Source organism: Dromiciops gliroides, chromosome 2 (assembly GCF_019393635.1).
Source record: "Dromiciops gliroides isolate mDroGli1 chromosome 2, mDroGli1.pri, whole genome shotgun sequence".
Lineage (NCBI taxonomy): Eukaryota > Metazoa > Chordata > Mammalia > Microbiotheria > Microbiotheriidae > Dromiciops > Dromiciops gliroides.
In genome coordinates this window covers 610173706-610462063 of record NC_057862.1, presented here as the reverse complement: position 1 = coordinate 610462063, position 288358 = coordinate 610173706, and the positions used below count along the sequence as shown (strand labels likewise).

General features: G+C 38.3%; 2 protein-coding genes and 1 pseudogene across 5 annotated transcripts; 1 reads left to right on the top strand and 2 right to left on the bottom strand.

Annotated features, from left to right (window-relative positions):
- Positions 1-57260: 57260 nt before the first annotated feature.
- MTA3 (metastasis associated 1 family member 3) lies at positions 57261-281105 on the top strand. Of its 4 annotated transcripts, XM_043987806.1 has the most exons (17): positions 57261-57369; positions 60210-60277; positions 67152-67245; positions 120245-120371; positions 176132-176195; positions 178872-178989; positions 188968-189070; positions 204204-204303; positions 234194-234382; positions 243582-243656; positions 244924-244982; positions 253294-253418; positions 254616-254767; positions 256357-256579; positions 264405-264491; positions 267105-267251; positions 280458-281105. In XM_043987806.1, the coding sequence occupies exons 1-17, from the start codon at positions 57342-57344 to the stop codon at positions 280481-280483; spliced, it is 1785 nt and encodes a 594-aa protein (XP_043843741.1). In that variant the 5' UTR covers positions 57261-57341; the 3' UTR covers positions 280484-281105. The 4 variants fall into 4 exon arrangements, with proteins under 4 accessions (XP_043843741.1, XP_043843744.1, XP_043843742.1 ...); XM_043987809.1 differs by lacking the exon at positions 267105-267251 and having other exon boundaries at positions 256357-256497; XM_043987807.1 differs by lacking the exon at positions 267105-267251.
- On the bottom strand, positions 149424-149900 carry LOC122743091 (annotated as a pseudogene).
- A 5205-nt stretch (positions 281106-286310) lies between the features above and the next one.
- OXER1 (oxoeicosanoid receptor 1) lies at positions 286311-287895 on the bottom strand. The gene is given in 2 exon segments (XM_043986437.1): positions 286311-286743; positions 286745-287895. Coding segments are annotated over 2 exon segments (1005 nt in total). The 5' UTR covers positions 287701-287895; the 3' UTR covers positions 286311-286694.
- Between the last annotated feature and the right edge of the window lie 463 nt (positions 287896-288358).

Genomic DNA, 288358 nt, shown 5'->3' with positions numbered 1-288358 from the left:
AATTATATATATATATATATATAAAAATTATATATAGTACACACATATATGATACACATATATAACGTATCTATCTATCTATCTACACACACCATGTATAATGTATATAAACATATTTACACTCATTGGAAAGACAAATACTAAAGATGAAGCTTAACTACTCTAGCCACATAATGAGAAGACGGAATTTATTAGAAAAGACATGATGTTGGGAAACATTGAAAGCAAAAGGAGAAGGGGATAGCAGATGATGAAATGGATACTTAGTATAATGGAAACAATAAGCATGAGCTTGGACCGACTTCAGGAGATAGTGGATATAGAAGGGCCTAGAACAGCAACTTATATGTACATGCATGTATATAGGGATGGGAGTATGTTCATGATTTGAATCATTTTACAATGTTCAGAACCTTGGTAGGGAGAATTTCCTTGTCTAAGACTTTTCTATCTGTAGCTGCTGAGGAGATGAGTCTTACAATACCTTCATAGATAATTATCAGACCAGAGTTCCACAATAGTGTTGTTGTTTTCAATTTTGTCTTAACTTTTTGATTTTTAAAATTTCTACATTTGTATTTACTCATTTTGATTTGTTGTTTTTCTGGGTTTTTTAAACCATATGTTCTTGAGATTGATCTCTTTCTTTCTTTCTTTTTGATGAAAATGTGTTATGATATGTTTCCCTCTAATCACTCTCTTGGCTGGATCCTAAAAATTTTATTGTATGTTTTTTCATTGTTATATTTTCTTTGATAAAATTATTTATTATTTCTTTGAACCACTCTTTTTAGTTATATCACTTCATATAATTTAAAACTGAAAATTTCTCCAAATTCCCCTTACTGATTATAATTTTATGGTATTATAGTCATAAAGAGTATGTTTATTATTTATACTTTTTCTGTATTTGTTTATGAATTTTTATGTTTTAGTAAATGTTCAATCTTCATAAATGTCCTATGAAAAACTGAGAATATGTGTACTTCTTATGATTTCCATTGAGTAGTCATTAATTATCTAGTAGAGTTAAGCTTTTATACCTTTATTTAGGTCAACTATCTTTCCTTTTAAGTACTTCAATGTCATTGCCACTCAGTGCTTTCATATTTAGTAGTGATGTTGCTTCCTTATCCATACTGTCTTTAAGCACAGTGTTGTTTTCCTATTTACCACCTTTAACAATAACAATTTTTATCTTTGACTTTTCTGCACTCATGATTAACAGCCCTGCTTTAAAAAAAAAATCTGAAAGGATAATATCTTCTACTCCAACCCTTTATTTTAACTCTATGTGAATTTTTATGTTTTAAGTATTTCCCTTGTAAACAACATATTCTGTTACCTAATCCATTTTGTTGTCTTCTGCTGATTTGTGGGTGAGTTTAACTCATTTACCTTGACAGCTTATTTGTTTTTCTCTCCATCATATCCTATTATAATGTTTGCTTTCTTTGCACACTCCCCTCTCCCCCCCCACACACATACTTCCTTCTTTACAAAGACAAAGAAGATGGGGATGGCAAGGGTGGTGGTGGTGTGGTAGTGGTAAGGAATTGAATTAACACGAATAATCTTCTATTGGAGTGATGTGATCATTCTCTTCTGCCCTTGTTCTCTTTATCCAGCCCAAACCAAGATTACTGAGTCTTATCCTCAGGTGTTCTGGTAAATATTTAACATTTGCACTCTGAGGAAAAAATGATTGCCAGATAGACTTTTTAGTTTAATCTTCATTATTAACATTTTTCCCATCACTTTAAGTCTAGATAATCTACAAATAAATGAGGCCCTGATCTGTAACATTTGCTGATTTCTGAGGTGTAAATACTTACACTGAAAATATAAAAATCCATTCTCACCAGTGGCTAGATTAGTTAGCTCTAGCATACCCATAGTCTTATCCTCTCTCCATCTCTTTTTAACCTTAATTGATCTCTAATTAAAATTTGTTGTGCTGGTGATTTTTCCCTTCTTAACTTTCCTTCTGTCTTAAATGCCTCCCTCCTGTCTCTCCATAGTTCCAGGTTTACTTTATTGTATTTCTTTCTTTTTTTGTGTGGGGCAATGAGGGCTAAGTGACTTGCCCAAGGTCACATGGCTAATAAGTACCAAGTGTCTGAGGCTGGGTTTGAACTCAAGTCCTCCTGAATCTAGGGCCAGTGTTTTATCCACTGCACCACCTAGCTGCCCTTTACTTTACTGTATTTCTACACTATATACTGGTATATACTATATACTACTGGTGTGTATGTGTGTGTGTGTGTGTGTGTGTGTCTTTTCAACTGCTCTTTGCCAGTGTTTCATGAGATTCTGATTTCCCCATCCCTCCCTTCATGCTTGTATACTCTTCTGGTGAGGCTCCCCAATAATGATAAGTAATAACATTCCTCTCTCATTTTCATTTTGTCTGGGGTATAGGGTGTGTTCAGGGAAGATTAGTACCTCTAGTGTGAGGGCTGCTGAGCCCTCTCCAAGGCTGCTTTCTACCTTTGGTGTCTACCTGATTCACCTAACTCTCGTCTGTGGCTCCAAGAAGCTGTAGCATGTGCAGTGGCCACACTCCTGTAAACTGTTTGAGCAGATAGGCTAAACCAGGTTGAGGGTAACCGAGGGGTCTCAAACCTGTCAGTGATTTCGGAGGGGTGTCTACCCCAAGCATGGGAAGACTTCTCCTGGTGGGAATGGGTGGATGATAACAATTTGTTTCAACAGTCATGAAGGCAGCTGAAGCAGATGCTGTGGAATGCTTAGAACTTGGTTAGACATTGAAGATGCCATGGTCACCCACTGCATCTTGAGCCATCAACAGTTGTCTTGCTTCTGTCCTGCCATTGAACTGTGATGACTCTGGAAGAGGGAGTGAGTCCAGTGGCTTTGTGCAACTTAAATCCAATTAATGCATGGTTTTTTGTTTGTTTGTTTTGTTTTGTTTTGTAGGGCAATAAGGGTTAAGTGACTTGCCCAGGGTCACACAGCTAGTACGTGTCAAGTGTCTGAGGCCATATTTGAACTCAGGCCCTCCTGAATCCAGGGCTGGTGCTTTATCCACTGTGCCACCTAGCTGCCCTTAAATCCAATTTATGCATGAGTCAAAGGCATCACCCATACCATTTTGCCACTTTTACCTATCTCAAAATCCTATGGCAACAGGCAAGTGATGAAGCAGCAGGCACAGATACACTGGAAGCTGTAGTCACAACCCTGCACACAGAAGGCCCAGACCATAGGGTGGTTGTCTTCTCACTGGAAGTAGCAGTGAGATTCAGCAACCCCCTTGGTTTCTGAACAGCCTTTTAAGGACTATACTGCTCACCTCCTAGTGTTAGGAAGGGGCTAGAAAAAGTACCCTAAAAAGGGGCAGCTAGATGGCACAGTGGATAAAGCACCGGCCCTGGATTCAGGAGTACCTGAGTTCAAATCCAGCCTCAGACACTTAACACTTACTAGCTGTGTGACCCTGGGCAAGTCACTTAACCCCCATTGCCTCACTAAAAAAAAAAAAAAAAGAAAAGAAAAGTACCCTAAAAATTGTCTGTGCACTCAACCCTGGCCTTATTACTGTAGTAGGCAGAGATCCCACCATGTGGTCAAAACACACACAAAAATGTCCAGGGCCACTAGGTGGCACAGTGAATAAAGCACTGGACCTGAATTCAGGAGGACCTGAGTTCAAATCCAGCCTCAGACACTAGCTATGTTACCCTGGGCAAGTCACTTAACCCCAATTGCCTCACCCCAAAAAAATAATTAATTAAAGTTAAAAGAAAATAAGAATGACAATAGAAGGAATGTAGAGCCCCACCCAAGTTGATCAGAGAACAATAGTTTCTACTTAGGTGTGGTTTGGTAAAGTCTTTCAGTTAATCTAGATAAATAGAAAGTCTCCACCCAAGAGTCTTTGAAAACTTGAGGTTCAGCTTGACCCAAATGAAGAGATTCAGTGTAATTTTACAAGGAAAACTGGACTTTGCAGTGGAGGGGGGAGAGAAAGGACTAAAAAAGAAGGAGAGAACACTAGATTCCCCCACCCCACCCCCATATAAATTGTTAGTAATTATTTCTCACAGGCTAATAACAATGCAATTGCCAGTTGCAGGAACATGCCACACCACCATCACTATGCCTATGCTCCCACCATGACAAACCCTGCTGAGGTCCAAGAAAAAATTTCTGAAGATCTGGAGACCCTTATCATCAATGTGCCAAAAGAGGACAAACATAATTCTGGATGTCTTTACTGCTGGAGTAGGCTCAGACTACCAGACATGGCAGAGAGTCCTGGGGAGGAATGGAGTTGGAAACAGCAACAGCAATGGTCACTTAACTACTGAAGACTTGTGGATCTCATGACCTTCTCATCACCAACACTGTCTTCTGTTTACCTAAATGCAATAAAACCTCATAGATGCATCTTCCTAGCAAACATTGGCATTTAATAGACTATGTGATTGTAAGGAGAAGAGACAGACAGAATGTCAGAGTGATGAAGGCAAAATGTGGAGCAGAGTGCTGAACTAATCATAGATTTATACTCTCCAAGCTAAATATTTGCATTCAACAAAAGTGGGGCCTCAAGGCAAAATGACTACCAGAAGACTTAATGTCAACAGATTAGCACTTTTCTGAGTAGGAACAGTTTGTTGCTAACTTGGAGGGAAAGTTGAGCCAACTGCATGGCTGGCAACAGTAGAGCAGAAAAGGAGTGGACAGCTTTCAGAGATTTGGTGTATAGCACTGCATTTGCTCATTTAGGGGATTAGAATACTCACAAACATCAAGACTGGTTTGATGAAAATGATGGGGAAATTCAGAAGCTGCTAAATGAAAAAATGAGAACTCCACGGGGTTTACCAGCAGGATAGTTCATCTATCCCAAGAAGGCAGCATTTAACTCCATCAAAAGTAAAGTACAGGGGGCAGCTAGGTAGTGCAGTGGATAAAGCATTGGCCCTGGATTCAGGAGGACCTGAGTTCAAATCTGACCTCAGACACTTGACACTTACTAGCTGTGTGACCCTGGGCAAGTCACTTAACCTTCATTGCCCTGGAAAGAAAAAGTAAAGTACAAGCAAAGCTTAGAGAGATGAAAGATTCTTGGCTCAGTAAGAAGGCAGATGAAATTCAATTTTATGCTGATAGTAACAATCTAAAGTGCTTTTATGATGCCCTAAAGGCTATTTATGGGCCAAAGATATATGGTGCCTCTCAACTACTCAGTGCTGATGGAGCCACATGGATTAGTGATAAGGACATGATCCTGAAGGGATGGGTTGAACACTTACATAGTGTCCTCAACAGAACATCAGTAATCAAAAAGCCATTGACAATTTACCTCAGGTTGAAGTCAACCCCTCTCTAGACAAATTTCCAACTGAAGAAGTTTTCAATTACATTAGGCTCCTCTCCTGTGGCAAAGCACCTGGTACTGATTCTATTCCAGCTGAGATTTACAAGGTCAGGGGTCCATTGCTCATACAAAAGCTGACTGAAATTTTTGGGGTTATGTGACAAGAGGAGGTTATCCACCAATAATTCAAGGATGCCTCCATTGTCCATCTCTATAAAGCTAAAGGAAATATATTGTCCTGTGACAATCATGGGGTGGGGGTGAGGATCTCTCTTTTAGTCATTGCTGGCAAGATTCTTGCCAGAGTTCTCCTTATTAGACTGATCCTTCACCTAGAAGATGGTCATCTACCTCAGAGCCAGAGTGGCTTCAGAAAGGACTGAGGAACATTTGACATGGTATTTGCTGCCTGACAACTCCAGGAGAAATGGCAGGAGAGAACAGACAATGTATACAACATTTGAAGACCTGACCATGGCCTTTGATACTGTTAGTCATAAGGGCTAATGGAAAATTGTGTCAAAATTAGGTTGCCTGGAGAAGTTCACCAATATTGTCAAGTCAATTTCATGGTGGCATGCTTGCCTGGGTTCTGGAAAATGGACAATGCTCTCAAGTTTTCCCAGTCATGAATGAAGTGAAACAAGGCTGTGTGCTTGCTCCTATGCTTTTTTTTTTTTTTTTTTGCGGGGCAATGGAGGTTAAGTGACTTGCCCACGGTCACACAGCCAGTAAGTGTCAAGTGTCTGAGGCTGGATTTGAACTCAGGAACTCCTGAATCCAGGGCTGGTGCTTTATCCACTGAGCCACCTAGCCGCCCCCGCTCCTATGCTTTTTAACATGATGTTTTCAGTCATGTTGTAAAACGCCTTCAATGAGAACTAACATGATATCAAGGTCAGCTACTACACTGATGGTAAATTCTTCAACTCTAAGAGGCTACAAGCCAAGACTAAATTGGAAGGAGTGTTTGTGTACAATTTTTTGTTTGCAGTTGATTGTGCACTCAATGCAGCCTCTGAAGCTGAGATGCAAAAAAGTAGGGATCAAATCTCTGAAGCTTGTGGAAATTTTGGCCTAACAATTAACACCAAGAAAACAGAGGTGTTCCACCAGGCAGCACACACCATCCATACATGGAATCATCAGTTACAGCAAATGGAGAAGTTTTGAATACTGTGGATAAGTTCACTTACCTTAGCAGTGTACTTTCCTGGGATATACACGTTGATAATGAAGTTGATGCACACATTGCCAGAGCTAACTCAGCATTTGGGAGGCATGGAAGGAAAGTGTGGGAAAGAAGAGGTATTAGACTGTCTACCAAACTGAAGGTCTACAGAGTCATTATGCTGACCTCATAGTTGTATGCTTGTGAAACTTGGACCACTAGTGTACCAGTGCCATTCCTGGAAACTGAATTGCTTCCATTTGAATTGTCTTAGGAAGAGTCTGAAGATCATCTGGCAGGATAAGATACCAGACACTGAGGTCCTCTTTCAAACTAAACTGCCAAGCATTCAAACTCTACTGCACAGAGCCCAATTTTGATGGGCTGGCCATGTTTGAATGCCAAATGTATGCTTGCCTAAAAGACTATTTTATGGAGAACTCACAGAAGGCAAGTGCTCACATGGTGATCAGAAAAAGCGATATAAGGACACTCTCAAGGTCTCTTTTAAGAACTTTGGAATTGATTGCATCATGTGAGGAATATCACTCCTCCAATAACTTCTGGAACTCAGCATTGGTGATGTATCAAAGGCTCACTTATTATCATTCTCGCGAGAATGGGCCACCCCTTGTCCGGCTGGTGGGTGACCACAAAATGGAGGCTCATAGGCCTTTGTATCTCCTAGTACCTAAAGCGAATGGCCCCTCCCCTTTTTTCACCATTATTTCAATTACTCAAGGGTTACAATCTATGAGCAAAAACTAAATAATCAGAACACAGTATTTCTTAGCCAATGGGGGAGGTGATAAAGGGACAATTCTTCCATTCCTCCCTTATATGGACACAGCTCAGGAGCAGACCTAATTACGACCAGACCAGTGTTTCTCTGAATCATCTGATTTTGTTTGGGGGTGGGGGAAGGAAGGAAAGAAGCAGACCTTCTTCTTCAAACAGGTCTGGATTGAGAGGAGACCAATACCCATTTCCTCACAATCACATGGGAGACACTGGCACATGATCACCCAGCATGTCATGTCCTCATCAGAGAAGGTGCTGTGCTCTATGAGCAAAGCAGAATTGAAGTAGTTCAAAAAAAATACAAGATGCACAAATTTAGAGAATCCACCCCAAATGTTCATATGGATTCTTTGTGCCCAAACTGTGGTAGAGCATTCTGAGCTCATATTGGTCTGATCAGCCATAGTTGGACACACTGTAACTTGATTCTAACATAGTGATGTCATTTTGGTTCTCTTCCAGAACAAAGGATAACAACCAACTAAATTTGTCTCCATTGTATTCTTTTTTCTGCCTCTTTTGTATATTTTCTCATAACAAAACAAAACAGAACAAAGTTCAGTCCTACAGTTTGTCTTCCCTTTCAGACCCTTGAAGACATCAGATTCTGGTGAAACAATGGTTTCAACCAATTAGAATGTTAGCACTCAATTATCGTGCAGTCATTTCAAGTTATTCAACTGTAATTACTGTTCTAGCTTTCTCTTTTTTCCCTATGTTTGCATTTCAAAGATTTTACCCAGCTATGGTCTTCTCAACCAGAGTGGAAACAATCTATTCTATTAATGATCCAATTGTCCAATTCCCCCTTCCCCCACTTCTTATTTTGCCCCTTTGCAGAATGAGTTGCCTCTTTTTTTTTTTTTGCAAATCATTTTCTTTTGTATTTTGATATATTCTAAGATGATTTCATTTCTGTTATTCAATTGCTGCACAATTTGGGGCAATATTAGCCATAGTTTCTTTGCTCTTGAGCTCCGTCTTCCTGGCTAAGTTTGGAGTACGTTTCATTTGACCAGAAAGCTCTGGAATTTGGCTCTCACATTTTTGAATGTGCTCATTTTGGGGTTTTTTCACATGGCTATCTGGGGATTCTTTACATTTTACTGTACTCATTGGTTCTTGTAGTTCTGTTTATTTCTTTAAAAAATGATTCCCGAAATATGGTCGCTAGGTTTTTTATTTGACCATGGTTTCCAAAGAGTCTGGTGATTCTTTTTTTTTTTTTTTGGTGAGGCAATTGGGGTTAAGTGACTTGCCCAGGATCACACAGCTAGTAAGTGTTAAGTGTCTGAGGCTGGACTTGAACTCAGGTCCTCCTGACTCTAGGGCCGGTGCTCTATCCACTGTGCCACCTAGCTGCCCCAGAGTCTGGTGATTCTTTGTTTTTGTTTTTGTTTTTTTAGTGAGGCAATTGGGGTTAAGTGACTTGCCCAGGGTCATACAGCTAGTAAGTGTTAAGTGTCTGAGGCCAGATTTGAACTCAGGTACTCCTGACTCTAGGGCCGGTGCTCTATCCATTGTGCCACCTAACTGCCCCAAGTCTGGTGATTCTTAAATTATTTCTCTTCAGTCAGTTTTCCAGGTCAATTTTTTTTTTACAGTAGATATTCATATTCCTAATTTTTTATTCTTTTAAGTTTCTAATAGTTTGTATTGTATATTCTATCAGTGAAATTTTGAATTTTGTTTACTCCATTCTGTCTTTTTTAGTTTACACAACTAATTGGATAAGAGACTCTAAACTTCTGTTCTAATCTTTTTGTACTTCTCCCAAATCCTCTAATTTCTTTCTATGTCTCGTTTTAATTTTTCCTTTATTGCTTCCATCTACTTGGAGTACTTGTAGCCAATATATTCTTTTCCTGCCTTGGCATTCTAGTACAAATTATTGCAGAATTATTTTCTTCTAGGATTTTATCTTGCTATTAATTTATCCTATAGTGTTTTTTTTTATTGAATTAAAAGTTGTTTTCCTGCTCATAAGTCTTTAGCCTTTTTGATAGGGTTGCCTGGCAAAAGTCCCTTCTTGTTCCCTTCAGGGTTCCCTTGGCTGTCTAATAAGATTATTCTTATTCCAATCTCTCTGTTCACTATACAGGGGGAAGTGTAAGGTTGCAGGAAGCCACCAGGGCTCTAAATCCTTATCCTGCTCTAAATACTCATTCCATAATAGAGTACCCAACAAACCTTGTGGAGATTAGCTTTTTGTTTTTGTTTCCCTACAAGACTCAGTCTAGATTGTGGCCCTGGATTGTGACTTGCCCAGGGTCACACAGCTAGTAAGTGTCAAGTGTCTGAGGCCGAATTTGAACTCAGGTACTCCTGAATTCAAGGCCGGTGCTTTATCCACTGCACCACCTCACATGCTGCTCTTAATAGATGTAACATGTCCTGAAGCTTCAGCAACTTTCTTTTATTTTTCATTTTTATACCACCTTAAGATTGCAGAAAACCAGGATAGTTTATCTATCAGATTTATAGTTAAGGGATGAATTTAGGACTAAAGAAAATATAGAGAGCATTACAAAATATAAAATAGATCATTTTGATTACATAAAATTTAAAAGTTTTTGCACAAACAAATCCAATGCAACCAATATTATAAGGAAAGCAGAAAACTGAGAAAGAATTTTTGCAACATTTCTCAAATATATAGAGAACTGAATCAAATTTATTAAAATGCAAGTCATTCCCCCATTGATAAATGTTCAATGAATATGAACAGGCAGTTTTCAGACAAAGAAATCAAAACTATCCATTATCAGGTGGTCACCCCATCCATCCCCCCCCCCACCTGTCCTTTATAAAAGCTTTGGCCTCCCTTCCAGCAGAGGAGAAAGATGTCTCTATGTCATATCCTCCCTTTGAGGCAAAGCCTTTGACTTCCCTCTTGGTCACTTTCTCCAGCACCCAAATAAAAGACCATTTTATTCTAATTAGATTGTGTGCCAGAGTTGTAATTCTTTAAAGAAGAATACCTAAGGACCCCCCACCACATATTTCCCTGTATTGATCAGAGAAATGCACATTGTTTTAATGTGATACCACCTCACACCTAACAGAATGGCTAATATGACAACAAAGGAAAATGTTGGATGTTGGAGGAGATGTGGGAAAACTGGGACACTAATGTACTCTTGGTGGAGTCATGAACTCATCCAATCATTCTGGAGAGCAATTTGGAACTATGCCCAAAGGACTATAATACTGTGCATATGATTTGATTCAACAATACCACTGCTTTATCTATATCCCAAAAATATATTTTTTTAAAAAGGGGGGAGACCTATTTGTATAAAAGTATTTCTAGCAGCTCATTTTGTGGTGGCTAAGAATTGGAAATCAAAGAGATGTCCATCAACTGGGGAATGGCTAACAAGCAGTGGTATATGATTGTGATGGAATATTATTGTTATAAATAATGACAAGCAGAATGGTTTCAGAAAAACCTGGAAAGACTTAGATGTACTGACTGATGCATAGTGAAGTGAACAGAACCAGGAGAACTGTTGTATACAGTGATGACAGTATTATTTGATGAAGAATTATGAATGACTTAGTTATTCTCAGCAATACAATGATTCAAGACAATCCCAAAGAACTAATGATGAAGCATACTGTCTCCAGAGAAAGAACTGATATTTGTTGAATACAGACTGAAACATGCTATTTTTCACTTTGTTGAGGGCGCAGAACACCCCAGAAGTTCTCTGGGGCACATCAAGGAATCTTCTCCTTGAGAAACTAAACCAGAGGACAGATATGCCTAGAGAGATAAACAGAACTAGATTGGACTGAGCTAGCTTCAGGACCTCCACCCTTCATTCTGATTTCCCTTACCCCTGGGGAGATAACTCTGGGTGTGGCTGCAGTCTTTGTGTTCTGAGGAGATAGCTTGAGGGATCAATTCCTCTAGCCACCACCAGTGGGGGATAGTCCTCCCTCACTAAAGGAACTTTCCACAGGCAGATGGTCACACCCCCATCAGTCCCCTATAAAAGTACCTGCTGGTCTCCTGCTGGAGGAGATTGGTACCTCAGAGCCACATGCTTTGTGCCTTTCTCCCCAAGAGAAGTCCAAGGATTTCTCTTGGTTTCCCTTCCCTTCTCTTCCCTCCCTTCCCCTCCCTTGCCCCTAAATAAACTACCATCATATTCTAACTGCTTTTGTGTGCAAGAAGGTGTAATTCTTTAAAGAGGAATTCCTAAGAACCCCTACCCCTAACCCAAACCACTACCCCATTTCCCCCATAACAACTTTCTTTTTCTTTTATTTGTCTTCTTATACAAAATGACTAATGAAAATGTTTTCCATAATTGTACATGTATAATCTATACCTGATTGCTTACCCTCTCAGGGAAAGGGGAGGGGAGGGAATTAGGAAGGGATAAAATTTGAAACTTAAAACTTTAAATAAGAATGTTTAAAAAAAACAGAAAAAGAAAAAAAAAGATTGCAAAAAAACATTTCTCCAGTTTTATTATAGAGCTTTAAAGGGGAAGAGCAAGCAACATTGAACATTAAGTACTGTATGGACATGGGCTTTGAAAGAGAGGCAGCTTTCTATGTCTGGTCTAGAGTCTGGAAGACCTGGATTCTAATTTACTATGGGCAGCTCTCAAGCTGTGAGAGTCTCAATTTCCTCATCTTTATAAGGAGAATAATATGCGGTGAGGCTCAAATAAGAGAATGTATGCAAAGTGCTTTGCAAATTTTTAAGTACTACAGCCGTGATTTCCTTGCTTAGCAATGCCTATTTGATTGGAAAGCTGCTAAGAGTTGACCTTGAACAGTTTGTGTCTCCCCAGCTTTCTCATTTCACATCATACAGCAATGGTTTGCTTAGCTGTCTCAGAGGAAACAGGAGGCACCAGACACACTGCATGCGGTAAAAATAGCATCAGGGAAAGATTGGTGACCTCAAAGTGAATTTGTAACTTAAAATACTTATGATGGGAATTCTGGTTAATGAAATCTCCTAAACAAGTATACCTGCGCTTCCTTTTTAAGATATGTAGGGGCAGCTAGGTGGTGCAGTGGATTAGAGCACTGGCCCTGGAGTCAGGAGGACCTGAGTTCGAATCCAGCCTCAGACACTTAACACTAGCTGTGTGACCCTGGGCAAATCACTTAACCCCAGTTGCCTCACCAAAAAAAGAAAAAAAAAAGATATATAGAAGGAGCATGTATTATTTTATTATAAAGGATTTGGCAATTATGTGGTATATTAGATGTAGCTGATCTAGATTCATGAAACATGAGTGTGAATTCTACCTAAGACATTTATTACATAATCCTGGACAAATCACTTAACCTTTCTTTACCCCAGTTTCCTCATTTGAATAATGGGAATAAATAACAGAACCTATTTCATAAGGTTATTGTGAGGATCGATAAGAAAAATGCTTTTCAAACTTGAAAGGGCTATGTTGATGGTGGTATATTAGCTATATCACATTGTAAAGTTACTATACAGTGAAGAAGGTAGATTAATGTGGCACTTCTGTACATACCAGGTTCAAGAGCTTTGGAAAGAGGCTGCCATTAGAGTGGGTGAGGGGAAATGAAGCCAGGACTTTATTCTTGTGCTAGTTTTGGCTTAGTCAAAGGGTAAAAGAAGAAAAAAGAGGTCCAAACCTTTGTGTTTTAACAAAAGAACACTAACTTCAGCTAATACCAATGATAATGGAGTACCTCTAGAATTGCCAAGCACTTAAATTGTATAATGGAAATCTGGAAAGCTGGATAGCACCTTCCTCTTTCCATTGTTACATGCTAATGAAGGGGCCCCTTATGAACAAAGGAGTGGAGCCCAGCTGCCAAGGAAATTAGCACAAGGTGTGGTCTTTGGTCCAGGTTTAGGGAGAGAGGTCTGAAAATCTGTGAAATCCTTTGCTGGGTGGATGTAGAACACCTGACTCTGCCCAAATCATGGACCTTTTCTCCATCTTTTTTTTTTTTTTAAGTAAAATGAACATGAATGTCTTCTCCCAAACCCTCTTATTCATGAAAGTCAGATCCACATTCCTGCTCTCTCCTTCCTGAAGCTTTTCCCTACCCCACCCCACTTCCACTTCCCAGCTGAAAGTGAAACCTTTCCAAACTTTCCCATCCATGGCTTGTTTGTACATAGTTGCTTGCATATTGTCCCTCCCTTTAGACTCTGAGTTCCTTGAGAACAGGAACTGTATTTTGGCTTTAGTTATATAATAATGATAGCTAATATTTATATAGCACTTGCTATGTACCCAGCACTATGCTAAGCACTTAGCAATTATTATTTCATTTTGATCCTCACAATGACCTTGGGAGACAGGCTAGTATTATCTCCATTTTACAGACGAGGAAACTGAGACAAATGGAGATGTAGGGACTTGCCCAGGGTCAAAGAGCTGGCAAGTGTCCAAAGCCAGATTTGAACTGAGGTCTTCCTGACTCCAGCCCCAGTCCTCTATACTCTGTACCCTAGCAGCTCCAGCTCCATATCACCCAGAGCTTAACACAGTGCCTGACATATATAGCAGGTGCTTAATAATGTTTATTGACTGCCTGAAGGGGCCTCTAGGTGGCGCAGTGGATAAAGCACTGGCCCTGGATTCAGGAGGACCTGAGTTCAAATCTAGCCTCAGACACTTGACACTTAGTAGCTGTGTGACCCTGGGCAAGTCACTTAACCCTCATTGCCCTGCAAAGAGAGAGAGAGAGAGAGAGAGAGAGAGAGAGAAGAACAAGAACAAGAACAAGAACAAGAAGGAGAACTGAGTTTGAATCCTAGCTCAATACCTACAATCCATGTGACTTTGGGTAAGTCATTTTAATTTCCTGGGTCTCAGTTTCCTCATCTGTAAAATGAAGAGTTGAACTAGACCTGAGTTCCCCTTCAGGCTCTAAAAGACCTAAATATTGAATGGAGATAGCCTTTGAACTGGGCTTTGGCATATGGGTAGGATGGTTGCTATGACCAAAGGTAAGTGCAATGGTTTTAGAGTTGTCAAAGTTTGACCCTCATTCTTGAGGAGAACCAGGACAGAAGGACTTTCTAAAAACACATTTTAAAAAACTGAATGATTCCTTCCCATGGTTAAGGGAGACTTCTTTGCAGAGGATGCTTTACCTCTGTCTCTCCATATACTCCCAACCTTGATCATTTCATCATTTAGGAAAGGGTTTAGATACCCCAGAGAGAATTCACACACACAAAAAAAATTGTCTGGTCCCTGCCTATAACAGATGCTCCCTGACAAGCTAGACAGGTGGCTCAGACTCATTGGGTCTCAGAGAAAGACAGATGCATGTAGATGTTTATCAAGATAGACATTTTTGAAAGATGAGGCCACTGAAGATGTCTCCCTATAGAGCAAGGATTCTTAACCTGAGGTCTATGAATTTGTTTTTGGTTTTTGGAGATATTTTGATAACTTAAAAAAATGTTTTTTAACATAACAAACATTTTTATTTATAGTTTTGGGTTCCAATTTTTATCCTTCCTTCCCTTCCTCCATCCCCCTGGCGGCAAGCAATCATATATGGGTTATACATGTATGATTATGTAAAACATTACCATATTTGTCATTTTGTACAAGAAAACTTGATTAAAAGAAAAAAATGAAAGAAAGTGAAAAATAGCATGCTTCAGTCTGTTCCATCAATATCCTTTACATTTGAGGGGATCCCATGGGTCTTATCAGACTTTCAAAGGCATCCATCACACAAAAAGCTTAAGATCCCCTTCTATAGAGGCCATAAACATCTTTACTGGTACCACATTTGGGACTACTTTGATGATATTTCTTTGATGGGGTGTGAAGAAGTACCTTTGCCCTGGGTTCTTGGTCCAATATTGCCACAATGCTTGCCTATGATTGAATGAATCATGGTGTTTGTTTGGGAGGCATTCAACTGAGTCATGGTTGGTACATACATAAGCTATACTTTTGGACTAGGCCTTTAAAAGGGAGCAGACATGGCCCTGGAGGACTGAGAGAAAAGAACCAAGGGCTTTAAAAAAAATCCTTTGGGTGAAAATTTAGACAGAAATATTGTAATATTCTCAGGGGAGACTCTTGTGGGGGCAAAGGGAAGCAATATCTAACATTCTTAGGGGATACCCTGCATGGAGCATAAACTAAAATTGAATTGAAGCTAAGCAAACCCTGGTCTGGTTTTAACTTGGAGGAAAAAATTAGATATACTGGTGGAGAGAGACAGAAATAAGGTTCTCTACAAAACTGTCTATTTGTGTTGCTTCTTCATACCATCCCCCATCCCCAACACACACACACACACACACACACACACACACACACACACACACACACACACACACACAAGAATGGAAAACCACCATTTGATTTTTTAAAAACCCCAACAACTTAAGGAATCTTATAGGCTTATCTGACCCCAACTCTGTTAAGAGTTAGAAACAGGGGCGGCTAGGTGGTGCAGTGGATAAAGCACCGGCCCTGAATTCAGGAGTACCTGAGTTCAAATCCGGCCTCAGACACTTGACAATTACTAGCTGTGTGACCCTGGGCAAGTCACTTAACCCCCATTGCCCTGCCAAAAAAAAAAAAAAGTTAGAAACAGTGGTCATTTGGGAAATATGAATGATAGAATAAGTAACATTAGGGCTGGAAGAAAGGGTGATCCCTATGCATTGTTAATTTTCCCTATGAAATTGCTCAGTAATACAAATTTCTTTTAAATACAACAAAAATGAAGAAAAAACATTTTAAAAACTATCACTGCTAATATTTATGCATTTTTATTGATAAATTTTGTTTAGACACAGCATGTAAGAACACATTATGCTTACAGTGGAATCTGCTACAATGTATGGTTTCTGATAATGGGGAGGAAAGTATAAAAGGGTAATTTTGTCTGATAGTATATGTAGCTTAAAGGACAAGTGTATGCTTTATGCTTACAGGTGTGTGTTTGTATACCTATCTTACATGTCTGAAGAAGAGGGTAAACATACCCCAAATCCTCCAAGTCATGAAATATCAGAAGCTGGTTGATCTTTACTTTTTTTTTTTTTTTTTGCGGGGCAATGGGAGTTAAGTGATTTGCCCAGGGTCACACAGCTATTCCGTGTCAAGTGACTGAGGTCAGATTTGAACTCAGGTACTCCTGAATCCAGGGCCGGTGCTTTATCCACTGCGCCACCTAGCTGCCCCGATCTTTGCTTTTTAAAATATGTTTACATTGGCTATTTTAGTTGAATGTTAGGACTGAGGAAGAAAAAGGAAAGCAATGGGTGAGCCCTGGCCTTTGCTGATTCTTCCTGGGAGCTAGAACACAAGTAAGTGTGTGTGTGTGTGTGTGTGTGTGTGTAAAGTGATCTTTGTGCCCCTCTCCCATGGGAAGGGATCTATCCATAGCAGTTGGTCTTGGCCATGCTTACTGAGCAAACTTAATACACCATCTCTTCCTTTTGGGCAGGCTCAATTCTAGCACCAACCCCAACCACAACCCTATGCCACCTGTACTGTTTTGTAGGTTCTAAAAGTTATGGAGATATAGCCTTACCTGTGGTAGAGGAACAGAGGAGAGAATGTTAAGGTAACTAAGTTTCACCTCTGTTGTCTGCGTATCTATTGTTTGTGCCAGCTGCTCTTATCTTTCATCTCTGCAACCCTTTCCCCATTCTATAAATGTGACTTTGGGTGAACCAAATTGGTTCTTATGAAAATGAATAGAGCCTTGGGGCTTAAAATTTTTGAGTTGGTCCCTAAATTGCCAGCCTTATTGCTCAACTCTCATCTACAACCAGACTGTTAATTTCTCCCAAATGTGACCCTTCCTACATCCACCATTGGTCATAGATTTATCTTTGGAAAGAATCTTAACGATCGTCATCTACTTCTCAAATTTTACAGATTGGGAAACTGAGGGTCTAAAATGTTAAGTGGTTTGTCCAAAGTTATACATAGTAATTGACAAAGTAAGGATTTGAACTCAGGTTCAAATGTTGGTTTAGCACAGTATGTAAAGAAGCCTAGTTTCTCTGAAGGGTAAAATCATCCTTACCAACTAATGGGGGTGAATATATTTTGGAAAAAAATGGCAGATTAGTAGATTATATAGGACCTCTAAGATCTGGAACCATAGTGATCTTTAGGAAAGGAACAAATGAAGCATTTGAAAGGTAAAGGATAGCCAGAAGAAATTAGATTATAAACTCCTTGAGATCAGAGACTTGTCTTTTACCTTTTTGGGGGGTATCCTTAGTGCTTAAAACACTGTGCCTGTTACATTGTAGGAGTCTAATAAATGTTTTTTTAGTAGATTAATTGAAGTTCAGCAAGGGAACTTTGGGGCCACATATGGAAATGCCTTCTTCATCTAGGTGAGGAGGGAATGACTAGATGATGAGGGATTAGGCAGGATGAGCAGTGGTCAAGGAAATTACAGAATGGATATTTTCCCAGCCTCCCTAAATCAACAATCTAGGTCACTTTTTTGGATTTTAAGTATTAAAGCCTAGAAAGTAGGTTTTGGGAGGGATTGGGGAGTCCATTACACTATGAAATATCAACTCAGACCTTCTTGGGTTAAAGGTCTGAATATCTAGTTTTTTTTAGTTCAGGTTATCATAGCTACTGAATGGTTGGTTTCTGTAATGGGGCTAAAATTCTAGCTAGACTGTCTAAAAATCTAATGAGTGGTCGCCAATAAATTAGAAGCTTTAGCAACAGTTTAGACTTTTAAGCATTTATTAAGGAGCATAAGAATTTGGTGAAGAGAGAGAGAAAGAGACCTAGATGCCTACATCTCTCTATTTCAGGGAGCCAGCATTTCTAGCTCCATTCCCCATGAGGTCCTGATGAAAGAGAGAGAGAGAGAGAGAGAGAGAGAGAGAGAGAGAGAGAGAGCCAGCCTCCCTGACAAAAGAGAGAGAGAGCCAGCCTCGCCCCTTCTTCGTCCCACAAGCCTCCTGTGAAACCAGGAACGTCCCATCCACACCTGCATACACAGCTCTAAGCTAATTGGCTGGTAGCTTTGGTCGACCGTACCCATGAACAAACATCACTTCCTGACGCCAAGGAACTGACCTTCCAAGCCATATGGCTTGCCCTCAGATGCCTTCTCCTCATGGAGGAGCTTTCCTACAGTAACTCTCCAGCAAGTGGCGTCACTCCAATTGTCACACTACTAACTTGGATTGTACTAATAATCTTTCTTTATTTTTGTTTTCAGGGCAATGAGGGTTAAGTGACTTTCCCAGGGTCACACAGCTTGTGTCAAGTGTCTGAGGTCGGATTTGAACTCAGGTCTTCCTGAATCCAGGGCTGGTGCTTTATCCACTGCGCCACCTAGCTGCCCCTATACTAATAATTTCTTAAAGTAAAGTGGGTTTCTTAAACTGCCATCTGTGAACTTTTAAAATATTTTGATACAAATATTTCAATATAATTTATTTCCTTTGTAATCCTTTGGATTTTATTCTATGCATTTTAAAACATTATTCTGAGAAGGGAGTCCCATCAACTTTATTGGACTGCCAAAGGGACATAAAAAAGTTAAGAATTGTGGCAGCTAGGTGGCACAGTGGATAGAGCACTGGCCTTGGATTCAGGAGGACCTGAGTTCAAATCCGGCCTCAGACACTTGACACTTACTAGCTATGTGACCCTGGGCAAGTCACTTAACCCTAATTGCCTCACCAAAAAAAAAAAAAAAGTTAAGAATCCTTGTTTTAAGGGGTCTCCTAGACAGTGTAATCTGGCTGTCCAATCCACTATCCACATTGATACCAATATTCCCTAGGCATACTTCTAAGCATGTCAGATAGGGCTCTCAACCTGACCATAACTCCCAACTCCAATCGCAGTCTCCATTCCCACCTGAAAACAAAACCTTGTTATTTGGGACTTGATCATTTGTAATCCATTAGTCCAGGGAAGCTACTCAGAGCTAGAGCTCACAGACATTTCCTTTATTCCTAAACACTATGTTCATTAATTTAGTCAACAAACATTTATTAAATATTTACTATGAGTCAGGCTTTGTGGTAAGCACAAAGAAAGGCAAAAATATTGTCTCTACTCTCAAGAAGCTCCCTGGGGTCTCAATGAGAAGATAATAGGCAAACACCTATGTACATACAAGATGCACATAGAGTACAATGGTGGGAGGAAGAATAGAGAGAAACGATGGGACAAGAAAGGCCTCCTATAGAAGGCAGGTTTTGAGCTGAGTCTTGAAGAAGAAAACCAGGGAAATTAAAAGGAAGAGATTAGAAGGGTGAGTATTCATGGCAGGAGAGATAGCCATTTTGTACAAAAAACATCTGGAAGGCAAGTGCTACTAATTCAAAATGTGTGATTATGGAGTAAAGTTTAATAAGACTGGAAAGACTGGGAGAGGCAAGATTGTGAAAACTAAGTATTGCAACTTTGGCATCTGAGTGTAATAAGCTGGAGTGGTGTAGTGAGTGAAAGATGAAATGACTTGAAGAAACAAAAGTTCGATCTTCTGAGCATATCAATTTATGAAGCAGTGTGTGCCAATTGCTCAACAAATAGGAGCAGACCTCCTCAGTTTAGGTCTGGACCCCGAATACAGGGAGAGACAGACTTTTACACCTTAAAAATAATGTCTCTTTACATTGTCCATTGTCAGAAATAAAACCTATCAATCCTGTTAAAAAGAGTTAATCCAATAAAACCAATTAGTCAAAAGGAAACAATCCAATTACATTAGGTAATCTGATTTCTAACTAAAGGAAAGATTAAGGACTTTCCAAGTTAAAAAGGGGAGAGTGAACAGGTGCAATTTTTTTAATTCAGAAAAAGAGGTTCCCCACACTCCCTTAAGTGTCTGTAAACAATCAAAGGAACATGGAAACCATTACTGATTAATCAATATGGGGCCAGTTTTCAGATAAGAAATATGGATTACGGGGCAGCTAGATGGTGCAGTGGTTAAAGCACCGGCCCTGGATTCAGGAGGACCTAAGTTCAAATCCGACCTCAGACACTTGACACTTACTAGTTGTGTGACCCTGGCCAAGTCACTTAACCCCCATTGCCTGCAAAAAAAAAAAAAAAAGAAAGAAAGAAATATGGATTACTTTAGATGTATAGTTGTGAGAAAACTCCTTGCATCAATCTTTGGATCTGACTGGGTTTCAGGTCAGCATAACCTGGGTCCTTACTCAGGTTCTCTAAGCAGCAGGTGGGGGTGGTCCAGCTTCCCAGCCACACAGGACTAGGTTCAAACAGTGCAATGAATTGTTTTCCCAATTCCCACAATTGAGTAAAGTGTCTCACCGAAATTGGACTAGACCCATAATTCAATAGAAAAGGCGCAGCTAGCTCCAGAACTGAATCCCAAGATGGAGTCAGTGTGCTTCACTCAATTCCCACTTAACCACTTACTCTCCTAATGGCCTCATTTCCTCAGTGGGGAGTGATGTGAAGCAGGGAGACAAACCAGAAGGCTATTGCAATAGTCCAGTGAAGGAAGTGATGAGAGCCAGCACTAATCATAAAACCAGATGCATCCCTATGCGTTTATCTCATCCATGGCTCCTTTCATATCCATGAATCCTAGGCCTTGGGGTAAAGAACCTTATTCCCCTTACACTTAATATATCATATATAATCATACATATCATAGGTTCTAGTACTAAATTATATTTGCTTTTGCATTTAATCATACACTGTGCTGAACTGCTTTCCAATTGTTTTATGGGTGGAGAGAGATAAAGTCTTGTCTTCCCAGCTAGATTGTAAACTGCTTATGTGGGGACCCTGCTCCATTTTTCTCCTACTATTTTCCCAAGTGGTCCAAGTCATTAGGTATCAATAAATATAGGTGTGACTGAAAATGAAATGAACATAGAAGTCAATCTGCTCTGTTCTGTTACACTGGGTTACACTAGGGGTGTGTGTGTGTGTGTGTGTGTGTGTGTGTGTGTGTGTGTGCACGCATAGGGAGAGAGACGGACATATTCCAATCAGCACAGTTGACAGGCACAAATGGAAAGTCCTCAGCTCTAGAAATGTATGTAGAAGTAGAATTGCAGAATTCATGCTGTAAGAACCATCAGAGAAATTCTGAGGAAATTCACACGTGAGACAGAAGAAAAACTGAAAAAAAAAACACAAACCAACAGAAAACCCCCAAACCCTTGAGGTAAAAAAGGCTGGATTATCATTTGTCATTTAGGTTGTTCAGATTGGACTGGATGACCTGTGGGGTCTCCACCAACGCTAAGATTCTGTTGTTCTGTGATCCCTCTAGCTAAACTGCCTTTCTCCTTCCTTCACCCCTATCTCTACCTATTGAATTGACCCAGCAATATTGGTCTATTCTTACTTTGATTTTTAACTCAGGGGAACTGGGTAGATAAAGTGCTGTGCCTTAAGTCACAAAGGCCCAAGTTTAAATCTATCATTAGATCTTCATCCTCAACTGTGTGACTCTGGGCAAGTCACTCAAGCTCTCAGCCTCTGCTCCTTAATGTGTAAAATGAGGATAATAAAAACACAGGTTTGTTTTGTTTACAGGTTTGTTATGAGGATAAAATGAGATCATATTTGGGTTTTTTTGTTTGTTTGTTTTTGCAGGGCAATGAGGGTTAAGTGACTTGCCCAAGGTTACACAGCTAGTAAGTGTCAAGTGTCTAAGGCCAGATTTGAACTCAGGTTCTCTTGAATCCAGGGCTGGTGTTTTATCTACTGCACCACCTGGTTGCCCACAAAATGAGATCATATTTGTAAAGAGCTTTGTAAACCTTAAAGTCCTATAGAAATGCTAGCTTTTATTATTAACCCATCCTTCAAATACCACTCATTCTACAAAGCTTTCTCCAAATTCTCCCAATTAGAAGTAATTTCTTGGGGCAGCTAGGTGGCGCAGTGGATAGAGTACCACCCCTGGATTCAGGAGGACCTGAGTTCAAATCCAGCCTCAGACACTTAACACTTACTAGCTGTGTGACCCTGGGCAAGTCACTTAACCCCAATTGCCTCACCCCCTCCCCCCCAAAAAAGGAAATATTTCTTTTCTCTATGTTAATAATAGTTAGCATAGCTCTAAGGTTTGAAAAACACTATACAAATATCTCATTTCAATTTCACAACAACCCTGGGAGGTAAGTGCTATACCATTCCTATTTTATAGATGAGTAAAGCAAGACAGAGGGTATTAAATCACTTGCCAAGGGCAACATAGTTAATATGTGTCTGAGGCAGGATTAGAACTCAGGTTTTCTTGATTCCAGACCCACCACTCCATCCACTGAATCACCTATAACAATGGGTCCTCCTTATACCCTAGCTACCTCTGGGGCTCCTTACTCAACCAGGCTGGGTTTAGGATGTTCAGGGTAATCAAGTATGTAAATCTTGACTCCAGTCTCCACTGTTGCAAGTGCCTGTATTCACAGACCATGCAAGAACTGCATAGCAAAGTATTTAATTAAGAGAAATTAGTTCATCTGCATAGAGATGATAATTGAACTCATGTGATTACCAAGTGAGCTAGTTTACTGGGGAGGAGGAGAGATCCTGGAAAGAGCCTTGAGGCAACACCCATAGTTGGTAGGTGTGACATGGTTTTATAACAATCCAGCAAGGAGAATGAGGAGGAGTGGTGAAACCAGGAGGAGAAATAGGAGGGAGCCATGTCATGACAATCTAAAAAGGGGAGAAAATTCAGGAAGAAAAACGACTGACAAATCATTACTATTTACAAGTACATCCTATTCTCTAGTCCAGAAATGGGGATTAAAAAACAACAACCAAGCATCTTCAATAACACTGTTGTCCCTAAAAATATTGTTGGTTGGTTAATATTTATCATTTTATATTAATATTTTAATATTTTAGTGAAAGTAAAGGGTTTTTGTACCACTAGGTGGGGCAGTAGATAAAGCACCGGCCCTGGAGTCAGAGGACCTGAGTTCAAATCTGACCTCAGACATTTGACATTTACTAGCTCTGTGACCCTGGGCAAGTCACTTAACCCCAATTGCCTCACACACAAAAAAAAGTAAAAAGAGATTAAGTGTTGGCAGATGGGGGCACTCTTAACACTGTATGGTCCTTTTTAGCAGTCAGGACACTGGGCATGTGACTGTCATTCAAAAGCTTAGTCCCATTTGTCCCATGCTGGCATTTCTGCCAAGCTCCCCTGCCTCACTCAGGCCCTCAGAACAGATGACTGCCACTCATTTTGTTCTCAAGTTAGACTTGGGGTTAGGTTTGTGCTATCCGATCAAGTCTCATGATTCAGGCCCTTCTCCTCCTTAGGATCTTATGAGACAGAACACATGAAACTCCTTGGTCTCCCTGCCTTGTTTCAACTCTACTCTAACCCATCATCCACATGGCTACCTAAGTAAGGTTCCTAGAGTATACATCTATCTGATCTTATCACCTTCTCTACTGAGTCAACTCCAATGACTCCCTATTAGAGGTAGGATCGAATATAACGCCCACTGTTTAGCATTTAGAACCCTTTCCTGAACCTTTCCTTTCCTATGTCTTCTGGCTTCTGATACAAAATAAGATATAGATATAGACATAGATGATATAGATATCGGATAGATATCAGACGCATATATACATACATACATACACACACTCTAAGGTTTAGCCATATCAGTCTACTTGCATATGACACTCTAACTCTCACCTCTGTCTTTGCATTAGTTGTTCCCCTTGCCTAAAATGCTTTCCTTCTGCACCTCCACCTCTTAGAATCCCTGCTTTTCTTTAAGAGTCAGTGCGGGGGCAGCTAGGTGGCGCAGTGGATAGAGCACTGGCTCTGGAGTCAGGAGGACCTGAGTTCAAATCCAGCCTCAGACACTTAACGCTTACTAGCTGTGTGACCCTGGGCAAGTCACTTAACCTCAATTGCCTCACCAAAAAAAAAGAAAGAGTCAGTGCACAGATTATTTTCTGCATAGAGTCTTTTTGGTTCCTGGAACTCTCTCACTATCACCACTTTTATCCCAACTCCTAGTGGCTTCTCATTGAAAGTTACCTTTGTAAAGATTGGAATGACGCCACCTGCTGGAGACTTACTATAAGAAAGCTCCAACATGAGGAGAGGGCCTCAGGACAGGACCATGCAGCTTTTCTTTGGTGTCAGGAAGTGATGTTGGCTGGTGGGAGGAAGAAGGGGAGGCTGGCTCTCTGACTCGCTCTCTTTCCTGAGAACTCTAGTGGAGAAGGGAGCTAGAAATGCGCTCTTCCTTTGATAGATGAATCTAGGCTTTTCTCTCTCTCTTTACCAAATTCTTATTCTCCTTAATAAATGCTTAAAAGTCTAACTCTTGTTAAAGCTTATAATTTATTGGCAACCACTCATTAGATATTTTAGACAGTATAGCTAGAATTTTAGCCTGTATACCTTGTATCTGTTTTATATGCAACAATAGCTCAGTATTATTGGAACAGGGAACTAGGGATTCCGTCAACCACTGAGGATCCCCACATCTGGGCAAAGGTATAGACAAGGTTCCATCTGGGCAAGGTTGGGAATGGGGTGGAGGGGTGGGGGTGGGGAGCCCTGACTCTAAAGAAAAGACTAAGGCTCTTTCTCAGTATCTTTGGCTCTTTTCTCCCTCAACCTAGCTCCCTCAGGAAAATCACTTAAAGAATGTTTAGGTTTCATGCCCATCAAATGGGAAATGGCTGAACAAGTTGTGGTATGTGATTGTGATAGAATAGTACTATGCTATCAGAAATGACAAACAGGATGGTTTCAGAAAAATCTGGGAAGTCTCACTGATGCAAAATGAAGTGAGCAGAACTAGAAGAATATTGTACACAGCAAAAGTAATATTATAAGTGTGAGAAAATAATGGGTTTTGAGACACCTAGAAGCCTGCCCCACCCCTTGAGAGGATAATATTAAGATTGATTGGGCAGCTAGGTGGCGCAGTGGATAAAGCACCAGCCCTGGATTCAGGAGGACCTGAGTTCAAATCCGGCCTCAGACACTTAAATACTAACTGTGTGACCCTGGGCAAGTCACTTAACCCCCATTGCCTCACCAAAAAAAAAAAAAGATTGATTGGCTTGACTGTTTGGGGGGGGGCAGGGCAATGGGGGTTAATAATAATTGGTTAATAATTGGTATTTAAAATATTGAAACATGGAATATTTAGTAGGACTATTGAATAGGCTTTTCATTTTCACTCTGGCTTTACACTGTCCAGGCAACTCGTTCAAGGCTCATATCTCCTGACAAGCCTGGCCAGGGCTTGAGTTCATTCTTCTGTTGGTGATCATCTTCTCTGCTGGGAGACACTGCAGTGACTGCAGGGAGTACCTTCAGTGAAGTAGGCACTTGGTTGATGGACCCAGGAGCTGCTGATATTTGCAAGGTTGCCTCCCAGACTGGAAACAGCAATCTCAGGATTGTTGTTAGGTCACCAATGCTCAGAGAATGAAACAAAGCAAAAGAGGCAATCAGGACCTTGAGATTCCCAATTAGGTTCATTTCACTGACCATATGTTCTTATTTCTATTTATGAACAGCCACTAGGGGAGAGAAGACATAGGAAGTCCTAGAGAAAAAGTTTCATGTCACATGTTCTGGTGAAGGGAAGAAGAAAGTGAGAGCAGAGGTAGTCCCTACCTTTAAAGTTTACTGAGTACCTGGCTCTTCTTGGATCAGAAGCTGACTCATCCTCTTTTGATGCATGACCCTTTTGATGCTCTCTCCTGGTTTTCTTCCTACCTGTCTGACCATTCTTCTATTAACCCTTTTTTTTTTTAGTGAGGCAATTGGGGTTAAGTGACTTGCCCAGGGTCACACAGCTAGTAAGTGTTAAGTGTCTGAGACTGAATTTGAACTCAGGTCCTCCTGACTCCAGGGCTGGTGCTCTATCCACTGCACCACCTAGCTGCCCCTTGTCTGACCATTCTTTCTCAGTTTCCTTTTCTAGATCTTCATCCAGGTCATGCTCACTAGACACAGGTGCCCTCCAAAGCTCTATTCTTGGTCCCCTTCTCTTCTCTTCTCTTCTCTTCTCTTCTCTTCTCTTCTCTTCTCTTCTCTTCTCTTCTCTTCTCTTCTCTTCTCTTCTCTTCTCTTCTCTTCTCTTCTCTTCTCTTCTCTTCTCTTCTCTTCTCTTCTCTTCTCCTCTTTTCTCTCTCTATTGTATTGCTCGATGATCTCATCAGCTCCCATACATCCAATTAGATGATTCTATGAAGATGATTCTCAGGTCAATTTCTCTCACCCGACCTCTCTTTTGACTTCTAGTCTCATATCAATTGCCTGTTGGACACCTTGAACTGTATGTCTCATAGACATCTTAAATTCATCATGTCCAAAAAGAGTTTGCTTTTCTTCCCAAACCCTCCCTTGTTCTAAACTTTCCTATTATCGCCAAGGGCAGCACCATTCTTGCTTGAGGCTTGCAACCTTTGATATCATTGATTCCTCAGTCTGACTCCACATATCCAATCTGTTGCCAAAGTTAATAGTTTCTATCTTCCTAATATCTCTTATATATGCCTCCTTCTTTCCACTGACACAGTTGCCACCACTTTGCATCTTCAGGGCTGCCTGATTTCAACTCCATGGAATAAAATTCCCCTCCCAGGATAATCCCATCATTTCTTTCTTTCTTTATTCCTTTCTTTCCTTTTTTTGTAAGGCAATGAGGGTTAAGTGACTTGCTCAGGGTCACACAGCTAGTAAATGTCAAGTGTCTGAGGCTGGATTTGAACTCAGGTCCCCCTGAATCCAGGGCCAGTGCTTTATCCACTGTGCCACCTAGCTGCCCAAGCCCATCATTTCTAATCTCATGACTGTGCCGCTAAATCAAACATAGATACCACCTCCCTCAGTCTCCTCTCTCATCTGGAGGGTAGAGCACCAAATTCCTTCCAAAGTCTTCCTTTATAGAGGGCAGAAATTGGACTCCCTGCTTGCTCCACTTTGTATCTGCTATGCTGCCTAGTTTCAATGCCACAGAAAAAGAATTCCCCCCTGCCACTACATCCCCCCTGGTGCCTTCCCCACACCCCTTTCCAGCCTTCTTTTGTCTTTTGACTTTCCAGTTAGACTGTAAGTTCTTTGAGAGCAAGGACTATCTTTCATTTTCTTTTTTTGTATCCCTGGTGCTTAGCACAGTGCGCCACACATAGTAGCTACTAAATAAATATTTGTTGTTGTTGTTATTTAGTCTTTTCAGTAGTATCCAATTCTTCATGACCCCATTTTTGGGTTTTGTTGGCAAAGGTGCTGGAGAGGTTTGCCATTTCCTTCTCCAGATCATTTTACAGATGAAGAAACTGAGACAAACAGGGTTAAGTGACTTACCTAGGGTTCACAGCTAGATGGTGTCTGAGGTCAGATTTTAAACTTACAAAGATGAGTCTTCTGACTCCAGACCTGGCACTCTATCCACTGAGTCACCTAGTTACCCCCAATAAATGTTTACTGAATTGAATTGAATTGGTGCTGGCCCTTATCACTGTAGGCCTGAACTATTGAAATTGCCTTCTGGCTGGTCTCCCTTCTTCAGGTTTTTCCCCCTCGGTTCATCCTCCACTCAGCTGCCAAAGCTATCTTCCTGAAGTGTAGGTCTGTCACCCCTCCCCTCGTGTAATCAATTCCCTATTATCTCCAGAATCAAACCTAAAACCCACTGTTTTATAGTGCTTAGCACAGTACCTCGCACACAGTAAGTCAATGCTTATTGACTTTTGTTAAAACCCTTTAGAATCTAGCCCCTTCCTATCTTTCTGGACTCCTATGGATTCCACTCTCCAATTAAAGCCTGCCTTCCTGCTGTTTCTCACACATGACCCTCCATCTCCCAATTCCTCCACACACTTTCTCTGGCTATCCCTCATGCCTGGAATGCTCTCTCTCCTTAGCTCTGCTCCCCAGCTTTCCTTAAGACTCAGCTCATTTCCCACTTCCTGCAAAAAGCCTTTCCCAGTTCCACTTCACTCCCACCTTAGTGTCTTCATTCTGAGAATACGACTCAATACTATTTACCTTGTATATATCTTGCATGAACGTAGTTGTTTGCATATTGTCTCCTCCATTAGCTGCTTTTAGAATTGAGACCAGATCTTGTTCATCTTTCCTTCCCCCATAGCACTGAGCACAGCACTTAGCCCATAGATGGTATTCCATAAATGTTTTGAATCTCATAAAGTCCTCCCTGAGGTGCCCTTTTATCACATACAGACCCTGTCCCTGGGGGCTCGGGACCCCTTTGTTCAGTTCCTCTTTCTGGATGTCATTCCAGGGCAGCCCTTGAGTAGGGCCTCGGTGACTCTCACAGATAGCTAACCACCTCATCACCCTGATGATTGAAGGCTGAGTTGAATTGTTTGTGCAAGCTTTATATTTGATCAAGCCAATAGAGCAGATTCTATGCCCACTGAAATGGGCTCAGTGTCCAGGTCTCAGATTTCTACAAGGGTAGCTCTCATTTCCATAACAACTGATTTCTGAGCCAGTCCCCTGTGTTCAGACTTCCATTTTCATTTCCCCCTTATTCCCGAGTGTGGGCATGTGTTTTCCTTATCCACCATCCAACAACCTCATGAATTTAGGATCTTTTGGCCATAGCAACCACGTCGATCATGTCCCAAAACTCATGTTCCCTTAAGCCTTTACTTGAAAACAGGGGCATATGGAATAAAAATGTACAATAATTACTTGGGGAAAATTTTAGCTCACAAATATGCAAATTATTATTCATCAACATGGGGAAATTAGCTGAGCCAGATGACTGCTTTACATGGGGAAATTAGCTGCAAAAACTCCAAATACTAACTCCCATGCCAGTCATACAAATAAAGCAGACAGACAGACAGATAAAGCAATGGATGAGGTTGCTGGGGTGACACCAAGGTTCATAAAGGGGAGAAGATACAGAAACACAGAAAAAATGTGAAGACAGGAGTGGAGGCTGCAGTTTGTTGGGAAAGCATCTGTAGGAAAAAGACTGGTTTGGAGGAAGAAGTACCCTACAGGGAACATGTGACAGCTGTTCCCTGTGAGAGACAACATGGTATATCAGAAAAGCTGCTAGTACTGGCTTTGGGAGAGAAACGAGTTCAAATCGTGCTTCTGAATTTACTAGTGTTATAGGCCCAGGCCACCCCAGAAGTTTTCTGGGGGTACATCAAAGAACCTTCTCCTTGAGAAACTAAACCAAAGGACAGACATACCTAAAGAGATAAGTGGAACCTGATCAGGACTGAGCTAGCACCGGGTCCACCACTTTCATTCCAGTCTCCCTCACCCCTGGGGAGATAAGATTAGGTATGGCTGCTGCCTTTGTGACAGGAGGAGGACAGAGATGGCTTAAGAGAACCGCAGCCACCCCTCACCCTATTCCCCCAGCCACCACCGGTGGGGGATGGTCCTCCCTCAATAGGGGAACTTTCCACAGTTTGATGATCACCTCATCGGACCTCTATAAAAGTATTTGCCTGTCTCCTGCTCGAGGAGACTGGTATCTCAGAGCCACGCTCTGTGCCATGCATTCTCCCCATGAGAAGAAGTCCAAGGATTCCTCTCTTGGTTTCCCTTCCCCAGCCCCTAAATAAACTATTATCTTTTTCTATTGGATTTGTGTGCAAGAGGGTGTAATTCTTTAAAGAGGAATTCTTAAGGACCCCAAACCCCTACCCCTATCTCTATCCCTAACCCCCCCACCAATTCTCCCCATAACACTACTGTGAAAAGTTGCTTAAGCTCTCAAAGCCTCAGTTTTCTCATTTGTAAAATGGGCATAATTAGTCAACAAGTATTTATTAGGCCCTTACTCTATGTCAGGAACTGTCCTAAGCTGTGTGAATACAAATACGATCAGAGAGAGAGAGAGAGTTCCTGCTCTCAAGGAACTTGGGTTGGAGGGGATGTAACTGAAGAAATGTAGCTGAAAAGAGGAAGGCAGAAGAGATGAAGGTAACTATTGTGGGCCATTGTAAAGAAAGACTGGGAGAATCAGGAATGTAGTTTGGAGAGAAATAAAGATATAGCTGGCCTGCTCAGGCCTCCTTAAAATGGAGGTCCTGGGAAGAGCCAACCAATCAAATTGGAGGGGCCAAAGGGATGGTATAAAGTATTTCTAATATGTGAAGTTCATTGTGTGTGAGCTTCCAGAGTGAAGAGTCATAACCATCTCTTCATTTCTCACCACTTGGAAATCCAGATGGCTCCATTGTTTCCCAGAAAATTCTTCTTCCTAGAAGATATCTTCAGCCCTGGAATTCATACCTCAGAACTATTATCAGTCCCTGATTGGATGGCTCCATTGTAAAAGGACACCCAAGCCACCTATCACTTCATTTCTTGCGAGGCTACAATATGGACATGTCTCTCCATTATGCCCTTCCTCACAAGTAGGTACCTTTCTTCCTTTCCCTCCCCCATCTCAGTTTTCTCTTAGGTATCATATTTACCCATTAGAATGTAAGCTCATTGAGGACAGAGACTATTTTCCTTTTTACTTGTATTTATATTCCCAGCTTGCAGGTGCTTGATACATGTTTGTTGACTTAGCTTGAGTTGAAATAGAGTCGTTTGGAGGATCAAAGGGGAGACTATACATAGAGCATTTTGCAAATGTTAGTAATCTTCATGAGAGTTGTAGTCCAAAGTCTTTCACTGGCTATTTAATTGTGAGTAAGTCCCTTGGCCTTTCTTGGAACTAAATTTCCTAGTCTATTCAATGAGTTGGTTTAGGTGAGTACCAAAATCTCTTTCAACTCAAATACTATAACTTTCTAAGATTAAGGTAGAGCAATAACAGTACCCACTTGGAGTTCTTTTGGAACATTCTTAACAGGTTATGCTAAAATTCTGGGTTAGGGGAAAGAGAGACAGAATCACCAAGCTTATCTAAAGCTACTGAGATATGAGAAATATTTAAGAGATATAAGAAATGACCTCCTAGAAATAGAATAATCCTACCTCTACACTCTAGTTTTATGCTCTCTTCCAAAGGGCAATATCTGTAGATATTACTGATATCTTGGCTTTTCACTGGAGTCCACAGCACAATGCCTGGGGTTCTTTGTGCTTTTGTCACCTTCTGCCTTTGCTCCTGGTGCTAAAATCATTTCCATATCTCTGTCACTTATAAAGCCCCTTATTCACAATTCTCTTGCAATTAATTGTGTGAATAAATTGCTAAGCACCCGCTACTGTTTTTCTTTCCCTTTATCTCCAGCAGCAAGTTGTCTGTGATTCAAGGACTTAGCTTTGCTGTCTGTGCAGGGGCCAAGGGACACCTGGATCTAGCCTGTTAACAGACTCTGCATAGTGTTTGCATAGTGTTTGCATAGTGTTGCTGTGCATTATCTCATTTAATCCTGTTCAAAAGCCTGGAAAGGACTTTGTCTCAGAATTGCCAGATAATACCAACCCTCCTGCTGTAGCTTTAGTCCTCTGCATTTTGTGCTGCTTTCTGCTAAGCAAAGGGGTTGAACAGTTGAGTCTGTGGTCAACCTTGGTGGGCGCTTCCCTACCTTAAAGGGTGAAATGAGCAGAATTCAGGCACTGCTTTTACTTGACTGATAACTTCTCTCATGCTTTCTCCTGCTCCCTGATAGCCACCTGGGATTAATTAAATAGCCGGAGATGCCCTTTGGGGCCTTTAGTATTGTGTGCCTACTCTGAGTTCCTTTGTGAGCACTCGGTAAACACCCTTCTGCTGGGCTGTGGTCTACAACAGGCATAACGAAGACTGTGCCCATGGCGCATGAAAAACATTTCAATTTGATTTTAAAAATTTATATGATAAAGCTAAACACAGCTCTCTTCTTGAATAAACACATTTAGGTAGCCTGGCTGCCATTCAACTCTGGATTCACACAGACTACTAAATTCAACCTGGGGTATTTGAATAATAAATGCCCTTTATTTGGTTCTAGCCACCCCCATGCCAGCTTAACTGGGAACTTCCCAAGTAATCTAAATAATAATTAAGCTAACATTTATGTAGGGATTACTATGTGCCAGGCTCTATGCTAACACTTTACAATTATTATCTCATTTTATCCTCACAACATTCTAGGGAAGTAGGTACTATTATTATCCCCATTGTATAGTTGAGGAAACTGAGGCAAATAGAGGTTGAATGAGCTACCCACAGTGACACAGTTAGTAAGTGTCTGAGGCTAGATTTGAACTCAGGTCTTCCTAACTCCAGGATCAATGCTCTATCCACTACCCATCTAGTTGCCTATTCAACATCACTTTGTACCTAGTCGAGCAGAGAAGAATTATACATTTTCAAAATAAAAAATTTAATTTAGACCAAAATGATGGTAAAGGAACAGGATCAGAAACTTGGAGGTGGAAGGGACTTTATAGGTCATCCAGTCCAACCTCATTTTATTTGGAGGAAACTGAAGGCCAGAAAGATGAAGTTTCTAGCCCTGCTCACACAAGTCCAGAGGCAGGATTTGAACCCAGGTCTTCTGACAACCAATCTAACACCCTTTCCTCTGTACTGAAAATACTCTCAATATATCTACTCTAGAATTAGCTCTGAGTGAATAATGGCATAAAAATCTTCCTCAATGAATGCCTCTCCATTGAAGAATGGCTAAACAAGTTGTGGTATATGATTGTGATGGAATTTTATTGTGCTATGAAAAATGATGAGCAGGATGCTTTTGGAAAAACACAGAAAGACTTATATGAACTGATGTAAAGGGAAATGAGCAGAACCAGGAGAAAGTGCCCAGGGGCAGCTAGGTGGTAAAGTGGATAGAGCACCGGCCCTGGATTCAGGAGGACCTGAGTTCTGTTAAGGCTAAAATTTTAGCTATTCTGTCTAAAATATTTAATGAGTGGTCACCAATAAATTATAAGCTTTAGCAAGAGTTAGGCTTTTAAGCACTTATTAAGGAGAACAAGAATTTGGTAAAGAGAGAGAGAAAAGCCTACATTCATCTATCTATTAAAGGGAGAGCGCATTTCTAGCTCCACTCTCCACCAGAGTCCACAGGAAAGAGCCCAAGTCAGAGCACCAGGCTCCCCCTTCTTCCTCCCACAAGCAAATGTCACTTCCTGACGCCAAAGAAAAATCACATGGTCTTGCCCTCAAAGACCTTCACCTCATGGCGGAGCTTTTCTACAGTAAATCTCCAGCAGGTGGTGCCATTCCAATCATTACAGTTCAAATCCGGCCTCAGACCCTTGACACTTACTAGTTGTGTGACCCTGAGCAAGTCACTTAACCCCAATTGCCTCACCCAAAAAACCAAAAGTGCCCAGCAACATTTTTTTTTCTTTTCTTTTTTGCTGGGCAATGAGGGTTAAGTGACTTGCCCAGGGTCACACAGCTAGTGAGTGTCAAGTGTCTGAGGCCGGATTTGAACTCAGGTCCTCCTGAATCCAGGGCCGGTGCTCTTTCCACTGTGCCACCTATCTGCCCCACCCAGCAACACTGTAAAGATAATCAACTGTGAATGACTTAGCTATTCTCAGCGATATGCTGATCCAAGATAATTCCAAAGGACTTTTGATGAAAATGATATCCACCTCCAGAGAAAGAACTGATGGGGTCTGAATGCAGATAGAAGCATACTTCTTTTTAAACTTTTAAAAAACTATTCTTGAGGGGGGTTTTGGTTTGTGTTTTCTTTTGCAACACAGCTAATATGGAAATGAGTTTTGCATGATGGTCCATGTATAATTTATATCAAATTGCTTGCCTTCTTGGGGGGGGGGGAGGAGGAGAAAGAATCTAGAAATCAAAATTGATCTATTTTTTAAAAATTTAAAATTTTAAAAAACAAATGTTAAAATTTTTTGTTTCCATGTTTACATTGGGAAAAACAGTTTCTTTTTCAACTCTTCCTCAAAGTTCATGATCTGTTGTAGGTACATGACAAATGCCTTTAGCCTGGCTGGATCCAAGGTTGGGAAGATCCATTGATGCAACATCTGTTGGTTTTCATCAGAGCAGTCACAGACATCTTTTTCCTCTCAGTGACACTCAACCTTCTCTCCAAGTGAAGCCAGCAAAGAGGTTGAGCCATGTATTCCTGTGACCATCTCTTCTACTTGCTTCCTATTCTTCTCCCTTTCATCCCCTTAGCACTCCTGAAATCAGCATTCTGCATTGTAGTCAGAGGGTGTCACAGAAAACATAGCCCAGGGAACTTCAGGATAAGTCCTTGAACCTTTGAGACTAGAACAATTGGAGTGACGCCACCTGCTGGAGAGTTACTGTAGGAAAGCTCCTCCATGAGGAGAAGGCATCTGAGGGCAAGCCATATGACTTGGAAGGTCAGTTTCTTGGCGTCAGGAAGTGATGTTTGCTCATGGGTACGGTCTATCAAAGCTATCAGCCAATTAACTTGGAGCTGTGTGTGTGTGGATGGGACGTTCCTGGTTTCTCAGGAGGTTTGTGGGATGAAGAAGGGGAGAGGCTGGCTCTCTCTCTCTTTTGTCAGGACCTCATGGGGAGTGGAGCTGGAGATGCTGGCTCCCTGAGATAGCTGAATCTAGGCCTTTTTCTCTTCACCAAATTCTTATTCTCCTTAATAAATGCTTAAAAGTCTAAACTCTTGCTAAAGCTTGTAATGTATTGGTGACCACTCATTAGATATTTTAGACAGTATAGCTAGAATTTTAGCCCCTTACAAGCCTCTTAGGAAAGTTATTTCCCTTGGGAATAGTCCTATCACCTGAATATGTGTCTATTCATGGAAGAGTTTGTTCTTGCTACATACACATACAGATACACATTTGGAGCTTAAAATTCTAACTGTGATGTCTAAAAATCTAAGTTACCTTAAATTAGAAATGTATAAGGGGTGAAGTGGATAGAGCACCAGCCCTGGATTCAGGAGGACCTGAGTTCAAATCTGGCCTCAGACACTTGACACTTACTAGTTGTGTGACCCTGGGCAAGTCACTTTAACCCTCCTTGCCCCACAAAGAAAGAAAGAAAGAAAGAAAGAAAGAAAGAAAGAAAGAAAGAAAGAAAGAAAGAAAGAAAGGAAGGAAGAAAGAAAGAAAGAAACATATAGCACCAATCTTTGGGCATTAAGTATTTATTAAAGTATATTAGGGGTTAGTAAAGAGAACATGTGGAGAAAGAAAAAGACCCTAGCTCCCTGCACCTGAAGCTGATCTTCTCTTGACCTCCAACAAAAAGGAAAAAAGGCCCTTCTCTCGATCAGAAGCCCTTTGCTGGCCCACCCAGGCGAGGTCCCCATACACACACACAGCTCCAAGCTAACTGGCTGATAGTATTGATAGACAGGACTTACAGGTGGTAACTTCCGGATGCCAGACAGATTCCCGACACTTAGTCACATGTTTTCTTTTTTAGGGGGGTTATAGCCCTCATTCTCACAATGTCCCTCAGCAGGGTGGTGGTGCTCTGATTCTCAAAACTCAGATATGTCATGTCCAGATAAGTATTTTAAATAAAGAAATTAACGTGAAGGATGAACTTTTTGAAATTTGTTTCTTTACAAAGAAGAGTATTCTTATAAAAAGGCATGTCCCATAGTGGGGGTGGAGGGAGGAAATGGAAAGAAAATAGGTGTTCATCACAGGAAGGACCTTTGCTTAAATCCCGAGTCTGTGACTGATTACTTGTGTGACCTTGGGCAAGTCATTGAACCATTTTGGGTCTTTCATTTGCAAAAAAGGGGGGTTTGATTAAACTACCTCTAAAATTCTTTTCATCTCTAAATCTATGACCTTATGCTTATTTCTTTCAAGGGAGGGCATTTATTTGCTTTTGAGGTGGGAGGAAATTAGTTGGGAGAACTGGGTAGGGATAATGACCAAAAAAAGGGAAGAAAGGAATGTTAAAAAATATAGTGAAAACTTAAGCAAGAACTTAATTTAGAATGTGAAACATAAGAAGGGCAGAGTTGGAACTAGTGTGGTAGATTTCACATATATGTAAAAAAAGATGCTCAAACTATACATTGTAGATATTCATGCTTTCATATGCAATCCTTTTTTGCTATTCTTTATGTATGGATATGGTCATATTTGTCAATCTTTAAGCTCATAATAAAAAAGGAAAATTTAAAAGCCTAACTATGATTCAGTATTTAAGACTGACTGGACAAATTGAAGTATTTTGGAAAAAAAATTAAGATACCTTTCTTTTGTTGTCTTATTTTCTTCTTCCATCCCAGAGAGCCATCCCTTTTAACAAAGACTAAAAAAAGTGAGAGAAACCCAGTACAGCAAAACAATCACCAGAAATCTGACATTATATTCAGTGTTCCATACCTGTAGTCCCCTACCTCTTCACTGAAGGGTGAGGAAGTGCCTTCTCATATCTCCTCCTTGGGACTAAGCTTGATATTGTGATTTTCTTTTTCAAAAAACCACAATCATTTTACTTTCATAGTGTTCAGTATTGTCTTGTTTCCATTTGTATTATTATAGTCATTGTAAATATTGTTTTCCTGCTTCTGCTAACTTCACTTTGCATCAGTTCAAATACATTTTTCCATGCTTCTCTGTATTCATCATATTCATCATTTCTTATAGCATAATAAAATTTAATTACACTCATGTACCATAACTTTTTAGCTGTTCTCCAATTTGACAGACATTTACTTTTCCTCCCCTAATTCTTTGCTACCAGAAAAGTGCTACTATAAACAATTTGTTGTATATGGGTACTTTCTGTCATTGATTTCCTGGGACAAATACCAATCAATAGAATTTGGGGTCATGGGGTATGGACATTTTAGCTACTTTCTTTTAAAAATTCCAAATTGCTTTTTCAGAATGGTTGGACCAACCCATAGCTCCACCAACAATGCATTAATATGCCCATTTTTCCACAACCTATTTGACATTAACAATCCCCTTCTTTTGTCATTTTTGCCAATTTTGGGGGGGGTGTGAATTAAAATCTCAGAGTTGTCTCAATTTTCATTTCTTAGTAACTATATCTACTAAGACCCAGAAAATAAAGTTCTTGCCACCCAAAGTACTTTGCTCTATCAAATGGCTCAAAATCAGAAGCATAAGATTTTATCAGTGGACACAATATTAAAGAAGATGCATTATTCTCTATTTACCACTGTACCCTAAGGACCATGGAACCTTTATATCTGACTTACAGCTGAAACATCCTTTATGTATTTCTTCCCCATTATAGTGTCAGTCAGTCAATAAGCATGTATTAAGCACTTATTATGTGCCAGGCCTACTGTGCTAAGCACTGAGGTCACAAAGAAAGGCAAAAGACATTACATGTGAGCTCCTTGAGAGCTGAGACTCTCTTTACTTTTCTATTTGCATTCCTAGTGCTTAGCACAGTGTTTTGCACATAGTAAGGACTTAATAAATGCTTTTTCATTTATCCATTATTAGTAGTAATTTGGATTCATCTTTTTTTTTAAATGAGGCAATTGGGGTTAAGTGACTTGCCCAGGGTCACACAGCTAGTAAGTGTTAAGTGTCTTGAGGCCAGATTTTAACTCAGGTCCTCCTGACTCCAGGGCTGGTGCTCTATCCACTGTGCCACCTAGCTGCCCCAGATTCATCTTTCTTATGGTTGTTATTCGTTTGTAATTCTTTTGAAAACTTTATATCTTTTTGTCATGCAAGACACATTTCCACATTAGCTATGGTGCAAACAACATAAAAGGCAATAAAAATGAAAAATTCAATCTGTACTCAGAGTCCATCAGTTTTCTCTCTGTAGGTAGATATCCTTTTTCATCATGGATCCTTTGAAACTGTCTTGGATCATTGTATTGATCAGAGTAGCTAAGTCTTTCATTGTTGGTCATCTTCATAGTATTGTTGTTACTATGTACAATGTTCTCCTGGTTCTGCTCACTTTACTTTCTATCAGTTCATATGAGTCTTCCTATGTTTTCTGAAGCTACCCTCCTCCTCATTTCTTTTAGCACAGTAGTACTCCATCACAATCATATACCACAACTTGTTTAGTCATTCCTCAATTGATGGGCATGTCCTCAATGTCCAAATCTTTGCTGCTCCCCAAAGAACTGCTATAAATACTTTTTTACACATGGGTCCTTTTCTTTCTTCCTTGATCTCTTTGGGATACAGATCTAATCATGGTATCGCTGGGCCAAAGGGTATGTACAGTTTCATAGCCCTTTGGGCATAGCTCCAAATTCTTCCCCAGTGTTCATACTTTTTCACCATTTATCTATCAGAGAATGACTCTTGATCTTATAGCAGAATTTGAAATTAATGGAATATCATTGCACCACCAGAAATGATGAATATGAGAATTCAGAAAAACATGTATAGACTTGAATGAACTAATTTTCAAAGGAGATATGAAAGTAAGCAGGAAAAAAAAGCAGGGGACATATGAAAAATTTCAGGAATAATATAAATGAATACAACACTAAAAGACAGTTGAATGCTGATTAATTGTAATGACTACTCTCAGTCTGGAAGAACGAATGATGAAATATGATATAGAGTGTGACCTGTGTTCAACTTACTTTTTTCCTCTTTATTATATATGGGAGAGATCAATGACTTGGTCATCTGGGATTATTTTATTTTTATTTTAAAAGAAGGTTTAGATTATTTCCCTAGCATGTATCAGGATAGCTCAGGAGAATATGTGAAACAAGATTTTACTAAGTTCTTATTTTGTACCAAGCCCTGGAGATATAAGTAGTAAAAAGGAGAGAGTTCTTTTTTTTTCTTGCTTAGAATTTTATTTTCCAAAATATATGTAAATACAAATTTTGACATCAATTTTTTAAAACTTTGTGTTTCAACTTCTCTTCCTCCCTCCCTTCCCACCCCCCACCCACAAGAACTCAAGCAATTCAAAATAAGTTATACATCAGTACTCATGGAAAACATTCCCACATTAGCTAGGTTGTGAGAGAAAACAGTAAAAAAACAAAACTTCAGATTAAGGAATTGTCAAAGAAGAAAAAAAATTTTTAAATGCATTTCCAGGGGGCAGCTAGGTGGCACAGTGGATAAAGCACCGGCCTTGGATTCAGGAGTACCTGAGTTCAAATCTGGCCTCAGACACTTGACACTTACTAGCTGTGTGACCCTGGGCAAGTCACTTAACCCCCAATGCCTCCCCCCCCAAAAAAAGCATTTCCAAAAAGGAGAGAGTTCTTGCTCTAATTAAGGAAAATGACACATAAAAGAAAGGTAGGCTGGTCCCAAAGTCCTAAGATTACAGCAGTGGGATGGATGATAAGGCCCAGGGTTCTTTAGGCTGCTAGAGAGTCAAAACCTTCCTTATTGGACCTTTGTTGTCCCAATAAATCGAGGTAATAATATCAAGTACAAAAACAAAAGTCTTTTACTCTCCCATTTGTGACAATCCTTTGCTGTCTTTCCATCTCCAATGTACCATTTACATAATAATAATAACATACATATATAGTGTTTACTACGTGTCAGTCACTGTACTAAACACTTTTAACAGATATGATCTCATTTGATCCTCACAACAACTCTGAGGTAGGTTCTCATTTTAGAGTTGAGGAAGCTGAGGCAGAGTGGCTTGGCCAGTGTCATTCTACTAGTAAGTATCAGACATGGTATTTCAACTCAGATCTTGCTAACTCTAGGCTCCAAGCTTTTATCTACTGCAATACCTAGCTACCTTTAGGGTATGGGTGTTGGTGGTAGAAATTCTCTGCATGAACACAGACTCTTTCCCTGACCCCTCCAGCCCCAAAGAAGAGCCACATTTCAGGAGTATCTCATGTTCTCATCTATTCACCCCTAGAGGTTCCTGGAGGCTGAATTCTTGGGCCAAGTCATGGTAAGACAGTGGCATAACTTCTCAATCCAAGATACAGCAGTTGTATTTTTTAAAATTTATTTTTAAGGGGAAGCTAGGTGGCACAGTGGATAAAACACTGGCCCTGGATTCAGGAGAACCTGAGTTCAAATCCGGCATCAGCTACTTGACACTGACTAGCTGTGTGACCTTGGACAAGTCACTTAACCCTCGTTGCCCCCCCCCCCAAAGAATGCCCACTCTAAATTTGTTTTATTTTTTTTGCTTTGATTTTTTGGTGAGGCAATTGGGGTTAAATGACTTGCCCAGGGTCACACAGCTAGTAAGTGTCAAGTGTCTGAGGCCAGGTTTGAACTCAGGTCCTCCTGAATCCAGGGCCGGTGCTTTATCCACTGTGACACCTAGCTGCCTCCCTAAATTTATTTTTAAATTTACAGAATAAAGCAAGAATTTCTACAACATAGTATGTAAAAAAAATGATTGCATATGAAACTGCAAATCTATTATGTACAACTTGCTATTCCTCTTAAATATATAATAAAGTTATCATGTAAATTTCTTTTTTTCCCTTCCCTACCCCCACCTTAGAGATGACTTTCTATATGTATGTAAAATTATTCTATACATACAGCTATTTATCAGTTCTTTCTCTGGATGCAGATAGTGTCTTTCTTTTTATGTCCTTTATATTTAATTTGGGTATTTAAAATAGTCAAAATAACTTATTCCCTCAAAGTCATTGCTAAAACAACATTGTTGTTACTGTATACAATATTCTCTTGGTTTTTCATTATTGTAAAGAAGGCAACCATGTAGCTGATTGGCAGGAAATCCTGAGCCCCAGATACAGGCAAGGGGATTTCTTGGACAATGTTGCATTTCTGTAGAGCTTGGGGGTCCAGCTTCTAAAGAGAGAAGGAGGAGCTTCTGGACAAATCAGCCTCTTGGAGAAAAGGTCAGAAACATGGCCTTGGAGGAGAGTAAAAGATGTGGACTAGAAGCAAGTAGGTGGTGCAGTGGATAAAGAACCAACCCTGGATTCAGGAGTTCCTGAGTTCAAGTCCAGCCTCAGACACTTGACACTTACTAGTTGTGTGACCCTGAGCAAGTCACTTAACCCTCATTGCCCTGCCCCCCAGCCCTCTAAAAACAAAAGATGTGGACTAGCTCCTGCTAGTAACGAGTTATGATATTGAAGGTCCACTAGGAAGGGTGCTGCCTCTCTAGTAAGCCCAAGTTCATTTTAGTTTGGGGGGACAAATAACTCTTTATAGTAATTCCATAAGCCCGGAGGCTTCTAATGGATTCCTGAGCCAAAGAAGGACCTCCCTCGAGGATCATGGGATGAGGGTTTACCCTCTTTCGAAGCATTGTTTGTTTTCCTTCTGAGTGAAGTCCAAAACTTCAGCTATGGGTCTGGGGGATTGTTGAGGATTTTTTGGGGGGAGATAAACTTCAGTGGAGTTTGAGGAGATTGGCACCAATCACTTATGCCCTGCTGTAGTCCTTTATGTTTTATTTTTGCATCTACTATGCAAAAAAATAAAACTGTCTCTCTAGTACGCCTTCCCCACCTCCACTTCCACTAATCGAATTTTTTCAAAAATCCTTGATGCATATCTTTATATCTCATATCCTTTAGCAAGAGGCCAGAGCACTTCCCCTTTCCATAAGAGCCAAAAAGAGCTCTGCCTGGCTCCTTGGGAAGCACCCCATTCCATCAGACCTGGGGGTTTCCACGATCAGTTATATTGGGTTCAGCTATTGCCTGGGGTCTACCATCACTCAAGCAGAATCCTGTCTTTATTGCACAAACAATAAAGACTGCCCTGTAATGCTCTTTTTCACTGTTACTTTGAATGCCTCTGTGAGGAATAGGGATCCTTTCATTTACATTTGTGGAAACAAATTTGTGCCCTATTCTCTGAGGAAACTCTTGGTGAAGGAGGAGGGGTTTGGGAGGGGGGCATGTTGAGAAATGGGGCAAGGAGTTATTGCCAATTTAAACCGGTCCATGTAAGTACAATGCTGAGGATTCTGGGCCACAGATTACAGTTACTTTTGGCTGGGGGGGGGGGGGTAGGGTAAGTGGGGGAGGGGAGAGGGATTGGCTAAGGGATAACGGTTGTGGTATAAAACAAAAGGTAACAATAAAACTTTAAGAAATGCATCCATCAAAGAGTCATAAAGGCTTATAATCCCATCTTGTCTTTTTGTCTCTTTCTTCTTTTGGACTCTGTAAATAATGTTTACTCATTCAGCAGGACACAGGGCCTGGCATTAGAGAGGAGGGAGAGACAAGCCATCCACCTGACTGACTGACTGGCTTTTTCCTTGCCTCTCTCTGTTCCTTGGATGGTGTTTCTCATAGTCTTGCCTGGAAATTCTTCAGTCTCTGAATTACTGAAGAAAAATGGATTTTATCTCAACTCTTGATTCCTGTTTAAATATTTAGGTTAATCAGCCAAGACCTGAGTGCCTTTCCCATTTCCCTGGTGCCTTGGAGCTGGGTTGACACTAGGGACATAAATAATGCATTCTGTTCTAGGAGTTACCACATCCTTCACATACAGACTTCTTGTTAAAATGCTCAGGGCTGGAGTTGGTGAATATGGTCTTGGCTCCCCAGAAATTAGCTCTGTGGATCAGAAGGCTTAGACTAAAAAGACACCCCAAGGGTAATCCTGTCCCTTCCCCTGTGCTGGTAGGACAGCTCTTACATAAGCCTTGGGCATGTTTTGGGGGATAACAGGTGTGAACATTTAGGGCTGGAAGGAATCTCAGGCCTTTAGTCCAGTTCCCAGATCTTACAGATGAAGAAACATGGGCCAACAGTGGCTTGACCAATGTCACACAAGCTGTGTCATTTGATATTTATACAGCACTTAAAGATTTGCAAACCAACTACACATATGTTGGCAAAGGCAGAGGCAAAGCAGTGAATAGAGTGCTGGGCCTGGAATCAAGAAGCCCTAAGTTTAAATCTGACCTCAGATATTTATTAGCTGTGAGTCTCTAGCCAAGTCACTTAGCCTCTGCCTCAGTTTAAGTTTGCCATCAGTAAAATGAGGTCCACAATAGCACCTATACCTCTCAGGTTGTTGTGGGGCCCGTAGTAGGTGCTGGGTAAATGTGTATCCCCTTCCCTCTCTTTATCTCATTGGATCTTTCCATTTTATAGGCCCAGTGAAGTTAAGTGATTCAGCATCATGCAAATGAACATCAGAGGGTATAGTCAAACCTAGTTCTCTTCTGACTCCAAATGCAACATTCCTTCCAATGTGCTGCTGTCAATATCAGAGCCAGGAGAATGTTGAGGGAGAAAGGAAGTCAGGAAAAGTCTACAATGTTTCCCTGTGCTATGGGAGCTCCAGGTTTGATAGGGGACAGAAATTCCTCATCCTTAAAGCTTCCAATCTGTCAGACTTGAGAAGCTTAGCTGGCCCTGGACAGATTTTTCTGTTGGATTTTGCCTCAGTGAAGGAGAGAGATGGTGGACTCCAGGTGGTATCTAATCCCAATATAATGAACCTGTGTGATCAGGGAGAACCTTCCCCTCCCCCACCAAGATCTGCTGGACTAGAAAACTTCTCAAGGAACTCGGTATGGCTCTTCTGGGTTTTGAGGGGAGGGATGCATGCTCTGGCCCCTTACTAAAGGACATGGCATATATAGCTATGTATTGAGGGATATACATATATGTATACACATACACATACACATACACAAATACTCATATGCATATACATATTCATAAACATACACATATACATACTCATATACACCTACATCCCCGTATCCACATATTCATACACACATACTCATATACATATACATACACATACTGATATACATACACATATGCATACTCATACACACATACACATATTCATATACATACACAAATACTCATATGCATATACATATTCATATATATACACATACTCATATACATACACATATACATATTCATATACATATACATACTCATATACACCCACATCCATATCCACATACTCATACACATACACACATTCTCCTATACATATACATATTCATACGCATACTGATATACATACACATACACACACATACTCATACTCATACATACACACATACTCATACACATACTCATATACACATACATATTCATATACATATATATTCACACACATCCTCATATACATACACACATGCACATGCACATATACATATACACATACTCATACACATACACATAACATGTTCATGTACATAAGCACACACATATTCATACTCATGCATGTTCATACATATATACATACACATACTCATGCACATGTTCATACACATACCCATACTCATTCACATATACATACACACATATACCTACTCACACTCATAAATATACACATACACATATACACATACATACATTGTGTGTATCTGATCTGTTTCAATACTTACTTTATCATAGGCCCCAAAAGTTAAACCACCCCCAAGAAACACTCTCCTCAGGATTGTACATCCTCAATTCTGATTCGTGCAATTAAGTTTGAAAAGGTGGGTTAGTTTTTCCTCTCATGTAGTAGAGACTCAGCTTTATAAAGTAGGCTTCATAAAGCAGACTGGGTAATACATACACTTTTTTCTCTCTCTGAAACTCCCAGGCTGGACGTTGGAGTTAACAGAGATAAAAAGAGAGACATACATAACTATTTATTTGTCCAGGAGTTCAAAGTTTCATTTTCAGCTCCCCGGTATTTTCAGCCCTTTTTGAAATCAGAAAAGCAAATAAGCTTCTCTCAGATTCTTATCCTAAAGGCAGCTGTAGCTCTGACAGTGGAACTGCATGTGTCTCATGGGCTGTGGCTGCTCAAGGGGTGAAGATGTGGCCCCAAAGAGTTCAGGAATCAGAGATTCCTCTGAGGAAGAAAACCACTGTGGTTGCTGTTATAATGGAATCCTGGGTGGTAGGGACTAAGGAAGGCAAGAGTGGATGTCATCCATGTGGGAAACAGAGGAGATGGGGAGTGGGGCTGCTGTTGGGCAAAGGACTCCCTAAATTGAGAGAAGAGAAAGGATCCTCTGCTATGATTGTACATATAGATATGTTTTCTATTGTCAAAGCAGTGGAGGAGAAGAAGGGGCTCTTGTATTTTGGCTGAGTTAACCCTGGGGCCAGGCAAATCTGAACCCTATTGCAAGTGGGATGGGGGGGCCACTGAAAGAAGGAAGGGATACCCTTTTCTTTTTGTCTTTCTTTGTCCATGGTTCTCTCTCTCTCCTCTCTCTCTCTCCCTCCTTTCTCTCTTCTCTCTCTCCTCTCCTCTTTTCTCTCTCTGTCTCTATCTCTCTGTCTCTGTCTCTCCCCCCCTCTTTCCTCTCTCTCTCTCTCTCTCTCTCTCTCTCTCTCTCTCTCTCTCTCTCTCTCTCTCTCTCTCTCTCTCATTCTCTTGTCTCTGTCTCCTCTAGAATAGGGTGTTGGATCTCACCATATGAGGTGGGAGGGTGAGGCTGAAATTAGTCAGAGTTGCTTTCTCTGGCACAGTTCTCTCACTCACCCGGCCGGCTGCTTACACCCACCCCCAGGCCCCAGGCAGGGAGGAAGCTTCTGAGCAGAATACTCTATAAATGCCCCAATGGAAAATTGAGCTTTAACGCTGGATGAAATCATCAAACCTTCAGCAGCCTGTCCAGGCACACACTGCCCTTACCCCTGGCTGGTAACACCAACCAGAGCAATCTTCTCCCCCATCTCCCTCACCCCCACACCCCACTCCAAACTTGTTTTGGCAAAGTAGTCCTGGGCTCTGATCTCATTAACATGACCTGTTGAACCTGTTCCTACCCATGCAAGAGGACTCAAAGCTGAGTGAGGCTTGGTCTCCATGAAAGACTGGCCACTATCTCCCAGGATGGTAGTGACCCTGAGGCTCAGACCAACATATTAAGTGCCCCAGCCCTTATAAGGTGGCCTCTTACTTACCCTAACCAGATAGCTACAGTCTGCCCCAGGGCTGTGCCTTAGAAATAGTCACATTCATTCACTCAAACATTTATTAAGCAACTATTTTCTGTTTAATAAAGCATTGTGCTAGATGATTGTAAAGGCAAAAATTAAATAATCCTTGCCCTTAAAGAGCTAACATTTCTTCTTCTTCTTCTTCTTTTTTTTTTTTAGAATAAGATAATAGTTTATTTAGGGGCTGGGGAAGGGAAACCAAGAGAGAAATCCTTGAACTTCTTCTCATGGGGCAAAGACATGGCACAGAGTGTGGTTCTGAGATACCAATCTCCCAGAGCTAACATTTCTAATGGAGGTATGTGTAGGAATAACATGTACTGTGCACAAATTGTTCAGTTAATTCAGTCACGTCCAACTCTCTGTGACCCCATTTGGGGTTTTCTTGGTAAAGATACTGCAGTGGTTTGCCATTTCTTTCTCCAACTCATTTTACAATTGAGGAAATTAAGGCAGAATTAAGTAACTTACCCAGGGTTGCGCAGTAAGTGTCTGAGGCTGAATTTGAACTCAGATCTTCCTGATTCCAGGCTTGATGCTCTATCCACTGAACCATCTAGTTACCCCACTGTGCACAAATAAATAAATACTATATTTAAAGGAATACTACATTTAAAGAAATTTGGAGGGTAGGTGAAGCAGGAGAGACCTCATTTGAATCTGGCATTTGAGTGGATCCCTAAAGGAAGCTTGGGATTTTTAAGAAACATCAAGGTGAAGAAAGAATACATTCCAGGTTGGTTTTTTGGGGGGAGGGGGATGCAGGAAGGGGGGGGTACACCCCACCTTGGCACCAAGCCAAGAGATGGAAGTTTTATATGAGGAACAGTATGTAGACCAGTTTGGCTGGAATGAAGAGTATGTGTAGGAGTCAATGTTGATCATTTGTGTCCAACTCTACACTTTCTTGGCAAAGATACTAAAGTGTTTTGTCATTTTGTTCTCCAGTGTGTGCCCATTTTATGGATGAGGAACGGAATACAGGGTTAAGTGATTTGCCCAGGGTCACACAGCTAGTAAGAGTCTGAAGCCATAATTGAACTCAGATCTTTCTGACTCCAGGCTGGTGCTCTATCCACTGCACTGCCTAGCTTCCCTCCATGCATAGGAGAGTAAAGTGCAAATAACTTGGAAAAGTAGGCAGGATCCAGAGAGTGACTCCTTCTATGACACTTGAAGACATTAGGGTTATTAAGAGACACATGAATCTTCTCCCCATAATTAGAATGTAAGCCACTTCCTTATTGTATTGGCTCTTCCAAATGATCAAATGAATTCACTTTCCCAGTTTGCTCAACTCCTGTGTTTGCATTTCAAGCCTTCTACTCTGCTCTAGTTTTTTGTTTTTGTTTTTTTGCGGGGCAATGGGGGTTAAGTGACTTGCCCAGGGTCACACAGCTAGTGTCAAGTGTCTGAGACTGGATTTGAACTCAGGTACTCCTGAATCCAGGGCCAGTGCTTTATCCACTGCGCTACCTAGCCGCCCCCCTCTGCTCTAGTTTTAACCCCACTGGAAATAATACTTGGAAGATCTATATTCTATTGAAAATCCTTTTTTTTTCTCTTATAAGATTATACTTAGTTTTTCAGGGTAAGTTTTTCTTTGCAATAAACCTTTATTCTTTGCCATTTGGAATGTCACATTCCAAGATCTGCTTTCCTTTATAATTGAAATGACCAAGTCTTATTTGCTTATTTGATCTCGACTGGTTCCTCTGTCCTTATATTTTTCCTTTCTGATTGCTTGCAATACTTTTTGTTTTTCTTGGACCTGAAAACTCAGAATTTTGCCTGTGATGTTCCTGAAAATTTCTTGTCCCTCTCTCCCTCTCCCTCCCTCTCTCTCTTCTTCCTTCCTTCCTCCTTCCTTCTTTTCAGGAGGTGACTGGTGGATTCTTTGCATTTTTCACTTTGTCCTGTTCTAATTGATAATATTCATTTATGATTTCTTTAAATATGGCATGCAGGGGGCAGCTAGGTGGCACAGTGGATAGAGCACCGGCCCTGGAGTCATGAGTACCTGAGTTCAAATCCACCCTCAGACACTTAACACTTACTAGTTGCGTGACCCTGGGCAAATCACTTAACCACAATTGCCTCACTTAAAAAAAAAAAGTTAAAAAAAAATATGGCATGCAGGCTTTTTCTAGCCATGATTTTCTGGTAGTTCAATGATTCTTAAATAATTTCTCCTTGTTCTATTTCTCAGGTCAGTTGTCTTTAATAGTACAGAGTCGGCCAAAAGTCATGAAGAAGGTATGATGTTTTAATAACTTTTTGAAAATTATTTTCAAATAATTTATGCCATTCATGAGATTTTACCCCTTTGTGACTTTTGGCCCACCCTGTATATACTTTACATTGTCTTTTTTTCATTCAAACTTTTCAGCTTGTTTTAATATTTCTTATTGTCTTATGGAGTTATTGCTTTCTGTTTGGCCCACCTTCTATTCTAAACTATTCTTTTAAACTGTTCCAAACTATTAATTTTCTTTCTCATTCTTTCTTTTCTAGTTCTTATCTCATTTAACCTTACATTTGTATCTCTTGCTTCATTTCTTGTAATCTTTGTGACAAGTTTATTTTTCTCTCTGAGGTTCTACTTGGACTTGCTTTTGTGTTTGACTCTTGGACTTCTCTCAATCCATAATTTTTTGTGGTTCTTGGCATTTTCTTCTCTTAATCATTATCTCTAGCCACAGTTTCTGGAATGAGTCTTCTGTACATGAGTCACACTCTATTTCCTCCTTTAGTCTTGGATGGTATGGTCAGCTCCTCTTGGTCCTAGATGCAGTGGCTAAGACTTGGTCATAGCTCAGCCTGCTGGCAGCTCAGCTCTTACATTTTGGCCTTGGTCCTTTCTCTGTCACCTTCTCCTTGCATAGTCCTGAACCAGGAGTTGACTCTGACCTTTCTTGTAAGTTTGACAAGTCCCAGTCAAAAATTGATTGTGCTGGTAGCAGGCCTTCTGCAAGACCCCAGGTGTTTTGCTAGATCAGAACAGGTTGTCTGGATATTGGTCCAGTCCCCTGCTGTGGCTATAGTATGGCTGCCTAGGTAGTGGTTTGGTCCTGCGTACCTCAAGGAGTCCAGGTTTGCCTTTCCCCATACCCTCCACTGGTTTCTAGTGGTCTTCTTTTGGACTCCTGGACTGGATGGAGGGGCTTATAGCTATTTCTCTTTGGTTTTATCATTTTTCCTTCTTGTGCATTTCTAGAGGCTTAGTGAACTGTTTGGGGGAAAATCTGTGCTCCTCTAGGTCTTAAAATGCCACTATTTTAGCCAGAAGTCCCATGAAGCATTTTAATAGCCTTTTTTATTTTTTATTTTGGCGAGGCAATGAGGGTTAAGTGACTTGCCCAAGGTCACACTGCTAGTGTCAAGTGTCTGAGGCTGAATTTTAACTCAGGTCCTCCTGAATCCAGGGCCAGTGCTTTATCCACTGAGCTACCTAGCTGCCCCCCATGAAGCATTTTAAATGTCAAACGGAAGAGTTTGTGTTTTCCCTTTTTCAGCAGGGAGGTAACATAGTCAGGCCTTTGCTTTAGTAATATAAAATTCCCAGTTCCATGAAGGATAGATTGGAGAAGGGAGATACTGGAGGTAGGTAGAACAATTGGTAGGATATTACAAGAGGTGATAAGGACAAAAATGAGGGTAGTGGTAGTAGTCATGTAAATTGAGAGAAAGGGACAGATGCAAGAAATCTTATGGAGACAGAATCAGCAGAGACTTGACAACTAATCTTCAACCTCTTCTTAGCCTTTATTTCATTCCCTATTACCTGCAAAAATGTATACATCCTCCCTAATTGAAAACAAATTTTCAACAGACCTGCAAACTGTCATCTTATGTCACTCTTCCCTTTCATAGTCAAACTAGGAGTAAAAGGTATCTACCCTCCCTACCTCTTCCTCTTTCTCTCTTACCTACATCTCAACTCTTTGAAGTCTGGCTTCCAACTTCATTGTTAAAATGCAGTTGCTGTTTCCAGAGTGACAAATGTCTCAATTACTAGATCTTATGGTCTTTTTTTCAGATTGCAGTCTTTCTCATCTATGTGCTGCATTTGACCAATGGCCACCCTTTCCTCTTGGATATCTTTTTGGGGATTTTGTGATATCATTCTCTTCTTGTTTTTTTCCTACTTGTCTAACCATTTCTTTCTTTCTTTCTTTCTTTCTTTCTTTCTTTCTTTCTTTCTTTCTTTCTTTCTTTCTTTCTTTCTTTCTTTCTTTCTTTCTTTTTTTTGGTGAGGCAATTGTGGTTGTGACTTTCCCAGGGTCACACAGCTAGTAAGTGTTAAGTGTCTGAGGTTCGATTTGAACTCAGGTCCTCCTGAATCCAGGGCCATTGCTCTATCCACTGCGCCCCTTAGCTGCCTCTAACCATTTCTTTTTAATCTCCTTTGCACTCCCCCAACCTGTTCTTATTCCTTGGGGCTCTACCCTAGAGCCCCAGAGTCTCTGCACTCTCTGTGATCTCATCAGTTTCCATGGATTTATCATCTCTATGACAATGACTCTCTGATCTATATATCCAATCCCAGTCTCTTGCCTAAGCATTGATCTCACATAACCAATTGCCTATTGGACGTTTCAAACTTGATGTTCTAGAGACAATGCAAATTTAACAGGTGCAAAATAGAATTAATTATCTTCTCCAAACTCACCTAACAAACTGCCCTATATCTGTGGAAAGTGCCACCATTTTTCTACTACCCAGATTCCTAAACTTGGTGTCATCTACTCCTCATTTTTTTACCCTACATATCTAATCAATTGCCAAATTTCTACTGCTACAATAGCTTTCACACCTAACCCCTTCTATCAACTCAAACAGTAACTAACTTAGTTCAGGCCTTCATCACTGCTCTCCTCCTAGATAATTGCAACACTCATAATTTGCTTTCCTGCTTCAAGTATCTCCCCATCCCACTGTATCCTCCACACTGCTTCCAAAATAATCTTTTCTAAAGGCCGACCTTACTATGTTCCATACCCCCCTCCTCTCCCCTACACACTCAGTCAGCTCCAGTGGCTCCCTATTGTCTCTAGAATAAAATATAAAGGCTTCTGCTTAGCTTTTGAAGCCCTTTATAACCTTGTCCTGACTTATTGTTTTAGCTGCATTGTAAATTACTCCTCCTTCTGCACTCTGCAATCCAGCTAAATGGGCCATGTCTCTGTCCCTCCATACTCTATCTTCTATCACCATGCCTTCATAACAGCTGTCCCCATGCCTGGAATGCACTCCCTCATCATCTCTCCTCATTGAATCTCTCACTGTCTTCAATGTGCAATTCCTTCATTATCTTTTTTTTTTTTTTTTTTAGTGAGGCAATTGGGGTTAAGTGACTTGCCCAGGGTCACACAGCTAGTAAGTATTAAGTGTCTGAGGCCAGATTTGAACTCAGGTACTCCTGACTCCAAGGCTGGTGCTCTATCCACTGCACCACCTAGCTGCCCCCATTATCTTGTAAATAAGTCTTTTCTGATCTCCTGAACTGCTAGTGTACTTCCTGGGAAGCTACCTCATATTTGACTACTTGGTATGCATTGGCATTTATTCTCTTCATATTCTGAATATACATATATATGTAGGCAGCTACATGGTGAAGTAGATAGAGTGATGGATCTGGAGTCAGGAACACAAATTCAGAATTGGCCTCAGACACTTACTAGCTGTATGACCCTGGGTAAGACAATTACCTTAGTCTGCCTTAATTTCTTCATTTGTAAAATGGGAGAAATAATAACTCCTATCTCAGGGTTGTTGAGAGGCTCAAATGAGAGACATGAAACAAATGAGATATTTGTAGAGCGTTTTGCAGCCTTAGAGCAATATATAAATGCTATCTGCTATTATTATTATTAATCATCATCTACAAATTATCCTTCCTGTTAGAATTTAAGCTCCATGAAAGTAGGTACTATTTTATATATTTTGTCTGAATAAATACTTGTCGATTGATTGAGTTTGTGAGTGAGAAAGAAAGTTGAAGGTGACCTTGAGGTTGCAAACATGAATGATTGGAAAGATATGGTACTTCACAAGAAATAGTAAAATTAGGAAGAAGGGAGGATTTGGGGGGAATGACAATGAGTTCTGTTTGACTTTGAGATGCCTAGGGATCATCTAGTTGCCAATGTCCACTTGTCAGTTAAGTGGGATTTGAGTTCAGTGGAAAGTCTAGGGCTAAATTCATACACCTGCAGAGGGATGATTGTTGAAACCATAGGGGTTGATGAGATCACCAAGATAGCTAGTACATAGAGAGGACAGAAGATTAAGTCCTTGGGTACACCTACACAGAGGGGGTGTGGACCTGGATCATGTGTGATCTGGCAAAGGAAACTGAGAAAGACTGGGTAGGTGGGTAGATGAACCTGAAAAGTGGCATGAAAGCCCAGGGAGGAGACAGTGTTCTAGGAGGAGGGAGTGGTCAACAGTGTTAAATGACAAATGAGGCTGAGATGTCAGAAAAGATAAGGACTCAGAAAAGATGATTTCGCATTTAAAAGATCGCTAGCAGTTTAATGATGAGGCCAGAAGCTAGACTAAAAGGGCTCTGCTATCTCCTATTACTCACACCACCCTGCCTCTCCCCCCAGTACATTAAGGATACCTAGTCCCTTCTCCCTGCTATGTTTGCTATCCAAGGCAGTATTCCAAGCTCCAGATCTTTCCTTTATCCAATCATAATAATAATTCTAGGATACTTTGATAGACCTGAAATTTCATATATGTGAGTATTCTCTTCCTTGGTGTAGATCACAACTATTGTAAAGGATGAGAAGGCAGAGAGAGATTGTATGAAAAATGTGATAAGACTTGCAAATTAAATCAATTTTGCTTTATTACTTAGCGACTATAGCTCTCAAACTCATGACAAGATCGCTCCAAAAAACATCCAAATAATACTTAGTGACTATAATATATACATGGGTTTAAGGGATGCTGACAAAAAACATATTGGGGGGGGGCGCAGCTAGGTGGCACAGTGGATAAAGCACCATCCCTGGATTCAGGAGGACCTGAGTTCAAATCTGGCCTCAGACACTTGACACATACTAGCTGTGTGACCCTGGGTAGGTCACTTAACCCCCATTCTCCTCCTCCCCCCCCCAACAATGGGAAAATAAGATTTAAATACATGAAACAAAAGAAAAAAGAAACAAAAGCGGTCAAAGACTCATAGACTACATTGAAGCTTCACATCTATATATCATGAACATTTTCTTCCACAACAGAGTTGGGGGGTGTGAAACATAACAAGTACTGAATAATACAGCTAAACCTTAAATTGACTTGATCTTAATATATAGGAAACAACTGGTTATAGGCATGGGAGTAATTTTCCACTTGGAGGTGTACAATTAGATGATGGACTTGTTAGAACCAGGATCAAAATCAATACCAAATTAAAAGAATAAAAATAGGAAGGCATGGCATGCAATTAAGAAAACTCAGGGTTTTAAAATAATGAACTGCTGCCATGAACAAATGGCTGAAATAGTTGTAAATGCTAACTTTATGTTCTAGTCATAGATGTAGAACAGAGATAAATGACTTTAATCAAAGCAGAAGGCAAAATGGGGAGAAGAATTGAATATACTTAGTTTATTAAGGGATTAATTGTGGACAAGTTTTTTTTTTTTAATTCACAAATGTCGAAAGAAGTAAAACATGCTAAAATTGCAATTTTTACATAAGTATTTGAACCACCAAAGCCAAAAAGTGTGATGTGCATCCTATGGAACATTCTAGAACATAACAGAAATGTGGTCAGTAAAAATGAAATTTATTAAGTTCATTTATCAAATGAAATTAGGCTTATTGGCATGAACTTAGTCTTCAACAAACAAAAGAATGGGAAGTAATTTAAAAAATAGACATCAACATAGACAATCACTACTTCCTAAAGAGGTAATAATTCTCACCAGCTTGAATTATCTTTTTCTAAGACTTGAGAAAGGCAATATAGCTTGATTTTAAAGAATTCAATTCAATTCAACAACCATCAAGTTTAACTTAGTGTACATCTTTTGCTACAATGAGGAAGAGGAAGCCCCTCTTCCCCCTGAAAATTCCTCAGTATGCAGAACAATATCTTCTTGCCAAGCAATTGGCCAATGGCAATGCCAATTTAGATTGTTTTGGGGTAAAATCTCAAAAGGGGAGGGTAGTGGAAGATTATCAATATTATCACTTGACCTTATAAAATAATGAAACAAGGTACAGCTAGGTGGCACAGTGGATAAAGCACTGGCCCTGGATTCAGGAGGACCTGCGTTCAAATCCAGCCTCAGACACTTGACACGTACTAGCTGTGTGGCCTTGGGCAAGTCACTTAACCCCCATGGCCCCCCCCCCCCAAAATAATGAAACTGGTGGAGTGAAAAAAATTATAGAAAACTTGCCAACGGGCCCAATAAAGCCAGATAATTCTCTGAGCATTGAAGGATAAAACCAGGAGGACAATATAAGATAAAAAATGGAAAATCTCTATAAGATTTTTTTACACCAACCTATTTTTTTTCTTCAAAGACCATGAAGTATACCATATTTGGATTCTAACATTATTGTCTCTAATGTGATACATGAAGAAGTAAAAAGATTACTAAGGAAAAATAAAATGGGATGAGCAGCTGGACTAGATGAGGTTCATACTTGAGAGTGATTCTCTTTCTTTCCCAAGAAGACAACCGTTGAAGTCTCCTTCCTCTAGCATACTGGTGTCTGAATAGTTATAATCAGAAACAAATTTGGAATTGTCTAGGAGTTAACTTGCAAAGCTTCCCTGAAAATTTCCCTTTCCTGGTTAGAGGTATAGATGCCAGTACTCTAGTGCATAGGGAATTCACAATCATTACTCCTAGGTTGGGGTTCAAGAACAGCATCTTAAACTCTATCTTAGGTCTGTGTAAGCACATATCTATCATTGCCATCTGCTTCTGCTGTAGGTTGTCAACATTGGTGGAGGAAAAGAGGCCGAAAGGGAGAGAACCACTCTCCCTATTTTCTACTCTGGAAGAAGGCACAGAGGCCTGTTAGTCTGCCTCCCTGAGTCTCAGTCACTGGGAACCACTCAGGAGTTAACTCCCTTTACATCATTATCTAATTACAAAGTAGAGTTGCTAGCAGGCCTTCTTGATTCAGAAGGTGATACAAAGTGGTGGTGGTGCTGGGCTGATTACAAGTTCTGTGGGTTCTGTGCTACCAGACAAATCAAGCAGTCTTCCCTTGACGCCTCTTTGAAATAAGACAGCTAGCGATTCCCTACCACAGAGAATATTTTGATAAAAGTCTAGTACAATTGTGATAGCTTTAAGCTGAATGATGACAACTTCATTGCTGTTAATTTTCTTCTTAGGGAAGTAGAAAAGACTTTGAATTAAAAGCTCACAAAGCCCTTGTTTATGCAGTCCTCGAAAAGGTGGATTTCTTTTTCTTACTTGCCAGAGTTTTCTCGTTTGGCTACACATAAAATCTTGAATTCATCAGAAAATATCTATGTTTATTGTATCAAAGTAAACGAATGACTTGTCAGAAAACTAATAAAGTAGTCTTTCTCTTCTGGAGAGTAAAAAACAACACACACTACAAGAACTAGCGAGAGAGGATGTTTCTCAGTCAGAAACTCCAAAGAAGGAACAACAGCATGGGGGCATCTTCATGTTTATTAAACAACAATGTTTGGGAACAGTTTGGAACCTTCGATATAGCTTGGGAACAGTTTAGTTTCACTAAATAAGGTTGTTTGGGTTCATTTGGGGATGGCTAGCTAGCTTCAGACTTTATTTGGTTTCTTGTTTTTGTCAGGATATGAAGAATATCAAAACCAAGTGGTTTGTTTAGAGGACCAAATTGGGAAAAATAAGGACCCAGTGGGAAGCTTAGCTGCAAATAGCTTGTTACTGTCCATCACTACCAACCTGGTTGTCATGTGGTTCTTGCTAATGGGGCTGGCAGGAAAGGCTGGCTAAGTTTTCCTAACGTTGACAATAGAAAAAGAGACGTCCTATCTTCTCAGCTGCCCTCCACCCCATTTCCTTCTGAATTCCTACTCTTCTGAAAGAGTATTTGCCTTCAAAGGTCCCTCCCTCTGTTTGCACCCTGGAAAGCCTCGAACTTCTAAGGGACAAGAGAACAAGAATTGGACCTACAAATTGACGCGTTTAGGGACCAAGATACGTGCTTAGCCTTCCCTCCCCCCTCCTCCCTTGGCTCCTAAGGTTCCTAGTTTAATGGGAAGTACAATGCAAGGTTCCTTCAACCTGCAAGACTAACTTTGTGGTTAAGAAGGAAGGCTAGCTGAGTTCTTCAAACACATTGGCAAAGTGAAAAGCATCATCCCGTATTCTTCCCTCCTAGGGGTTCCCCACACCCTCCCATGTGTACATCTCTGAAGCCACAACAGCCTTCATGGGTACCTCTGTCTTCAGCCCTCGAGGAAGCTCGTTTGTCAGGCACTCGATGCAGCCACTTCGGGGCCAAGACATTTGTTTAGCCCCGACCTCCAGGTTCCCTCCCCCGGTCCATACAGGGCTCCCACTTGAGGGGAAATAGGAGAACCGGATTCCCTCACCTTGCATGACTATCTAAGTAAACTCAGACCCACACACGCAGTTGAGGAAATACCACAGCATACTCCCACGTTTGGCTTATGTGCACCCAAACTGCAGCACACACACACACACGAGCTCCCAAGGGTAGCTACTGAGCTTGAACCTAAAGGGGGTGATTGGGCAAGAGTAGAAACTGCTCATACAGGTGTGTGTGGGGTGGGGGTGGGGGTGGGAAGAGAGGGAGGAGAGCCTCTGTGCTGGGATCATCCCAAATTCTCTAATGGGTCTAAGACCCTGAAATTGCCAAACTTTAGACCCCTCGTTCTCTTCTTGCGCCCCCGCCCCAATTCTCCCCAACGATCTCCCGCCAGTCACCCATGCCCGCCCCTTCGAGGGAAGGGCCCTATTAACCCGTCGCTGGCCTGGGGGGCGGGCCGCTCCCCCCTCCCTCTTCTTCCCCTCCCCCTCCTCTACCTCCTCTCCCACCCCCTCCTCTCCCCCTCCCCTCCCCCTCCCCTCAGTGAGGCGGCGGCGGCGGCGGCGGCGGCGGCAACAGCAGCAGCAGAAGAAGCAGCCGCAGCAACAGCAGCAGCAGTAACCGCGGAGGCGGCGGCGGCGGCTGAGGCTGAAACGGCGGCGGCGGCGGCGGCGGCAGCGGGCGGGGCTCAGCTCGGGCTCCGGCTCCGGCTCCGGCTCGGGCTCGGCGGGCGGGCGGGCGGGCGGACATGGCGGCCAACATGTACCGGGTCGGAGGTAGGATGGAACCCGGGCCTGGGGGAAGAGGGGGCGGGAGACCTGGAACCCTAACCGCTGGAGAGAGCGGGGGAGGGGGTGGGTGGGGGACAGATCCCCTCCCCCCTGCCCAGTCCCGCGTGCCCCCTCCCCCTGGGCCTGCAAGGGCCGCCCCCCCCCCGCGTGCCCCCTCCCCACGGGGGACAGGGCCGCCCCCGCGTGCCCCTCCCCCTGCCTTTCTAGTGGCCGCCCCCCCTTCCCCCAACCCCCGTCTCGGTTCCTCTCTCTCCCTGGCACCCCCCTCTACCCGCGTGTCCCCTCTCCCACGGGCCTACCAGGGCCTCCCCCCTCTCCCCTCCTCCCCGGGCCTGCGTGGGCCCCTCTCTCCCTACGGGGTCACGAGCAGAACGCCCTCCCATTCCCCCGGGGTAAGAGCCTCCGGTGGTGAGGGCGATCGAGCATCCCCCTGTCCCCCCTCCCCCCGCAATGTGGGTGCAGGGCAGTGGGGCCCAGTGAGTATGGAGCCAGGCCATCGGTCCCCTGGCGGGGGAGCGTGGGGGCGGCCCGCCCCGGGAGCAGGCGGGCGGGCGGACAGGCGGAGGGAGAGCCAGGCAGGCCTGTCTGCAGGGGCAGAGCCCTGGTTATCCGCCCTCCCCGCCCAGGGGCCCTGGTCTGCCCAGCCCAGCCCCGGCCCCAGCTCCCCAAGGAGGCAACCGCTGATGGGGAGCAGCAGCGCGTTGGGTTAGCGCCTGCCTCTTGGAAAAGGAGAGCGATAACGCGAAACACAAACTTTCTCCCTTCTCGATTCCCTCCTGTCCCCTTCTTGACAAAATAATAATTCAGATCGTGCAGTGCTTGCGTCTGAGAGGCTGCTCTTGCTTCTCTTCTCATTAGCTCAGCTCATGGCTAGTGGTGGGAGGAATTACACTGGTACTGGCTAAATGAGGCCACTTTGTAGGAAAAAGACAGACAGGGAAACAGGCACCAAGAGAGACAATAACAATGGAAATCCAGCCTCTCAAATAAAACACACAGTGGGAAGTTTCCAGTGAGCCTATTAGATTGAGACAACAAGCCATACTTCAATTTTTTTTCTCCTTTTTTTGTTGAAAGCTTGCTCTGATAACCACACATGATGCTAAACGGGCCCAAAGGGAGTGAACTGAAGAATTTGCTGTCCTTTTTTTCAGGGGGCCGTGCCCATGTTAAAGTCCTTCCTGGTATGGCTATGTAAAACATGTAAATATTTTTAGTTTTTCAGGTTACTATGACTCTTAAGTACAGAAATATTTGCTATCCCAAGCCCTCACGTTGTTTTTTGATCCATTTTTGAAAAGTTAGTTGGTCATTGAAATGTCAGACTTGGAAACCTTTAAGTTACTAAGTAGCTCTTAGATGAGGAAAATGGAGACATTTGTGTTACAGACGAAAGTAAATTGTCTATGAGGGGACATGGTTGTACCTACTGCCTTCATCGTATTGTATTGGCTATGAGAGAGAGCACATTGGAGTGCCATTTATTCAGTGGGGCTTGAATAATTAGAGCTAATGATGTTCAATCAGCCTGGGGTAATGCAAAGAGCATTGTTTTGAAGTCTGGAACTGGGTTCTAAACTTCTGTTGTTTTAGTGAACAGAGTTCAGAACAGGAATCAGGGGTTAGAATTGCACCTGAGCCTTTTAGCTCTGTGATTCTGGGCAAGCCACTTAACCCTTCCATACAGTTTTCTCATCTGTAAAATGGATTAATAGTAGCACCTATCTCACAGAGAATCAAATGAGCTGTTGGGTCAAAATTTTCTTAAAACTTAGAACTCTTTGTAGATGTGAGTTGCTTTTTAAAAAATTATTCTTCCTAGTGTAACTTTGGGTAAGTCAAACACTCTTTACTTCAGTTTCTTCACCTGTAAGTTGAGAGGGTTACATTCCATGATCTCTCAGGCCCCTTCTAGGTCTAGTCACATAGGCTTACAACACAGGTGTCATCCCAAACTCCTCACTGTCTCAATTCTTATATCCAATCAGTTGCAAAGTGTTATCTGTTCTACCTTTAAAACATCTCTTTTTATATTCACCCCTTTTCTCCTCTGACTCTGACACTGACTGAGCTTGGACTATTGAAATAACCTGCTGGTAGGTTTCCCTGCCTCAAGTTTCTCCACATTCTAGGCCATCTTCCACCTAGATGTCAAAGTGATCTTCCTTAACTGCAAGTCTGACCAAATTATTTCTATTGGCTCCCTATTGCCTTCAGGATCAAATATAAAATCCTATGTTTGGCTTTTAAAGCCTTCATAATCTGGCTCCATTTAATCTTTCCAGTCTTCTTATACTTTACTTGATTATTTCCCCTCCCCACCCCTAATCCCCCTTCAGGTTCTCTTCCTCCAGGGACAATGGCTTCCTTGCTTTTCCTCAAACTTTTTCTCTCCCTCCCCCTGAGATTCTCTCCAATTGATTCTGTATATATCTTGTAGAATATGCATGTTTTATTTCCTATTAGATGGTGAATTCTTTAAGAATAGGGGCTATCTATTGCCTTACTCTAACATTTAGCACACTGCCTAACATATAGTAGGCACTCTATGAATGTTTGTTGACTTGACTCTAAAAGTTTAATTCAAGTTAACCATGTTAATGGAAATAAAGATATAAATGAAATTCTTTGCCTATGAATAACAAACGTGATATATGTACTGTATATTTTATTTAAACTTGGTTTTACAGTGAATGAGCTGAGAGGTTTGGAATATGAATTGTGTACTTTTCATGACGAATCAGATCAGTGTCAAAATGATACTATCCTTTGTATGTTAATTTTGAAGATATTAAGAGGGTTTTTTTTTTTACCTTTCATTGCAGATTATGTCTACTTTGAGAATTCCTCAAGTAATCCATATCTAATCAGAAGGATAGAAGAACTTAATAAGGTACATACTAACTTTTGCCTTTGGTCTGGTATAGTGGAATTTTTATCTTGTCTTGGGTGAAAGGCATGAAAGGTTTTAACAGTTTGCTTTCAAATTCCAGATCCCAAACTTTTTGAATGATGTCAAATTAAAATACATTATGACTTAAGACTCCTGAATTGTTTTCTTGCCTATTATTCCCTTTGAGACAACTGTTGCTGTTAACTATACCATACTTGATATTTGCAAAGTACCATAAAATTTGCAGGGCTTTTCTATATTATCTCATTTCATCTTCACAAAAGCTGTGATGTAGATGCTACAAGTATTATTCTTCCTTTTTTTTTTTTGGAGGTGAGAAAACTGAGGTTCAGAGGTTGTGACTTGGATAAAGTTATAGCTGTCATGCCCCTGAAATCTGTAGATGGCACTAAGCTGGAAGATACAGCGGAAACACTGGATGACAGGATTTTTTTGTTTGTTTGTTTGTTTTGCAGGCAGTGGGGGTTAAGTGACTTGCCCAGGGTCACACAGCTAGTAAGTGTCAAGTGTCTGAGGCCGGATTTGAACTCAGGTACTCCTGAATCCAGGGCCGGTGCTTTAACCACTGTGCCATCTAGCTGCCCCATGGATGACAGGATTTTAAAAGATTTTGAAAGGCTGGAGCCTTGGGCTGAATCATATAAGATAAAATATATTGGTGACAAAAGTCAGTTCTTACACTTGGGTATAACACATCAATTTCACAAGTACAAGATGGAATGGAAAAGTGTTTGGGAAAAAATGGGTGTGTTGAGACCATATAAACCAACAGTTGATTTAGTGATGTTGCAACAGCCAAAAAAAACCCTAATGCACTTTGGGGCTATGTTAAGGGAGGCAAAGCTTCTAGAAATAAGGAGATTATAGTTGACCCTATATTAATTAGACTTTATCTAGAGTGCTGTGTTCAGATCTGGGAACCACAGTTTGTGAATGACATTAATAAGGTGGTAAGTATCCTGAAGAAGGTAGGGTAATGAAAGGCCTAGAGTTTGTGTCATATGAGAAACTGTTGACAGAATTGGAGGTGTTTATCAAGAAGAGAAAACTTCTTAGGACATGGTAACTTTTTTTTTTTTGGTGCGGCAGCTGGGGTTAAATGACTTTCCCAGGGCCACATAGCTAGTAACTGTCAAGTGTCTAAGGTCAGATTTGAACTCAGTGCTCTATCTACAGCACCACCTAGCTGCCCCCCTGGCATGGTAGCTTTTTTTGGGGGGGGGGCTTTGGGGGTTAAGTGACTTGCCCAGGGTCACACAGCTAGTAAGTGTCAAGTGTCTGAGGCCAGATTTGAACTTAGGTACTCTTGAATCCAAGGCTGGTGCTTTATCCACTGTGCCGCCTAGCTGCCCCCCCTAGCATGGTAACTTTGTAAGAATGTGAGGACTATCTTGTTGAAGAGGGATTAGGTTTGTTCTATTTGGTTCCAGAAGGCAAAATCAGAAGTAGTAGTTGGAAACTAAAGAGACTAACTTACATTTGATGTCAAGAACAACTCAACTATGAGGGCTTGTTCAGTTGTGTAATGGGCTTCTTTGAGAGGCGTTGAGTTGTGCCTCACCGGAGGTCTTTAGGCAGAGATTAGGTCTAAATGGGCACCAAAGTTCTACCCAACTCTCTAGTTCTGTAATTCTCATTCCATGACTTGTTATGCAGCTAGTAACTGTCAGAAGTCAACTTTGAACCTAGGTTTTTATGATTTCAAAGTCAGCACTCTATCCACCATCTCTTGCTGCCTCCCAATATATATTAGATGCTTATAAACTTCTTAGAGCCCATTTAGGAAATCACTCATATAAAAGTGATAGCGAACATGTGATTATCAAGCATTTATTAGGTGCACTGTGCTAAGTGTTGAGAATACAATGAGAGGCAAACATGGTCCCTGCCCTGAAGGAACTCACAATCTTATAGGGGAGACAACATGCAAACTATGTACAAATAAGATTTGGACAGGATAATTTGGAGGTAATCTTGGAAGGTATTACAGAATTGGGAGGTGAGTAGGTAAGGAAAGACTTATTGTAGAAGGTGAGATTTCAGATGATGGGAAGCTAAGAGGTGGGAATGAAGAGGGAAAATGTTCCAGGCATGGGGAACAGTCAATGAAAATGTAAGGAGTCTAAAGATGCTGTTCAAGAATAGCAAGGAGGGACAGTATCACTAAATGGTAGAGGACATGGAGCACAGAGTAAAGTGAAATAAGATTGGAAAGGTAGAAAAGGGACCACTATGTGAAGTGCTTTAACAGACAAGCAGAGGATTTTTTATTTGATCCTGGAGTTGTCGGCCACTGGAGTTTACTGAATGAAGAGGAGTGGGGGGGGGCAGAGGGGGGAGGTCATGCTTGCACTTTGTAGGAAGAAGATCACTTTGATAGCTGATAGTAAGGTAGATTGGAATAGAGAGGGACTGGAGTCAGGGAGACCAATCAGCAGGCTATTATAGTAGTCCAGGTATGGCATGATGAGGGCTTGCCCTAGGGTGGTGACAATGTCAGAGGAGAAAAGTGGGTATAAAGTATGAGAGATGTTGAAAAGATATATCAATAGAACTTGGCAACAGATTGGATATTGGAGATGGGGTTGAGAGAGTAAAGAGATGAGGAGACTGGGTAATCAGAAAGATAGTGATAGCCACAAAAGTATTTTTTGTTTGTCCTTCATTCCCAAGAGGATCATAACATCAGGGTGATGTCATGACTTGTATTGATTTAAGTAAAGGAGGGCTGTGCAAGGTCACCAACCTTGTTCTCTGCTCCAGAGCCATCTGGTTTCAGTGGCAAGATATATGTCAGGGCAATGGGAGATGATCCTGGATGTTTTTTAAGGCAGTTGGGGTTAAGTGACTTTTCCAGGGTCATACAGCTAGTATCTGAGGTGAGATTAGAACTCAGGTCCTCTTGACTCCAGGACCAGTGCTGTATTCACTGGGCCACCTAGGAAGGGAGGGTTTGGAGGGAAAGAGAATAAGTTCAGTTTTGAACATGTTTAGTTTATGATGTTATATATGAGGCATCAAGTTTAACCTCCCTCATCAGTTTCCTCATCTGTAAAAATAAGGATAGTACTTTGAGGATCTATGTTTATACATAACAATTTGCAAGTTTAAAGCCCTGTGTAAAGTCAATTAGTGTTACATACATGAGCTTGTGAGAGAAGTTATAAACTTGATTAATTTGAATCTACTGCTTGTCTATGGTTGCCATATAATTTAGGACTATATAGAATGAAACTTTTTCATGTTGAATTCAATCCCTGATGCCTGTATCTTGATAAAGCAAATAATTGTTTGAAGTGAATTAGGATGTATTTCTACTGTAGGTACTGTAAACCTCCACCAGAATATTACTCTGGCTTTATTTTGGAGTAGAGGTGAACTTGGGTCTCTAAAGTGTATGCTAGAGACATCTGAGCCCTTGCAAGTTCTACCAAACTGGACAAACCTTCCACCATGGGCCCATTTGATGGACCTCATGTCTGTCTCCCATAGATAATCTGAGCTAAGCACAGAGAAGCTCATGAAGTTGACTGCAGAGTAAAGAGTGTTCTGGTCATGGCAGTCTAGATGACCTAAGTTAACAAATCTATTGATCTTTAGAGGTTTTTTTTATATCTCCTTCATTTCTGAATATAACATTGGTCCACCGTAGCTAAGCAATCATTCTTTCTAATAAAGATTTAAAAAAGAGAAAAACAAAGATCAAAGTTAACTAGTACATCAGTGGAAAATGGCATGTGGCATAACCAGTGGGGGAGGAAAGGCTTCCTCTGAAAAAAAGGGAGGGAAGTATGTTTTCTCAACTCCTGTGGGGCTGTCTGGAAGATTTAAGTTAGGGAAGGATTGTGGTTTGCTTTGGTGGTATCCATGCTAATGAAATTATAGAAATTTGAAGGAAAGAAGAGATGCTAAAGAAATTGTGAACTGCTGCATGTGTGGACCATAGATTTCTAACTACCCTTTTATTTCTTCACATTAGATTGAGAGATAGAATTGTAGCAGTGTAAGAATACATAGTTAAGGGGGCAGCTAGATGGCGCAGTGGTTAAAGCACCGGCCCTGGATTCAGGAGTACTTGAGTTCAAGTCCGGCCTCAGACGCTTGACAGTTACTAGCTGTGTGACCCTGGGCAAGTCACTTAACCCCCTATTGCCTGCAAAAAAAAAAAAAAAGAATACATAGTTAAAAACTTTTTGATTGCTAGTATCTTACAATATTATTTTGGGGTTGTGTATTGATTAGCTGAATGTTACTGATGACTGATGGACTAAATGGATGATGCCCATGCCTAAAACCAAACATTTTGACCTGTGATCTGTGAACTTTAAAAAGTTTAAAAAAAATAACTATTTCACTATAATTGGTTTCCTTTATTATCCTTTGTATTTTATTTTATGTATTTAAAAATATTTTGAGGTGTCCATAGGGTTCACCACACTATCAAAAGGGTCCATGATAAAAAAAAGGTTAGGAACCTTTTATCTAGAAGTTGAATGAATTATAGACCAACTCTTTTGATGTAAGCTTAGATTTAAATAAACTAATGAAAATCTGGTCTAAGCCTTCAGAGTCCCTAGGTTGCTGAGCATAGTCTGATCTATGCCCAGGTGGACCTGGGACATTGAGCCTTGTTGTAATTTTTGCTTTTCTGTTTTTTGGGTTTTTTTTGGGGGGGGGGCAGGGCAATGAGGGTTAAGTGACTTGCCTAGGGTTACACTGTTAGTGTCAAGTGTCTGAGGCCAGATTTGAAATTTTTGCTTTTCTGGAACAGTTTACAGGTTGCTTGTTAGATTACCCTCTAGAAGCTTCGGTCAGTTTAGGCTTACCATTTCTGGGACTCTAAGAAAATTCAAGATGAGCTTGTAGCTTGAGAAAGTTGGGATAGAATTATCCTCTTGTCTTCCCCTGATGTTAGCCAACCTCCTATTCTGCTGACTCGAGGAATATGGTCTCAGACAGTTCTCTAAAGCTAGGCAATTCATGAGTCAGAAAGCTCTGAGTTAACAACAAATATTTATTAAGTAATGAAGAGAAGCCTTGGAAAATGAAACATAGCTGGAGGAGTCTGACTTTACTCTCCCTTAATGGATTGGGAAGGAGATAAGAAGTGGGACATAAAAACTTAACAGATTTTTATTTCAGACATTTTTTTTCCCCTGATGGATTGAGAAGATAAGAACTGAGACATCAAAACTTTACCAGACTTTTATTTTTCTGAAATGTCTTGCTCAAGTTGAGGCTGGGAGGAATGCAGAGGTCAATGATGGAGAAAAGGTTGGAGGACAAAAGCATCCTTCTCTATTATAACACATACCCCCAAGTGTCTATCAACAAATCTGGGGCTTGACTGATTAATCAGTCAAAAGAATATGAAAGAAGAAATTAGGTGGAGTTGAAAGCATGTCTCTTCTTTTATGAATAAGCACATTTTAATTAACCAGCAAGCATTGATTAAGCCTTTACAACATGCCAGGCACACTGATTAAATTAACTTAGTAGTTCTTACAAGTAGAGACCTTACCACTGAAGATGAATTCAGTGCAAAAAACCAAAAAGTGTTGAAAACATCATGTTTTCCACTTAAGATCATACAATTTAAAGCAGGAAGTGACCATAAAGGTCTTTTAGCCTAATCCCTCATTTTCTAGATGAGAATGAGAGAATAAGGAAACTGCCAGTCAGAGATAACTGCGTTTGGGGAGTCAGTAGGTAAGGTGATTTAAACCCAGGTTCTGAGATTCCAAATCCAGCCCCTTCCATTTCACCTTGATATCTGCTCCTTGAATTTTCATCAGGGTTTCCACTGACAGCAAATGATTATCTTGTAGTCGAGGCTTTTCATGGGTGATTTGCATTTGCTTTGCTTTTTCATTCACAAGGTTGCTGTGAATTGGTGATTTTGAAGTGTGTTTTTGATTCTAGTGTTTTGAGATATGGTATTATTTTGACTAGGATTTAAATGATTACAGTTTTGTGGAGCAATATTTCTGCTACATTTCTCATTCTAAAATATTGCTGTTGAACTACATAAATTGACAATTTTATGGCTGCATTTATGTCTCCTTAGGTCTTTTAATTTATATTTAGTTGTGTCTCCAAGTTTTCAGAGAAATTTGGAAAATTTGTGTGAAAATAGAAGTCATAACATTCTATTGTAGCTAGGTGGTTTTTTTATTATTAAACTTCATAGTGAATGATAGACTTTCTTGAAAGCTTTCAGAATTAATAGAGAGTTGAGAGTAGGGTAGAGAGCACCAGATGCAGTAAATTATAACATAACTGAATATTGATTATATTCTGTGCTGTAGTCAAGGAGTAAAAAGAGTTGATATGTTTGTAACTCATGAAAGTAAACTAAATATACTAAGAATATTGACTATCATGGATTTATAGAATCTCTTGGCTCATTAAGTTATAAAATCATTCTGTTTCCTTGTACCAATAGAGTATTGGTGTCAAACTAGTATGGAGGAAATATGGGGAAAGGTTGTTGGCCTGCAGATTGGCATATGCTTCCTTTGAATAGGTTGGGAGGAAAATAATCATCAAATATCAAAAACTAGTTAAAATTTTTTTGTTTAATTTCTTGCACCTAATCAACCCAATATGACATATCAGCTTAATCTATACCAATATGTTATTTTAAAATGTACATTCCATTTATATCAGAAACTGAGTACATGTTGATTATTACTTTTGAGTATGAATTTCCTTAGATCTGTTTCATCATATAAAAGTTTTGAATAGATATTTAAGAAAGATCATAAATTGATCATATACCATGAGTACTCTTAATTTGGAAACTGAATCTAATATTCAACAGAGATGACCTTTTTTTCCTTCTTTTTCTTAGACAGCAAATGGCAACGTGGAAGCAAAAGTAGTGTGCTTTTATAGACGGCGAGACATTTCCAACAGTCTTATAATGCTTGCAGACAAGCATGCTAGTAAGTCAATTTTCTTTTATTTTGGCATTTTGATGTTTTCTTTTCTAGGTTATGCGCCATGTGGAGAGAGTTATGCACTTTATTCTATTTTCCCGTAGTTGCTTGTTTCCCCACTTGTCTTTCTCATCCATTTAGATCTAATACATTTTCCTGGTGGTTGATTATAGTAGATTTTTTTTTCTTTCAGGCTGCATCATTTAATTATTAATTAGTCATGATGTAGAAATAGAAGCCTTTGCCTGAAGTGGCTTAGCAAAGAATCAGCACTTTTGTGAGGTTAATATATTGGATTAAAATTATGGAAGACATGTTTTGTAATTAATTGATTTTTATATGGAAAAGTTTTCTTTTGAGAGGAGGGGTACCTAATATTTTAGTCCTTTTATTTGAACTTCTTTGTCAAAATGTGCACTAGTTATAAGTGAAAAATTATAACTAGAAATGGAAAACTTTTGACTATAGAGCATTGAGTTTATATATATGGAACTTTAGAGATCAGACTTCTAGTATAATTCCTTTAATTTAATGTGAGAAAATTGAGGCCCAGAGTAGTGAAGTGACTTATTTGAAGTTACACAATTTTTAAGTGACAGAATTAAGATTTAGAGTGAAGATTTCTTACCAATAGTCTGATATTCTTTCTACTCTTATTGGGAATTTATTTCTTCTTTATACCTGTATTATCCTTTTCTGTAATTTGTCCGTGTCTTTGAAATAGATCTTTCTACTTCTATTTCTTTTAAAAGTATAAAATTTGCATAGAATCAAAATACTAGTATTGAAAATCCCATCCATAAGTCTGTTAATTGTACAAAATAAAAGAAAGACTTTGTTTAGGATGATACTGTGATCTCTTTTATAACCATTATCTCAGTCTTTGGAACTCTGAAGTTGTAAGTCTGGTAATATTGGGCTAATTGTGTACAAGGGTTTGGTGTCCCACAGACTAATTTCTCAATAGTTTCAACATGACAGTCAGACTAATAAATAAAAACTCACATTTATATAGAACCGAAAAGTTTAGAAAGCACCTTATATGCAACAGCTGTGTGAGTGAGGTAGGTATCTTCTGTATTTTCAAATGAAGCAACTAAGACCTGTGGAGTGGTCTGTCTTTGGTCACATAGCTATTAATAAATATTGGAGCCAGAATAAAGACCCAAGTCTCCCGACTCTAGCTTACGTGCTAATGCCTATTATACCATGTTGTTTTATTCCTGTCACTTTTCTTAGCTTTGTCATATCCCTTATCATTTTGGCCATAGTTAATGAAAGGAAGGTATAACATGGTGTAGAGCACCAACTTTAGAGTCAGAAGACTTGGATTTAAATCTGCCTCTTTGTTTTCTTACTACTCATGTGATTGTGGGCAAATTATGTCTCCTTGAGTATCAGCTTTCCTTATTTATCAAATTAGGTGGTAGTCTTTAGGTTCTTTTCATTTCTAGCATTTTTTGACTCTTTCATGATCACAGACATTTCTGTATAGTAAATATATTTGTAGATAGGAAGCTAGTAGACTTAGATGGATTTGAAACTGGTTGTTGAATGACCAGAGATGAAAGACAGTGATTAGTGAATGTGTGTGTGTGTGTGTGTGTGTGTGTACACACACACACACATTCACTCTCTTTATTTTTTTTTGGTGGGGCAATGGGGGTTAAGTGACTTGCCCAGGGTTACATAGCTAGTGTCAAGTGTCTGAGGCCAGATTTGAACTCAGGTACTCCTGATCCAGGGCTGGTGCTTTATCCACTGTGCTACCTAGCTGCCCCACTCTCATTCATTTTTATAAGCAATTATTATTTCTTCTCACTGACAGGTGCCCCCTCCCATCAATAAGAAAAAGTCTTCATAATAAATATATATAGTTAAGAAAATAATTTCCATATTGGCTATGTTCAGATATCTCATTCTGCATTTTAAGTCCACCACATCCATATTAAAAAGTGAGTAGTGGGCAGGTAGGTGGCACAGTGGATAAAGCACCGGCCCTGGATTCAGGAGGACCTGAATTCAAATCCAGCCTCAGATACTTGACACTTACTAACCATGTGACCTTGGGCAAGTCACTCAACCCTCATTGTCCTGCCCCCCCCCCCCCCCCCCCCAGTGGATAATGTCTTTCATCTTGAGTCCTCAGGATTCATGGTTTGTAATGAGTATATATCAATGTGGAGGGAGGTTTCTAGCAGAATACTCCAGTAATCTGTCCTTGATCCTGTTCTGCTGAAAATTATTATTAATAACTTGAATAAAAAAATGAATGCCATGTTTATCAAATCTACTGATTTCACAAAGCTGGGGGTGAATTGCTAGTACACCAAATCATAGAATCAGGATCCAAAAACATATCCTAATAGATTGGAAAGATAGGCCAAATCTAACATGATTAAATTTAGAAAACATAGAATTTCAGATGTGGAAAGGCTCTGGTGGCTAACCAGTCCTATCCATACCCGATAAGGAATTCCTACAACAATTTACCTGACAAGTGGTCTAGTCTTTGCTTTGGAGATCTTCAATGAGAAGAAACCCACTAACTTCTGAGGCAACTCACTCTAATTTGGAGAACCCTATCAAGAAATTGTTCTATGTATTAAGCCTAAATTTGCTTCTTTGCAATCTCTAACCATTGCTTCTCATGCTTTCCTTTGGGGCTAGATTGAATCAATCTGATCCCCCTTCCAAGGGAAAGCCCTTTCAATACATCGAGTCAGCTCTTTTGGTTGTCCTTTTGCTTCTGTGTCTTCTATTCTTCAGGTTAAATACTCCCATTCCCTTCAGCCCCTTCTTATTTGGCAGGACACTCAAGGTCCTTCACTGTGTCTTCCCTCTTTTGCATGTGTTCTTCAGCTTGTCATGACCTTCCTTAAATGTGACTTCCTGGATGGAATACAATATTCTTCTTGCAGTCTGACCATGGCAGAGTGGATCAATAGTAACACCTTCTTCTTTCTGGAAACTACTTGTCTTTTGCAAAAAAGTAGGGAGAGCCCTTCTTATATTTCTTCTTTGAGGCTTAGCTTAGTTAAAATAATTTCACAGCATTCAGTTTTGACAGTTTTGTTGTTTCCATTTACATTGTTGAAGTCAGTGTGTGTTTTGTTTTCCTCTGTTTACTTTTCCTTCATTTATTCATATATCTTTCCATGCTTCTTTGTATTTATCATGTTCATCACACATAATAATCCCTTACATTCTCATATCACAATTTATTGAGTTACTCCCTGACTGCTGGGCATCTACTTTGATTCTCATTCTTTGCTACAATGAATATTTTACTATATTATGGGGCCTCCTCTTTCGTCATTGACTTCCTTGATGTTTGTGTGTATCAGTGGAATTTCTTAGTCAAAGAGTATGAGCATTTAGTCATTTTCTTTTCATAATTGCAAATTCCTTTCCAAAGTAGTTATAACAATATACCTCTAGCAACAATGGCTGTGCCTATCTTAATGCTGCTTCCTGATAAGCTGTCATCAGATATTTCTTGGCAAACAGATGATATTGTTGACTGTTTTTTTCCTTTGCTGTCCTCCAAAATCCTCATTTTTCCCCCCAGACAAACTACTCTCCAATAAGGCTTCTTTCATTTTGTCCCTTTAGACAAAGTATGTTGGTTTCCTTATATGTAAAACAGTGAGACCACAACTTGTCCTACCTACTTCTTGGGTTGTAGGAAGTATCAAATGAGATAATGCATATGAAAGTGCCTTGAAAACTAGTTTTGTAAATGGTTCAGGAAATAAAAGGTGTTTTGAATGTAATATTGTGTAATGATTGGAATGATGCCACCTGCTGGAGACTTACTGTAGGAAAGCTCCAACATGAGGGAGAGGGCCTCTGAGGGCAGGACCATGTGTCTTTTCTTTGGCGTCAGGAAGTGACGCCAAAGTTTGCTTGTGGGAGGAGGAAAGGGGAAGCTGGCGCACTGGCTCATGCTCTTTCGTGTGGATTCCGGCAGAGAGTGGAACTAGGAATGCTCTCTCCCTTTAATAGATAGATGAATCTAGGCCTTTCCTTCTCTCTTTACCAAATTCTTATTCTCTTTAATAAATGCTTAAAAGTCTAACTCTTGCTAAAGCTTATAATTTATTGGCTACCACTCATTAGATATTTTAGACAATATAACTAGAATTTTAGCCCTTAACAATTGCTTTAATAGAGGAGTGCTAGGACAATAGTAACATTGTCGCTTCAGGGATCTCTGATCCCAGTCAGATTTTTTTGTTGCATTTAAAACTATTTTGAGATGTCCATAGGCTTCACCAAACTTCACCAAAGTTGTCTCACGTTTTGTCTTTATTTCCTCACAACCCACTCTTCTTGACCTCTTGCTATTCAACATCCATTGGTTGAAACTGATCTTTCAGCTTTATTGATGACTTAAAAAAACCAGTCATTTCTCAATATGCCACACACCTTTAACACAACCAAACCTCCCTTATAACAGAAGCATTTGAGCATAACCAGCCAACACAGTGATAGAGGCAGGGTGGTAGAGTGTGAGGAAGACTGGCCCTAGAGTTCTTTTTCCTGTTTCTTCATTTGTATTATGGCTGCTAATTGTTAGTCCTTCAAAGGTTTTTCCTGGGCTATCTTCTTTTTTCTGCCTTTATTCCATCACTTAGTGATCAAATCAGCCCTCATGGGTTCAATGATTTATCTTGACACTGATGATTCCCAGTTCTATTCATAGAGACCTCAGACTTCAAATTTTTGCTAAGCTCCAGTCACCCAACACCAACTACTTTTTATATATTTCAAATGAGAGGTCCTACAGGCATCTCAAAGTCATCATGTCCAAAGTAATTCATCTTTTTACCCAAACCCTCTTCCCCATTACTTTTGAAGTTACCATTTCTAGTCATCCAGGTTTGTAACTGTTGTCATCCTTGACTCCTCACTCACTCACCCTATATATCTAGTTAGTTGCCAACTTTCATAATTTCTTTCTAACACTTTACACGTGAGTCTCCTTCTCTGTACTCAAGTCATATAGCCACCACAGGAGTTCAGGACCTCATCACTCACACCTGAACTACTCTAATCTTCTTTTAGTTGGGCTCCCTGCCTGAAGTTTCTTCCCATACTAATTATTCCATCCTGCACTGAGATGATGAAGTGATTTCTAAAATGTAAGTCTGACCAAGTCATCCCTTTACTCAATTGACTTCATTGGCTTCTTACCACATCAAGGTTCAAAGATAAAATCTGATGGTGTTAAACCTTTTAACCTGATCCTATTTTTCCAATCTTTTAACATATTATTCCCTCCACATACTCTGTGGTCTAGCCATACTGTCCTACTTGCTAGTTCCTTGAACACAACTCCCATTTTTGTCTCTTTGTACTGGCTTTTAAAAAAACCCCATTCTTAAAAACCCTTCTCCCCTTCAACTGTCAGACTCCCTGTCTATCATCCTTTAAGACAAGGGTTATCTCCTTCTGGAGGCCTTTTCTGGTGCCTCCAGGTATCACCATCATTCCAGCTAATATTATCTTACATATACTCTACAATTATGTTGTTGATTATAGATACTGTCTCCCTCATTAGAATATAAGCTCTTGGAGAACAGTGACTCTTTTTGCTTTTTTCTTCATGGCTCCAGTCCCTAGCATGGTGCCTGGCACCACGTGATTCTTGATTTGCTTAACCACTTCCCTGGGTCTCAATTTCTTCATCTTTAAAATGAAGGGCTTGGACAAGATGGCCTCTGAGGTCCCTTTCAGCTCTAATGTGTAATCCTTGTTTTACAGGCTTTGCTACATTTTGTATCCATATTCTTTCCCCTCTTTGCAGAACGAGAGAGGCAAGTGTGTTTTATAATCTTCCTTCTGGAATCAAGATTGATCATTGACTTTAATCAGAGTCCAGGTAGTTTTTAGGGTTTTTGTTTATATTACTATCTTCATTGTGCATGTTACTCTTTATTCCTTACTCTGTATCAGTGTATCTAAATCTTGGCATGCTTTTCTAAAATTCTCTCATTTGTCATTTCTCATGACACAATAACATTCCATTCGAGTCATAGACTACAATTTGTCCAGGCATTCTATGGATACTTAATTTATTAATTACTTAATTTATTTCTTGTTTCTTGCTACCCCCCAAAACATGTTGTTATAGGTATTTTGGCATATATGGGACTTTGCTGTCTGACTTTAGGTATTTGCCCAGTACTGGTATTGTTAGGTCAAAGGGTATTAGCAACTTAGTAACTTTTTTTTTTTTAGTGAGGCAATTGGGGTTAAGTGACTTGCCCAGGGTCACACAGGTAGTAAGTGTTAAGTGTCTGAGGTCGGATTTGAACTCAGGTCCTCCTGACTCCAGGGCCGGTGCTCTATCCACTGCGCCACCTAGCTGCCCCAACTTAGTAACTTTTTAAACATAATTCCAAATTATTTTCTAGAACAGTTGGACCAAGTCATTGTTTTTAAAGCTTCCCACATTCTATTCAAAATTATCTATATTTTAGCCAATTTGCAGGATGCGAATTAAAGTCTTTTATGAATGCACATTTCTCATAATGATTTGGAGTATTTTATTATATTGTTTCTAGTTGGCTTTTTTTTTTGTGAAAACTGGTTACTTATATCTTTGACCACTTATCTATTAGGCTGTGGTAAAAAGTTTTAACAGTCGGTTAGCGATAATGGAGAGATGCCAGTTTTTCTTTAAGGACCACCCTTTCGGGGAGGAGACCAACGGCATGAGCTACACACGCCAGTCGGCCTGCTAGCACTCCACTTCCGGGGTGCAAGCTTAAAAGGCAAGGAGAGAATGGAAGTGGAGCTTTATTTTCTGCTCTGCTGGTCTCCTGACTGTGCTGCACAGACAGACGCTGACTGGAGTTCGACTTGGCCCGGCTCGCGGTTAGCAGCAGCACGCGCTTGACATGGTCTCTCTCTCTCCCCAAAGGTGGCCTTGGGTTTTGGTGAGTTTTATACGGAATATAGACTAAGCTTAGACTTAAGACAATTTGTTTTGTATTTCTACTTTCCTATCCCTCTAATCAACATCACCTTGTAACTACCATACAATAAAAGCTCTAACTAGAAAACCAGAAGCTTCTTCCATTTACTAGTCTGGGAGATAAATTAAGGGAAAGGTTAAAGAGGGGAGATTTATGATCTAATATCCAATTTTAAATCTCACAAGGCAGGGACTGTTTTGTGTTAGTTCCCTATACATCTTGGTTATTAGGCTTATCAGAGATGTGTGATGCAAAGATTTTTTCACTCAATCAACACCTTAGTCTGATTGTATTGATTCCCCCCCCCACAAATGTTTTTAATTTCAAGTAATAAAATTCTCTATTTTATTTTTTGTGATCACTTCATTTCTTAGTTTAATTAGGAAAATTTCTCCTAATCATAGCTGTTAAAGTTCCAGTATCCAATGTGTAACCTTTCAAATTTAGGTTTCCCATCTATTTGGAACTTTATTTTGGAATAAGAATCTGTTTGAAACTTTTTTTTCTGTCAATTGTTTTTGAATTGTTCCCATGGTTCATGTCAAATATTGAGTCCTTTCTCTCTTAGTTTGTGATCTAGGGTTTATCGAATATGTTTGTACTGTTTGCCTTCTTTTAGGCCTTGCTTAGGAAGTCCTGTAAAATCAACTTTAAAAACAATTAAGTACTGTGTCAGAAATATTGAACACTAAGATAATCAGCTAAACTTGTTTAGTAACTTTATACATACAAATGAATTAATTTTAATGAATAAAGTCTAATAATTCCTTTTCTGTCCCAGTTTAGGTTCTTTGTTCATTCATTCTTTTTTTCCTTATTTGGTTATAGTAGTATGTACTTAATCTGGGTTTTTTGTGTGTGTATTTTTTTTACATTATTTTATAATGATGCTTTCAGATTTCTTTGTATTCTTCATGATCATTGATTTTTAATGTGATTATAGTATTCCATTGATGTATTATTATTTATTAAAGTTTTTTCCAATAAGCAAATATAGACCTTTTTCTCTCTCCACCCCCCAGCCCCCAATTAAAAAGAAAGAAAAACAAAACTCTTGTTAGAAACACATATACTCAAACAGAACAAACTCCCAAATTGGCATAGTCCAAAGCAAATATCTCAGTCTGCATTTTAAGTTCTTCACTTCTCTATCAGGAGGCAGGTAGCATTGGTTGGTCATTATATTAATCAGAACTCCTAAGTCTTTCAGAATTGTTTGTCTTTATAATAATGTAATTGTATAAATTGTTCAAATTCTGCTAATTTTACTCTATATCAGTTTATAGAAGTCTTCCAAGATTTCTCTGAAACCATTTCCTTCATTATTTCTTATATATCATGATGGTTGTTCCATCACATTTTATGTATCATAATGTCTCCAACCATTCCCAAATCATGTGCACTCCCTCAGTTTCCAATTCTTTGCAACCTCAGAAAGAATTGCTGTCAGTATTTTTGTATATATTTAGAGTTTTGCTTAGAATTAATCTCTCCTTTAATTTACTTTTACTCTTATTGTCCTTTCTCCAACTTTCCCCTTCTCTCCTATTTCCCTATTTAGTGAATTGTATTTCTATACCAAACTCTGTATATGTTGTTTTTTCTTCCTTTGATCAGTTCACATTAGAGTGAGGTTTCATTGTCAACCAATCCTTTTTTTGGGGGGGTGGGGCAATGAAGGTTAAGTGACTTGCCCAGGGTCACACAGCTAGTTAAGTATCAAGTGTCTGAAGCTGGATTTGAACTCAGGTCCTCCTGAATCCAGGGCTGGTGCTTTATCCACTGGGCCACCTATCTGCCCCCATCAATCAATCCTTCTACCCTTTCTTCATTTGTTTAGACTTCTATTGCATGTCTTAATTATATGAAATAACTACCCCATAATTCCTCTTTCCCCCACCTCCAGTATATTACTCTTTTTGTCTCCCTTCTTTTGAGATCATCAAGATATAACAGAAACACTCATAGTCTCTCTGTTAAACTCCCTCTATGACCCATGGTTATGATAGGGTTCAGAGAGATCATGTATCACCTCCCTTTTAGAATATAAACCATTTATTCTTGTTTAGTCTTTTATGATCATTCACATATACTTTTTCAAGTTTCCCTTGATTCTTGTGTTTATACTTTAAAATTTTTATGTAGTTCTGATCTTTTTATCAGGAAGTTGGAATTATTCTAATTAAAGCTCTGTTATTCCCTCCAGTAACATTATACTCAGCTTTTACTTTTCCTTCTGTCCTATCACATTCCAAGCTCTTTGTGGTGGATGCTAAATCTTTTTGTGATCTTGACTGTGGCTTCTTGATACTCGAATTTCTTATTTTGCTTGGTTGTAGTATTTTTTTTTTGACATGAAAATTCTGGATTTTGGTTATAATGTTCCTGGGAACTGTCATTTTGGTTTTTCTGTCAGGGGAATTCTTTCTTGGTATTTTTTGTCCTTTGGTTCTAAGAGAGCTGAGTAGTTTTCTTTCATGATTTAAAAAAACATTTCCTTTTTATCTTATTTTCAGTTACAGATTCTTTCTCCCCTTTCCAGTACCCCACATTGAAAAGGAAAGAATGAAATCCATTATAAATATGTATATTCATGTAAAACAAAATTTTGCATTACCCAAATATGATTTCTTGAATTATGAGGTATAGGCACTTTTTTGGTTTTGTTCAGAGCTTTCAGATATTCCAATCATTCTTAAATTATCTCTCCTTGAGCTCTTCTCCAGGTCAGATGTTTTTGCTCCGAGGTACCTTATCTTGTCTCCTTTTTTTTCTTCTTCTTCAGTTTTTTGCCTTTGTTTTAATATTTCTTGTTTTTCATGGAATCATTGGCTTGTATTTGGCTGCTTTTCAGGTAGTCTGTTGCTTGAGAAAGGTTTTGCACATCTTATTTTAAGCTGTTTATTCCCTTTCAAAATCTTTCTTCAATAGCTCAAATTTCATTTCCTTTTTTTTTTGCATAGAGCTTTTATTTTATTTATAAAAAAATTAAATCCACTATCCACTGTGCCACCTAGCTGCCCCTTTCTATCTTCTTTTAACCTATTCCTCCTCAAAAGTGTTTTACTTCTGACTGACCCCTCCCCTGCTCTGCACTCCCCCTTTTCACCTTTCCTTCCTTATCCTCTTCCACTCCTACTTTCCTGTTGGGTTAAATAGATTACTCCTCCCAATTGGATGTGAATGTTATTCCTTCCATGAGCCCACTCTGATGAGATTAAGGTCTTTGAGCTAATTCTGTGTTCTAAATTTTTTTTCCTCCCTCCCTCCTCAACCCTCCTTATGAAATCAAGCAATTCAATATTTCATGCTTGTGCAGTAATGCAGAACATCTTCACCTTCCTCAAAAGTGTTTTGCTTTTTACTGCTCTCTCCCCTAATCTGCCTTTCCCTCCTTCCCCTCTTCCCACCCCCTTATCTCCCTCCCCTCCCTCAGGGCAAAAATATATTACTATACCTACTTGAGTATGTATGTTAGTCCTTCTTTGAGCCAATTCTGATGATATTAAGGTTCACTCACTCCCCAACTCCTTCCCCCTCTTCCCCTCCCCTCCATAAGCTTTTTTCTTGTTCCCTTCATGTGGATTACCTCTCCCCAGACCATCTCTTCCCTTCCCCCTCCTTCAGTCTATTCCTCCTACACCTCAAACCTATTTTAAAGATGTCATCATGGGTTAGTTAGGTGGCACAGTAGACAAAGCACCAGCCGTGGACCCAGGAGTCCCCAAGCCCAAATCCAGCCCCAGACATAAGACACCACAGCCTGTCTGCCCCACAAAGAACAAAACATAAATGCTTTAGAGATATCACCCCTTCATATTCAGTTCAGACCTGTGTCTTCTGTGAATTCCTTACTGAGATAGTTCTTATGAGTTTGAAGTATTATCTTCCCATGTAGGAATATAAACCATTTGATCTTTTAATATCCCTCATGAAGTCTTTTTCCTGTCTACCTTTTTATGCTTCTCCAGGGTCTTGTATTTGAAAGTCAAATTTTCCATTCAGTTCAGGTCTTCTCATCACAAATGACTGAAAGTCCTCTTTTCCATTGAAATTCCATTTTTTCCTCTGAAAGATTATGATTAGTTTTGCTGGGTACGTGATTTTTGGCTGTAGTCCCAGTTCCTTTGCCCTCTGTAATATCATATTCCATGCCCTCTGGTCCTTTAATGTAGAAGCTGCTAGATCTTGCTTTATCCTTATTGGAGCTCCACAGTATTTGAATTCCTTTTTTCTAACTGCCTGTAATATTTTCTCCTTGACCTGAGAGTTCTGGAATTTGGCTATAATATTCCTGGAGGTTTTCCTTTTGGGATCTCTTTCAGGAGGTGATCAGTGGATTCTTTCAATTTCTATTTTAGCTTCTGCTTCTAGAATATCAGGACAATTTTCCCACACAACCTCTTGGAGGATGGTGACAAAGTTCTTTGGTCATGGTTTTCAGGTAGTCCAATGATTTTCAAATTATCTCTCCTAGATTTATTTTCCAGGTCAGCTGTTTTTCCAAGGAGATATATCACATTGCCCTCTATTTTTTCATTCAATTGGATTTGCTTTACTGTGTCTTGGTTTCTCATAAGGTCATTAGCTTCCATTTGTTCATCAGACAGTTTTTAAATCTCCTTTCCCATTTGGCTTTTCAAACTGTTGACTTTTTTCTCATGACTCTCTTGCATCACTCTCATTTCTCTTTCCATTCTTTCCTCCCTATCTCTACATCTTTCTTCTATCTCTATTTTCTCTTCAAAGTCCCTTTTGAGAGCTTCCACGGGCTGAGACTAGTTCATATTTTTCTTCAAAGCTTTGGATGTTGGAACTTTGACCCTGTTATTATCTTCTTCTTCTTCTTCTTCTTCTTCTTCTGAGGGTGCATTGTGGCCCACTTTTCCCCCAAAGAAGTTTTCGATGGTCTTCTGCTTTCTCTGCCTACTCATCCTGGCTTACTATTTCTTGGCTTTTAGTTCCTTCTTAAAGTGTGGCGCTGCTTCCAAGACACACTGTTCAAGCTACAGTATGGCCCAGGGGGTGTTTAGGCTTTTTCCCATTGTCTTCTCTAATGTCAATATTGTTTTATTTTTCAGTTCTGAAATTTTTTGGAATAAAAGAGGTATTTAATTTCTTACCTTTCACATATTATTAAATGAGACAGTTGGTTATTGCATCAAAGTAACAAAAAAATTGTGAATATAGGACAAATTTGTCCTACACTCTACATAGTGCTTTTTGTTCCTTACACTATACCATAGAGACTCATGTATGTATTATATATTGGGCCCTGCTTTCTTCATCTGTAAAATGAGGGAGTTGAGCTAGAAGTCTGTTATAATGACTATAGTATCTCCTGAGATCACTCAATTCCTCTTTTAAAAAATTGTTTACCAGGCAACTTTCTGCAATCATGTATTTCTTTTCTCTTAGTTGAATAATGTGTACACTAGATGGGAGGATACCCTAGCTAATAACTTTTTTGACCAAATTGTCAATTAATTTATAAATAAGCATATTAAGTTGAACATGGGGTTATGGAAAATCATAGAAAAGTTTCATCTAGAAGAGCCCTGTCTTGTCTAATCCCCATATTTCAGAGATTAGGAAATAGAAGAGGATAAGAGATTTACTCACCTGAATGAGCAAAAAAACCTTGAGTTTTTAAAACTTAAGTTCCTAGTTTCAGATATTTGCCTCTTTTTTTCTTTCTTTCTTTCTTTCTTTTTTTTTGTTTAATAGTTTTTAGATTGTTCGTGTAATGGATGCTACTTCCTAGTACTCTGCCATTTTTGCTGTGTCTCCATAATGTGTACGTGGAAAGAAAATACTATAGTGTTTAATATTTGTAGACATGCCTTAAGATTTCCTTCATTAGAAGGAGAGGCTATTGGTAGTTTTGTTTGAAAGAAGGTATAGAAGGATAACATGGACAATTTTGAGGTAGATTTTGTATAAGCCTGAATTTTTAAAAAGGAATTATTAATTGATTTTTTTCTTCATATAGAAACTTTATATCAAAATCTCTCTTTCTCCATTCTCCTATCTGGGGAGCCATTCTTTGTTATATAGAGCAATAAAGAGGGTATGCAGAATTCCACATTGATAGTCTTCTACCACTGCAAAGAAGGAGTAAAGTTATTGTAATTAAGTAATGTTTATACACATTGTTTTTCTGGTTCTGATTCTGTTAATTTATATGTCCTCCAGTGTTTCCCTGTATTTTTCATATTTATTGTTTCTGATAGCACAGTAATATCTCATTACATTCATGTGTAAGAATGTATTTAGCCCTGGGGCAGCTAGGTGGCGCAGTGGATAGAGCACCAGCCCGGGATTCAGGAGGACCTGAGTTCAAATCTGGCCTCGGACACATAACAATTACTAGCTGTGTGACCCAGGGCAAGTCACTTAACCCCCATTGCCTCACAAAAAAAAAAAAAAAAGAATGTATTTAGCCCTTCCCAGTCACCTCATTGGGCATCTTTCCCTTCCCTCCCCCCTTCCCTGTTTTTTTGCTACTACTAAAAGTACTGTTGTAAATATTTTGGTGTATTTAGGGTCCTTTTTTTTTTTTTTAATCAATGCCTTCTTAGGGTATATGCCCAAGTTGTGAGATCTCTGGGTCATACAATATAGCCATTTTGTGACTTCGGCATAATTCCAAATTGCTTTACAGAATGGTAGGGCCAATTCACAGCTCAAACAACAATGTATTTCTGTACCTGTCCCTCCCCGCAAAACAACAGCAACAACAACATTGCTAGTTGCTTTATTTCTAACAAGGAGAGTAATGGAATAGGAAAGAGGTAACTACAGGAACGAAATTTTCCTGGTTTTGGGAGAAAGGGAGGAGAAATAAATTTCCTTTTCTTTTCTTAGTATTTTTTTTTGGTGGGGCAATGAGGGTTAAGTGAATTGCCCAAGGTCACACAGCTAGTAAGTGTCAAGAGTCTGAAGTCGGATTTGAACTCTGTTCCTCCTGAATCCAGGGCTGGTGCTTTATCCACTGTGCCACCTAGCTGCCCCAAATTAATTATTGTTATTTATTTATTTTTGGTGGGGCAATGAGGGTTAAGGGACTTGCCCAGGGTCACACAGCTAGTAAATGTCGTGTCTTATGCTGGATTTGAACTCAGGTCTTTGAATCCAGAGTTGGTGCTTTATCTACTGTGCCACCTTAGCTGCCCCTTTTCTTAGGCTTAAATAATTACATTCCCTTATTTAAAAACCAAACCAAACCAAACCAAACCATAGTATCAGCATGGTGAGAGAAAGGAGGAAGGGATGTGAACAGGCAGTATGACAAAGTTTGGAGGACAAAGATTGCAAAGATGGGGGCAGCTAGGTGGCACAGTGGATAAAGCACTGGCCCTGGATTCAGGAGGACCTGAATTAAAATCTGGCCTCAGACACTTGACACTTAATAGCTGTGTGACCCTGGGCAAGTCACTTAACCCCAGTTGCAACACACACACACACACACACACACACACACACACACACACACTCTGCAAAGAAACTTAATTTCCTAAGTTTAATTAAAGATAAATCATGAGCATCTGGTAAAGAAGGGTATGTTTCCTTCACTCTCTTCAAGATGGAGAATGAGTAGAGGAAAGGCCAAACAAGAAGAATAGACAATATAGAGGAAACAGTGAAGGGAGAAAATGATTAGCGTAAGCCTGTCTGGAGTGGGACTCTGTAGGAGGAGAGAGGGACAAAAGCCCTATATACCCCAGTCCTAGAATTGTGCATAGGTTTTTGCAGGCTTGTCATTTCTCTCCCTACCCCTAACATTCCTAGAATGATGGAGGGGTGTGTGTGGGCAAAAACGGTGCAGACACATCACTGCCTTTTTGCAGTCTCTCCATCATTGATTATTCCCATCTTTTGTTATCTTTGTCATAATTGGCTGTTGTAGTTTTTAAAAATCAGTGATAATCGGGCAGCTAGGTGGCACAGTGGATAGAGCACTGGCCCTGGAGTCAGGAGGACCTGAGTTCAAATCCAGCCTCAGACACTTAACACTTACTAGCTGTGTGACAAGTCACTTTAAAGAGGAATACCTAAGGAAACCACCACCACCCCCCTGAGTGGATTCTTTGTACTCCAGTCCAAGTGGGAATTGTATTAGATTCTCTTTAAAATTCACTGCTGTAGCCATGCATGTAGCAAGGGATAGAGAGATTGGTCAGTTGGGAATCTTTTGTATATTGATTGAAAATGTGTTGGCTTATTTAATATAGCCTTGTCAGTAGGCCGAGCTGGAATTTTCAGAAAAGAAAATTCTGAAGTCATTGAATGTCAGTTCATATGGCATCTGCTGTTCTGAAAGGGGACTGTTGATTTTGCTTGACGGACTCCAACTCTTTACTGTGGAAAGTAGATCTTTTAAAGAAAGAATTGTCTTGGGGAAATAGGGTAGGGGGTTTGGGGAGGGGTAGGGGTTTGGGGTCCTTAGGAATTCCTCTTTAAAGAATTACACCCTCTTGCACACAAAAGCAGTTAGAATAAGATGGTAGTTTATTTCGGGGCTGAGGAAGGGAAATGGAAGGGAAGGGAAACCATGAAAGAAGTCCTTGGACTTCTCATGGGGAGAAAGGCACAGAGAGAGTGGTTCTGAGATACCAATCTCCTCGAGCAGGAGACTGTCAGGTACTTTAAAGAGGACTGATGGGGGTGACCATCTGACTGGAAAGTTCCTTTAGTGAGGGAGGACCATCTGCCACTGGTGGTGGCTGGGGGAATTGGGTGAGGGGTGGCTGCAGATCTCTCAAACCACCTCAGGACACAAAGGAAGCAGCCACACCTAATCTTATCTCCCCAGGGTTGAAAGAGACTAGAATGAAGGGTGGGGGTTCGTGATTTAGCTCTGTCAGATCTGAGTTCCACTTATCTCTTTAGGTATGTCTGTCCTTTGGATTAGTTTCTCAAGGAGAAGGTTCTTTGATGTGCCCCAGAGAACTTCTGGGATGCTATGGGCCCATAACAGAAGCAAGGCCTTAGATTAACTAGAGCAGGACCTTCTACCTTTTGGTGATATATGTAGCACAATATTTATTTTATTGGCTTGCAGCTAAAATCCCATTATGATGAAGTACATCAAATGTCTTTCAACAAATATTGAGCACCTGCTAAGTGCCCAATACTATTCTAGAAGTTGTGAGCAATACAATAAATAGAAAACCAAGTCCCTTTTGTCTAATAACTTGTGGTTTTATTCGAAGAAACTAAAATGGTGTATCCAAAAAAAAAAAAAAGCTTGAGGTTTTTTTTTTTTTTTAAGTGAGGCAATTGGGGTGAAGTGACTTGCCCAGTCACACAGCTAGTAAGTGTTAAGTGTCTGAGGCCAGAAGGGCCGGTGCTCTATCTGCTGCACCACCTAGCTGCCCCAGTTTGAGTTTTTAAAGAAATCTGTTTTCATTTCTCTGAAAGCTCCTATTGGGCAAATTACAAAATCCTCCACATCTTGGTAAATGATCCTTGTGTGTTACAGTGACAAAAAATGTCATCACCTGAATTTATTTAATTTAAGCCAGGCTATTTTTAGGACATCAGAGTAGAGAGGCGTTTTCTCAAAGCCTCCTCTCCTCAGCTTGGTAGAGTAGCTGAGCTGGCTTTGCTGCCATAACCTTGGCTAACTAATTAATTAATTAATGTCTCGAATGTCTACTTTTTTTTTTTTAAGTGAGGCAATTGGGGTTAAGCAACTTACCCACGGTCACACAGTTAGTAAGTGTTAAGCATCTGAGGTCGGATTTGAACTCTTCTGACTCCAGGGCCGGTGCTCTATCTACTGCACCACCTAGCTGCCCCGAATGTCTACTTTTTGCAAAGCAGTTTGGTGCTTTCTTTAGGTGCTAAGGAAGATGAAGGAATTGCTAATTTCTAGAAGCTTACAGTGTAATAGGAATTCACATGTTTCATAGAAAAACAATCGTACTTTGTATTAAAGTCACATGTCATGTGTCCTTTTCTAAACTAAACTCCACTCAGTGCATTGCACAGTGCTTCTTACACAGTAGACCCTTCATAAATGGTTGTTGAATTGAACTGTAATATAAAACTGAACATAAATTCATGGGACAGCTAAAATAACAACAAAACAAAACAATATGGGTCTGCAAGGAGCCTATTTGTAGCAAATCAATTTTTAAAACTTTCTTTGGGTTCACCCCCCCCCCAATTTTGTGATATATAGGTTTTGGATTTTTGTTTAATACCTTTTATTTTTTTATTTTTAAATGGGGGGGCTTATTGGGAAGCTTGAAATAAGTGGGAATTGAAGACTGTGGCATAATGGGAGAGTTAAACAACTCTGCTTATAGAATATTCACACCACACTTAAGATACTCTTTGTTATGTGAAAGAAAGGGCCCAAGGCTTGTATGGTATTGGCATTTTTTTTTCTTCCTTCTACGTGATGAATGAGGTGCTTGATTACAAATTATATGCATGGGATTTTTCCTGTACTCTTTCCTTTTATTTTTTGTAATATAAATTTACCTCTGTTTACTCCCTATAGGATCTGCCACATTTAATGATTTAGCTCAATAGACTAGAGAGTGGAGAGAGAACTCTTATTTTTCTTCACAGTTAAGAGTTTTTTCCAAGTAATATTTGCTAAATGTTCATTGTGTAAATATATTTATACTTAGTCTTCTAGGGTTTTTATAAGAAGCAAAGCAATAATAGTAAAAATTTTAAAAGTAGAATAAAATAGATTTTATTTTAAATAAAATTTAAATTTGTTTTATTTAAATTTATTTTAAAATACATTTTATTAAGAAATAAAAGTAATAATAACAGTGGCTCCTGTCTATGAGAAACTACCCCCCTTTTACATTTTTCTTTCTCTTATATTCTCATGACAAACTTTGCTAGAGACAAAGGCATTTAGACTGCTCTCAGAGGAACAGTTGAGTCTTGCATAATTGCCTGTGGTTTGGTAGCCTTAGTGTGGTCCTACTGCTTTGAAGTGTAGAAACTTACCATAGTTCAGATAACTAAGTATAATTTGATTCCTGTTAAAACAATCAAAAAACAATTAATAAGGACTTCTGATATTTAAAAATCTTTATTTTTGTAAATGACATTTTATAATAAGTATGTGTCTCATTAACTAGGTTATTATCAACTCCAAAGGCTTGTTACTAAACATGGATGTTTATTTAGTGGTGCAGAATTCCTTATTGATCTTTTCCTCTGAATGTTAATGAATGTCATTGCTTATTAAGTAGACCAAGTGCATTATAATAATATTTATTTTAAAAATTGGTTGTTATACTGATTATTAGTTACTATATGAGCCCCATAACTAAAAATTGGAAATCTTAAAATGTAGAGTTTTTTAAAAAAATTAAAGGCAAGTGCTGGTCAGACTTTGTACTCTGGAAATGTACATTGTTTTAATATGTTTGTCACATGAATATAATTTTAGTAATTGGGACAACTCAGTTAATCCTCATGATTTCTATAGGCTACTTTTTCTTGTTTTTTTTTTTGTTTGTTTTTTTGGGGGGGTTGGGCAATGAGGGTTAAGTGACTTGCCCAAGGTCACACAGCTAGTAAGTGTCAAGTGTCTGAGGCTGAATTTGAACTCAGATCCTCCTGACTCCAAGGCTGGTGCTCTACCACCTAGCTGCCCCTAGGCTACCTTTTAAAAATAAAAAAAAGTCATCTTTATGTAGTGACCGTATTCCAAGTCCAAAGCATTTTATTCCCTTAGTAATTATAGAAACAGAATGTTAGACACTGAAGGGATTTTTAGAGATCATCTAGTCCTTCTACAATTTTACATATGATGAAACTGAGCCCAGGAGAAGGTGAGTAAACCTACTTACTCAAAAGTCATGGGCTTGTTCTTAGCAGAGCCAGAGCCAGATCCAGGCCTTTAGTTCTCTTACATTTTGTTTCATTTGTCCTTATTTGTTTGTTTTTTTTTTGTTTTTTTTTTTTACAGGGCAATGAGGATTAAGTGACTTGCCCAGGGTCACACAGCTAGTAAGTGTAAAGTGTCTGAGGCCAGATTTGAACTCAGGTCCTCCTGAATCCAGGGCTGGTGCTTTATCCACTGTGCCACCTAGCTGCCCTCATTTGTCCTTATTAAAAGAAGCAGGTGGTACTGTAATAATACATTTAAAATGTTGGGAAACCAAGGTAGAGAGATTAATTCGCTTTCCTGGAACTATAGGCAGCAAGTCAATTTCCAAGTCAGGGCAATACAATTTGATAATCTTTGGTATTTTTCACAGGACTATTTTATCTTATATTACTCTGTGAAGGATATCATTGATGTTAATTGTAATAGATTGCTATTATTTCTTAAAAATGACAAGAAGAATAGAATTTTGCTGAGGATTTTGATTTTAGATAGCCATTTATACCCTTGAAGTTTGCCATTACCTTTTTTTTTTTTTTTTTTTTTTGCTGGATAATGAGGTTTAAGTTACTTGCCTAGGGTCACACAGCTAGTAAGTATCAAGTGTCTGAGGTCACATTTGAACTCGGGTCATCTTGAATCCAGGGCCAGTGCTCTATCCACTGTGCCATTCAGCTGCTCCCCCAGCCATTAACTTTTTAAATCTGTGACAGCTTTTTTTTTTTTTTTTTTGGTGAGGCAATTGGGGTTAAGTGACTTGCCCAGGGTCACACAGCTAGTAAGTGTTAAGTGTCTGAGGCCGGATTTGAACTCAGGTACTCCTGACTCCAGGGCCGGTGCTCTATCCACTGCACCACCTAGCTGCCCCATAACTTTTAAAACACACTTATTGAAAGAAACTTGTTTCAACACCACTTTGTCCAAATACAGAAACAAATGACTTACAAGTTAAATGCCCCACAGAAGCTAGTTTAATGACTTTTTTTAATAGAAAGGAGAGATACATCCTATAACTTTGAATATCGAACCAGTTTTATTACCTTTTGATGTTGACTTTATTTACATTGTTGCATTCACTTGTATATATTCTTTTTTGGGGGAAGGGGGCTGTCTTTATTCTGAACTCCATCTTCCTATGTTTTTTTGAATTCTTCATATTTATCATTTCTTACTGCCTAGTAATATTCCATTACATTCATATGCCATAATTTGTTTAACCATTTCTCAGTTGTTGGTCTCATTTTTTAGCTTTTAATTATCACATGCAATGCTGTTACGAACACTTGTGCATTTGGTTTCTTTCTGGTCAGAGGAAATTCCTTGTTCAAAGAGTCTAATTCAGTATCTTTTCATTTATTATTGAACCAATTAATAGCTCCTCCAGCAAAGAATTAGCAAGCTCATCTTACTACTATATACAGCCCCTCCAGCAATGATTTTCTATCTTTAGCATCTTTGCCAGCTTAATAGATATGAAGTTATTATGGACCTGGGTACCTCATTTGAATGGCCCTGGGTACTCCAGAAGTTTTGTGGGGTAAATCAAAAGAACCTTCTCCTTGAGAAACTAAACCAAAGGACAGACACACCTAACCAGTGTCCCCCACCCCTCAGGGAGATAAGATTGGGTGTGGCTGCTGCCTTTGTGGTGTGGGGAGCTTAGAGATGGCTTGAGAGATCCAGAACAGTCCCTCACCGGACTTCCCCCAGCCACCATCAGTTGGGGATGGTCCTCCCCCATTGGTATTTGCCTGTTTCCTGCTCAAGGAGATAGGTATTTCAGAGCCATGTTCTGTGCCATGCCTTTTCCTCATGAGAAGAAGTCCAAGGATTTCTCTCTTGGTTTCCTTTTCCTAGCACACCAAATAAACTATTATTTTATTCTAATTGGATTTGTCTGCTAGAGGGTGTAATTCTTGTTTGTTTGTTTGTTTTTGCTGGGCAATGAGGATTAAGTGACTTGCCCTGGGTCACACAGCTAGTAAGTGTCAAGTGTCTGAGGCTGGATTTAAACTCAGGTCCTCCTGAATCCAGGGCCAGTGCTTTATCCTACCCTTTGCATCACCTAGCTGCCCCAAGGGTATTAGTCTTTAAAGAGGAATTCCTAAAAACCCCTACCCTAAAAACCCCTACCCGAAACCCCAACCCCTCCCCAAACCCCCACCCTATTTCACCCATGACAAAGTGATGACTCAGTGTTGTTTAATTTTAACTTTTGTGATTAGTAGTAGCTTTGAATATTTTTTCAGTTATTGATACATTATATCCTCTTTACTGTAAAATATTATGAGTTTCACAAAAATCAACAAATGCAATCATTTCCATATATGAAGAATGGAAAATTTTTCTTATGAACTAGAAAATTATCAACAAACACCAACACTGGGGCAGCTAGGTGGCGCAGTGGATAAAGCACCGGTCCTGGATTCAGGAGGACCTGAGTTCAAATCCAGCCTCAGACGCTTGACACTTACTAGCTGTGTGACCCTGAGCAAGTCACTTAACCTTCATTGCCCTGCAAAAAACAAACAAAAAAAAACCGCACCAACATTTCCATATATACAAAAGCCAGAAAATGGAGATTTTACAAAAATATATTACATACAACTTGTTCTTTTTAATATGCATTAAATCTAACAATTACCTTGCTTGTCTGTAACATCTGTCCTTTGAACTCTGCTGTTTTAAAAATGTCTTGACACTCTTTACTCTATTCCTTTTTAAAATCACTATTATGCCCCTCACTCTCCCATAAATTTCTACTCTCCCCAATAGAAACTCCCCCCGCAACAGAAATATAATGAAATAAAACAAATATGCATTTTAATGGTTATGTTTCAAAATGGAAATCCCTTCCTTTCTCTGCAGCTTATTATCTGTCCACAAAGGGGTATTAGATGTTTCATCCATAGTCTTTAGGTGCTGTGATTGGTCATGCTATTGATTAGAATTCTCAAGTTTTTAAAAGTTGTTTTCACTTACAAGGTTGTAGTCATTGTGTAAGATTCTGTATACTTTACTACTTCATCAGTTCATACAAGTCTTTTTAGGTTTATCTGAATCTAGTCTTTTCATCATTTCTTATGGTCCAGTGATATTCTGTTACACCTACATGCCATAATTTTTTTAGTCATTTTCCAGTTGATGGGGACCTATCTTGTTCCCAAAGCTTTGAAATGATAAAAAGTGCTTTTATAAATGCTTTTGTACGTATGTTTTTTGTCCATCTATTTTTTATCTCTGGGTATATATTCCTAGGAGAAGTATCTCTGGATCAAAGGGAATGCACATTTTAATTACTTTTTGGTATAGTTCCAAATTGTTTTCATTAGTGGCTGCTCTAATTCACAGCTCCACAAGCAGGGCATCAGTGTTCTTGTTCCCCAAATGATTTCTTTTTTGTCATCTTTGCCAATCCAATTTGTGTGAAGTAGAACTTTAGTGTTCTTTTAATTTGCATGATTCTTATTAGTGATTTGGAGCATTTCCCCCATATATTTGTTGATAGCTTATATTTCTTCTTTTGAGAACTATCTGTTCATATCCTTTTGACATTTATCTATTGGGAAATGACTAAGTTCCCCGTATTTCTCAAAATGTAAGAACTTTATCAGAAAAACCTGACAAAGATTCCCCCAGTTGTTTTTCTTCTAATTTTAACTGCATTATTTTTGTTTATATAAAAATTTTCAAATTTCATGTCATGTCATGTCATTAAATCGCCCTTTTAATTTCCTGCATTCTTTTCTTTCTCTTTTTTCTCTGTGAATGCTCTATATCCAAAGTTGTGAAAAGCATTGCCTTCCCTGTTCCTCTTATTTATCGTAAAGACCTTTTATACTTAGGCCATGTGTTTATTTGAAATTTGTTGTGGTATGTGGTGTGAATTGTTGGTTTTAGCCTAATTTCAGTCAGAATACTTTTTCAGTTTCCCTAATCTTTTTTAAAATTAAACTTTATTGAAAAAATTCTTTCTCTTCCCTTGCTTATACTTCAGGAAGAAAAAGAAAAACAAAACCCTTTGTTACAAACATGTATAGTCAAAACAGATTTCAACAGTGGTCATGTGTGATAAATAAAAACCCCTCAAGACAGAGTTTCTGGGTAATTAATAATACATTTATTAATTAGTCAAGCTGGCAATCAATAAATTGATAGTGGTTTCTTGGTAACCAGAGATGCCAAGGGAGACTGAAATGACTCAAATCCCTTCTGAAAGGGAACTTCCCTGTCAAATGAAAATTAACCCTGATTGGTGGACATTTAATGAGGAGGTGAGTTAAAAGCTCCTGGGCTGGATGATGAGACTCAGAAGCTTCAAGGCATCCTGGCTGGGGAAGCCATTTCCATCCTGACTTCTCCAGCTAGTTTTCTCCTTCATGAGTTGGGTTGCCCTGCTCTCTAAGGGAGGAGATTGACCCAGAACTCTTCCTCCAGGCTAAGGCTCATCCAGACTGAATCCTATGTCTACTCTAAACAGAAATTAGGTCTCACTGTTAGGTGGGATCCTGCCCACACAGTTAATAAGCATATGACTTGGGGGCTAGGGACAAATCTCATCACTCAACCATACCCTTTAGAGACTGAAGAAATGAAAGGAAAAGGGTGGATCACAAATTAATAATTTTTAATGTAATAGTATAATATTAATTTCCCTCATGTGTGATATATGTATGGGTATATATATACACACACATGCATATGCACTTCCTGACAGAGAGGTGAAGGAGTCAACTACAAAATGAAACACATATATCTACATTTATGTGTCTCATTTTGTACTTGAGTCCTTTACCTCTCTGTCAGGAGGTAGGTAGCATGTATCATCATGAGTAACCGTGGAATTATTACAGAATTGTTTATTTTACAGTACTGTCATTGTATGAATTGTTCTCCTGGTTTCTGCTCACCTCATTCTGGATCAGTTCATACAAGTCTTCTTGGTATTATCTGAATTATCCCATCTATCCTTTCTTGTAGCACAATAGGATTCTATCACATTTATATACTATTACTTGTTTATCTCTTCCCCAATTGCTGGGCACCCCTCAGTTTTTAATTTTTTGCCATTTGTTCATCCTTAGAGTTTGTTTTGTTCAGGACTAATCTCTTCTTTAGTCAACTCTTCCTCTTGTGTATTTTTTTCTAATCTCCCCTTTCTCTCCTGTTTCCCTGTTCAGTGAAATGTATTTCTGCACCTAAGGGTGTATTCCTCCTTTCCTTGACAAGTTTAGAAGAGAGCAAAGTTCAAATGTTACCCGATATAAATCCTTCCTTCTTGTTTGTTTAGACTTCTGTTGTTCACTGTGACTATTTGAGACAAATTTCTGCATCCTTACTTCACCCCTCCCACAATGTATTCCTCCTCCTGTCGCTTTAAAATCAAGATATAACAGACCATCCCTAGGCCTTTTGTATAACTAGACTTCTTTTATGACCCCTGATAATGATAAAGTTCAGAAGGGACACATGTAAACAGTTTATCATTGTTTAGTACCTTATAATTGTTCATTCTTGTTTACATTTTTATGTTTCTGTTGATTTCCTGTATTTGTACTTAAGTTTCTATGTAGCTCTGGTCTTTTCATCAGGAATGCTTTCAAGTAATCTTATTTCATTAAAGTTATATTGCTCCTCTACTCACCTTTTCTGGGTAAGTTATTTTTGGTTTTAAGCCGATATACTTTGATGTCTAGAATATCATATTCTAAACTTTTCACATCTTTATAGTGGTAGCTGCTAAACTTTGTGTGAGGCTGACTGTGGCTCCTAGGTATGGGAAATCTTTCTTTCTGTCAGATGGCAGTATTTTTTTCCCTTTTGACCTGGAAGTCTGGGTTTTGGCTATTTTTTTTTCTGGGAGTTTTCATTTTGGGTTTTCTTTTAGTAGGTGACTGGTAGATTCTTTTATGTTTTCATTTTGCCCTCTGGTTCTAAGAGATCTGAGCAGTTTTCTTTTCAATTTTTGAAATATGATGTGGAAGTTCTCTTTTGCTTTTGCTTTCAGGTATTTCAGTGATTCTTAGTTTTTTTTCTCCTTGATGTGCTTTCCAGGTCAGTTGTTTTTGCTTTGAAATACCTTATAGTTTCTCCTATTTTTTTTTTTTAATAAAAAGACATTTGTCTTTGTTGTTATACTTCTTATTTCAGGGAATCATCATCTTCTTTATGGCCCATTATAATTTTCAGAGGTTTGTTACTTAGTCATAGTTTTGTCCCATCTTTTCCAAGCTATTATTTCCCTTTTAATTTTTTTCTCTATAGCTCTCATTTCTTTTCAATTTTTTTCCCCTAGCACTTTCATTTATATATATTTTTTAAACTGAAGAGGTTATAGTATCCAGGATTAGGTTTGACTACAAAGACCTGTTCCATCAAGCTTAAACTCTTTTTAAAGACTCTTTATAATTTGGTCATACCCAACTATATTTCCCAATTTTTACAGACAAAAATTTTCATTTCTAATTTAGGCATGTCCCTTTCTTTTCCATCTCCTCATCTTATTATCTTTTCACTCACAAGATTATTCTGAAAAAAGCATTATTTAAACTTTAAGAAGCTATATAAGGGTGAACTATATTGCAATAATTGCCATTACTCCATGCTTACTTCCATATCTTGTGATAACCTCAAACAGAAGTGCCTTCTTTGTTTCCCACATATTTACATGCTCCTATGCAGTATACTTATTGTTCATTTTTCAAGGTCCCATTTCAAGTTCCATCTTCACTGTGAAGCCTTCCTTGATGTTTCTAGCCTTCAGTGATAAAATGTATACTTTTATTATGCACTAAATGAAACATTATAGTTTGACTTATTCTTGGATCTTCTGTACTCTACTCCTTTAACGCATATGTCTTTCTTTGTTTCATGTTTGCATGTCTTGTTTTCTTGTAGACAAAGGACTATTTATCTATCTTTTTTTTTTTAATTTTTTTTTTGTGGGGCAATGAGGATTAAGTGACTTGCCCAGGGTCACACAGCTAGTGTCAAGTGTCTGAGGCTGGATTTGAACTCAGGTCCTCCTGAATCCAGGACTGGTGCTTTATTCACTGTGCCACCTAGCTGCCCCCTATTTATCTATCTTTTTTTTTTGGTGAGGCAGTTGGGGTTAAGTGACTTGCCCAGGGTCACACAGCTAGTAAGTGTTAAGTGTCTGAGGCCAGATTTGAACTCAGGTACTCCTGAATCCAGGGCTGGTGCTTTATCTACTGCGCCATCTAGCTGCCCCCCTATTTATCTATCTAAAAAAACAACCCCTCAGTGCATAGCATCATGGTAATTGTACAGAATGGTACAATAAATTGATGCTCTTTGTTTATGCTATTGGTTGTATTTAATTTAGCTATCCACAGAATTCCCAGTTTATAAAAATAAATCAACTGCATACCCCAGGTATAAGCCATAAAAAAGCTTATTCAACAATTTGGAACTATGCCCAAAGAGTGATAAAATTGAGCATACCCTTTGACCCAGCAATACCACTCCTACATTTGTATCTCAGAGAGATCAAAGAAAAAGGAAAAGGTCTTATATGTACAAAAAATATTTATGGTAGTTCTTTTTGTGGTGAGAGAATTAGAAATTGAAGGATATTCATCAATTGGGGAATGCCTAAACAAGTTGGGGTCTATGATTTTGATAGAATGCTATTATCTCATAAGAAATGATGAGCAAGGGGGGCAGCTAGGTGGTGTAGTAGATAAAGCATTGGCCCTGAATTCAGAAGGACCTGAGTTCAAATCTGGCCTGACACTTGACACTTACTAGCTGTGTGACCCTGGGCAAGTCACTTAACCCTCATTGTCCTGCCCCCACCCCCAACTGTCTGTAATAAAGAAGTGATAAGCAAGGTGGTTTCAGAAAAACCTGGAGAGACTTCTGTGAATTGATACAAAATGAAGGAAGCAGAGCCAGGAGATCATTGAACACAGTAACAGCAACATAATCAACTGCGAATGACTTAGCTATTCTAAACAATATAATGATCTAAGACAATTCTGAAAGACTTATGATGAAAAATGCTATTGCAACCAGAGAAAGAACTGATTGAGTCTGTATGTATATTGAAGCCTACTTTTTTTTTTCTTTCTTCCTTTTTCTTGTTTTTGGGTTTTGTTTTTTTGCTCTGTGTTTTCTTTTGCAACATGACTAATATGGAAATGTTTTATGTGACTCAACATGTACAATCTATATCAAAGTGCTTGCCTTCTCAGTGAGGGGGGAGAGGAGCAAGGAGGAAAATTTGCAACTCGAAACTTAAAAAAACAACAAATGTTAGTTATTTTTACATATATTTGAGAAAAAAGAAAATGGAAGCATTCTTTTTTAAAAAAGCTTACTGGGGCAGCTAGATGGCACAGTGGATAGAGCACCAGCCCTGGAGTCAGGAGTACCTGAGTTCAAATCTGGCCTCAGATACTTAACACTTACTAGCTATGTGACCCTGGGCAAGTCACTTAACCCCAATTGCCTCACTAAAAAAAAAAAAGCTTACTTAGGTCTTGGCAAATAACAAGAAGAAGCAACAACACATTTATTGAGCACCTATTATATGCCAGTCTATATTCTAGGGATACCAAGAAAAACAAAAAACAGTCCCTGTCCTCAAAGAGCTCACAGTTTAATGTAAAAATATCATGGATAAGTAAATGTAAAATACAATGGGATCAGGAAGTTTGGGCTATCTCCATGGATTTTCCTTTCTGTCTTTGAGTTACTTAGCTGTTAACTCCCTAGATGTTCTATTTTAAGGAAGATTCAGCAACAGTTATCATTTAATCATTGTTTATTCTTGCAGTTACCAGAGTATATTTTTTAAAAAACCACAACTTAGTATTTAATGGTATTTTAAAATATAATTTTTGGAGAGATCATTAAGTGAAAACTATTGAAAGTGTTGTGTGTGAGAGAGATTATATTTAATATCAGGTATTCTTAAATATCTTTTTTCATATGGTGAACCCTTTTGGTAGTCTGGTAAAACCTCCTGACCCTGTCTCTAAATAATGTGATATTTGTTTGTTTTTAAACATAATTGTAGGACATGCTAAATTTCAATTAGAGGTTTATGAAAATAATGATATAATTTTTCTCCATTTAAATTTTCCCTTACAATCCATTAATAAACTCGGGGGGGTGGGGCAGCTAGGTGGCTCAGTGGATAAAGCACTGACCCTGGATTCAGGAGGACCTGAGTTCAAATCCAGTCTCAGATACTTGACATTTACTAGCTGTGTGACCCTGGGCAAGTCACTTAACCCTCATTTCCCCACAAAACAAACAAACAAACAAACAAACTCCTTGTTGACACATGGACTCCTTCAAGTCACGTGGACCCTCAGGTTAACAACTCTTCATCTATAGATTAATTAATATTTTTGTCAGCTAAGAGACTGCTAGAATGTTGGTCATATGGATATGTAGAGATTTATATGTATTTGGATGTTTATATGTAAATTTAATCCCATTTCAGTAGACAATTATTAAAAAAAATATGTGGAATGGGTAGAAGAAAGTATATTATTTTGTGTACCTAAATGTATTTTGGAAATTCTTCACTCATGATAGCATTCACAGATGAAAAATGAACAAAATGAAAGAAAGGGTCAAGATCATGTCTGTTTTGTCCGTATAACCTAGGGCTATAAGTATTAGAGCTTAATTTCCTTTCACAATTTATTAGCAAGAGTAAGGGATTTAAATATGTGGATTAACTTGGGTATGAAACTAGGATCTGTATATGAAACTATATTTTATAGGTGAAGAGTTAACATATTTTGTGACATTGGTTAATGTTGACATTAAATATATTGCTAATTGGATCCTCAGAAGAAGAAATGTACACATTACATGTGTGTATGTATGTATATATATATATTCACACAGACAGATACACACATATGAAGAAAAGGAAAGAGAGGAGAGTAAAGAGATTCAGTAGTGGGACTACTTTAGGTAGGACTGAAAGTGGAGGGAGACACAGCACAAACCCTTGCTTTGCTGTGAATTCCTTTGTTCTGCTTTGTTAAAGGCTAAACGTTTAGGGTAACATTTTATTCTTTATTCAGTTTTAATTGATTGTCTCGATCTACTATTGGCTTAGAAATTAGATTCAGTTGAACTAATGTTCAAATCTTGGCTCTAAGGCATATTATGTCATCTTTTGTAAGCCACTGCACCTCATTGGGTCTCAGTTTCTTCACCTGTAAATGAGAGAGTGAGATCAATTTATCTCTGTAGTTTTTCCCAGTTTTAAATTATAAGAATGAGTGGAAAAGCATTCATCAGACACCTGCTATGTGCCAAGCACTATGCTAACTCCTGGTTAATACAAATACAGGTAGGGAGACAGTCTCTGTATTCAATGTATTTAAATTCTAATAGGGACAAAAATAAATATAAAGGAGTGGTAGCCAGGGAGCTAGAGTTGGAATGGAGGGAGGGGGGATGAGCATAAGGAAGAAGAAGGGTGTGTCATAATTATGGTTGCATTTTCTTTTTACTGATAAAGTACACAGTAAGTTTCAGACATGATTTTGAATTACAAAAATTTTTTAAAGTTTAATATTTGAATGTTCAGTTTTTAGGGATCTTAAAAGAAATTATAATATCTTTGAGATGTCTATTTTATATCCTTGAATCACTTGATTTGCAAGGTACACATTGATTTCATAATATATCTATTTAAATTATAAAGCTTTTAAAAATAGTTCTTTCCCCCTTTTCTGCTTTTGAATAAAATTAGTCTCATGTATCTTCCCCATGTTAGTTCTTTTGAAAAGGTAATGGTTATTGGAATTATAGAACCAAGCAATGTAAATGGGTTTAAAATGGGAGCTGGCCATAGTTCTGAATTGTAAACTAATTTAAATTTAAAGTGGAATTTTAACAAGATGTAAAAATGGGCATAGAAGAGCCAATCTGCATAGCAAAAATATTGAGTAAGAACGTGAAGAGCTATTATGTTTTTAAAGCTTTGTTAAATAATTGGAAGAGGTGTTATAACAGAAAACTTACGACTTAAACTTAATTTTTATTATAAACTTATCAACAAAACCCAAATAACAAATAAAGCAACAGACCAAATCTTAACCCAGACCCTTATCTTCTCACAAAGCAAAATCACACTCGGTATGGCACAACAAAGAAAATGCTTTTATTTTCTGTTACTTCTCAACTCTGTCCTAGGTTCAGCAACCTTTAGCTGTTTTCCTTCCTTTTTAATTTTTTTCTTTTGTGTAGTTTTAGCCATTGGGGTTTTTTTTTTTTGGTTGTTGTTGTTGTTCTGTTATTTTTGTCTATAGTACTTCATATATGTGTTTTTTTAAGTACTACAGTATTCTATCATGTTGATACACCATGATATATTCAGCTATTCTACAATTGTTGGATGTGGTTGTTTCTAGTTTTTTCTTTTTGTTTTGTTTTTTTGGGGTTTTTTTGCTATTCTATTAGAACAGCTATGGATATTTTTGTTTAGATAGGTAATACCTTTTTGGAATGGTTTTTGGGATAGAATTCTAGTGGTAGAATTGTAGGATTATTAAGTATCCATTTTATGACATACATTGTCATATAGCTATCCAAAATATTTGCACCAGTTCGCAGTACCACCAACAGTGTATTTATAGTGAAGACAGAAATTTTTAGGATTATTTATGAGTACTTACGGAAGATACTTAACTGTCTATGAGTGTTATAGCATTACAAAGACTTCTAGTACTGTTGTTTTGAAAAATAAATATGTGCAAAGTACCTTGCAATTTGGAAGACTTACAACATAAATGACTTAAGACTATAGTTTCAAAATATGATGATAATGATAATAGTAATGGCGTAAAAGATGTGTGATTTCATCCCTGTGGGTATTACTTCTATAAAAATAATTCATAGCCCTGCAGTACTTTTGTATATGGTTTCATCAGGCTGTGTGTGTGTGTGTGTGTGTGTGTGTGTGTGTGTTTTAAAGAACAAAACAAAAGAAATATCACCTTGGGTAACCTTTTGGCCTTTTTTTTCCCAGCTTGGCTAATGTTCAGCTTATAAAATACTGTGCCTACTTTGTGCAGATTTGATTTGTTTAAAATTCAGTTTTTGCTCTCATAGACCTTAAACAGAGGGATAAAACAACTATAACATACACTTATGTAACATAGTTTTTGAAATATAGTAATATGTGTATCACTATACATGTATATATTTTTTGTGGTTGAAAGGTGCTTTTTGTACTTTATCTCATGAGTCTCACAACAACTCTGTGATGAAAGTAATACAGGTATTCCTATTCATTCCCCTTTTACAGATGAGGAACCTAAGGCCCAGACAGATCACTAACTTATGATTAGATAACCTCCAGTGTCAGAGTAGGGATTTGAACCCAAATCTTTCTGAATCTTATTCAGATATTCTATATATTATTCCACACAACCTCTTTAAAACAAAGTGATTTTTAGACACCCACTAGCTGTGTGACCCTGGGCAAGTCACTCACTTAACCCTCATTGCCCCACAAAAACAAAATGCTTTTTTTTTCTGATAAAAGTATTTTATTTTTTTCCAGTTACATATAAAAATAGTTCTCAACCTTTGTTTATACAAGCTTTCCAATTTCAGATTTTTCTCCCTCCCTCCCCTCCCTCCCCCCTCCCCTAGACAGCAGGTAATCTGATATAGGTTATATATATATACATAATAACATTAAACATATTTCTGCATTAGTCATGTTATAAGAGAAGAATCAGAGCAATGAGGAAAAACCTCAAAACAGAAAAACAACAGCACCAAAAGCAAAAGAAGTAGTATGGTTCAATCAGCATCTCTACTCCACAGTTCTTTTTCTTTTTTTTTTCTGGATTTGGAGATCCCCTTCCATCATGGGTTCCCCGGAACTCTTCTGTACCACTGCATTGGTGAGAAGAATCTAGTCCATCACAGTAGATCAATACACAATGTTGATAATACTGTGTACAATGTTCTTCTGGTTCTGCTCATCTCACTCATCATCAGTTCATGCAAGTCCTTCCAGGTTTCTCTGAAATCTGCCTGCTCATCATTTATTACAGCACAATGGTATTCCATTCCATTCATATACCACAACTTGTCCAGCCATTTCCCAATTGATGGGCAACCCCTCAATTTCCAATTCCTTGCCACCACAAAAAGAGCATCTATAAATATTTTTGTACATATGGGTCCTTTTTCCTTTTCCATGATCTTATTGGGAAAAAGACCCAAAAGTGGTATTGCTAGGTCAAAGGGTATGCACAGCTTTTTTTTTTTTTTTTTTTTTTTTTTTGCGGGGCAATGGGGGTTAAGTGACTTGCCCAGGGTCACACATCTAGTAAGTGTCAAGTGTCTGAGGCCGGATTTGAACTCAGGTACTCCTGAATCCAGGGCCTGTGCTTTATCCACTGTGCCACCTAGTCGCCCCCTATGCACAGCTTTTTAAAGAGCAATTGTTTCCAATTGTGCTTTCCTGCTTTTTTCTTTCTTCTCATCCTACATCGCTCGGATGCCTTTCTTTATTATCTCCTACTTCATCATTGGCTCAAATGACGAAGTGGACCTCCATGCCAAGGCAAACCTGAAGAGGTAGTCTAATTCCATCGCCTCAGTCTCTACTTTGCTTCTGCAGCTCTGCTTAGTTTGAACTTTACAGAACAACATGCCCTCCCAGGATGATCTTTAAATCTCATCGTTAGGCTGCTTACTCAGCCTTGCATACTCAACATTTTCCTAATTTCCCTTAGCTTCCTTTCCCCCTATGATCAGAGGGCTGGGAGCTGGAGCACTAAATTCCTCTGAGTTTTCCTTTATAGAGGAAAGAGTTTGAACTTCCCACCTTAACTCTCTACTTTTCTGTCTGCAGCTGTGCTTGGTTTGAACTAGATGGAACAAGATGCTTCTGCACCAGGTACCCCACAGCATCTCTCCGACTTTTGTTAAGGGCTAAAATTCTAGCTAAACTGTCTAAAATATCTAATGAGTGGTCGCCAATAAATTATAAGCTTTAGCAAGAGTTAGACTTTTAAGCATTTATTAAGGAGAATAAGAATTTGGTAAAGAGAGAGAAAAAGGCCTAAATTCCTAGCTATTAAAGGGAGAGCACATTTCTAGCTCCGCTCTCCACCAGAGTCCAAAGGAAAGAGCCCGAGACTGAGCGCCAGTCTCTTCCTTCCTCCTCCCACTAGTCCGCGTCACTTCCTGACTCCTGGTCTTGCCCTCAAAGACCTTCCCTTCATGGGCAGAACTCTTCTACAGTAAGTATCCAGCAGGTGGCATCATTCCAATCGTTACAGTCCCCCCTGTTGTTCCTCAAGAAATAAAATGTTTCCTTGACGGAACAGTAAAAAGAATATAATAACTATTGCTAACTAATAATATGTGAACAACAATATAGAAAAGGAAGAGAGGAAAGTTTTGTCCAGAGGGGTGATTTTTTGTCCTCATGAACCGACGCTTTGACATTGGTCTTGCAAAGGGAGGGCCTCTGCAGAGAATACATATTACAGATGGTGTATATTATAACAGAAAAAGAAAAGAGAAAAACCAAACCAAAACAAAACAAAACTGTTCATTTAAAGTCTCTGAAACTCTTTTCTCAGATGTCCTCTAGGTGTAGTCGTGGAATGGAAGTCTTTTCAGGGGTTGATGTGTGGATACTGGTAATCAGCCAGGAAATTTCCTACAAAATTGAGCTTAACACAACTTTAAAATAGCTTTGTCAATAATCAAATCAAACAATGAAAGTTCTCAAAAACATGTCTAAGGGAATTCAGAATCTTAGTTGTTACACATGAAACATATAATAAAACAAAAATTGAACCATTCTTTAAAATTATAATATTACTATAGTCCCCCCCTTATGGAGGGTAATTGAGAAGACAATTGCTGCGATATTAATTATTAAAAATAATTTTTTATCTTTGTTTCATCACTTTTTGCATCATCTGCCTAATTACCCTCATGCCATTATGAGAAATTAAAAAATCTAATATAATTGGTAACAGGTGTCAAGGCCAAATTCAACACTGTATTTATCATGACACCTGAGATAATTATGGGGGTTACCATAAAAGAACAGAGAAATGATGGGATATGAGCATTCCCACACTTGAGCAATATATACTGCCCATGCAGTATGCCAGGTCTAAAATAGGTGGATGGAATATATGTCCATGCCACCGAACATATTGGAGGAAACTGAGTCAGACTTAATCAGATGCATGGGAGTGAGATGGTCCATGGCATCAGGCATATAGGAGGGAGCATAGAAGCCAGGTGTAGAAGTGAGATGGGTGGGATCAATACTTCCAGCCATCTGTACAATATTGTGGGGAAAAAATAAAATAAAATATTAAACCAAGAGAATCCAACCTCAACATTTGTCAAAAGCCGTTCCCTTGGCCATACCTTGACTTCATGCATGTCTCCCCTCATGTGACAGTTCAGTGTCTGCTCTTGCATGTATTCCTCTTGTGATTGGATGGCATCTTGGCCAACTGGCATCTGATAACTCAGAATAAAGGCAATTAATGTCTTAAATGATAAGTTCCCATAATCCAAGTCTCATATGGATTTAAAAATTGAGGATAATAAATGATTGCAAAAAATGTGAATACATCTTGACTCAGAATATAATATATAATTATGCAACAATTTCAAATAATACCTTTTTTTTACTTAGCATATAATTACTTTTTTGAAAAATCTGAACATATTTAAATACAAGTTAAAGCACAACACAATCTCAAAGACAACTTTTACAAATGTTCCCCTCTTTTTTTTTTTTTTTGGAATATGCTTATCAAAAATAATACTTCTAGAATCAATTTACACTTGCCATGGCAAACAATTTGCTAGGGAAATGCTTTAAAGAGTTTGATCAAATAATCAGTTGAGAAAAAATAACAAAAACAAACAACTCAGAATATGGGAGCACAATACTCCTAGAATTAACATTGTATTATGAAATCAAAACCATCTTGCGATGTTTCAAAATTAGAGAGATGAATAAATAGAAAAAAATACACACGGAACAATAAAAGACAATGAAATTCAAACTAGGGAAATCTAAATGAATATGAACTTAATATTAATAAGAGTATTATAAAATATAAACTTGATCATATGACTATAAAAAGCTTTACAAATATTCTCCTTGTTTTAGAAACTAAGTATAAGACACAATCTCAAAAGCATGAAAATCTCTATGAAAATAAACCCATACCATTAATTTCAAAATGTATATATAATAGCATAGAAATCCTATGTAACCTCTGAACTGACATTAATAATCTGAGTGAATTCAGAACACTCTTGATTCCGATATCTAAAATCCCCAATACTCATATCAATACCTTGCTGCTTACTTCTACATTTCTGTAAAATATATACCCTTCCATGGCAAAAGAAGCAGAGTCTTGAACTATGTTGATGATTGTCATTCTTATACAGCTTAAATTTTTCTTCTTTAACCCCTCTATATTGTCTGTCAGTCTTTTCACCATACAAATGCTTTATAAGATTACTAATGAAAGACAAAAGCAGGTTAGCAAAATTATCAACAAAACGAGCATATCTGGAATTTAAAGGGCTTTCTAAGGTTGTCTCAGAAGCACAGCCAGGCTGGGGAAGGGCTGAGCCTGAAGCTGCAAATGTAGTTAGAGAAAGTTGCGCATGAGCATTAGATCTCTGGACTTTCCAGGCAGGGGAAGCTATGGGCTTGGCCATAGGAGGAGTAGAGGGTGGGGTCTGGAGAGGAGGGGAGGGACCAGAGCAATTTGAATCAGACTTGATTTTGAACTCAGGCCTGGATTCCTCTTCCCCCACTTTGCCTCCAGGTGCTAGGGGATTAAAAGCTTCTAGAGGGTGGGTCATTGCCTCCAGGCATGCAAAATTAAAGCAACAATTACTGTTAGAACTGGGAAAAGCTGCGGGAATCTCTTCAGGTTTCTCTGAAAAAGCATGGTTGGGAGAGGGAGAGATATTTCCTTGTGTGAGTAAGTTGCTGGCTCTTTTAACAAAAATAAAAAGAAAAATAGAAAGTCCACAAAAACAAAGCATTAACATGATCTTATCTCCCATTTGTCTGGTTAAACAGACTAAAATCAAAAATAGGGTAATTAGGGAGTTTAAAAGGTCCATTCGAAAAAATTTAAAGGAAAACACAGCCAGTAAGACAGTACTTAGCAGTTAAAGGGAGAGGGAGGGGAAATTTCTTACCCAACCAGAAGATCAGAAGACTGAGGGTTAGCTTTCCTCTTCGTGGTCAGCCATCTGTTAAGGGCTAAAATTCTAGCTAAACTGTCTAAAATATCTAATGAGTGGTCGCCAATAAATTATAAGCTTTAGCAAGAGTTAGACTTTTAAGCATTTATTAAGGAGAATAAGAATTTGGTAAAGAGAGAGAAAAAGGCCTAAATTCCTAGCTATTAAAGGGAGAGCACATTTCTAGCTCCGCTCTCCACCAGAGTCCAAAGGAAAGAGCCCGAGACTGAGCGCCAGTCTCTTCCTTCCTCCTCCCACTAGTCCGCGTCACTTCCTGACTCCTGGTCTTGCCCTCAAAGACCTTCCCTTCATGGGCAGAACTCTTCTACAGTAAGTATCCAGCAGGTGGCGTTATTCCAATCGTTACACTTTCTAGCTTCCTTTTGTGGGTTGTCTTCCTTTATTAGATTATAGACTCCATGAAGGCAGAGATTGTCTTTTTCTTATTTGTATCCCTAGAGCTTAGCACACCTGGCACATAGTAGGTTCTTAATAATTGCTTATTGATTTGAATTATATCTTCTCCAACAGATCGCACTGTCACCCCCACTCTCATTAATCTTCAGTCTCTCCTACCTACAGTTTGATTCCTTACTGCCCACAAACATGTCCATGTCTTCCCCATCCTTAAAGGGTGGTAAACAGAAGTTGAATTCTTTGTCAATATTGGTGTGAGGTAGAACCACAGAGATTTTAAAAATTGCATATTTATCTTATTAGTGATGTGGGACATTTTAAATACATTACTTTTTGTAGCTTGCATTTCTCTTCCTTTATAATATTCTTTGATCATTAATCTATGGGCAAATGGCTCTTATTTTTACATATTTAAATCAATGTCATATATCTATTTGTCTGTATTTGGCTTCAATACTTGACTTTTATCAGAGGAGTGTGCCTCAAATTTTCCCTCAGTTAACTTTCCATTCTACTTTTAACTACTGATTTTTGTCTGTGCAAAAACTTTACAATTTTATGTAATCAAAATTTTCCTCTTTATTTCCTGTGATTCTCCCTCTATATTGTTGGGTCAAGAATGCATTTCCTATCTATAGTTGTGAATCATACTTTCTTCTGTGTTCTCTAATTTGTTTATGGTGTGAGCTTTTAAAATTTAGGTCTCATATTCACTTGGAACTTATTGTGAGTGGTTCAAGATGCTGGTCTTAATCTAATTTCTCCCAGTATTCTTTCCTGCTTTCCTAGTTTTTGTTGAATATTGAGTTCTTATTTATACTACTTAAAGGTTACATATATACATATATGATTTGGGGAGTTTTAACAAGATAACATTAAAAGAAAATTTTTTTTGGTGGGGCAATGAGGGTTAAGTGACTTGCCCAGGGTCACACAGCTACTAAGTGTCAAGTGTCTTAGGCTGGATTTGAACTCAGGTCCTCCTGAATCCCGGGCCAGTGCTTTATCTACTGCGCCACCTAGCTGCCCTAACAGGATAATATTTTAATCCTTATTCTATTTAAGGTTACAACACAAATTTAAATTAAAAGTCAAGTAAAATTTAGCTCTTCTTTTGTTTATTGTATAGATACTGACTTTCATAGTAAAATATGTTATCTGTGGTGATTATATCCTGAGTATTTGGATAGAGCCGGAGCCCTTGGTACACTGAACAAAGAATTTTGTCCTTTTATTTGCTGCTTACAACCATTATTTTCTGGGTATGTTGCTGTTGTGAAGCCATACAACACTGAAATTGAATTGTCTTGCTGTACTTGCAATTTATCAAATTCTATTGAGTGGTAAAGGACATAATTATTTTTATGCTTTTTGTTGGCAATAATAGTGCCTGTACATGAAGAACTTCTTCCAGCTCGTTAAGGAGCAAGTTGAGGCCCTTTTAGTGATGCATTTCTCTTTGAATAGTAGTTCATTAAAAAGAATATTGAGTCTGTTGAAATTCCTTATTTTTTCTTTTTAGTCAGGTGGCTCTTTTCTATGTGAGTTTCTAAATCAATTTCATAGCCTCGTTTTCACATTACAGTTATAAAGTTTGAGATGGAATTCAATCTGAAGTTATTAAGGCATTTATTACCCCAACACAATTTGAGAGTTATTTTAATTAACTAATGTAGCTTGATCAAACTTGCTGCTTCTTTCTGAATTGTTTTCTGAAATAGGAATGTATTACCATGGGAAGCAATCTCTAAATGAGTATTTAACTTATTTAATTTCTAATTTATATCATGGACCAGAAAATTAATAGGCCTTCCTGTCTTTCCCCATATCTACATAAAATTTATCTACTTTTTAAAGATTAACTTTTAATTCTATCTTCTCTGTGGAGTCTTCCATACAGCTTAAATTTTTATACAACTCATATACAGAATCACACAGTATTTCAGAGTGGAAGAGACATCAGCAGGCATCATATATATATAAATGGAATGCCTTCTAACAACATACCTCCCAAAAATGGTTTTCTAGTTTTTGTGTAAAGACTTCTGGTGAGAAGGAAGCCCACTGCCTCCTGAGACAGTCCATTTTGTTTTTTGATAGTGATGAGTTTTAGGAACATTTTGCTTATATCAAGCCTAAACTTAACTCTTTATACTGCCACATATTGTGCCTAATTCTATCTTTTCGGTACTCTGACAACAAACAGAACAAATCTGTTTCCTTTGTACAGCCCTTCAATTATTTGAAGGTGCACATCGTGTCTACCTGAATTCTCTCATGTAACCTAAAGAATCCCTAGTTTATTCAATCTTCATCTAAAATGGACTTTCAGTGCTCCTGTGTTCAACCTCAAGCTTATCCTTCCTAAGGTATCATATCAAGAAATGAACAAATATTACAAATGTCATCTGACCAGGGCAAGTCCGGTAGAACTTATTTTTTGAAGCTAAGGCCTCTCTTAATGCTAAGATCATGTTATATTTCTTGACAAACACACCACAGTGTTGACTTGTTGAACTTAATGTGCATCAAAACTTCCATGTCTTTTCCAGACAGCTTATTACCTAACTCTGTCTTGAACTGGTAAAAAAAAATTTTTTTTTTGAATGCTTGCTTTTGTGAGGCTTTCTCCCTGTTAAATTTGATCTCAGTAGAATTAGCCCCATGTTCTAGACTGTCAATATCTTTTTGTATCCTGACTTTATGCAGTGTACTTACCTAATTCTCAGGTTGGTGCAATTTGGAATTTGAAATTATATTATTAAAGCAATGAAAATGTCCATGCCCTTTGACCTAGAGATCCAAATGCTAGGCATTTATCCCAAAGAAGTCAAAGACAGAAGAGTCCAATACATACCAGATTTTGTGTAGTAGCATAGATTTTTTTGTAGAGTAGCAAAGAACTGAAAATAAAGATGTCCATTGACTAGGGAAAGGTGAAGCAAATTGTGGTACCTAAATATAATGGAATATTACTGGTACTATAAGAAGCAATGAATATGAAGAACTCAGAGAAGCATGGAAAGAATTATAAACTGATAGAAAGGGAAGTAAGGTGAACAGGAAAGTAACGCACACAAGGACTCTGACCATGTAAGTGAACTGAACAACAAAAACAAAACTAAATGCTATATAGATATAATTACCAGATAAGGAAATTATAACCCAAGTTCTGTGATTTAGGTTTAGCACTCTTGCTCCTTTACCAGAATGTCTACAAGTCTTGTGATACCTTTCCCATCCTTCAGCACCTTTCACCTATTACTAAATTGCTCAACAAACATCACCAGTCCTTTTGGCAATGGAAGATGTTTTTCACCTAGGCTAGGTGACTTGAATTCATCATAGGTAGATAAATATGTTCTTATTATTTCTTTACTTATCTGGGCCATCACCTCCCTCTGTCGTTTTTTTTCTGTTTTGTTTTGTTTTGTTTTATTGTTGTTGTTTTGTTTTGTTTTTAGGGCAGTGAGGGTTAAGTGACTTGCCCAGAGTCACACAGCTAGTAAGTGTCAAGTGTTTGAGGTCAGATTTGAACTCAGGTTCTCCTGAATCCAGGGCTGGTACTTTATTTACTATGCTACCTAGTTGCCCCTGGTCACTCTTTTTTTGTTTGTTTTGTTTGTTTTTTTGTGAGGCAATTGATTAGGGTTAAGTGACTTGCCCAGGGTCACACAGCTAGTAAGTGTTAAGTGTCTGAGGTCAAATTTGAACTCAGGTCCTCCTCAATCCAGGACCAGTGCTTTATCTACTGCACCACCTAGCTGCCCCCTGGTCACTCTTTTTGATAGAGAAAACAAAAGGATAAAAGGACTTGAACATCTCTGTCTTCTGTCAGTTTATATCATTGCCACAGCCACCTATTTCATCTTTCATCTTCCTCTTTTCTCCTTTATAGCTTAAAAAATCCCCACAAGCTTTTATCTTCAGCTTTTCTCCCAAGCCTTACCTCATTCTCCATTTTAGAACTTCTGGCCATAGTCATACAGTATCATAAGTGCCATTATATTTGTACTCTGTTATCTGCCTTTGCTTTTATCTTCTGTACTTGTCCTTTATAACTCTTAAGTTGGTTGGTGAGTTCTTTGTGCATCCACATCCATCTAATCACACAATTCCTTTTTTCTTTACTTTTGGAATTTTCTCTTTGTTTCCTCAGAATTTCATTCTTGACAATTTCCCACCCTGTCTGAGCTGACATATTTTGTAGAATTTTATTTCATAGAATCTTATGGATCTGAACTTATATAACACTTGCGACCTCTGCCACTCAATTTAGCATTTCCCCCCATATTTTCTGTCTATATATCTGTGATCTTTGCAGAGATTGCATTTCTGAATATTGAAGACTACATTTTTCTTTTGTACCTTTCATAAAGGAAGACAATAGAAGAGGTATTCAGAATTGTTAAATTGAATTATCTTTTGTTGTAACTTCTATTCTTAATGCATTTTAATTTTTCTTAAAATATGGATATCCAATTTTACAAACTTGTATATATTTAATTTTTTATTCATACATATTTCTGACTAAATCTACATCCATGACATTCATAAAGGCCAAAAAAAAAAAATCCTCTGTTGCTCATATAAAAAGGACTTTCTCTAATCTTAAGACATTTGGAATCATAGAATTTTAGAGTTGGGAGAGACTTAAAGGATCATTGGTCCAAATGCTCTCAAATGCTGAAGGAATTGAGTTCTAAGCTGGTGAATAATTTGCCTCAAGTCACACAGCTAGCTTGTGGAATATCTGGTACTAGAAACCAGATTTATTGAATATTATTCTATTGTTCATCCTGTGAGACCATACTCTTCTATTTAAAAAAATTTTTTTTTTGAGGCAATTGGGGTTAAGTGATTGCCCAGGGTCACATGGCTAGTTAAATGTTAAGTGTCTGAGGCTGGATTTGAACTCAGGTCCTCCTGAATCCAGGGCCGGTGCTCTATCCACTGTGCCACCTAGCTGCCCCTTGAGACCATACTCTTCTAAGGAGAACAGAATTATTGCAGAATTTGTAGACTGCTGAGCTTTTTTAAAAAAATAAGTATCATTCCTCTACTGTGATGGACTAGCTTCTTCTCACCAATGCAGTGGTACAGAAGAGTTCCAGGGGACTCATGATGGAAGAGGATCTCCAAATCCAGGGGGGAAAAAAAAGAACTGTGGAGTATAGATGCTGAATGAACCATACTATTTCTTTAGTTTTTGGTGCTGTTGTTTTTCTATTTTGAGGTTTTTCCTCATTGCTCTGATTTTTCTCTTATAACATGACTAATGCAGAAATATGTTTAATGTTATTTTATATATATATATGTATGTATGTGTATATATATATATATATATATATGTATGTATGTATGTATGTATGTATGTATGTATGTATAAATAAAACCTATATCAGATTACCTGCTGTCTAGGGGAGGGGGGAGGGAGAAAAATCTAAAATTGGAAATCTTGTATTAAACAAATGTTGAGACTATCTTTATATGTAACCGGAAAAAATAAAATACTTTTATAAAAAAAAAGTTTAATAAAGTATTTCAATCAGAAATATGCTTTTCCTTTTTTATAATGTTGTCAATAATTAAAACCATATAGTTTTGTGTAATAGTGTAGAAAATCTTGGAGGTTTTTTTTTAAAGCCAATCAAGCATAATCTCCCAGGGTACTGTAAAGAATTAATTGTTATTTGAGGTTTTTATGACCCCATCTTTTGGCTAGAATTTAAAAAAACCCAGCACATGCACTGGCCTGGGGCTGAGAAGCAGCGCCTCTGCAAATGCTTGGCAAGGTACTCCACCCACTGGTTGTAGCCATCGCTATGGTGCTGGCACCTCACGACATCACCACTTGCAGATGCCTACATGGGCCTGGCAAAATTATAATGACTGGAAGCCCAGTGAGGGCAGTCGTGTGACTGTCAGAGCGGCCAGCCAATTGGCTTGGGGCTGTGTGTGGTCAGCCTGGGGTCTGCTGGGAAGAAGGTAGGTTTTTTGCCATTCTAGCTTGAAGCTAGAAGGCAGCAGGATGCCATTGTGTGTTCTCAGCTGATTCCTGGGTGGTGGTGTGATTCAGGTTGTATTGTTTCCTTTTCCCCATTTTATTTCCTTTCCCTTAATCCTACTGATCATGTTTGTGTTTTTTTAAGTTCGTTCTTGTTAAATAAATCCTGCTCTGTCTTGAGGGAGGCTGTCGGTCTCCTTTCTTGCCCCAGTATTGCGGCGAGCCACCTAGCTAACATTCCCTAATTAAAATTGGTCCCTACAGTACTCTTCTGGCCACTCATGACTACAGAGATGCTGCAGTTTGAAGTTTTTCCATTAGATTTTTCCATATTTTCTGTGTGACATTTGATATTTCTATTTCTGAAAGTTTTACCAATTGATTCATTTGAACAAGTGGAAAATAATTTCCTTAAAAACCATTGTGACTCAAATCATCATCCCTGTAGCTTGAATATAGTTCTTGGAAACTTATTTTGTATATTTGTCTAGATATCGTAAAATTCCTAGTATTTATTTTTGTTTTATTGATATCTCTTCAATGTCACAATCATTTCCTAATGTGTCTTTTCTGCTCCCTAGCTTTTCTTTGTGACAAAGACAAAAAAATTAAGACCTTGAGATAACTGTGATCATGTTGATAGCAGTAGTGTCAAACTTAAATAGAAGTGAATCCCTGTGTCCTACTATTGACTTAGGAAACCACGAATTGGCATATCGTCTACATTTTATTGAATTTTTATTTATTTTGTTAAACATTTCCCAATTACATTTTAATCTGTTTCAGTAACAGTTGGTTTTTGGTCTTGAGTTTGATACCTCTGGCTTATAACATAGTCAACATTCTAAGTGCATTATCCTCCTCAGCTCTCCAGGGAAGGGAGAGAGGTACATTTTCTCATCTTCATTCCTGGCACAAGATTGATTGTTATAATTGTGTAATTTGGGGCTTCATTTTTATTATTTTCATTTATGTAACTATCATAATTGTATAAATTATTTCCCTATTTCTGCTTAATCTTTCTGCATCACTTCATATAGCCTCTCCCATGCTTCTCTGAATCCTTCTTATTAGTCTTTTCTTAAGGTTCAGTAATATTCCATTTAGTCCTATTTGTACTTTGTTAGCCATTCTCTAATAAATGGAAACACATTTTGTTTCTTTTTCTCTGTTACCTCAAAAAGTAGATGTTATGAACATGTTGGATCTTTTTGTCTTTTATCCCAATCAACAAACATTTATTAAGTCCCTACTCTGTGCCAGGATATGAAATACAGAGTGGTGTAGTGAATCGGACACTAGTGTCAGGAAGACTTTGAGTTCAAATCTTGCCTCAGACAGATAATCTCTTCATCTGAAACAGGAGAAGGGTGCTGGAGTCATTGGCCTCTAAGGTCCCTTGGAACTAAAGATTTAGGATGGTACACTCCATAAAACACAGTGATACAAAGACCAAAGTGAAATAGTTTCTTCAGAGCGCTTACATTGTATCAGAGAGAAAACATGGCTATATATCATTATGTCAAAGATACCATACAAAATGAATACAATGTAATTTTGAGGGCAAGACCCTGGCTGCTGAGGATATTATAACAATGTTGTGCTTGAGCTCAATTTTGTAGGACAACGGGGTTTCTAAAAGAAGTGCTTTGAGGTATAGTCATTGTAGAGGCATAGAGACAAGAGATGCAGTGTTGTGTATTAAAAGCATCTAGACCAATTTGAAGGGAAGTATAGAATTTGTGAAGAGGAGTTTATCTGTCTTGTCTGTCTATCTATTTATCTATCTGAAATATACATTGGAAACAGCTTGTGAAAGGCTTTAAATGCCAAACAAAGGAGTTTTATAATTGATCTCAGAGATAATAATGAGCCAAATATAGTCAGACCTGTTCTTTAGTCAATTCACTTTGGCATCCCTGGAGAATAGATTGGTAAGAAGAAAGATTAAAAGTAGGAAGACACATTTAGAGAAAAGTTTGAACTTGAATAAGAATTCTACCTTGAGTGGAAAAAAAAAAAAGAGGGGCAGCTAGGTGGCTCAGTGGGTATATCACTGGCCCAGCTGGAGTCAGGAGGACCTGAGTTCAAATGTGGCCTCAGATGCTTCACATTTACTAGCTATGTGATGCTGGGCTGGTCACTTAACCCTGATTGCCTCCCCCCATAACACCCCCCCCCCCAAAAAAAAGTAGTCCAGTAAGATTGCAGTAGTCCAGGAAGATAGGTGATGAGAGCCAACACACTAGACCTAGACTCTTTGTGGTTTGAGTGGAGAGAAGAGGGCAAATGTTATGGAGGACAAGATTTGACAACTCATTGTCTACATGAGGGGAAAAGTAGTGAGAAACCAAGGAAGACACCAGGGTTGGGAACCTGGGAACTTGTTTGATTGGAATGATGGTAATATTCTTCTTCTTCTTCTTCTTCTTCTTCTTCTTCTTCTTCTTCTTCCTCTTCCTCTTCCTCTTCCTCTTCCTCTTCCTCTTCCTCTTCCTCTTCCTCTTCCTCTTCCTCCTCCTCCTCCTCCTCCTCCTCCTCCTCCTTCCTCCTCCTCCTCCTCCTCCTCCTCCTCCTCCTCCTCCTCAATTGGGGTTAAGTGACTTGCCCAGGGTCACACATCTAGTAAGTGTTAAGTCTCTGAGGCCAGATTTGAACTCAGGTCCTCCTGAATCCAGGGTCAGTGCTCTATCCACTGTGCCACCTAGCTGCCCCAATGGTGATATTCTTAATAGAAATAGAGAAGTTTGGAAGGGGCATGAGTTTTGGGTGCAAGATAATGAGTTCTGTTTTTGACAAGGTGAGTTTGAGATGCCCTCTGAGACATCTAGTTTAGAATATCTAATGGGCAATAAGTGATATGGAGTTGAAGCTCAGGGGAAAGACTAGTAGGCTTCCACCAGTGGCGGACGACCATGGATCAGAGCCTTGAAGAGCCACAGAATGAGGACATCAGAAAACTGCGCTCTCTCTTGCCCGTTGGTTCCTGCATCTCATTCATTTTTCTTCCTCCAGAGCTTGGAGGCCCATCTCAGCTGTGCGCAAGCTGCTCTTGAGTACTGAACTCCATGGGGCGCGGTCCTTGGCCATCTCCTCCCAGCTGCCAATGTCTATTCTCAGAGCCCTCAAGTCTCACCTGCATACATCTCTGTAGCGAAGCTGGGGGCGTCCAGCAGGTCTTTGGCCTGAGGCTAACTCGCCATAGAGTAGGTCTTTAGGAATGTGCCCATCTTGCATTCGGTGCACATGACCGAGCCAGCACAGCCGTCTTTGTTTCAGTAGTGTGTAGATGCTTGGAAGTTGCTCGTGTTGGAGCACTTCTGTGTTGGCAATCCTATCTGACCAAGATATGCCAAGGATGCGCCAAAGGCAGCGCATGTGGAAGCTGTTAAGCTTCTTCTCTTGTCTAGTGTATGTAGTCCATGTTTCACTGCCATACAGTAAGGTACTCAGGACGCATGCTCTATAGACGGCAAATTTGGTTTGTCTTGTCAGTTTACTGTTTGTCCAGACATGCTTGGCAAGCTTAGACATGCTTGAAATAGCTTTCCCAATCCTCTGATTGATCTCAGAATCAAGTCACTGACAATAGAGCCAAGATACGAGAATTGGCTTACGACATCCAACTAGTAGCTACCGATGTGTATTGATGGAGGTGACATAGCTCTCTGGCACATGACTTTTGTCTTTTTAAGATTAATGGTGGGGCAGCTAGGTGGCTCAGTGGATAAAGCCCTGGCCCTGGAGTCAGGCGTACCTGAGTTCAAATCTGGCCTCAGACACTTGACACTTACTAGCTGTGTGACCCTGGGTAAGTCACTTAACCCCCATTGCCCTGCAAAAAACCAAAAAACAAAAAGATTAATGGTTAGGCCAAAGTCCATGCAAGCTTGGAAGAAGCAATCCATCAAGGTCTGCAATTCACGATCTGAGTGACAGGCAAGTGCGACATCATCGGTGAAAAGCAGGTCTCTGAGGGTGCTACCTCTCACTCTGGTTTTGGATCTCAGACGTGAAACATTGAACAGGCCTCCGTCTGAGCAGGAATGCAGATAGATGCCATCAGTTGATGAACCAAATGCATGACATAACAGCATGGAGAAGAAAATTCCAAACAGTGTGGGAGCAAACACACATCCTTGCTTGACTCTGCTGTTTATGCTGAATGCTTCAGAGGTGTTGCCTTCGAACTGTACGACACCCTGCATGTTGCAATGAAAGGAACGAATGGGGCTATGTAGTTTAGGAGGGCAACCAATTCTCGAGAGAATTTCGAAAAGACCTTCTCTGTTAACCGTATCAAACACTTTGGTCAGGTCTGTGAAGGCAATGAAGAAGGGTTTTCTTTGTTTTCTGCACTTTTCTTGCTGTTGGTGAAGCAAGAAAATCATTTCGACAGTTGATCTCCCTGCTCGAAAGCCACATTGCGATTCGGGGTAAACACGGTCATTAAGTTTACACGGTCTAAGCAAGATGACCTTGGCAAACATCTTCCCAGCGACGCTAACAAGTGAAATTCCTCTGAAGTTGTTACAGTCACTCCTGTCTCCACTGTTCTTATAAAGAGTAACTATACAGGCATCATGCATATCCTGTGGCACTTCACCTTCTTTCCAGCACAGGCACAACAATTCATTGCTGGGGTTTTAAGAGAACATTTTTAGAGCATTTGATCAATTCAGTTGCAATGCTGTCTACACCAGGAGCTTTTCCACATCTTAGGGAGCTAATTGCATTCTCAAGTTCCTCAAGTTGTGGGTACATTGTCCAACTCCTGTAGTACAGGGAAGGACTCCATGATGTTTAAAGCTGATTCTGTGATAGAATTTCTGATGGTGTACAACTCAGAAAAGTGCTCTACCCATCTTTCCATTTGCTTAACTCAGTCCGTAATATCCTCTCCAGTGCTGGACTTGAGGGGAGCTGTCTTGCTCTGAGTGGGTCCGCAAGCTTTCTTGATGCCTTCATACATTCCTTTGATGTTTCCCGCTTTAGCAGCAACCTCTATTCCCTCACTGAGCTCAACCCGATATTTGTTCGCACACCACCTCGTGATTTGCTGAGCATTTCTTCTCGTAGCCCGTAGTTTCTGAAGAGCACGTTCATTCGGGGAGTGTTTGTATTCAATGAGTGCACTGCGCTTGGCCTCAATGACGGGATTCATTTCACTGCACTTGGCTTCAAACCAGTCATTCGTTTTGCTGGTCATCTTCCCAAAGACATCAAGGGCAAGTCTATGGACACTCTTATGTATCTGTTTCCATTTTTCAGCAGCTGATGTAGCAGGAGAAGATGTGATCAATGCATTCTTGAGAGATCTCAAAAATTGATCCACCTTGCTGACATTCATGGTTTTGCTAGTGTCAATACGAGATCGTATTGCAATGTTTTGGGCCAGAGCCTCACTTTACAACAAACTAACGAGTGATCAGTGTCACAGTCGGCACTGTGGTATGACTGCATGTTAAGAATGTATTTGAGGGGCAGCTAGGTGGCGCAGTGGATAAAGCATCGGCCTTGGATTCAGGAGTACCTGAGTTCAAATCCAGCCTCAGACACTTGACACTTACTAGCTGTGTGACCCTGGGCAAGTCACTTAACCCCCATTGCCCCGCAAAAAAAAAAAAATGTATTTGAGAGCAGACTGCCTGGTTATTATTAAGTCCAATTGGTGCCAATGTTGCAATCTGGGGTGTCTCCATGATACTTTGTGCTGTGGCCTGGACTTATAAAATGAGTTGGATACACACAAATCGTGGTAAGCACAAAATTCCAACAGTCTTTGCCCATTTTCATTAATCCTTTCAATGCCATATGGCCTGAGGCATGTTGACCAGGACACGTGGTCAGAGCCAACTCTTGCATTAAAATCACCCAGAAGAATGATGAATTCATATCTGGGGATAGCTCTTAGCGTTGTTTCCAGCTTATTGTAGAACTCGTCTTTGTTCTGTTGTGAAGCTGTTAATGTCAGAGCATATATGCTGATAAGATTCACAGGGCCTTCGATTGTATTCAGACGAAGTGTGAGCAGTCTCTCAGTACTGTTGGCAATCAATTCAATCATTTTCAGCAACATGTTTTTCACAGAAAAGCCCATACCATGTTCCCATGGTTCTGCCAAAGTTTTGCCCTTCCAGAAGAATGTGTAATCCTTTTCCTTCAGCCTTCCAGAGTCTGTGATTTGCGTTTCCTGCAAATCCGCAATGTCAACATTTAGTCTCCATAGCTCGTTGTTTATCACCGCTGTTTTCCGAAAGTCTCTGACTGCTTGTAGGTCGTTTGAGAGTCCGGTCATCATAGTCCGGACAGTCCAACTGCCCAACTTTAGGACAGGTGGCTTGGAATGTGAGTTAACTTTATTCTTTACTGGTGCCAATGCTTCAGTTCACCTGTCAGGCCGTAACTTTAATCCCCATGCACCCAATGAGGAAGATGAACTGTGACAGGACAACACCTTACTGGCTGGGGTTTGCCCAGCTTTAGGCGGGTAGTAGCTATCCAGTGGAACTCGATCATTCCTCCCACCGTCGAATGCAGCCCCTGGTGTCGAGCCCTACGTCAGTTGGGCAAGTGACTTATAACTGGTAACTGCTGCATCCCATGTTGTATCTACCCCATGAGGAGTAGCTGGAGTGTCCTCTCTAGGGCGCTGGCCTGGGTGGATCAATATAGAAAACAAGCTGTTGCCCATGCAGCAGGTTTTCCCTCTCCACGATATTGGTGGATCCAAAGGAGAGGCAGAACCAGTACAGTTTGGCACCAGTGCCACTGAAGGAGTTGCCAGAGGGATGTGATGTCCAACATCCAACTGCCTAAGGGACTCCAACTCCTGATTTTTCCTCAGGATTAACTCCCGAAGCCTTTCCCATATATAGGTATAGCTGCAAGGCAGCAGAGGTTTAAAATCAGGGTTTCCTTCCCCTAGGTGAATTTCCTGCCAAGGCTGATGAGCCCCACCTGCCCGAAATGACTGGTTTTAAGACGCCAGTGACTTGCCTTCGTCCCTTCTCCTGTCAGTGGAAACAGTTCCACCCTGAGAAGGCCAGGAGTTGGGTTTTGGTTGTCAGAGGCTATTTGAGACACATGCCACTGGAGCATTTTATAGAGAGTAGGAGCTTATCCCCACTCCTACCCTGGCATGACTAGGGTTGGATATATAGATATATAGATCTGGGAATCATCTGCACCTAGATAATTTCCCTAAGGGGCAGGTAAATTCACCAAGTGAGAGAATGTAGAGCTGGGGTTCTGAAACTTTTTTGTGCCACAGACATCAATTAACCTGGAGGTCTGTGGACCCCAAGTTAAGAATTACTGGTCTTGAGGCATGATATTATATTGCCCTTGAGGAAAGAAGGTTTTGGAGCAGCTGTTGTGAGGAGTGTGAGAGAGAGAGTGAACCAGTAAAGAAGAAAATGATTATTCTGCTGCAGTGAGTGGCCTAGCTGAGATTAAATAATGTAAATTTATAATGCACTTGTTCTTCTGTGTTGTATGACTTTTACTATCATTATTTTCTGTTGCATAACTTTCATCATCATTTTTCAACTGGAGAAACAGGATGGTGGGTAACTCCAGATTGCTATTTGGCAAGGTCCAGTGGCAAGATATATATCAGCACAGGTGGCTCCAGAGGAAAGAGCGAGTCTGGTAATTTTGCACGGTCCTTCCTCATTTAAATCCATTACAAGCCATGACATCGCCTCCCCCATGTCATGGTCTTCTTCTAGAACTAGAGACAAAACAACACTTTGACAAGGTCTAATCCAATCCAGTTCAATAAACATTTATTAAGCACCTACTACGTGCCAGACACTGTGCTAAGCCATGGAGATACAATTAATAAAAAGTAAGAGTCTCTGCCTTCAAGGAGCTTACAGTTTAATGGAGGAGACAATACACAAAAGGAGGCAATAAAGAGGGGAGGGAGCCAGGAGGTTCCTGGTGTGAGGGCATCTTATTCTGTGCTGCTGAAACCAGACCAGAGCAGCAGATACAAAGTGGAGTCAACCATAAGTCCCATTTCTGCCCTCTATAAAGGAAGGTATTGTCTAGAATTTGGCACTCTACCCTCCAGTCCTCCAATTGGAGGGGAGGGGAGGCTGAGGGAGCTTGTCAGTCAAGGTTTGAGTTAGAAAGGCATGAAATTAGAGGTGATTAGGGAGGGAGCTTCTTGTTTTATGAAGTTGAAACGAGGCAGGGCAGCAGATGCAGAATGGAGTCTAAGTATTGGTAGGGTAAAGGAGCAAGGGATGGGGGGGGTGGGTAAAGAGTAAGGTAGAGTTGAATTGCTTAACTATAAGGACAGCACTCTAAAGAGAGGAAGGGGGGGCAGCTAGGTGGCGCAGTGGATAAAACACCAGCCCTGGATTCAGGAGTACCTGAGTTCAAATCCGACCTCAGACACTTGATACTTACTAGCTGTGTGACCCTGGGCAAATCACTTAACCCCCATTGCCCCGCAAAAAAAAAAAAAAAGAAAAGAAAGAAAGAAAAAAAAAAGAGAGGAAGGGGAAGCTTGGAAAGAATGAAAGGATGAAGGACAAGGAGATAAAGTCAGGCTGTGGGGGTTGGTAAATATTTGATCTCCTAAACTTTAGGATTCTAAATGAACATATTTAGTACTAGTTTCTTTGCCTAATCTTACAAGCGCAGGGGATGTAATGATTGGAATGACGCCACCTACTGGAGACTTGCTGTGGAAAGCTCCACCATGAGGAAAATGCCTCAGAGGCATTGTGGCTTTTCCTTGGCGTCAGGAAATGATGTTTGCTCATGGGTGCTGTCTGTCAAAGCTACCAGCCAATCAACTTGAGGAGCCTCCTATGGTCTGGGAGGAGACAGGAAGGAGGAAAGGGAGCCTGCGCAGAGAGCGCTGGCCTTTTTGGCTTCCTGACTTGATGGTGGTGGCGGCAGAGGACTTCACAGGAAATTTGAAGAAAGATAGGAATGCCAGGCTGTTAGAATTCTGTTCTCAATCTTTTTCTTTCTATTTTCCAATAAACCCTTAAAAACCTAAACTCGTTTTATCAGTGATTTTTAGTCAGTTTCCCCCAAACTGGGGGAACAGATTAGAATCCACATTTAGAATCTTAAATTGCACAGGGACGATGCAGAGTAAAAAAATACATTGCATGTAAAATATACACTTTGTTCTAGGTTCATCCTAGTTTCTGAAGTCCTTTCCTTAGAAGTAGTTAAGTCATTGGGCAGCCAGGTGGCACAGTGTATATAGAACACTGGGCTTGGAATCAGGAATACTCATCTTCATGAGTTCAAATCTAGCCTCAGACACTTATTAGCTGTGAGACTCTGGGCTAGTCACTTAATACCTCACTTTCCTCATCTGTAAAATGAGCTTGAAAAGGAAATGGCAAACCTCTCCAGTACTTTTGCTGAGAAAATTCCAAATGGGGTCATAAAGAGTTGGACACAACTGAAATGACTAACCAATAACAAAATCAAGTCATTAAGAGGTTTATCATTTAGTAGTTGAGTGCTGGGATGGGTGGTACTTTGACTGTGGAAAATGGAGATATTTTTTGCCATCCATTTAGCAGTAGGATTCTGGAGGGAGACTTCAGATGGCGTCATTGGGTGTTGATTAGTATGGAAGGTTATAGTCTTACTGTGGTGGTAATGGGCAGAGTAGATGAAATCCTGTTACTTAGAAGGGCTAGAGTTAAAGCTTCAATCTCCTAGGACCAGTGATGAAGAAAGGAGGAGTAGGTTCTAGGGCAGAGGCCTTGGTGTTAATGGATAACTTTACATTCCTGTGTACTCAGTGATAAATAATGTATAGTGCTGATACAGTGACACAGGGAAGATTACTTGCATCTTCCAAGAAAGGCAGTAATTCCTTTTTTAAAAAGTTCAGTCTTTTATTTTTAAAATTCCATTTATTTATTTTTGGCAGGGCAATGAGGGTTAAGTGACTTGCCCAGGGATCACACAACTAGTAAGTATCAAGTGTCTAAGGCCAAATTTGAACTCAAGTCCTCATGAATCCAGGGCTCTGGCTTACTGTTTCTACACTTGGCCCCAACCCAGACAAATATACTTATCTATGGGCAGGACCAAAGAAATGAAGAAAAGCATGAAGTTAAATGTTGGATACCTTTTTCACTTACTTTGTTTTTCTTGCCTTTTTTTGTGGGGGGGGGCATCATGGCTAATATAGAAATATATTTTACAATAAAATACTTTACATGGATAGTTGATATATTGCTTGCCTTCTCAATGGATTGGGGAGAGACTGGAGTTGGGAAGGAACTGGAGGGAGAGAGAGAATTTGGAACTTGAAATTTTAAAAAATGTTAAAAAAAATAGTATAATTATTTTTTAAAAATTAAATGCTGGAATATTAAAAAATATTCTAGTTGATAATGTGCAGAGAAGTGTAATGTTTGTAATAGTCCTATCTAATGGTGTCTTTCTCTTATACTTTTGTAGAAGAGATTGAAGAAGAATCTGAAACTTCAGTAGATGCTGATTTGACAGATAAACAGAAACATCAACTGAAACATAGAGAACTATTTTTGTCACGTCAGTATGAATCTCTTCCTGCAACACATATCAGGTAAGAACTTTGTGGAAGATATGTATTTGTAATAATGTCCCCAAATGCTGCTGTGATGTCTAAGAAAGTCATAGAATCCCAGATTTTATGACTCTTTGCTCTTAAGCAAAGAAAGAGGGTCTTTGAAAGTCCTTTGGTCTATCCCCTTATTTTCATATAGTTGAATCCCTAAACTATTCATGGGAGATAGTAATGTCTTTAAGGGTATCTCAAGAATAGCCTTCATCCTTTAAATTCTTATTTTGAAGTTAATAAATACCAAATAAAATGAGTATTTCTATATACATAGTAGAACAGAAAAAGATTATATGTAAATCTGCAGATCTCTATAATGTACAGCTTCATTTTCTTTTAAAATATAAACTAAATTCAAATTGTACCTTTCAAAACACCACTGCTTATTTGTGATTTTTTTTCAGTTTTTGTTCTCTCCTATGTATTTGTTTAAAATTTTTTTCTACTAACAAAAATCTACCTTCTGGTCCTCTCACCTTCTCCTCCCCATTAAAAAAATCATTGGAATATGTATAGTTAAGACAAATTCCTCCATTGCCCATGTTTTTGTTGTTCAGTTGTTTTCAGTCATGTCTGACTCTTCATGATCCTATTTGGGGTTTTCTTGGCAAAGATACTAGACTGGTTTGCGATTTCCTTCTCCAACTCATTTTACAGATGAGGAAACTGAGGCAAACAGGGTTAAGTGAATTGTCCAGGGTTCCACAGCTAGTAAGTGTCCAAGGTCAGATTTGAACTCAGGTCTTCAAGGCCAGGCACCTTATCCACTGAGCCACTGAGCTTTCCATTTCCCATGTTGTATCCTCCCCAACACCCCACAAATCTATCTCGGTCTTTATCCTGAGTCTCTCACCTCTTTGTCAGGAGATGGGTAGCATATTTCATCTTTGAGGGCTCATTAATGTCTTGTTCAACTTTCTTTCTGAGATTAAGTTAAGGCCTCTTGTTCTTGTGCTTTCACCCTAGGTATTTTATATTTTAAAAAATATTTGTTTATTTCATTTGGAATGTCAATTATATTGGCATGTGATTAGGCAAAATAATTTCTAAATTTCTCTTTATTTGTTGTAATTACACTTTTATTTTTTTGGTGAGGCAGTTGGCGTTAAGTGACTTGCCCAGGGTCACACAGCTAGTAAGTGTTAAGTGTCTGAGACCGGATTTGAACTCAGGTCCTCCTGAATCCAGGGCCAATGCTAATTTCACTTTTAAGATATATGATGGGAGTAAAAATTTTTTCTCTTTTAAAAAAAATAAACTTAGCAAATGGATTATTTTGGTTTTTTTAAACTAGCTCCTAATTTTAGTTATTAATTTAATTTTTAAAACAATTTTTTAATCTCTTTGGATTTTAGAATTTCTAATTTGTTGTTTAATTGGGGTATTTTCATTTATTATTTTCTAGGGTGTTTTTAGTTGTTTGCCCAATTTATTGATCTGTTCTTGTACTAATTTTTTTAAAGACAGTTTTTAAAAATATGTATTTTCTCCTAAGAACTCACTTGGCAGAATCCCTAAAATTCTGAATGTTGTCATATTATTATAGAAGCAGCTAGGTGGTACAGTGGATAAGAATGCTGAACCTGGAGTCAGCTAGACCTGAATTCAGAATTGGCCCCAGATGCTTATTAATTGTGACTGTGGGCAAATCACTGAACTTCTGTTTGCCTCAGTTTCTTCATCTATAAAATGAGGATAATAGTACCTACCTCACAGGGTCATTGTTAGGATCAAATGAGATAATATTTATAAAACACTTAGCACAATGCCTGGCACATAGTAACCTCTATATAAATCTTCCTTCCTTCCTTCCTTCCTTCCTTCCTTCCTTCCTTCCTTCCTTCCTTCCTTCCTTCCTTCCTTCCTTCCTTCCTTCCTTCCTTCCTTCCTTCCTTCCTTCCTTCCTTCCTTCCTTCCTTCCTTCCTTCCTTCCTTCCTTCCTTCCTTCCTTCCTTCCTTCCTTCCTTCCTTCCTCCCTCCCTCCCTCCCTCCCTCCCTCCCTCCCTCCCTCCCTCCCTCCCTCCCTCCCTCCCTCCCTCCCTCCCTCCCTCCCTCCCTCCCTCCCTCCCTCCCTCCCTGCCTCCCTGCCTCCCTGCCTCCCTGCCTCCCTGCCTCCCTGCCTCCCTGCCTCCCTGCCTCCCTGCCTCCTTCCATCTCTTCCCTTTCTCTCCCCTCTCTCTAGCTTTGTTTCTGTAAAGGTATTTTGTACTTGAATTCCTATAGTTTTTGTGTGTGTTTTATTTAGACTCCCAAATATTTTATATAGTATGTGGTTATTTTGAGCAGAATTTCATGCTAAATTGTTTTGTTCAAAACACAGATTGACAATTTATTTAGATTACTTTATATTCTGAACTTTGGTGGCCTTTGGTTTTAATTACTTTTCAGTTGACTTTCAGGTTCTCTCAGGAAACCATCACATCATCTATAAAACTTGATTATTTTGTTTCTTCTTTGGCTATGCTTATTCCCTTCATTTCTTTTTCTTTTCATATTTCTATAGCTAACATTTCTAGTACTGTGTCAAATAATGCTGGGGTAGTGGACATCTTTATTCTAATTACTGCTGATCCTACAAGAAAGGTGCCTAGTTTGTTATCTCCATTATGTATAATGCTGGCTGTTTTAATTATATATCATATAAAGTTAGACAAAAGTCCATTTATTCCTATCCTTTTTGGTGTTTTTAATGTATATGGATAATGGATTTTGTCAAAAGACTGTATGAATCTGTTGATAAAAGAATGTGACTTTTTTGTTATGAATGTGGTCAGTTTTGTTTTTAGGTTTCCTAATATTGAACCAACCTTGCTTCCCTGGATTAAATCCTTCTTAGTCATAATGTATAATTTTTTTGATATACCATTTGTGCTAATATTTTATTGAAAATATTTTGTCACTATTCATTAGGGACCGTTCATTTGTTCTATAGTTTTCTCTCTTTTTTGTCTTTTCCTAGTATGTGTGTCAATATATTTCCTATTCCTATTTTACAAAAAATTTATATAATATTGGAATTGATTGTTCTTTGAATCCATATGGATGCGAGTTGTTTTTTTTTTTTTCCTCTTGGAGTTCACTTATGGCTTTGGTTTCTTTTTCTGAGGTTGGATTATTTTTCTGTTTTGTCTGGGCATTTTATATATTTACTATGTTCATTTCATTTACACTATTAGTTTTGTTGACACTTAGTTGGGCAAAATAGATCCTAATTATTTAGGTTTTTTTCTTCATTTGTTAGAATTGTCCTTTTCCATGTTTGAATCTTGTACTCTGGTTTTCTTTTTCTTTTAAAAATAAGATTAGCTAATGATTTGTCTTAGTTTTATTCATCAGTCTAGTTAGGGGTTTTTTGTTGTTGTTGTTGTTTTGAATTTTTTAATATCTTTGATTTTTCAGAATTTTAATTTTTATATTAGATGGGAGTTTTAAAATTTGTTGGTATTTTTAGATCTTTTAGTTGCTTATTTAGTTCATTGATCTGTTTTTTCTTTCATTTTTTTGGGGGGGGAAGGGTTTAAAATGTTTAGAGATATAAATTTCCTCCTAATGACTGCTTTGACTAGATCTTAATTTTCTTGTGATGCTTGTAGGATAAACTTTAAATCTTTAACCATAAATTATGAACTTTGTGCTATCACAGAGTTTTTTCATCTTGTATTATTCTTAATTTTGCACAGGAGCATCAGTTTGGAAGCTCTACTTTTGGTATATTTTCTCATTGTTGTCATTTTGTTTGATCAAGTTATCTGTTAATGCATGATTGTTTCTTTGCCCCACCAACTGTTTAAGATTAAGTTAGTCTCCAAATAATTTTTTAATCCTTTCTTCAGCAGCCATTCATGGGCACTATAGCATAATGGATAGGTCTCTGGTCTTGGAGTTAGAAAGACATGGATTCATATCCTCTCTCTGATACTTAACACTTGTTTGATCCTGGAAAATTCACCCAACAACTATGTTCCTCTGTTTTATAATCTGTAAGATGAAGAGGTTGGGGTAGATGACCTATAAGGTTTCTTCCAGTCATAAGTATGTGACCTATAGGTCTAATCCCATGAAGACAATTTTTATTTCACTCTGGTTAATAAGTGTATTTAAGATTTCTTTATTTCTACATTTGTGAGTTTTTAAATGTCTTAATGTATCTCAATTTTTTAGAGGTCATTCAGTGGTGATAAAGATATTGTCTTTCTATTCCCATTCTTTAATAGTCAGCAGTCTGTCATATTTAACTTTTCTAAAGTTCTATTCAATTCCTTAACTTCTTTCTTTTTATGTATTTTGTTGGTTTTTTCTAGGTTTAAAAGGGGAATATTGAAGTGCCCAGTTATTATAGTGTTGGTGTCTATTTCTTCTTTTAACTCATTTAGCTTTTCTTTAATAATTTAGATACCATGCTATTGGATACATAATATTAAGTATCATTATCATCTGATTCCTTTAAGTATAATGTAGTTTTTCTACTTATCTCTTTTAATTGAGTACATTTTTGGTCTTGCTTTGAGAAAAATAATTGCTCTCCCTATTTTTTTTTAGAGCAGGTAAAGTGTAATAGGTTTTGTTAAACGTGAATCTTTATGTTTCAAGAGCTTTTCTTGTAAAGAACATTGTTGGATTCTGCTTTCTAATTCAACTAGCTGTCTTCTTTTCTGTGTGAGTTCATTTCATTTATATTTACAGTAATTTTAACTGCATATTTCTCTCTATCTTAGTCTCTTATACTTATCCTCCTCTTTATTGTATCCCTTTCTGTTTCCCTGTTGAGCTGAATGTATTTCTAAACTGAACTTATTCTCTCTCTCTCCTGTCCTCTCTTGTCCTTCTTCCTTGTTTGTATTGTATTCATGCTGGTAAAACTGTTTAAATCTACCCTTCTCTTACTGTACTTTTTTCCCTTTCATTTTCTTTCTCCTTTTAAAATAACTAAAGCATAACATAAGCCTCCCCAAGTCCTTTGATGTCACTCTCTGTGACCTTTGATCACATCGGGGTTTTGAGGGGATACTTGTTTCTTTCTCCTTAAAATTCCCATGACTCACCTTCTCTAATATTTCAGCTGGGTACCTTACCTTGTATTTCACTGAAAAAATTGAGGCCATCCATTGAGAGCTCTGTCTTCTTTAACTCATATCACTTAGATATTTTCTGCCATTATTTCCTCCTTTGTCCCTAAAAAGAGGTGAACCTTCTCCTTGGCAAGGCAAACCCTCGAGGTAAGGGGAAGCATTTATTAAATGCCTACTATGTGCCATGCATTGAGCTAAGTGCTTTATAAATCTCTCATTTGATTCTCACAACTTGTGAAGCAAATACTATTATGAGCCCTATTTATCAATTGAGTAAACTGAGGCAGACAGTGGCTTAAGTGACTTACCTAGTGTCACACAGCTAGTAAATGCCGGAGACATTTGAACTCAGGTTTGAGTGACTCTAGGCCTAGAGTTCTAGCTGCTGTATCACCTGGCTGCCTGTACATACCTGTGATATCATTCCATTCTGTTTTCTCCAGCAAATTATCCCCTCTGTCATCACTACTCTCCCTAATCTTCAGTCTCTCCTTATCTATTGGTTGCTTTGCTACTATCTATAAACATGCCCATCTCCCTTATTCTCAGAATCCTCCCTCCATCTGGCCATTTCTACCAGCTGTCATACTCTCTCTCTTCTCCTTTTTGTGGTTAAACTCTTTGAGAAGGTCTTCTTTGATTAGTGTCTTTCAGAAGTCTGTGTTTTGAACTCATCATTCAAATGAAATTAATCTTTTCAATTACTCATGGTCTTTTAATTCCCAAATCTAATTGCCTTTTCTCAATCCTCATCCTTCTTGATCTCTCTATTGCCTTTGACACTGTTTATTACTCTTTCCTGTCTCTCTGTTTTCCTTCTACTTTCTATCTGGCTTCTCAGTCTCCTTTATCTTATCTTCAGGCAGGTAGATGGCACAGTGGATAGAGTGCTGAGCCTGGAGTTAGGAAGACCACTGGAGGCATTAAACTCTGTCTACTTCTGTTTCTTCAGCTGTAAAATTGGAATAATAGCACTTACTTTGCAGGGTTTTGGGGGAGTCAGGTGAGATAATATTTATAAGCACTTAGCATGTACCTGGCACATAGTAGGTGCTTAATGTATGATTGTTGTCTCCCTCCTTCCTTCATCCAAGTCTTGTCTGGTAATTAGAGGTTTCTCACAGGACTTTGGTCTATGCCCTCTTTTCTTCTCCTGTTCTATTTAAAATAGTTCAGTGATTTGATTAATTCCCTTGGATTTAAGGATTATCTCTATACAGAAAAATTTTAGATCTATTTATCTAGCCCCAACCTTTCTTCTGATTTCCAGTCTATTGGACATTTCAGCTTGAAATGTCCCTTAGACAGCTTAAACTCAGCATGTCCAAAGTCAAACTCATTATCTTTCCCTCCAAATCTTCTCTTTTTAACTTCACTATTATTGTCAAGGGCACTGCTTGCAGCCCAAGTATCATCTTGGACTCCTCACATTCTATATTCAATATCTATTTCCAAGTCCTTTCAATTTTATCTTTTTAACATTTTTCTTCTATGTCTCCTCTCCTCTAATATTCCTACCACCTCATCATCATCTTATACCTGGATTGTTGAAATAGCCTTCTATTTGCTCTTTCTGACTTTAGTCTCTTCCCACTCAAGTCTGTCCTCCATTCTGTAAACTTCAAAGATCTCCCTAAAGTACAAATCTGATCATGTCACCATCTATTACAGTGTTTCCCTGTTATTTCCATTTATTTTATCAAATATAAATCCTCTATTTGACTATAAAGCCCTTCCTAAACTTCTTTCTATCTTTACAATGTTTTTACACTTTACTTATGTGCTCTACCATCTTGTAACACTGGACTCCTTGCTGCTACTTGTATAAGGCATTTCATATTCAGAGCTCATGCCTTTTCACTCTCTTGCCTCCCATGCTTGGAATGATCTCCCTCCTTGTCTCTGCTTCCTGGCTTTCCTATCTTTTTTCAAGTCTCAACTAAAATCTGATCTTCTGCAAGAATCCCTTCCTGAGGTCCTTCTTCTAGTGCCAGAGATTATTTCCAATTTATCCTGTCCGTGTCTTATTTGTACATAGTTGTTTACTTGTTCTCTGAGGTACTTGAGAATAAGAATTGGTTTTGCCTTTGTTGATATTCTTTGTATCCTGCCACAGAGTAGGCACTTAGTTAAAAAGCTTGTTGACTTAACCTGACTTCTCTTTTCCCTACATTAGAATTTAAACACTTCATTCTTGTATAATCTTTCTCAATTTCTCAAAGGTATTAACTTTTTTAGTTTACTTTGACTACTTGTGTTATCGCTTCAAAATTTCTACTCCACTCTGATCTTGGAAGTCTATTTCATTGTATGCTCATTTTCCCTCTGTAGAATTATACTTATTTTTATGGCACAAGATGTTCTTGGTTACATGCCTATATAACTTTACCTTTTTGGAATATTGTATTCCACAATCTCTTTTAGGCTCTACCAAGTATTAAGTTATCTTGACTATGGCTTTTTGGTGCTTTGAACTTTCTTTCTGCATTCCTTTAGTATTTTTTTCTTTGACATAAAATCTCTGGATTTTGGTGATGTTCCTCTGTGAGACTTTTCATTACAGTTTCTTTTTGTTTTTTTTGCAGGGCAATGAGGGTTAAGTGACTTGCCCAGGGTCACATAGCTAGTTAAGTGTCAGGTTTCTGAGGCTGGATTTGAACTCAGGTCCTCCTGAATCTAGGGCCAATGCTTTATCCACTGCGCCACCTAGCTGCCCCCACAGTTTCTTTTAATCAGTTGTTTTTTGATGGACTATCTTTTGTTTTTTGTTTTTTTCCCCCCAGTTATATGTAAGGGTAGTTTTCTTTTTCTTTTCTTTTTTTTTTGGTGAGGCAATTGGGGTTAAATGACTTGCCTAGGGTCACACAGCTAGTAAGTGTTAAGTATCTGAGGCTGGATTTGAACTCAGGTCCTCCTGACTCCAGGGCCAGTGCTCTATCCACTATACCACCTAGCTGCCCTGAGGGTAGTTTTCAACATTCATTTTCATAAGATTTAGAGTTCCAAATTTTTTTCCCTCCCTTTCCTCTCCCCCTCCATAAGATCACAACCAGGTTATATATGTACAATCCACAAGTGTTCTTTTTATCAGTTCTTTCTATGGGGGTGCATGGTAAGCTTCCTCATTAGTTCCTTTGGATTGTCTTGAATCATTGCATTGCTGAGAGTAGTTAAGTCATTCACAATTGCTCATTGAACAATACTGCTGTCACTATGCACAATGTCCTCCCAGCTTTGCTCACTGCACTATACATAGATGTTAATTAGTCTTTCCAGGTTTTTCAGGGATCATCCTGTTTGTCATTTCCTGTAGCACAAGACCATTCCACTACAATCGTATAGCACAGCTTTTTCTGTCATTCCTCAATTGATGGACATTCCCTTGATTCTCAATGCTTAGCCTCCCCAAAGAGTTGCTATAAATATTTTTTGTACAATTTTCCCCCCTTTTCTCTTTTTCATGATTACTATTGTTAACTGTTTCCCTTCCATCCTATTCCCTGCCCCATGATATTTATTCTATTATCCATCTTCTTTCATCCTATCCCTTCAAAAGGGATTTGCTTCTGTCTGTCCCCTCCCCCACTCTGCCCTTCCTTCTTTTACCCCTCTCTCTTTATCCTCTTCCCCTCCTATTTTCCTGCAGGGTTATAGAGATTACTCCACCCAATTGAGTGTGTACATTATTCCCTCCTTGAGCCAATTCTAATGAGATTGAGGTCTTTGAGCCAATTCTGATGAGTGTTAGGTTCATTTACTGCCCAGATTAAATAGATTACTCCACCCAGTTGTGTGTGTGTGTGTGTGTGTGTGTGTGTGTGTGTGTGTGTGTGTGTGTGTGTGTTAGTCCATCCTTGAGCCAGCTCTGATGAGTTTAAGGTCTTTGAGCCTTTTCTAATAAGTGTAAAATTCATTTACTGCCCTGCTCCTCTCCTATCTCTTCCCCCACTCCATAAGCCTTTTCCTGTTTCTTTCATGTGGGATTTCACTTCTGCCCTTCCCCCTCCCCCAGTGCATTCCCTTCAGCCCCTCAACTTAACCCTAAAGATGTCATCACCTAGCTTAGTGACACAGTGGACAAAGCATCACCCCTGGACCCGGGGGGATCCCAGTCAAAACCCAGTCTCAGACACAAGACAGTTGTCCACTGTACAACCCCAGGTATGTCCCCCAGCTCCAATTTTTTATGGTTCTCTAGGGTCTTGTATTTTATTTATTATTATTATTTTTTCGGGGCATTGAGGGTTAAGTGACTTGCCCAGGGTCACACAGCTAGTAAGTGTCAAGTGTCTGAGGCTGGATTTGAACTCAGGTCCTCCTGACTCTAGGGCTGGTGCTCTATCCACTGCACCACCTAGCTGCCCCCTAGGGACTTGTATTTGAAAGTCAAATTTGCCATTCAGTTCAGGTCTTTTCATCACAAATATCTGAAAGTCTTCTTTTTCCTTAAAGTCCCACTTTTTCCTCTGAAAGATTATGCTGAGTTTTGCTGGGTAGGTGATTCTTGGTTGTAATCCCATTTCCTTTGTTCTCTGGAATATCATATTCCATGCCCTCCAGTCCTTTAATGTAGAAGCTGCTAGATCTTGTGCTATCCTGACTGGGGCTCCACAGTACTTGAATTCTTTCTTTTTGGCAGCTTGCAATATTTTCTCCTTGACCTGAGAGCTCTGGAATTTGGCTATAATATTCCTAGGAGTTTTCCTTTTGGGATCTCTTTCTGGAGGTGATTGGTGAATTCTTTCAATTTCTATGTTATCTTTTGCTTCCAGAATTTCAGGGCAATTTTCCCTGAGAATATCTTGGAAGATGATGTCTAAACTCTTTCCTTGATCATGGTTTTCAGGTAGACCAATAATTTTCAAATTATCTCTCCTGGACCTATTTTCCAGGTCAGCATTTTTTCCCAGAAGATATTTCATATTGCCCTCTATTTTTTTTATTCATTTGGATTTGTTTTATTGTGTCTTGGTTTCTCATAAAGTCACTGGCTTCCATTTGTTCAATCCTCATTCTTAGGCAGTTATTTTCATCAGAGAGCTTTTGTACCTCCTTTTCCATTTGGCCAATTTGGCTTTTCAAGCTGTTGACTTTTTTCTTATGTCTTTCCTGCATCATCCTCATTTCTCTTTCCATTTTTTCCTCTACCTCTCTAACTTTATCTTCAAAGTCTTTTTTGAGCACCTCTATGGCCTGAGAACAATTCGTATTTTTCTTGGAAGCTTTAGCTATAGGGGCCCTGATGTTGACATCTTCCTCTGAGGGTGCCCCTCTTCCTTGTTGATGAAGAAACTTTCTATGGTCCTCACCTTTCTCTGTCAGCTCATCTTGCCTTTCTTTTGCTTGACTTTTAGCTCCTTAAAGTGGGGCACTGTTTCCAGGCTGCAGTATCCCAAGCTTAAGAAGTCCCAGGTGGTATGATTTAAGGAGGATCAGGTTCTTCACTGGCCTGGCCTGTTCCCTGGTCCATAGATAACCCCAGACCAACTTGCTAATCAATCAGCTTTGTGTGTTGTAGTTGTTAGCTCTGATGAGTCTGTGCCCCTCTCCCACCTGGGCCACTGCTACTTGAGCCTACCTCCTGGTTCTCAGCAGGGGTGAAAAATCCAAGTTCTGTCTCAGCACCAGCATAGACCCCTGTAGTCTCCCCCCTGCCCAGGGCTCAGCCCTCTCACCAGACTGTAAGCTTAGTTCCAGATGACACTGGCGCTTCAGGTGATTCAGAGGCTCTGGGGGGTCTCCTTCTCTGGTGAGACCTTCCTGGGACTGGATCTGTGTCAGGGTGACTGTGGGGTTGGGCTTGACTCCTGTATCAGCACAGCAGCTCCCTCCTTCTGACCTTCCAAGCAGTTCTTGGTTAGAAGGTGTGAGATTTAAAATTGGATATTAGATCATAAATCTCCCCTACTTAACCTTTCCCTTAATTTATCTCCCAAACTAGTAAATGGAAGCAGGTTTTGGTTTTCTAGATAGACCTTTTTATTTATAGTTATGATAGTCACAAGGTGATGTTGGTTAGAAGGATAGGAAAGTAGAAACACAATACAAATCGTCTTAAGTCTAAGCTTAGTCTATATTCCTTATAACAACTCACCAAACCGACAAGGCCACCAACCGACAAGGCCACCAACCGACAAGGCCACCTTTGGAGAGAGAGAGTCCGTGCCGCGCCGTCAGGAGTCCCGCCCAGCAGGCAAAAAGGCCTCTCTCCTTTTCTCCACCCCGGAAGTCAAAAAAAAACCCGGCAGGCAGTCTGACATGCGCAGCAGGCGCACTGTACCTGGCAGGCAGTCTGACATGCGCAGCAGGCGGACTGTACCCGGCAGGCAGTCTGACATGCGCAGCAGGCGGACTGTTCATCTCCTCCCCAAAAGGGTGGTCCTTGAAAAACTGGCGTCTTTCAGTTATCCTAACCGACTGTTAAAAACTTTCATATTTTACCACATTTCCCCCCTTTGCTTCCTCAAGAAACGGAATGTTTCCTTGATGGAACAGTAAAAAGAATATAATAACTTTTGCTGACTAATAATATGCGAACAACAATACAGAAAAGGAAGAGAGGAAAGTTTTGTCCAGAGGGGCGATTTTTTTTTTTTCCTCATGAACCGACGCTTTGACATTAGTCTTGCAAAGGGAGAGCCTCTGCAGAGAGTACATGTTACAGATAGTATATAACAGAAAGGAGATAGTAAAAGCTAATAAAGCAAAACAGTTCATATAAAGTCTCTGAGTTCTCTTGTCTTCTTGAAGTGGTAAGATGTCATCAGGAGGAAACTGGATTCTGGTCTGGAAAACTGGATTCTGGACTCTGGTCTGGAAAGCTGGATTATCTTCTTTAACTGTTTGAATTGCTGTATTTTTAAAACCTTAGCATAGCATTGTCAATGATCAAATTAATAAATTCCATTACATTCCCTCCTTTATATGGTTAGACTTGTAATAGAGGGTTGAGGTAGTTATGCAATGTGTAACACTTTTTACCACCATGTGTCTGGATCAAAGCCAAATTTAGTATGTGTTCATGACACCTGAAAATGTTATGGAAAGGTTATCATACCATATCTCATGGTTCTGAGACAGCCAGTGATTGTGCTAGGCCACAGGTGAATTCAACTGAGTGAGATAAAAAGATAAATAAGTTCAGTTAAATTAGGTTAAATTAGGAGGGAGAGAGGATGAATACTGGACTGTGCCTAGTAATTGTGCTCTACATAGTCACCATCATAAGCAAACCATGGACTTACGTATACCTGTCTCTCCTTTTGTTGCACATATATTCTCTCCAGGGCCTGCGTCAGAGTTCACAGCAAGTTAGTCTCTGAAATGATAAGTTTCCATATTTCTGAAATCTCATTAATTTCACCAAAGACAATATGATGGTAAAAATGTGTGCTATGCTGCATAACTGAGAATATATTAGTGATATATACAATAATTCCAAACCATACCCAGAGTATAATGACATATAAATAATAAACGAAGGTCCCCATTGGCAATAGCCTTGCCCGAGGATGTTAGAAAGCCTCGTTGACGCCAAATCATACCAATAAAGTGGCATATGCCAAAGCCATATTTCGAGTCAGTAAAAATGGTGGCACTCTTATCTTTAGCTATATTACAGGCCTGTGTAAGAGCCACAAGTTCAGCAGCCTGTGCACTAAAATGGGAAGGCAGAGAAGCTGCCCAGAGGGTGTCATAATCAGAAACTACAGCAGCTCCAGTAAAACGGGTTCCCTCTCTCATAAATGAGGAACCATCTGTATAGAGGACAAGATCAGGATTTTCTAAAGGTGTATCAAAAAGATCATCACGGGGTTTTTCAGCCATATCAACTAAAGAAGCACAGTCATGCAACGGTTCCCCCGAGAATGGTAAATTAGGGAGTAGTGTTGCTGGATTAAGAACTGTGCAGCGTTTTAAAGTGATATTCTCATTACCTAACAGGGTTATTTCATACTTAGCCAGCCTTTGATCTGAAAAGGCTTGTGTCCTGTGACGTAGTAAGAGAGCCTCCACTTCGTGAGGGCATTGCACAGTTAGAGGGTTACCTAGGACCAAATCAGAGGCTTTTTCTACCAAAAGCGCTGTGGCCGCCACTGCTCTAAGGCAAGGTGGCACTCCAGCCGCTACAGGGTCCAGCTGAATTGAATAGTAGGCTATAGGACGCTGGTTAGGCCCCAGTGACTGAGTCAGGACTCCAGAAGCCACCCCCCTTTGTTCATGCACAAAGAGAGTGAAAGGCTTACTATAATCTGGCAGTCCTAGGGCAGGTGCTGATAACAAGGCCCGTTTTAATTCTTTTATGGCTGAGAGATGCTGGGGATCCAACTGTAAAATGTCTGGAACAGAACTTTTTGTAAGAGCTATGAGGGGTTTAGTAATTTCACCAAAAGAGGGTATCCATTGTCTACAGTACCCAGCTGCTCCCAGAATGGCTCTCAACTGCCTCTTAGTAGTGGGGGCAGAGAGTTGTTGAATGGCCTGGACTCGCTTAGAAGAGACAGAGCGAGTTCCAGCAGCCAAAATAAATCCTAAATATTCTACCTGGGGCAAACACCATTGTACCTTTGTCTTGGAAACCTTGTGTCCTCTCTTGTGCAGCTCCAGCAGTAAGTGACGGCTATCTTCCTGACAAATTTCAGCATTAGGAGAGGCCAAAAGTAAGTCATCAACATATTGTACTAGTGTGGAGGCTTTAAAGGTAATAGAGGCCAGATCCTGCTGTAAAATTTGGGAAAATAATGTGGGACTGTCTACAAATCCCTGTGGGAGTCTAGTCCAGGTCCACTGTCTATTTTTCCAGGTAAAAGCAAATAAATATTGGAAGTCCTCATGTACTGGTATGGAGAAAAAGGCAGAGCAAAGGTCTACCACTGTGAAACATGTAGATTCATAGGGAATTGAGGAAATTATCATAGCCGGATTTGCGACTATAGAATGTCTAGGAATAACATAATTATTAATCGCTCTAAGATCTTGCACAAAGCGATAAACAGGTTTACCATCTGGCCCAGGCTTGGGTTTTTTAACTGGCAAAATGGGAGTATTGCATGGAGAGTGATGACATGGAATAATAATACCCTGGCTTTTCAAAGCCTCAATTATAGGGGTGATCCCTTCTATTGCTTCCCTAGACAATGGATACTGTGGAATGGAGGGGGGTGGTCCCCCCTTAACTTTAAAGGTAACAGGCATGGCAGACTTAAGGAGCCCCACCTCATTAGGGGATGAGGCCCATAAAGACTCAGGAATGTCAGAGGGGATTTTGGATACCTCCCCTGCTGTTCCTTGAGCTTCTGTAAGTAAAATTGGTAATAAATGAACAGTATCCTCTGGCAATTGTAAGGAGACAGCCCCATCTGGAGCACAAGATATGGTTGCTCTAAGCTTGCAAAGGAGATCACGACCTAATAAATTTACAGGGGCATCAGGCATGAGTAAAAATGAATGTTCTACTGTTAAGGGCCCCATAGATACCATGCGAGGATTCAATTTTGCCACTCTCTGGCTCTTTCCTGAGACTCCCACTACATTCAAATATCCTACAGGTCTACACCCAGCATCTGGTTTGCTTACTAATACTGATTTAGAGGCTCCTGTGTCTAGCAGACAATCATAATAAGTCTCCCCCACTTTTAAGGTGACATGTGGTTCATTACTCTGGGGAGGTGAATGGACTGGCACAAGTGCATTCAAAAAATCCGGATCTGGGAATATATGGCTTTCATTATCTATGTTCCATTCCTCCCCAAGACACCATCATTCCTGTGTCCTCTTCTGAGGGGGGTCTTGGTTACCATTATTCTGGTACTGCCTTTCTGTATTCCTCCAAAAAGATCTATTTCTATTTTGATTTCGCCTGTAATTAGAATTAGAATTTCTTCTCCAAGTCCTACATTCTCTCAATTCATGCCCCTCCTTACGACAGTAACAACACACCTTAGTGTCCTTGCTCCGGTATCCACATGGCTGACTAGTAATCGCTGGTGCCAGAATGCTCTGTTTAGGGTGATCTGGATCTTCCTCACGTGAGTCAAAGACATAATTTGCAAGTTCCTTAATTCTATCTACTGAGAGATTTCTCCAGTCTGGACATTGTTTCAGAAAGTATCTGCGTATTTCTGGCAGTGAATTATAAACAAATGTGTTGAGAATGATACAGGAATCTCTTAAATCTACTGGATCCAATCTGGTGTACTGTCTAGCGGCCTCACAAAGTCTATCATAAAATCTGTTTGGTCTTTCATTAGCCTCCTGAGGTAGGCTTAAAAATTTCTGCCAGTTTTCTGGTTTTCTAGAGCAAGATTCCATTCCCTTCAGAAGTGTTTCTCTAGCATCTTTTAATCTTTGGAAATCCCTATCATCATTATAATTCCACTCTGGATCCTTTAGAGGCCATTCCACATCGGCCTTACCTTTCGCAACAAGGGCATTTCCTGCTGAGATAACATCTGTAATCTCAGTTGGGGACAGTAAAGTTTCCAAAAGGCAAGTAACATCAGCCCAACTGGGTTGATATGCATTAAATATAGTCCTTAACTGTGAAATTACAGTGTTAGGATTTTTCTCAAAACTAGGGATGATTGATTTCCATGCGCTCAAGTCACTTGGTCTAAAGGGGCTATATTTTCTGACTTGAATTGGCACTCCCTTCTTACTATGTTCTATAGCTTCCTGCAGAGGGAGTAGTTTCTGCTGATCTGATTCTGAACTTGGATCATCTCTAGTAGAAACAGCCATTTTGAGGTCTCTCTCCATATGTGAGAATTTCATTTCGAGGTCTCTCTCCATATGTGAGAATTTCCCCCATATCATAACAATGATAATAACAAAAACAATGATAATAACAAAAACAAAAAAAAACCAAAAAAAAATAAAATCCTTAGTCGTATGAACTATGGATGTGGTATTAAAAGGTATTTCAATTGCAGGCATAAAATTTCTACTTATATTAAACGTATTTTCCCAAAGATTCTCACGTATACTATTATACAAAAAACTTTTTGCTGCCTGAATGAGGAAAAAACCAATAATGTTATGAAGGACCATTGAGTAAACTATTCCTCTAAGTCGGGATGTTATGCTGTCCCAATACATTCCGATGAGAAAAATCAAAGGGATAGTAGAATATTCGAGCATCTTGCCCTTTAAACTGGGCTGGCTTTTCTGTTTAAAGCAAGACTCTTAGAGGCTTAAAGTCTTTAAGGGAGATTAGACAAAGGGAAAGTCCGTGGGGGGGGGGGTAATTTGGAAAATCCACCGAATTGGCCGGCTTATGGCCAAACTAGGGAGGGTGGGAGGGTCCTTAAGGTCCCTTCGGGGTCGCCAAAACTGTGAGATTTAAAATTGGATATTAGATCATAAATCTCCCCTACTTAACCTTTCCCTTAATTTATCTCCCAAACTAGTAAATGGAAGCAGGTTTTGGTTTTCTAGATAGACCTTTTTATTTATAGTTATGATAGTCACAAGGTGATGTTGGTTAGAAGGATAGGAAAGTAGAAACACAATACAAATCGTCTTAAGTCTAAGCTTAGTCTATATTCCTTATAACAACTCACCAAACCGACAAGGCCACCAACCGACAAGGCCACCAACCGACAAGGCCACCTTTGGAGAGAGAGAGTCCGTGCCGCGCCGTCAGGAGTCCCGCCCAGCAGGCAAAAAGGCCTCTCTCCTTTTCTCCACCCCGGAAGTCAAAAAAAAACCCGGCAGGCAGTCTGACATGCGCAGCAGGCGCACTGTACCTGGCAGGCAGTCTGACATGCGCAGCAGGCGGACTGTACCCGGCAGGCAGTCTGACATGCGCAGCAGGCGGACTGTTCATCTCCTCCCCAAAAGGGTGGTCCTTGAAAAACTGGCGTCTTTCAGTTATCCTAACCGACTGTTAAAAACTTTCATATTTTACCACAAAGGTGATTTCAGCACATTCTTTTGTGAGTTTTGCTGCTCTGGGCATTTTTCTGTGGCGTGTCATGAGTTCGAGAGCTCACTCTTGGTTTTCTCTTTTTTTTCTTTTTTTCTTTTTGAAGCAATGAGGGTTGAATGACTTGCCCAGGGTCACACAATAAGTGTCTTAGGCTGGATTTGAACTCAGGCCCTCCTTACTCTAGGATCAGTGCTCTTTCCACCATGCCACTTAGTCCCTCCCCCCCACACTCTTTTCTTTCTTTCTTTCTTTCTTTCTTTCTTTTTTTGTGGGGCAATGGGGGTTAAGTGACTTGCCCAGGGTCACACAGCTAGTAAGTGTCAAGTGTCTGAGGCTGGATTTGAACTCAGGTACTCCTGAATCCAAGGCTGGTGCTTTAGCCACTGTGCCACCTAGCTTCCCCCCTCAGTTTTTAAAAAAATTATTATCTTTTGTTTTTTTTATTTCACTAATGTTTCTTCTTGTATTTCCCCCTCCTCCAACTATTCTGTATAACAAATAACATTTTTTAAAGAAAAAAAGGAGGAAGAAGAGAGAGAATCAGTACCTGAGAACTTTGCTTTTGGAGGGAGAGGAGCAGTGAGGTCTGATTGTTCTCCCTCCCTCCCTACTCCAGTATGTGTCTCAGATCTGTCACAAGTAACAAGAACTGAGTCTTCTGGTTACTGGTAGTCATTAGAGAAATGTGGCAATTATCCAACTAAGGGGACAAAGGCAGTTCAAAATTAAAATATTCCCTCCAGGCCATAGTGGCCTCTTCTGAGTGGAGTCTCTTAAAATGCTCTTTCAGAGCATGAAAAAGGTCAGATAGAAGATGAAGGAAAGTGAGTGAGGTTTGATATTTAAAAGGATGAGGAAGACTAATTTGGGAATGGGTGAACACTTTGTTGTTTTTCAGTTTATTTCCATCCTTGTTTTGCTTAATTTATTTCTGGTTACTTTACTGTTTTAAACCTTTCCTACAAAACACAATAACAACTAATAGAAATTTTTATCAAGTTACTTTATCTTCTTTAAAGGGAGCTAAAAATAGTGTATATAAAAAAGTGTGAAGAATATATAATTACTTAAGCTTAGTGGTTTAAGTTACTGCCTTGCTAATTTTGCTGTTATTAACCAAAAAAAAACCTTGTTTTTAATATGTTTAATCTCAATACTGACTGGCTATGGTTAAATAAAGAATTTTTATGTTTTCTAAAGAATTTTTTGAAAAAAATTTGAAATTTGTAAAAGATAATTTTGATTATATAAAATTAAAAAGTTTTTTGCAGAAACAAAACTAGTATAACCAAGATTATAAGGGAAGCAGAAAACTGGGAAAGGAATTTTTGTAATGATTATCTCTCATAATGGTCTCATTTCTCAAATATATAGAGAACTGAGTCCAATTTATAAAAATACAAATCATTTCCCAATTGATAAATTGTCAAATGATGTGATCAGGCAATTTTCAGACAAAGAAATAAAAGCTATCTATAATCATATGAAAAAAATGCTCTAGATCACTGTTGATCAGAGAAATACAGATTAAAACAACTTTGAGGTACCACCTCACACCTATCAGAGTGGCAAATATGACAAAAAAGGAAAATATTGGATGTTGGAGGGGATGTGGGAAAACTGGGATGCTAACCCAGTTGAAAAGATCCAACCATTCTAGAGAGCAATTTGGAACTGTGTGTAAAGGGCTATAGAAATGTGCATACCCTTTGATCCAGCAATATCACTGCTAGGCTTATATCCCAAAGACATCACAAAAAAGAGAAAAAGACCTATTTGTATAAAAATATTTATAGCAGCTTTTTTTTTTCCTGGTAGCTAGGAATAGGAAATCAGGGGAATGCCCATCAGTTGGGGAAATGGCTAAACAAGCTGTGGTATATATGATGGTGATGGAGTATTATTGTGCTATAAGAGATGACAAACCGGACGATTTCAGAAATTGTGGTTAATGAATGTAATGGAAAATTACTGAGCTATAAGAAAAGACAACTATGTTGAATACATGGAAACACTCATAAGTAAACAGAATCAAGAAAACAATATACACAATCACCACAACCATGTAAATGGGGGGGAAAAACAACCAAGAACAAAACAACTGAAAGGGAATATTACAAAATTACAAAGTACATATGGAGATCTATAGGTATGGAACATGTTCTATAATTCCAAACTTTTTTCTTTTTTTCTTTTTTTTCTAATAATAAACATTTTTATTTAAAGTTTTGAGTTCCACATTCTGTCTTTCCTTCCCTCCTTCCCTCCCTCCCCTCTCCCCTACCTGAGGCAGTAAGCAATCAGATATTAGTCATTTTATACAAGAAAACTTGAATAAAAGAAAAAAATGAAAGAAAGTGAAAAATAGCAGGATTCAGTCTGTGTTCAATCAATATCAGTTCTTTCTTTGGAGGTGGATAGTATACTTTATCATTAGTCCTTTGGGATTGTCTTGGATCATTGTATTGCTGAGAAAAGTTGTCATTCACAGTTCTTCATCAAACAATATTGTTGTCACTGTGCACAATATTCTCCTGGTTCTGCTCACATGGTTTCCCCCCCTCATTTTCATGGTTGTGGTCATTGTGTACATTGTTTTCTTGATTCTGTCTACTTTACTCTGTATAAGTTCACATGAGTATTTCCTTGTATTCAACATATTTGTCTTTTTTTATAGCTCAGTAATTTTCCATTACATTCATTAACCAAAATTTGTTTTAGCCATTACACAACTGATGGACACCTACTTTATTTCCATTTCTTTACTCCTAACTAGAAAAAGTGCTGCAATGGCTGCTATCTATCTCTGTCTGTCTGTCTGTCTGTCTGTCTGTCTATCTATCTATCTATCTGCTATCAATATTTAATTGTATGTGAGGTCTTCTTATCATTGTCCTCCTTAGGGTATATGCTTAGCAGTGGTATCTGCCTCAGCTACTTGGAAAGGTAGAGTGACAGAACTACAGCTCATCCTTTTGGCTTGAGTTCCTTGTCCCATGTACTTAGCTATGGGCCCTACCACTGGTCTTTACCCACAAATCTTGCTCTAGGGTCAGTAACACAGCTGTGGGCTCATCTCTGCTTTTGGGCCTTGTTCTGGTACACAGACACAGGCCCCAGACCAATTTGGAAGGTTTTGTTGGGCCTTCTTATCTGTTGCCCCTCCCCAGTGCTAGCAGGCTTGTGCTTGTCTTCCAGGGCTGACCTTGGATGGGATTTTCCTTAGATTTTCCCATCATCATTTGTCTTGGTGCTTCTTCTCAATATTTATAGAGTTGTTATGGAGAGAGCTTTGCTGTCATGCTTCCTCTTACTTAGGTATGTTTGCCAGTCACCTCCCTTTTGGATCTTAAATTGTATGCCAGTTCTGATGATCCTTGAGAATGCTGCTCTGCTTTCAGAGGCAAGAAGTTAGGTTTTGTTGTTGTTGTTGTTGTTTGTTTTTGGTTTTTTTTGGTGGGGCAATGGGGGTTAAGTGACTTGCCCAGGGTCACACAGCTAGTAAGTGTCAAGTGTCTGAGGCCGGGTTTGAACTCAGGTCCTCCTGAATCCAGGGCCAGTGCTTTATCCACTGTGTCACCTAGCTGCCCCAGTCAAGTTAATTTTGAATGAGGAATTTTGAACTTTATTAATAACAGAAAGCTCCTGCCCCAATATAGTTACTTTACCCCTTTTTGCTTCCTTTTTGAAGACCTGTTGTTTTGGGGAGTAAATGCTACCTGGCTGAGGAGGTAATTATTCTTCCTTTCCAGAAAGCTGCAAGGTAACCTTCTGGCCATAATACATGGATGATTCAAATATGGTTAAAGCTAGCCAATCACATAGATCCTTGGCATATGCAGCTACATGTCATCCTATCTCTTTTTTTTTTTTTTTTTTTTTGGTGAGGCAATTGGGATCAAGTGACTTGCCCAGGGTCACACAGCTAGTAAGTGTTAAGTGTCTGAGGCCGGATCTGAACTCAGGTTCTCCCGACTCCAGGGCCGGTGCTCTATCCACTGCGCCACCTAGCTGCCCCCATCCTATCTCTTTCTTAAACCTGTTTCTTCTTCAGTACTTTATGGACATTTTTAGTAGAAGCAATCAATATCCTAACTCTTTTTCTAACTCTTTATCTTTACAGGAAGTACCGTTTTCTAAATGTTTGATGTAACTACCAGTATATAATTAAGGGTGTGTCAGTTGCATTTGGTAAGGCTTATGTGGAAGCCACATAATCAGGTCCTTTGCTGATAGGAAAATGAAGTCAGTCAGAGAAATTCCAGAAAAATTCTATTGTGTATAATAAAGAAATTTTAAAAAGAGAGAATAAGGAATCTAATTCACAATTGGTGCCAAAAGTGTAGGATAATAAAACTTCTGTCATTTATAAAAGTTATTTAAATGTCTGCTCAGGTTTGCTCAAGTTGGACCAAAACCCTGGCAGATGTTTAACATAAAAACTACACCATTGATTTCACTGATACAGGGAACTTTTGGGTGAGAAATTCCTTTTACCAGTACAGGTTACCACCTTTTCTGATTGCTTTTGTCTAGGGTCCCACACTGAGTATATGTTGGAGGAGGGACTAGAACCCAGGTCTGACAGACTTTGAGGAAGGTCCTATTGACTGCTTGATAGTTCCTCTCCAGTAAATGTTTATAGGCTCAAAAAAATGCAAGGTTATTTATAATTAAACCTGTAACTATTTCTAGTGATATTCATTTCTTTTAAGAGACTTTCTGGAGCCTGACATAGGGTTATATTTATTTGCAACCAAAAATGTTGAGACAGGGAATGTCAACCTTCTTTGTGACACTCATTTGCTTTTTCCTGTCTTTTTTTTTTTCTTGTAAGATATGCACTCTTAGTGGGAGAGGGAGATATATTAAAAAATAAAGGTGAGAATATAATATTGCATGGTAGAGTACCTTATGCTGAATACAGAAGGATGCCCACTGGCCCAGTAGCCAAGCACAAATACACCAAACCTGAACCTGTTTCATAGTCTCTTCTATAAACAAAGTGCTGTTTTAGTTATGCATCCTATTGAGCAGTTAAGAACATCAAGATTTCTGTATTTATAGCTGTTCTTTTTGTGGTGGCAAGGAATTTGAATTTTTTTTGGGGGGGGGGAGGCAATGAGGGTTAAGTGATTTGCCCAGGGTTACACAGCTAGTAAGTGTCAAGTGTCTGAGGCCGGGTTTGAACTCAGGTCCTCCTGAATCCAGGGCCAGTGCTTTATTCACTGCGCCACCTAATTGGCCGTCAAGATTTCTTATCTAGAGTCCATGGACTCTCAAGGGTTCTGCACATAGATTGCAGAAGATCTAATTGGATGGAAAAGGAAACTGCATCTTTATTTTCACTAACCTCTAAATGAAATTTAACATTTCCTCCCATTATGAATTTAGGCAACCAACTATTATTCTGGGAAAATGTCCTTGGCTTCATCAGATTGTTAGAGGGATCTTTGACATTAAAAAAAAGTCTTAGGAACTCTGTTTTAAATAAAGATGTATTATCCTAACACAAAGATTGTACTAATGGCCGTTAGATGATTTTTCAATGTTGAAATAGATCACTTTTTCAGTAAATATTAAGTTCCTATTGATTATAGTAAACCCTTTATATTTTCTCATCTGCACTTCTTTCTATGACCAATGGCTTATTTTCAAATAGCTGGATGGAATTAGGAGTGCTGTCCTTGGTCATGGAATAGAGTAGAACACATTTGCCTATCAAGTACAACCCTTCCAGTTGTTGACTTGACATAAGTAATTTTCTTTCTTGCCTATTATTGTAACAAAATATAGAAGACCTTTTGTGATATGACATCACCTTTTTTTTTTTTTGAGGTGAGGCAATTGGGGTTAAGTGACTTGCCCAGGGTCACACAGCTAGTAAGTGTTAAGTGTCTTATGCTGGATTTGAACTCAGGTCCTCCTGAATCCAGGGCTGGTGCTCTATCCACTGAGCCACCTACCTGCCTGATATCACCTTTTTTTGCAGCAAGGCTCTTGCATTTGATGAATTGTGAACTATTCCCTAGGATACCATCAAGTGATCTGGTGGTATAATGAAATTAATAAAAAATCTAGGTTTTGCAGAGAGGAAATGAACATTTTCCAGTGAATAGATATACATATAAGTGTCCTCCTGGAGGATTAATAGTGTATTTGCATGATAGCCTTTCTAATTTCTCTGGGGGAAACACTTTCTTTTTACTCTCCCTAGTGCTAGTCCGGTCTTAGAATAAGTGACCTATTAATGCCTTATAGTTTTGTAATGTGGTGGTGGTATGGGCCACCTGGCTTGCTTCTCAGTAAATGCACATTCAGGAGGGTGAAGAGGAAGGGAATAAGTATTCATATAGCATCTATTATGTGCCAGACACAGTGCTAAGTGATTTTTACAAATATTACTTAATTTGATCCTTAGAACAACCTTATGAGGTGCTGTTATTATCCCCATTTTACAATTGAGGAAACTGAGACAAACAGAGGTCAAGTAAGTTTTTCAGAGGTACACAGTTAGTAAGCATTGGAGGCCTGATTTGAACTTAGGTCTTCCTGTCTTCAGACTCTATATACTATGCTACCAACTGTCTCAGTAGTCCTATGAGAAGTAACTATTGGTTGCTGGATGTCTGTTCTAGGGAGGAGGGGGTATGTGAAAATGCCATCTGCATGTACTTGAGAATTCTGCTCTACCTCTGTTCTATATCTTTTTTGCTGCTGAAACTCCTAGCATTTTGTAGGAACAGGGTGGTTCTTCAAATCATAAGGGTACAGAAACTGAAAAAAAGTCTTTAAATTAAAGTGTTGATTAAAATCAGGAAAATGCCTTGATGATGAAAGGAAAAAATGTTAAAAGAACTATCAAATTTCCAACTCTAGAGATCTTAAAGAAAAAAATGGATAGCCATATTATGAATAATTAGGCTTTCACCTCCTTTCTCCTTTATTATAGTGGCCTCCTGATTGTTCCCCATGTTGCCAAAATAATGTCTCCCCTATTCAGTTTGTCCTGATGTTCTGCTAAATAAATGTTCAAGGATTTCCAATTCTTAAAATAACCTTTACTTGATTCTTTCCTACCTACAAGGTGTAATGGTTTTTATTTCTTCTTCCTTTCAGAATCAAAACCCTAGAAAACACTGTCTATAGTCTTTGCCTCTATTCTGTTTAATACTCCCTCCCTTTTATGGGGGGAGGATTAACTCTTGAGTTCCATCTTCCTTACTAGATTGAAATTGTTTTCTCCAAGGTCACCTGTTTTCTTTTTCTTTCTTTCTTTTTTTTTTTTAGTGAGGCAATTGGGGTTAAGTGACTTGCCCAGAGTCACACAGCTAGTAAATGTCAAGTGTCTGAGGCCGGATTTGAACTCGGGTACTCTTGACTCCAGGACCGGTGCTCTATCCACTGCACCACCCAGCTGCCCCCCATTTTTTTTAATATTAGGGGAAACTGAAGCAAACAGGAACTAAGTGGTTTTCCAGAGCCACACAATAAGTAAATATCTGAGGCTGGATTTGAACTTAGGTCTGTCTTCCTGACTCCAGGCCTAGCCCTCTGCCCATTGTACCACAGCTGCCTTAGATTACAAATCAGGGAATTTATTACTCATAGGCATGCAAGTGTATGGCTCCCTAGTTCATCAGTTCCAAGAGCCATACAGGTAGTGACAGGGGCCTATTTTGGGATGTATACTCCTGTTTAAAGCACATGTCTCTGAATGTCTGCTTTTGTACCTGATTGTTGCTGAGCAGATTCACAAGGACTGAATAAGAGGGAGACTGAAGGGGCAGTAAAATAGTAAGTGACCTGGATGACAACCCATTTCCTTCCCTTCCCTATACTCTCCCTGTCTCCCTTATTAATCACAAGGGCATTGTGATAGGGGAATTTTGGTAACTTTACATACATCGATTAGGTGAAGTTTGCTAAACTGATTATCAGTAGAATCATACATTCTTTGCCTAAATATTAAGCTGACTAAATTGAGAATATAGGAACTTCCTGGTTCAAGGTCTGGTTAATCAGTAGTCAGAGTCATTTTTTTATGCTAGGGCCTAGCTAGCCTAACAATACGCCAGTCTTCATACAATTGCTATAGCCTGCCTCAGATCTCTCCCTACTCCAGTCCATTCTTTCCTCAGCTATTAAAATGATCTTTCTCAGGTGCTTAATAAATGCTTAATATTTGATTGATTTCATAACACCTCATTTCTTACAGATAAAATTAAAACTATTCAACTTGGCTGTCTATGTCTACAATATAGTGCCAACTTGGCTTTCCATTATTATTATTAATTATTATTAATATATACATGTCCAATCCTCTTATTCAGATGTATACTAATCAGTGTTACTTTAATATTGCCCCTTGCATATTGCATATTTAATATGCCTTCTGCATCATTGGCTTTAGACCTGAAAGGGTCCTTAGAAATTCATCTACTCCAGGCTTCTTATTTTATACTTGAGGAAACTGAGATTCAGAGAGGTAAAGGATATTGCTTTGGGTACTGGGATTGAAACCCTGGTTCCCACTCCATCATACACCCTGCCTTTGCTTTTCTTGGCCCTCTCTTTATCAAAGTCCTGTTATCTTTTAAGGCCTAGTTCAAATGACATCTCTTCTATGAAGCCTTCCTTGATCACTCCAACTAGATAACTTAATATCCAGAGATTTAGAACTGGAACATAACTTAGAGATCATCTAGTACATTCTACTAATTGGGAAACTGAGTCTCAAGGAAGTTAGATGACTGGCTGAAAATTAGACTGATACTAAATAGTAGAATTGTAATTTCAGTGGAGATCCTTAGATTCTATTATACCATAATGTCTCCCTATTAATTGCTAATAGTCCGTGGCTTTCTTTATTATCTGTTTCCATGGCTTTTCTCTTTCTTTCCCTGGGAGGTGAGGAGGATGATATATTTTGATTATGTTGAAACTTCCTCCTGGAAGTGGGGAACATTTTAGTGGACTCCTTCTAATTTACTGTATAGTGATTCAGGTCCTTGTACCTACTTCTTTTGGTCCCAATATGCCTTTTTCTTCCGGTCCCAAGTGCCTTTTATTTTTATATACAAACCTCTGTGTGAAGAACATAATTCAACAGATGTAAATGAATTGTACACTGGAGTGTTCAGATATTAGTTGCCAGGTGTTTAGCCTGATAACAAATCCATTTAAATAGGTTTGATGACTTTTTTTTTTTTTTGGTGGGTTACCAGCCTGAGATAAGAGTTTATGTGGGGAGGCAGCTAGGTGGCACAGTGGGTGGAGCACTGGCCCTGGATTCAGGAGGACCTGAGTTCAAATCTGGCCTCAGACACTTAACACTTACTGGCTGTGTGACCCTGGGCAAGTCACTTAACCCCCATTGCCCCACAAAAAAAAAAAAAGAGTTTATGTGGGGAGATGTGGCCTATATTTCCACTCCAGGCTGCATTCTTTACTTTCTGGACTTTCTCTGTCATGGCATAGAAGCCTCTTCAGCCAGGAGGTTTACCTCACCCATGGACTTCTTACTCTAAAACTACCCTTTGGGGCGGCCAGGTGGTGCAGTGGATAGAGCACTGGCCCTGGATTCAGGAGGACCTGGGTTCAAATTCAGCCTCAGATACTTGACACTAGCTGTGTGACCCTGGGCAAGTCACTTCATAGCTCCCTCTTACCCCCCCCCCCAAAAAAAGACAAAGATAAAAGTACCATCTGCCTCTAGAAATGCCCTCTTCCTCTGACTGGCTGGTTCTTCACAGATCCTCTATTTTAATGAGGACTGTTAGGACATCCAAGTTTTCGTTACTCTCTAGGTTTCTCTCCTTACTCTTCCAAGTATCTCTACATGACAAGAATGGTCATTCCTTCCCCTGCCCTCCCCCTCTAGCATTCTGGGTTCTTTTAGTGTTGTATTCCTCTATTAAAATGTAAACTCCTTGAGGACTCCTTTCCTATTATATTTGTATTCCCACAACTTAGCAGAGTGCCTAGTATATAGCAAGGGCTTAGTAAATGTTTGTTGACAACTCTTAAAAGTTAAAAATGGATGTTTGTAGGGGGAAATAGTCTGTACTTTAAACCTCTGCCACTCTGAGTATTGTGATACAGTACTTCTCATTGCTTCACTGCATATATTTTTACACTGAAATCCCTTTATATTGTAACATTGTGTTCTTCACCTGATGCTGTGTTAAAGGGGAGAGAATGAGAGATAAGGTTATTGCGGGATTTAGGAAGAAAGGAAGGATAGTAAAATCAAGGGTAGAATCTTTGGAAGCTACTTTGGATGATCATAGTTAGAGATGCATCTCCCTTTTTGTTCTTCGAGCAATAGTAGTGGGAGGTTAATACCACACTGGGGAATTCTAACAGGAAATTTTCTACGGGATATTTTTTGGTCAGAGTTGCCCTTTAGTGGTGTATTCTATTTCATCACACACCTTATATGTCGTGACCGTTCTATGTGGGGCTAATTCCAAAGGTTGAAAAGGTGATCAAACAGGCTCTCTCCTACCTCTCCCCTAACATTTAGCAGCAATCTAAATCTCTAAATGAAAAGTTATGTGGCAAACATGATTGTCTCAGCGTTAAAATGTAGAGGCAAAAATATATATGCATAAATATACATATAATATGCATATACATGCCAGTGTAGTTTCATTGATGTCGATATGTTGCAGGAGATGAATTGTAATTGTTTAGATCTTGGATGAATGGGGAGTAAGGGGTACAAATGCTGTCAATGCCCCTTTGGTGAGTACTTTCAGATGAAGATGATGTTTTTCTTGGCTTGAAGAGTTTCTGTTCTTTGTCAAAAGTTCAATCTGTATTCATATTCCACAGTTGTTTTTTTCTGGATGTGGAGAACATTTTCCATCATCAATCCTTTGGAATTGTCTTGGATCATTGTATTGCTGAGAAGAGCTAAGTCTATCATAGTTGATCATTGCACAATATTGCCGTTGTTGTGTACAATGTTCTCCTGGTTCTGCTCACTTCACTCAGCAGCAGTGCACTTAAGTCTTAACATGTTTTTCTAAAGTTGCTATTCTTATCTTAGAATTGGGAGGAGTGGTAAAAGCAAAACCTTTTGTGTAGGTGTTATCAATAAGCAAGGGAAAAACATACTATACCATTGACAGATTTATGAGGATATAAGCAGCTTTTTTCTTTTTAAAGTTTTGATTTCCAAATTCTGTCCCTTTTCTCCTTCCTCCCTTCCCCCTCCCTGAGGTAGCAAGCAATTGGATATAGGTTATACATGTGCAATTATGTAGAACATGTTATTTTGTATAAGAAAACTTGAATAAAACAGAAAATGAAAGAAAATGAAAAAATAACATGCTTTAGTCTGTTTTTTTTGGAGATGGATAATATGCTTTATCATTAGTCCTTCGGGATTGTCTTGGATCATTATATTGATAAGAATACTTAAGCCATTCCTAGTTCTTCATTGAACAATACTGCTGTCACAGTGCATAATGTTCTCCTGGTCCTAAGCAGCTATTTTTCATTTCTTTTCTTGGTAGTATTTTTATTTTCCAATTATGTGTAAAGAATTGTTTTCAGCATTCATTTTTGTAACATTTTGTATTCTAAATTTTTCTCCCTTCTCTCTCCTCCTTCCCAAAGATGGCAAGCAATCAGATATAGGTTATATATACACAATTATCTTATGCATATTTCCCAACTAGTCACATTGTAAAAGAAGAATCAGAACAAAAGGGGGAAACCACAAAAAAGAAAAAAATAACAACAACAAATAAAGTGAAAATAGTATACTTTGATCTGCATTCAGACTCCATAGTTCTTTTTCTGGATGTGGAGAACATTTTCCATCATAAGTCTTTTGAATTGCCCTGTATCATTGTACTGCTGCGAAGAGCTAAGTCTTTCACAATTGATCATTATATAGTGTTAAGCAGCTATCTTTCTTTTCTTTTCTTTTCTTTTTTTTTTAATAGAGAGGATGCCTTTATTAGCAAAGCTGCTGGCCAGGCCTGGGGCACATGCCCTGCCACTCGCCACCACTGGGGAGGGGGCTCAGAACTTCTGGAACTGCTTCTTGGTTCCGGCGGCCTTGGTGACCTTCAGCACGTTGAACCTCTCGGTTTTGCTGAGGGGCCTGCACTCACCCACAATCACAGTGTCTTCAATCTGGACATCCCAGAAGCAGGGTGAAAGGTGCACAGACATGTTCTTGTGACTTTTCTTGAATCCGTTGTATTTGTGGATGTAATCCAGGTAGTCCCAGTGGATGATGATGGTCCTCTGCATCTTCATCTTGGTCACCACACCAGACAAGTTCCTGCCTCTGATGGAGACATTGCCAGTGAAGGGACATTTCTTGTCAGTGTAAGTGCCCTCGATGGCCTCCTTGGGGGTGTTGAAGCCCAGCCCTATGTTCTTGTAGTATCTGGGAAGCTTCTCTTTGGTGGTGTCCCCTAGCAGCACCCACTTCTTGTTCTGGAAGATGGTCGGCTGCTTCTGGTAGGCACGCTCTGTCTAAATGTCCCCCATGCCGCTGCTTTGCTTGTCTCTCACTCCTCTTCTCTAGGACGAATGGACGGAAAGAGCTAAGCAGCTATTTTTCTTTTTTTCTTTTTTTTTTTTGGTGAGGCAATTGGGGTTAAGTGACTTGCCCAGGGTCACATAGCTAGTAAGTGTTAAGTGTCTGAGGCTGGATTTGGACTCAGGTCCTCCTGAATCCAGGGTCGGTGCTCTATCCACTGCACCACCTAGCTGCCCCCTAGTTATTTTTCAAAGAAAACTATTAATACTTCCCATGTAAGCAAAAAAGGATTATAATAAACCATACTTAAATTCAGATGTTTCTTGTGCTTTGGAAAACAGAGTCTCTCAAAACTTTGGGTTGCTCTTGCAATTTCAGTATGCAGTAAGTAGCAATATTATAACAATAACAGCAGTAGCTAATGAAAAAAGACCATTCAAGCCACGAGGAAAGGAGAACATTGGGCTTTCTACTTTTCAAATTTTTTTTTTTTACTTAGTGTGTCAGCTCTCAAGATTTTTAGGCAGAAAGCTAATTAACTATAAACTGGTAAATTTTCTACTAGTTCTTTCCCCACATTTGAAAATGCCAGAATGCTAGATATAGAGGTATTTAATAAACATTTGCTGGATACATTCATATATTAACAGTCTACATCCTTCTGCAGTCTTAGACAACTTGGATTACTTGCCACCTGGATTATCAAGTTTTACCATTTTCCTTGTTCTACTGTACCCTAAAGACCTTTCATTTGCCTTGTAGCTGAACCCTTATATGTTTTGTCTTCTCTTATTAGAATGTTAGTTCCTTGAGATATGGACTTGTTTCACTTCATGTTTATGTATAATACTCCTTCTTTTTTTTTTTTAATTGATAAAGTATTTTATTTTTTTTCCGTTACATGTAAAGATAGTTCTCAACCTTTGTTTATACAAGCTTTACAATTTCAGATTTTTCTCCCTCCTCCCCTCCCTCCCCTCCCTCCCCTAGACAGCAGGTAATCTGATATAGGTTTTATTTATATATATATATATATATATACACACACACATAATAACATTAATCCTATTTCTGCATTAGTCATGTTATAAGAGAAAAAAAATCAGAGCGATGATGGAAAACCTCAAAATAGGAAAAAAAAAACAACAGCATCAAAAACAAAAGATATAGTATGGTTCATTTAGCATCTATACTCTGCAGTTCTTTTTTTTTTTTTCCCTGGATTTGGAGATCCTTTTCCATCACGAGTTCCCTGGAACTCTTCTGTGCCATTGCATTGGTGAGAAGAATATAGTCCATCATAGTAGATCAACACTCAATGTTGATGTTACTGTGTACAATGTTCTTCTAGTTCTGCTCATCTCACTCATCATCAGCGCACACAAGACCCTCCAGGTTTCTCTGAACTCCTCCTGCTCATCCTTTCTTACAGCACAATAGTATTCCATTGTATTCATATACCACAACTTGTCCAGCCATTCCCCAATTGATGGGCACCCCCTCGACTTCCAATTCTTTGCCACCACATAAAGAGCAGCTATAAATATTTTTGTACATGTGGGTCCCTTTCCCCCTTCCATGATCTCTTTGGGAAAAAGACCCAAAAGTGGTATTGCTGGGTCAAAGGGTATGCACAGCTTTATCGCCCTTTGGGCATAATTCCAAATTGCTCTCCAGAATGGTTGGATCAGTTCACAGCTCCACCAACAATGGATTAGTGTTCCAATTTTCCCACAGCTTCTCCAACATTTATTATTTTCCTTTTTTGTCATTTTAGCCAATCTGATTTTATTTGCATCTCTCTAATCATTAGAGATTTAGAACATTTTTTCATATGGGAATAGATAGCTTTGGTTTCTTCATCAGAAAACTGCCTGTTCATATCCTTTGACCATTTCTCAATTGGGGAATGACTTGGGTTCTTATAAATTTGATTTAGTTCCCTATATATTTTAGAGATGAGGCCTTTATCAGAAGTACTGGCCTCAAAAATTGTTTCCCAGCTTTCTGCCTCCCTTCTAATTTTGGATGCATTGCTTCTGTTTGTACAAAAATTTTTTAATTTAATGTAATCAAAATCATCCACTTTGCATTTTATAATACACTCTATCTCTTGTTTGGTCAAAAACTGTTTTCCTTTCCAAAGATCTGATAGGTAGACTATTTCCTTTCTCTCCTAATTTACCTATGGTATTACCTCTTATGTCTAAATTGTGTATCCATTTTGACCTTATTTTAGTATAAGGTGTAAGATGTTGGTCTATGCCTAATTTCTGCCATACTATCTTCCAGTTTTCCCAGCAGTTTTTGTCAAATACTGAGTTCCTATCCCAGAAGCTGGAGTCTTTGGGTTTATCAAACACTACATTACTAATGTCATTTACTACTGCATTTCCTGAGCCTAGCCTATTCCATTGATCTACCACTCTATTTTTTAGCCAGTACCAGATAGTTTTGATGACTGCCGCTTTATAGTAGAGCTCCAGGTTTGGTACCGCTAACCCACCTTCCTGTGAATTTTTTTTCATTATTTCCCTGGATATTCTTGATTTTTTGTTTTTCCAGATGAATTTTGTTATTATTCTTTCTAGCTCTATAAAATAATTTTTAGGTAGTCTGATTGGTATGGCACTGAATAAGTAAATTAATTTAGGCAGTATTGTCATTTTTACTATATTAGCTCTGCCTATCTATGAGCAATTGATATCTTTCCAATTATTTAGATCTGATTTGATTTGTGTGAAGAGTGTTTGGTAGTTGTGTTCATAGAGTTCCTGGGTTTGTCTTGGCAAGTAGACTCCCAAGTATTTTATATTATCTACTGTTACTTTAAATGGAATTTCTCTTTCTATCTCTTGCTGCTGGACTTTGTTGGTCATGTATAGAAATGCTGATGATTTATGTGGATTTATTTTATATCCTGCTACTTTACTAAAGTTGTTAATTGTTTCAAGTAATTTTTGAGTTGATTCTCGAGGATTCCTTAAGTATACCATCATATCATCTGCAAAGAGTGATAGTTTTGTTTCCTCCTTGCCTATTCTAATTCCTTTAATTCCTTTCTCTTCTCTGATTGCTAAAGCTAACATTTCTAGTACAATATTAAATAATAGGGGTGATAATGGACATCCCTGTTTCACCCCTGATCTTATTGGGAAGGCCTCTAATTTATCTCCATTGCATATAATACTTGCTGATGGCTTTAGGTAGATACTGTTTATTATTTTAAGGAAAGCTCTCCCTATTCCTAAACTCTCCAGTGTTTTTATTAGGAATGGGTGTTGTATTTTGTCAAAAGCTTTCTCTGCATCTATTGAGATAATCATATGATTTTGGTTAGTTTTCTTATTGATGTGGTTGATTATGTTAATAGTTTTCCTAATGTTGAACCAGCCCTGCATTCCTGGTATAAATCTCACCTGGTCATAGTGTATTATCCTGGTGATCACTTGCTGTAATCTCCTTGCTAATATCTTATTTAAGATTTTAGCATCAATATTCATTAGGGAAATTGGTCTATAATTTTCTTTCTCTGTTTTTGCTTTGCCTGGTTTTGGTATCACCACCATATTTGTGTCATAAAACGAATTTGGTAGAACTCCTTCACCTATTTTTCCAAATAATTTGTATAATATTGGAATTAATTGTTCTTTAAATGTTTGGTAAAATTCACCTGTAAACCCATTTGGCCCTGGGGATTTTTTCTTAGGGAGTTCATTAATGGCTTGTTCAATTTCTTTTTCTAATATGGGTTTATTTAAGGATTTTATTTCTTCTTCAGTTAACCTGGGCAGTTTGTATTTTTGTAAATATTCATCCATTTCATTTAGATTGTCAAATTTATTGGCATACAGTTGGGCAAAATAATTCCTAATTATTGATTTAATTTCCACTTCATTGGTGGTAACATCCCCTTTTTCGTTTTTGATACTGGTAATTTGGTTTTCTTCTTTCTTTTTTTTAAATAAAAATAACCAACATTTTATCTATTTTATTGGTTTTTTCATAAAACCAGCTCTTAGTTTTATTGATTAATTCTATAGTTTTTTTGCTTTCAATCTTATTAATTTCTCCTTTGATTTTCAGGATCTCTAATTTAGTATCTAATTGGGGATTTCTAATTTGTTCTTTTTCTAACTTTTTAAGTTGCATGCCCAATTCATTAATCTCCTCTTTCTCTTTTTTATTCATGTAAGCATTTAGAGCCATAAATTTTCCCCTAAGCACTGCTTTGGCTGCATCCCATAGATTTTGGTATGTTGTCTCATTATTGTCATTTTCTTGGATAAAGTTATTGATTGTTTCTATGATTTCTTGTTTAGCCCATTCATTCTTTAGAATGAAATTATGTAGTTTCCAATTGATTTTCATTCTACTTTTCCCTGGCTCTTTCTTACATGTAATTTTTAATGCATCATGATCTGAAAAGGATGCATTTACTATTTCTGCCTTTCTACATTTAACTATGATGTTTTTGTGCCCTAATACATGGTCAATCTTTGAAAATGTGCCATGTACTGCTGAGAAAAAGGTATATTCCTTTCTCTCCCCATTCAATTTTCTCCAGACATCTATCATGTCTAACTTTTCTAGTAATCTATTCACCTCTTTCACTTCTTTCTTATTTATTTTTTGGCTAGATTTATCTAATTCTGAGAGGGGGAGATTCAGATCCCCCACTAGTATAGTATTACTATCTAATTCCTCTTGTAACTCATTTAACTTCTCCTTTAAGAACTTGGATGCTATACCCCTTGGCGCATACATATTCAATATTGATATTACTTCATTATCTATAGTACCTTTAAGCAGGATGTAATTTCCTTCCTTATCTCTTTTAATGAGATCTATTTTTGCCTGCACTTTGTCTGACATAAGGATTGCTACCCCTGCTTTTTTTACTTTAGCTGAAGCATAATATATTCTACTCCAGCCTTTTACCTTTACTCTATGTGTATCTCTCTGCTTCAAATGTATTTCTTGTAAACAGCATATTGTAGGATTCTGGTTTTTAATCCACTCTGCAATTTGCTTCTGTTTTATAGCAGAGTTCATCCCATTCACATTCACAGTTATTATTACTGACTGTCTATTCCCCTCCATTCTATTTACCCCCTTTGTACTTTCCCCCCTTTCTTTCACCCTATTCCTCCTCACCGACGTTTTACTTCTTACCCCTGCCTCCCCCAATCTGCCCTCCCTTTTTATCACCCCCCTCTCTTTTCTTTACCCTTTTCTCCCTTGCTTTTGTTCTCCCTTCTATCAGTCTCCTCCTTTCCCTTCCCCCTTTGCTTCCCTAAAGAATGAGTTAAGTTTCTTTAGTCCAATGAACGTATATGTTATTCCCTCTTTGAATCAAATCTAATGAGAATAGGGTTGAAACAATGTTCACCCCTCCTTTCTTTCCCTCTATTGTAATAGGTTTTTTTTTCACCTCTTCATATGATATAATTCATCCCCTTCCACCTCCCCTTTCCTCTCTTCCCCATAGACTCCCTTTTTAACCCCTTAAATTTTTTTTTGTATCATCACATCAAATACAATTTATATTTATACCCTCTGTGTAAAGTCCTTCTCTCTGCCCAAATACATTTACAGTTCTTAAGAGTTATGAGTATTATCTTCCTGTGTAGAGATATAAACAGTTTAACCTAATAGGGTAACCTTTTTTTTTCCCTCCCCCTCTGTTTACCTTTTTAAACTTCTCTTGAGTCTTGTATGTTGAGATCAAATTTTCTATTCAGTTCTGGTCTTTTCACCAGGAAAGATTGAAAGTCCCCAATGTCATTAAATGTCCATCTTTTCCCCTGAAAGAAAATGCGCATTTTTGCTGGGTAATAGATTCTTGGCTGCAATCGAAGCTCCTTTGCCTTCCGGAATATCATATTCCAAGCCTTGCGGTCCTTTAATGTTGAAGCTGCCAGGTCCTGAGCAGTCCTGACTGTGGCTCCATGATATTTAAATTGCTTCTTTCTGGCTGCTTGGAGTATTTTCTCCTTCACCTGATAATTCTAGAATTTGGCTACAATATTCCTTGGAGTTTTCCTTTTGGGGTCTCTTTCAGGAGGTGATTGGTGGATTCTTTCAATGATGATTTTATCCTCTGATTCTATGATATCAGGGCAGTTCTCCTTAATAATTTCCTGGAATATGGTGTTTAGATTCTTTTTCTGGTCATGGCTTTCAGGCAGTCCAATGATTCTCAAATTGTCTCTCCTGGATCTGTTTTCTAGATCAGTTCTTTCCAATGAGGTATTTCACATTTTCTTCTATTTTTTCATTCTTTTGATTCTGCTTGACTGATTCCTGGTGTCTCATGGATTCCTTATCTTCCAACTGTCCAACTTTAATTTTTAAAGCATTGTTTTCTTCAGTAAGATTATGCACCTTTTTTCCATTTGGCAAAGTGAATTTTTTAAGGCACTGTTTTCTTCAATGAGATTATGCACCTTTTTTTCCATTTGGCCAGATGAATTTTTTAAGGCAGTGTTTTCTTCAATGAGATTATGCACCTTTTTTTCCAGTTGGCCAACTGAATTTTTTAAGGCATTGTTTTCTTCAGTGAAATTATGCACTTTTTTTTCCATTTGGCCAGATGAATTTTTTAAGGCATTGTTTTCTTCAATGAGATCATGCACCTTTTTTTCCATTTGGCCAACTGAATTTTTTAAGGCATTGTTTTCTTCAGTGAAATTATGCACTTTTTTTTCGATTTGGCCAGTCAATCTTTGTGCTTCCTTTTCCAAGCTGCTGATTCTTTTTTCATAGTTTTCTTGTTTTGCTTTTATTTCTCTCCCCATTTTTTCTTCTACCTCTCTCAATTGATTTTTAAAATCCTTTTTGAGCTCCTCCAGGAAGGGTTTTTGTACCTGAGACCAATTTACCTTCCCTCGTGAGGCTTCACATGTAGGCAATTTGAGGGTATTGTCCTCATCTGAGTTTGCGTTGGCTTCTTCCCTATCGATACCGAAGCTCTCAATGGAGAGGGCTCTTTTTTGCTTCTTACTCATTATTGCAGCTTATTTATTTATTTATTTATTTATTTTTTAAGTTGAGGTCTGCTCTTGGGGCACCAGAGTCCCTGTTTTGGGCTTCTTGTGCAGGGGTATAGGTGCTGTGTATAGGCTTTTTACTCTGACGTCTTTATGGTGTGTGGAGGTCCCCCGCCCTTCACTTCCTGTCTGGGTTCGCTTGGCCAGCCAGGCGACCGCTCCTGGCATCCGTTCCTGCCTGACCCGTTCATCACTCTCCCGGCTGGTGCAGGTAGGTTTTTCCACTGTTCTTCTTGGCCACCAGATTTTTGAACCAGGTTCCAGGGGCCTCAGTTGTTCAGCTGTGGCCCGCAGCTCCTGCTGACTTGCCCCGACCCCCTCGGCGCTGGGTTGCTGCCCTGCGCTGGGCCTCCCTTTTGCCCGAGTCAGACCAACCTTTTCCTGAAGTCTTCTAAATTATCTCTGGTTGGAGGACTGTGTCTCTCTGTCCCTTTGCAGGTTCTGTAGTTTCAGAATCCATCCAGAGGCTTGATTTAATGTTCTTTTTGAGGGAACAGAAGGAGAGCTCAGGCAGCTTGCTGCTTCCTCTCTGCCATCTTGGCTCCGCCCCCTCACTTCCTTCTTGTCTGCTTCTCTCCCTCTGTTCTTCCCTTCTTTCCTTCTTTTCTTCTGCCTTTCTTCCCACCCTACTATTTTTATAGTACTCTGTGACCAACAGCAGTTTAAGACTTGGTTGGCTTAGGAACCTTTCTTAATTGTGCATGCCCCAAAAGACTGACTTTGGGGTTGTGGTTGTAAATGCTGATTGGTTTGAATTCTGCTTTTTTTGCTTCACAAATTGTCAGACATGCCCATTAAAAATAATTCACTTCTGGTTTCTTCATGACATCAAACTTACCTCATTTAAAAAAATTGTTCTTCATTGTATCAGTATACCTTTAGAACATTTCTTTGGCTCAGCCTGCTGGTCATTGACCCCCATCTTGTTGAAATCTGTTTTTCACTTATACTTTGCTTATGAGAAGTATATTTTAGATCGATTGATACATAGATTTGTTTGTTGTATCCATAGTCCCCACACATTCTCATTAAAGTTAAGTTCCCTCCTCATGAGCTAGCCTGATCATAAACCATTTAAAATATAAATACTCACTAGACTATTTAAAAACACACACACACACACACACACACACACACACACACACACACACACACACACACACACACACACACACACACATACCACCACCACCATCACCATCACCACCACCACCAGCAGCAGACTGTGAGTTCCTTGAGGGAAGAGACTTTTTAATATTTCTGAGCACAGTGCCTGGCATGTAGTAAGGGCTTAATCAATACTTGATGACTTCATAGGTGTATACACACTACACACATATTTGTGCAGTGCTCTCCCTCTCTCCCAAATAGCTGACAGGAGCAATAAAAAAAAAACATTCACATCTCAATCCTCTATATATAATTCGGGATACAGAGAAACTTTTAAAAAATTTTAATTTTCCAGAGGACAAAATTTATTTCTAAATATCTGAGTTTCATTAAAATATACAGGAAGAAACCTAAGTCTTTTAGATGAGAAACAATTCTAGTATTTATTAGTGATGTCAAATTAGACTGGATAACTGTCCTGATCATTGAAATTTGAGTTGAATATGTCTTTGGACATATTTATAAAGTTTTATTAGGGGCAGCTAAGGTAGTACAGTGGTTAGTATACCAGCCCTGGAATCAGGAGGACCTGAGTTCAAATCCAGCCTCAGACCCTTGACACTTACTAGCTGTGTGACCCTGGGCAAGTCACTCAACCCTCACTGCCCTGCCCCCCCCCCCCAAAAGTTAGAAATCTTATGTAGAAGTATTTTATTTAAATTGTTGTGCATGCTTAGAAATACATAATTTGTTTGTTTGTTTGTTTTGGTGAGGCAATTGGGGTTAAGTGACTTGCCCAGGGTCACACCGCTAGTAAGTGTTTTAAGTGTCTGAGGTCCGATTTGAGCTCAGGTCCTCCTGACTCCAGGGCTGGTGCTCTATCCACTTCGCCACCTAGCTGCCCCATAATTTGTTTTTAATGATCCAGGCATTTATGATGAAATGTGGTTTAGAGCCCTATTTGAGAAAATCAAGCTTTTCTTCTCTAGATCATTAGTGCAAGTCTGAGTAAATGCAGTGAATAAATCATTATTATGTGCCAGCTGGCCACATCTGTGAGGATGCTTAAAGAGGAGTCAACAAGCCCAGATCAGAAACAGAGGAAGTCAAAGCTGAGAGAGGAGGAGGAGGAGGAAGAGGAAATAATAGATAGAGAATGCAATTGTTAGAGTTTTTATAGGTAACATGCTTATATCATTTTCAACAATCCAGAGTGGAGAAAGTAAATAAAAAGGATTAGACAGTGTGTGGGATGTTGTTGCCTTTGATAAAAAGAAGGAAGTTTAGAAGAGGGCTTGGTTTTTATTTAAGAAAAATAATATAATGAAGTCCCTGATGTGGATTGCATACTTAGTTATCCTGTGCTACTTACTCTTTGCTACCAGGGTTGGGGAGGGTGCAGAGAACAAACCCATGACAGAGGAATGTTACCCATAAACCGCTGTTTTCCAATCCACAAAGTATGAAGAATGCTGAGAGTGATCTGTGTGATCACTAGGAGTTGGAGAAGCCAAGGAGTTTTACCGGCATGTGGTTTCTACAAGTTGTAATGTGTAGTCCTGTTAACCTATCTACCATGGAGGCCAGCTGTGGCAGGTAGTGGAGCAGTAGAATGTGAAATGATAATGGTTCATTTGAGTAGTATGTTTATGTTGGAGATAATCCCCAGAATTTCAACTCTTTGATTATCCCATGGGAATAATGCTAATGGAAGGCACCACTAGTAGTGTTCCTCCCCACTGATCTAGTTTATCTACTTGGTGGTGGGGAGAGTGAGAAGGAGCCAGGCATGCTATTTAATCAGATATGTAAATACAAAGTAATTTGAGGAGGGAGGACTGATAAACAACTAGGGAGTTGAGAAAATACTTCTGCCTAGAAGAAACATAAGGATTTTGAGATGTAAGGAAAGAATGCGTCCTAGGAATAGGAAAGACTGCAAAGGCAGAAAGCTGGAGATGAAATGCTGAGTTTAGGAAATAGCATGTGGCTCAGTTTGCCTAAGAAGGGTGTTGTCGGGGATAACCTAGAGTTGTAGTTTGGAAAGGCATGACTGGTGATTAAAAAAGGAATGAAAGGATTAGAGTGTACAAGTGCAGGATCATAATTCTGAAGGGAGGAAAGTGAAGCCAGAGTGGGATCAACTGGCAGGTGGGAAAGAGATGGAATGACTGGAGCTAAATGGCTAGGACAAGAATAGATGCAAGAATCTGTGGGTGCAAGGATTTCATTCTGGATATTGCTGATAAAATAGTTTTGTGTGATGTAAAGGTCAAGGGTGTATGGTGTGGCTGAGGTACAGTGAAAGATGCATGGCATTCATGGGAATTCAATTGGTTGATGAATTGGGAGGGCAGAATGTTTGAAGGAACATCAACATTTATACTGGAAATCTCAGGTATGGAGAGGAAGATTGTGAGCCAAGGGCTACTGCCTACAGTCCTTGAGAAAGGAAGGAAAATGACCTAGGAACAGATTTGATGGGGTGTTATAAATGAATGGAATGAAACTCAAAAGGGGGGTAGTTACTGAGTGATGGCAACAGAAGAGGAATTTGAAAGTGGCACTGAGGACAGGGCTTTTGCTGACCTCTTTTGTTCTCTTGACTCAATATGCTGAAGTTGGGATAGGAGAGTCAAGAGGGAAGTGCATACATTATTGGAGAGGGTGAGTGGGGAAAACCTGGTTTCCAAGAATGTGAGAAAATAGGAATGTGTGTGTATGGGGGTGGGGGGAAGGCTACAGAAGATAATTGTAGAGGTTTTAATGGGCACAATGGAAGAGGAAGGCAGAGCAGACAGGGTAGTGACTTGGGGAAAGAGTAGGGCTGTGGTAGGTGGAATGAAAGCTGGTTTTATTTTAAAAGGGGAAGATGATTTTATCTAGGCATCTAGTAACTCCACAGGAATTCAGGGAGGAAGAGGTGGGAATTAGCTAGCTAAAGGATAGTAAATGTATCATTAACTGGACCTCTTACCTTCAACTTCCTACAATGATGAAGGAAGGTTGAAGGGGAGGACGGAGAATGTTCTTGATGTCCTGGAGTCACTACTACCAGAGGATATTCCAATATTAACAAGTCTGGTGTCTGTCTTAAGACTTTAGTCCTAGATAAGGTACTAGAGATGAGGAATTAGTTTCTGAAATTATGGTCCAGACCTGGGGCTAGCAATGGTGGCTCTTCCCTGGTTCCAACAGCCCTATAAGTAATAAAAGTTGTAGAGTTGTCGCAGTGAGCCAGGAAAGAGTAACGGTAGGTTTCAGGGTAGTAAATTGGTGGTAGGGTGGAAAGAGGTTTTCCAAACTGTTCTTGGAGCAGTGTGGGGCTAGGGCATCAACTCCTAGTGAATGATGACACTTTCCTGGCTCCTCTGATGCCAAAACATCTGGGATGATGAATATTATGATACCTACTGTTACTGTTATTTATCTCTTTTTTAAAAAGTGGTACAATCTGTGAATGCTTTGTAAAAAATGTATAAACATGTAAATGCCCTATATCTGGAGGCTTGCTGGAGTTTTCATCTTTTGGTAATAGAGATGTGATGTTTTCTGTTAAGAAAGGTGGGGTCAGGGTTGAATCTCCGAGGGAGATGGTGTAATTCATTTTACACTGATAATTGTTTGAGCTGAGAATTAGGGCTCTTGTCCAGTCCCCTTCTTTTATTTTTTGCAGAGAAGCTATTTTCAGCCCCACTCCCTTGACATAAGTAACTGTTCTATCATTCATTATATAATGGTATACAAGCTTTTTAGTTCTCAGTTGATCCAATTTGTGTTTTTATTGTGCTGAGCTTCTTGCTACCACATAGACTGGAAAATTTCTACATCCTTTTCATTTGAAGATTCTATCTCTGGCTTCTTATTTCTTTACTTCTTTAAGCTTCTGTAGTCACATTTTTGGTTGATGTTGAATTGTTTATCTTGTTCTTTGCATTGCTTTAGTTCCTTCTATCAATTTAATATTTTTACTCATACTTTCATTTTTTCATTAAGGAAATCTAGAGTTTCTGATTTGCTTTTGTTTTCTTGGTACTTTTCAGCCTATTTCTTTTTTGTTGCCTTCAATTGGACAATATGGCATTCAAGTTTTCTTCTGCCTATGTCATTTAAGTTTTCTCTCTAGTGGTGTTTGGTCTCTGTCCATTGGAATATTGCTTGATAGCTCCACCTTTCCTTCTATGGTTCTTACTGTGACAAAAACAGCTTCATTTACTATTGTGTGAAAGTCTCGGAATATTTTTAAGCTTTCTGCCAAATATGGAAGGGAGAATACTTTCATTCATGATGATTATAGCATATTCCAGGTCTTTTAAATTATTTTGTTTTTCTATAATTGGTCTGCTAGTTAGATTCACTCCTTCAAACTCAAAAAGGCCTTTTTGGAATTCTACTTTTAAGTATGGCCAACTTTTCAAAATTATTTGAGAGATCAGTGTAGTTTTTGTTACCTTGTTTCATTGTTAGGTTTTATTAAGCAAAAAATTACCGCATTCTTGGGGTTCTCAACTTTTTTCTCTTTAGACTGGTAGTTCCTTCTACATAATTTCTTCATCTGATCTTAGTTTAGGAGATAGATGGATGGCCAGATAGATGGATGGTTTTTTTGGGGGGGGGTTGTGTTTTTGTTTCTTACTTTGCACTCTTTGGGCAATATATTATTATGTTACCTGGAGATGAGGGTAGCATTGACAAAAAACAATATGAAGCCCTTGCCTATAGCTACTGAGATAGGTTTCTAATTTTGCTTTGATATAGTATTGGTACATTATAAAGTTTGCCCTGTCTTTGCTTGACATTGTCCTCTGGACTAAAGAATTTCCAGTAGGCAGGTTAGTGATGTTTGTGTTGTTGATGTATCTTGCGTTCTTGACGAGAACACAATGGAATGCCCCCTACTTTTACTGTCTTCCAAGTTGAGCTGATCATCTTGATGATTTTGATTAGGGCCTGCAATCTTATGCCACCCTGACTATATCTAAGATTCTTAGAAGTTTCATCATACTGCCTTGTGTGAGATTAAAATTGGATATTAGATCATAAATCTACCCTACTTAACCTTTCCCTTAATTTATCTCCCAGACTAGTAAATGGAAGAAGCTTCTGGTTTTCTAGATAGAGCTTTTATTGTATGGTAGTCACAAGGTGATGTTGATTAGAAGGATAGGAAAGTAGAAATACAATACAAATCGTCTTAAGTCTAGGCTTAGTCTATATTCCGTATAAAACTCACCAAAAGCGGAAGGCCACCTTTGGGGCGAGAGACTGAGTCAAGTGCGTGCTGTTAACCGAGAGCCGGGCCGAGTCAAACTCCAGTCCCCGTCTGTCTGTGCAGCGCAGCCAGGAGACCAGCGGAGCAGGAAAAAAGGCCCCACTTCCATTCTCTCCTTGCCTTTTAAGCTCGCACCCCGGAAGTCGAGTGCTTAGCAGGCAATCTGGCGTGCGTCGCAGGCGGACTGGTGTGCGTAGCTCATGCTGTTGGTCTCCTCCCCAAAAGGGTGGTCCTAAAAAAAACCTGGCATCTCTCCATTATCTAACCAACTGTTAAAACTTTTTACCACATTCCCCCCTTTTGTTCCTCAAGAAACAAAATATTTCCTTGACGGAACAGTAAAAAGAATATAATAACTATTGCTAACTAATAATATGTGAACAACAATATAGAAAAGGAAGAGAGGAAAATTTTGTCCAGAGGGGCGATTTTTTTGTCCTCATGAACCGACGCTTTGACATTAGTCTTGCAAAGGGAGAGCCTCTGCAGAGAGTACATGTTACAGATAGTGTATATTATAACAGAAAGGAGATAGTAAAAACTAACAACATATAAAGTCTCTGAGTTCTCTTGTCTTCTTGAAGTGGTAAGATGTCATCAGGAGGAAACTGGATTCTGGTCTGGAAAACTGGATTCTCTTCTTTAACTGTTTGAATTGCTGTATTTTTACTAAACCTTAGCATAGCATTGTCAATGATCAAATTAATAAATTCCATTACACTTGGTTGCCAACCCACTCTGCAGTATTCACAGAGCTCAGCTGGCCTTTGTTTTAGGGTTCCTTTTAGGTCTTCACAGCTATCACCTCAGTCTCAGGACATGCTGAGTCCTGCCTGGAATTGCCCCATTTTTTCATTGCCACCTGCCCCTCCCCACCAGCTCCATGATGTGGATGATTATTTGGCCTATAGATGGATTATAATAATTATTATTGTCTTATTCAATGTAGTTCAGCAAGAAATAGTTTCTAGGATATGTTACTGTGCTATTTCTCTTTAGCTTTTAGCAGATTATAGGTGGATAAAATTATTTAATTTCATAATTGAAAAAAGTTTTGAGATGGAAGCTAATCTTATCATCACTATTATTTTCTAACTCATCATACTTACCTCTACCTTATGTATTCCACTTTGATACAGAACAATCCTTGAAACACGATAACAGACGTACTACAACCAGTGGTGTATGCTACCTTATGTTCTTAAGGGCTTACATTTGTTACATAAAAAATATAAATGTACTCACATGAGTTAGTACTAGAATTTTCTAATGCTATTATTCTGAGCTTTGTTGCCATTTAAAGTTGTTTTCATTTACATAGTTGCACTGTAATTGTTTATTTTGTTCTCTGGTTCTGTTTTGTTTACTTTGTATCTCTTCATATAAGTTTTCCTATATTTTGGAGGGGTTTCATAGTTAGCATTCTTCATGGTATACTATATACCATAATTTGTTTAGCAATTCCTCAGTTGTTGGATTAAATTATTTTTGCTATGAATATGTTTGTATAGATGGGTCATTTCATGTTGTCAGTAACCTCTTTAGATTAAAAATTTAACAGTTACTGCTTCAGGGATATAAACAAATTTGTAGCTTTTCTTTGTAGTTGTTTTAACTTCCTTTAAATACTTAGGAAGGAAGTTGATATTAATGTAAATAAATTGTCTTTTCTAATGCAGATACTCTAATTATCATTTAACAGTATGCAAAGTTGACACAAAATATTGCCCAAGATTTGTAGGTTGTGAGATTTGTGTTAGTGGTTTTTTAATGAAACTGCTGAAATTACACATCTTGTGCTGATTTAAAAAAACAGTCATTGTTATTAGATGGAGATACTCAATGAATAGTACTTAAAAACTAATTCTCTCTTGGTAGTTATGTAGTTAGAGTTTTGAATGAAGCCTTTGAGTCAGTCTGTTGACTTAATCACTAATTATTCCTCTTAGACTAAAAGTTTTTTAAAGTTGTGGTTAATTTTATTTTTAGAAATGCTAGCTCTGATAGGCTTTTGGGGGGGGAGGCAGAGCAATGAAGGTTAAGTGACTTGCCCAGGGTCACACAGCTAGTAAGTGTCAAGTGTCTGGGGCTGGATTTGAACTCAGGTCCTCCTGAATCCAGGGCCAGTGCTTTATCCACTGTGCCACCTAGCTGCCCCAAAAGGCTGGTTTTTTTTTAAAACACCTTTTGTCTCTGTGCCTTTTATTTTCACATCACCACAATTTCTTGGAGAAAGTCCTTCTCCTAGATTGAACTTTCCTTTAAAACTAAGAGAAAAACTAAGCCATTTGGACAAAAATTTTGTGTAACCCGGAGGGCCAGGAATAATTAGCCATGTTTTATTCCTATTCAGAATTGTTCTATTCTGGAACACATTTTTAGATGATAAAAGTACAAGATTTACACATATTGGTGATAAGGGCTAAAATTCTAGCTAGTCTTTCTAAAATATCTAATGAGTGGTTGCCAATAAATTATAAGCTTTAGCAAGAGTTAGACTTTTAATCATTTATTAAGGAGAATAAGAATTTGGTAAAGAGAGAGAGAGAAAGGCCTAGATTCCTATCTATTAAAGGGAGAGCGCATTTCTAGCTCCCTTCTCCACCAGCGTCCTCAGGAAAAGAGCCCGAGTCAGAGCACCTGGCTCCCCCTTCTTCCCACCAGCAAATGTCACTTCCTGACACCAAAGAAAAGACCCATGGTCTTGCCCTCAGAGACGTTCACCTCATGGCGCAGCTTTTCTACAGTAAGTCCTCCAGCAGGTGGCATCATTCCAATCATTACAGTCCCCCTTTTGTTTCCTCAAGAAACGGGGCGTTTCCTTGATGAAACAGTCAAAACTAACAGAATATAATAACCTATGCTAACTAACAATATGTTAATAACAATATAGAAAAGGAAGAGAGGAAAGTTTTGTCCAGAGGGGCAATTTTTTGTCCTCATGAACCGACGCTTTGACATTGGTCTTGCAAAGGGATGGCCTCTGCAGAGAGTACATGTTACAGATGGTGTATATTATAACAGAAAGAGAAAAAGAAAAAACAACAACAACAAAACTATTCATTTAAAGTCTCTGAAAGTCTTTTCTCAGATGCCCTCTAGGTGTAGTCGTGGAATGGAAGTCTTTTCAGGGGTTGATGTGTGGATGCTGGTAATCAGCCAGGAAAATTTCCTACAAAATTGAGCTTAACACAACTTTAAAATAGCTTTGTCAATAATCAAATCAAACAATGAAAGTTCTCAAAAACATGTCTAAGAGAATTCAGAATCTTAGTTGTTACACATGAAACATATATTAAAACAAAAATCGAAACATTCTTTAAAATTAATATTACTACAGTCCCCCCTTATGGAGGGTAAATTGAGAAGACAATTGCTGCAATATTAATTTCTAAAAATAATTTTTATCTTTGTTTCATCACTTTTTGCATCACCTGCCTGATTATCCTCATGCCATTATGAGAAATTTAAAAATCTAATATAATTGATAACAGGTGTCAAGGCCAAATTCAACACTGTATTTATCATGACACCTGAGATAATTATGGGGGTTACCATAAAAGAACAGAGAAATGATGGGATATGAGCATTCCCACACTTGAGCAATATATACTGCCCACCTAAAATAGGTGGATGGAATATATGTCCATGCCACTGAACATATTGGAGGAAACTGAGTCAGACTTAATCAGATGCATGGGATTGAGATGTCCATGGCATCAGGCATATAGGAGGGGGCATAGAAGCCAGGTGTAGAATGAGATGGGTGGGATGAATACTTCCAGCCATCTGTACAATATTGTAGGGAAAAAGAGAATAAAATATTAAACCAAGAGAATCCAACCTCAACATTTTTCAAAAGCCATTCCCTCAGCCATACCTTGACTTCATATATGTGTCTCCTCATGTGACAGTTCAGTGTCTGCTCTTGCATGTATTCCTCTTGTGACTGGATGGCATCTTGGCCAGCTGGCATCTGATAACTCAGAATAAAGGCAATTAATGTCTTAAATGATAAGTTCCCATAATCCAAGTCTCATATGGATTTAAAAATTGAGGATAATAAATGATCTCAAAAAATGTGAATACATCTTGACTCAGAATATAATATATAATTAAGCAACAATTTCAAATAATACCCCTTTTTTATACCAAGTATACAATTACTTTTGTGAAAAACATATTTAAATACAAAAGCACAACACAATCTCAAAGAAAACTTTTTTTTTGAAAAAAGAAAACTTTTACAAATGTCCCCCCCTTTTTTTTTTTGGAATATGCTTATCAAAAATAATACTTCTAGAATCAATTTACACTTGCCATGGCAACCAATTTGCCAGAGAAATGCTTTAAAGAGTTTGATCAAATAATCAGTTGAGAAAAAAATAACAAAAACAAATAACTCAGAATATGGGACCACAATACTCCTAGAATTAACATTGTATTATGAAATCAAAACCATCTTGCAATGTTTCAAAATTAGATAGATGAATGAATAGAAGAAAATACACATGGAACAATGAAAGACAATGAAATTCAAACCAGCAAAATCTAAATGAATATGAACTTAATATTAATAAGAGTATTATAAAATATAAACTTGATCACATGACTATAAAAAGCTTTTACAAATATTCTCTTTTTAAAAAAAACTAAGTATAACACACAATTTCAAAAGTATGAAAATCTCTATGAAAATAAACTCATACCATTAATTTTAAAATGTATATGTAATAGCATAGAAATCCTATGTAACCTCTGAACTGACATTAATACTCTGAGTGAATTCGGAACACTTTTGATTCCGGTATCTAAAATCCCCAAATACCTTGCTGCTTACTTCTACAGTTCTGTAAAATATGTACCCTTCCATGGCAAAAGAAGTGGAGTCTTGAACTATGTTGATTGTCATTCTTATTCAGCTTAAGTTTTCCTTCTTTAACCCCTCTATATTGTCTGTCAGTTTTTCACCATACAAATAAATGCTTTATAAGGTTACTAATTAAAGACAAATGCAGATTAGCAAAATTATGAACAAAAGGAGCATATCTGGAATTTAGAGGGTTTTCTAAGGTTGTCTTAGAAACACAGCCAGGCTGGGAAAGGACTGAGCCTGAAGCTGCAAATGTAGTTAGAGAAAGCTGCGCATGCGCATTAGATCTCTGGACTTCCTGGGCAGGGGAATCAAGGGGCTTGGCCATGGGAGGAGTAGAAGGTGGGGTCTGGAGAGGAGGGAAGGGACCAGGGCAATTTGAATCAGGCCTGGGTTCTCCTCCCCCCACTGCTTCTAGAGGTTGGGTCGTTGCCTCCAGGCATGCAAAATTACAGACTCTCAGCATTAGAATTTGAAAAAAATGCAGGAGTGCAAGGTTTCTCTGAAAAAGCATGGCTGGGAGAGAGGGGCATATTTATATTCCCTTGTGTGAGCACCTTGCTGGCTCTTCTAACAGAAATAAAAATAGAAAATCCACAAGAACAAAGCATTAACATGATCTTATCTCCCATTTGTCTGGTAAAACAGGCTAAACTCAAAAATAGGGTAATTAGGGAGTTTAAAATGTCCATTTGAAAAAATTTAAAGGGAAAACACCTGGCAATTCAGCAGTACTTCGGATTTAAAGGGACAGGATAGGGGAAATTTCTTACCCAACCAGAAGATCAGAAGAGTGAGGTTCAGCTTTCTTCTTCGTGGTCAGCCATCTGTTAAGGCTAAAATTCTAGCTAGTCTGTCTAAAATATCTAATGAGTGGTCACCAATAAATTATAAGCTTTAGCAAGAGTTTAGACTTTTAATAATTTATTAAGGAGAATAAGAATTTGGTAAAGAGAGAAAGGCCTAGATTCCTATCTATTAAAGGGAGAGCGCTTTTCTAGCTCCCTTCTCCACCAGCATCCTCAGGAAAAGAGCCCGAGTCAGAGCGCCTGGCTCCCCCTTCTTCCCCCCACCAGCAAACGTCACTTCCTGACGCCAAAGAAAAGACCCATGGTCTTACCCTCAGAGACGTTCACCTCATGGCGCAGCTTTTCTACAGTAAGTCTCCAGCAGGTGGCGTCATTCCAATCATTACATTAGAATATTCTGAGTCTTGGGGAGAGGTTTTACAAGCTACAGAGATGTAGTGAAAATTGCTTCAGATCTGACCAAAACAAGAGTAGATTTACACAGTCTCAATATTTGTATTCTTTCACTGAACTTTATACATACAAATTCATGAGTATAATTTGATTTCCTTTATATTTATAACATTGTCCTTTCTCTTTAGTAATTGCTTATATCAGTTTTGTGTACTTTTTGTCTCATGAGATCCTCATTAAAAGGAGATTAATTTTCTTAGGCTATTTTATTCATTGTTAAAAATAATTAATCTGACTTATAAGTTTTTAAGTGGTAATAAAATAGAAATTGCTTGGAGCCAAGGAGTCTGCCTTCAACTTGACTATAAATAATATTTTAAAGAAACATTCTTTTAACACCATCATTTGGACTTGTTTCTCTAAGAAACATGGAATTTTTCTTGTAGTTATTTTTGATGTTGATTTTTGTAGTATTTTGATTTTAAATTTCAGAGGCTTGATTCGCCAACATTCTTTGTATCTTAAAAAAATTAGAGAGTTTGTTAGGGGTGTGATACTATTATAAGCAATTCTAAGTAAGAAATTACATCTAGCATGAAATAAATTAGGTTCCCAATATGCTTATATTTCTTTTCAAATCTATTTTTTGTGTGGTATTAAGAGCTAATAATGTGGGCAAAGTGAAGAGATACTGTATCAAAATTAACTATTTTTGTCTACTGATTAGCAAAGCTAATTTGCTACTAGCTAATTTGTTACTAGCATTTGACTTTGACACAAACATTTATAAAGTTAGTGTGTGTTCTTTTCTATAATGTGTTAAAAATCTTTCAAGAAAAGTCACTCAGCTGAGGCCATGGGATTGGTTCTTTGTTTCCTTTATGTTCATCCAGATGGCATTGTTCCTCTTAATAGATTTATTCTGTGGCATGAAATATCAAGAAGGCTTATAGGTCAACAGAAAGGTACTATGTACTAATTAGGAGAATCCCTCATTGTATATACTAACTTCTCTTAAATTTGCCAGTTCTTTTCATTTGCTCAGTAGCTCAGTGTTTGCCTACTTTGGAAGGTACAGAGGAGAGACAAAATAGAGGAAGATGTTTTGTAGTCACTTTTCACTCTTCTTTCTGCCATTCTTTGTCTTAATCAAATCATATTAGCTGTCCTTAGGAAATATTAATTTTTTTAAAATAGTATTTTATTTTTCCCAATTACATGTAAAAACAATTTGTAATATTCATTTAAAAAAAAAACTTTGAGTTTCAAATTCTTTCCCCTTCTCCCTGTGATGGCAAGCAATTTGATAGGTTATACATGTGCAATCTTGCAAAACATATTTCTTAAAAAATATTTCTAAAATGTAAAGAATTAATTGTTATTTGAAGTTTTTATGCCTCAGTGCACACTGGCCTGAGGCTCCGCAGGCCTCACGGTACTCCACCCACTGGTTGTAGCCCTTGCCAGGGCTCTGGCACCTCACTTCATCACCACTCGCTGACACCTACATGGTCCTGGCAAAATTATAATGATTGGAATCCTAGTGAGGGCAGTCATGTGACTATCAGAGCAGCCATCCCATTGGCTGGGACTGTGTGGGTTGTTTCTAGGTTTGGGGAGGAGAATTGGGCATTCTAGGTGGAAGCTGGAAAGCGACAGGCGTTCTGCTGTGTATTTTCAGCTGATTCCTGGGCGGTGGTGTTTTTCAGGTATTATAATTTCCCTTTCCCCATTTTTATTTCCTTTCCCTTGATCCTGCTGATCCTGTTTGTGTTTTTTTTTTAAGTTCATTCTTGTTAAAATAAATATTGTTCTGTTTTGAGGGAGGCTGCCGGTTTCCTTCCTTGCCCCAATATTGCGGCGAGCCGCTTAGCTAGCACTCCCCAATTAAAAATTGGTCCCCACGGAAATAACCTCCTCTTATTCATTCTTTGCTACCATAGTCCAGTAGGTCTGTGATACATATTCAAGGTGCTTGTTTACTGTGCACCATGGTGTGTTTTAAGCAGTTCACATTATTTATTCATTCAAGGCAGAATTTTGAGGTAGGTATTTTATGTCTTGGGAAGCCAAGCCAAGTCATGTCATTTGGAGCTTTGCTTTATGATGTCTCTATTTGACAGCATATTTCCCTGGTGCTTGGACTAGGCTTTGAAGAAAACGATCTTTTTGCATGAAGTAAAATCTGATACTCTTGCCTAACCTGCTAGTGCCTGCCTCCTCCAAATTACTTTTTATTTGTACTTTATTTGTTTTCCCCCAATAAAACATAAGCTTTGTGAAGCTTTTCATTTTTGTCTGTGCAACTCATGGGCCTAATACAGTGTCTGTCATATAGTGGCCACTCAACAAATGCTTATTCAGTAAATTAATTCCTTCTCCACATCCTGCTTAGTTTCCATAGAAACTAATGGTATCCTGATGATTGATCTCCTTTCTTTTGACTCCACCCACTACTAATGAACATTGATTCAGTCAATTATGGTAGACGAATTGTATAGTATACTTTAGTAGTGAGCTAGACTTCATATTCAATATGGCCCATAGGTGATCCAGATATTTTTGTAATGTGGTTATGCCTTTTTTTTTTTAATGAAGAGCAAATTAAAGGAAATTTTCCTATTTGCACTGGGGGGAAAAAACTGCTGGATACACATTTCTGTTATTATTTTCACATGTATAATGTAAAATACAGTAATATGCAAATGCATAGTGTCTGCATATTATATTCATGCCATAAAAACATTTAAGAGCATTTGACATCTGTCTCTAAACATGGGAATTGCATTGATAATGTGTTGCACATGCTCCATACCATGTTAAAATGTAGTCTGGCTGTTTGGAGCCTGTTGTGAAAACCAGAAGAATAGTATTGCACAAATACTTAAAATGTCAAGAGTTTTAGTGAATCATCTGTGAGTGGCTTTGTGACTATAATGTCAGATTTTTCTGAAAAGACCTCATTTATATTTATTGAACAAAGATTTTACTCTGATACAAATGATGCAACACAACTTTAAAAAGTACATTAAAAATTCTCCTAAAAAGAACTTTTAGTGATAATATTTTATGGCTGGTATGATCTTTCTTTCTTTCTTTCTTTCTTTCTTTCTTTCTTTCTTGCTTGCTTGCTTGCTTGCTTTCTTGCTTTCTTGCTTTCTTGCTTTCTTTCTTGCTTGCTTGCTTGCTTGCTTTATCCACCTAGCTGCCCCTATTTTTTCTTTTTTTCAAAATATTTTTTAATCTTTTATTAAACAAGTTGTGCTGAAGCCTGGGAAATTGCTCTTAAAGAAGGGTTTTTCTTTAAGTGTTAAAACCATATAGGTGGGGCAGCTAGGTGGCGCAGTGGATAGAGCACGGGCCCTGGAGTCAGGAGTACCTGAGTTCAAATCCGGCCTCAGACACTTAACACTTACCAGCTGTGTGACCCTGGGCAAGTCACTTAACCCCGATTGCCTCACTAAAAAAAAAACAAAAACAAAAACATATAGGTACTTTTTGTTTGTTTAACATTTCATAGGTTCTTTCCTCAAAGCTATTTGGTATTTCCCACTAAATCTATTTAATGCAATGATTTTTTTTATTATTGTTATGGTACTCAGAGAGAATTTAGATGAAGATGTTTTATCTTCTCAGATATGAAAGTATGGTAGGTCCTGTTAAATATATATTTTTTAAATATATAGGAGCAGCTAGGTGGTGCAGTGGATAAAGCACTGGCTCTGGATTCAGGAGGACCTGAGTTCAAATCTGACCTTAGACACTTGACACTTACCAACTGTGTAACCCTGGCAAGTCACTTAACCCTCATTGCCCTGCCCCCCCCCCCATTAAATATATATATAAACCATAAGTGTTAATAGCATCCATTAACCTCCAACAAGTTATATCTTTGCTTTTTAGATACTGTAATGTGACTTCAGTGGATCCTCAAATGATGACCTTTAAAAAATGATTAGTAATCCAAAAATTCCTTCACGAATAGGTGGTAAAGCAGAGTAATACAAGGCTTATTTTACAAAGCCAATTCACTCTTGCTTAATCAGGCTATGTGTGTAATTACAGTTTTCCTAATTCAGTTCAATCCATTTTATTCATTAGCATCTGTAAGATATAACAACAACAACAGGACAATGTTCCTAGTTTTCACTCTGTGCATTATAAAATTCAATCTTCTTTTTATCTTGGAGGAGCACCAAGATAATAGTAATTTTGTCTGTGTATAACGTGAATGAATGAAATTTTTAAAAAGTAATACCTTTTGCCAGAGACAAACCTTCATGATTTTTCTGAAAGTGAAATTAGAGGTTCAGACCCTCAGAAATCTCAGAATTGATATTAGGTAGGATGATTGCTAAAGAAAAAGGAAAGCTTCAGAGAACAATTATTTTATGAATATGAATGCATATATTAATTCACTTAAGATTGTGATTTTTTATTTGTGAATCAATATAATTTGTATTTTGAAATATTTTGTTTATTATATTTGTTCTTATACACAGCAGTGGGTAGGGCCCATTGACTTCTATACATTCTACAGAGAGGCATTTAATAGTTATCTCATAGAGCCTTGTAGGTCATCTTTACTCCAGGAGATTCATATGTGACCTTTGCAGTCCTGAGGTAGCAGATTCCTGGTACTGCCTTCTTGGTGTAAGAATAACTCCTAATGCATAAGTAGATTGGTATTCCCCTCCCCCTGCTGCCCCCCCCCACCAGTCTAGAATTGAAGTTAGAGAAGAAACCTGGGTATTTATTAAATATCAGTGTTTATAAAGGAGTAAATGATATTGCACCACATTATTGCTGTTAAATTGAATTATTTTTCTTTTCCTATCCATTTTTTGCTCAGAAATAAGATAAATATTACAAGTTATTGGGCTTATTTGAATATTTTCAATGTACTAATCATAGTCACTAGGTCTTTAACATAAATCCTTTGACTCATAACAGTACCAGTATATATTTATATTTGACCCTCGAAGACAAATGTTTGCACTTGCTTTAGGATAATTTGATCACTCTACTGGATCATTGCCTTGTGGCAGAGGGGCTTGAATAGCTCAATGAAACTATGAGCTATGCCATACAGGGTTACCCAAGACAAACAGATCATAGTGGAGAGTTCTGAGAAAAGAAGATCCACTGGAGAAGGAAATAGCAAACCATCCCAGTATCTTTGGAAAGAAAACCCCATGGACAGTATTAAAATGTTAAAAATTATGACATCAGAGGATGAGCACCTCTGGTTGCCGAGGAGCCTAGTGTACTATGGTCCACGGACCATGTTAGATAAGTTCAAACAAAAAGTTTAGAAGCTTTCTCTAGCTCAAATAAGCCTTTCTGGCTAGTAACTGAATATAGGTAGACCTGGGTTCAAATCTTTTCTTTAACACTTACTATTAGCCATGCAAATCACTTAATGATTTTGAACTTCAATTTCTTCATCTGTGAAAGAGAGATAATGGTATCTATTTAATAAGGATGAAATTATACATATATGCATATTTATGATTTCACATATTTTTTAAAAACCTTGTAAGCTGTTAAAATGCTATATGAATGTTCATTGTCGTTTTTATGATTATTTATTATTTGAATGAGTATTGACCCAAAGTAATTTCTATTAAAGGTGTTGCTGTTATGTATCCCTGTCTTACTTTCCAGCTATTCTCCATTTAAAGATGGAGTTTTTAACTGCCATGTCTCAGGTATCTATCTGTTCAACCATGTCTCATAACAGACCACAGACCTGCTGAAGCCTTTTGATTCATGCACTACCATTCCCATTAGCAGGTACAGAATAAGTAACAGGGCTCCATCCTTCATCTCTAAATCTATAGTAGCCTATGACAATCTTGTATTAAACCAATGATCAAATCCCCTGACACCAGACATAGTTCATGACACCAAAAACACTACAGAAAGATTGCTTTCATGCTTGATGGCAAGGGTGGTATTCAGTAGGTTGTGTGCTCAAATATAGGTTCTGTGCCAGTCAGTAAACTTCTATGGCTGGGTAGACAAAGACTATAACCAAAATTGGTGGCTCCCATTGGCTTCTGAATGCTGTACAGATAGGCACTTAGTAGTTGTCTCATGTGGCCTTACTCCAGAAGTGACTAGATGATCTGTTGAGCCTTGGAAGAGGGTATGTTCCTGGTACTGTCTGCTTGATTATCAATACTTTGTTTATATACTGTCTGACATAGATGTCTATTATACTTATAGACTTTCCATTTGTTGCACTGATTACTTTAAAAAGAGAGCTGAAACTGTTTTGCTCCATAGTTGAAAATGTGATACATTGCTCTTGTGGTCTCTTGTATTAAATTGTTTTGGAAATGTTAAATCTTTTCTTTCCCTGAAACTTACTTTATCTCTGACCACTTTTTTGCTCTGTGCATTTTATCTTAGTCTAAAAGCAGTAAAATTTCAACTGATCAATAAACTTTGTAATTGCCTTTATTTCATGGATTCTGTGCCTTTCACTAGACCCTCAATAAATATTTGTTGATTTATATTTCCTCTTTTCCAAAACATAAGATGGTATAATGTAAGCTTAGTTCTTCCCTCCTTTTAAAATGAGATACTGTTGTATAAAGTAAATATACTCCTCATTACCATTTTTGATGTTTTGTCTTGATCTTTATTGCCTACGATTTTAAATGTTGCCAACAGTACATAGCCAGATTGTCTACCTAAATATTCCTTTTTTCTCTTTGTACAGGGGAAAATGCAGTGTTGCACTTCTGAATGAGACAGAATCAGTTTTGTCATATCTTGATAAAGAGGTAATGGATGTAACTTTAATTTGATCCTCCTCGCTTTAGAGTATATTTTTGTAAAAATTAAAATGTTTATCAACTTCTGATATTATTACCTTGATTCACCATTCACATCGTATTAACCAGAATCATCCTCTTTTTTTAGCCCTTGTTGAAAATGTTTCAGGTGGGGGTGGGGGGGGTGTGCCATTTGTTAGTAAATATAGCACATTGGATTTTGATCTGTAGCTGATCTGTCTTATAGTACAGCTGAAGAAAATATATTTAGTAAACTAGTGTCTGTATATACCAGTGATCACTGTGTAAACTTGCCTTTTAGAATCCTTATGTCTTAATTAAATGCGTATCTGATTTTAAAGCAGAATTAAATTTAGTTGATTTTAAAATTACTTTTACTTTGCTTTTTTATTTGCCTGACAGGTTTTATATTTGAAATGCTGATGTTTAATATGATGATGAAATTGCTCTGAGAATAACATTTGTTCATGAAGTAAAGATAACAGAGCAAGTATTCCGTTTTAATATAGGTTTTCTACCTGTAAGCTTAGATACACACACATTCACATATACATGTGCGCATACACACACATTTGTTAAGTTTTTCTGTTAAAGAATGAAGAAGAGATTGCCTAGCATAGGGAGTAATGAGCTGGCCTTGAGTCTCTGCCTTAGGAGATCTGGGTTCATGTCTTATCTCTGCTACGTAACCAACAGGGTGATACTAGGACAAGTCAGTTAACTTCTACATCCAAGGCAAATTTTTAACACTCTTAAGTTGCTTAGAAGGTGCTGACCAGGCAGGGGACCTGACTAGCCAAATCTGGTGCTAGGATTGTGCTTTTGTGGACTACTTATCTCACATAAAGACTTAAATCCATCTGTTTTACTACATTAAAAAAAATACAACATAGCATAGTAGATAGATGGCTGACCTTAGAGTGAGGAAGATCTGGGTTCAATCTCCCCTTGGTCACATAGTGGTTGTGTGACCCTGGGCAAATCAATCTAAGGCTGAAGTTAAAGGAAAGGTGCTCATTTGCATTGCCAGATGAAGTTCCTCAGAAGGAACTTCCTACTTTTTTTTTTTTCAGAGCAATGAGGGTTAAGTGACTTGTCCAGGGTCACACAGCTAGTAAGTATCAAGTGGCTGAAGCTGGATTTGAACTCAGGTCCTCCTGAATCCAGGGCCAGTACTTTATCCACTGTGTCACCTAGCTGCCCCACCTTCCTACATTTTTAAAATCACAAGTTTTATTTCATAATAGAACAAATACTCAAGTTGTACTGAATGCCAGTTCAATGTGCCATCTATAATTTCAAATATACTTGATAATTGAGCCATTAGCAGCATTTTCAGTGCCTTTCTATTTTTACAAGGATCTTTAAATATACAATCCATATGTTGGCTCCCTCTGGATAAGATGGGGTCCTATGAAATTTTTCCCGAAATCCTATGTGTATGTAATCCTGCCCCACAACCTTCATATCCCACATCATTCCATAGTCTTATAGTAGCTAGTTCAGTCATGCATGTAAGTAGGAAGGCTACTAGGAGATTGGATCCAAGTGGGAGACAGATACAACATCACTGCCAACAGTATGCTTGGCTTTTGTGCAAACTGAAGTCCTAGAACACCACAGATTTAGATGGCACAGAGAGTACTACATTGAATGGATAACTAAGGGAGTACAAAGAAGAGAGTAGGGCTGTCCTGCCTGAGTATGCTTTGCTTTATCCCAGAATGTGTGTACCTAAAAATAGAAATGACATCTCTGCAGAATCACTGGGCAATTTCCTCTGCTTTGATTGTTTTTTTCTTCTTCAAGGGTCAAAATCCATCTCATTTTCAAGATTTTCCCTGGCTTTTGAAATTTTTTAAAAAACAAACTCATAAATACTTGGAATAACCTAAATAACATTATTTGAAGGAAAGTTTGTTCCTCCTATGATTCAAAAAGTAATAGAATTTTAAAGCTGAAAAGAATTGTAGGCACATTACTTATAGGACCCTAGGTTTTTCATGTCTTAAATTCTCAATTTGCTATTGTGAGATTAAGTTTCACCAGATTAATACTACTTTTGGTTTGGATTACATGAACACCTTAAATATATACCTAATAAATATATACCTATTTTGCTTGAATTATGTGGCTTTTCATTTTTGACATTTCCTTAGTAATACTATGGTGATGATTAACATAGTTTGTTGCTAAAGATTTACCTTTTCATTCACTATGTTGAGTGAGTGTTAATCTCAGGATTTTTACAAAGTAAGAGCGTATGTAAGAATATTTGAAGAATTATGTTTATTTACATATGTAAGAATACATACTGCTGGCTGTCCCCTATTCCTGGAACAGTCTCCCTTTGCCATTCCAACTGCTGACCTCCCTGGCTTCCTTTAAACTCCAGCAAAAGTCCTTCCTTTTATAGGAAGCCTTCCCTAAACTCCTCTTAATTCTAGTGTTTTTAATTGTTTTCCACTGTGCATGTGGCTTTTTTTGTTTGTTTATTTCCATGATGTCTCTCCCATTAGATTGTAAGCTCCTTAAGGGCAAGGACTATCTTTTGCCTCTTTTGTATCCCTAGTACTTAGCACACTGCCTGTCACATGGTGGGCACTTAAGAAATATTATTGTTTGCTTGTTTGGTTGATTGACATGTATATGATTTTTTTTTAGGATACATTTTTCTATTCTTTGGTTTATGATCCTTCATTGAAAACGCTTTTAGCAGACAAAGGTGAAATCAGAGTAGGACCTAGATATCAAGCAGATATACCAGACATGCTTGCAGAAGGTATGTTTTAAATTATTTTTTGTATAATTTTTAAAAACCCTTTATTTTGTATTGTATCCTAAAGGAGTCATGTAATGTCATTGGGGAGTAAAGATGCAAGTATTTGAGCAATGTACAAAAATTAGGGGCATTTGTAATTTTTAGTAATTTCACAGAGTGCCAAATTTTTATTATAAAATAAGTGGATTATATGATTTTGACACTATTGTTTGAGAGTTGAAGTATGTTGTGAATTTCTCCCTCTTTGGAAAGTCTTATTTTAAAAAATAAATAACTTAGACTTTAAATATTATATTATCATGAAGTTGTCTTGAAGCATGCTTATCCTTCAGTTTTTTTTTTTTTTGGTGAAGCAATTGGGGTTAAGTGACTTGCCCAGGGTCACACAGCTAGTAAGTGTTAAGTGTCTGAGGCCGGATTTGAACTCACGTCCTCCTGAATCCAGGGCCAGTGCTCTATCCACTGCACCACCTAGCTGCCCCCTATCCTTCGGTTTTTAAGACTTCTTTGTGCAGAACTGCAGGTAGGAATTTGGTAATATTTTAAAATGGGAGCATACAATGTGATATTGTAGTAATGTTCTTTAGTTATAATTATACTTATTCCATTATTAATACTGCCTACCCCTCCATATTTAAGACATGTGATAACCTCAAAATAGTTGGATTATACCATTTCCCAAGATTTGTTTTCACTTATTGAATCCTTTTGTTTTCTGTTCTTTGTCAGTTTTTCACCCTCTTCTTTCCACTGCGGGAATTTAAACAAGATATACAAAGTTTACTGCAATTGAAAACCCAAAATATTTGGGTGGAGCATTAGACTATTAGGTAAATAAATAATTGTTCTGAAAAGGGATTATATATACATAAGTGGTGTATTCTGAGCTTCCCAAATGATGAGAGGCTCAAAGAGTCAGGAGTATGGGTTATTTTGACTGTGTGCAAAACCAGTATATAATGCTGGAATATAAAGGAATCTAAGAGAAAATCTCTTTGTGATTAACAATTTCTTGGGGCAGCTAGGTAGCACAGTGGATAAAGCACCGGCCTGGATTCAGGAGTACCTGAGTTCAAATCTGACCTCAGACACTTGACACTTACTAGCTGTGTGACCCTGGGCAAGTCACTTAACCCCCATTGCCCCACCAAAAAACAAAACCAAAAAAACAATTTCTTAGAATTCCTAGCTTTTTCCTTCAAGTCTCAGCTCAAAAACTGCTTCTTAACAAGTGGTCCTGCAAAATTTGCCTCCAAGTACTAGTGCCTCCTCTTCAAAATTACCTTGTAGTCCCCCTGATAAATACCCTGTATATACATGTATGCATAAAATATATATAACATATATAATGCATGTGCACACACAGTTTTGAACACAAAGCAACGTATTTACATGCATGTGTATGTGTATGCATGTGTGCACAAAGGGCCTGTGCATACATGTATATACGAACACATATACATATACATGTGCATTATATAAATGTTGATATCAATATGAATTCAAAGTAAGGGCATTTCAGGCCTGTATCAGTTCATGTAGTGCATTTGGATAATCAGTTATTCAAAAAGAAGTTATTAAGCTAGGCACTGGATTATTCCCTAGACATAGAAAGAAAAAATAAAACTGTACCTGCCCACAATGATTTATATGAGGAATATATATAGGTAAGCATAGAGAATCTATATTTATACCTCTGTCTATCTGTATCTAAATATAGATATTTATAGATAATCTAGATATATCAATATCTAGGTATAGATAGCTAGGTATAGGTTATGGGTATAGATATATGTACATCTATCTGGAAGATATAAGCATATATATGTATGTATACACAGATGTGTAGATAGATCGATAGATAGAAAGAAAGAAAAATAGATAGATAGATCGATCGATCGATCAGGGCTTCTTAAACCTTTTCCACTCACCACCCCTTTCCACCTGAGAAATTTTCATATGACCCCAGGGATGTAGGTATGTAAAATAGGTCTACATAACCATTTACTGTTGCTAAGTTTTTTGCAACTCCCACAATTCAGTTACATGACCCCAGATGAACTGAGACTTGAAGGAAGATATATCTATATCTGCATAGATATAGATATATAGGTATGGGCATTGATACACATGAATTTGTAGATATATTGATCTAGATAGATTTTAATACAAGTATAGATAAATATTCTCAATGCTTATTTATATATGTTTGTTATCTTATATAAGATCCTTCAGGACAAGTGGGGCTGAAATGGTGTGTGTGGTGGTTATGTGAATGGAGAAAAGGAGATGCATACAAGAGTTGTGACAGGGTGCTTGGGTACCAAGAGAATGGTGGTCTCTTCAACAATAGCTGAAAAGTTGGGAAAGAGGGAGTTTCTGGGGAAAGGTAATGACTTCTATTTTGAACACATTGAGTTGAAATGCTTATTGCAGTCCAGTTTGAGATTTCCAACAAGCATTCAGTGATAAGGTACTAGGGATTATTGGAGGGACTAAGGCTAGATATATAGATCTAATAATTGAACCAAAGGAAGGTAATGAGATCAAGTGAAAAAATGATGAAGAAAATGAAAAGACCTTGATCAGAACTTTGAGGGATGTCTAAGGTTAGTGAGCATGACCCGGATGAATGAGCATTCAGGGAAAGGAACAGAACAAGCATTAAATGCATGACAGGAACTGTGCTAAGCATTTTACAAATATTTCATTTGCTTCTCACAATGGTCCTGGAGGTAGGTGCTAGTCCTCATTTTATAGTTGAGGAAACAGGCAAACAGAGGTTGAATGAATTACCCAGGTTTGCAAACTATCAAGTGTCTGAGGTTACATCCTGCTGTGCCACCTCACTTCTTCTAGGTAGGAGAACCAGTGGCAAGCATTGTCAAAAAATGTAGAGAGGAGAGAGAGTGAGTAACAATTTCCAATGCTATAGATAGACAACAAAATCTTTTCTTATTTATTTAAAGAATTTTATTTATTTATTTACTTATTCATTTATTTATTTATTTGTTTGTTTGTTTATTTTTTGGTGAGGCATTTGGGGTTAAGTGACTTGCCCAGGGTCACACAGCTAGTAAGTGTTACGTGTTTGAGGTCGGATTTGAACTCAGGTACTCCTGACTCCAAGGCCAGTGCTCTATCCACTGCGCCACCTAGCTGCCCCCAAGAATTTTATTTTTAAGAATTTTGAGTTCCAAATTTTTTCCCTGCAGTCTTTTTCCTACTCTTTGAGAAGACAGGCAATATGATAGTAATTATACATGTGAAATTATGTAAAACATTTCCATATTAGTTATATTCACCCCCCCCCCCAAAGCAAGAAAAACAAAGTTTTTTTAAAAAATTATGCTTCAATTTGTATTCAATTATCAATTTATCAATTATCTCTCTGGAGGAGGATAACATTTTTCATCATGAGTCCTTCAAAATTGTATAGGATCATTGTATTAAACAGAATAGCTAAATCTTCCACAGTTGATCATTGTTACAATATTGCTGTTATTGTGTACAATTAAACAATTTCCAATGCTACAGATATATCAAGAAGGATGAAATTAAAAATGGGTTATTGTATTTGACAATTAATAGATTGTTGGTAATACCAGTGTCTAGGACATATTGGAGTGGTGAGAGCCTTGAGGCAGGGAGACCCAGTTAGGTGACAATTACAATCATTTAGTGAGAAGTAATTGAAGGCCTGAAATAAGGTGGTAGCTTTGTGAGTAGAGGTAAAGGTTTGGAGGAAAGAGATGTTGTAAAGGTAGAAATAGCAAACTTAACAACTGATGTGAGTGTGAGTGTGTGTTATGTGTATGTGGTGGGGTGAGAGAGAGTAAGGAGATCATAATATTATACCAATATTATGAACTTGGATGACTGAAAGGATGTTGAATCCTTCCTTTTACAGAAATAAGAAATTTTGAAAGAGGTAGGAAATTTGGGGGAAATGCAGTGATTTTAGTTTTTGAATATGTTTGGTTTTGAGATGAATCCAGGGCACCCAGGTTTTTTTTTTTTTAATGAGAAATATCTTTATTTTTATTATATTTGTAAAAGTACTGAACACAGTGTCTGGCACATAATTGATCTTATATAAATGTTTATTCTTTTCCTCTTCCCTTCCCCCTTCATTCACCTGACTCTCTCATTGAAGGAGCTTTTGAGTAGTCTTTGAGCTTTTAGTCTTGTTTTGTTTTGTTTTTTTGAGGCTATTGGGGTTAAGTGACTTGTCAAGGGTCTGAGGCCGGATTTGAACTCAGGTTCTCCTGAATCCAGGTCCAGTGCTCTATCCACTGGGGCACCCAGTTTGAAATGCTGAGTAGACAACCAATGATGAGTATTTGAAGCATAAAGGATATACTAGAGCTGAATATCTGGGAGTCATCAATATAGAAATGATAAGCCCATGGTAACGAAATAAGGAAGAGAGAATGTTGAGAGAGAAAAGTAGGGGGCCTAGGACAGAGCCCTAGGGAACGCTAGTAATTGTGAGGTGTGATACTGATGTTGAACCAGGAAAGGAGACTGAGGAATAGTCAGACAGGAAGAATGACCAGCTGAGACCAGCATCATGAAAGTCCAGTTTGAAAAGAATATCCAGGGGGCAGCTAGGTGGTGCAGTGGATAGAGCACCGGCCCTGGATTCAGGAGGACCTGAGTTCAAATCCGGTCTCAGACACTTAACAATTACTAACTGTGTGTCCCTGGGCAAGTCACTTAACCCCAATTGCCTCACCAAAAAACAAACTAACAAACAAATAAACAAACAAAAGCAAGAAAACAAAACCAGGAGGAAAGAGTGGCCAGCAATATCAAATGCAGCAAATAGACCAGAAAAGATAAGGACTGAGAAAAGACCATCAGGCTTCTTTCTTTCTTTCTTTATGGGGGGGGGGGGGCGGGGCGCAATGAGGGTTAAGCGTCTTGCCTAGAGTCACACAGCAAGTAAGTGTCACGTGTCTGAGGCTGGATTTGAACTCAGGTCCTCCTGAATCCAGGGCCGGTGTTGCGTCACCTAGCTGTTCCCCCATCAGGTTTCATTATTAAGAAATCACCAGTAACTTTGGAATTAGATTAGAAGCTAGATCCAGAGGATTGAGAATTGAGTAAGAGGAGAGGAAGTAGAGTCACTTCTGTAGGAGATTTGGCTGATAAAAAAGGGAGGAGACAGATATAGGATCTGTGAAGGGTATTGTATTTGTTTTGGTTTTTGGAGATGAGGGAGATGAATATGTTTCAAGGTATTAGGGAAGGAAACTAGATAGGGAGAAGCTGAATATTAACCAGAGGAGGATTATTGAACTTGCAGTCTGCTAGATAAAAAAGGGAAGAATGGGATCAAGTGCACAAATAGAGATAATTGGTCTTGGTAAGAGAAAGGCTACTTTTTTGTCAGAGACCTATGGAAAAAAGGAGAGAGTGGGATATGATATAAAAAAGTCTTGAAATAAAAATAATGGGAGAAGAGAGAGTTAATGTTGAATGGTTTCAATTTTAAAAATAAATTAAGACACAAGGTCCTCTGGCAGCAGGGGTTGGACGCATTGGGGTAGGGGCTTGGGAGGAAGAGAAACTTTGGAATAGCTTCTTTGGGAGTATGAGATCAGGAATCCATTAGGTAGAAATAAAAGGACCACCTTGCTGTAGTGAGGGCATAGTTGTATCTTGATAGCATCAATTTATAATGTACCTAGTTAGCCTATTTGTGAGACCTCTTTCAGCTGCATTCAGCACCTAGTGAGTAGGAATTGATCAGGAACCAGTAGGAGTAGAGGAGGCAGATGGTAGAAGTAATTCAGGCTTGAGGTTTGTTAATAGATGAGAGATAATAGATTGAGATGGAGTTAAGGGGTCAAGAGTAGAAGACCATAGAATTGAAATGGTTAATTATTTGGTTGATGTCAGAAAGGGTACAAAATGAAGACTAAGTACAAATAATGGAGTTCTTGGGCATCTAGATTAGTCTAAAAAATCCAGGAGATGTGAGCCATTAAGAGAGGTGAAATGATAAGGACAGATAGGACAAAGTTAAGAATTTCTAATTAGGAAAGTGGAATCCTTATGGGTTATTGTGAGATCTAATGTGAGACTATCTGTATGGGTGGCTGAGGTGTAGTGAATTAATAGGTCATGGGATTTAACGAAACTGATAGTGTCATGGACCATCTCTGTGGGTATTAAAATCCTCTAGAAGAGCTGAAGTTGGTGAGGAAAGGAAGATTGTCAGCTAGAGAGAAAATAACCTGGGGTTTGGTATACCAAAGTCATCATAATTTGGATTGGGTGGAAATTTTTGATTGAGTGGAAAAAAGACTGTTGAGTGGTAGAGGAAAAGGGACAGTCTGGAAGTGACAGTGGGGAGCAAGAAGTATTCTGACACCTTTGGGGGAGGGGGAAAATGAGAGAAGATACAAACACTGGAAATGATAGCAGGAGAGACGTGGTTTTGTTTGGAGGGAGCTGGGTCTCAGTGAGGACTTCTTGATGGAATGAGAGGTCGGTTCAGAATGAAGTAGAATTTTTTTACTATAGAAAGGGAATTTCAGAAGGCACTATTGAAAGGGTGGGCAGGGTTGGAGTGGGGAAAGGAGAGGATGGGGTTCAGGAAGATGGAGAGGAGAGATGGCAGAGGGCTGGGGATAGTTTTTGTCTTAAGTGGTTGGTGATTGATTACTGTAGGGATAGGGAAAGAAATGTGAGCAGCCATAGGATTGATAGTGGATGGCAGATGAATAATGAAGCTCAAAGGCTCTAAGGGGTTTTGCAGAGGGCTCTGAGCCAAGCCTGTGCCTAGGTTTGGACTGGCCTGCCATCTGCTCTTGCCTAGTCCTCCTACTGCCTGGCTGGTGTGGGAGGGAAGGAAATGATGGTTCACCTCCTTTCAGTTCGAAAATTCTAAGTATTCTTTGAGGAGATGTAGTAAACAAGAAAAGAGAGTAAATGGGTAATAGATTTCATAGTGGGGTGGGGGTGAGGGAGATTATGTGCATAATTATTTTGAAAAAACATGAATGAATGAATTGAGCTGAGCTTTGAAGGATGGATAGAATTTGGGGAGGTCTCAAGACAGGACATTACAGCTGGTAAACAAGTGGAACCAAAACTAAAGGGAACAATTTAGTGAATAAATTTTTTAAAAGGGCGGGGCAGGGCAGTGAGGGCTAAGTGACTTGTCCCAGGTCACACAGTTAGTAAATGTCAAGTGTCTGAGGCAGGACTTGAACTCAGTTCCTCCTGAAGCCAGGGCCAGTTCTTTATCCACTGTGCCATCTAGCTTCCCCTAATTTAGTGAACAAATTAAAGATTTTTTTAAATTGCCCTTTGTCTTCTTGTTTCTTTCTCTTCCTCTTTCACCAAAGGCTGTATACCAGTGATCTTTCCCTCACTTATTTCAAGTTGGTACTGAATTTAGATGAATGCTGACCCATGGAATTAAGGGTTTTTTCCTCACAGTTTTAAGAAGTTAAAAATCTAAACTATCTGTAACATAAATGATGAATTCCTCGGGGCAGCTAGGTGGTGCAGTAGATAGAGCACCGGCCCTGGATTCAAGAGGACCTGAGTTCAAATCCGGCCTCAGACACTTAACATTTACTAGCTGTGTGACCCTGGGCAAGTCACTTAACCCCAATTGCCTCACAAAATAAAATAAAATAAAATAAAATAAATGATGAATTCCTGTGGTGAATTACTGATAACTTAGTACTTAGTGTAAGTGTGTGTGTGTATATATATATAAATATATCTATATTTACAGGGTAATACTTCAAACCTAACTCATGCAAATATTTCTTGATTTAAAGGTATATATTTTCATCTGAAATTTATAAGTCTTTGATGGAATTATTTTACAAAAAATATAGTTGATCTTCACTTTGATATTTTTGTCCCAAGTCAAGGGACTTATGAATCAACAAGCATTTTATTAAGTGCTTATTTGCCAGGCTCTGTGCTAAGCTCTGAAGATTACAAAGAAAAGGAAAAGCAAAAAAGAGTCCCTGCTCTCAAGAAATGTAAATTCTAGTGAAGGAGACATTTATATTGGTACCTATATGATAAATGCTAAGTATATGGAAAGTAGCCTTTGAGGAAAAGGCCAGAAAGACTTCATGCCAGGCTTAGTACTTGAACTGAATCTTAAAAGGAGGACAGAGATTCTAAGAGGCAGAAGTTAGGAGAAAGCATTCCAGACTTGATGGGCTTCCTGTGCAAAGATATAAAGATAGGACATGTATCCAGCTTTGTGCAGAATAGTGGGCAATGTGGATAGATTGCACAGTCTATGGAGAGAATAATATGAAAGGGACAGGTTGTGAACAGCTTTACATGATAGATAGTTTATATTTGATCCTCAAGATAATGGGGAGCTGTTGAAGTTTATTGAGTAGGAAGATGATATAGTCATACCTGTGCTTTAGAAAGATTGCTGGCATCCATGTGAAGGATGGATTGGAATAGAGAGTGAATTGAGTCAGGGGCTCCAACTTTGGAAGACTGTTGCAGTACAGAAGATAGGTCATATAACCTGGGCTAATATGGTGGCTGTGAGTGGCGCACAGGGAAAGCATGTGAGAGATGTTTCAGAGAAAGAAATAAGATTTGTCAACTTTTTGTAAAAGTGGGGTCAGCAAGACAAAGGAATTGAGGATGGCATTGAGACTGTGAGCCTGGGTGACTAGAAGGGTACTAGTGATCTTCACGTTGTAGGGAAGTTAGGAAGAACATTTGAGGACAAGATCATGAAAGAGAGTAGTGGTTTAGACATGTTGAATTTGAGATACCCAGTCTGAAATTTCTAACATGGACAACAGGTAATATGGAGTTGAGAGCTCAGGAAAGAGACGAGAGCTGGATAAAGAGATATGGGAATTATCAGCCTAAAGATAATTGAACCCATGGGAACTGATGAGATCACCAGTGAGATTGCATGCAGGGAACAGAGAAGAGGGTCTGAGAGATTTGGGGGACATCTATGCTTAGTGGTCTAATTTGGATGGTTCGAAACAGTCATTGTGAACTGTGGGGGTGGTGCATCAATTAGGAAGGATCAGAATGATTGCCTTGCTGTAGTGATGGTCCAATTGTGACTAGATAATGTAAATCTGTAGCAGACCAATCATCACAATTTCATAATTTCCTTCAGTTCATTTTTACTTCAGCACATAAATGAGAGGGAAAACATCAGATGGTCAGAATAATTCAGGGTTTAAGTTTGATAAGGAATGGTCAATGATAAATCAATGTGGCAAGGGATTCCAGATTAGGGAGAAGGTAGAATTGAATTGGTTCCCCAAGAAATTGTATTTACTTATCTATGAATATGTTGTATCCTCCCTATAGAATGGCAACTCACTGAACACAAGGACTCTCACTTTTGTATTTTTATCGACAGTGTCTGGTAATCTACCTAACAAATAATAGGTGCTTAATAAATACTATATTTATCTTCCTCTGCTCTCCTGTCACTATCATGAGTACTCGCAGCAGCACTCACTGCTTTTCCCTTGGCTTCAGATAAAAGTAGAGCAAGGAACATTTGTTTTAGGAGATTGTAGTAGCTTCAAGTAGAAAGAGTCTATGTTTTATATATATATATATATATATATATATATATATATATATATATATATATATATATATATATATATATATATATATATTATATATATATATAATGTAATTACATTTGTGTATCATATATGATGAATGTATTAATGAATTAAAACTGTGCTCAAGAATGTATTAGAACTATCTCTACATGTAACGGAAAAAATAAAATATCTCATAAAAAAAAGAATGTATTAAGAAGAATTAAATTATTATGATAGAAAAATTCAAAATTATAATGTAAAATTTAGTAATTTGGTGTTACTATTCTAGAAGATTTTTTTAAGATAGTATTGTATTTTTAATCTTCAAAGATAATGTCTCTCAAATAAATAATTCGACTTCTCCATACCCTTTACCTTTGTACAGGAGAAACAGATGGCAGAGAACAATCAAAGCTGGAGGTTAAAGTCTGGGACCCAAACAGCCCTCTTACTGATCGACAGATTGACCAATTTTTAGTTGTAGCACGGTAAGCTCCATCAAAGAATAACTTCTCTTTGAAAAACTACTCAAAGTGCTCTGTGTTTTTCAGAAACACAGGTAGCCAAAGTTGTTAAAATTTTCTTTCTTCTGTCTGTCTCTGTCTTTTTCACTTTCTCTTTCTCACTCCCTCCTCCCTCAGTAGAACAAGGAGGAAAGGATATTTCAGGTGGATAGAAAAGTGGTAAGTGACAATAGAGAGAAGTCAGTGCTACTTGATTCTTTGTTTGCTTCTGTTTTCTCTGTCAAAGAACATGACATTTAGAAATAATAGAACAAAAAAGACTGACAGGGAGTTGGTACCCAAGAATAAGTAAGGAGATAATTTAAAAAACATGAATTCAAATCACCTGGGTAAGATGAATTATATCCTGTTGTGGTAAAAAATATGAAAGTTTTTTAACAGTCGGTTAGGATAACTGAAAGACTCCAGTTTTTGAAGGACCACCCTTTTGGGGAGGAGACCAATGGCATGAGCTACGCACGCCAGTGTGCCTGCTGTGCATGTCAGACTGCCTGCTATGCACTCGACTTCTGGGGTGGAGAGAATGGAAGTGGAGCTTTTTCCTGCTTTGCTGGTCTCCTGACTGCGCTGCACAGACGGTCTCTCTCTCTCCAAAGGTGGCCTTCGGTTTTGGTGAGTTTTTTATAAGGAATATAGACTAAGCTTAGACTTAAGACGATTTGTATTGTGTTTCTACTTTCCTATCCTTCTAATCAACATCACCTTGTGACTACCATAACAATAAAAGGTCTATCTAGAAAACCAAAAGCTTCTTCCATTTACTAGTCTGGGAGATAAATTAAGGGAAAGGTTAAGTAGGGGAGATTTATGATCTAATATCCAATTTTAAATCTCACACTGTGAATGAATAAAGGCAAAGGTGGTACTGATGTTCAAAAAAGGGAAGTGAACAGATCCTGTAAACTCTAGAGCAGCAAGCTGGGCTTCACTTACTGAGACAGTTCTAGAATGGATTGTTGAAAGAAGTGGTTGATGAATGTTTAGTAAGGGAAGCAATGATTACAAAGGACTAGCATCGCTCTATCAAGAGCAAATGATGCTAGACTAACATTTCCTTTTTTGAAAGGGCTGCTAAACTAGTAAATAAGAAGAATGCTATATAGTTTACTTAGATTTTTAGCAAAGCATTTATAATCAAGTACCTCATGTTATTGTGGAGAAGATTGAGATATGTAGACCAGATTATAATATAATTAGATAGATTCAGAAATTTTGCAAAGGGCCAGACCAATGTGAGATTTAAAATTGGATATAAGAGCATTAAACTCTCCCTTTAACTTTTCCCTTCATATATCTCCCAGACCAGTAAGAAAAGAAGCCTCTGAGCTTTTAATCAGTGAGGGATTAGCCTTTATTGTTTAGACAACAAACAGGTGATACTGATTAGGGAAATAGGAAAGTAGAAATAAAAATGAATAGTCTTAGATCTAAGCTTAGTCTATATTCTTTTATAAAACTCACCGAATCCCAAAACTGCCTCCCAGACTGAGAACCAGAGCCAATCACCAAATCGTGCGCCGTCAGGCCAGAGTGAGTGAGACAGAGAGCCAACTTCCATTCCCACTCTCAGTTTTAAGTTGGTGTCCCGGAAGTATGGCGTGCTTGGCCACACTCTCCAGGCAGCAGCAAGTGCATGGCTGTTCATCACGGTCTCCTTCCCAAAAGGGCGGTCCTTCAAAAACCATATCAGTAGCATGTGTTCAACTCTCAAATGATTCAGTTAAAACTTCCGTTTTTTTTTTAACCACATTGCCCCCTTTGTTTCATTTGAAAAAAGAATGAGTTTGCTCAGTGAAACAGCCAAAAATAATATCCTATGCTAGCTAATAATATGTTAATATCAATATAGAAAAGGAGAGAGAAAAGTTTTGTCCAGAGGGGCAGTCCCTCATGAACGCGACGCTTTGATATTGGTCTTGCAGAGGGAGGGTCTCTGCAGAGAGTACACGTTACAGATGGTATATAATAACAGAAGGAGATAGTAAAAAAAAAAAAACCTAACAAAACAAAACTGTTCATATAAAGTCTCTGAGTTCTCTTGTCTTCTTGAAGTGGTAAGATGTCATCAGGAGGAAGCTGGATTCTGGTCTGGAAAAACTGGGCTCTGGACTCTGATCTAGAAAACTGGATTCTGGACTCTGGTCTGGAAAGCTGGATTCTCTTCTTTAATTGTTTGAATTGCTGGATTTTTACTAAACCGTAGCATAGCATTGTCAATGATCAAATTAATAAATTCCATTACATTCCCTCCTTTATATAATAGAGGGTTGAGGTAGTTATGCAATCCATAACACTTTTTACCACCATGTGTCTGGATCAGAGCCAAATTTAGTATGTGTTCATGACACCTAAAAAATGTTATGGAAAGATTATCATACCATATCTCATGGTTTTGAGACAGCCAGTGATTGTGCTAGGCCACAGGTGATTAGACTGAGTGAGACAAAAAGAAAACAAGTTCAGTTAAGTTAGGTTGTATTAGGAGGGAGAGAGGACGAAACTGGACTGTGTCTAGCAATTGTGCTCTACATAGTCGCCATCATAAGCAAACCATGGACTTATGTATACCTGTCTCTCCTTTTGTTGCACACATATTCTCTCCAGGGCCTTCATTAAAGTTCACAGTAAGTTAGTCTCTGAAATGATAAGTTTCCATACTTCCTAAATCTCATATTGATTTTACCAAAGACAGTATGATGGTAAAAATACATTCTATGCTGCATAACTAAGGATATACTAGTGATATATACAACAATTCCAAACCATAACCAGAGTATAATGACATATAAATGATAAATGAATATAAATAACTGATTATATTAGACATTATTACATAATCTTCTTTTAGCAAGTAAACCACATCATCTTATACATGAATTCTCTAGTATAACAGTAACAGATACTTAAAGTGGTGATCAGTTTATCAACAAGGAATAAGGCTTCAATCAGCAAGATTCAATATTCAATATGTTCATTGATCAAGCAATAGGGTTCAATAACCCTCTTTTTAAAGCAGAATCCTATAAAAGAGGAAAAAAAACTCATTAGAACTCATGGTTCTCTCAAAAAGAAAGAGAAAAGAAAGAAAAAAAAATAATTCTGGTAGCTTCTGAGGCCTATGTTCTCTTCCTAAGCCTTCCCTTGTTTCATTAGCATGACTGAGTTGCTGTCTGCTTTTCATAATCAAAGGGCGGACTGACATTTCCTATTTATACCCAGCTTCCTTTGCATCGTGTTTTTAGCGAATAAAATCAGTTAATTAAGAAGCATTAATTGTCTACTGTGTGCTAGGCCTTGTGTTAGAAATGGGATACAGTGACAAAAAAGAAACAGTTCCTGCTGTCACATAGTTTGAATGGAACGTGTCTTCATATGTATATACCCAAGAAGTACAGTTATCCCTTCCACATCACGACTTTCCCTGTCAAGGTTTCAGTATGTGGTGGGTCGGCATAAGAAATTACCGTATGGGCAGCTAGGTGGCACAGTGGATAGAGCACCAGCCCTGGATTCAGGAGGACCTGAGTTCAAATTCGGCCTCAGACATTTGACACTTATAAGCTGTGTCACCCTGGGCAAGTCACTTAACCCCAATTGCCTTACCAAAAAAAAAGAAAGAAAGAAAAAAGAAGTTACTGTAAATGGTAATTTGGGGGAGTTTTGTGGAAGCCACAAATGACAAATGAAGGGCAGCAGATGATACAGGAAAAGATTAGAAACTCAGAAATGCATAAAATATGCCTGTGACCAAATACTAAATCCAAATTTTACAATAAGGTACTATAAACACCACATAAGAGGGAAAGAAAAAATTCAGACTTATATGAAACAAAGGCAGGATCAAAACATTTTATGTAGATTTTCCAGATCTCGGGGGACTGCCATGCCCTTAACTCCTGCAATGTGGAAGGGAAACTATAGAAAATAATCATACGGCATTCTTGGAGGGAGGACACCAGTAGTTGAGGCAGCTAGGTGGTGTAGTAGATAGATTACTGGACCTAATGCCAGGAAGATCTGACCCTTTAATCTGGCCATGCACATTTACTAATTATGGAACCCTGGGCAAGTCACTTAACCTCTGTTTACCTCAGTTTGCTCATCCCTAAAATAGGGATAATAATAGCATGTACCTTATAGGGTTGCTGTAAGGATCAAATCAGATAATATTTGTGAAGTCCTTTGCCAATCATAAAGTATTATATAAATGCTGTGATGATCAGTTGTGAGCTCAGGAAAGGCTTTGTGTAGAATGGGTTGTTTGATCTGAGTCTTTGAGGAAGTAAAGCTTCTACAAGACTGACTGACTGAGGTAAAGAGGTACATTGCTGTAGGCATGGGAGATGATCAATACAAAGGTGGGGAGACAGGTGATGGAGTATAGTGTCTGAGCAACATCAGCAAGACCAGCTTGGCCAAACCACATAGTACATGAATAACAAGGATGTATTATGAAGTTGGAAAAATAGAGTGGGGTCAGGTTGTAAAGGGCTTTAAAAGCCAAACAAGAATTTATGCCGTATTTTTTGGAGCAGGAGGGAAGGACTCAAGTTTATTGAGTAGGGGTGTGACACGGCCAGACTTTTACTTGAAGAAAATCCGTTTTATCGCTGGAGGATGTATAGGAGTGGGGAGAGAACTGAAGAAAGGAAACCAAATAGGCCATTGCAATAGTCATGACAAGAGGTGATGAGAACCAGAGCAAAGGGGTAGGTTGTAAATAGGGAGATGATGAAGGCTATGAGGTACCTACACTGCTATGTAGGTAGAAACAGCATATGTCGACAATTGGGGAAAAATTTTTTTTTCAAGAAAAGACTTAGTTTGTGAAGCATCTTTAATGCATTCTGGTTTATTCTCCTTCATCTGTATTTTCAATGCATTTGGATTGAATTACACAATTTAATCTATTTTATTGTTCTCTCATTATTTGATTTATGTTTGTACTAGAGAAGCTCCCTCCCTCAATCCACCACCCAAAATGGTGGGTTTTTTTTTAATTGTTAGTTCCTCAAGGGCAGAAGTTTTCTGATTCTTTTCTTTCTTCTACCATGCCTAGTAATATTCTAGGCTATAAAATAAGTATCCAGCAAACACTTAATTGAGTTAGTCTGACATGACTAAAAAAAAATTTGTACTTCACAGTGGCTGGGTATTAGGGGCAACATGAAATGCGAGACTGTTTTATATTAAAGATTTATTAATGACATCCATCACCTACTAACAGTGTGCATCACACTCTTGAGGGGATAAATAAACTGCATTTTAGCTTTCTGTATCCTGTTCTGGCTTATTTGAGCAGGAGCTAGCAAGGGCTCTGAAAATTCTCTCTATGATTTTGATGATCATGAAGGAGTTGCTGGCCTAAAGTCTCATGATTCTTAATCTTCAGGAAGTTCCAGGCTCACATGAAGGTGACATCACCAGTTCAGGAGCTCTTAGAGGAGCTGGGAGAGCCACTAATGTAATCTAGCATCATAGTGCTCTAAATTGAAAAGTCTACAGAGACAGAATGCCTTTCTGGGAAGAGGCTATCTTTCATTTTCAAATGGGTATGCTCTAGTTTATCAAAGTTAACTTGTTACTTTGGGAAGTCTCTTTGTGAGACCTTGCCAGACCCTTGAGTTCCCAACCCTAGGAAGATCAGCTCTGTGAGAGCTACTTGGAAAGGGCAGTACTCCAGTATTCAGGGGAAATGCCAAGAACGGCTCAGAAACTGTCTTCTGGGAAACACTACTGGTGGATGCAAATGACTGGGAAGGTTGAATAGGCAGCTATAGGAAGCAGGTTTGAGCAACATTACTAAAGAAACCCCCACAATGACTTGGAACCTGGAGAGTTGATTGACTGGAAAAAATACCTTAGAAAAATCTGCAGAAACAAGGTAGAAGGCCCAGGTGCTGTTAACAATTAACACTCGTGTGTGTGTGTGTGTATATATATATATATATATGTATATGTATAGAGATATATAGATATAACCTATATCAGATTACCTGCTGTCTAGGGGAGGGGGGGAGGGAGGGGTGGGAGGGAGAAAAATCTGAAATTGTAAAGCATGTATAAAAAAAAGTTGAGAACTATCTTTACATGTAATGGAAAAAATAAAATACCTCATACATTTAAAAAAAATAAAATAAAACAATTAACACTCAGTTAAAGACACTGAGATGTTGATTTTTAGAGGTGCATGACTGAGTTTAAGTGGATCAAGCTGGACAATTTATAGGTAGTGATCTAAGATAGGCCCCTTTGACATAGAATTTCTAAGGGAAAATATTTCTCAGAAACAGACAAATTCATGAAGTTGACAGCTAAATTTATGACAAGGAATAAGAAGGCTGTGGTTTAAGATCTGTTACGGTTTCCTGTCCTTTTTTGTCCTGCTGATTATAGAGCTATGTTTTATTTTATTTATTTATTTATTTTTTAGTGAGGCAATTGGGGTTAAGTGACTTGCCCAGGGTCACACAGCTAGTAAGTGTTAAATGTCTGAGGCCGGATTTGAACTCAGGTACTCCTGACTCCAGGGCCGGTGCTTTATCCACTGCGCCATCTAGCTGCCCCTATAGAGCTATGTTAATTGCCCCTTGTTTATTACAGTGCCATGTTCAGTATGGAAAAGTACCTAGGTTGTTGGATTGAGAACACACTTAGAAGTTTAAATTCATGTCCTCTATATTAGATCCTTGTAAGATTGTTAATTATTTTTCAGTCTGACTGACAGCACCTTGGGTCCCTCTAAGAGTCTGTTCTTGGGGGTCTGCATTCCCCACCTCTGAGTGTGGATAATTTTGCAAATAGTTACTGTTGTTTAAAATAATCGCTCTAGAAGCTGTAAGAGTGATGGTTGAATTTTGGATTATTCCAATCCTCCAAACTTAAGTAATTTTCTTTTTAATTTATTTTTTATTCCATGTGAAATTGAATATGATCTATACAAATAGTGGAATTGCAGTTTTGTGAATCTTGAGATGTCCCAGTGATTTAGGGGAAAGAAATTATCTTTGACCAAAGGGAGAATCTAAAAAACCCAACCCATTTATTTATTTATTTTGCATTGGATTCCCCCCATATTGTGTGGGAAAAGCAATTTTTAACGTTCATTTTAAAAAATATTAAATTCCAGATTCTCTCCCTCCCCCTTCACAAAGAATTGTTGAATGGATTTGGAGGAGAACATAAATGACTCTATTTTGTCCTACATTTGTTGTCATTTTTCTTTTTTTTGGATGATACCTCTTTGATGCCTTTTTTGACAATACTGAATATATTCAGCACCTCCTTTACCCTTTATTGATAACTTTTACAAAAGAAAACACATAGAATCCTACTTAGTTCCAGAAATGTTGCATTCTCTTTATCCTATCTAATAAAGAATGCAGTAAGTACTTAACAACAAGAAATTGACTGACTGATTGATTAAAAAAAAAAAGATTCTGTTTTCTTTGGTCTCTTATAAATGACTGCTAAAGGACAAAATCTTTCTTTTGTTTCAATTTAAGTATCTTGTGTCTTGTTTTAAGAAGTACCTTTTCTACATATATAGACACACATATAGATATAAATATATATGCATATATGCATATGGTGTATCACACTCTTGAGTGAATAAATAAAATGCAATATACTTTTCAAAGAAAAAAAGATTCATTAACTTTACTTATATGCAAAACAGAGCACTAGATACTGGAGATAAAAAGACAAAATGAAAAACAGTCCCAACTTTAAAGGATTTTATATTCTGAGAGGATACTATATATACATGTAGAAAAATATATTTGAAGTGGGAAAATGGTACCAAGAAAAGAGGAGGACTAAACCCCAACCAACATTTCGGCCAACATTGTCTTTATTTTAAAAGGATTAGCCATAAATATATTTAAGAGAGATGGGTCTGATGTGATTTATCCAGTAAGGATCACACGCTATATGGCTTTTTAATAAAGTGTTCCCGTGCTAGATGGAAGGATCATCCACATAATGTGTTCAAGGATGTTATCAGGCCTAGAGTAAGAGGGTTCCTGGAGAAGGCCTTCCCTTCTCCAAAACACCAGAGAAATGTGGGGACATCATTACTGAGTTTTAAGTGAATTTATTCTGGAGCAGAATAAATATATATAGCAACTTCCGCTCTCCAAAGACATTTCCAAAGTTTCTAGACCATGTCCAGCAGTTGTGGGCCACCAGGGTGGGTGGGACCACTGAGGGTTTTCATATTGCCGAATGTTTCCAGAGAATGCATTATAATCTTTCAAATTTTTGTATTAGGCTTCAGTGATTTTTTTTACCATATAAATATTTTATTTTATTATTTTCTAGTTACATTTAGAGATAGTTTTCTACATTTGTTTTTATAAGATTTCTAGTTTCAAATTTTTCTCTCTTCCTCCCCTCCCCAAGATAGCAAGTAATCTGATATAGGTTATATATGTACAATCTCAGTGATTTTTCAAACAGTAGAATCATAGGTGATGGAATAGAACAAAGGTATTTCAAGGAATTTGACCTTCTTTAAATGGTGCCAGTATAGCTAGCCAGGGATAATGCAAGTTTTCTTTCATATTGAGCTTAGACCCCACATACACATGCCTTCCTTTCAATGGAAATCATTAGACTAACAAGGGGACTGCTGTTTTTTAGGCATTTTGACTCTTATTGTTAGTTTATGTCTATTTTGGGTGCAATCCTAATTTTAAGATCATCTTTGCTTGTTCTCATTGCAGTTACTGATATGTATTTTATTCTGCCTTTGTCCTCACTTGTCTCATTTTTGCTTCCCAAAATAATTACATCTTTTCTTGTTGTCTCATATTGAGTGCTAGTAACTTACCTTCAGAATTGCCTTGCTGGTGTCCAAAAGCCAAGAGAAAGGGAAATAATGGGAGTCTTGGCTTGGGCAAACATTGGGGCATTCATAGGCTGAGTTCCATTATTCTTTAGTTCCACTTCTTGAACCACCTTCTGGGATGAGCAGGATTTAGCATTAACTCTGTGAATCCCTCAACCCTCAACTCAGTTTGAACAAACAGACTCTATCCTCTCAGAGGGGTCAAATCCTTTAGAATTTATTGCAGCCCTAGTTGTAATCCCTTTTTATAAAAGGGTTGTTGCTTCTGAGACAGGAGCACCATAATTTTTTGTATAAATTTGTGCAATTAAAAAAAACCAATTCATTATCACTGCTGCTTTCTGTATGGGACCCTACTGGAATTAAAATTTAAAAAAATTTTTTAAACAACTTTGTCTCTTCCCTGGAAATGAGTCTGGTGCTCAGGGCCATAGATTTAATTGTAAGGTTGCTGCTGCAGATACAAGGCCAAAGCATATAAACTTATTAATTAATGTACAGTATCTCGGGATTGAAGACCGATGTTAAACCACAAGGGGAGGAAATAGCATTATCAGCCTTTCTATATGTTACCAACAGAATATATTAGGAAAGGATAAAAAAAATTTGATTCAAAACACAGAGTATATAAAACCACTAGACATCCATTTATCAAGATATAGATGGGAATTACATTAATACATCTGTATTTTTTACAAAGTAGACTTAAATAATTAAATATGAATTGCTAATGGTTGTTTTATGCCACCATAATAAATATAACAATATAACTTGATAATTTACTCATTCATTGCCAATACTAATCAAATTATTAATGTTTCCTTTATAGAACCAGATAGAATATTAACTAAATTTATCTGGAGGAATAATCTCAAGGAATAGTATGAAAAAGAAAAAAGCCCTAACAATACCAGATCTTGAAACATATTATGAAGCAATATTAATCAAACTGATTTGGTATTGCTGAAACATAGACAAATTTATCAGTAGAACAGATTTGGTAAAGACCCAGAAACATTAGAATGTAGTATCATAGTGCTTGATTAAACTCAAGAATTTTGATTACATGGGTAAGGACTCACTATTTTAGGAAAAAAACCTGTTAAAAGGTCGTATTATAAGACAAGTAGAGAAACAGAGAGGAGATCCCTCTCAAAATTATGGACAAAGGAAGATTTCTTGACCCAATTCAAAGAGATTATATCACAGGAGAAAATGCATAATTTTGATTACATAAAATTGAAAGGTTTTATTGGTTAAAAAAATTCAGCAAATTTCTCTGATAAAGACTTAATATCCAAAATGTATAGGCAATTAATACAAACATGTCAGAATAAGAGCAATTCCTCAATAGATAAATGATGAGTGGATATAAACAAGCAGTTATCAACAACCATGTGGGAAAAGGATTGAAATTGCTATAAATTAAAAGCAGGAAAATTAAAAGGACCCTGAGATCCCAAATCACACTTAACAGATTGTTGAAAATGATAGTCAGTGGTTCTGTTGGGGGAAGGAATACTAATACACTGTTGGTGGAGCAGTGAATTGGTTCAGCCATTTTGGAAAGCAGTTTAGAACTCTCCTTAAGTCACTAGGAACACCTACGTGGATAGTGTGCCAGGCATGGAGTCAGAAGACTCCTCTTCGTGAGTTCAAATCTGGCCTTGGACACTTACTAGCTGTGTGACTCTGGACAAGTCATTTAACCCTATTAACCTTAGGTTCCTCATCTGTAAAATGAGCTGGAGAATAAAATGATAAATCACTCTAATGTCTTTGCCCAAGAAAAGTCCAAATGGGGTCATGAAGAGTTAGATATGCCTGAAAAATGGCTGAATGGCAACAAGTCATTAGATTATGCAGGCACTTTCGGTCAGTGATACCACTATGAGACATATATTTCCAAAGAAATTGGACATAAACAGAAAGTACTCCTATGTATATAAAAGTATTTATAGCAGTAATTTTTTTTGTTATTCCAAAGAAATACAAAGTGGGGGCGGGGGGGGTATTGTTCTTTTAGAAATTACTGAACAAATTATGGTACATGAGTTTAATGGAATATTACTGCATCAATAAAATAATGGGGGGGGGGAAGGAATGGATTCAGAGAAACCTGGGAAGACTTATGCAAATTGATGTAGAATGCAATGATCAAATCCAGAAGTGTTTTATACAACAATCACAATACTATCAGATGAAACAGCTTTGAATTTTGATCATTGTAATTACTATAATCACAACTCCAGAAAAATAATGATAAAACATTCTTCATGTGATGATGGCCTATAGATCCAGAATGAGAAATAGATTTTTAGACACAATTTATACAAGATGAATTTGTTTTTGTTTGAATATACCTACTTGTTACAAGAACAGGTTTTGCCAAAAGTAGGAGAAAAGAAAAAGATGCCAGTGAAATATTTTAAAAATATATTGAAGAGAACAGAAAGAATCTCCCAAGGTGAAACAGATAAATAAGGGTAGTATTAGTACTACTTGTGTTGAATTTAATAGACTTTTTTTTTTTTGGTGAGGCAATTGGGGTTAAGTGACTTGCTCAGGGTCACACAGCTAGTAGGTGTTAAGTGTCTGAGGCCAGATTTGAACTCGGGTCCTCCTGAATCCAAGGCCGGTGCTCTATCTACTGCGCCACCTAGCTGCCCCTTAAATTTAATATACTTAAAAAAAACAAAACAACAAGCTGTATGTAAGTAATGCAGATTCATGTTTTCATTTTCTGTTCTTTATATAAGGAAATGTTCATTTCTTAGTGTTTGTCAAGTTAAAATTAAAAAGTTACTTTATAAAAACCATCTAGACATATAAGTAAATGTTAAGAAAGGGCAACAAAAGGGAGACCAATTTAGCTGGAACAGATAGGTAAAGGCCAGTAATGTGGAAATCTAGAAAAGTAAATTGGAGCCAGATGATGAAAAACATTATATGCCAAATAGTGGAGTTTATATTTATCGTAGGAGGCTATTAACATGTTTAGAGCTGGGTAATAACATGTTTATACCTATGCTCTAGGAATATCAATTAGACTTTGTATGACTGGATGAAGAAGATGTCCTGGAGTTTGGCTTAACAAGAGTAGCCTGTTGGATAGAGAGTGAGTTGAAGGAGTAAAAAGAAGTGAAGATGATTCTGAGATGGCAAACCTAAAAGGATGAGGTTGCCCATGATAAAAATAGGAATACACTATGACTAAGTTGAATTTATTCTAGAAATTGAGGTTCGTTCAATAGTATGACAACTATACACACACACACACACACACACACACACACACACACACACACTTTTTTTTTTTGGTGGGGCAATGGGGATTAAGTGACTTGCCCAGGGTCACACAGCTAGTAAGTGTCAAGTGTCTGAGCCCGGATTTGAACTTGGGTCCTCCTGAATCCATGGCCTGTGCTTTATCCACTGTGCCATCTGCCATCTAGCTGCTCCCATATAACATATTTTTAAAAGAGCAACAGGAACGTGATTGTCCCAATAAATGTAGAAAAAAGGTTTTGAGAAGATAGTATACCCATGCCTATTTCAATACACACACACACACACACACACACACACAGCGAAACATAGGAATAAGTGGCCTTTTCCTTAATATGATTAGTATCTAATTGTATATCTTTTCTAGGGATTGTCAAAACAGAGAAAGAAAACTATAGACTAATTTCCCTAATGAAAATTGATGTAGAGGTGTTTTTTTTGTTTTGTTTTGTTTTTTAGTGAGGCAATTGGGGTTAAGTGACTTGCCCAGGGTCACACAGCTAGTAAGTGTTAAGTGTCTGAGGCCAGATTTGAACTCAGGCACTCCTGACTCTAGGGCCAGTGCTCTATCCACTGCACCATCTAGCTGCCCTGATGTGGAGATTTTAAGTAAAATATTAGCAAGCTGAGGGATAATGATCATTGTTTTCATATCTTGAGTTTGAGATACCTATGGAGACTTTCACTTCTCCCATCTCAGACCCCCTTGTCCAGTTCTGATCAGGGTTGGAAATCCTCATTGGATGCTTACTTTCCCTTATCCTCATCTGGGCAGGAATTAACCCTAGAATTCTACTCCACTATTGCCCTTGGACTCACTACCCTTTTTCCCATTGGTTGTTGGTCAGGACTCCCTTGCTTAGATGAGTCGCTGTCTCTGGTCCTAGAAAGATGCTGGACCAAACAGGCCTGTCTCTGTGCCTTCTAGGCATTGTCATCTGTTCTGTTGTACCCTCAGGACTCCTGGGCTTGTCACTGCATCCTGAGGGTGGTTGGGTCTGTTCATCTGTCCTCTTGAAGAACCTTGCTATATATGTTGTCCCCCCCCCCCCCTCCCAGTTTTAATGTAAACTCCTTGAGAGGACATTTTCTCTAGCTTTTCTGGTTGCATCCACAGCCCTTGATTTAATTCTTGGTGCATAGGAATTACTTAGTAAGTGCTTTTCTATTCTATTCCATTTCATTCAGTTGGAGATGTCCACCCTTGTGGGACTGGGAATAAGGAGAATGATACGGACTAAATATGTAGATCTGGGACTCATCTTCATTGAGATAATAATTTAATCCATTTGACTTGATGAGATGATTAATATTAAATGCAAAGTGAGAAAAGAAAAGGGGCCCAGACAAAACCTTGGTGTATATAGCAAACATAGATATTGGGAGCCTTTTATTTTTCTGTTTATAGTATATTTCATGTACTGGGCCAACATTCTTTCCATATAAACAAATTTCCATACTTAGAATGGAAGTAAATATTGGGTTCAATATGTGAAGTTTTGGTCTAATCTAAAAATAAAATTCTTTTCTCCTGGCTCTATAACCTGCTTCCCTCTTTCTTTCCAGTATTTTTTACAGTTTCTACCCCACTATATAGCTTACATTCCAGTGACACTGGTCTGGTTGCTGTTCTTTGAACACAAAGTATTCCTTTTCCCAACTTTGGACATTTTCACTGGCTGTCTCCCATGCCTGGGATATGCTCTCTCCTCATCTCCACTTCTTGGCTTCCCTGTCTTTCTTTTTTATTTTTTTGGGTGAGGCAATTGGGGTTAAGTGACTTGCCTAGGGTCACACAGCTAGTGTTAAGTGTCTGAGGCCGAATTTGAACTCAGGTCCTCCTGAATCCAGGGCCGGTGCTCTATCCACTGTGCCACCTAGCTGCCCCTCCCCTGTCTTTCTTCAAGTTTCAGCTAAAATTTTAATCTCTAAAGGAAGCCTTTCCTGGTCCCCTTTAGTTCCAGTGCCCTTCTCTTGCTGGTTATTTCAGATTTATCCTGTATGTTTACATGTTGTCTCTCCCATTCAATTGGATGCTTCTTGGGAAGAAGAACTGTCTTTTCCCTTTATTTGTGGCTCCAGTGCTTAGCATAGTGCCTGGCACATTGTAGGTGTTTAATAAATGCCTACTACTATGCATAGAGCTTAGTTTACTTCATGGAGTTGTTTTTCCCCCAACTAAAAGAGGAGATTTATGATACAAGTGCTGCATGTAGCTATAAAGAAAACAGGCAGTCTTTGGCACATAACTGAATGGATTATTTTTAAGTTATATAGACCTTGAAATAAAAGATAGGATTTACTATGTTGGAGAATTCAAATGGTAGGAACAGTCCTATATTAGATAGTAGATAGAAGAGTTCTAGAACCAGTGGGCGAGATGGTATAGTCTTAGGGAGCTCACCTCCAAGGGCATTAGCCACATGTGGAAATCTATATCTCTGCTCCTTTGGTCTCTGGCTAGCACAGTCAGACTGCTTGGAACCGTGCTGCCTCCTTTTCCTCTTGTACTTCAACCTATGTATTAACTTCTACCTGACACTCCGACGGCAGACAGCACTCATGTTAGGAGCATGCAATAGAGTTTTCATAAGGTACCTTCTTTACTGCCTTTCCTGTGTTCTCCCTTCTTCCTTGTTACTCCATCCCTCCTACAACCAAGCATTTTTATTGATTTAAACATAATGATTAGTACCTGAGATTGGCCTATCAATAGAAAGGAAAAGTTTTGCCTTGGTAAATTTGTCAAATGTAACATGATTTTTAAAGTGTCTTTATTTTGTCATGTCCTTATACTTTAATTATCTATTGAAGAATGTTGTAGCATTAAAAAGGAGAGAAAAGAAACAAAACTAAAATCTCTATTTCTCTTTCTCTATGTCTCTCTTCCTCTCTCCCTCCCTCTCTCTTTCTCTATCTATCTAATTTTATTTTATTTTTGTCTGTTTGCTTGCCTAGTGCGGTTGGAACATTTGCTCGAGCCCTGGATTGCAGTAGTTCAGTCAGACAGCCAAGTTTACACATGAGTGCAGCTGCTGCTTCTCGAGACATCACTCTGGTAAGCTGCCTTTTGGTAACTGTTCCAGTTGTTCCTTTCTTATTTCATTCTTTCCTTCTCTTATATAAGTGTTTGCCAGATGAAACACCACTGACATGGACAGACTATATTGAAAAAGTTACCCAGTTGTCTTTGTTCATTGAATGTGTATTATGCTTTCTTTGGGTCCATCAGCCAATTATTTTCTGATATGATTTCTTTCCACTTTTTCTAATTGTTGCAAAAATAAAACATTCGTTATTCAAATGCAAATATACATTATCATAGCTTATTAAAAATTAATTAAATATGGTTCTAGTTTAAATTAGTTAATTCAGTCATACTTGTTTATAAGAAAACAAAAAATGTATATACTTTGTCATTAATGGTCATACTGATGTTGAAAGATTGCTTTTCTAGCCACTTTTGGAAAAAAATGTAGAGAAATGTAGCAGTTTTGAACACTTCCAATATTTACCTAGACCAAATGAGGAAGTACTCCCAATTAAGCAAATGTTCTTGAATTATAGAAGTATGGTCTTACTTTTGTAATACATAAAAACAATCACATTACTGATATGTTTGTATCAGTATTCCCAATTGTAATGATACAAAGGTAACTATGAATGATGCCATTTTGTACCTCTAGTGAAATGACCCTGCAAACTAAATGCACCTTGACCCCAGTTATTGGGGGAAAAATACATGTACATGAGATAAGATATTGTATGACCAAAAGGAAACTTTAAAAAAAATGCTTTCCTTTTTTGTGGATAAAAATATTAATAATAGCTACTTAAAATTGATAAATAGCTATAATAATAATGATAGTTGCGTCATTGTGTTCTTTAATACCTATAATTATGTCAGGTGCTTTGCACTGTAAGGCACCCCAACCAGTATTACCTTCTGGGTCAGATTATTATTCTGTAAATACTCACTTCTTAATACTTTTTAGAGAAATCTTTACATGTGCAATTGCTTTTAAAGATCCATGGCTTTCTAAGATTCTTGACACTCCATAGCTTTCATATTTTTTTCTGTCTTCAAGGCAGCTTTGCTTCTTAGCACATATTGGGGCCATTTACCAAGAATTTCCATGAAATTAGTTCAAATTATCTGTGGGTTTAACCCAGGGATCTGGACCTTCTTCTCTGCTGTCTTTATACTCTCACTCAATGACCTCATCTTTATCTGGATGACCAGCCCTAGTCTCCTTTGAGCTTCTGTCTCCTAATCATTAACTACGTGCAACCGAGGAGTCATCCTAGATGCCTCCCTATCTCTCACCCCATTCCCCCATATCCAGACTGTTGCCAGGGCCTATCAGTTTCACCCGTGCAGTGCCCCTTTCTTTCCTCTGACAATACCACTTCTCTGGTATAGACCCTCATCACCTCATGTCTTGATAATGCAATAGGCTACTGGTGGGTCTGCCTGCCTCAAGTCTCTTCCCACTACAGTTTGTCTTCCATTTAGCTACTAGAGTAATGTTCCTATCATGTTTGTCTGTCTGTCTGTCTCCCTTCGCCCTCCTGCGCCGCCCCCCCCCCCCCCCCCCCCCCCGCCAGACTCCAGTGTCTTCCTATTCCCTCTAGGAGCAGATACAAAATGCTCTGCTTGGCATTATATAACCTATATAACCTTTATAACCTAGCCCCCTCCTCCCTTTCCAGTCTTTTTACACCTTACTCCTCAATATGTACTCATCAGTCCAGTGACTGACATGGGCCTCCTGGCTATTTCATAAACAAGATATTCCATCTTTTAGCTCCAAGCATTCTCTATGGCTGTCCCCAGTCTTGGAAAGTTTTTCCTTTCTCTGCTCCATCTACCAACCCCCCTGGCTTCCTTTAAGTCTCAAATACAATCCTATCTATAGGAAACCTTCCCCTTGGTTAATCATTTCCTGTTTCATCCTGTTTATATATTTTTGTATGTTGTCTCTCCCATTATATTGTAAGCTCCTTGAAGGCAGAGATCGTATTTTGCCTCTTTTTGTATTCCTAGCACTTAACACAATGCTGGTACATGGAATGGGGGGCAAAAATTAAATTTTGATAATCCAATTAAGGAATTGTTTTGTTGTGAGCCTGCTGGTAGAAGGGTGACAGTCGCTTGATTTATTTTGTGTTTGTCTTTACACCTAAACACATCTATTCTCTTTATGTAAATTTTCATCAGTTTGGCTTTTCATAAAGAATTCTGAAATCCACATTCCAATAAAAACCTATGTTAACTTTATAGTACTGTTCATTCTTTCTCTCTCTCCTGCTCTTGCTGTCTCTGTCTCTTTCCCCCATCCCCTATTCCTGACCTTGGCTCAGTGTTCCACAACCTCTCCCCAAAACAAACCTTCCAAGTGAAAGCAGAAGAACTGACACATGGAGAGACCACAGCCACTGCTACCACCTCTGGATGGGGGCTTTGGCTTGAGACCTCCAGCACTGTGAGAGAAGAGACTTTTGTCCTGCCCCTTCCAACCATCCATGTGTTTTGACCCTTGTAGTCTGTCTTCAGTCTTTCTGCACTTAGTATGGTGTATCTGTTCTGTCCGTGTGGCCTGAGCCTGCCCTGTAGCAGCCTGCCTGGCCCATGCCCTCTGGGCTCACTGGCCAGCGGGTGCAGAGGGTCCAAGCTAGAAAGACCTGGGCAGAATGACCGCTGTGGGTGGGAGCTTCCTTTCCTGGGGCCTTCTGGGATGAGCTGTCTTCACTTGGCCTCCTATCTGATGGACAGCTCTCAGAGGAATCCTTTGGGGTCAGAAGGTGCCAGACCCATACTTGCCCTCACTGTTGTCTCCCCTTGCCACACCTTTGCCTTGGCTGTCCCGTCCCCCTAGAGGGCCCTCCCTGGACCGTCTAGTTGTTCATGCTCTCTCACATCCCCTCCCCCACTGCCTCCCTCATTTAACCAATCTCCCTTACTTTAAACACCTCTGAAAGCCTTACCTCAAAAGAAAAGCCAGTCCATTTTAAATGGCACCATGTTTGAATATTTTTTTCCTCATGCTTTTCCTCATTGGAGCATTTTTTGGCCCCTACAGCTCCTATATGTGACTTTGTCCTCTTTTGTGGCCTCCATTTGTCTAAAACCGCATGTTCTTCCTCTCAGTACTGGCCACACCACCATGTGGCTAGCCTTTGACCCCCTCATGTTCCTCAACCTGTTCTCAGTTCTCTCTCCCTGGCACCCATGTGTCCTTGAACCGAATGCTGACCTTCTCCCTTTCATATGTCTAGGCCAATTTGCATAATGATATAGACAGGAACTGTCTATATCAAAAAAGAAGTATGGTGTCTAGACCTTCAGGTTTGACATAAATATTGAGCTGTATTGTATAAGTAGAAAGTGGTTGTGAAAGATATAGAATCCCAGTCAGCCTTTCTTTAGCCTTTTTCTAGGTTTAAGTAAAAAACAAAACAAAGTTCTTAATGAGGGAATCTTTTTCATATGAAAAAATTAAATCCCATACACTGCAGCACTAACATTTCAAGTGAATGTGTCTTTTCATAAGTCACCGATTTATGAACAGGTTGGGTTTCAGAAATTCATTAGTTTGTAACTTAAAATTTCATTTGCCCATAGAAACATGTATTTTTCAGTATAGTTAGGCTCCCTGTCAAGTCACCAAGTCCAACATCTTATACCACATTGCTACCAATGATAAGCACTTAGCGTAGTGCCTGGCACATGGTAGACAGTGTATAAATGCTCATTTCCTTCCCTCTTCCCCTAATAACTTTATATTTAGGGAACAATTTTACTTCTGCTTCTCCTGGGTGTGAGGGAAGGGGAAAAATTAATTCTTCTCCATTTACCACAGTTCTAGCAAAAAGAATCACTTTTCCTTCTCTCTCTCCAATAAGAGGAGACTTTATGAGGTATAGAAGATGTGGGAAGAATGGTAGATTTTGGGGCCAAGAGAGCTATAATTCTGAAGAGTCCTATGAGTAAGCAATGCCTCCGCATGAGGGGAAGAAGGTCAGTAGGCAGCAGTTACCACTCATTGTCATGGACTGGAAGTCATTGGCCATTCTCATCATGGGACACCCTTTATGCCTGTTATAATAACAAATATTTCAGTAGGGCTTTGGTTAAACTTGTTCCTACATCTTTTTCCATTGAATCTATCATACTTCTCTGCACTTCTTTCTTCTCACGAAGTCCTGTCTATTGGAACAGTGCTTTCATACTCTCTACTCTTATTGTGAGTAGGGTTTCAAGCTTTCTAATGGTTTTTTCCTCTTATTTGTTTCTAATTTCTAATTTTGGCCATATATTCTTTCTTTCATTCTCTGAAGAATGATTCCTGGCTCCTAATGTCATGCTGCTTTCCCCCCATATATATTAAATAGGATTGAAGAAAAGCCAGTCTTCTTATTTATGTCAGCAAAATGCTAATATTTTGTTTTCTGCCTTAAGCATGTTTTTTCCCCCTTCATGTTTCTACTAAAGACTTTCTAGACCATTTGGAGAAGAAATCAGTCATGCTCTAAGGTTTGATACAAGAATAGTGTTCCTGGCTGCATATCCACAGTGGGCATCATTTGTCTTGCTGTCTGTGGAACTCTAGACCACTCACACAGTGATCTCTGCTTTGCTGCAACCTGCCAAGTATCATGAAAAACTCTGCTAGGCCCACAGACTCTCTTTATACGTGGGAGTGGATTTATTAAGCAATGTAATTACTGCAAATTAGTGCTTGGGTGGGATACATAAAATGCCATGCTATTAAAGTAAAAATGGATTCTATATCCAACTGAATTTGTATGGCCTCATTCTTCTTCTTGCCATTTGACTTGATCAGTCTAAGTATCTATCAGCAGTGTTATATAAAAAGATCACGTAGATCAGACTTTCAGAATTAGGAGAGCAGTGCTTGGAATTAGCTCAATCCCTTGAAACATGAGTCTGACCCTTTCCAGGATACTTATCCCTTCAAAACTTTCCCTTGATCTAATCCAAATCTGCATCTGTATCTTATGAAATAGGACCTACAGAGTCATGTGGTGCCCCTTGCATGCTTGTGAGTCTGCAGGACTCATACTACTAAGAATAAGCTAGCATTTATATGTGTGTGTGTGTGTGTGTATATATAAATAAATGCTCTGTGTGTGTATGTATGTATATGTACACATACCTACTAAGTGCCAGGCACTGTGTTAAGTACTTTACAAATATTATCTCCTCTGATCCTCATGACAATTCTGGGAAATAGGTTCTGTTATTCCCTCCATTTTACTGTTGAGGAAACTGAGGCAGGCAGAGGTGATCACAGAGGATCACAGGATCACAGAGCTCGTTAGCATCTATGACTAGATTTGGGCTCAGTTCTTCATGACTCTAGCTAGGCTTAACACTTTATCCATTGCATCAGTTAACTGTCAGTGAGACAGCAACAGGTTGTTTCAGTATCCTTTTGGTAATTCCTTGTTATCTCCAAACCAGCAGGTGGCACAGTGGATAGAACACTGGCCCTGGATTCAAATCCAGACTCAGACACTTGACAGTTATTAGCTGTGTGACCCTGGGCAAGTCACTTAACCCCAGTTGCCTCAAACATCTGGGGCCATCACCAGTCATCTTGGACCAGATGGCTCTGGAGGAGAGAGTGAAACTGGTGACTTTGCACAGCCCTGCTTCACTTAAATCCAATTCACTGCAAGTCATGACATCACCTCCTAATATCCTGGTCCTCTTTGGAGAATGAAGGACAAATAATAACTAAGCCAGCAGCCATGGTATGCATGCTCTGCTATCAGGATTGTTGCCATCAGCCACAGTCAGTAAGATGTTGGACAGTTGTCTTTTGAGTCACCAGAATAATTTACTTCTTTGTCCTCAGATCTACAGCTTTACCCTCTTCCCTTTATGAGCTTTGTAATCATTATGGCTTTGAATTATAGTAGTTATTGTTGCCTAAGTTTACCTAGAGAGTGCTAGAGGGCATTGCAAATTTCATCATTGTGTATTTTATTATCAATTGTTAAATCATTCGCAAAACACATCAAACTGTCTATGGCATAATATGCAGTCTTATTTTGCCGACCAAATCCTGAGAACAAAAGTTGTTTTAACACAGCTTCTAAAGGCAAAACATGGGTGTGGATCTATGGTGGCCAAAGGGAAATGTGCAGCGTTGCTGTGTTGGGATGAGTGTCTAATAGCCAAGCTAGGCAAGGCTTTTAGGCCAGGCTGAAGGAAGGGCTACATATCTGAGACTGGTATAACCTGCCCATTTAATAAGGGACTAGATTTGCCCAGGTCCAGTGACAGTTTCCCTTGTTGAGGAGGGAATTAAGAAACAGGCTGGGTGGTGGAGGTGAGATGGAGGGACTGTGATGTGAACTGTACTGAGAGAAACAATGTCCTGGAGGTGGATCTAGGGGGTGTCACATCGTTAAACGGAGACAGTATCCCATATTGGTATGAAATGGAGAGGGAACTTCACAACATGCTTGTCCTATGTCTCCTGTATTATTTTATCTTCTGGTAAGGACATTTCTGGCCAATGTCATTTAGATTCATTATCTTTAGTTGCTACATTTATTAATGTTGATAAAAATCAAAGTTAGCATAGGTGATATATCCTTTTAAAATTTGTGAATTATTTTTGGGAAGAATAGCTATGGGCAACCAACAATTAGCATTATGGCTACAGATACATAAAAGAGAAATTATTATAATCTTATCTAATATAAACTGAGCCTCATTTAATTTTTTCTGATTACTGAATTTTTCAGTTCATTATTTAAAATGAATAATCATTACTAAGTATCACATTTATAACAACCACCTTTTAGCTAGAAAAACTGTGCTGAAGGAACTATAAGGCACAAGTAACTAAAGCATGTTTCTTGTTTTTTGCAAACTTGCCTATTAGAACAGTTTTGATGGTAGAATATTCAAATTAAATATGTGGAAATGGAATTAAAATGCTAGTTTTTATGAATTTCAGATCAGTTAAACTATGGATGTGCCTTGACTCCTTTATACCATGCCGTACTGATCAGTGCACCCTAGCAATAAATTCTGTCTATTTTAAAAAAGATTTTGTTGTATCATCTTTTAACTTTTCTTTTATACCTGAAATGGAGATTGAGCCTGTGATCATTCAGCTTTTATAGCATCATTTATGAACTCTGTATAGAATACCACCTTTAATAAATAAGTTTTGAATTGCTTCTTTTTAAATTAAATGCTTCAGTTTTGAATCTTTTTTAGAGTAATTTTTATATAGCACTTTGAGGTTAAGGGGAATTTTATGATAGCCTAGTTTGGAGTGAGGTTTTGAATTAAGAGAATTTTGAAATTATTTTTTTTAGCATTTTTAAAATTTGAAAATTTTCCATTAATATTTTGCAGAATCACTAATATATCACAAAATTATCCTTCCAAACCAGTAACAATAGTTAAAAAGTAAACATTTCAAAAATATCAACTTATTACATTTTGACCATTTTAATCTAGGATTAAACAATTCTCTGTGCAGCTAGATGGCTCAGTGGATAGACTTCCCAGACAGGAATCAGGATGACTCATCTTCATAAGTTCAAATCTAGCCTCAAATACTCACTAGTTATGGGACCCTGGGCAAGTCACTTCACTGTGTTTGCCTCAGTTTCCTCATCTGTAAAATGGGCTGGAGAAGACCCCAAATGGGATCATGAAGAGTCAGACATTACTGAAGGAAAAAACTCCAAACTGCCTCCATTGATTACAGATTGCTCTGTGTTTTAGGAGATGCTCTTCATGAGTTGCTGTTATCAGGAAAATTTTAACTCTGCAATCAATCTGTTGATAGGCCTGTCTCAGTTTTGTTAAGCAGGTTGGCTCTAATCATAGACATTTGCTCATACCCTGAGGCCATACTTGTGGTCTTTCTAGCTTGGTAAATCCCTGGAAGAGCTTCTAGTTCACATTTCACCTTCATTGCGTTATGATGCAGTAGAATAGTATTTCATTGGAGAGTTAACTTAATGAAAAATATCCATATATTTCCTTACAGCATGTTTGGAATTAGAGTCTGCAGAAGATTATTGCAATTTTAAAATAGGAAATGTGACCTGCCCTTATTTAAAAAAAAATAATACTTTTCTTTTGCATGATCCCAACATAAAATTTAAATTAAAAAAGATAAAACAGCTTATAAAAACTATAAGATGAATCCTCCAAATGAAGTTTGCATGTTTCTACATAGGACTTTTAATAAAAGGATACCTTAATTTTCTTTAGATTTTCCTTCAGCAGTTTAGATTAGGTATAGTGGGAACCAAGGGAATTACTTTAAATTTTTAGCAGGGGAGCAATGTGATAAAGACAGTTTTAAAGAAAGATTTACTATTCTCACTTATATTTCTAGGGTGAATTTAATTTGGGAGGTATGAAGGTAATTACCTGATGCAATATCCAGATATGAAATGAATGGATTATTTGAATTTTGGTTGGGACTTATATTTAGAAAAAGGTTTTCAGTACTATATTGCTATTTGATTGTCTTAACCTCCTTGAGAATGAGTGGCCTGTTATCTACATGGTACTGTTTATCTGTTACTGGTTTCTGCCCCTTTCTTTGGGCTCTGCCCCCTTTTTTCTCCTTTGCTTATTATCCTTCTTTGCTTTTTAAGTGATCAACCATCCTATAATCCAGTGCAAGGGAGCATTCCTAGCTATGGCACACAGGCTTCTCTGGGATTGGCGGGGGGAGGTTGCAGAGCAATAGCCAAAATTATTGGGTGTTTCTGAGTACAATTGTCACACAAATGCATATTTTTTTTTCAGTGAAAACAAAGTTCAAATTAAAATTTATACTGAAAAAAAAAAAAAAGAAAAGGAAAAAAGTCATTTTGGGGGCAGCTAGGTGGCACAGTGGATAAAGCACTGGCCCTGGATTCAGGAGGACCTGAGTTCAGATCTGTCTCAGACACTTGACACTTACTAGCTGTGTGACTCTGGGTAAGTCACTTAACCCTTATTGCCCCGCTCCCCTTCCCCCAAAAAAAGTCAAATTAAAATTTATAGAAGTGAGATGAGTATTTGCCATGATAGTTTATGCAGCCCAGCAGTTATTACAGTATCAATCATTCAGCAGGCTTTCATTAAGCACTTATTACATGCCGGGCACTGACCTAAACACTGGGAACATATTTTAAAAAGACAAATACAGATCCTGCCCTTAAGGAACTTACGTATACACAGAGTATGCTCAAGTGAGGTCAAATTTGAGTTAGTGTATATCACATCCCAACATGAGAATCCATTTGTGTAGGTTCATTGCACAAAGGAATAGTGCCCTCAGATTGCATGTTGTATTTTAGCAATAAGTAGATGAATGCAAAATTGAAGGATCTTTTTATAGAAGGGAAAAGTAACGTCATTTCTATTATACTTCTCAGTGTCATTCATTTTAGTAAGTGTGATGTCATAAATTGGCTTCTCCCCTCACCAAACTATAATTTTTTTAAAAATCAAAATAACTTGTAGTTCTAGATAATCTTTTGAAATTTTCCCATTAATAATAGCTGGTATTTATATAGTACTTTAAGGTTTGTAAAGTGCTTCATATGTTATCTTATTTGTTCTTCACAATAATTCTGTGAAGTAGGTACTATTTTGGGGGGGCGGGGCAATGAGGATTAAGTGACTTGCAAAGGGTCACACAGCTAGTAAGAGTCAAGTGTCTGAGGTTGGATTTGAACTCAGGTCCTCCTGAATCCAGGGCCGGTGCTTTATCCACTGCGCCACCTAGCTGCCCCAGGCACTATTTTTTATACTCATTTTATGGATGAGGAGACTGAGGCAAACAGAGTTTAAGTGATTTGTCCAGGGTCACACAGTGAGAGGGACTTGATCTTAAGTCATAATGTTTACGGGTTCAGCTTTCCATCTACTTTATCACCTTTCCACCACTACTAAGTTTAAAATTTTTATTATCTTCATTCCTTATAAAGAAAAAAATAATATTTTTTCATGATAAATCCATTTCTGATTTAAGAGGAAACTCCACTGGACCATTTAAAACTTGCATAAGTAAAGAAAATACAGTTTAAATACTGGAAATACAGAAATACAAACTATAAAGTCCCATTATTAAAAATATAATTTGTTATGTTTGCATTGGAATTCACAGGTATTATTGACTGAGAGAAAAGTCCGTTGCAGGCGCTCTATATCAGTTTCAGCTGCAAAAAGCAGGAAGTCTAAAAAACTGAAATATCTTTATATTTATTTTAATTTTTTGAGCTTATCTTGACTGGGTTGCAAGTGTAGCAGCTACTCATAACTCTGCTCTTACTGCTGATCAGTACAGAAGCTTGAACCTATTTTCCCCTATGAAGGACTCGATTATTGCCCCTCCCTAGGCAGCTTGGTGGTCCTCTTTGTCCAGAGGCTCACTGTATTAATTAATCAGTGAGTGTAGCACAGAACTCTCAATATCAGGTATCCCTAGTCTTCCTAGTAGTAAGAATTATAGGTGTGTGCCAACCCACTAGTCCTAAATTTATTTTATTCTGAATTTAATGAAAATTTTAAAAGAACATTTCCATATACAAAATAAAATAGAAAAAAAGAGGATTTATCTGTGAAAATATTTAAATTATATGGAGCTTAGAAAAAAAGAGGATTTATATGTGAGAATATTAAAATTATATGGAGCTTGCTTTTTTACAATATAAAATTGATTCTATATTTAACTTTTAAAGCTGTCCTGCTAACCCGTATTTGCTTCTTAACTTCACATCTCTTCTGTATATTTTAAATTCTTCAGTGATTATTTTTTTTCCTTTTCTTGTAACTATTGGTGACTCCCTTCTCTCTCCAGTACTTACCCCTACAATTTTTTTTTAAAAGTTTGTATAGGGGCAGCTAGGTGGCGCAGTGGATAAAGCACCAGCCCTGGATTCAGGAGTACCTGAGTTCAAATCCAGCCTCAGATACTTGACACGTACTAGCTGTGTGACCCTGAGCAAGTCACTTAACCCCCATTGCCCCGCAAAAAAAAAATAAAAATAAAAAAAAGTTTGTATGTATGTATGTGTGTATGCATATGCATAATGAAGCAAAACAAATGCATTCATTTGCTACAATTTGTAAATCACTTTGCAAACCTTAAAGTACTATAAATGCTAGATGTTATTACTTTCATTATAATGCTGCACTGTTAGTCCATAGCTACTCTATTGCAAGATGAATAGCATGATTCTTTAGTCCTCTGGAGATTTTGGTGATTGCATTGATCAGAGAGAGACCTTAAGTGGCAGCCCAGGTGATGCAGTGGGTGGAGCCTTGGCTCTGGAGTCGGGAAGTCCTGTATTCAAAAGTGTTGTGACCTTGAGACAGTCTCTTAGCCTCTGTTTGCTTCCCCAACTATCAAATTGGGATAATGGCCCCTGGATTGTTGTGAAGACCAAATTTGGATAATTTTTGTAAAACACTTAGCACAGTGTCTTATTTGTAAAGCACTTTTGCATAGTAGATGCTTACATGTTTATTCCTCTCTCCTGAAGTCTTTTAAATTGTCTGTCTTTACAGTGTTGTTGTTATTGTAGAAAATATTCTGCTCACTTTACTCTGCATCAGCTCTCACAAATCTTCCCAAGTTTTCTGAAACCATTTTCATTATTTCTAATAGTACTGTAGTATCCCATCACACTGATGCATCAAATTTTGCCCAGTTTATGGGCATCCCCCTCATTTACAGTTTTGTTGCTGTTGTTGATTTGTTTTTCAGTCATGTCCAACTCTTTGTAATCCCATTTGGGGTTTTCTTGGGAGAGATACTAGCTCATTTTATAGATGAGGAAACTGAGGCAAACAGAATTAAGTGACTAACCTTGGGTCACACTGCTATTAAGTGTATGAGGCTGGTTTGAACTCAGGAAAATGAGTCTTCCTGACTACAGGCCCAGCACTCAATCCACTGTGCCACCTAGGTGCCCCATTTTACATTGTAGTTTACATCACAGCTTTATTACAATTCTTTATGTGCTGCTAAAAATATTTTTGTATGTATGGGTCTTTTTTCCTTTTCCTTTGCTCCCCTTGAGGTATCCTGGTAGTGGTATAACTTAGTCAAAGGATAGGTAGAATTAAATGAAATTTTGGCTATGGTTCCAAATTGTTTTCCACCACGCCACCAACAAACAGTTCAGTTTTGTTTCTGCTCTACCACAGCCCCTTCTAGCAATTATCATTTTCCTTTGTTGCCTTCTTTTCCAGTGTTATAAGTATAAGGCAGAGGTCTCGCTTGCATATCTCTATTAGTGATTTTGAACATTTTTTTCATGTGGCTGTTGCTTGCTTGGATTTCTTCCTTTGTGAGCTGCTTGTTCATATTTTTGTTGTTCAGTCATGACTGACTCTTCATGACCTCGTTTTGGGGTTTTCTTGGCAAAGATACTGGAGAGATGAGGAAACTGAGGCAAACACGGTAAGTGACTCGCCCAGGGTCCCACAGCTAGTATGTGTCTGAGTCTGGGTTTTAACTCATGAAGATGAGTGTTCCTTATTCCAAGCTCAGTACCCTATTTACTACACCACCTTGTTGTCCCTAGATTGTCCATATACTTTGATCGTTTACCAATTGAGGAAAGGTACTTATTTTTAATCTTAAAAAGAATTGGTAGGAGCCCTTGTCCTATTTATGTAGTATTAGAATGGATTGTTCTTTGAATATTTAATACCATTCACTTGAAAATCATTCCCGTCCTGAGGTTCCCTCACCCCCCTTGGGGTTTATGACTTGTTCTATTCTTATTCTGAGACTGGATTATTTAAATTCATTGTTCTGCCAAGAGAACAATTTATACAATAACAACAGTATTGCAAAGACAAACAACTTTGAAAGATTTAAGATCTCTGATCAACAAAATAAATAATCACAATTCCAGGGGACTCATGAAACATGCTGCCTACTTTCATTTAGAGAGATGATATAGACCAAAGCTTAAACTGTAGGTTGTGACCTTATATGGGATTGAGTAACTGAATGTGGAGGTCTCAAAAAATTTGCTAACAATAAAGGGTTAAGTATACCTATTTTATATACCTATGTAGCTGGGGTTGCATAAAAATGTCTAGGGAGAAAAGGGATCAAGTATAGATTTTTTCTTTGTTTTTTTATTTTATTTTAAACATAACCAATGTGGGAATTTGTTTTGCTTCAATATACGTGTTTGTAGAAGGTTTTGTTTTTCTTGGTTTCTCAATATGTGTTGAGAGGAGAGGCATGGAAGAGAAAGAATTTGGAACTGAAAAGTAATTTTAAAAATTAATTCTATTCTATTAACTGGGGCATTTAATGTTTTTGTACATATTCTTTTATTTGAATTCATGAATTTTGTTGGAGTATAATGGGTCTATATGATTTCTAGTTGGATTTATTTCTTAATTTGTTTTAATTTCCCCTTTTTCATTTTTTGATATTGATCATTTGAACTTTTTTAGTTGAAATATTAATTGGCTTATCAATTTTATTTTTCCCCTCAAAAACAGTTTCTGATTTTATGTATCAATTTAATAGTTTAATTTTTTTATTTTGTTAATATCTTATACTTTGATATTTAGCTAGGGTTTTTAAATTTCTTGATTCTCCAGGTTTTGTTGTTGTTTTTGTTGCATGCTTTATTTGTTCTTTTGTTGACTAAAAAGCTGATAGATATACATTTTCTGCTCAGAACTGCTTTGAAAAAATTTTGTTGGGGCAGCTAGGAGGCAGAGTAGTTAGAGCACCAATGCTGGAGTCAGGAGGACCTGAGTTCAAATCCAACCTCAGACACTAGCTATGTGACCCTGGGCAAGTCACTTAACCTGATTGCTTCCCCCCACAGATAAAAAGGAAGAAAGAAAGGGCTTTGTTCCATTTGTCTTGTCGTTTTTAGTGATATTTTTTTCTATGATACAGAAATTCTTTAGGATTAAATTATGTAGTCTACAATTAATTTTCAGTTATTTAGAAATCCTCTTTGATGTTTTTATTGCATTTTGGTCCATAAAAGTGTACTTGGTGTTTTAATTTCCCTACTTTTATACTCAATTTCTGTTTAAAGGTGCTATGAATATCTGAGAAATATATATGATCTTTTCTCATTCAATAATCATCAGAGATCTATCTATCTTTTCTAAAATTCCTGTCCTTTCTTGTTTTATCTTTTGGTTAAATTTGTCTAGATTAGAAAAGGGTACATTGAGGTGCCCCACTATTTATAGTTTTTAGATTTATCTTTTAAAATCCAGTTTTATTTTTATTGCCTTGTATGAGATTGTGACAGCTGTAACTGCTTTTTTTAAAAAAAGTTTACCTGAAACATAACAGATTTTGCTCTGGTAATTAAATCTGTACAGATCTATGTGTTTCAGCTGTTTGCTGTAAATAATATATTGTTAGATTCTGCTTTCTAATCCATTGTACTAACCTCCTCCATTTTCTGGTTGCGTTTATCCCATCATTGGTCAAAGTAATGATCGCTAATTGTGTATTTAGACTGTGTTCTCCTTGAGAACAGGGATTGTCTTTCATTTTTCTTCATAGCCCCAGTGCTTAGCACAGAGCCTGGCACATAGCTGCTTCTTAATACATGATTATTGACTTAACTTATTAACCATTCCTTTTTTCTTTTTTTTTTTAATACTTTTCTTTCTCTTCTCTTCCCCCTCTACCTCCTCTTTATCAAAGGGAGGATGTTGAGATAGGAGTGTGTTTGACCTTGTGACTATAGTTAATAATAATTTGCATTCATCTACTCCTCTCTTCCCTTGCCTACTCCCAAATTTCTTCTTTCATTTTATTCCTTTCTTCCTCTGAAAATGGATTTTGTTTTGCTTTTGACTCATCCCTCTCTGAATATTCCCTTCCTCTTAATCCCCATTTTCATCTCTCTGCCCCTTCCTGATAATTTAATATATTTCTTCATTATCATATTGTCTCTTTTCCTTTCTATTGGCTACCATCCCCCATTGCAGCTTCTGCTTACCTTGTTTCGGGTTCTGGCTAGAAACATTGAGGATCTTCCCCTCCCAGACTGATATTTTTGTGATGGTAAATTAGGCCATCTTTTGTCTCAATTCTTACCTAGCCTTTAGTCACTGAATGGATTTTGCTTCAGACTGAGCATTGCAGAAAAACGTTAATTTAGAAAGGATGAGGTCACCCACTGCATCCTGAGTCATCTCTAGTTTTCTTGACTTTTGTCTTGCCACTGGACTTTGATGACTCTGGAGGAGTGAGGCTGATGACTTTGTACATCTCTGCCCCACTGAAATCTAATTCACTTGCAAGTCAAGACATCACCCTTGTAATATCATTGATCCTCTTTGAAGAAGGAACAATAACCACCCTCCTTTGTCCCTTTCAGGTGAAAGTGAAACTTGTATGTAGCACCCATCCTCAACCTATTCCTTAGTGTTTATATAGACTTCTTTTCCCTTACTCAGATTATGTGAGATGGTAAGTTTCAACTCTTCCCTCCCTTATTTGTTTCTCTTTGGATTTCTTGATCATTTTTAGGTCCGGTGCTTTCTTTCTTTTAAAAAAAAATCCTTCCTGGAGCAGTTGTGAGAGCTGGGCTTTTTTTCATCCTGTCACTAACTTTTTGAGAAAAATTCTAAAATGATATCTTGAAAGTGTACATTAAGAATTTATTGTCTAGGCAAGCTTTTTGGTAGAGAAAGTTACATGCTTTTAATAAACAGAAGCAAAATTTTTGAAAACCTCGTCTATGATGTCAAAAGGATTGCTTTCATTATATAACATTGCTTACAGAATTGCTATGCATAAAAAACCTTGATAGGAAAAAATGTGGGTTTTTTTAACTACCTATAACCATTGATATACACTGAACATAAATGCAATGTAAAATACAATGAAACAGTTCTGTAAACATTAACTTGAAAAGTTTGTCTTCGTGGCAAGTGCCATACCATATATGTTTTATATAAAAATACTTTCTATCATGAAATATGGAGATGCTAGGTTGTACAGCTGATAGATGGCCAAAAAAAAATACATTTGTATTTAGTATAATTGATTTCCTTTGTAATCATATGTATTTTATTTTATTCCTTTAAAACTAAGTTCAGTTATGGGTTCTTGTGTCGCCAGACTGCCAAAGGAGTCTATAACATTCCCCCCCCCCCAAAAAAAAAAGGGGTATTATTGTTTGTTTTTGAGACTGGTTCTCCCTATCTTGCCCAGATTAAAAGTATAGTGGCAACTCGTGGTCTCAAATCAACAAGCTTTAATATGCTCCATTTCTGACCTGAGCTAATTCGCTACTTGTTAGGCAACTTGGTGCTCCATCTATTCTCCTCGGTTCACCACATTGGTACCAGACTTTGTACAGACACCTAATGAGATCAGTATACTATAGTTTAACTTCCAAGGTCAAGAGATCACCAGCCTCCTCTGGTAACAGATTATAGGTGTGTAGAAAAGGTGAAGAACCCTTGCTTTAGAGTCTTAAAGAAAACGAAAGAAAATGATTGGGAATCTATTGTGTCTTGACTTAGATAAGTAATACCATAAGCAGATATATTTGATGATTTGATTGAAGAGGTTATTTTATAGATTGTGAATGTATGCGGAACAACATACAGAAAAGCTTTTGGCTTTATCACAGTATGAGCTTTGAGCATGATGGTCTAAATTGACCTTCTATGTTGAATAAAAATAGAATAGTATCGTGTTTCGGTAATTTTGTTCATGTATACTCATTCTCTTTTCAATAGAAATGATGTTCCAAGCCCATATTTTCTGGCAGCAAGTAACATTTTAAAAAATATATTATTAGTGATGGAATTTTAACTGAGAAAACAGATGGCAGAAGAAAACTATGTATTTTTGCAGAACAGAAAGCGAGAAATGCATGGCAAGTCTTCCCTGTCAATCTTTCTCCTAAAATGCTTCCATTTGTCAGCTCCATCTGTTATAGAAACCGTGAAATGTGACGGTACTTTCACAATTGTTTAGCAGAGATAGCATATTGTATTGATTTTGTTGTGCTTGCTGAGATTTACATTTCAGTGACATTAACAATTAGTATCTATAAAAACCCAAAAACCCCACCCACTATTTATGACAAGGTGGTTAGTAGAGGATACACTGAGTTTTTAATATCTTGCTTCTAATTGGGAATGCTATGACTTGCTAAGGATTTCTTTCTCTCTCATTAGATCTTGCCCTCTGATTTATTTAAGGTAGTTTAAAGTCAGGTTAAACAAAAAATGCCTGATAATTTGATTAGGTCTAAACAAATCCTGGACATTTATCAAACTTTTCATACCCTTTGACCCAACAATACCACTGGTAGGTCAAAGACAGAACAAAAGGCCTTATATGTACTAAAATAACCCATAGCAACATTTTTGATAGTAATGATAAACTAAAAACAAAAGCAGATGCCTGTTGATTATACAGAAAGACTAAAAAAAAACCTGTGACATATGAATATGATTAAATGCTTTTTCACCAAAAGAAACAATGAATGTGACAAAATCAGAAATAATGGGAAAGGGTGTGATATAGATAAAAGTAAGCAGGGTATGTTGTATAATAGACATAACTATAATAATGCAAATGAACTAGATTTTGATTAATTTTAATAACCATTCTTGATTTCCCCCAACCATTTTATGAAATATAGCTCCTTCTTTCTAGTATAAGTGTTATTGAATTTTTAGTATATTTTTATGTATAATCACCCTGTCAGTCATTTTTGCTTGATTGCTTTCTTTCACTTCAGATAAAGGGTCCATTCAGTTCAGGGTTTCCAGGGGGCATACCTGGAAACCACATTGATTAAAAACTTTCTTTGGGGGGGGGGGCAGAGCAATGGGGGTTAAGTGACTTGTCCAGAGTCACACAGCCAGTAAGTGTCAAGTGTCTGAGGCCAGATTTGAACTCAGGAACTCCTGAATCCAGGCCCAGTGCTTTATCCATTGTGCCACCTAGCCACCCCCGATTAAAAACTTTCTTAAAAGAGTTGTTGATATACAAAGTATCCTCACTAGGATTTTTCAGACATTGCATTTAAAGAAACAATTTTTTATCATTCTTCTCATTTCTAATTATAATCATCATTATAATTCATTTCATTGATTACAGTCTTTTTAGATGAAAAGTCTAGGATCTATTTTGGAAAGAACATTTATCTACCATTATCTAGAAGAATGTGAAATATTCATTCATGGACTGGGAAGTGTTATATCAGCTGAGAATAGCTCAACTGGATCAATTATTTCCAATTCTTTTTCAGAGCTGTTGCTAATTGTAAAATACTTTTTTACATCTTGAATAATTTCTACGTCATAGTAAATTCAGTTTTGTCTTCTTAATACTTAAATAGATCTGTGATTTCATCAATGAAGAGCTTCCATCTCAAGATGCAGATTGTAGCCTATGCATCCCTGCTCATCCTGTGTAATTCTTGGATATCAGCTTATATCAGTGCTCTGTGTACTGGGTTTTTCCTTGTTCATGTCTGTCAGCCCAAAGATATCTATGAAATACAGTGTCAACCAGAAATGCCATGAATATCTACGGTTTCGTTTCTGCTCATAGAACTTTTTGATGATATCCTTTATTCCATATTTTCTTTGTAATTCCTTGTTTGTGCTGTGCTGTAGCCTAACTCACCAACCATGCATACATTTCCCTTCTCTGAATCTTTCATTCTGTATGTGTATATCTCTCACTGTCAGGTTACTCAATATATATAAAAACACACACATTCACACTTATGTATGCTAGACACTGCAAATGGATGGAAAATTGCATCCCGAACTTAAAACAGCAGGAAAATAGGCTTTTGGATATTGCGTTGTTTGTTTAATTATCTCAAACATCTTCCTAGATATAAAGACCCATTTATTAATATCAATATTTTACTTGTATTCTTGTTTCTACTCTTTGTCTTCGCCAAGGAGAATCTTTGAACTGCATTTCCATTTAACAACAACTTTCTTTTCTTCATTTGTTTTTTTTTTTAGTGAGGCAATTGGGGTTAAGTGACTTGCCCAGGGTCACACAGCTAGTAAGTGTTAAGTGTCTGAGGCCAGATTTGAACCCAGGTACTCCTGACTCCAGGGCCGGTGCTCTATCCACTGCGCCACCTAGCTGCCCCCTTTTTTCTTCATTGTAGCAAAAATGTTAAGATTTATATACTTCGGCTCTAATAAGAATATGACCATCCCTATAACATGTTGAAAAAGGACCTCATATTTAGAGTCCAGAATCAAATTAAAGTTTACAGATGATCTAAAAAACTTTATATTATCTTCTACCCTTCTTTTTAATACCCTACAATTGTCATTACAGAAGGGAATGATATTTTAAGGGCCATTCTGTATTTTTCTTTTGTGTGTCACTGTACTAAAATAATTTAGCATCCTGTAGCCATGAGCTGATTATTAATGAGCTTTTTGTGTAGATAGCTAGGCTAGTAGTCTCTAACATGTTTAGTGGCTGTGATATTCTCTAATCTATTTGTTCACAGACTTCTATTAGCAAAAAAAAAAAATCTTGATCTTGGAATTCCTAGTATGTGAATGTTTTTTTAAAAAATAAATTGTCTGCCTGTACTACTATTTTAATATGTGCATTATAAAACAGAAAAATCTGGGCAGCTAGATGGTGCAGTGGATGGAGCACCGGCCCTGGAGTCAGGAGTACCTGAGTTCAAATCCGGCCTCAGACATTTAACACTTACTGGCTGTGTGACCCTGGGCAAGTCACTTAACCCCAATTGCCTCACTAAAAAAAAATAAAAATAAAAAAAAAACAGAAAAATCAAAATTTAAGAAATAGGAGATGAATGATCATGAGTTTGAGCCAACTTTGGGAGATAGTAGAGGATAGAAAGTCCTGGTATACTATTGGTCACAAAGAGTCAGACATGACAACCAATGAACAACAACAAAAAGAAGGAAATAAAGGTCAAATACAATTATTTAATGGTTTTTATTTATTTATTTTATTTTATTTTATTGGGAGGGACAATTAGGGTTAAGTAACTTGCCCAGGGTCACACAGCTAGTAGGTGTCAAGTGTCTGAGACTGGATTTGAACTCAGGTCTTCCTGAATCCAGGGCCAGTGCTTTATCTACTGTGCCACCTAGCTGTCCTATTTTATGGTTTTTTAAAAAATTAATGGTACCCAAACTGGTTTTGCTCTCATGACTAGTGTTTCTTTCTACTGATAGATGGTAGTCAACTATGTAGAGACTACTAGAATAGCCTCTCCAGAGTCTAGAGCCTACCTTCCTGCTGTTGACTGGAATTTTTCCAATGGTAGCTACTACTGTGGGTATCCACATTGTGGGCAAATCATAATTGCATTGAGGTCTAATATCTAAGTCAAAAGCAAGTAGGGCATCATCTTTCAGTGTTGGGAGGAGTGGAGTGAGAGAGACTGTTAGAAGACATTTGAGTGAAGAGTAGTTATGGTCGGTTGTTTTGGAGATAAGCCCTATGATGATGTGACCTATCATCTTACTTTCCAATTGGTTTATCACATACCACACACTTTTTAGGGGGTAGCTTTGTAGTCCTTACATCATAGACCACTGGATTATACAGTTCTCTCTAGTTTCATGTTTGTAGTGTTAATCACTGCTTTTGGTGTTTGGTTATGGTTGTTTCTGAGTCCACCTAGCTATTCTGTCCCACATTTTCCCATATTGTCCCCCTCAAACATGAGATATTTTTCTAAAATCGGCATAGACTTTGTCTATGCCATTACCTTGACCTAGCTATAGCTAGCTATACCAAATGTTGTTAATTTGGGATGATATAGTTTTTTCTAAAAAGTATTATATTTTCAGGCAGCTAGGTGGCACAGTGGATAAAGCACCAGCCCTTGATTCAGGAGGACCTGAGTTCAAATTTGGCCTCAGACACTTGACACTTACTAGTTATGTGACCCTGGGGAAATCACTTAACCCACATTACCCTGTGGTGCCCCCCCCCTCCATCCCCAAAGTATTATATTTCAAATTGTCTGGGGCAACTAGTTGGCACAGTGGATAGAGCACCAGCCCTGGAGTCTGGAGGACCTGAGTTCAAATCTGGCCTGAAACACTTAACATTTACTAGCTGTGTGACCCTAGGCAAGTCCCTTAATCCCAGTTGCCTGACTCAAAAAAAAAATATTAGCATATTTCAAATTGTCAAATTTGTAAAGTTGTATTGACTTAAAAATAGTCATTTACTAATATACCTGCTTCTCTAACAGTTAAAAAAATTAAATCAAATCAACCAGGAAAGAGACTATGTCTAAAAGCATTATGCATCATTTTGTACCTCTATAACTCCCTACTCCTCTAAAGATGGGAGAGTGGTATCATTCTTTGTTTTCTAGAGCCAAGATTAGATCTTATTACCATAGTTTTAGAGCTGCAATGGTCCTCAAAGTTCATCTAATTCAGTCTCCTCTTATAAATGTGGAAAGGAAGATCCTTAGAGAGGAAGTAACATCAACTTTATTTTTTCTTCTTTAATGAACCCATGCTGGAAGAATTGATGACTTCTTCCCTTTCTAAATGATTTCAAATTATTTGAAAAGTTTTCTAGGAATCAAAATTAAATATACTGACCTATGGTTTGAAGATTTTGCCATCTTCACTGTTTAAAAAATGTGGACATTTGTTTTTTATCTTCAGTCCTGAAGCATATCTTCCATTTGCTACAGTTTTCCCCTGATCACCAAAAGCAATCACACATAGTTTTAAATCATCAAAGGTTACTCTTCTTTGTCCTACCATTTTATTATCTGTCTTTCAGTTCAACAATTTAGTTCAAACATTTCTTAAGTTGTTCCTGTTTGCAAGTCACTGTGTTGGGCAGTAAATGAAACAAAGCAAAACAAAAGAAAAAGTCCCTGTCTTCAAAGAAGTTTGTTGATTTTTTTTTTTTACTAGAAGATGAAACTTGGTATGTTACATACAAAGTAATTTCAATAGAGTCAATGTTACCAAGTAAAAATTAGGAAAAGGCCTCATGTAAAAGGTGGTTTCTGAACTATGTCTTGAAGGAAGCTAAGTATTCTAAGAGATGGAGTGGAGAAGATCCTACAATCCAGATGTGAGGAACCATCTGCATGTGGACACGAGAAGCAGTTTATGGTGTTGCTGTCTATAGTGTAGACCAATTTGACTATAATGTAGAATTCTTGAAAGGGAATAATTGAAACAATACTGGAAAGGTAGATGGGAGTCATTTTGTAAAGACTTTAAAATATGCTTAGGATTCTGTATTTTATCCTAGAAGCTATCAGAGATTTACAGTAGGGAAGTAGAAAGATTATATCTATGTTTTGAGAATAACAATTTGACAGATAATGGAAGATAGATTGGATCTTTCATTGTAATTTTGTCCTGATCATTTATTTTGCTTTTCTCTTTGTTAAAGATTGGTATCATTGATGCTAAATAATGAAGTAAAGTTAGAATTAAATATTCAGCCTTCTCTGTCATTCATTGTCATTTTCTCATGCATCTACAAAGAGGACATATCTCTGATCTTCATATTTCAACCAACATTGTTTTAGTTTATTTTATTCAATTTCGTTGGTATCTTTTTTTGTGACCTAGCTCTCCCAGTGCATCCTCTCTCCCTCTCCTTCTCCCTCTCCCTCCAAAAGCTCCATTACAAAGAATACAAAGATGTGGGGTGAAGTTAAATAGTTCTGCAAAACTGATCAATATATTAATGAAAGTCTAGCATTGTTTGCAGTATTTCATACCCTAGAGTTACTCAGCACTTCAAAGAAGTAGGGGTGGTAGGAAGTGCTTTCTCATAACCCTCTTTACCCAGAAGTTAAAAAAATTCCATTTAATTTTATTTTTTCTCAATCGCATGTAAATAAAAAATTTTGACATTCATTTTTTAAAATTTTGTGTTCCAGATTCTTTCCCTTCCTTCCTTCCTCCTCCTTGAGAAAGCAAGCAACTTGACAGATTATATGCAGTCATGCAAAACATTTCTATTGTTAGCCATGTTGCAAAAAAAAAAATGCAGACTAAAAACAAAATAATAAAGCTTTAAAAAATATGTTTCTCTAAGGTACCACCTCACACCTATCAGATTGGCTTATATGACAAAAAAGGAAAATGTTGGATGTTGGAAGGAATGTGGAAAAACTGGGACACTAATGCCCTTTTTTTGGTGGGGGGGTGAGGCACTTGGGGTTAAGTGACTTGCCCAGGGTCACACAGCTAGTAAGTGTCAAGCATCTGAGGCTGGATTTTTTTTCAGGGCAGTGGGGGGTTAAGTGACCTGCCCAGGGTCACACAGCTAGTAAGTGTCAAGTGTCTGAGACCAGATCCGAACTCAGGTCCTCCTGAATCCAGGGCCAGTGCTTTATCCACTGTGCCACCTAGCTGCCCCCTGAGGCCGGATTTGAACTCAGGTCTTCCTGACTCCAGGGCCAGTGCTTTATCTGCTGGGCCAGTGCTTTATCTGCTGTGCCACCTAAGAATTGGAAATCAAAGGGATGCCCATCAGTTGGGAAGTGGCTAAACAAGCTGTGGTATATGATTGTAGTGGAATATTATTGTGCTATAAGAACAGGATGATTTAAAAAAAAAATCCTGGAAAGACTTACATGAATTGTTGCCTAGTGAAATGAACAGAACCAGGATAATGTTGTATACAGTTACAGTAATATTGTTTGATGAAGAACTGTGAATATTAGCTATTCTCAGAAATATGATTCAAGGCAATCCCAAAGGACTAATGATGAAGCATACTATCTGCTCCAGAGAAAGAATTGATATTGTTTGAATACAGACTGAAGCATACTATTTTTCACTTTCCCTTTCATTTCTTCTTTTATTTGAATTTTCTTGTACAAAAATGGCTATCTCGAATGTTTGACATAATTGTACATGTATAACCTATATATGATTGCTTATCATCTCAGAGAGGGGAAAAGGGGAAGGAAGAAAGAAAGGGATAGAATTTGGAACTCAGGACTTTAAATAAAAATGTGTTGTTTTGGTTTTTTTTAAGTATGTTACAATCTGCATTCAAATGCCATCAGTTCTTTCTCTGGGAGTGGACAGAACTTTTCATCATAAGTCTTTTGGAATTATTTTAGATCTATTTCTGAGAATAGCTAAGTCAATGACAGTTTATTATCTTACAATATTGCTGTTACTGTGTGTAATAGTATCCTTGTTCTGTTTATTTCACTTTGCATCGGTTCATGTAAGTCCTCCCACATTTTTCTGAAAGCATCCCACAATTATTTCTCATAGCACAAGTTGTTCAAGCTTTCCTCAATTAATGGACATTTCCTCACTTACGTAAGAATTGATTTGGGGACCCCATCTTTGGCTAAAATTAGAAAGCCTTGGGCATGCCCTGCATAGCTCCCTCTGCCCAGTGGAGGTATGCACGAAAACCCCAAGCCCTAGCCAGCCTTGGGCACAGCCCCTGGAGGTGCCAACGAATTAGTTTGGGGTGTGTGGGTGGTCGGCCCAGGTTTCCTGGGAGAGAAGGGTTTTTTTATTCTGGGAGGTAGAGAAGAGGGGTGTGGAGACAGGGAGTGAGCCACTAAGGAGACAGGTGGTGGAGGAGGGGAGGAGGAGACAATGAGAGAGAGAGAGAGAGAGAGAAGCGTTCACAGTGGCAGGTGAGTTAAACGCGGACGCACACGGGGATAGAGGCAGCTGAGTCTGGTGGGCGAGTTTACAGGTCGTATCCTGCTTTTCTTTGTCCTTATTTCTAAATTGGTTCTCAAATCCTGTTTTGTTGTTTATTTGAAAGGAGACTTTTTAATCTAATTTCTTATCAGTCTGAGAGAAACAGTTGGGGAGTGGGCAGTATGGAAGAGAGGGGAGGCTCAGGACCTAGAGGTCCTCCATTGTGTTCTGAGTCTCCCAGTATTGTAGCCAGCCTCCCAATTAACTCTTCCCATATTAAATTTGGCCCTTACACTTACCAATTCTTTGTCACCACAAAAAGCACTGGTGTTGACATTTTTCCTTTTTCTTTGATCTCCTTAGTCTAGCCTAAGTAGTAGACCTGGTAGTGGTATTGCTGGGTCAAAGTGTATGCACAGTTTTATAGCCCTTTGGATATAGTTCCAAATTGCTCTCCAGAATGGTTGGATCAGTTCACTACTCTACCAATAATGCATTAGTCTCACTTTTTCCACAATCCCTTCAACATTTGTCATTTTCCTGCCCAATATTTTTTTTTAATTTTTATAGTTTTCTTTATATTACTAGAATTTCTCCCAGTATCCCTTCTCTTCCCCATCCCAGAGAACCATCCCATATCACAAATAGCATTTCTTTAAAAGAACAAGAAAGAAGAAGAGACCAAAAATCAACTAAACCAAATAATACCTCCAAAAATAACAACAACAAAAAAAACCCAACAAAAAGTATATGCATCCATTTACTTCCTACTGCTGCAAAGAAGTGGGGTAGGGCTATCTTTCCATATCCTTGGAGACATGCTTGTTCTTTGTACTTTTGCAACATTTATTTTTATTGTTCCGTATGTTTGTACATTTAATCTTCATGTTGTCACCAACATTGTTTAATAAGCTTTTTGTTATCTTTAGCCTTCATAGAATCACAAAATTTCAAAGTTAGAAGGGCCATCTAGTCCAATCCATACCTGAAAAGAATCATCACTATAAAAACATGTGACAGGTGGTCATCTAGCCTCTGCTTAAAGACCTTGAAAGGCAACTCACTGTCTCTCAGGGTCTTCTTATACCTTTTACCCCAACATATTCTCTTTGATCCATTGACACTGGCTACCTGGATGTTTCGCAAACAACACGCTCCATCTCTCAGTTCCAGGCATTCTTTCAGCCACCTTCCATACCTAGAATACTCGCCCTCCTCTGCTTTTTTTTTAATCAGTTGAAGAAGACATTTCATTATATACATATAATTGCTGTAAATAAACCATTTGTCATTCTGAATGTATTGACAGCTCTAAATCAGAATGTGTAGGTGATAATAAGTACCTGATAATTTCAAAAACCTACATTTTGTGAAGTTTGGCCCAAGATTTAGCTAATCTTCAAGTTGGAAAGAACAAGGGAAAGTTTAAGATCACTTATTGTATTTGGTTCTGGGCAGAATAATAATTATATTAATGCTTGAAAAAGTAAACCATTATTACTTAAAGGATATGGACTAATTGTTATTTTCACAAAGGTGAGTAGATGCCAGTAGCTAAGGGGAGAAAAACACTAACCATAGTCCTTGACATGGAAAAATAATTAGCAAACTCGAGGGCATTTTATATTATTTTTTTATGGAAAGTGAGTGGGTTGGTCTTAATACAACCTTCATTAATGCAGATAGTTCCTGAGAGTAAATGAAACTGTTTACTTTTGAATTTCACACATTTTATTTAACTATCAAGGATCCAACACTTGGTAAAAAGTGTTCACGTGCCTATAATCAGGGTGAAATTTAAGAGAAGAAAACACAAAGTATAAACAGTCTTAAATCATAATTTTTTTCCTAGTACTTGATTTTTATATGTGTATTTCTCTGTACTAATTACATATGGAAAAAATAAGCCGTTCTGTTGATTCATTCAGTCACATAGGAATATCCTTCTGCTTGGCTTCCCCAAATCCTTCCCCAGCCCTGAATGTTAAGGGACTTTCAAAACCAAAAAGAAATGATACTTTTCTTTCAAATTTCATTATACCCTTTAAAAAAATTTATGCCGGTCATTTCTCCATAATACTTCCCTCTTTCCCCAGTCATACACTCCTTTGTAACAGAAAACCATTTAGCAAAACTAGGATACACACACACACACACACACACACACACACACACACACAATTCAAGAAATGTACTGAAGTACTCCTTTTTTTTTTTAAGTGAGGCAATTGGGGTTAAGTGACTTGCCCAGGGTCACACAGCTGGTAAGTGTTAAGTGTCTGAGGCCAGATTTGAACTCAGGTACTCCTGGCTCCAGGGCCAGTGCTTTATCCACTGTGCCACCTAGCTGCCCTACTCATTTCTTTAGATTGAACTGAGGGGCAACTAGGTGATGTAGTGGATAGAGCACTGGCCCTGGATTCAGGAGGACCTGAGTCCAAATCTGGCCTCAGACACTTAACATTTACCAGCTGTGTGACCCTGGGCAAGTTACTTAACCCTGATTGCCTCAAACATCTGAGGCCATCTCCAGTCATCCTGCTGTATATCTGGATCGATGGCTCTGGAGGAGAGAGTAAGGTTGGTGACTTTGCACAACCGTCCTTCACTTAAATCCAATTAATTTCAAGTCATGACATTATTTCCTGATATCATGGTCCTCTTGGAGAGCAAAGGACAAAACAGCAGCAAGATTGAACTGAGAAATGGGTTGTCCTCAATTCTTTGAGACTGAGATTGATCAATAATTAGTCCTCAGCTGCCTTTTAGTATCATTATTTTTTTTAATTTTTTTTTGCGTGGGGCAATGAGTGTTAAGTGACTTGCCCAGGGTCACACAGCCAGTTTCAAGTGTCTGAGGTCAAATTTGAACTCAGGTCCTCCTGAATCCAGAGCCAGTGCTTTATCCACTGCACCAACTGGCTGCCCCTTAGTATCATTCTTATTCAGAATTTTTTATTGTCATTGTATTTAATGTTTTCCTGGCTCTGCTTCACTCAACATCCATACACACAATTCTTTCCCACATAGCTCTGAATTCCTCATATCATTTTTTTAAGGCATACTAATATTTCAATACATCAATTCAGCCACTTTTTTTAAATCATAAAAAGTATTTTCTTATGTTCCACTTACATGTAAAGATAGTTTTCCATATTTGTTTTCATAAGACTTTTGGTTCCAAATCTTTCTCCCTCTCTCCTTTCCCCACCCCTCCCCAAGACAGCAAGCAATCTGATATAGTTTATATATGTACAATCACATTAAACATATTTCTTCATTAATCATGTTGTGAAAGAGGAATCAGAATAAAAGGGAAAAATCTCAAAAAAGAAAAAAACAAAAGTAGAAACAGTATGGTTCAATCTGCATTCAGAATCCACAGTTCTCTTTTCTGGATGTGGAGAACATTTTGCATCATGAATTCTTTGGAATTGTCTTGGATCAATGCACTGCTGAGAAGGGTTAAGTTTTTCACAGTTGATTATCACACAATGTTACTGTGACAGTGTTCTCCTGGTTCTGCTCACTTCACTCGGCATCAGTCTACTTAAGTCTTTCCAGGTTTTTCTGAAATCTGCCTGCTTATCATTTCTCATAGCACAATAATATTCCATTATATTCATATACCACAACTTGTTCAGCCATTCCTCAGTTGATGGGTATTCCCTCAATTTCCAATTCTTTGCCACCACAAAGAGATCAGCCACTTCTTAATTAATGAGCATCCACTTTGTTTCGTTGGGTTTTGCTCCTACAAAAACTGGTGGTGTAAGTATTTTGTTGCTTATGGAATCTTGACTTACTTGGTTCATATGCCCATCAGCAGAATCACTAGACCAAACAACATAAACAATTTAGTTACATTGTTCACATAATTCTAAGTTTTCCAGAAAGTTTCCACTAATAGTATATTAGTGAAACTTTCTTCTCAGAGAGTGACTCAACTTAAAAAACTCCAAATCAACAAAACCTTTTGAAAGGTATTTGTAAGAGAGCTTTTTTCATTTTGGCGTTGACAGACTATTTTTAAAAAGTTAATTGAGCTGTGTTCTATGTTGGCAAGGATTTATTTATTCTGCTGAGCCAGATTTCATAATCTTAATTATTTTGAATACTCAGTTATTCATGGACATATGTGAATGGGATATTCCTTCCAACAGAGAGGTGCAGATTATAATCCATCTAAGTCTACCTATTTTATGTGTTTCTTATACATGTTAATTTTTAATGATCCCCCTAAATTTGTCTATGGGCAGAGCATTTTTTTTTAATACCTGGAGGTCATGGAATACTATAGCTTCTGAAGAATTATGTGTGATATTCAGAGGTCAGTGAAAAGGCTTACAGTTGTCATGAGGAGGCTGCAACAATATATGAACAGGGAATTAAGAAGAACCAAAGTAATAGAATAAAAGAAATATATGAGAGAGAGAAAAAAAAGGTGGGCCAGTCACATGGGAAGAACCCATGATAACAGATAGCCTATTGTACTTCACTAGTACTTTTGGATATTAGGAGAATTCAAGACCTTCCCCCTACCATCTAGCATTTTGAGAGGAAATGGATAAGTGCACATTGGATGGTGTTACATGCTACCTCATAGGACGGTATTGCCTCCATTGATGTAACAGATTCATTTTATTATGAATAGGGTTGATTAGCCTGGATTCTGATGGGCTATCTATCCTACATTGGTTTTGTAACATAACTAATTCAGCTTCATATAAGCATGTAATAATATATATTGCTGAAAATGAATATTTAGGCATCTTCTTTCCCTGTAAGTCACCTTTACTTTCATGGTTTTAAAAATGCTGTGCTGAAGTTCCAAAGGACTGATGATGGAAAATACTATCCACCTCCAGAGAAAGAACTGATAGAGTCTGGATGCAGATCAAAGCATACTATTTTTTACTTTTATTTTTTATGTGCTTTTTCTTGGGGGGGGGGGTGGAGTGGGTTCTGTATTTTCTCTCACAACATGACCCATATGGAAATGTTTTGTATGATAGCACATTGATAATCTATATCAAAGTGTTTCCCTTTTCAATGAGGGCACAGGGAGGAAGGGAGTGAATGTGGAACTCAATTTTTAAAGGTAAAAAATTCTTTTATATTGTAATTGGAAATTTTAAAATGCTGTTCTGGATACATTATTGTCAATTAACTTTGTCATTCTGAATATACCTTAATAACCTTTAATATTTGTTAATAATTAATTCTGAGCTTCTGACCTTCTCTTGTCTGTATTTCTTATTCCCTTTAGTTCCATGCTATGGACACATTATACAGACACAACTATGATTTAAGCAGTGCAATTAGTGTTCTGGTACCACTTGGAGGACCTGTTTTATGTAGAGATGAAATGGAAGAATGGTCTGCTTCTGAAGCTAGCCTATTTGAAGAGGCTTTGGAAAAATATGGAAAAGACTTCAATGATATACGTCAGGACTTTGTAAGTAGAAAATTGTAGGGCTTTATTATGATTAAAATAAGTCGTGGCATGAGCACTGTATTTGACATGTGAATATTTTAAAGCATTTATCTACAAAGCTCATGTTTTAACTGTTATCTTTTAGCTATGCTAAGAACATCAGTCTATAAGGATGAGAATAACAGTTTTATTATGCCTCTCAGCTAAAGAAGTTATGTCCATTTTAAGGGAATGACTGCATTACTAATAAAGAGGACTAGGAGTCCTGAGGTCCTTGAGTTCTTATACAAGTTTCAGTATAGATTCTCTCTGGGCCTTTGGGCAAAGTCTTAAACTTAGCACTTGCTAATTATCCAGCTATAAAATTAGAACATGAGTTCACTTTCATCTTATTTTCTGTATTGTTATATCCTTCAACTATTCCATTATATGAGTTTTGTCTCTTATAATTAAAACATCATAGTATCATTCTGATAGCTTACCTGACAGCATGGATCTTCTGATACACAGTCTCATTTAGAATCATACTGTCAGAGAATTTCATAGCAAGAATGGATCTTAGGAAGGTATCATTTAGTCCAATCTCTTAATTTCACATATGAGGAAAGACTAATTCATGTTGGTTACTTGTGTGACTCTGCTGTTCTTTAGGTATAGGAATTATTGTCTTATAAAATTTTGACATTTTATGCTGTTATATATTAAATTGTTACTTAGAAACCAGGGGCTTTTATTTTAGGCTTAGAAGAAGCTTCCAAGAATAGCCTATTAATTTTATTTCAGTTGTTTAAAACTGAACTATATTTTCAATTTGCATGCTATCGTATATTCAGTGTGGTTTTTCTGGAGGGACAGCGGCCACAGTGTTTCTTGACCATATATACTGCCTCTGCAATTGTAAAAGAATAATTCCCATGTTTAGATACTAATTACTCCCAAGGTCCACTTCCATAAAAGGCAGAACAACTATACATTTTTAGCAAGAGGCTAGTTGTGATAATTTTTTCCTTAGGAAGATAATCTAAAATGTCATTAATCCTGAAACAAAAAAGAGAAACCTTCCTGTTCTAGTTTAATTGGAATTCATTAAATATACTTGTAATTTTAACCTGCTAATTACTCCTCCAGTTAATTTCTCACTGGTCAGTTTCTCAACTCTATACTCTGAGTTTAGTATATCTCTCATGTTTGATGATCATCTCTTCCATCATCCCTGGATAGTTTCCCTCTCCCATCTGTCTACCTTCCTGTCTTTTGAAACATAGTTAATCCTTTTGCTAGAGTCAAAGTACTGACGATAAAGAGACAACATACCAAAATGTATGGGAGGCAGCCAAAGCAGTACTTAGGTGTAATTTTATATCTCTACATGTTTACATAACTAAAATAGAGAAAGAGCAGATCAATGAAATGGGTGTACAACTAAAAAAATTAGAAAAAGAACAAATTAAAAATTCTCAATTAAGCACCAAATTAGAAATCCTGAAAATCAAAGGTGAGATTAATAAAATTGAAAGTAAGAAAACTATTTAACTAGTACATAAAACTAAGAGCTGGTTTTATGGGGGGAGGGAGAAAACAATAGAATAGACCTTTGTTTAATTTGATTAGATTAAAAATGCTTCTCTTCTGTAAGCAAATACTAGATTCAGATTCAGTCCCAGCTAGTGTATTTGCCCATGTGACATTTATATATGTATACATTGAAATAAATTCATAAGTGGTTGAGCATCTTGATTTTGTAGCCACCTATAATCAAAATTTTAAGCTACTTGAGAAGCTTGGAACTCCTGGTGGCTGGTGGGGGTGGGGTATGCTGGGTCTTGTGCTGCTTCTCCTTTCTTTTTTCTTTTCTTCCCCCCCCCCCCCCACTTCTCCCATTGTGCACTTGAGAGATTAATTTAGCACTTTTTGGAACAGATTCATCAACACTTTTAAAGGTACTTGCCTCCTTTTGGAGGGGATATAAACTTGCTGCATTGTACCTCTTATTTTCTCCCTACTATGTATACCCATAAATGTGTGTAGTTGCCAATGGGAAAGTGAAAATGAAGTCTGTAAAAATCACACAAATGCTTAAAATCACAAAAATTAAGTGTGCAAATATTGAGGACTAACTGTATGTTAATTGCATTTAGAATAAAGTCTAATTTCCCAAACCATTAAAAACTCTCCATGATCTGTCTTCAGCCTTTTTTTTTTTTTCAGCTTTATGATGCTTCTTTCTGAATACCATTTCCCATACTCTACATACCAGGTAGATAGCTAAGATTCCTCTTTGCTTTATGAGTCTTCAAGCACCTAGAGATGTGAAAGAAACAAATTGTTGCAAATGGTATTTGCAGTGGTTCAGCAAATAGCTACTAGTCCAGTGTGGAAAACTAGGTTGGAGCCAGTTTAGGGAAGTCGAAAAATGGCAGACTGGTGAGTTCAAATTTTATTCTAGAAGCAATGAGGAGCCACTCAAAATTTCTGAATAGGGGAGTGATATGGTTAGACCTCTGCCTTAGGAAGATTATTTTGATCACCATATACAGGAAGAAGTGATAAGGTAGGGCAACAATTATGAGGATATCGCCATAGTCCAGAGGCCAGGCCTAGACTAGGATGGGTCACCATGAAGATAGAGTAAAGAATTGATACAATTTGGAAACTGATTGGATTTGGGTGATAAAGTAAAAGATTATGGGATCCTAGATTTAGAGTTCATCTGGTTCAACCTCCTTATTTTACATAGGGAGATACATATGAATGAAGAGAAGTTTTAAGAGACTTGTTCAGGTTTATATTGATGTGAAGTGTTGTTACTGTTTGGTCATTTTCAGTTGTGTCCAACTCTTCATAACCCCATTTAGGATTTTATTGGCAAAGATACTGGAGTGGTTTGCCACTTCTCCATTTTATAGATGAGGAAAGTGAGGCAAATAGAGTTAAATGACTTGCTCAGGGTGACACAATTAGTACGTGTTTGAGGTCAGGTCTTCCTGACTTTAGGCCTGGTACTCTATCTATTGCATGACCTAGCTGCCCCAAGAATTTGAACTCACTAGGATGAGTCATCCTTGATTTCAGACCGGGCACTATTCCCTCTGTGCCACCTAGCCACCCTGATACTAAGTAATGGAGCTACGCTATGAAAATAACTTCAGAATTACAAACTTTGTTGGTTCTAGTGAAGGCAAGGAAGCTTCAAAAGAAACAATTTAATGGAGAGGAAGATAACTAATTTTATTTTAGACTTAATGTCTTTGTGATGCAAGTGTAATATCTATGAAGAGTTGCTCAAAACATAGTTGTTGGGGCGGCTAGGTGGTACAGTGGATATAGCACCGGCCCTGGATTCAGAAGGACCTGAGTTCAAATCCAGCCTCAGACACTTAACAATTACTATCTGTGTGACCCTGGGCAAGTCACTTAACCCCAACTGCCTCACCAAAAAAAAAAGAAGAAGGGAAAAAAACATAGTTGTTGATGATGCAGGATTAGAGTTCAGTAGAGAGATTAGGTCTGGATATATAACTTTAAGAATCATCTACCTAGGGACAGCTAGATGGCACAGTGGATAGAGCACCGGCCCTGGATCCAGGAGTACCTGAGTTCAAATCTGGCCTCAGACACTTAACACTTACTAGCTGTGTGACCCTGGGCAAGTCACTTAACCCCAATTGCCTCACTAAAAAAAAAACACAAAAAAAACACAAAAAAAACCCCCCAAAAATCATCTACATAGGGGCAGCTAGATAGCGCAGTGGATAGAGCACTTTTATCTTGTCAATTGTGATTTGTTAAATGACACACTTCCTATTATCTACTATAAAATTTTATATAAATTTAGTATTTTCCCTTTTCAGGAAGTAACAAGCACCTAGTAAAGAAATCTCAGCTTTAATTCTCTGTAGGCTAAACAAATTTGTATTTAACTTTGTATATAACTTAGTGATTTTTTTCACAACATTTTAAATGTAAGGTAACAGTGATTTTTAAAGGGTTTATGATCTGTTTTATAAAATTGTCTTTAAAAAAGTAAAGTGTAAATATGAAGGCCTGCAAATTTAGTGTGTAGACTTTAAAATCAACTCTGGGAAATTATTTGTTAGGTATTTGAGATTGTTTCCATCTTGCTTACTAAGGAGGCTGATATAATCCCCTATCATATTAAAATCAGACACTTGGCCAGTGAGCAAACAGGAACATAACGTTTCTCTTGGACTTATGAAATGTCCCTTTTCTTCATCTGAGAGTCTGAGAGATATCTGTACCTTGGTCACCAGATTAAGACTTTAACATTTTTTCGATATAATTTTTAACATAAGAGTTTTCTGTTTGCATAGATGATGTATTCATTGTCTTGGATGACCAGAAATATTTAAGAGTTGAACCTTACTGTGAGAATGATTTTCTAAGTAAATGAGATGGAATAACTAGGTTGTACTTTATAGTTCATAACAGCTTCCCTTTTAATTACTATTTTTTTTTTTGTTTTCTTAGGTTCAGATCTGAATGACTCATCAAGATGAGGTCATTAAATTTGAATAACAAAACATAGTAATTAAGTTGGTGTTGCTGACTGTGTTGATCTTTTGACCAGACTTTTTACATGTTATTCATGGTTTAAATTTATAGGCAGAGCAGCTAAAAGTAAATAACTCTAAGCAGCAATAACTGAATGTAAAATGAACAAAATTAAAATCATTATTATAACTGTTTTGATAAATGTATATTAAACAATGTAAGCAAAAATCATAATAAACTATCTCAGTCCAATGCAGTAGGTTGGGAACTCACAGAAAAATTAGACTAGTCATTTAATACTGAAAGCAAGAGGTCTTTATTTGGAGAGTTTCTACTCTCACAGGAGAAGTCTGTTTGACTTGACCTTGAACTTTGGAAGTAAAGGGATAATAAGGCCAACGAGAGGAGGCTACTAGGGCAACATCCACCTGACGTAAATGGCAGCATGCAGGATATAGAACTAGGGCACATGCCAACAAGTCAATGATAGCCCTGCAAGAAATTGTTTCTTATACTTGACATATCATTATAATAAGCTCTTCTCCATTCTTCCAAGTTTGATGGGTAGGACTCATAGGTCCATCATCCTTTAGTATAGCAATATATATCAGGGATGTTAAGGTTTTATGGTGAGTGGTTGAGTTTTTGATTAGGAAATTGGAAGTTTCTAGCATTGAGAAATATATAGATGATTCTAGAAAGGGGAGAAAGCAAAATTGGAGAGGTTTTATGGATTAACATAAGAACAAGCTTTGACAAAGGGAATTAAATAGGACTAGCAAAAAATATAGACAGTAGACTATAGCAAATAGTAAATTGAAAGAACAACTTCCATATATGGGGACTGTAAGTATGAAATACTGCATAAATTACCAGATATAGTCAATGTGGTGTTTATTTTTGATGAACATTTTTCTTTCTTTCTTTCTTTTTTTTAAAGTGAGGCAATTGGGGTTAAGTGACTTGCCCAGGGTCACACAGCTAGTAAGTGTTAAGTGTCTGAGTCTGAATTTGAACTCAGGTACTCCTGACTCCAGGGCTGGTACTCTATCCACTGCACCACCTAGCTGCCCCGAACATTTTTCTTTTAAAAAAAATTGTTACAAAGGATGACTTTTTGAATAGGGGGGTAATTAGGGCTATATTTGGAAGAGGTTATATAAAAACAAAGACATTAATAAAAGTTTTAAAGAAAATTTTAATAGCTAAAGAAATCTTAATATTGAACATCAGTAAAATTAGCTAAATTTGTCACATATCTCCTTGTTAATTTCATTACTTTTATTGGTGCATTTCTTGCTTTTCTGACATGAGGGCAGGGAGAGCAAAGGGCCAGGCAAGACCTTTTACTCTGCCATCTTGTCTGAAGTCTTCACCCATTTTATTTGACCACAGTTTTTGTTACCTTTTCAGTGATTATTTTTTTAAACAGAATGATGTATTGTTCTTTTGACTCTGCTTTCTTTATTCTGCATGAGTTCATACAAATCTTCCCATGTTTTTCTGAATTCTTAATAGTCATTTCATTTCATTTCAGTCACAGTCATACCACAATATGTTCAACTATTCTCTGTTCTCATATATTGTTGTTTTTGCTATAAATATTTAGGTCTTGATTTCAGTAACTTGAGTGAATTTTTAAAAACTTCTTAACCATTTATGATGTCAAATGTGCTAAATACTAGGGATATAAGTATGAAGAAGAACAGTCCCTTTCCTCAGGAAGTTTGCATTCTAATGGTGGAAGACAATACAAAGGAGTAGAGTTAGAGAGGAGGTGGAGAAAGAGAGTGAGCTGTGTGTGTATATACATATGTGTATATGCACATACATATATCTGTATGCATATATATAAATACATACCCATCCATATATGCATGTACATATATGTATATGTATACACACACACACAAAGCATGGCTTGGATTGTCTTTGGAAAAGGGTTAGAATTCTCAGGATTATGATCCCAGAAATCAGATCTTTTGGTCAAGGCTTGAAGAGTTTATTAACTTTCTTGCATAAATCCAAATTATTTTTCCAGAATGGTTGAATTCATTGCTATGCAATGAATTAGCCAACTTGTTTTCCCATAGTCTCACCAAAAATGAGTTTTCTCATCTTTTACCATTTTTGCTAATAAGGGTGCAGAAGTTTTAATTTATATTTCTCTGAAGTTCCAGTGTGTTTAAAGTCTAAGTTTGGAAACTTGTTCATTTTAAATTAACTCAGCTACTAAAATAATTTAGGTTTATCCAATACTGGGATACACTAATTCACTTTCTATTGGTACATTCTGTTACTGTATTTACACTTTCAGGCCAAGTAACCTCCCTACAAAGTACACATGCACACCAAATATAATTAAGCAAGCATAATTGGCAATCCTCACAATTCACTTGAGGAAGTGACAGGATATAATGGGGAAGTATGAGACAGTGAAGTGTTATGGGTGGGGAGAGTAAGAGGGTAGCCCATTTGTACACTTTGATATGCTTTTAGAAGTGAAATTCTTCAATCATTTCTTGGTAGAAGTATAGCATTTTAGCCATTGGCCAAAGCGCTTACCCAATAGAAGATAGCATACCCAATTTTAAAAAACAACAAAACAACAACAGTGCCATCAAGTCCAGCTAGAATGTCAAGAGAATTTTCCCTGGCAGGCAAAAGTTGAGTTATAGTTAAGAGCAGGCCAAACAAGTTCAGCTAAGTGATCTGTTCAACAGGATTACTGGGGAATAGTATGAGGACAGAACAGGAAGTGTGAGTTGCCTTAGCTGCCTGTGTCTTTCTGTCCCTGTGAACTCTGATGTATGCCTATACTTTCCTGTGACATAGTCTATATTTGGAGGGACTACACCCTAGGGTTATGGAAAGAATGCTTTGTTACTATTGTTTATACTATGCCATTTCAGTAAATGTCATTGCTTTGAGCTAATTGTGTCAAGCAGCTCACTGTTAAAGGTTAACACAGTAGTTGGGAGGGCTCTTGAGCTACATAGTTTTAGAAGTGTAGACCCATGGAATACCTTGAATTTGGGATAACTCAATGTGGGTACTATATTGATATCAACTATCATGTTTAACCCATTTTGTTGCCTCTCAATGCTGCCCTTCTTTACACTGTAGTCATTGTTGTGAATATTGTCCTTAAGGTTCTACTTTTTTTACTCTGAATCCTTTCATGCAACTCTAACCATATTCCTCTAAATTCTTCATATTTTTCATTCTTGACACTCTATAAAAGATGCTAAAACTGTTGGTGTTACAAACCTAATATAGAATAGTCTAACAAACTTCTAGGACTTTACAATACTGAGGGAAATGTTTAATTTAATTCTATAAAACCACAGTTCTCTATTCCCCATAAAAAGCAGTTGATCTGAAATGACTAAGGTTTTATGTTAATATTTCAGAAATGGAAAATATAGAACACTTTTATTGATTTTTTTAAAAAGGAACATCACATTTCTAAAGGGGACAAATGAATTTGTAGACACAAAGGGACAGTACTTTGGGGATTTTAATTAGCAAAGCAAGGGAAAATAGATGTGAGTTAACTTTCTTTCTTGGTGCAAGAAATTGGATATTTTGCTGTGAAGTCTTTTTGCCAATAATAAGTAAACTAGGGACTAGGTCTTAGAGATACTGACAAATAATGTTTAAAATATTTTAGGTTTTTTGTTAAGGTCTGTACTTTGGAATCTGTCAGCCTGAGTAAATGAATTATACTCTCAGAATTGGCTCATTTGTTTTCCCAGTTCATAACCAAGGGAAAACGTGTATCTTATGACAGTCCTTATTCCCTCAAACAGTCAAATTTCTTCACTGAACTATGGATACATTTTGTAAATGTGTCCCTATGCCTAGTTATTAATCTGAAGGCTATGAGGTATATTATGTTCAAGTATTTATAAAAAAATACTAGCTTAAGCACACATTTTTCTTCCAAAATAGAGCAATTGCAAAAGCAATGAGCTAGTTTCCTATCCCCAAACTACACTTTGGTTGTAAGTCAGAATCTTTATTCATTCAATAAGCATTTAGTAAGAATGGTGCATCACTTCTTTTTTTTTTTTTTTTTTGCGGGACAATGGGGGTTAAGTGACTTGCCCAGGGTCACACAGCTGATAAGTGTCAAGTGTCTGAGGCTGGATTTGAACTCAGGTCCTCCTGAATCCAGGGTCAGTGCTTTATCCACTGTGCCACCTAGCTGCCCTGGTGCATCACTTCTTTTTGGCTACTTCTGTTGTATCTCTCAAGTGAAGGACATTATTATAAGACAGAGTATTAAATATAGTGGGAGATAAAAAATAAAATTGAATATAGCCTGACATCCAATGGGGCCCAATAGCTTGACTCTTGCTCAATTTAAGTTCTCTTTGGAAACATGATCATAGGATTTGAAATTGGAAGACTATATAGTACACCATTCCCTTCATTTTATAAATGAAGAAATGGAGGCCCAGAGAGAGGTCAAGTTACTTGCCCAGGCTTATTAGCTAGTAACTCCAAGGTTGGAATCTAGGTTCTCAGACTCCAAATCCAGTCATAGGCAGGATGGTTATAATTTGGTTTTCTTTAGTCTTAACCATTCTAAAATGTATCTGCCCCATATGAAATTACTACTTTTATTATTTTAAAGAAGAGGTTTTTATGAGGGCATAAAGTAGCTTTAGTTGTATTAAATTTCAAAATGTTTATTTTTCAGCTCCCATGGAAGTCATTGACTAGCATCATTGAATATTATTACATGTGGAAAACTACTGATAGATATGTACAACAGGTAATCCAATAATTTTGGCATTAATGAGTATGCTACAAAACAAAATAATTAATTTGAATAAGTGATTTCTTATCCTGTGGTATTTTTTTTAAATTATAAGTTGCAGAAGCAATTTTAATTAAACTATATGTGTATTATTGAAGAAATTGTCATTGAGTGTCACTATAGGGAATTATGATTGTTGTGCCTATCATTGGAATTTCATTTTGGGTAGAAGTTAGTCCTCAGAGCTCCTAATCTTTCCATTCAGGACAAAACCAAAACAAAATTTAAAAGCCTTGAGAAACACTTGACACATTTTGGTTTTCTCTATTCTGAATAAATATTAAATACACTTTTGATACCAGGTCATAACAACATATCTCCTTTTGGTTGTCCTTTAATTTTTCATTGCCACTCCATTTGTTGTCAAATGATTGTGACCCAACAGGTCCATGTTTAAGTTTTTAATTTATGTATTTACTTTCATAAGCTGATCCTATGATGTAATTTCATCTCCCTTTCTTTCCTGCTCTTGATTTATTTTAAATGTGTTAGTAATTAGTCCTCCATTTGAGTTATATTGTCATTTTCTCATTCTCTTCCCTCTTGTGTACCCCTCATGAGCCCAATAAACTCTAATGGGATACTCAGTTTTGAAATTTTCAATGTATACCTTGAGTTTTGGGAGGTTAGAACATTCCTTCATGTTTCCTCCTCACCTCTCTTTACTCTCGTCCCTTTTCCCAAATGAAGTTGGTCTCAATACAATGCCTGAGGTTTTTTTTTAGCTTATCTTCTCCATGAATTGTGGGAACTTAGTGTCCACCTCATGTCTCTAGAAGGAAAGAATTATTTTTGTTGCTTTCAAAAAATCAAAAAAGAAATAAAATAAAAACCATAAAAATTTAAGTAGAAATCATCATTACAAAAAGATTTCCTTGTCTTTATTTTTCATTGTTTTTAATGGTGCTTTTTATCATTCATATGTAAGTGGGTTATAGTGTACTTTATCTTGTCATTTGAATAATTTATTGTATTCTCTTAGTAATATTCTAAGTTTATCATTCTCTATATTGAATTTGTGACTTTTTAAGTTTATGGTATATTTACAGTAATAAGTTTTATCTTTAAAAAATAGGTACAGAAATTACTATTTGCTTATATAGTCAAGGTTGTTTTGTCTATTGGTGCTTGGTTTAAGTCCCTTGTAATTTTAAGAATAAAAGGAACTAATAGTCATTATTATGTATTGTATGTAAAATGTTCTCTCTCTCTTTTTAATTAGAAACGCCTGAAAGCTGCTGAAGCTGAAAGCAAATTGAAACAAGTCTATATTCCAACTTAGTAAGTACTAAAGCTTTTCTTATGAGCTGAAGAGTTGATGTCAGTGCAAATTATGCCCTTTCTTGCTGTTCAACCTCAATTTATGAGATATTTTATTTTTTCCGTTACATGTAAAGATAGTTCTCAACTTTTGTTTATACATGCTTTACAATTTCAGATTTTTCTCCCTCCCTCCCCTCCCTCCCCCCTCCCCTAGACAGCAGGTAATCTGATATAGGTTATATCTATATATCTCTATACATATACATATAGATATATATATATACACACACATATATATACACATAATAACATTAATCCTATTTCTGCATTAATCCTGTGTTCAACCTCAATTAAATCACCAAACCTTTCTGCTGCAGTTTCTTCATCAGTAAAGCAAAGGCAAAAATGGACTTAATAGGACAAAAAGTTAGCTGGTAAGAGAGACCAAAGTAGACAAACATGAGAGGCAGTGGGAGATCTGTAGTGAATTTTGCCTCAGTCACAGTGACAGGGAAAGGGTCAGAAAACACAGCTATGAAAGCATATGTGTATGAATTGAGTAGATTTTATGAAGTTGCAACTTTTGAAATTTGTAAATTGTGGTGGGTTTTTTTGCTGTTTGGTGTAGGCTGTGCAGACTTTGCCCATATCTTTTCATTTGCCAGACCTACTTAGAATGAATGTTTTATGGCGAAGTATTTGACATCCATATTTTAAGCATATAAGATGCAATCCATCATTTTCCTCATCAACATAATCAAAATCATCAAGATGCTAAGAGTATGAAGACACATTTAAGATCATCTAGGCCAACCTATACCTGACCAAGAATCCCTTCAATATCGTTGCTAGCCTTTGTTTGAAGAACTCCTTGGCAGGTTGTTTCATTTTTTGTAAACTTTTGATTTTTAGGAAATTTTCCCTTGCATCAACCCTAAATCTGCTTCCCTGCACTTTCCACTCCTTGTTCCAGTTGCAATTCTTTGAGGCCAAAAAGAGCAAATCAAATTCTTCTTCCATGTGACAGCGTTCAGAGTGCAATCCTGTCCCCCTGAAGGCTCCTTCAAGCTGTACACGCACAAAACCATTGCATGTCATGTTTTTTAATCCCTTCACCATTCTTATTACCCTCTTTTGGACGCATTTCAACTTGTCTGTGTGCTTCCTAAAAGGAATTAGTAATTAGTCCTCCATTTGAGTCATAATGTCATTTTCTCATTCTCTTCCCTCTAGTATGCCCCTCATGAGCCCAATAAACTCTAATGGGATACTCAGTTTTGAACTTTTCAACTTACTCCTTTGAGTTTGGGGAGGCAAAAGGTAGTTCCCAGAACTGAATTCCAGTTGTGATGGCAGAGTATAATGGAATCATCATTTCCCTCATTCTGGACATGATGCATCACCTAATGTAGTCTGAGTTTCTTAATGCAGCCTAAGATAGCATTAACTTTTTCTTTTGGCAGCTGTATAACCTTCTACACTCATCATATTACAATCCATTTAAATCCATATCTGGCCACATCTACTCTGTCTTTTACTTGTGAAGCTATTTTTTGAACCCAAGTATAAGCGTTTATATGTATCTCCATTAATTTCATCTCATTTGATTCAATGCAAACCATTAGTGGCATTTCCCAGTATTGCCCCCCCCCCCAAAAAAAAGACCCTACTACTCTTTTCAGTTAAGCAAAACAAACCTACAACACATTGATTGTGTCTGGTAACATACGCCTCATTCCACACTTCTAGGTTATTACCTTTCTTGAGAGGGGAAGTATGCTTCTTCATTTGTGGAGATGATTCATCATTGCTTCAATTTTAATTCTGATGTCTTGTTTAATATTTTTTTCCTTTATGTTATTGAAATCATTGTGTATAAAATTTATCTTGGTTCTGTTTATTTTTCAGTCAGCATCAATACTTATAAATTTCCCTATGGTTCTCTGAATTCTGAATGTTCATTGTTTCCTGCAGTGTTAAAATATTTGACTCTTTACATATGGTACAATTTGTTCAGCTATTCCCCAGTCACTGGAGACCCACCTTTATCTAGTTTCTTGCTGCTATAAAAATTATTGCTATAAGTCTTGTAGGTTTAGGACCTTTCTTCCATCTGTTGATCTCTTTGGGGTAAATGTCCAGAAGTCTATCACAGAATGTGAATAGCATAATCTCTTTTCTATCATGATTCCCAATTGTTGTCTAAAATGTTTGGATTCATTCACAGCTTACGTTATTACTGTACCTATCTTCACACAGTCCTACCATATTGCTTTCAAATTGCCAATTTGTTGGACATGCGGTAAAAATCTCACAATTCTAATTTGTAATTTACTTATTATTACTGAATTTCCAAACAATCATCTTTCTGGGCTTTCACTCCCTCTTGACTGAAAGTATTCCTCCCTGCCCTTGAACTACAGCCCAGAAGTGGGTAAAGGCAGTGAAGTTGCCAAACATTGTCAGGTACTGTGTTCAGTGATAGCACAGGAGTCCCCTGTGGTCTCTTTCTGACCATTTACCAGGTCCCCTTACCATCTCTGGCTTGGGAGCTTCTGAAGCTACTGCTGCTTCTATTTTCACCACCTGATCCCATCACTGGTGTTTCATCCATGTGCGCTCTGGGCCAACTTCCACTCCCATGTCACAGATCTCTTTGACCTCCTATTTTGTCTTGGACTAGAAGAATGTCTGATTCTGATCTTTTGTTGGCTTTGCACTCCAGAATTCAATCTGAGGCATTATTTTAAAAGTTGTTTGGAGAAGAACATTGGGAAGGCTCAGCTGAGCTCTCTTTCTCAACTCCCACCCTCTAAGCCTTGCCCCCAGAAGTCTTGACTGATTGCTTCTAAAACCAACTTCTTCACAATATTAGACCAGTAGATCCTACCTATCCTTTGTCTAAGTAGTTTAAAATCCTATCTCTTGATCTAAGTATGTTAGACTACAGCAAACAATTATGATGCATTGGCCATTTACCTTTAAAGTTCCTATTTCACTTAACCAACCATTCTTTTCTTATTGGTTAGAATCACATCAAGAAAAGCATTTCCCTTTATTATAATACATAATTTTCTTCAAGATTCAGCAGAGGTACTATTAAACCTTTCTTGATCTCCTCAGCTGCTGATACTTTAAACTGTATTGTAATTAGACATACACACTGGGAGGGAGAGGAAGGGGAGGGGGCGGGGAGGGAGAGGGAGAGGGAGAGGGAGAGAGGAGAGAGGAGAGAGGAGAGAGAATGAGAATGAAAATATGAATGAGAATTAGTTGATCAGTGGCTTCCTCTATGTTTTGAAGAATTAAGTTGGCATTAACTCAGGTCGTAAACGTAGCTGCTGCTTTACTTTTGGCAATGATGGACTTCCAGCAGAAGGGCAGATAGTTGAAGTACTCCATAACTATAATATGCTTCCATACCAGCTTTGTGATCTATTTCCCAAATTGTTCCTTCTATTCAGGTGGTTTTCAGTATAAATCAAGGTAGTGGTTAACAATTTATTAAATGCCTGCTATGTGCCAGGCACTGGGCTAGGTACTATATAAATCCACAATCATATCACTTCTCTTTCTCCCTCCATCAGTTCATAATCAGATGTTCTCTACCATTTTCCCTCCTCAGCCATGTGGATTTCTTATTAATATACAGTTCAATTAACCCCTCTCAGTTCTTTACTATGTTTCCAATTGGTTATATATGCCACCTCATCACATTGCTACATGGGAGGTCAAATCCACTTCTTTATGTAACATTTTCTAGTTCACCCCATTAATAAATGTATATAGTTACCTGAGTCAGAGTTTATCGCTGACTATCATTTGGATATTATTGTGGTACCTACTCTCAATGGTAAGTAATTTGTCAGACCCACATGGTTAACTTTCTCTCTTCTCCTTTTGTTTAGTTTTAAAACCTTCTATTAATCTGGATTAATTCATAAGATTCTAGGCAATTATGGTTTTTACTGATCCTTGTTATGCAGCCATAACCAAGAGTGTGACATAAATATATTTTAAGCTATGATCTAGAAATCCAAATTCTGTTGTGAGATGCTATATCTTAGCCATTCTTTTCCAAAATTTACCTTTATCTTCTGAGTCCCCTACCTTCATTTGGAAGAGTAATACAAACAATATCTCCAGTATCTTCAGGTTTTTGCACAGGATACCATAATCCTTAGCAGTGCTTTCTAGATTCCTTTTGGCAATATCATTTGTCCCAGTATAAATCACTAGAAGTGGTCAGTGATAATCAGGTTTGCTAATTCTAAAAAATCTTACAGTCTTGTTTTAGATACATACTATGAAAATATAATACAATTTTTTTTCATGTTTGTCAGATCAGTAACTAGCCACTTCAGTATCTCCTTTTTAAAATCACCCTTACTACTAGGGACAGTTACTGGATTGCCTCATACCTGGTGGCATATGTGAAGTTGTATCTTTTATTGGAATTCAAAAAGCTGCTTCAGGGGGCAGCTAGGTGGCACAGTGGATAAAGCACCAGCCCTGGATTCAGGAGGACCTGAGTTCAAATTTGGCCTCAAACACTTGACACTTACTAATTGTGTGACCCTGGGCAAGTCACTTAAACCTCATTGCCTCCCCCCCCCCAAAAAAAAAAACCCAACAACAAAAAAGCTGCTTCAAGCGAGATGATGTAAAATACTTTACAATGTTAAAGTACTATCTAAATGTCATTGTTATTTATTCCAGAAACAATGCAGTTCTCTGCCCTACAAAATGAGCTGCTCAGCTATTGATAAAGTGTCACTCATTTACTATTCCTTTCCTTTTCTTCACTCTATCATCGTTCTACCTCCTGAAACAAGGAAGAATGTCCCCTTTGACTTGTTACATCTTTTTCCCCCCTTTGGTTCCTCCTTGAAACACCACTTCCTTTCTTTTAAGAAACTTCCTAGTAACCTGTAGAAGAGAAATGTGGCCCTTTGACTTGCTTCCTCTAGGAAAGAGATCGTGGTGTCCTTTGTATATTCATAATGTTACACGGTAGAGGAAAAAGCATAGACTTAGCATGCAATCTGAAGATGACTACAAAATCATCCTCATCTTCCATACTTGCCTGAAGGAAAATTCACAGCCTTCGTCATTTTCATTGTTCCCTTGGCTAACTGATGTTGCAAACCGCCTATTTTCAGACTTGGGAGAAGAATATAATAAAATCTATCCATCTTATTTCACTTGTGGTTGAACTAATACTTGCTTCCATGTTTCTGCACATTGGGCTCAGTCCTTTCTTAGGGAACGAGTTTTGATTTGTTTAATGTATTGAAGCAAATAAGATAGAAATGCCTGGCACTTAGTAGGCACTTAATAAATGCTTGTTGATTGTTAGTTAATTTTTACAAGAAAAAAATCTAATTAACTAATGAATTCTTTCTACTTCATTTCACTTTGGTGTTGCTCTCTTTGTACTAGTCTACTTCTCTTTTATAGTGTCATCCAATGAAAATAGACGTTGATTTTTTTCCCCAACTTTGCAATTAAAATTTGTTCCCATCGCAAAGTATTCTGTATTTTAAAATATTCTGGGGCTTTGTTGGCTTGCTCATTCAATTAATGCATTCAATATGTATTAGAGTTCTATTCAGGCACTTAGGGAGAAACAAAAGAAATGTATGACATAGTCTCACATAGAGATTATTGTTTTGTGAGCTGAGTGCTACATTTGTTTTCATTTTGTAGTGTACTGAGTCCTTTGGTAATTGAATTTAGATATATTATTTAATACCTGCTTCTACAAACAGGTGGCCTCATAAAGAATGAATTATGATCTTTCACAGTAACCTTTTCTTCAAGGCTAATAACACTAGCTTTATTCTTCTGTGTATAGGTTTACAGGGAAGATATTACTATTCAAAGATGCAGTGTGATATTTGTCCCACAAATCAACTTTTGTTTGTATTTATATTTTATAGTATATCTTGTGATTAAAAAGCTTCTGTGATTCATGAATCTTAGTATCTGACACATTTCTTATTAATCAGACCTTATATAAAGCTTATGATTATCTAAAATGTTTGGGAAAATAATCAAGGCTGTTCTTCATACTTTTCACAAATAACAGTTTTGTTTCCAGTTAAAGGAAAGTACATATAATTTGGTTTCTGCATGAATTTTTTGAGTCTTTCATCTCTTGCTTTGCAATGATCCTGAAGTTACAACTTCAGGGGAAGATTTTTGGGAATCTATGACAGATTATTGTTTACTATTTTGCATTTTCTTTGAAGTTACTTAAACATTGTATGTACTTTTATACATTTGTATTAATAGGTTTCTATGCTGATCAGATTAAAACATGTGATTATAAATTTATATGTAGAAGATGTAGAAACCCTACCATGAAAGATATTTCTTTTCTGTTTTAATTCACCTTTTCAAAGCTATATGATATCTCTTGTAAAATAAACTCTATTTGCTTTTATGATTTGTGAGAAAAGGTTAATTTACATCTTGTGTGACAGTTTTCTTTTTAATTCTGCACTTCAAATTGAATAATAGATCCTTGACAAGAAACATGAGCAATTCTTCATTCTTCAACACTGTTTTAGTCTCAAATCATTATTACCTATATTAAAGTCCAAGTAGCATTTCATATTAAGCTACAAAACTGACTTTGTGCTTTTCCATAATGCTTTACTGAAGTATATCAACAACATGCTTAATTTTTATTTACTTTTCTTAAACCCATAATATTTTTCAATTTTCCAAGAAAATATCTGATAGCACATCAGTCAATATAACCTCAAGGGGTAACCATTTCCTACCAAGTTTAATACATTTTTTTATATCAGAAATGTGATTTCATCAACTCTTTCAACTTGAACTACTAAATCACCAGTTTTTACTTTGTATATTTTCTGCCAAAAAATACAATACTATGAAGAGTCCAAGTAAAAACCTGTTTTAATTCCTTTTCATGTCTAAATTTACCTTTAAATTTTTTTTTCTCTTCATACTACCTCTTGACACCAATTACTGGCAAACACATTTAACTCTAATTTATAAAGGAAGAAACTCCTTTGAGGACAGAGAAGCTAAATGATTTATTCAGAGGTCACATGGAGAATCGATAACAAAACCAAGAGCAGTTTGTTCAACCAGTCCAGACTTGTCCTTTACATTTATTTTACATGTGAGATTTTGACCTTCTCACTGAGAAACCAAATTTATCGGCTGGGCATTCAGGGGATTAGTAGGAAGGCTCTTAGGATTTTTCCTGGATTTTTTGTTTGAATTCCAAGGAGATGAACCCCCATTGTTTTTGGAACTCCAGATTCTGTTCTACAGAGTTTACCAGGATGATAAAGGTGGGGGAGGTTTTGTCAATATATTTTGGGCAAAGTGTGTCAGGATATCAAGTGTCAAAATCTTCCAGTTGAGTTTTTTTCCTCATCATTTGAGCCTTTTGGTGGTAGAGCTTCCCATTTCTGCTTTTTGTTTACATCAGATTTGGGCTTTGCACACATGTCACATTGTTTTTCTTGATAATTTTTTTTTTTACTTTTTAGTGTTTTTACATTTAAAGTAGTAAATCCACTACAGACAGTTCTTGCTTTACATAAATGAACTGTTCCTCACACCTCTACATAAAGTGATTTTTATGTAATGTGAATTTGCCTGTGGATGGAGGGAAAGGAGAGAGGAAGTCAAGAAGGGGGCCACATGCTTGTGGAGGGAGGGGGCCAGTAAATAGTTCAAGGATGTGTCAGGACTGGGGACAGAGAAGCAAGAACAGGAGGAAGAACATGCAGGGCCCAGAACTCAGAGGAGGGGGCAGATAAATAAGGGCTGGACATGATACAGATAGGAGAGGACAAGTGACATGTGGGGGCCAGGGACAGACAGAAGACAGACAGGTGTGAGTTGGACACCTGAAAGGTTGAACAGAGTGCAGCAGAGGTCTCCAGCCAAGCCCCCAGTCTGGCTCCAGCCAGCAGCAGCGGTGGTAGTGATCTCTCTGCACATCCATTCTTCTGTTTTCACTTGGAGGGTATTTTTAAAGGTTTGGGGGTTTGGGGTTGTTTTGTTTTGTTTTGTTTTGTTTTTGATGAGGGGGGATGAGGTGGGAGGCTGCTGAGTGCTAAGCTAAGGGGCAGGAGTAAAGAAGGCACAGTACTGTACAGTAAAGTTAACATAGGTGGCTTTTTTAGAATGTGGATTTCTTTCAGAATTCTGTAAGTAAAGTTAAATTTGTATAATTTGAATTTGTAAAGTAGGAACTGTCTGTATAGATAACTAGGACTGTTGGGAAAAAAAGCATTACAGAAATAATTTAAGTCATCACTTTACATTTTATTTAAAGCAACAAACCAAACCCCAACCAAATATCTGGCAGCAATGGCAAACCCAACACTGTGAATGGAGCTGTGGGAACCCCGTACCAACCCCAGAGTGCCCTGATAGGACGGGCCTGTGAGAGCTGCTATAGTAAGTACTAATGGGACTTGTTGGTCAAGTTCAGGATTAGTAGGAAACTACAGGATGCTCTATACTAGAGTAGGAACATTGCGTGGAAGGTCAAGGTATGAATAAGACCATGCTGCTCTGGTGGCACCTAACACCGGCTCACAGAAGACTTAAGTCTTTCATGCTCCATTAAATAAATGCAGTTAGTTGCATAAATAGCACATTTCTGCTTGTACTTTTGAGCTTAGAAAATTGGCTGGTTTAATAGCATTTAGACATTGTGATTCTTGTGACTTACTTTCATTCACTACTATAGATGGTGTTGTGAGCTATCATTTATTTGGGGGAGAGGTGTGTCACCATGTTCTATCATACTTCAACCTTATCAGGAACTTTCTAGAATATGGCAGAAGTAAATGGTATTTTTCTGGGTGTGTGAAATGGTATTGATGAGATTTGTTTCAGTATGTTAGATTTTTTGGAAACTCTTTTGATCTAATCTGCAGTCGATCACAGATAAATATCTAGAAAGATAAGAAACAGAACAATATTGCTTTGCTCACTGTTTTGAAATTACTACCTATTATACTCCTTGGTCCTTAAGACTCTAATCGAAAGGTGTTTGACATTCACTTCCCTGTACTTAGATTCAGGTTCAGCTCTGATCGATTTCCAACCGTTGTTAGGTAACAGGCAGAAATAAGCCATTAAAAGGTGACTTCCCCCCTCTTTTGGGTTTCCACAAAATGCCTTCATAGTTTTGAATTATAATTTCTGAAGACATAAATCACACCCATATTTCAATTAAGTATGATAATGACTGTGATTATTGTCTTATCTGTGCAATTCTTCCTTCTATTCATATAGATAATAGATATCATAATTGACTATCTTTTTAAAGAATTAATTTCATCATCTAATCAGCATGATTATCTAATGTTTTCTATATTAAATTTCTATAATTTATCTTTTTTAAAAAGGCAGCCAGTATAGAGGATACTTATTGAATAACCTCTAAATTGTACTAGGCACTGAACATACTATAGAAAAGGTTTTTGTGTCTTTTTATTAAAGTATGTGTGTATAGAGAATTTATTCTTTTTAATGGGTTATAAGAGAAAGAAAAAATAGAAATAATATCACAAGCAAAACTGTCTTTGAAATTCTGCCATAGAGTATTTTTTATTGATGTTGACTATAATATTTTATTATTTTTAGCCACACAGTCTCACCAGTGGTATTCTTGGGGGCCACCCAACATGCAATGTAGATTATGTGCAACCTGTTGGCTGTATTGGAAAAAATATGGTGGCCTGAAAATGCCAACACAGACAGAAGAAGAAAAACTATCTCCCAACCCAACTACAGAAGTATGTATACAGAAAACCATATTGGTTTTTTTAAGTGTTTGATGCTTAGTGGATGTTTCTCAATGTCCTGGTCTCTTTTGTTAAACAAAGAATGAAGTTTAAAATTATTCAGTAAATATCTATTAACTTTGGGAAACAGATTATGTTAGTATCAAGAGTAATTAATGAGATAAAACATAGTCCATTCTAGTAGGGAGGTCAGGCATACACAGAGATTACTGTAAAACATAATGTCTTAGAGAAATAGAATACTAAGTGATATACCACAGGGAAATGTTAGCAATAATAGGTTGATGAGGAAGTTTCATGGAGAAAGTGGCATTTGAGTTAGGTTTTAAAGGAGGGGTGGGAATTCATCAAAAAAAAGTTGCTGAAGTATACGCATCAAATTTAGCATAACATTTTAATATCTTTGCATCATTAACTGCATTAATCATTTATTGATTACCAAATTAAACATTATTGAAAATATTGGAGCCATTTTGCACAAATCTTCCCTCTGCCCTGAAAAGGCACTGAAATTCTGCAGTAGTTCCTAGCCTATAGGAGTGGTTAGTTTGGCTTTTTTTATCTATTGTATTTGTCTAGTGAAAATTTGTTTTGTCACAATGAAATATTTACATTGTTTATAATAATACAAATTATTTTTCATTGAAGCCATTTAGGATCTCCCCGTGGCACAGAGGTAACCCTGGGTTCTCTTGTGTTGTGCCAGCAGAGCACAAGTTCTATCAAGTCCTACCAAGCTTGAAAGCCTTCACATACTGGCCTCGAGATTTTGTGTTAGTCATCTGGAAATAAGCCTAGCTCAGTTCACTGAGAACCATTCCTAGATGGTTCAGTGCTGGGTGACTTTTCCCCTCAGTTGCAAGAATTCATAAAGACCATATACTTAAGCAATAGCAGTATTATAGCCTTGTTGGTGAGAAGCATATCTATACTCATAAAATTATGTATCTTTTTAGTATAACAAGATGTAGATGAAATATTATCCAAATGGTTTTCTTCATTGAAAATGGTTTGTTTGGAAAACAAAAAAGTAATTAACCACTGTTGAAAACTTAGAAGTACCAAAGAGGCGAGATGAATGTACAATAACATCTTTTTTCTCTGAATTGTTTTACTCTTGCCAAATCTCCCCTTTCATACTGTTCTGGCTCTTGGAAAAAAGTACAAAATGACAGGACCTTAATCTTGTGGCATGAGTAATTGAAATGTCAGTGTGGCTAAATTATCTTAGATTGAAAATGTCCACGTATATTAGACCCTATCTCTCCTAGTAAAGAAAATATTTTCTTCCGTTTCTGCCACAGGGAATCCCTCAATAATAAAGTTGATAACATGAGATTAGCCTTCTCAGTGAGTCCTCAATTTATTTTTGCTTTTTCTACCTCAGCTTTTGGTATCTTGAGAATTATAACCACATTAAGATCTGTGTGGTGTTCTTTTCCCACACTTGGTTTCAGGGACAGGCTTTTGTGTCATCTCTATATCTTAATGACTGCATCATGGTGCGTTTATGTTTACACATGATGAAAACAATGTTGGGTTTTATTACTTTAGCTGATTTTGATTTCTGCTTTCTTCAGGATCCCCGTGTTAGAGGTCACATGTCACGTCAGGCCACACAGGGAATGCCAGTCCGTAACACTGGAAGTCCAAAGTCATCTGTGAAGACCCGCCAAGCTTTCTTCCTTCATACTACATGTTTGACCAAACTTGCTCGCCAGGTCTGCAAAAATACCCTCCGGCTGCGGCAGGCAGCAAGACGACCCTTTGTCCCTATTAATTGTGCTGCCATTAGGGCAGAATGTAAGATGCTTTTAAATTCTTAACTATATGTGCTGTGCTTCTGATCATTTTTCTGTTTCGTTTTTGTTTTGTTTTTTTTCATTTTTGTTTTCTTTTTGGTTTTTTGTTTGTTTGCAATAAACATCATTTCTTGTCTACAGCCTTTATTTGGTTTAATTTTTTAAAATTTTTTTGTCTATTCTGGTTTTAACTTACCAACTTAATGAAATACATTAGAACCTCTCTACAATACTATTTTCCATAGTTCAGCATAAATTTGGTCTGTTTTGTATCCTTTCCAAGAGGACCTATTAATAGGCACTTTTATCCTATAAGGTGAGTGCCACAGGATTGACCCTGAGCTTTATATTATATGCTGAGGTATTTCAGTACAATAGGAAATCTTATTTGAATGAGTTAATGTTACAGTTTCATGAAGTCTTATTATTTAACATTTAACATTTTTTTGTGTGTCTGTGCCACCTCTCGTTTTCCCTTTAGCATTCGCAATTATTACCCAACATAATTGAATAGTTTTATGAGTCTCACTGTATTTCTGTGAGACTATAAATTGTAAATAAATTTGTAGAACCTTGAATTATTTTGGATAAGGATTCTGAGAAGAATCTCTTTTTCTAGGTGTGGTATTAGACTTTTATTTTCCTGTGTTCAACATTTTTTTCATTGCATATACATGTCTTTGAATCATATATTTCCATGTATTTACATGATTGTGTGGCTATCATTTTCTACACATAGCTCTTGACATTGGGGTTATGAATTTACATTGTTATTGAGTTATTATCCCATCACTACCCCAGCAACCAGACAGTTGCCCAGCTTTGGTAGGAAAGACTGAATTCATGCTGCAGTTGAAAAAAGAAAAACTATCTGAAATGCATTTTCTTTTTTTTGCAAACAAATTTCTCACAAAATTGTGCAGTTTTGAGACTTATAGATAAAAGTTTCCTGAGAGGATAAAGGTGCCCCTTAAAGGGAATATGATGAATACAGATTACTTACAAAGGATTTGGGGGAAAAGGGGCAAAATTACAAACAACATTAAACTAACATTGATAACCTCTTTTTTGACACTTCCCTTGGCTTATAGGTTTAAAGTAAGCGTAAGAGCTTTCTTTTTTCTTTAAGAAATGGTGAGGGGGCAGCTAAGTGGCACAGTGAATAAAGCACCAGTCCTGGATTAAGGAGGATCTGAGTTCAAATCCAGCCTCAGACACTTGACACTTACTAGCTGTGTGACCCTGGGCAAGTCACTTAACCCTCATTGCCCCCCCCACACACACACACACAGAAAGAAAAGAAATGGGGAAAACAAATCTTTGGGTTCAACTCTTCTATTCATCTGCTTTGAAAGATATGACTTTATATGTAATTTAAACTTCGGAAAAATGAAAAGTGAAGCTGTTGAGAGAGAAAATAAATAAGATTACTTTTTACAAAAAGATTATCAGGGACCCAGTTTCATCTTTGTTTCTATAACTGGGGGAGAAACAACACAAATTGAAGTTAGCCACTGAAGAAACTTGCATTTCCTGAGATTCTCCTCCAAATTTATCTGTTAATTTGTATACTAGCTTTATTTTTGTTGCTTCAGTGAATTACCATCTCATTTTTTTCTCAATTAAACTGCCTCATTGCCAAAGGAATCAAGGTTTAATTTACCTGGATTTGATTTAAAAAATCAATTAGATATCATTTAAAATAAAACCTCAGCCCTTTGTGTTGGTGAGATTCAAAAAGCACAAGCTCCCTTACATTTTCTAATCATTTAAATTTATCAACTCCAGGGAGAATACTACATTTAGAATGTGATTCTTACGAAAGATTCACTCATGCTCCAAGGCTTTAGATTTGAATTTTTTTGCAGACGAGTTTTCAATGAACTTTCTTTTTCTAGTACCTACTTGATTATATTTTACATCTTTATGGCCTTTCTAGGTGAACCTTATTATAGTATTAACAGCAGTTCCTTTGGTTCCTTAATTCCTTTATGGGGCCATTCAGATAGAATGCTGACAAACAGCAAAGCATATTTATTACTTAATCAGGTAGGAGTGAGTAATTATGAAAGAAATGATAATTGAAGCATTCTTATAAATGCAGTCAATTTAAATTTGAATGTACTTTTAGGAGAACCCAGCTCTCCGTTTTTATATTGGGAAAGTATTTTGTTGTTAAGTAGTAACCACCACCATCTTGACACATGTCAACCTGACTTCTGTTTTCTCTATAAAAATTGAAGTTATGTATATTTTGCTGTAATTTGACCTCCCCACCACAGCCATTACCTTGGCACCACCATTGTTGTTTAATTGTGAGATAAGGGCAATGGTAAACTAGCACAGGGGGAGGTGAGCTGTGGTGCACACACATACACATATACACACATTCTCTTATGGTAACAAAAAAAAATTAAGTTAAAAATAGGCTGAAATACCAAAACTGAAGAGTTTTGGTTTTATTTTCTTACATGTGTTTAAGGATATTTGCAGTTAGTACATGACATATATCATCAAGTTCTAGATCCTTAAAAAAAACAACAAAAACCATTTTGGGGATGTGGGTGGGCATACATTAGTGTTGACCTGCCACATTTGGCTTCTTGAATGGTTTTGTGAATACCACTTTTAAAACATTAAATAACAAGACAGGATCACCAATGGACATATCACCCTGACCCTTAAAGGTTACTGGATCATCCCCACTGCATCAAATTATCCTTGATGGAACCCACCAATGACATAACAGATTAAGATGTCAATTAAATTCTGTCTTTTTTGCTCACCATTGAAATGAAAGCATGTTGCTGTCAGGATTGTGAGTTTAAATTAAAGAACCAACAACTTGGCATGGCTAACTGCTATAACCCCACCCCTGGCCTCCAAGAAAGTTAGGGTAGGGTGATTTAGCTATTGCCTGAATGCTGTTTTGCCATCGTGGGGCTAGCCAATCATCTGTTTGAATTTCAATTTCTTCAGCTGTGTAAAATTAGGATAATAATTATTTTGAAGATTATTTTCAGGATCAGATAATAGTATAAGTGAAGTGCTATATAAATGTGAGTATTATTATTATGCTGTTGTTGTTACTTGATTATAGTCGTTTAGGATAATAGCCCTGCCCATGAAAAAGCGGTCTTTTGAGTTTGTGTCCCATGGGAGTTGAATAGTGGCAGTGTTCTATAGTGAGGGATACAATAATGAGGCACTCCAATATAGTTTAATTCTGTCAAGGAGCTAATCTAACCTCAGGCAAAAATAAATTCTGATACTCCTTTTTTGCATGGCAAATTTCCAAATAGCTTTCTAGGGAATGTAACTTATTCTTTCGTGACCTTTCTATAAATGTCTTGAATAGGGCTCCGTGAAAAGTTAAACACAGAACTAGAGAGGAAAGGTTTCCTTAAGTAACAATAGAATTAGTAACTCACATTTCTGCAGCATTTTATGGTTTACAAAGTACTTTTCCCCACAAGAACCCCATGAAGTGTAATGGAAATTTTATTATCCTCACTTTATAGATGAGGAAGCTGAAGTTCCATTTGCTAAAAAATGACTTGCCCATCATCACATAGCTAGTTTAGGAAGTGTTGGAGTTGAAATTCAACAATAGCTACAAAACTCACTGGACTTGTCAAGATTCACAAACATTTTTCCTTCATAAGCTCTTGGGTTTTTTCATGAAACCCAAACCCACTGTGTTCTATTTCAGATAATCTACGTTGCAAAGATTTAAAAAACGGCTACACTCAAGCATATAAACAAATATCTGAATAGTGTTAATTTTAACAATGATTCATCAAATTTGGCATTAAAAAAAGCTGTAGGTACAAGCAAGTTCCATACCAAATAGATAAGTCTGATGTTCTGCCAAGTGAATTGAGAATAAAAGCAGCAAATTTCCCCCTCTTAGGAACATTTTACTATGCATAGAGTTTTTAGATGGTATTTCCTAGGTGTAATAATCATGGACAGCTGTCTTGTTTGACCTTTAGAGGGAGCCCCATTCCATGGTGTTGCTAATGAATTATTCCTCTGCCTTAATCAACCGAGGCAAATATTTATATATGTTATAGGACCCAGGCATTATCAGTGACTTCAGAATTAGAGTGAAATCTTTGATAATAAGTGTTATTCAATTTCTAATTCAATCTTTCTGGGGAAGAAATGGAAAATAATAGAAAGAGGAGACTCAAAAGATGTGATTTTTTTTTCCAGTCCTTTTTGTATCATCTAAAGAACTATGACCATGGGCAAGTCACATCTCCTCTTACTCATCTGTAAAATGCGGGACATGTGACTTAGATGATCTCATAAGTAAGTCCTTTTTAGCTTTAACATTCTGTGATACTTAAAAGTATAACCATTTCAGGGATAGGTATACTATATTCTTTGACAATTTGCTTTAAAATTAGGTACTAAGTAAATCTGTATTGGTATTAAACATCAGTGAATTTTAAATAATCATAGATATGTCTATATCTATGAAGCAAGAAAAAAAATTTTTAACTTCCAGAATGGAACTTTATTTAGACTATAAGAAAATTTTCCATTTTAATTTGCTTCCTCCTGCATTTAAATTTGAATCTGTAATTTCCCTTTCGCAGACTATTCAGAAAGTTCACGCCAAAGGTACTAGTTTTCATAGCTGACATCATCTAATCAGAAATATTTGTTTTCTCTTCTTTTCCACAACATATATAAACCAGTTTATGGAAGATACTTTTTGAAGCCTTTCTACAGCTATAAAATTTTTGACTAGCTATAAAATTCTTTTTCTCTCAAGCAGTGACCCTAGAACTTAGCACCTTGAATCTGTTTCTTCCCCTGTAAAATAGTAAAAGCTTACATTTATATAGCACTTGACAGATTACAGTGTACTTCCTTCTCCTGCAGGAAGTATAAATATTATTACCTCTCTTTTACAGAAGAGGAAACTTGGCCAAAAGTCACCTCACTAGTTAGTGTCAGAGCTGATACTTGAACTTAGATGTCAAAGTGCAATGAAGATCACCTCAGAGGGCTTTAATATCACAAACAAAGGAAATCTACAAAATGAAATATTACTTACTAGAACCATCAACAGAATTCCTAATTAGATAAGAAATTATGAGTAAATTATCATAAGTTAAAATGAAAGACCTTTGGGTGATTTGGTCATACCCACGCAGCGAGTTTGTTGATTTACTTTCCTGTCTTTCCCCCCAGAGTTTGCCCTATATGAGCATCAATATTCTTTTGCCTTTAGCCTTGAGCAGCCAGGCTAACTTTAAAAAATAAGAAGAACAGGGGGGGAAATTGATGCCTTCTACCAAAGAGGGATTTGGCAAATGAAGTTTTTTTATATATAAGAATAAACATATATCATCTATCCTTAGACCCATACTGGGACAGAATATTATCTTGGGAAAGATAAATTTCATATAAAAGTCTAAGTCTGACATTCAGAACTTGGCACCTGGTGTTTTTCTTCAGGACAGGAAGCAAAATAAATTTAACTGATGATATGAACACAGTTTCAGTCTTTATCTAAAAATAATTGAAAGGCTTTTGTGCTTTTTTCCCCCATAAATGATTTTCCTCTAATACACATTTCAAGCATAACTTAAGTTTTCAGGACCTAGTAAGGTTAAGAAGGAAATATTTTAATATTAACTTCTCAGTAATTTGACAGCACTAGGATGTTTGTTCTTCAAGAACCTCCTTTTAGGATTTGTGGAGCACTAACAGTTACCTAAAAGTGTACCAAAAATGCATTCATTGTATTTCTGCCTAACTAATTTTTTTTTTTTTTAGTGAGGCAATTGGGGTTAAGTGACTTGCCCAGGGTCACATAGCTAGTAAGTGTTAAGTGTCTGAGGCCGGATTTGAACTCAGGTCCTCCTGACTCCAGGGCCAGTGCTCTATCCCCTGCGCCATCTAGCTGCCCTCCTAACTAATTTTTAATAGACGCCTATTTTATAAAATAGAAATAAAGAATTAGATATGTGGAAAACAAAGAGATTGAATCATAACACATTCCCAGTAATTACATTAATAATTAAGAAATTATTTCTATTATGCAAGCAAACATTTCATGAGCTATGCCATGGTCTCTCCTACTATACTTGCAGAATGATAGTGTTAGACTTGCAGATAGAAAGACCCAGGTTCAACTCCTACCTCCAACATAAGCCATATCACCCTGGGCAAATCATTTAGCTTCTCTCAGCCTCAGTTTCCTTATCTGTAAAATAATATCATATGTAGCACTTAACTCACAGGGCTGTGAGAGTCAAATGAGCTAATGTATGTTAAACACTTTGAAAACATTTTTAAAATGTTACGTAAGTCAGTTATATCTGAAGCTATTTAATATATAGCTTTTGGGGGGGGGGGTGCAGAATGGGGATTAAGTGACTTGCCCAGAGTCACACAGGTAGTAAGTGTCAAGTGTCTGAGGCTGGATTTGAACTCAGGTACTCCTGAATCCAGGGCCAGTGCTTTATCCACTGCGCCACCTAGCTGCCCCAATATATAGCTTTTTTATTCCCTCTCTCAAAAATGTTGAGTTTGAACAGTGTGCAAGGAGAATAACGGTTGAGAAACTCCCCGAAAATGTTAAAATTTCAATCTGAAATAATTAATACTGGAATATTAGAACATACCTTGTAATTCAAAAGACGTATCCTGTTCCCATTTCTCAGCTCCCAAAGCTGCTCTGTACTGAAAGGGTCACTCATTCAGGGAGTTCCCAGAAAGACAAAGGGAAGCTTCCTGTAGTAGGAGGAGGAGGAGGAGGTCAATAGAAACATTTTTCAGATATTGGGGGAAAGTAGCATAAAGGCTGAATTGAATTGGTTAAAGCTACTCTGTTGGAAAGAAAAAAAATCAAGGCCCATGCCATTTGAGAAACTTCAAAACCAAACCAAAAGGAAAACCATAACCTTCTTTCTGTGTCTGTTGTATTAGCCCTCCTCAATATTCTAGCTCCATAACTTTTCTGGTATGAGAGTCTTCCATATACTTCTATTCCACTGCTAGTATTTTCTATCCATTTGACAGCTAATTAAAGCACCTGTGCTTTAAACACTTGGGCTTAGTGCCTCCTTTTTCTCTCCCTGAAACATCTTCTGGTGGGTTATGAGCAGACTTGTGGGGACTTTTATGAGCTAATATCCATACCAGCAGTATCTTTCCAATATCTGATAGATGAAACCAGCACTTAACCTGTCAAGTCTTACAAGTAATGACAATGTAGGATTTTACAGAAGGGGAAAAAAAAAAAACGAGCCATGAAACCAAATGTCCCAGTGAGGGCATCATCTCCTGAATTCAGATTTACCAAAATAGGTTAAGACTTTCTCACTCTGAACCTGCTGCAGCTGGCTGGAGCAGGAAGGGACCTTTCTCTTGTCTTAATCCTGTCAATTGCCTTGTTCATCTGCTACGAAACACTACATTCATCTCACGGTAAGATTGGTTCAATGTTACTTTTCAGAGATCTCTCTCAATTACAGAGACTCATCTCAGCTTCCTAATGACTACAAAAAGGTTGTCACTGTTCAGGCTTTCACAAATGGAAAATTTTTTTTTCAAGTGTGTGTGAAGACATATCTATAAGGTTCTCTTTTCTGGGATTTCTGGGTGGGAAGTTCACATGGAATTTAGGAATTGAAAAGAAATAGTAACTAGAAAAAATTTCTACTTTTCATCAACAAGGGTGGGGTGGGAGACGTACTTCATTACCTTATTCTACTTAATATCTTGATTTCCAAAGTGTGTGTATATGTAGATGGAGAAAATAGGAGGCTTACTAGTGTATTTGTGTTTATTTCTTTCCTCAGATGCCGACAGACACTCAGAGGTATCTGGAAGTCCTCTGAAGAGCAAAAGCACTAGAAAACCTTTGGCATGTATCATTGGTTATTTAGGTGGGTATTTTGTCTTTGAGAAAAATATACAAAGAATGTTTTCCATATGTTAGGCCTATTTAGTAATTCTTTGTGCAAAATCCCTTCAAAGCTCACACATACCTTCCAAGTGACTTAAATGAGATCCATTCAGACCTTCAGCGGGTTATGAAATTCCATTTAAAGAAGACATTTGAAAAAAATGATCCTTTATATTGGTTTTTTCCTGCTCTTATTCTGAAAACCCTTAAGCATAAGGGTCATTAGAAACCTTTGTTCCATTTGCATGGAGAAACTTTAATGCTTTCATAATTAAGAATGGTATTGCCATAAAAAGATTGTTAGGCAGTAACCTCATGATTTCCTTGCAAAATTCTGAGATGAATAATTTATATAATGATGGTTATTAATATACCTCGATGCAAAAATGGGATTGTGTGCATGCTTGAATTGTTTGTTAGCTTTTCATTTTCTCATAAAAATGAAATGCATACCTAGGATAACATTCAATTTTCTTGTTCTGTCAGAAAAATTTATAGATATAAAGTAATCATACCACATGCTTTAAAGACATCCAAGCTTTCTTAAAATCCAAGACACAGCCCTTTGTTGTGAATGTTGTCATCAGAGCAAATGACAATTCTACAGCTCAGAACAGTTGTCTTTATACTTGATGTCCTTCCAGGGAAAAATAGAAGTCTTGAGATGTTCCCTTTCCAGTGTCATACGAACATCATGATATTGGATTAGTTAGTAGTTGTGAAGTGTGTTGAGATTTCAGTGTGGATTTGGGAGTCAGAAGATTTGGCTTAGAGTCCTAGTTCTGACATTATCTGACCATGGGCAGCTAGTCACAACCTTTCAGAATCTCAGTTTCTTCATTTGTAAAAAGGGAGTGATATTCGAACTGCTACTTTGCATGGCTATTATGAGCAAGGGAAATAGGGACATATAAATATGAGTTGCTGTTATACTCCACTGTAGGGTCTGATTCCATAATATTCTGACACTTTCTACCATCATCCTTTTTGCAGTTTGAAGGAACAGAATATTCCATTGTACTGTATGAGTCTATTTCATAGTCAACTGGGTACTCCTCCCTTCGGCCAAGGCACTGTACTGACTTGGGCCAAGTATGAGTAATGGCACAATATTTCTGTGGGATAGGTAGCCAAGAGGTAGTCAGCCCAGTAGAACCATTCCAAGGGGTACAGCAAATCAAATTGCCTCAAACCCTCCATTTTTAGGAGGCACTTTGCTGTTTTTGGCACTAGGCTGCTGAAAATGTGTTGTGACTTGGCCACATGTGGAAAGAGAAGGGGACTAACCATTTGGTACTAAAAGAAAGCTCATATGCATACAGTCAACACCTTACCCTGAGAGGCACCACCCTCTCCCCCAGAATTCTCCATCCTTTGTCTCCAAGACAAAGGGCCAGTGGATGCCTGATTGGCACCAACTTGCCTATTCCTCCTTTCATGTATAATTTTTTTATTAATAATAAAAATAATTATAATAACATTTATAATTCTTTAAGGTTTATAAAATGTTCTACATGTATTATCTCATTTGATTCTCACAACTCTCTGAGGTAGGTGGTACTTAAAATCACCATTTTGTTGGAAACTGAGGCTAAAATGCTAATTGATTTGCCCATGGTCCCATAGCTAGTTAAGTGTCTGAGGCATGATTCAAACTCAGGTCTTTATGACTTCAAGCCCAACATATGAGCTACTACAGACTTTGTGTTATCCTTTAGTGACTTCTCTTCATGGGTCCTTTCTTTTTCTCTGAAATTTTTATACTACTGACTTATTCCAAGTGTTCATAGTTCCAGATTCTTCCTGTATATAGATGTTAACACATTGAGAGCCAGAGTGGTGTAGTGAAAAGAGCCTTGGATTTGAAGTCAGAAGCTTTAGCTTTGCCGGCTAGTTCCCTAGGCATTTCCTGAGATCACTTACCTCATTGGCCTCAGCTCCCTCATAGAAAATGAGGGGGTCTACAAAATCCCTTCCAGCACTAAGTGCTTTGTTCCTGTGGGTAGGTTACTGTGGAGTGATTTGTCCTGGGTCCTGCTCTCTTCCTTCTCCCCCTATTCTTACCTCAAACCCTCAGGTATGCGTAGTTGTAATCTAATTGCAGGTGGAGATGTAAAACGGTGTCTAAGACTCCTGGGAAAATAGTTCCTGGTTTGATTTCAAGCATACAGAGTAAATATTATTGGTCATACCTTTCAGGGGGTTTTCTTCAAGGCCACATATCTCCTAGGAGTCGGCTGATTTTTAATGTTATGTCCTTGTCACACTTCTGGTGAAGAGTCAGGTGTCAAATTCCTTTAGTAAGATAAATGTTTTGAGTGACCTCGAGTGGCTGTTTTTGCATATAGTCCCTGTACAAGGCTCAAATCTAGAGCTCAGGAGGCAAGCCAACCCTTTTTAGATAAGTAGAACCATGGTAACCAACACTTGAGGCTGATTCATTATGCACTTCCTTGAAAAATGTGCTGGTTCATACGGAATTGACTTTCAGACCATTAGAAAGTGAGATATGTACCTAGTCAGCAGCTAGAATGCATAAAAATATTTTAATAACATGTTCCTTGTTGAGAAAAACCATATTTCTTGTCAACAGAGATCCATCCTGCAAAGAAACCAAATGTACTAAGATCTACGCCAAGCCTGCAAAGCCCATCCACTAAGCGGATGCTTGCCACCCCAAACCATGCATCTCTGAGCATCCTGGGAAAGAGAAACTACAGCCATCACAATGGCCTGGATGGTATGTAAGCCTAGCACTACAGGGAGACATTACAATAGGCTGAGGCTTTTTCTCCCTTGCTGGGGTCACCATCTAGAGAAATGAATTATAGAGAGACTTTGATCCATGTATATCATAAATGCAAGGAAATGGAGAATTTGCCCTTGCCACGGCATATTCAATTTAGTCCAGTGACATTCCTCCAATTCACTATAAAGGTGTGACATTTTTTCACTCACTTCCCTGATGTGGATAGTTCATTGGAGTGATTTGAAACTCAGACATGAATATAGTCTGTATTTAGGAGGTTGCTTTTCCTGTTTGGAAATGTTCTCTACCTGACTCTTAAAACCAAGGAAAAGGCTGACTGCACAGATCAGCTTCCTTGAACAAATGTGATGATTCTGCCTTGGATCTGAGTCATCAAACAGCTTCAGAGGGACCCTTCTACAGTACAGTGGTCACTTTGTGGTTCGAGCTTGTCCCTTCCATTTTACCCTGGGCTTTTTTAATCCTTAGCTGGATTTCAGGTCACTAAGAAACCTACTTGGCAATATTTGGAACCAAAGGCTATGCCTTGCATGTAGTAAACACTTAATAAAATTGTGTCGAATAAATGAAAGCTCAAGCTAATGAAAAATGGAAAGGCTGGATTATAGTATATCAACTTAAGTATCACAGTACCTGTCTGGGGTTTGTCTATGATGACTTTCTTCAGTTGGAACTGAATTATATTTTGTGCCTGAATTGCAAACCTATCTGGAATAAATCAGCCAGAAAATGCATTATACATTTCAAAAGTTCTTGAGTTTATAGCTGTCATGGTTGTTGAAGTGGTCATATGTTTTTATGAACAAGACTGTTCCTAGACTCTTCATGCCTTGTTGAGCTCTAAACTCTGGCAGTGACAATAGGTCACATAGGAAATCCCACAGGATGAAGATTTCCTCAGAAATACTTTCCTTTCACTTGCCTGCAAAATGTTGATGGTTGTAGTAGTGACTGTGGCAGTGAGAAGTTGGAAGACATAAGGAGGAAAACTGCTTACAAATCTTTGGCCACCAGTGCTGTGTTGTAAATGTATAGTTAGAGAAAACAGACCATTTTTCAGCCCTTATAGACATCCTCTGAGCCCTTTGCAGAAATGTTGACCTGCTCACAAAAATATTAGCCATCTGTTCCCACACTAATCAAGATCCCAATGGTAACATGCCTACAGTTGGTACAACTGAAGCCTGAGGAAGAGTCAGAGTCAAGGACCTGGTGTAGTTAAAATTTTGTCTGATTCTAACTTGTCTTCAGCCTCTCTTGTTTAAGTATTTAGTCCTTTGAGCCCAGGCTTAGTTAGGCATTTGAGGTATATAGCCTTTGTGGTGTTTGCTAGAGGAAATCACATCTTTCTATCGAAATACTTTTTTTTTTGTCTTTGAGGAATGTGATCCTAGCTACAGAGGCACTAACCACAGTACTAGAATATTTACATTTTATCTTTGCTAGAAAAGACACAGAAGTTGTTGAATAGAACAGTACCCTTCTAGATGTGGCAGGAATAGCTTATTAGTACCATTCCTAGCATTTCCACTCACCCTCAGGAATTATAGTTGTCCTGAGTCTTGCTGTCATCTGGTGTGGTTCTTCATGCTTTCTTTCTCAGTGCTTTTTCTTCTGTCCTGGGTGCTATGCTAATAAAGTAGTGCTAAGGGGTGCTACTCCCTTAGAGAAGATCAGCCTAATCTGTGATGTTTGCAGCAGCAACAACTTCAGCTCTTTATATGAATAATTAAGACCATTTCTCAGGTTCCCCCTTACTATTTACAAAAGGATGCAGACAGACAAAAGAGGGGTCTGACCCAGAATTGCTACATTCCCAGAGAACAGGGAACCAGGTCCCTACTCCCTGGGACTAGACTTGAAAGGGCAGGTTCTCTGAAAGCCACAGTGACTTAGACAAGGGAACAATAAGGAATAGTACTGACGAGACTGGATCTGGAAATCCCTTGTTCCTAGGGTCCTGCCAGCCTTCCTTTGGGGGATTTTACTGCACTGCTTGATAATAACTTGCTCCCCATGAACAGAAGTCTCCTGGTCACATCAGCAGCATCAGACTTTCACCATTGTCAATTTTTATGAGCTAAATTTAAAAGAGAGGGGGTACCAACTGATGAGAACTGTTTCAATTCCATAACTCCCACCACTTTTCTTGCCTGCCCCAATCCCATTTATTCATGCTTCTTCTAGCCTGGAATACATTGGTAATGTCTCTCCTCCCAACTAGAATTTTAGCCCCCTTACAGTAGGAAGGGTGATTTTCCCTAGAAGCCTTTCAAGAAGTTATTCTCCCAGGCATTCGCATTGAATACAGGGACCAACAGGGTTTGGAGGGATATTAATAAAGAATTATTGAAACTTCAAGTACAAAACTCATCTTCCTGAGTTCAAATCTGGCTTCAGACAAGTACTAGCTGTGTGACCCTGAGCAAGTCACTTAACCTGTTTGCCTCTGTTTCCTCATCTGTAAAATGAACTGAAGAAGGAAATGGCAAACCCCTTAGGATATTTGCCAAGAATGGGTCACAGATAGTCAGACGTGATTGAAAATGACTGAACAACACTGATATTTCAGGTCTACTACTACTACTAATAGCTATAAGCTTACTATGTACCAGGCGCTGTGCTAATAAGCACTTTATTATTATTATTATTATTATTATCTCACTTCATCCTCACAACATTGCTGGGAGACAGGTGCTATTATGATGCCTATTTTACAAATAAGAAAACCGAGGCAAGCAGTTTAAGTGACTTGTCCAGGGTCACACAACTATTAAATGTCTGAGACTGGATTTGAACCCAGGTTTTCTTGACTCTAGGCCTGGCACTCAATATACTGCACCAAACAACTGCCTCTTTGTCCTTTCAGAATTCCCCTACATGTTATTCTGTAATATCAACCCCAGTTATTGTTTTTGTTTCTTTTGCTTCCTCCTGAATGTTGTTATAAATGTAGTATCTTACCTTCTAAATTCCCCCTGAAAAGGGGGAATGGGTCATAGTAGGAGAGGAAGCATGGTGTGTACACATACACACACACACACACACACACACACACACACACACACACGCACGAAAATTGCTATGGTGTAAAAAAGATGGCATTTAGGGGTGGCTAGGTGGCGCAGTGGATAAAGCACCGGCCCTGGATTCAGGAGTTCCTGAGTTCAAATCCGGCCTCAGACACTTGACACTTACTAGCTGTGTGACCTTGGGCAAGTCACTTAAGCCCCATTGCCCTAACAACAACAACAACAAAAAAGATGGCATTTATAAAACTTATAAAAATTTCAGCAAGTTATCTATCCCTTGATCTAGTGATCAGAGGATCACAGTTATATAGGACCTTTCAGAGCAAATAATCCAACCTCCCTAATGTTAGATGTGGAAATTGGAAACCAGAGAGTTTAAATGACTTACCGAAGGTCAAAAAGATATTAAGTGGAAAAATCGGCATTCAAAACCCTTGTCACCTGTCTCCAGAGCCAATTCTCTTTCCATGGCCAAACAGTGGATATGGTGGCTGTCTTGGAACTAGACAGAGAGTAGAAACTTTACTCCTTTGGGAAAGGCAAAGAAGTTGGTTTTCCTTTTCTGTAGAGGATTATAGTCATAAATGTAGGGACCTGGGGCAGCTAGATGGTGCAGTGGATAGAGCACCGGCCCTGGAGTCAGGAGTACCTGAGTTTAAATCCGGCCTCAGACACTTAACACTTAACTAGCTGTGTGACCCTAGGCAAGTCACTTAACCCCAATTGCCTCACTAAAACAAAACAAAACAAAACAAAACATTCTTTCCCAGATAAATGTAGGGACCTCAGAAATAATCTACTCCAAGCCCCTTATTTTACAGATGAGGAAACTGAGACCCAGGGAAGTTGTGACTTGCCCAGGATCACAAAGGTAATGCTAGATGAAGAATTTGAACCCAGATCTCTATTTTCAGTGCTTTTTTTACTCAATCACATTTTTTGATGGTACAATTTTATACATAGATCTTATGTGGAGTTTACTTCAATGCAGTGAAATGGAAAAGGTAGCCCTTAGTGACTTAAACATGGCCATATAATCAGTGTGTGAGAGCTGGAATTTAAACTCAGGTCTTCCTGACTCCAAAGCTAGCCCTAAGCCTGTCTAACCCACTATTCGACATTGCCTCTCTGAAAAGCATCAAACAGCAACCAATTGCCAGTAATCCAAGGGGCAGTAGGTTTACATATGTATTAGTAAATACTTATTGCCAAGTTAGTATTGACTTGCAAGAAAGAGGGAACAAGGCGGTAAGAGACAAGGAAATTCAGAAAATGAATGGCAGGGGATGTGTTGAATAAAAGAAGATGAACCAGTCACTCAATAAGAATGTGAGATAACATCTAGACAATCATTAAGGAAAGCCACTGAGGACTGTCCTTCACAAAAAGGATGTGGCCAAAGAATCAAACAGGATGAAAATAACAGATGGTAATCTGTGCCCGTGGAGAGACTGCCCACATCAGTAAGATGATGGATTCATTCATGTTCCATAGTATAGAATGTATACATTTAAAGATGCCTGTCACTATGAGGTATGCACACAAAAAAGCACTGTGTGCAGGAAATTGGTGAGTTTATGATGTGTGTAATCAAATGAAGTGTGCAAATCCCCTGTACCAGGCACTCAATATCTTCCTTTCATCCTTTTACCTACTTTTAGGACTCCCCTCATTCTACTATTTTTTTTTCTTCCCAATTTTCTTATTAGAAAGAAGGGGAAATTAAGGAGAGATTCAAGTGGGGAAGGAGTGGTATTAGATTATCTAGAGAAATCATTCTCATAACATTTCTATGCCTTTGTACTTTTGGGGGAGGGGGGCAATGAGTATTAAGTGACTTGCCCAGGTTCACCAGTTAGTAATTGTCAATTGTCTGAGGTCAGATTTGAACTCAGGTCCTCCTGAATGGAGGGCCAGTGCTTTATTCACTACGCCACCAAGCTGCCCCTGCCTTTTGACTTTTTACATTTCTTTTTTTAAATTTCTTAGTAGGACTTTTCAATCTCAGTTATGTCTTGGGCCAAAGTCAAGGAAGGAGAGTTTCTTGGACACCTGACCAGATTGAAGAGAAATTAACTATCTGTTCAGGGCATGGTAGAAGCTGATGGCATCCAGAAAGGAAGGAAACCTTAAAGGGATAAAGGTCTTGGGATTTCAACTGTCTCTTCATTTGGAATTGTGTTGATGACAAGACAGAAAATTTTTCAGGAAATTGGATTTTTTTCAACAAATATTTATTTATTAATCCCTCTGTTTTTACAGCACATTTGACTTCATACAAAGGAACTGTCTTCCAGTGGGATCAGTACAGTTTTCCAATTTTTTTTCGTACTTCAGATATCAGGTTTTCCTGGCCCCTGTTCCTTCCCTTTGTACAACAAGATATAGCATTACCATATATTCTCCTGTGAAGAGGGCATCAGATTTGAATGTCTCTGCAGATGCAATATTGTGATCTGGGGTATCCACGAGATCATGCATGTGCTTTGCTTCTGAAATCATTTATTCAACATCTCCAACTTCTGGCATCCCAGCTCCAGGAAGCTCATGACAGCAAGTGATGCCGTGCCAGTGAGCAAACTCTGGGGATACATATGCTGTCCCTGTGAATCGCAGCAGGAATAGATCAGTAGGAACAGCTGACAGCACTGTTCTTTCTGTATGGGCCTGGGCCACCTTCTGTCACAATTTTTATATGCCATTTCAACAGGCACAAAGGATTTCCTGACTTTAAAAATCTGAAAAACTGTTTATAGAAAACTAGCAAACTTTATTCAAATGAGCAAGGAAAGTGGCTCCGGACTCGCCTCTGGCAACCAAACATCTCAGTGTTTCTTATTATTTGAAAATGGGCCATTATATTTCTAGGGCTTATTGAATGTGAAGCCATGTATCAGAGCAGAGAGTGTGCTTAGATTGTCTCCAGGGATATTTAGCCATTATCTAAAGCTGTTGAAGTGTGAGTGAGAATGGGTGATGGAGGGAAGGTGTATTAGATAATCAACAATGCTTTCCTGGAGTGTTGTGGGATAATACCATATTGGCTGTCCAAGGACACAACATTAGTTTTCTCATGAGGAGGTCAACCCAGACCCAAAATCATTACCCCCATTGAGAGATGCCCCTATCCTCTCCTCTGAGTGAACACATTCTTCTCTGTTAAGTATGTGAATAGTTTGAAAATTCATTTATCTGGGTACTGTGAAAGAAGCCTGCAGAAGAGTAACCCAGGGCTCAGAGGGTATATTAATATTCATAACTGAATACCAGCCTTGTCTTTATCCCTGAATGTCTGGTTGCATTTGGTCATTAGTTAGTTGAATGTGTCACAGAGAACATGTGGAATGCCTCATCCTTAAACCTTTTATATCTCACAGTATAGCACTGTGTATGAACCATTGTGAAAGATGATTCTTGGAAACTAAAACAGAAGACAGGATCAGAGGGAGAGAAAAGAAAGCTTTTGTTCTCAAAGGAGCAGCCATTAGCCAGAGGAGGTTTGACCTGTCCCTTAGAAGAACAGACCTGGGTTGTACTGTAACAGGCATCTCAATACTCCCTAAGCCAAAGAGATGTGGTGGTACTGCGTTCTATTCTGTGGGGAGCCAATCCCTCCCCAGCTACTGTTCCCAAGAAATTGTTGTGGATCTTTAAAATTGGTTTGATTTCTGTCTAGGTCACCTGATGTCTACCTTTTAAACAAAGAGAATAAACAGTTATTAATCACTTGGAAAGTGTGCATGTATGTGTGTGTGCATATATACATACACACGCATACACACATATGTACTCACGCAAAAGAAGACATGGGGACATTAATTTTTGATAATTCCCAGAAAGAAAGTGCTTTTTTTCAGAAATCAATTGATTTAGTCTCCTGACTTAGCCAACATCCAAATGACTGAACTGATGCCACCTAAGTAGGAACCCCTAGGGTGACAGTGATGTGAGGATTTGTCAACGAATGAAGAAATGAACTGGCATGGAGACATTCTGACTCATTTTAAGCCCCTGAGGCTTTGTACAATTTTGTTTTCTTTTTTCTCCTTCCGGATGACTGAGCACTCATAAAACATCTGAATTGTATAATATGTCCTAAAAGGTTCTTTCAAAAGTTTGCTCTACTCTAAATTTAGAGACCCTATACTTCTCTTGTTAGAGTATTGGCAATACAGTCTCCAGACTTGCAGAAGGCACTAAATTCTGGGTACTAAAGTTTGTAGAAATAAACCACAGGATAATTTTATATGTCTATATGAATGAGCAAAAGAGTTTTAATGTGGGAGTAGTACATTTTGGGGTACATTTTTAAAACTACATGCATAAAATGAAGGGCTTTGAGCCCAACCCGTGAAAGGAAACTAAGTTCATCTTAGATTATTCCCTCTAGAGATAAAACCAATGTGCTGTCATAACATGAAAAGCTAACAAAACATTGCATACTATGAAGTATTGGAAATTTTAAAAAAATTATTCTACCTTTATATAAAACTATGATGAATATTTACTGTGGCTGCACTGTACAGTTCTTATTGCTGAACCTTAAAATAGATATAATGGAACCAAAGATAGCTCAGAGAAGGATCTCCAATCCAACAAAAATCTATTTAACACCTAAGATGTGTGGAGCCCTGTGCAAGGTATTTACTAGAAAAAGAGAAAGCAAAAAACAGAGCTGACCATTAAAGAGTTAATATTATATTAGGATCTGACCCAATATTTTGGGGGCAAGGGGGAGGTGAGTCTGCCATATGAAAACATTGAGTAGGACTCTTTAGCTTGAAAACTCTTTAGCTTTGGGGCATCTACGTGGCACAGTGGATTAAAGCACCGGCCTTGGATTCAGGAGGACCTGAGTTCAAATTTGGCCTCAGACACTTGACACTTACTAGCTGTGTGACCCCGGGCAAGTCACTTAACCCTCATTGACCACAAAAAAAGAAAGAAAGAAAGAAAGAAAGAAAGAAAGAAAGAAAGAAAGAAAACGCTTTAGCTTGAAAAGCTAAAGACTAAGAAAGGGAAACCATCAAACTCCACAAAATTGTGAATGGTTAGGTGAAAACAAAATTGTTCATCTAATCCTAAAGTAAAAGAATGAAGGAACACCCTTTGAAACTTAAAAATAGTGTATTTGGATAAACAAAAGGAAGTAGTATTCCACAGAATAGGTAATAAATAAAGGAAGCTCATTTTTCTAACAGAAGTACTGGTAGGAAATATGAATAAATTTTTCAAATGTTGGACAAGTTTCTGAACAAAAAGGTCATGAATGGCCCCTAAAGGAAAATGGATGATAGCTTATCTTTAACGTTCATTCCCTAGCACATCCCTTGAACTTTCCTTTTTCACCAGAATATTATGTCAGATGGATGCTAGGTCTTACCCATTTAGTCTCTAGGGTTCCAAAGATATTGCTATATCTTGAATTGTAATGGCACTTTAAGTGGTTGCCTGGTTCTTTTTCTTACTGATTTCTCTTAATGTTCCTACTGGAAGAGCTTATGACTTGAACATAGTCTTTTACCAACACCACACGAGACAGAAATAGAATTGATATTGACATTAGAGTGAACTGCCTGGACAAAAAGGAGAAATAGGTACAGAGACATCACAAACTTGGCACAAAGGCGTGATATATTAGTGATGGGTGGAGAGGCTTCAATGATTTCAGCATCTGTTAGAACTCACAGTGTCTTCCTTCAAAACAGAGCCACTAATAATCTCTTGACTTGTTAGTGAGTTCTTTTAAACTGGAATAAATCATTATATTGATCAGAGTTACTAAATCTTTCATAGCCAATTTTTCCTTACAATATTGCTATTACCATATAGATTATTCCCTGGTTCTGCTTACTTCACTTTGCATCACCTCCTATAGGTCTTCCCAGGTTTTTCTGAAATCATCCCCTTCACTATTTGTTATAGCACAATAGTATTCCATCACATACCTCATAACTTGTTTTTGTGTTTGGTTGGTTTTTGCTTTTTTTTTTTTTTTTGGTGGGGGCAATGAGGGTTAAGTGACTTGCCCAAGGTCACACAGCTAGTAAGTGTCAAGTGTCTGAGGCCAGATTTGAACTCAGGACCTCCTGAATCCTGGGCCAGTGCTCTATCCACTGCGCCACCTATCTGCCCTATCATAATTTGTTTAGCCATTCCCCAGTTCAAGACTGTTGCCACAGTTTCCTATTCTTTGCCACTACAAAAAGAGCTACTATAGATGTTTTTGTACATATGGGTCCTTTTTATTTTGCTTTGATCTCCTTGGGGGGGATATAGACCTAGCAGTAGTATTGCTGAGTCAAGAACCTCTCTATTTTTAAAGTTTTTCTTTAAAATGAACAGAAATCTATTGTCTCTCCCTCCTACTCTCATCCCATTGAAAAAAACAAAAACAAAATCCTTGTAGCAAATATGCATAGTCAAGCAAAACAAAGTCCCTCATTAGCTGTAGGCAAAAATGTCTATGTTTCATTCTGCACCCCAAATCCATCACCTCTCTGTCTGGAGATGGATAGTATGGCTCATCATCATTCCTCCGAAATCATGAGTGGTTATTATATTGATCATAGTTCTTAGAGCTTTCAAAGTTGTTTGTCTTTACAGTCTTGTTAATATATAAATTTTCTCCTGGTTCTGTTCATTTCATTCTTCATTAGTTTATAAAAGTCTTTATCCTTCAAAAAGTGAGGAAAAAACCACCAATCCATCAAGGGGAGATTTCATTCTGGATTTACTCAACTCATTGGTCTGAGTGTACTAAGACATTTGATTCACAAATGACTCCCTCATCAACAAATCATTTCTTGTCTATTAAAATATAATAAATTCCTTTTTTCTTTTGTTGCTCCTATTCAGCACTAATGTGTCCAGCACCTATCAATTCTTTCTACATATATAGCTACTGTATATGTCTATATCTCTAATATCTATCTATACATCTGATATATGTGTGCATGTATATATGTTTATGTGTTTGTGTGTATACATGCACACACATATAAAGGGGAGAGGGCTTCTGTGTTGTCTACCAGTCTTTGACCTTTCTCATTTCTTTTGATATTTTTCACCATTCTCACCTATTCTCACTTTTGCATTGAAATTATCAAATATCACGGTATTTGTGCTGACTTAATTTGGAGGACCTTTGTGAAAATCTAAGTAAACTTAACAGCATTCTCTTTATCTACCAGTATAGCATCCCTGTCAAAAAGGGAAATGAGATTAATATGGGATATAGTAAATCCAACACTTAACTTTCAAAGCTGCCCTCCTTGTCTGGATTTTCTTCAGTCATTCTTTCTTTTTTTCTTCTGTATGTGTTCTTAAAAATGCTTCAGTGCTCTTGTGTGTGTGTGTGTGTGTGTGTGTGTGTGTGTGTGTGTGAGTGATACAGAGACAGAGACATAGAGAAATCACAAATTGGATCCAGAATCAAACATAAAGAAAAACATTGGCCCGATTGACTTCAGAAAATTGCAGAACTCTTTTAATGGCCCTAAACTTTTCTTAGAAACAAAAGCCCAACCTGTTAGCATCAATATTGAACTAGTGTTGTGTGGCTACAATTCTTGGAACACAATACTCTCCAATGAATTAAAAGTAAATATCACCCAAAAGGAAGTAAGAGATGTACACAGAGCAGTAAGCTACAAAATAAAACAAATGAGGAACTTTGAAGGACAGGAGGAAAGGATTTCATCAGGGAAATTTAGGATTAAAGAAAATTGACTGACCATTTGACTAAAGTAAGGGGCAACTGATTACTTCATTGGTATTTTCCCAAAATCGTGAAAAAGTGAGAAATACTCCCAGTGCGTGTTGAGTATACTCCATTGGCAAACTTAACGGGAAAAAAGGAACAAGAGTTTCTCAAAAATGGTCAGGTCTGGATGGTTTTGGGTCAGCAATGTTGGAGGGAACATCCAAATTGATGAGATTACAGATCCAATTAAGTAAGATTTCAGCAAAGTCTTTGATCAAGTCTCTCAAGATATTCATGTGCAAAATATGGCGAGTTCCACTAGATAATAAGTGAAAGAAAAGCAGCTGGACTCAGAATTGTAATTGACTTTAATATGCACTTAGAAGATATTTAGTGAAGTTTCTCAGAAGCCTGGGCTGCTTATCAATGATTTGGACAAACCAAAAGTGATCCTTATCAAAACTCGAAGATGATACAAAGCTGCAGGGGATAGCTGGACATAAGTCAGATTCCAATGAGATCTTGACATTGGATCAAATGAAATTTAATGAGGTTAAATCTGAAGTTTAATATACTTGGATTTTTAAAATCAACTTCACAGTATGAGATGGAAGAAGGTCAAGTCAACAAGTATTTATTAAGAGCTTACAACGCACCAAACATTGTGCTAAGTACTAGGATTCAAAAAAAGGTAAAACCAATATCTGCCTTCAAAGAGCTCACAATATAATGCAAACAGCTATGTCCAAATAGAATCTATACAATGAGGTAGTTATACAATCACAGCAATTCATCTGAAAAAGATCTTTGGGGTTTGGTGTACTACCAGGTCAATCTTGCTATGGCAGCCAAAAAAGCTAATGCTACCTTCGGCTACATGAAAAGAGGCATACTATCTGAGACTAGGGGGATGATGCTCTTCTTATACTCTACCTAAATCAGCCCAGCCCTGAAGTACTGATTTCATTTCTGGGTATCCCAATTTGGGAGAGAGAAACTGGACAACATCCGAAGGATGGTCAGGAAAGCTAAGATCTTGCCATATAAGTATCAATTGAAGGAACTGAGAATGTTTGACCTGGAGAAAAGAAGCCTTAACAGGGCATGATAGCTTCTCTCAAGTATTAGAAGAGCAGTCACCTAGAAAAGAAATTAGTTTTGTTCTGAATGATCCCAGAAGACAGAACTATGAATAGACGAAAATTGCTACAAGTTTAAGGAAAAAATGTACTAACAACTTAGAGCTTTCCAAAAGTGAAATGGGCTCCCTTGAAAGGCAGTGGATTCCCTCTCCCTAGAAGGCTCCAAGCAAAGGCTGCATGGTAACTTGTCAGGTCCTAAAAGTGTTCATATTCGAGTATTAGACTAGAAGAACTTCCAACATGAGATTTTGCAATTCTGTATCTGTTCAGTACTTTGAAAAAGGAAGCTTTTGAGTTGCCACTTGAACATTTCATATCTCTCCCTGGGGTTGGTGTGCTACGTGGCTAAAGTGGTCCAAATAAGAAGGGAAACTTCAGTAGAGAGTTGAAGAGCATCAAGACAGATCTGTCCATTCTTAGCAAACTAGCATCTAGTGGGAACACATTCATCCCAGCCAACCCTTTGGTAGAATCTGCTAAACCACCTCCTTCAAAACCCTGATATGTTTTGAAATCTAGTGAGTAACACAAGATGCTATTGACATTGTCTGCAAGAAATTTCTGCTTTTCATTTACTCGTTTCTACCAAGATTTCCTGGATTTCTTCAAGCCTTGCAAAGAGAGATGAAAGCTCACCCCTCATTTTGGGGTTTTCATTGTGATTTGGGGACAATTTCCATTTCCCTTAGTCTTTACTGAGTGGCTATTTCAGTGTTTGAGTTGGGGCTGGATGGATGAGCTCCTCACTTTCAGAGAAAAATGTTCACAACTCATATGGAGTACCCATTTTGTAATGGCTAAATTCTCTGTGGTAACTTCTTGGTAAATAGCCATAGCCATATGCTATCTGCCTTCCCTGTTCTTGGATACCAGCTCTGGGGGTGAAACATGGTGGTGGTCATTTACAAGCCCTGGAAACATTGCCTAATGACCTGGTCACTAGGTGGCAGTCTAACCCAGTAGTGATCCATGCTTGCGGTTTGTGCCCACCCTATTTTGTAATGAGATTAACAAATCATGACTGTTTATTTACATCTTTAAAAAGAAAAAAAAAATGCCTTCAATCACATGTATCCTCAGATTTCCCTTCCAGCCCCAAATATATTTCCAAAGATATGTACAGATGTGCCAACAGAAGTCTAAGGGTACCTCTATGGGATTTCCACTTCAGTTTAGCATTAGACCAGGTTTTAAATGGAGTGAAAGCTCTCCCTTCCTGACCACTAACTCTTCACATATTGCCTTGACTGTGCATCTGCTGACCTCAGTTCTCTCTCTCTTTCTCTCTCTTTTCCAGAACTCACATGCTGTGTTTCAGATTGAGATGCCCTCATCCCATCCTCCAAACCAAGACTCACTTCACTGTCCTACTGACCTTTACAGCTTTGGCTTAGGAAGAGGCAGTTGTGCTCCCGGCACATCCCAGCTTGAAACCCCCATGACCTGACCCCCCCGCAGAGTCAATGGCCCACAGTGGGGAAACTTGAGTTCAGCTTCCCAAAGCTACATCTCCATTTTGTGAATCAATAGCATCTCCCTTAGCCTCTCAAGGTACAAGCTGCCCAAGAGCAGGACCCATATGAGAAAGGAGGAGAAGAAAGTTTACCCTATCCTATCCTATTTTATCTGCAGCCTTCCAGCATCACAGAATTTGCAGTTGTTCTCTCTCCTCTTGAGCACAAAAATAGTCAGCTGTATCTCCTAGAATGAAGCAAGTCCTGAGCCCTGATGCCTTGGAGAGACAGTAATGTTTCATGGATCAGGCTGACTGTGGTTTGTGAGGATGTGTAATTGTGCATAGGAGGGGGTATAACATCTTCCTGAAGGATTCTTAAGAAATGTGCTCATGTATATGCAGCTTGCTGTGACATCTGTTCCCCTTTTCTAGGCATCACTGTCACATAGCTTTGATACCACCTTCACATAACTTCCTCTTTGATGCCAAGCTCTTTTTAGTTGTGTGGTTTATTTTAAAAGGGAAACTTTCTCTCCCCCTGGGCAGCAAAGTCTCCAGAATTACCTGTCTCAAGCAGCAGAAATTGCCTTTTGTGATTCTGTGAAAGCCTCCTTCCTTGTCGCCTGTCTTTTTAATTGTTGGATATAGCCTGAGGCCTTAACGTTCACATGTAGCTCTTAGATTACCTTCCCCTCCCTCCTTACCTTGCCGTGCTTAAACTTTGCCTCAAATTTGTCATAAATGATATGACACAAATCGTTTTCTTCCCTTTCTAAGGGAACTTTTGTTCTAGTCCCTGATGATAATCCAGGTGTTCTGGGCTCCTGTCTACCAGGTGATCCCTGCACATCATCCAAGTGACAAACCAGCAAAGGATAAATGGGGGCCGAATCTGCCCTCCGAGAGCCGAGACAAGCAGGGACGTGGCTGTCTAGTAAAGGATGACTTTGCCCTGTAGGTAGATGATAGGAGGGAGGGAAGAAGGGGGAGAGAAAGAGAGAGAGAGAACAAGAGAAAGGAGACAGACACAGACCTTGGAGGTCCCCAAGAAATCTTTAAGAATACAGGGTTGCTTCTCTCCAGCTGATGGCTTGGACGTCTATCCTCAGCATCAGACCTTGGTGTCGTTACAACTGTTTATTGTGCAGTCCTCAGCTAAGACTGAACTGACAAGGAAAAGAGAGAGAGAGAGAGAAAGAAAGAACGGAAGGAAGGAAGGAAGGAAGGAAGGAAGGAAGGAAGGAAGGAAGGAAGGAAGGAAGGAAGGAAGGAAGGAAGGAAGGAAGGAAGGAAGGAAGGAAGGAAGGAAGGAAGGAAGGAAGGAAGGAAGGAAGGAAGGAAGGAAGGAAGGAAGGAAGGAAGGAAGGAAGGAAGGAAGGAAGGAAGGAAGGAAGGAAGGAAGGAAGGAAGGAAGGAAGGAAGGAAGGAAGGAAGGAAGGAAGGAAGGAAGGAAGGAAGGAAGGAAGGAAGGAAGGAAGGAAGGAAGGAAGGAAGGAAGGAAGGAAGGAAGGAAGGGGAAATAGTTCTCCCTGGAAAGGTGAATGTAGATGATATCCCTGAATCTGAATTTCCACATGCATGACTTGTAAGTCTCATTTCTTTAACACTTAGGAATGGGAGGGAAACACTCAGGAGCTGCAAGCACAAGCTAGGTTGTTTTCTTTTATTATAGAGACCATTGTCCTTATAATATGATGGGATGATACTGTGAGTCAAAGCTTCAAGTATTAACTTCCAGAAACATTAATCACTCCCTTTAAAAAAAAAAATGAGGGAGGCAACCTAGGCCCTATTCCCAGAAATATTTCCATATCTGTCCTCTGGAGTAATGTGAAATAGGGACTGGGTACCAGAAGAGGAGCCAGGTAAATGGAGACCAGGGTGAGAAAAGAAGATTGGGAGCTCAGAAAGTCCAGGATTCCTTTAAGGAAAAAGAAAATCTGCCTGCTTGCATGGGCTGCATGGTAGAGACTTTCATTTTGTTCCTGTTTCATGAATGGTTTGTTTTGGGGTTTTTTTGGACCTAAGAGACTAAATGACCCTTTGTCCTCTCCCTTCCCTCTTGAAAGCCCTTATTAAATGCAGCCTTCTGATTTGCTTTTGGCCATTTATTAACTCCATCCTCTGAGGATGTTAAAAGATGGACCACTCACCAGGTCCAAGGAATTGTGTACACAGGGTCAGGTTGTGAAGGGGAATAGTGCCCTAAGTGTTTGATTCAAAGAACTGTTGCCATTGAATTTTGAGAGAGTACTGGCTCCCTGTAAACTTTGTTCAGAAGGGATCCTTTCTCCATTTGAAGATTCTCAGGCCAGCAAAGCCCAAGTTTCCTAGAAGCAGATAGTGAAATATGAATGCTGGTATGGGAATTGGAGGGAAAAATTTTCTAACAATCACTCAACTTTCTGGTCCAACTTTATCTGACATTTAGGATTCATTGCTACTGTTGAGGGTTTCTCAGGCTCTCCCATCCTGTGACTATAAAATCCCATTGTGTAGCATGATGAGTTTCCCTATGTACTGCAGTCCGGTCTGTATGTCCCAGTAAATCACACACACGCATGCACACGCACACACAGAGCAAAGTAAGTGTGCAGAAAAGCTCTGTGCTCTTATGATTGGAATCAAATGATGTTTTAAAGCATACAGTGTTTATCTATGCCAGCATCACTTCCTCTCTGTCTCCAGCTCCCCTCTATGGCATGAGTAGTCCAAAAGGAGAAAACTGAAATAAATAATTGGTGATGTTTTCAATATTTCTGTTAAAATTCTTACTTCCCCAGAGCCCAGTTTCTATTAACCTTCATCTGCTTTAAGATCTCAGCTTGGTGTTGGTCCTTATGGCCACACCGAAGAGATTAGGCTTGTTTCTCTTTCTGGTAAGGGAGTGAGATATCCCATTATGCTAAGTTCGGGTAGAGGCTGGGGGATAATCTTTTGGGAGACGCTAAAAAGGGGATTCAGGTAGTGGATGGTAGGTTGGACTTAAAAAGCCTGTAAAGTCCCTCCCAACTCCTAGGTTTTATTAGCCTACAAAAAAGCAGCACTTTTGTAGTTGTTTAGTACTAGTCTCTGTTAGGACTAGAGATGTTTGGGGTATGGAGAAGTCCCTTTGCTTATACAGTGAGCATCTGATGCGATCTGAGGGTATGTAGGTTGCTTTGTTTAATTAAAAGGGTCTCTTTCCCCAGTTCCACATCCTTCCTCCCAGGCAAATAGTTTTGTCCTTGTTTGCCTCACAAGACCCCAACTGTCCCAGAGGCTTGTGCTGCTGCTGTGAGTACCAACCCAAACTAGGCATTATAGATAAGGAAAAGATAATCGAAAAAGCCAAGCCACTTGTCCATAGTCTCACTACCACTGAGTGGCAGAGCTGGATCAAACTGAGGTCTTCTGACACCAAAGCCAGTATTCTTTGTACTTTAGTGCCTTGGCTCCCTCTGGTTAGCTTTGTGAGCATCCCTGAGAAAAAAGAAGGGAAAAACCCTGCTTTCCAGTAGTTAAGCCTCAGGAGTCCTACCGTGCATTTACTTTGTACAACTAAATCAAAACCACCCCCAGAGTCAAAAACCTAATCAGAATTTGTTTCACTCTCATGAAAGTTTCTGATTGAGTTTTTTTTTTTGTTTTTTTGTTTTTTTTGGTGAGGCAATTGGGGTCAAGTGACTTGCCTAGGGTCACACAGCTAGTAAGTGTTAAGTGTCTGAGGCCAGATTTGAACTCAGGTCCTCCTGAGTCCAGGGCCAGTGCTCTATCCACTGCGCCACCTAGCTGCCCCTCTGATTGAGCTTTAATGATGACAAGGGATTAGGTCTGAATGAATAGTGTTCCTCACTGTTCTCTAGGCCTCAGAATCTGCAAATTGCAACTGGGGAGAATCTCTTTAGATTCTAGATCATTTTTTTTTTGGCCCCAAACTACTCCCAGGAGAAGTCGCAGTGATAGATAGGGAAGGAAACAAGTTCAATGTTTGTACTTATCCAGGTAGTACTTCTAGTAGGATTTCTTATTTGGAAATTTGAGGCTTCAAGCTAAGCTCAAAACTAGGCTGGGGTTTCTGATCCTCCCTTTACTTCATTGGACTTTTGAATTGAACATAGGGAATGGGGAAGGGAAAGCATTTAAGAGAAATAAGGAATACCCTCTAATCCCTTCTCCCCAACCAGGATTGTTACCTCCAGGAAATTAGAAATAGGGAGTGAGGGTAGGATGGGATGAGAGGTAGGGAAAAGGGGGAAAGGGGAAGGCAGGAACTAGTAGAGAAGCATATTGAAAACTCATCATTCTTCTTTTAGAGGAGACATTCTGTGGATTTCTGCTGTGTCTAGTTTGTGAGAGTTTTCAGAAAAGGAAAATGGAGGTGAGAGTGAGGTCATGGGTAAAGAAGCTCAGAGATAAAGCCCAAGGGCTTTTACATTTTTATCTCTATAAAAATAAGAAGATAAGAAGCTTGGACTATATTATATGATTTGGAAAGATCTTCCAGCTCTACAATTTATTTCAAAGGAATGAGAATGTGTAGGTGAAGACATTAAACAAACAGTGGTTTGTTGCTCTAGGACAGGGATTCTTAACTATGGGTTCTTAACCATGAACTATATATATATATATATATTTAATATACTTAAAAGCATTATTCCAAGAAGGGGTTCATAGGCCTTAACCAGACTGCCAAAAGGGTTCATGACACACACAAACAGGTAAAGAATACCTGCTCAAGAAAGAATAGGCTCAGGAGTAACTATCAAAGTGGATAAAATCACAAAGGAGATGGAAGAACAGACTCTTTTCCCAGCTGGACACTAGAAGGAGGGGTTTCTAGGAGTTGGATCAAGATTGCCTTAAATCAACCTGTCTTGGGGGCGGCTAGGTGGCGCAGTGGATAAAGCACCGGCCCTGGATTCAGGAGTACCTGAGTTCGGGTCCAGCCTCAGACATTTGACACTTACTAGCTGTGTGACCCTGGGCAAGTCACTTAACCCCCATTGCCCCGCCAAAAAAAAAAAAATCAACCTGTCTTGCCCAGGGGTGGGCAGTGACTTTTAAGTGGATTTGTTCCACTAAAGGTGAACCAGCCTAGGTATATACCTGAGCTCCTGAAAACCTCAGATTAAATTCATAAAGAATAGATCCCTACTGGGTTGCCCTGAGGGGAGAAAGAGAGGTTTAGGGACTTCCTTGACTCCTGAGGATGCTGTCCACAAAGCTACCTCTTGGGACCCTAGCAGAGATATGATTTTAGGCTAGACCTCATTGAGTTTAGTAGTGGCTGCCATTTAAAGCATCCCTGTCCTAAAGATAAGATGTCATTTTCTTTGGGGATAGGTTTCAGTGGAAAGAGGAAGGAATGATCTACAGACCAGTTCTGTATAGTTCCTTGGTGGAGGTAAGACAAAGATCAGTCTTACAGCATACATGGCGGGGCTCAACCTGGGATTTTGGCCTATCTAAGAATACCCCACTCAACACCCAGAAATATATTCCAAGGGAAGGCTCTTTGCACCATCAACCCCCCCACTGTAGCCCCACATTCACCCCCAAGTGCTTCCTGTATATTTTGTTCCCAGTTTCAGGGATGTGGTACTGTGGCTAAGCTCACAGGAACAAACACAGATACCTGGTTAGATGTGCCTTCTGTGAGTTTGGTTTATTAAGGACAGGAGAACTGGTAATAGGTATGGCTATACTTAGCTTTGAAAAATCCAGGCATGGTCCATCTCCCAAGGCCTTTCCAAGCCCTAGGGCTCACTTCAACTTCCAAGCCCTGTCCCACCAGTGGTTTGAGATTGGAGCCTGGAGAGTCTTACCACATCATCTGAGAAACCCATCCCTCCCCAGCCATAGATAATCAGTAATCTCTTTTTGAATTTCTTAAAGAGTGAGGGCTGACTGGGACAGAGGAAGTTTACAAGGCAGGTTCTATTTCCATCCACCAAAATTTGCATGATGGAGCCTAATGACCAGAGTAATCAAACCCCTTTACCCAAGCTTCTCAGATATTTTTCCAACGATAGATAAGACCAGAGGGAGTAGGGCAAAGGGCTGCTTGGTTCCTCACCTAGAAACCAATATCTGGACCTAATCCTGAAAAGTTCCTGCGTCCACCTTCCTTGAATCCATCTGCCTGGCTGCCATCATCACCCTCTCGCTCATCACTTATTCCAGCTGACTGGTCCCTCCTACAGAGAAGCATCTTGCTCTGGTGGAGAAAGTTGGGGCTGGAGAAACAGTAAAGCACAGGATCAAGGGTACTATTGAGGTAGGTGAAGGCCAGTGCTCCATGGAACAGCTCTGCACAGATGCTGAGGGCATGGCAATTCTTGAATCGCTTGGCTAGGACAGAGGCTATCCCAAAGACAGTGCTGGGCAAGAAGCAGAAAAAGTAGACAGCGACAATTACTCCCAGGACAAGAATTGCCCGTCGAACCCCTGCTTGCTTGCCCAGGTTCCGTCGTTGCCGTCTGGTGGTGAAGATGATGTTGAAGATAGAAAAAAGGATGATTCCCAATGGCAGAAAGAATTCCAGCACATAGAGTATGTGGTGCCAGCGCTGGGCAATAGAGTTTTGAGTGTTTATTGTAAAACTGAGGCAAGAGGCTTCGGAGTAGAGGAGCTGGGGATCCATGAGGAGCAGGGGCACATTCATGATCACGATGATCCCCCATAGCCCCGCAGACACCTGGGCTGCTGACGCTGCAGATGCCCGGCTCAGCGCGTGGTGGGGCCATACCACCTTCAAATACCGATCGAATGCAACAGCCGTGAGGAAGACGATGCTGGCCGTGCGGTTGGTGGACATCATGAAGAGGTTAGCCTTGCAGGAAGCAGGCCCAAAGTTCCAAGTCTGGTTGTGCACATAATAATCTACCCGAAAGGGTAAGTTGATAATCAGGAGAAAATCGGCAATGACTAGGCACAGCAGAAAAATGGTGTTCGACTTCCAAGGTTGCGTTTGAAAATAGAAGGTGAAGAGGGCAAAGCCATTCCCCACCAGGCCCACAATACACTCCAAAGCCAGCACTGGGGCTAGGAAGGCTGACAGGGCAGTTGAGAAGCTCGGGTTGCATTGTGCTTCTTGCATCATGTTCCTTCAAAGTCTCAGAGAAGATGGTGGCTGGGGCTCCCACAAGGCTCCGCTGCTCTTGAAGAATGGAAGGTCACTTCAGAGCCTTGTGTCCCTCATCTTGTTACTTTCAATGACCAGCACGGGACTGGACACTACTTAAACAACAGAGGTAACCAGAGGCCCGACAGCCAACCCAGGAAATAAAATGAGAGCAGCTGTGTAATATCCGTGAGATTTCATCTTATGCTCTCACCGATGATAAGGATCAGAGATCCTCTATAGACAAAGAGGAACTATTCTCACGCCCCCACCCTCTGTGTTCCGGTTGACCTCCTGAGGGCACCCCATCCTAGGATTGGGGTCGTGTCCTCTCCTTCAGGCTTGGAAAAGGACAGAGAGCAGCTTCCACAAGAGAACTGTGTCTAGGAATGGGGATTGGGGATCGATTCCTCTGGTCCCCATGGTTAGAATCATTCACTCCCTGACCCATCCTGGGCTCTGGGATCAGGGATCTGACCACAGGGTTCAAATATGTCCTGACACTCTGGGATTGGTCCAGCCTCTAGGCTGGGGAAAGATCTTTCAGGGCCCAGCTCAGAAAATGATCATTCCCACCACAGATCTGCTTTGTTTAAACACTTCCTTTTGGTATTTTATATCATTTATCTGTATGCAC

Bases quoted from the DNA above. Each gene is read 5' to 3' on its own strand.
- MTA3 (XM_043987806.1), top strand. From the start codon at position 57,342: ATGGCGGCCAACATGTACCGGGTCGGAG. The intron at 256,580-264,404 runs GTAAGATGCTTT...TTCTTTCCTCAG, and splicing joins TGCTGCCATTAGGGCAGAAT to ATGCCGACAGACACTCAGAG. The intron at 267,252-280,457 runs GTATGTAAGCCT...TCTCTTTTCCAG, and splicing joins CCATCACAATGGCCTGGATG to AACTCACATGCTGTGTTTCA.